General features: G+C 36.1%; 1 protein-coding gene and 1 non-coding gene across 2 annotated transcripts; one reads left to right on the top strand and one right to left on the bottom strand.

The window, feature by feature from the left end:
• The first annotated feature begins 73,208 nt into the window (after positions 1–73,208).
• LOC119624980 (small nucleolar RNA U13) lies at positions 73,209–73,312 on the top strand. Its single transcript, XR_005241139.2, has one exon. It is a non-coding gene; the product is annotated as a small nucleolar RNA U13 (small nucleolar RNA).
• Positions 73,313–144,802: 71,490 nt separating this feature from the next.
• SLC26A7 (solute carrier family 26 member 7) lies at positions 144,803–288,038 on the bottom strand. The gene is made up of 19 exons (XM_008001056.3): positions 287,877–288,038; positions 287,456–287,761; positions 249,208–249,318; positions 242,730–242,902; positions 220,038–220,202; positions 203,668–203,820; positions 199,905–199,987; positions 197,605–197,752; positions 195,856–195,969; positions 187,165–187,242; positions 186,056–186,151; positions 179,320–179,426; positions 178,241–178,307; positions 175,044–175,181; positions 172,222–172,270; positions 153,244–153,344; positions 149,134–149,188; positions 148,946–149,049; positions 144,803–147,864 (listed from the first exon to the last, which is right to left on the bottom strand). Exons 2-19 carry the CDS (start codon positions 287,646–287,648, stop codon positions 147,829–147,831), a joined length of 1,971 nt encoding a protein of 656 aa, XP_007999247.1. The 5' UTR covers positions 287,649–287,761; positions 287,877–288,038; the 3' UTR covers positions 144,803–147,828.
• Positions 288,039–288,358: the final 320 nt, after the last annotated feature.

Raw genomic sequence — 288,358 nt, 5'->3', positions numbered from 1 at the left:
GAAGTTTGAAAAATAGAATCTGCCTTTGGATCTTTTTAGCAAGCGTATTTTGCACCCATTTTGGAAATAAAATATTGTGTACAGAAATTGTGATTCTCCTATATGGGAAAAATCAGTATTTAATTCTCAGTCTGTTTGTTTTCAGGTCCATGTTCTACGCGCTATGCAAATTTCAAAGCTACATTTCTGGGACCCTTGGCAGGGTGCTCAGGCCAAGCGAGGATATTGGGTAGAGTCACAAATTACCCTATGTACTTCCTTTACATTTGCTTTCACCAGGACTTTTATTCAGGTTAAGTCGGTTCAAGGTGAGTATCAAGGGAAACACTGAAGAGTAAAAAAAGTAACAAGAGAGTATGGTGGGAGTTGTGTACCAAAAGGTAACAAAGACTGCTCCACCCAATTGCCTTTGTGGGGTGATGATGCATCTGTTTTGTGTGTATATGCGGGTTGTACTTTTTTCCTACACTATGTGTTGAAGAGGAGGGACTGGGCTGGCCATTGAGGGAGTGACCCAATTGGCATATGCTGTGTGCATGACCATTCAGCAGGAGAGGGAATAGCCAGTGATGGATCACCCTGACAACACAGCCAGAGGGCTTCCAGGGTCTTCACAGGCTGGTGGCACCATGCAAAATGCACTGTAATCTAACACCTGCAACATCCGTGCAGCCTCAAAAAACTGATTTTGACTATAGCTTGAGGAGGACTATCTTCTGAGACAGATTCACATTAAATACATTCATAAGCCTAATGAAGATAATTTGAAGGCCAATTAATTCTCTTCAGTTCTCTTCAAGGGTTGACAATATTTACTCTACTCCATATGATCTGTCTCAACTCACCTCCTGCTATCCGCCTCATGCACTTTGCTTGGGCTACCCTGACCCCACACTCTTCCTCAAACACACCAAACATGCTCACTCTATCCAGGGTACTTTTCCTCATTTATCCTTACATCTTGCTCCCTCAGCTCTTTTTGGACTTCTCAGTGAAGCTTTATTCACATCCCTGTTTAAAATGCAACATCAGAGGAGTCACATCAGCAAGATGACTGAATCTGAGGTCCCAGGCTTCACTTTCTCCCACAGATATTTCAGTTAGCAATTATCCTCAGATGAAAAGAACTTTGTGAAAACTCAAAAACTTAGGACTAAGACTGAGTGTAAACCATAGAACTAAATAAAATTATATCATAAGATAAGAGGAATGATTTCACTTTGACTACATCATCATTTCCCTCCTTTAAGACAACACAACACATACGGAAGATCCCCTGAATCAACAGTTTCCATAGTGAGTAAAGAGCTCTAGAGGTAGTCATCCAGCTTCTCAGTATTCAGGGACACTTGTCAGGGAGCTCATCTCCATCTCACCTCAAAGGGAACACTGGGTATAACAACAGGACTAGATCACCTGGGATCAGATAGAAACACAAAAAGGAGGCTAAAGGATCTTGATGATAGCCCTTTGTTTCCACCGGTGATGCCATCCCAGCCAACAGCAGAACTCACCCCCAAAGCCAAGCTGGTTGCTCCCAGAAGTATAGCAGGACGTTCAACCTGGCTAGAGCCCTAGGCAGCCAGCCTCCACACCTAGTCTCAGAGCCTACAGCAGATTCCTACCCAGGCAAAAAGACACAGTCACAACACATTTCTGTAGAGCATAGGGGCTAGTGCCTGGCCTGAGAGTCCAATCAGCAGCCTGGCCCAGACTCAGAGCCCACCCCAAAGCTCCACCCAAGCTAGGAGACACCCTCTATAGTGCCTTTCTGTAGAGCACAGGAGTGAGTCCTGCCTAGACCAAGCAGTAGCTTGGCCCAGTTCCAAAGCCTATTCCAAGGCCCCACCCAGCAAGGGAGAGTCCTGTTACATGCATTTCTGCAGAGCTTAAGGGCTAGACCTGCCCAACCTCTGAGTTCAAACAGTGGCCCGACCCAGACTCAGAGCCCATTTCAAAGCCCCACTCAGGCAAGGAAGAAAGCTTCAAATATGCATTGCTACAGAGCATAGCCTTTGGACCCATGTTTTGAGCAGTGACTCTGCCTAGCCTCAGAGTGCTTAACTTCTGCAAGCACAGCCTGCAGCCTTACCCAACTGAAAAACACAAATAGCAGTAATGCTCAGCCAGGGAATATACCCTGTGACCCCAAAGATTGATACCACAGAAATACAAATGATCATAAAAGATCACTGTGAATAACTATACATCAACAAACTGGATAATCCAGAAGAAGTGGAAAACTTTTTAGAAAGAATCTATGAAGACTAAATTATAAAGAAATAGAAAATTTAAATAGTCCAACAATGAGTAGGGAGATTGAATATGTAATAAAAAGTCTTTCATCAAAGAAAAGCCTAGGACTTAATAGCTTAACTGAATAATTCTACCAAATATTTCAGAACTAGTATCAATCCTTCTCAAATTATTTCAAAACATAAAAGAGGAAAGAATACTTCCAAACTCATAACATGAGGCCACATTCCCTGATATCAAAGCCAGACAGGGACATGAATAGAAAAGAAAATTACATGCCAATATCCCTGATGAATTACAGTTGCAAAAATACTCAACAAAAATATTAGCAAATTTAATTCAATCTTACATTAAAAGGATCATTCACCATGATCAAGCAGTATTTATACTGGGGAAGCAAGGATAGTTCAGCATATACAAATCAGTAACTGTGATACATCACATTAAGCGAATGAAGGACAAAAATGATATGATTATCTCATTTAGATACAGAAAAACCATTTGAAAAAATTAAATATTTTTCATAATAAACTCTTAACAAATTACATACAGAAGGAATGTACCTCAACTCATTTAAAGCTATATATGACAGCCCATAACTAACATTATACTTAACATTGATGACAAGGATGTCCACTCTTGCCACTTCTATTCAACACAGTACTGGAAGTCCTTGCCAGAACAATCAGGCAAGAGAAAGAAATAAAATACATCCAAATAGAAAAGAAAGAAGTGAAATTGTCTCTGTTTTCTGATGACATGATTTTACATGTAGATAATCCTAAAAATTCCACCATAAAACTGCTAGAACTAATAAATGAATACAGTAAGTTTGCAGGATAAAAACTAACAGACAAGAATTAGTAGTATTTTTATACACTAACAACAAACTATTTGAAACCGAAATCAAGAAAACAATTCCACTTACAATAGCTACCGAAAAAATACTTAGAATAAGCTTAACAAATGAGGTTGTATTAATTTTTTCTCATGCTGCCTGGGTAATTTATGAAGAAGAAAGGTTTACCTGAGACTGAGACTGGGTAATTTATGAAGAAGAACGGTTTAATTGACTCACAGTTCTGCAGGCTGTACAGGGAGCACAGTTGGGGAGGCCTCAAGAAACTTAGAATCATGGTAGAAGGCAAAGGCGAAGCAAAGCAAGTCTTCACATGACCAGAGCCAGGGGAAAAAGAGAGATAGGGGAGGTGCTACACACTTTTAAACAAACAGCACTGGGAGATGGTGCTAAACCACTAGAAACTACCCCCATGATCCAATCACCTCCCACCAGGCCCCTCCTCTAATTCTAGGGATTACAACTTGACATGAGATTTGGGTGGGACACAAAACCAAACCACATCAGAGGTGAAAGACTGGTCCACTAAAACCTCTAAAACATTGATGAAAGAAATGAAAGACACAAGAAATGGAAAGATATTCCATGTTTATGAGTTGGAATAATTAACATTGTTAAAATGTCCATACTACCCAAGGCAATCTACAGTTTCAATGCAATCCCTATAAAAGTTCAATGTCATTTTTCTCAGAAGTAGAAAAAAAGAATCTCAAATTTCAGATGGAATCTCTCTCTCTCTCTCTCTCTCTCTCACACACACACACACACACACACACACACACACACACACACACACCTGAATAGACAAGCCAATTTTGAACAAAAAAATACGAAGATGAAGGCATCACTCTACCTGATTTCAAACTATATTACAAAGCTATAATAATTTAACCAGCATAATATGGGCATGCACATAGACACATTGAATAATAGAACAGAATAGAGAGTCCAGAAATGAACCAATACATTTACAATCAACTGATTTTTGGCAAAAGTGCCAAGAACACAAGATGAAAAAAGGAAAGTCTCTTCAATAAAAGGTGCTGGGAAAATTGGATATAGACCGGTAGAAGAATGAAATTAGACCCTTATCTTACACAACATACAAAAATTAACTCAAAATTGATTAAAAACGTAAGTGTTAGACCTGAAACTGTAAAACTACTAGAAAAAATCATAGAGAAAATGTTACATGACACAGGTCTGGACAATGATTTTTTTGGAATTTGACCCCAAAAGCTCAGTCAACAATGAGAAAAAATAAACAAATGTGAAATAATAAACAATAATATGAAAAAACAAACAAAAGCAAAAAAGCTTCTGCACAGCAAAGGAAAAAATTAGTAAAGAGACAATCTAGGAATGGTAGAAAATATTTGCAAGCCATATATCTGATGAATGATTAATGTCCAAAATATATAAGGTACTTAAACAATTCAATAACAAGAAAACAAATAACCCAATTAAAATTTGGGCAAAGAACCTGAATAGATATTTCTCAGAAAGAAGGCATACAAATGGCCAACAGATAGATGAAAAAATCTCACCATCACTAATAATTAGTGAAATGCAAATTATAACCACAATGAGCTATCTATCACCTTACACTTGTCAGAGTGGCTGTTATCAAAATGACAAAAGATAACAAAAGTTGGTAAGGACATGGAGACAAGTGAATTCTTTATTTCTTAAAAAAAAGGGATACATGTGCAGAACATGCAGGTTTGTTAGATAGGTATACGTGTGTCATGGTGGTTTGCTGCACCTATTGACCCATCTTCTAACTTCCCTCCTCTCACCCCCCATCCCCTAACAAGCCTCGGTGTGTGTTATTCCCCTCTCTGTGTCCATGTGTTCTCATTGTTCAACTCCCATTTATAAGTGAGAATGTGCAGTATTTGGTTTTTTGTTCCTGTGTTAGTGTGCTGAGGATGATGGCTTCCAGCTTCATCCATGTGCCTGCAAAGGACATGATCTTAATCCTTTTTAATGGCTGCACAGTATTCCATGGTGTATGTGTACCACATTTTCTTTATCCAGTATATCATTGATAGGTATTTGGGTTGGTTCCACATCTTTGCTATTGTAAATAGTGCTGCAGTAAACACACTTGGGCATGTGTCTTTATAGTAGAATGATTTATGTTCCTTTGGGTATATCCCCAGTAATGGGATTGCTGGGTCATATGGTATTTCTGGTTCTAGATCCTTGAGGAATCACCATACTGTCTTCGACAATGGTCGAAATAATTTACATTCCTGCCAACAGTGTAAAAGCAATTCTAATTATCTACGGCCTCACCAGCATCTATTATTTCCTGACTTTTTAATAATCACCATTCTGATTGGTTTGAGATGGTATCTCATTATGGTATTGATTTGCATTGCTCTGATGATCAGTGTTGCTGAGCTTTTTTTAAATGTTTCTTGGCCACATAAATGTCTTCTTTTGAGCAGTGTCTATTCATATCATTTGTCCACTTTTTGATGGGTTTTTTCTTGTAAATTTAATTTCCTTGTAAATTCTGGATATTAGACTGTTGTCAGGTGGGTATATTAAACATTTTTCTCCCATTCTGTAGGCTGCCTGTTCACTCTGATGATAGTTTCTTTTGCTGTGCAGAAGCTCTTTAGTTTACTTAGATCCCATCAAGACAACGGAATTCTTGGGTACTGTTGGTGGAATGTAAATTAGTACAACCATTTATGGAAAACTGTATAGAGGTACCTCTGAAAACTAAGGATTTGAAATCTGTATGTTGAAGAGATATCTGCATTCTCAATAATCAATATGGAATAAGCCTGTGTCTATCAACAGATGCATGGTTTAAAAAAATATGGTATGCATACACAATAAAATATTATTCCACTTTAAAAAAGAGGGAGGAAATGTTGTCATTTGTGACAACATAGATAAACCTGGAGGACATTACACTAAGTGAAATAAGCCAGGCACAGGAGGACAAATACCACACAATCTCACTTGTATGTGAAATGCAGAACAATTGAAAACAAAAATAGAGAGTAGAATGGTGGTTACCAGAGGCCAGGGGTTAGGGTTGGGGAGATGGGGTCAAAGGGGACAAAGTTTCAGTCAGATAAGATGAATGAGGTTTTTCAGATCTGTTGCACAGCATGGTGACTATAGTTCATAAAAATGTATTGTATGTTTAAAAATTGCTAAGAGAGTAAATTTCAAATGTTCTCACCACAAAAAAAGTATGTGAGGTGATGAATATATATGAATCAGTTTGATTTATTCATTCCACATTTATATTCATATATCGTAACATCACTCTGTACCTCGTAAATATATACAATTTGTCTATTTATAATAAAATAAAAATTACATAGATCAAATTAAATAAAATTCAATGTCTCCCTACCCTGACCCCATTACCTCTTACCTTTTCTGCTTTATATTTTTTTCTATAGCCCTTATCATCATATGATGTAACTCTATATTTTACTTACGTTGTCAACTTTCTTATTTATTAGAATGCAAATTCTGCTTATTTATTAGAAGGTAAATTCCTTGATGGCAGAGGCTTTTGTCTGTGTAACTCATTGCTATATCTTCAGAATATAGAACACCACTGGACATAAGGTAGTAATTGACTTAAATATCTTTTAAAATGTGGTTATTTAGTTAACTATTTTACACAGAGAAATATAAGTATGTAAACATAAATATGATAACTTGTGTTACATGAAACTTTACATGATAAATATTACACTATGTATATCCCGACCACTGTATATATTCAGAGTAGACAGTGAAGCTTGGTAAGACTATTAAAAACTAAAACTTTCTTGGGGTGTATGCAACCACACTAAGAAAATAGTTTAGTCACACATGTAGTAGTGACTAAATCTCAAACTATAATCTTGAATATGTTCCTCAAAAACGTAACTTTATTTAATTGTCCTTAATTTCTAGCTTGAGTCTCATTATGCCTGGTAGCAGAATCCATTTCTGACAATTCAGAGTAAATATACTCAGTTGAAGGTAGACTCAGAATGATCCAGAATTATTCTTTTTCTTTTTTCTTTTGCTTATTTCTTTTTTTATTATTATTATACTTTAAGTTCTAGGGTACATGTGCACAATGTGCAGGTTTGTTACATATGTATACATGTGCCATGTGGGTGTGCTGCGCCCATTTCTAAACCTTTTTTTGCTTATTTCTAAACCTAAGGAAGTTGACTTATCTGGTCCTCAGTCATCATTTTCTACATTGCTGGCATCTGCTGAAATGGCCCCATTCCCACTTGTTCCCTTTGAATGGCTACTGGCAGCATTCCCTGACTTCCTTTCATCTTATATCCAGGACCTTGTCATCATTCTTTCCATTACATTTGTGCCTCTCTGGAGGAGGGCTGGTAGGTACACAGGAAAATTTTTGCATGCTCTCCACGTCACTCTGAAGCACAGGAAACTTCAGAGGAGGATGCTGGTGGGAAGGGGATGTCTTTGAACTGCTTTCCCTAGATAAGCTACACTGCCATTTCTTTTTGACTACTACTACCTCATTTAATATGGGGAATATCATCACCAAATATCATCACCTTCCAGAGCCACAGATGGAAAATGGGTATGTGTTGACTTTCTCTGAGGGCCCAAACCTACATGGTCATTAGTGGTAGAGATCCCAGTTGTCCACCAAAATATCATGGTTTTCTTGCCATAGTTTGGAATTATTGGTGGGATGAGGCTATATAACCGAGGACTGAGTTTCCAAGTCCCCTTTTACGTCTAGTTGAGGGTATGTGACTAATTCTTGCCAATTGAATATTAATAGAAATGATGTATCTCATTTCTATGCCAGGATTTATAAGAAGCAGATAAGAATTTTTCAATTTCTGTTTTCCCTTTTAGCTACTGGATTCCAAGGCTCTAGAGAACTGAAGAGTCCCAGAATGGAAGGAGCCTGAGAACCTGAGTCACCACATAGAAAAAAGCTGTCCACCAATCAGACCCACTTCCTTGGATTATTGCATAAGAAATAAAATATATTGTATTGTGTCTCCAAATTTGGTTGTTACAGCAAGGATTACCTTAAAAAATAGTGTTCTGTGGCCCTCCCATACTGGGCCTGGGAATGGAGAGCAAACACTTTCCTAATATACACACTGGTGTATTGCTTCTTCTCTCATATACTCCAACCTTAGCCCATGGATTCTTCATCTAGTCTAAGTGTATTTTTAAAAAATACTCAGGTGATATTTATTCTTCTATGGGTATTGTTTAGCACAGGGCCACCTCTGTTCTCTGAGGAAATCAAAGACTTTGTCTAGTGTTTCAAACGTATGCTTTGAAATTTAAAATTGAGTATTGCCTAGAAAATTTTTATTTGCATTCTCATTGCCATAATCCTTCTGAGGCAACTGGATTCTTCAAGTTGAATGGAAGTTAGGGAGGATATCTTGTAGTTATGGTAGTTTGAGTAGAGGTGGAGATAAACCTCAATGGAGATCATATCTTCTTATCTCCTCTAATAGAGCATCAGGAGGGACTTGCAATGGAACTATACTAAAAGTCTAAGAATCAATATTTACTTTTCTTGAGACAGTGCTTAGATGAGCTTTGCTGGTATCTGCCTTGGTGACCTTCCTTTGTCCTTTTTTGTTTGATCTGCACTTCTGACTAATACATGATTTCTTTAGATTTATTCATCATTGCAATCAAATTATCTTCAATGTTGATGATTGGAATTTATTTGAATTTTCAAGGTGACTGTTTTTATCTGTGTTCTCACCAACTGTACATTTATTTGATAAAGTATATATCCAAGGATAATCAAATGTCCCCTAATTCTATGATTTTGGGAGCAGAAACTGTCTACCCACTCCCCATGTCTTCAACACTGGCTTTTTTGGGAGGTATGCCTTTCTTTTGTGATTTGGCAACCAACCCACAGTTTCCAGGAGCCGAACTAAATCTATATCCCTAATCCAAATACTAGGCAAAATCTCTGGAGTTATAGAAGGTCATCCATGATAATTGTAGACATATATGGAAAGATTACCTTTTATACATTTTTAGCAAGCAAAGGAAAAGGCTCTGATGATGGATACAGGGAGTTGAAATAATATGCAGAGATGCGGAGAACGCTGGCTGTGGCATCTTGCAGGGCTAGGCTAATACAAATGTGACTACTATCACTCAGTACAAGGATTCAGCTGAGATAGCAAACATTCAGTTTAAATAATAATAGTCACTTAATTTTTTAGTTTAAATTGTAAAATTTTTTATAACCAGGAGTCCCTGTACTTCCAGATTATTCTTTATAAGGAAATGAGTACTGTTAAATATTTATTAGGGAGTACTGAGCATCATATTTGATTGTTCTGCTTGTTATGTCAACTAAAGTCTTCCCTTTAATTTTAGAAATAGGAAATTAATTTAATATCAGTTCTAGGGATTATTCAAACATCTGCATGTTTAACAGGAACTTAAACATCGTTGACCTTATGAGAGTGGGATATATGTTTTTCTTCTGGAAGTGGAAGGGATTGCTCCATGCACTCTCTCTGCACGTCTCAGATAATGAAACTGAGACCCACAAAGGTAAAACACTTGCCTAAGGTTATTCTTTTACTACAGAATGAGAAACAACCACAGAAAAATGCGTATTATGAGAAAAAGAATCACTGACAATAATAGGGAATGTGTTTGTAATATAATCAAGATTGACCATATATATTCATGTATTTATACACACATTTATACACACACACATATACCCAAAGAATAGAGTGTGCTCTTGCTCTCTCTCTCTTCCCCCACACCCATTTTTGAATATTTGCTTAATTAGGCAAAAACATGGAATGTCAATGTATTAAAATGCATGAAACAGCCTACTACTTTTCTATATTTTTAGAATAGTATTTGTTATGGAAACATGTTCAGAGGCCTTGACAGTGGAACCACCTAACAAAATTGAAAATAAGTAAATAAATGAGACACCCAAATATGCATGCTGAAGCAGTCTGAATGTTCACTTAAAACTCTGATATAACAATGAACTAAATTATGGCAATCATTGTTATTTTGCTAAGGACTTTGATGTTCATTGAATTCTTATAACAACCTAATGACTAATATAAGGATTATCATTTTAAAGAGGCAGAAACTGAGACTCAGTTTAATGAAACTTTTTACATAACTATTAAATAGTAGACCAAAATTTGAACACAATTTTGTCTCATTCCAAACCCTCTCCCCTAGTATAACATGTTACTTTCTTCACCACCCAAAGAAAAGGAAGTTCAGCTTTTTTCAAACTCACTTCCTTTTTTGTTTCAGATTCACGTTTTACTATAACAACTTTACTGATGTACTTGTCCAGATGTTTGTTAGGTCCCTTGTACTCATGTTCTCTAGTGCACATCAAAGGCATACGAACAAATAGGCGATCGGTTGCCCTACTGACTAGAAAGTTAGCATCCAGACGAAGGGAATTTTCCATTAAAAAAACTTACAAAATTCAATAGTCCATGAAGACAAATTCTTCCTCAATCATCTCCTTACTGATCTCCAAAGAGCCATTGAGTAAGAAGGGGTGATCATCAGTAAAACATAGCAGTAACTTAAAGATGAAAATTATATTTTGAAACATAAATCATCAATGATGTTATTGCACCTACCATTTCTTTCTCTTTCTTTCTTTGAGTATGACACACACAACTACGTGGATGGCATTAGAATCTAGGGTAGAGGTCACAAGGTGAAACCTGGCTGAGCAGAACAAGTGTTTCCCACCCTTGCTCGCTTTCACACAGCCTCCTAAGGAATCTTCTCAGCAATGCCCGTAAGTCCAATCAGCATCTTAAAGAAGGTTAGTGGACATGAAGAAGAACTGAAAAAATCGCCTTTCTTTCAGGCACTTAGCACTTTTTTGTAGAGTACAGGCTAGGTGTTATTCTTTGTGCCAAGTCAGGGAAGAATCAGTCAAGGCTGCTGCACTCAAGGAGCCTACAGTCTAACAGTCTGTTACGCTCTTTTTCTTATCGACATTCCCGTGGTTGAGGTTGGACTAGCACTTCATCAGCATTATGAACTAAGTTAGCTAATTGTATGAAATATATGGCAGCATGGCAATTCCAACTAAGGCACTGAAGACTCATGAACTCATGAGAAATAAATTCCAGCCCATTGACATATTAAGAATCACACAGTGGTAGCCAATAGCACATTTCACTACAAACCTTAAGCTGCCTTCTAGATGCTGGTGTACACTGGGGGATAGAGTTCAAAGGATAGATATTTATCTTTATCACACATTTGTACAAAGACTACTCCAGACAGGTAAACATTTCCAAGTTTAATTTGGTTCCATCACTGACCATCGGCTTTAATTATGCCTCTAGACCATTTGCATGGCGTTTGTTATGCAAGTACCCTCATTAGAAAATAGGATATTGCTTTAAGAACTCATCCAGTTTTCTTCTCTGCCCATAGCCTATAGCTTTTGACTTCAGCCTGCACACTCTTTTCTCCACCCAAATGTCATAACCACCTCCCCCTAATCCATGAAATCAAATCTCTGAGTGCATGAATGTCAAAACAATGTGTTAATGTGGAATCCAGCCACCCAAGTTTGCTCTAAGCACAGCTCTTGCGAAATCCAATCCATTTTATCACTCTGTCTTTGCGCTGGATTTAGCAGCTTCATAATTCCACACCTCTGTCAATGAGACCCTCATTATGCAGGCTTCTAAACATTTTACTTGGGGAAAGAATAAACAACATATTTAGTACTAATGAGGTGAGATATTGCTTTTACATTTGCATAACTGTTTAATGATTGTGATATCTTCAGCACTTTGGACTCAGGAAGCTTGCTTTGATTGATGCAGTTTTTCAATGAGAAGCTCTTGCTGACAACCAGCTACTTGCAGAGTGCAGTTTGTCCCATAATCTGGATGTGGGGCTTCACAACTATTGCAAAATAGAGCTCCATCTTCCATTCATCATGGATGCTCTACAGGTTGCAATGTTATTCATGTTGTTTACATTTGAGCATAAACATTTAAAATGGAGTGTTTATCAACCAGATAAATTTAATCATATTTTTTTCTTGTATTTTTCTCCCCCTCCCCTCTGCAGTACAATGACTGTAAAACACCAACAATTTTAAATATTTTCTCTTGCCCTAATTTATCCCAATTCTTCCCGCCTGCATGAGTCTTTCAAAGATCATTTACTTAAACAAACAGTATTTGGTATCATCCTGTAAAATAGAGTTATATATTCCAGACTAAGCATAACTGATAGCAGCAACTTTTGATCTCTAAATGGAAAGAATTTGGGATCAATAGAAGAACTGCAAAACTAATCTCAGGATATGCCAAATGCAAAGGCGACATGAAAAGAATAGAGCCTTGTGGCCAAGAAGAGCTAGATTTGAATCCCAGCTGGGCTACTTAGTAACTCAGTGAACTTGGGCTACTTACTTAATTTGACACTTAAGTTCTTTACCCATAAATGGGTATTTAAAAATATCAACCTCATTTGTTCTAAGGACTGACGAGATAATGCACGTAAAAATGCTATTGTATGGGGTCTGATGCATATTAGGCAACTCCATACACCTTTGTTCTAGTCACTATTATTAAAACACTCACAGTAAGGCGAGTACATAGATGACTGATAACCCTATATGGAAAAACAGAAGCAGTGATACAGCTGAGCGTTCACAAGAATACTAGAGAAGAGCAGCTTTTCTCCCTGTGTTTAATCCCTAAACTTTGAGAGCCATGGCTACTCTCAATTCACATCCAAACCTTTAACACACGTAAGGGACCTTAAAGAGTTTCCAAATTACTCCCCTGCCAGTGGAGAAAGGACCCATTCAGTTATGTGAGACAGTCCTCAAGCAAAAAACAGTCAGTGCCTTGCAACATGATGAAGTTTTAAACCCTAAGTCTCTATGAAAGCCATGCTAGCCTACCAGAGATCACATCCAAAGGAAGACATGAGAGAGGTCTCAAATCAGGCTGGGAGTCTCTAGGGAGATATGCAGGGTAGCCTAGCAGACTCTTCCTTCAACAGGTACTTTTTCTACCTCTACTCAGAATACCAGGTATAGAGTCTGTAGACCTGGATATAAATTCGGATTCTATCACTCACCAATCTACAAAAGAGAACTCTGTCCTTTTTACTTCAAGCAGTTATTGTAAGAATCACACAGGATAATGTAATAAAGAGTGCTTAGTAAATTTTAAAACAATTTACATATACTTGTTACTCTCCAGCTGAGATGGACAAAGTAAGACACTATTTAATTAGATATTCAATTTATATTTACTTTTTATTTTTCTTAACTAGTAAATGTGGGTCTTAAGAGTAGTAAATTTATTTTTCCTTTATAAACACCTGGGGTAAAATGTCAACATTAGCATTATTAGATAATCTCAGGGCAGAAGACAGAGCCTTGAGAGCAGACCATGCTTAAATACCTGCAGATCACTTTAGTTACTTTTATCCAGAACATATCTGTGGTCCATGAAATGATAAAATAGAGTTAACTATTATTATTATAGAGTAGGCTAAAAAATTACTGACAAAATGTGGGTTTTACAATGAATGAGCAGAGTTTCTGAAATATTTTAAATTCTACATAGATTTAAATCTTTTAAATTCCACATTCTACATGGATGAGATTTAATGAGTTTCACCTCAGTAGGACATCAGAGTCCTTCCCTCAGGGGAAGAAAAAAAGTATGGTCCATTAGTACCTAATAGGAAATAACATACATTTAAATTTATTGCCTAGACTCATTTTACTTCTATTTGTATAAGGTACATATTTTGCTAGATAATATTATAAAATCAAATATGGTAGCACAGAACTACAACATGCTTATTTTTTTTTTACTTACCCTATATCATATCTTTCCTTCAAATTTATCTATGTGAATACATAAATCACAGTAAAGTGTCATGAAACATAATTCGATTTGATTTTAAAATCTACACTGGAAATCATTATTCTGGAGCACAATAAAAATTTCTTCCAAAAAATTTCTTGAATTGAGAAATTCAATAAATACAGTTTAGGTTCTTTCTCTGGTTGAATTGCTTCTACATTTCAGGCACTGTGCTGGGGCATGGAGTATTGACATGAATCAAACATGGTGCTGCCTTTGCACACAGCTTGGCCTGCAAAGCCTGTGGCCTGGCTAGCACTGTCATAACCCTGGCATGTGGTATGAAGAGAAAGCAGCAAGTGTGAGCATAAAGATTTGAGAATAAGTGGGAAAGTTGATGAAAAAAAAAAAATTGGAACTGAGCGAGAAGAAAGAGAGGCTCTAGGCCTCCCAAAACTATCATTGAGAAAGAATTTCAGATGTCACTTACTCTTCATAAATAACTGTTTATAGGTGAGCTTTAAAATTTTATAGCTCCAACAAAATGCCAGGTTTAATGTTTCATATTACAGAATACACTGCGAATTGCTGCATTAAAATAAGGATTGGCTAGAGACTTCAAGCTGTAAAAGTCTGTTTTCATGTCTTTATTATGTTTTGGTGTATAGTGATCATACTGCAGTGAAAATAGGGTAAAACAAAGCTTTTAATAAATGGAGAATTAAATAAAAATTTGGTGCTCAGAACTATAATTTCAAATCATTAGTTGGGTATTTGAGCTTGGACACTATGGAGAATTATTTTCATTTACGCTTGGTTAAATGCATGCAATGTTGCTGCAATTTGTTGTATCACTGAGATGGCTGGCATCCTATGAGCTAGAAATATGGGTTGAAGTACCACTTAACTTAAATGTTAAATCTTTTCCAAATCAGTGGCAATGAGTTGCCAATTCTTATTTTAAAAAAGGGTATGAATTAGTTAAAAAAGATTACTCATGATTCATCTGAATGTTATTGTGTTAAAAACACAACTTGGAAATTTACTTATTTTATGGATTTCACTGTCCCCTACAATATTAATAAACAGGAGAGACAAAATCTGGGTTTATTTAATAAAGCATTATGTGCATATCTACAAAAGCATGGCAAAGATATGGAAATCCACTTTTCTGAGACCTAATTCCTTTCAACCCCTCTAGCTTTCACGCATTGTCCTTTTACAAGCCATCTTCTGTCTCTGCCTGAGGCAGGGTCATAGGAGTTGGTGACACTCTCATGGCAAGAACAGCACCACCGCTGTTAAGCAGAACATTTTTTATCTCATATATGAATGTTTAAAAATGTGACTACTTATTGGTCTAGTGCTTCTTGTTTCTCTAACCTGCTTTCCATTTCTTTTGATGCCTACAGTCATCCAGCCTTTATCCTTTTTGGCAACAGGGTTTACTAGGGCTCCCTTAAACATACCCAAATTTGGACCTAAGTGCAAGATTTCAAGTTTCCATTCATCCCACTTTCTCTGTGATTTGAAAATACCTGGGCAGTTACACCAAAACGTCTGTTACATTTTGCTTTTTGCAAAAAAATAACTAAATGGTGAAAGGCTCATACAGAAAATACAGGCTCCCACAGAAGTTAATGCAGTCTCTTTTCTATAGATGAATTAACTGCCTACCATAAATGGTAAGGAAAGTAACAGATTTTATGACAGCAGCAATCTTTTAGATATACTAAATGCACTATGCATGCATTTCAACAAGTTAATATGATGTATTAGAAAGAACAGTACACATTTTGCCTCAATTAAAAAAAAAATCAGTTTGTCGAGGAACACACAACTCATCACAAGTAAACCATAAGAAAAGGAAAAAAGAGAGGAAAGAAACAGAGAGAAAAAAAAAAATTTGTCCTAACTACGTTTGACAGGAGTACCAGAATGTGAATACCAGAGAAATTCCATCTTCTCCCATCTTCTCACAACTTCCCGAGGCAGGTGTCAGTACTATTTACATGTGTCTTCTGTTTTTTAATCAGAGAAGTAAATATTTACAGTGGATGTTTATTTTCTGCAGACTTTGGGGGCTTAAGAAAAGTGTCTACACAGAAAATGTTTCTAAAAGCTGAATGTAGATTTGTGTTTGGTTTGTATTTTATTAATATATATCAGTAGACTTGACTCTAGCTTGAATTTTAAGGCTTTACATTGAGCTTAGTAGGTAATAATTATTCATCATTCTATGCAGTTTTCATGATCATGATGGTCTTTCTGGCTAGGTAAGTTTATGCTGTTTTGTTATTTACACTGACCTGGTCCATCTCCTGCATGTGGTATTCTAACCATCTCTTGGTATATGAGGGTGGGGTGGGAGGTGGGTTGCTAACCATGGGTTTGCAGTCATAATTGACTGGTATTAGAATGGAGGAATCCTACTGTAGACAACATGAGTTGCTAAGATTCAGTCATAGGTAAAAGCTACTGGGAAGTGTCAACACCAGAACCTCAACATCACCAAGTCCAAATGCTAGCACACACAGGGGTAGAAGTAGAAAATTCAGTTTTTTGTCACTGAACCAGCAGTTTATATTGGGAGAAGTGGGACTCATAAGTAAAACGGGAATAAATAAGAAAGTTCCCAAGGCAATGGACTCTAACAGGGATACAGGTAGAGGTAAAAGGTGAGTGTGCCAGGGAGGCTAAAATTGTTAAAACAAAGTAAACACATCTTTGGGCATATACTGATATTCCTGACATTTCCTAGCAGTGTAAATTGTAGCTATTATTTCTCCCAAACCACTAAGTTGTTTTTTTAATCCATCACCAATACACTTAGAAAACAGAACTATAAGAATTCTTGAACTTCTCTAGCTTAGTTTAGAGTAGTATGAAACAAGCAGCAAAAAATAAATGATGAATTTGAAGAACACCTACGAAAATTCAATTCCCTGATGCACATTAGATTTACCTAGACAGGTGGGGGTTATTATTGTTGTCGTTGTTGGTTGGTTGGTTTTTGTTTGGTTTTTAAATATTCCAATCCCTGGGCTCCACTCAAACCAATTTAGAATATCTGGAGGTTAGTCTCAAACACTAACGTGTGTTTCAAAGCTTTCTAGGTGGTTTAAATCCACAGGCAAATTTAAGAACCACTGGTTGAATTCTACCAGTCTGGAAGTCAAGTTCAGCATTTTAGGAAAAATTGAGACAAGTCATTAACTAAATTTTTAAGTATGAAATATTATGAAATAGAGATGAGATAGTTAAGTTACTAGTCCTTGAAAATTTCATTATATTGATTAATTCATTCAATAAACATTTACTGAATGCTAACTCATACCAAGTGTAGTACCAAGGATATGAACAAAAAGCAAAATCTCAAGCAACTTAACATCTTTTGTCTTTAAAGGAAACCCCAAACACACAACTCCTTTCTACCTAGGGACCATGAAAAGGGACTAGGGATAGCCCAAGGCCATTTAGGAATTTCTCTGGACCTCTTCACTTGTTTGTATCCGGTCTTTCATGGATGTTCTCTACTTGACCTGATATCCTCCTCCCTGCAACCCTGATTCAATCTCTGGCCGTTTGAGTCTGCTATTTACATGTGACTGTCTCATCATTTTACTCTTAGATTTCCCTTATACCTTTGGTCTTTATGGTGCTCCCTGACTTTCTATTCCAGGCTTCCTTGAATAGGTTTTTGTTTTTTAAGAATTATTCTTTTGGTAATTCTAGTTTACTAGTTAAAAAAAAAAAAAAAAAAAGAATTCCATTCATATCCATTTACTCTTATACTTCGGGAAATAAATTTTGATGTATCTGAGCAACAAATCCATTTTCTACAAGTTATTCATGCAGGAGATCAGTTAGGTAAATCATAACTAATAGCTTAGAAAACTCAGGCTCATAAAAAGTGGGTCTCCAATTGGGTTGTATGTCTGAATCAACTGGTGGTAGCAGATGCAGGAGAGAGGGGTTTGAAAATAGGATTCTTTGGTACCATTTAGAGTAACTGAATTAGAAACTCAGGGTTGGGGGGATGCATGGAAGGTGAACAACCATTTTTTTAAAAGCTTGCCGGGTAAGTTTCATGCAGGATGAGGGTTTAAAAGCACAGTCATAAAAGAACATATGAAGGTGGAAAGAAACCCCATCTTCAGTAACTTTTAAAATTCACTGGAAACCTTAACATGGTCTACACTTTCTTCTCTTCAGTGCCTACAGGAAGCTCATAAAATTAATTCCATTGTGCTTAATAGAGAAGAGAAGGAAAAAGAAACTCAACCAAAGGACACTGATTTTTCAAAGCGGCCACAGCTTGGATTAATGCCTCACAGTTTCCTTTTGCCATGTATTTTGCCCACAGGCTTTTAAAATTTAATGACATGTTTTGATTGAATTATTTCGAAGATAGTTTATTCTTGAAAACTATAACCATAGCTGTTCCATCAAAAATTGTTATTCTTCACAAACTTACATGGCTTTTGGAAAGAAAAAAGAAAACAAGGTAGTATCAAAAACAGATCAAGCAGCAATCAATCAATCAGCACTTTTAGTCTGAAAAGAAAAATAAGTGTCATCAACCTCTAAAGATTAACAGGTACCCTTTAATTTATTTTGAAAACCTGGTGACTAGTTTTATAACTCTATCACATCTCCCTAAAAGTATCTGTATTCTTCGTGGACACAGTATGGGGTTTCTCAATCTTTCTAACATTCTCTTTAATTACACAGCAGGCCATTGTGTACTTCACATTCATCCACAGGCTCCCCAACTAGTAGTGCCATTGTGCTGAACACAGCATGAGGCCTCTCCATTTCTGAAAAATAGCTTTCTCATAGAAATTTCATCTGTAGACTAATGGTTTCACTTCAGATTTTCTTCCTCATGTGGAAATACCACACTTTTACTCTCAGACTTTTTCTTCTTCCCTTTACCTAAGCCACAGTCCTTTCTTCTGCAGAGAAATACATGGATAAAACAACAAACAAACCCTGCACTATTGGAGTAGTGTCCCTTAAGTAGGAAAGCCCTTAAGGTATGTTCATCTTTTATGTGTTGGAAATTCCACATCATTTTTTTCTATTTTGACATGAAAATTTCATATTTTATTCCTTTAAAATCTTTTTAATTAAAAAATAGGACGTCTATAGTTTTTCTAATTGATAAGTGGCTTTATATTTAGACTTACTTGGAATCAAATCTAAGTCAATATTTTTATCCTGAAATTATAGAAAGGGAATAATTTTATAAAAGCAATTAACAGGCTGGCTTGACTACAAGGTAGAATCCCATTTTCAAATTTTTATTCAAAGCACTAATGCACATAGCCTTAATTTCTTAGCAGAAAGGTATTACCATATCAGAATAATCTACACCAATTATTTTGTCTATATTTTTCATCCTTTTTTTTTCTTCAGTAATCATCAACTCTCTCAAGGCACTGTGCTACAGTTGCTTATAAACAATATAAACATGAGTAAGACATTGTTTCCAGCCACAAAATAATCTGAAATTTAAATGGTATGAAAGAGATGGAAAACTGAATAAAATAATGACATCAGAATGTGATGAATATCACGAGAGACATGCAAAGTGCTATGCAGGTTCTGAGAACCAGTAAAGTCATTTCACCAGAGTAGATAGACACAGGAAGTCTCTATATTTATTTATTTAAGATCATCAGCTCTACCATCCTTCATGACTATAGTGAACAAAATTCCTTCAAGATGCATGAGTACTCAGGTACAATCCAGGTTTGTTTTCTAAGGCAAGGAAATTACCTTTCCTCCACAGAAGAATTGGGTGCAAAAATCATACCTGCCTGTATTTGTCTTCTCAGGTGCCTGAGGGTAGGACCTGAGTGACTCTAGATAACCTCCTCCTTCTGGTCCAGATGCACTGCCTTTTGATAGTAACACACTTGTCAGCCCACTTAGCATACTGCCAGTTATCCCCACAGATTGAGGAGGGATAGGCAAAATTATTATCAAAACTGAATCTTAGCTTTGTTAAAGAGTTGGTAAATTTATCTTCAGAACTTCACACTATTATTTTGGGATTTTTCCACTCTTATTTAGCACACTCATATCTACCAACTTGCCTCAGAAATCCTGGGGCATATCCTATTGAAATATACTTTTAGAGCCTTCAAATTCACATAAAGATGTGAATTATTGATATTACATAAATGTATGCTATTAGTAACAAAGGGAAATTACTAATGGTAATAAGAGAAACTCATTATCTTTGTATATATTTTATAGTTTGCAATACCCTTTTGCTATTATTTTCTAATTTGCTCCTTGCAATAGCTTTGTAAAGTAGTTATGAAGGTGTTATGATCTATATTTTATTGATGGTGAAATAAGGGTAGAAGATTATGTCACTTATCAGAGTGACATGAGCAAGTGTCATTGCTAGTATTAAAACAGTATGTTTTCTGACTCTAAATTCACTGATAAACACATAAGTAATGGTGAAATTTTAGGTGCCCATTCTGTTCTAAGAAAGCTATTTGGAAACTTTTACAGTTCTTGAAATACATAAAGACAGTTATTTATTTTACCTTCATATTTAACCAGCACTGGTTATATAACCAGAGACATACAGCCTTTCTGATAATGTTCACTTTGTACTTTAAGTTTGTTGTTTGTCATTCAGAGAGCATTAAACCAGGAGAAGAAAAATAAAAAAAACACCCCACAGGAAATCAACATTTAAAATTCAAGACTGGAGCATGATTTGGACAAATTAAGGATGCCAAGTGGTATCTGCTGATACCGCAGCTGTCACTCAATAGCTTTCTCAGGATTCTCCTCCAGCAACAAAAAAACAAAGTGTCTAAGCTTAGCCAAAGTAGGACCAATGATGATATGGAGTGACAGAGCTTTCATTGCACAAGAGACAGTTTAGTTAGTTCTTTCATTGGACTCCTATAAGACGCATATGGAGCATTCAGTCTATGAATGAAGCATGTGTGATCTTCAGGGAGAGCTGGCCAAAGCGTTAAAGTGCATGGATTTTAGATAAGTCAGTGTGAACATGTGGTGCCGTGTGAATAAAATGTGATAGTGCCTATCAGAATGAGCCTACATCATATTCTTACTTGACACATTAAGCAAAGCTTTCAGTTCTGGGCCTACTGATGATAGGATTGTGTTCACAATTGTTTTATGATAGCTTGTTCTGGAATTTTATAACCAAAGATCCCATGAGGAAAGACTTAAAGGAAGCACCATACACTTATTAGTGTACTCTGCACCTCCAGGGTTGAAGACTCATTTGTTCTCACCTTCAAGGTAAAAAAAATCTCAGTTTGTGAAATCCCCCTGCTAATATTATACTTTCCATAGAGAACATTTCCTTTCTATTGTCCAATCAAAAGCACTGGAGCTAAGAAATACGGCAATACCACTTTCTTCAATTAAAATTTCTTTTCACATGAAATAAAGAGGTGATTGTGTGTATGTGTATGTATGCTACAATACATTTGTTCATACATACTGAGCTAGACAAATGTGGGTAGTACCTATGTTTTTGTTTATTTCTTGATTTGTATCTTATTCTAAACCTCCAATTTACACCAATATAATTCTTTAGGGTATTATTCATGGATGATTTTAAAGTCAGGGTTCCTAAAATCAGATTCCCCAGAAATCAGAACCTGCAACAAAGTCTTAAGTGGTTGTGCTTTCTTGGAAAATGTGATCCAAGAAACATAAAGGAGAGAGATGGTGGGGTGGGGGCTGAAGCAAGAAAGAAGAGAAAATCAATAGAAAGATACCTTCTTGAGTTGGCTGTTGCTATGGTGCAACTGCTTGGTAAATCCCATAAGACATTTTGAAGAACCATGTGAAGCATATTTCAGGATTTTATAGGGTAGGAAGGAAGCATCTATCCATGAGAGCTTTTGTGTCTCATCTATCAAAGGTCTGTTCATTGGAGTGCTTCTAAGCCGTATTTTGGTGAGCATTCAGAAGGTTGCCCTACTTCAGCAGTCATGTCTGAAGAGGCCTTCATGGAGGGCATGAGGCAAAGCGTTGTCAGAATATACCTGAACGAAACTGGCTGAAGCCAAAGCAGAACCAGTTGCTCCTCTGGCTCTATAAGAATCTGTGGTGGCACATAAAAGGTATGTGAAATGTGGGGGCTTCATGTTTTATAAATAAGTTAGGTTTCAAATGTTCATTTGTGTGTCTGTTACATGAGTGTTTTATTCCTCACATGAACTATCTAAATGTCTATAGCCTACATAGAAGAATTCTCAGGGTAATCCACAGAGGCCCTTTTAACTCATGTAGATAAAATATTTATTACAATGAAAAGTGGCATTGGAAAATACAATTATACCTCTATAGTACATTAAGTTGAAGATGCTATGTGGAATCTAGTAATTCCTGGGAAACAGCTATCAACAGTCTCATCCAGACCAGGCTGTGCTCTCGAATCACTCTTGCTAGAGCATTAGTGACTGATATCAAATCAGTATGACTGGTGGAGGAAGAAGAAAAAACTTTAGAGTGAAGGCTGAGAGGATTGCAAAAGATGAAAGTTTTCAAAATAGCTTTTAACAGTCTGCATCACAGCATCTTTTCTTCTCACGTTATTTTATCACACATATTGCTTTTATATTGTTTCCACTCTGACTACAGTCTTTATGTTTGGTTCTGTGAGTCATATTCAAAATAGCATGGCTTAAGATTTTTGTATAAGAACATTGTGAATTCACAGTGAGTCCTTTATTTTTTTATTCATTAATTTTTAAATCATTACTTGAATGAGAAGAGAAAAATGGTGGACGGTGCCTTGTTATTCTATATTTTTATTGTATTTGTAAATCAGATTGTTTAAAATGTTGAACACGGAGTACATCCATTTTTATTATGGCCATATTTTACTTTTTAATTCTATATATCTTTTGTTTTCATTTGTAAAGAAAATCTGGTTCACTACTTTTAAGTTCCTCTCTAAAAATACTTTAAGAAGAGATGATTTTCTTAAGCACAGTTATTCCAAGAGGAAAACAATTTCTTTGAAATTTTGACTTTACATTTCACCATTAGATTATGAAAAGTTATAAGAGTTATATCAGCGAAAACGATAGAGTAAGACTATCTAGGGACCGGGTGCAGTGGCTCACACCTGTAATCCCAGCACTTTGGGAGGCCGAGGCGGGTGGATCACGAGGTCAGGAGATCGAGACCATCCTAACACGGTGAAACCCCGTCTCTACTAAAAATACAAAAAAATTAGCCAGGCATGGTGGCAGGTGCCTGTGGTCCCAGCTACTCGGGAGGCTGAGGCAGGAGAATGGCGTGAATCCGGGAGGCGGAGCTTGCAGTGAGCCGAGATCACCTCATAGCACTTCAGCCTGGGCAACAGAGGGAGACTCCGTCTCAAAAAAAAAAAAAAAAAAAAGGATATCTATAAGTCCATCTCTTCATAAAAACAATGAAACCCTGGCAAAAAATAAAAATAAAAAAAAATGCCAGCAACAACTTTTTTAGAACTAAGAAAACTAAATAAAAACCTTCAACAACCAGGATGAAAGTATCTCAGGCAAAGTCAGCTGAGTCTTAGTTAGAATAGCAAGATTTGTGGCATTGTAGCTTACCATGGTCCCATCCCCCACTCTCCAGCTCAGTGGTGGCCTTGAGAAAAACAGCCTGCATTTGTGGTACAGGTACTGGTACAAGAGGGAACAGAATGGATCTCATTTATAAAGAATTGTGATTGTTTGACCTGTCTTGTGGCTGTATGGAGGAACAGCTTAAAGGAATTTCCTTTATCTCACCTAATTCATTTTCCAAAAAAAAAAGTTTATGGGCAGATGTATTAGTTACTGTGGTTTTTAGTTATAGATCATGTTGGAACAAAGAATAGACTAACTGAAACTTGAAAGGAAAGTTTGGGAAATTAGATATGTTGGAAAATAAAGATTTGAAACACTCTGACATATTCCTGGGAGTCTATAAGTCCATGTGCGTGCCAGGGTTGTATGCATGCTCGAAAGAAAAGAAAAGAAAAGAAGAAAAGAAAAGAAAAGAAACCCTAAGCTCTCATCTCTGGCTGTCCCCTAAGCTCTCTGCATGTAGGAAGTGAAGTCTAAGGCAGAACTGTCAACTACCTAGCTGAATGTGGAAGGTGTGTCACCATACACACACACATACACTCCATCTGCAAAGACTGGAGAATATGAAAAATGTTTTTTCCAGATGTTTAAGGTAATCTCTGTTCAACTACTAGCTAACCACTAAACTAACAAATAGAGATTTCAGTCACCCCTCACAGCAAATAATAGAGAACTCACCAAGTTATTTCAGAAAATTCAGTAAATAAACATTCAATAACAACTACAACAAGCAACAAAAACAAACCCAAAAGGGTCAGAAATCTGTTTTCCAAAGCTGCCCCTAATAATATTCAAAATGTCCAGTTTTCAAAAAAAATGAAATATGAGGCATGCAAAGAAATTAAAAAGTATGGCTCATATACAGAAAAAGACAGGGCAGGAGGAAACTGCTACACGCAAAAAAAGAAACAAAGAAACTGTCTCTGAAGGAGCCCACACACTGGACTTACTAGATAATGACTCTGAATCACATGTTTTAAATATGTTCAAGGAACTAAAGAAAATCATGCCAAAATAACTAAAGGAACCACAAGAAAAATGTATCTTTTAAAAAAGATAGTCAATAAATAGAAATTATAAAAAGGAATCATTAAAATTCTGGAGTTGAAAATCACGATAACCAAAATTGAAAATTTACTAGAGAGACTCTACAGCAAATTCGAGCAGAAAGAAGCATCAGTGGACAATAACTTGAGTCAATTGAGATTATTCAATCTGAGAAACAGAAAAATAATTTAAAACATTAAAAGAAACTACAAGACCTTATGTGATATTATCAAGTGTGTTAACATATGCATAATGGGATTCCTAGAAGGAGAGGAAAGATAGAAAGGGACGGAAAAATATTTGAAAAAATAATGGTCAAAAAGTTCCTGAATTTGGGAAAAAAAGCAATAATTTATACATTCATTGACCTTAATAAACTAAATCTAAACCAAGATACATTATAATCAAATTGTAGAAAAAAATGGACAAAGACAGTATTTTGAAAGTAGTAAGAGAAAAGCAACTTATCACTTAAAAGATATATTCTATATGATGATAGCTGATTTCTCATCAGAAACCATGGAGGTCAGAAAGCAGCAAAATGATGCACTCAAAATGCTGAAAGGAAAAAAAATCAATAGAAAATTCCATATCTGACAAAACTATCCTTCAAAAATAAAGGAGAAATTAAGCCCTTCCCAGATAAGCAAACACTGTGTTGTTAGTTGTAACCAACTCTTTCCTGCAAGAAATGGTAAATGGAGCTCTTCAGATGAAATGAAAGTATACTACATGATAACTCAAATCCATATGAAAAAAAGAACACTAGTAAAAGTAACTATATAGGTAAATACGAAATTCAGTATTAATTTATTTTTTGCTTATAATTTTAAAAAAGTCTCATTTAAAATAAAACTTTATAAAACAATAATTATAAAGCTAAGTTGATGAGCACAGAATGAATAGAGGCATGATTTGTGAAAAGTATAAAGGGGAGGGATGGAAGTATATGGGAGCAAAAATTTTATATATTATTAAAACTTAGTTGGCATTCATTCAAACTAGAATGTTATAAATTAAGATGTTAAGTATCCTCTCCAGGGCAATTATTAAGAAAATAACTGAAAAATACACAGCAAAAGAAGAACAAGAGAATTAAAATTGTACAGTAAAAAAGATCGACTTAACACAAAAGAAGGCAGTAATGGATGAATTGTAGGACACAAAAGATAAGACATATGGAAAAGAATAGCAAAATGGCAAAAGCAAGTGATTCTTTATAATTCATTAAATATAAATAGATTAAACTGTCCAAATTAGAGGCAGAGATGGGCAGAATAGATATTAAAAATATGATCCAACTATGTGATGTCTACAAGAAACCCACTGTAGATTCAAGGACACACATAGGTTGAAAGTAAAAGGTTGGGAAAAGATATTTTATGCAAATAGTCAAGAGAACCAGATAGCAAAACTAATATCAGAAAAAAAGATATCTTAAGACAATTATTATTATGAGACACCAAGAAAGTTTTATTTGATGACAAAAGGGTCAATCCACCAAGATAAAGCAATTACAAATGTATATGACCTAAAAGTCAAGGCCCAAAATACATGAAGCAAATACTAATAGAGAGACTACTAAAGGAAGAAAAGAAGATTCAACAATAACTGTCAGAGATTTCAGTACCTCATTTTCAAAAACAGACAACTAGAAAGAATATCAGAAATATTGTACTTGAATAATACTATAAACCAACTAGACTTAGCAAATATATATAGCACACTCCACCTCAAGAGAGCAAAATAGACTTCCTTCTCAAGTTCACATGGAACATTTTCTAAGACAGACCATCTGTTTTACTACAAACAAGGCTCAATTTATTTAAAAGATTAAAATTATACAAAATATGTTCTGTGACAACAATGGAATGAAATTAGAAATCAATAACAAAGGGAAATTTGGAAAGTTTCCAACTATGTGGGAATTAAACAATACATTTCTAAATAAAAGTAGGTCAAGGAAATCATAAGAAAAATTAGAAAATACTTTGAAGTGAATGAAAACAAAAATTAAAAAAATATCAAAATTACGGGACATCAAAAAAATAGTCCTTCTAATAAATTTTATAGTTACAGAAAGATGTCAAATTAATACCCTAATCTAAATATCTTTTTTAAAAAGTAGGAAAAGAGCAAACGAAACCCAAAACAAGAAGAGGAAAATGTAATTGTCCCTCAGGATACACAAGGGATTCATTTCAGGACTTCTGCATATACAAAAATCTGCGCATACTCAAGTTTGGCAGTTGGCCCTGTGTAACCCACATATGCAAAAAGTTAGCCCTTGGAAGTGTGTTTTTAATCCTATAAATGATGTACTTTCAATCTATGTTGGTTGAGAAAAATCCACGTATAAGTGGGCCTACCCAGTTCAAACCAATGGTTTTCAAGATTCAACTGTAGAAATGATTAGTGAAAAGATAAACAAAATAGATAATAGAAAAACAATGGAGAACATTAAGGAAACCAAAAGTATGTTCTTCAAAAAGACCAACAAACTTTTGGGCAGACTGGCAAAAAAAGAAAAAAAAGAGAGAGAGAGAGAGAGAAGAATTGAATTACTAAAATCAAGACTAAAGTGGTGACATTACCACACATCTTACTGATATAAAAACGTTTCTAATACTATGGATAATGGTATGTTAACAATTATATAACCTCAGTGAAATGCACAAATTCCTAGAAATGCACCGTGTACCAAAACTGACTAATGAAGAAACAGAAAATATCAATAGACCTATAACAGGTAAGCAGATTAAATTGGTAAGAAAGAAACCTTTCAACAAAATCCTGAGAATCAGTCTCATTAGTGAATTCTATGAAACAAACAAAGAAGGATGAACACAAATCCTTCTCAAACTCTTTCAAAAGATGGAGGAGGGAATACCCCTAACTTATTCTATAAAGATTAGTATTACACTGGTTATAAAGCCAGACCAAAACCGAACCAAAGCAAAAGCAGGAAAGAAAAAATATCACAAAAAAGGTAAGAGGAGAAAGAAGGCAAAAAGAGAGAGGGAGAGAAAGAGGAGAAGAAGGAGAAAGGAGGAAGATGAGGAGAAAAACGGAGAAGAAAACTCTAGACCAATATTCTTTATGAATACAGATGCAAATACCCTCAACAAAATAGTAGCAAACTGAATCCAGCAGCATATTAAAATATACACTATATGTGGAATTTATCTCATGAATGAAGTGTGGTTCAACATATGAAAATCAACCAATGCAATAAATAATATTAATAAAGGTATTTATTATTAATAAATAATAAACTATATTAACAAATAAAGGCATTTATTATTAATAAAAATTATATTCATAAATAAAGGTAAATAAGATCTGATCATCTCAATAGATGCAGAAAATGCATTTGGAAAAAATCCAACATTCTCTCATGATAAGAAGCCCTCAGCAAACTAGGAATAGAAGGATATTTTCTCAACCTGTTAAGGGTCCCTATGAAAAACCCAACATTAATAATACACTTAACTAGTGAAAGACTAAAACTCTTACCTCCCTAAGATCAAGAAAATGTCTGCTCTTGCCACTTCCTTTCAACATCATACTGAAAATTCTAGCCAAAGCAATTAGGCAGAAGAAATAAATAAAATGCATTTGGACTGGGAATAAAGAAGAAAATGATACTCACAGATAACATGAACTTATGTATAGAAAACCCCAAAGAATTCACAAAAAAAGCATTAGAGTTAATACATGAGTTCAGCAAATTTGCAGAATACAACATCAAAATACAAAAATCAGTTGTATTTCCATTCACTTGCAATGAACAATCTAAAAAAATGAAGTTAAGAATTCCATTTACAATAGCATCTCAAAGAATAAAATACCTAGGAATAAACTTAACAAAAGAGGTAAAAGACTTGTACACTGAAAACTACAAAACATTGTTAAAGAAATTGAAGATGACACAAATAAGTGTAAAGACATCCTATGTTTGTATACTGGAATACTTAATATTAGGATATTAATACCCTCCAAAGCATTCTACAGATTTAATGTGATTCCTATCAAAATTCCAGGTTCTTTGTTGCTTTAAGAAATGGACACCCTATTCTAAAACTTGTTTGGAATGCAAGAAACCCCATGTAACCAAAACAAACTGGAAAGAGAAAAAGCAGGACTCGCTCTGAAATTTCAAAACTTAGTACAAAGCTATAGTAATCAAAACAATGTGATACTGGCAAAAGTATAGATCAGTGGAATAGGATTCAGTGTCTAGAGATAAACCCATACATGTATCTATGGTAAATTGACTTGACAAGATTTCCAAGACCATTCAATGAGGAAAAGGATAGACTCTTCAACAAATGGTGCTGTGACAACAACAAACCTACATTCAAAAGAATAAATTTGGATCCCTCCTTCATACAATGTACAAAAATTAATTTAATATGGATCAGAGACCTACACTTAAGAGCTTACACTAGAAAACTCTTAGAAGAAAACATAGTATATGTATTTTTGAGGTTGTATTAAGTAATGGTTTCATAAACATGATTGCAAATAAGAAACCAAAAATAGACAAACTTGAATTTCATCAAAATTAAACACTTTTGTGCATCAAAGGTCATTATTTAGAAAGGGAAAATATGGCTGCTTTGTCTATGGTGTAGCCATTCTTTTACTTTCTTTAAGTACTTTCTTTACTTTCTTTAAGATTTCTTTACTTTCTTAATAAACTTGCTTTCACTTTGTTGTATGAATTCACCTCAGATTCTTTCTTGTGTGAGAGCCAAGAACACTCTCTTCCTGGCTGGACTGAGACCGCTTTCTGGTAACATCTTTCTGCTGAACCACCAAGGGACTATACTAACATATTTCTGGTGACCACAGAAGGGACAATACTGAGGAAAACCCCAACCCAAAGCCTAATTTTGGGTATGTTGTGGGGTCCAGTAACATCCTTCTGGCATACCACTGAAGAGATGATGCTAAAGAGACCCCCAATCCAAAGGAAAATTATCTGACTGTGCTGACTGGGTAAGTGGGGTGCATATACCTGGGTAAAGGATAGGATTGGGTTACAGGCCCAACTTAGAGGAGTTAGATTCTCTCCTAACACAGAGTGGGTTAAAGGCCCCCTGAGACCCAATTTAGGAAGGTTACAGTTCTTCCTAAGATTTAGGGTGTTAGAGGTCCCTGTCAGTAAAGTCCCTCTTGGCTAAGAATGGATTTGGCACTGTGAGATGTTAACTGCTATTCTCTTTGGATTAATTTGTCTTGCACTCTTTGCTGATGGATATGGATGACAGAATTAGGCATGTAGAGGACCATGGGACATGAGGAACTTTTTCCTCCCCAAAAGGGAACACTTAAGAGCTAATAAGACTGCTAGAAAAGATCCCTTTCCAACTGGCAAGCAACCACCTGAACTGGTGATTCAGTGTCACTGTGGTGGGCGGGTCTTTCTCTGACCTCCCTGAGGCTCCTTGCCTTCTCCACCCTGCCACAGGCAATACTTTTCTCCCTTTCTTTTTTCTACCTTTTCTGTTATTCAAGGTGAGCATCTTGCCCATAAACCACAAGGTGAAATTCCAGGTCAGAGATTGGATTAATGATGAGGAGGCCCAACTTGGGGCAAGTTTGAGCCTTGCCAATTTGATATTGTGTGCTAAGCAGAGTGGCTAATGTCTAGGTTTTGTCACACATGTTTTGCTCTGGCCTGAATAGAAAAGGATAATTTTCCTTTGTATTGTGGCTTGGTCCCCAGGGCTGTAGTGCAGCCAGCTGGGTGACTAGGGCTGCTCAGGGAAAGGGAAGCCAGAAGTCTGGCATGCCCACAAAAGGCTAAGAATTTCTTACCAGTCAGACTTCTGGCCCCTCTCGCTCTCTCCCTTTTCATGCAAACTGGTTGAATAAATGGCAAAAATCACTGTTTATCCCCTCTATAAAGTTTTTATTAACTGGAAAAAGGGTTTGTGAAGCTAATCTTAAATTGTAGTGAATCTGTTGTGTTTTGTGTCTTTCTGTAATGTTCCCTTATAAAGAGGGGTATTCTCAGGATTGAACATGGACCTAGGACCCCATAAGCCCACTGTTCAGGATGGCCCAGCAAACTGGTCATTCACGTCCTTGGGAGCTTGACCTTGTATCCACATGGCAGTACTTTCTCTTGGCCTCTGCCATCACAATGGTGACCCACATTCAGAGTTCAATTCCTGACTTAGGGAATAAGTCCTTTGTCATCTGTCTTTCTGTGTACTTACATGTTGTGTGTGTAACATAAAAGTGCTCTAACTAATTGGGTTAAACTATAAGAGCTTAAATCCAGTATTTGTCAGAAAAGTAAAAAGTGTAATGCCTTTTAGTTCATGTGACTTTAGTAAACTCTGGGAAATAAAAATAGTTTTGAAAATTATTGGTAAAATAAAAATAGCTTCAAAAATATAAACATTTCATCTAAATTATGCAGGTCAGCTATTAGGTTTGCTTAATCCTTTAAGGTCATAAACTGCTTCTTTGGCTTTTAAAAATTGTTAGCATTAGATTCTAGATAAGGCCTGGGGACATGTGGAATTAGCCATGCCCCCTAGCTATGCGAAGAAGGTTATAAAGAAAAGAGATTTTATATAAGAAAGGATCCTGTATGGTAAATTCTTGTCCTAAAGTAAAACAACTGGTTGTTTAAAAAGAGGGATATTTAGGACAAGTCAGAAAGTCCAAGTGTGTCATAGATGGTCTGTGTAAGTCAGTAAATAATTCATGAAAGGGAATTTATGCAGGAAATGTTACACAATGTAAAAGTTAATAGGCCTCCTAAATGTTTCATAAAATGCCACTATAAATTAACTGTACAACTTGCCTTGCTTTACAGGTAGATAAGGCCTATGATACCTGGAGTTAGATATAACCCCTAGCTACACTGGAAAGAATCAGACTTCATTGGAACTTCTGTCTGGGTCCTAGGAGCCACACCTAGTACATAATTAAAATCTGTTACCAAGGTTTTAACCAAAAGTAAAAGTCACTTAGAGTTAACAGTGTAACATATAATTGAGACTACTGAAGAAATCATTTCACATGCAAGGTATATAAAAACAGTGAAATGTGTTTTTGGTGAAAGATTATAAGAAGGCATGAAAATGGGTTTTTGTTTTTGTTTTTTTAATTTTGGTGGGGTTTTTTTGCCTAGATCAAAAGGTTAAAGGATTGTTTTAAGTTCGAAAAAAGCTGAAGGTTTAAGCAAGTTATGGAAGGCTTGTGAAAAATTAATTGTAAAAGAAATTCTGTCTGTGAACATGTTGACTAAAGTAAAAGGGGCATTATTCAGTTTTCCGTAAATTTGAACACTGGAATAAAAACATTGGAATGAAATCTCTTTAACAAAAACTGTAAAGGGCTTTAAAAGGTTTCTCCAGAATTTGGAAACTATTTGTGAGTCTTAACTTGTGGCAATATAGTTATTTGCATAAGTGCAATTAGAATCTGTTTTCTGGCCAATATGGCAGCTCATGCCTGTAATCCCAGCAGTTTGGCAGGCCAAGGCAGGTGGATCAGCAGGTCAGCAGTTTGAGACCAGGCCAACCAACAGGATGAAACCCCATCTCTACTAAATATACAAAAATTAGCTGGGTGTGGTGGTGCATGCCTGTAATCCCAGCTACTCAGGAGGCTGAGGCAGGAGAATTGCTTGAACCTGGGTGGCGGAGGTTGCAGTGAGCTGAGATCATGCCACTGCACTCCAGCTTGGGTGACAGAGTGAGACTCTGTTCCTCCCACTGAAAAAAAAAAAAAGAATCTGTTTTTTTTTGCAACAGGACATAATTGGAGAAACTGGTTATTTTACCAGGGCTATGACTAGAATGATGTGCTTTCCTCTAAGGAATCAAATTTGACTTACAAAGTCAATAAAAGCCCTTTGGGAAAACTGGCCTCATACCTTGTGTACACGGTCCTTGTACAGGGTTCTTGATCTGTGGTAAATAGAGAATGTCACATTCTGACAGGCACAGCAGCCCCAAGCTATCTTGGGATATCAAGATGAGAGGAATTTAAGCAACTCATAGATATTTGAGGGTACAAACTGATGTCTCGGCTTTGCTTTTATAAAAAAAGCCTTATCTGAGATTCCTTCTATGGAACAGAGTTCCATCAAAGCCAATTTTAAAAGAGCTTATGTGAAAAATAATGATTCTTACTGTACTTTATATAAATAATTAGGCCAATTATAATAAAGCAAATTGGTCCTACTATGACTTGTTTTTAGTAAAAATGGGAAACTGGAGAGAGAAAAATTATGTTTCAAGAACTATGGTACACTTGTTATTAGATGCTAGTATCATCAACTATTTTTAAGTTTTTCTCTGCATTTAGGCTAACCTTTTTCATTCCCATGAACCAACAACTGATCTCTTACTGCTGCTCAGAAGAAACAAGAGGAATGGGTAATGTAAAAATTGGGATCAATATTCTAATTCTGGGCACATGTTGGAATCAACTAGCAACCCCAAGTTGGCTTGGTTCCAGCAGTTACCCAGTTCATGGAAAGCCTTCTTACTTAGTTTACTTGGGATAATTTTACTTATTTTGCTTTACTCTTGTGGAATATATTGCTGTCGTACTTTGTGTAGGAATGCAGAATAAGCTTACTAAATGTTTTCTTAAATTGAACACTTATTAATCTTCCAGGTGTCACCTTTTGTGGAACTTGGAGTTATGAATGGCTCTCAGTGTACTGAAGTACTGATGTTTTCTGACTGAGCTCCTCTCTCCCCTAAATACAAGAAATCCTAATAGTTAGGCAGGAATATCATCTCACCCAACATGAAGAAGTTACAGAAGATGAATCTTCATCCCTCTATAACCCATAAGGTTAAGGATTCCTTACAAAATGGGGGTGGGGGGGTGGGCAATGTCAGAAGCATCTGAACCAGAGCAGCTCCACCTTGAATGGAGGCTGGGTAAAATAAGGCTGAGACCTACTCAGCTGCATTCCCAGATGGTTAGGCATTTTAAGTCACAGGAAGAAAGAGAAGGTAGGCACAAAATAAAGGTCATAAAGACCTTGCTGATAATACAGGTTGCAGTACAGAAGCCAGCTAAACATACCAAAACTAAGGTGGTGATGAGAGTAACCTCTGGTCATCCTCACTACTACACTTCCACTAGTGCCATGACAGTTTACAAATGCCATGACAATGTCAGGAAGTTACCCTATGTGGGCTAAAAAGGGGAGACATAAATAATCCACCCCTTATTTAGCATATAATCAAGAAATAATCACAAAAAGGGACAGCCAGCAGCCCTTCGGGTTGCTCTGTCTATGGAGTAGGCATTCTTTTATTCCTTTACTTTCTTAATAAACTTGTATTCACTTTACTGCAAAAAAAAAAAAAAAAGTAATAATGCAGCCGCCAAAATGGGAAAAACATTTGCAAGTCATATATCTCAAATTATCCAACTGATAATTTGTTTATCAGTCATGTATCTGATAAAAACATTTCTATAATAAAACAAATAAAATAATAAAATTCTTTTCAATTTTACAACACCAGTTCAGAAAATATAACTCTAATAACAAGAGCAGCAAAAAAGAATACATTTCAAAATGGACAAGAGTTGAATAGCCATTTCTTCAAAGAAGCTACACAAATGGACAGTAAGCACATGAAAAGATGCTCAATGGATCTGGCAAGATGGTCATATAGGAAAAGCTCTAGTCTGCAGCTCTGAACGAGATCAACACAGAAGGTAGGTGATTTCTGCATTTCCAACTGAAGTAACCTGTTCATCTCATTGGGACTGGTTAGAGAGTGGGTGCTGCCCATGGAAGGCAAGCAGAAGCAGGGAGGTGTTTTGCCTTACCTGGGAAGTGCAAAGGGCTGGAGACCTCCCTCCCCTAGCCAAGGGAAGCTATGAGGAACTGTGCTATCTGACCCAGATATTATGCTTTTCCCATGGTTTTTGCACCTGGGACAGAGCACCTGGGAACAAGGGTGGCAGTGGGCACAATTTCAATAGACTTAAATGTCCCAGCCTGCCAGCTCTGAAGACAGCAGCAGATCTCCCAGCACAGTGCTCAAGCTCTGTTAAGGGACAGACTGCTTAGCAAGGACAAGCTCTGCTAAGAAGACACCTCCCAGCATGGGTCAACAGACACCTCATACAGGAGAGCTCTGGCAGGCATCAGGTGGGTGCCCCTCTGGGACAAAGCTTCCAGAGGAAAGAGCAGAAAGGAATCTTTGCTATTCTACAGCCTCCACTAGTGACACCTAGGCAAACAGGGTCTGGAGTTGACCTCTAGCAAACTCCAGCAGACCTGCAGAAGAGAGGCCCGACTGTTCGAAGGAAAACCAGCAAACAGAAAGCAATAACACCAACATGAACAAAAAGGATGCCCACACAAAAGCCCCAACCAAAGGTCATCAGCATTAAAGATCAAAGGTAGACAAATCCACGAAGATGAGGAAAAATTAGCATGAAAATGCTGAAAATTCTAAAAACCAGAATGCCTCTCCTCCTCCAAGTGATCGCCACTCCTCTCCAGCAAGGGCAAAAAACTGGATGGAGAATGACTTTGATGAATTGACAGAAGTGGGCTTCAGCAGGTGGGTAATAACAAACTCCTCTCAGCTAAAGGAGCATGTTGTAACCCAATGCAAGGAAGCTAAAAACCTTGATAAAAGGTTACAGGACCTGCTTACTAGAATAACCAGTTTAGAGAAGAACAAAAATGACCTGATGGATTTGAAAAACAAAGCAAGAGAACTTCATGAAGTATACAGAAGTATCAATAGCAGAATTGATCAAGTGGAAGAAAGGATATCAGAGATACATGTCAACTTAATAAAATAAAGTGTGACGACAAGATTAGAAAAAAAAAGAATGAAAAGGAACAAACAAAGCTTCCAAGAAATATGGGACTATGTGAAAAGACCAAACCTAAGATTGACTGGTATACCTGAAAGTGACAGCGAGAACAGAAGCAAGTTGGAAAACACACTTCAACGTATTATCCAGGAGAACTTCCCCAACCTAGCAAGATAGGCCAACAATCAAACTCAGAAAATACAGAGACCACCACTTAGATACTCCACGAGAAGAGCAACCCAAAGACACATAATCGTTAGATTCTCCAAGGTTGAAATGAAGGAAAAAATGTTAAGGGCAGCTAGAGAGAAAGGTCAAGTCACCTACAAAGGAAAGCTCATCAGACTAACAGTGGATCTCTCTGCAGAAACTCTACAGGCCAGAAGAGTGTTGGGGCCAATATTCAACATTCTTAAAGAAAATAATTTTCAACCCAGAACTTCATATCCAGCCAAAGTTGGCTTCATAAGTGAAAGAGAAATAAAATCCTTTCCAGACAAGCAAATGCTGAGGGATTTTGGCACCACCAGGCTGTCTTACAAGAACTCCAGAAGATGCACTAATTATGGAAAAGAAAAACTGGTACCAGCCACTGCAAAACCATATCAAAATATCAAGACCAACTACACTATGAAGAAACTACATTAACTAATGTGCAACACAGCCACCTAGCATCATGATGACAGGATCAAATTCACATATAACAATATAAATGTAAATAGGGTAAATGTCCCAATTAAAAGATAAAGACGGGCAAACTGGACAGTCAAGACCCATTGGTGTGCTGTATTCAGGAGACCCATCTCATGTACAAAGACACACATAGGCTCAAAATAAAGGGATGGAGGAATATTTACCAAGCAAATGGACAGCAAAGAAAAGCAGGAGTTGCAATCCTTAGTCTCTGATAAAACAGCCTTTAAATCAACAAGATCAAAAAAGACAAAGAAAGACATTACATAATGGAAAAGGGGCAATGCAGCAAAAGAGCTAACTATCCTAAATATATATGCACCCAATACAGGAGCACCTAGATTCATAAAGCAAGTTCTTAGAGACTTACAAAGAGACTCAGATTCCCACATTATAATAATAGTGGGAGACTTTAACACCCCACTGTCAATATTAGAAAAATCAACAAGACAGAAAATTAACAAGGATATTCAGGACTTGAATTCAGCTCTAGAACAAGAGGACCTAATACGCATGTACAGAACTCCCTACCCAAAATCAACAGAATATACATTCTTTTCAGCACCACATAGCACTTATTCTAAAATAGACCACATAATTGGAAGTAAAACACTCCTCAGCAAATGCAAAATAATGATAATCATAACAAACAGTCTCTCAGACCACAGTTCAATCAAATTAGAACTCAGGATTAAGAAACTCACTCAAAACCACACACCTACATGGAAATTGAACAACCTGCTCTGGAAAGACTACTGGGTAAATACGAAATTAAGGCAGAAATAAATAAGTTATTTGAAACCAATAAGAACAAAGAGGCAACATACCAGAATCTCTGAAACACAGCTAAAGCAGTGTTTAGAGGGAAATGTATGGTACTAAATGCCCACTTCATAAAGTGGGAAAGATCTAAAATATACACCTTAACATCACAATTAAAAGAACTAGAAAAGCAAGAGCAAACACAATCAAAAGCTAGCAGAAGACAGGAAATAACTAAGGTCAGAGCAAACTAAAGGAGGTAGACACACAAAATAAAACCCTTCAAAAAATCAGTGAATCCAACAGCTGGTTTTCTGAAAAGAGTAACAAAATACGTAGACTGCTAGCCAGACTAACAAAAAAGAAATGACAGAAGAATCAAATGGACACAATAAAAAATAATAAAGGGGATATCACCACTGATCCCACAGAAATACAAACTACCATCAGATAATACTATAAATACCTCTAAGCAAATAAACTAGAACGTCTAGAAGAAATGAATAAATTCCTGGACACATACACCCTCCCAAGACTAAACCAGGAAGAAGTCAAATCCCTGAACAGACCAATAACAAGTTCTGAAATTGAGGCAGTAATTAATAGCCTACCAAACAAACAAAACAAAAGCCCAGGACCAGATGGATTCACAGCCGAATTCTACGAGAGGTACAAAGAGGAGCTGGTACCATTCCTTCTGAAACTAATCCAAACAATAGAAAAAGAGGGACTCCTCCCTAACTCATTGTATGAGGTCAGCATCATCCTGGTACCAAAACCTAGCAGAGACACAACAACAACAAAAAAATTCAGGCCAATATCCCTTATGAACATTGGTGCAAAAATCCTCAATAAAATACTGGCAAACCGAATCCAGCAGCACATCAAAAAGGTTATACACCATGATCAAGTAGGCTTCATCCCTGGTATGCAAGGCTGGGTCAACATACAAAAATTAATAAAGGTAATCTATCACATAAACAGAACCAATAAAAAAGATTATCTCAATAGATGCAGAAAAGGCCTTTGATAAAATTCAACACTCCTTCATGCTAAAAACACTCAAAAACTAGGTATTGATGGAATATATCTCAAAATAATAAGAGCTATTTATGACAGACTCATAGCTAATATCATACCGAATGGGCAAAAGCTGGAAAACCAGCACAAGACAAGGATGCCCTCTCTCACCACTCCTATTCAACATAGTATTGGAAGTTCTAGCCAGGGAAATCATGCAAGAGAATAAAATAAAGGGTTTTCAAATAGGAACAGAGGAAGTCAAATTGTCCCTGTTTGCAACTGACATGATTGTATATTTAGAAAACCCCACCGTCTCAGCCCAAAAATTCCTTAAGCTGTTAAGCAACTTCAACAAAGTCTCAGGATACAAAATCAATGTGCAAAAATCACAAGCATTCTTATACACCAATAATAGACCAACAGAGAGCCAAATCATGAGTAAACTCCTATTCACAATTGCTACAAAGAGAATAAAATATCTAGGAATACAACTTACAAGGGAAGTGAAGGACCTCTTCAAGGAGAACTACAAACCTCTGCTCAAGGAAATAAGAGAGGACACATACAAATGGAAAAACATTCCATGCTCATGGATAGGAAGAATCAATATCATGAAAATGGCCATACTGCCCAAAGTAATTTATAGATTCAATGCTATTCCCTTCAAGCTACCACTGAGTTTCTTCACAGAATTAGAAAAAAATACTTTAAATTTCATATGGAACCAAAAAAAGAGCCCATATAGCCAAGACAATCTTTTTTTTTTTTTTAATTTATTTATTATTATTAAACTTCAAGTTGTAGGGTACATGTGCACAACGTGCAGGTTTGCTACATATGTATACTTGTGCCATGTTGGTGTGCTGCACCCATCAACTCGTCATTTACATCAGGTATAACTCCCAATGCAATCCCTCCCCCCTCCCCACTCCCCATGATAGGCCCCGGTGTGTGATGTTCCCCTTCCCGAGTCCAAGTGATTTCATTGTTCAGTTCCCACCTACGAGTGAGAACATGCGGTGTTTGGTTTTCTGTTCTTGTGATAGTTTGCTAAGAATGATGGTTTCCAGCTGCATCCATGTCCCTACAAAGGACACAAACTCATCCTTTTTTATGGCTGCATAGTATTCCATGGTGTATATGTGCCACATTTTCTTAATCCAATCTGTCACTGATGGACATTTGGGTTGATTCCAAGTCTTTGCTATTGTGAATAGTGCTGCAATAAACATACGTGTGCATGTGTCCTTATAGCAGCATGATTTATAATCCTTTGGGTATATACCCAGTAATGGGATGGCTGGGTCATACTGTTTTCCATAATGGTTGAACTAGTTTACAATCCCACCAACAGTGTAAAAGTGTTCCTATTTCTCCACATCCTCTCCAGCACCTGTTGTTTCCTGACTTTTTAATGATCGCCATTCTAACTGGTGTGAGATGGTATCTCATTGTGGTTTTGATTTGCATTTCTCTGATGGCCAGTGATGATGAGCATTTTTTCATGTGTCTGTTGGCTGTATGAATGTCTTCTTTTGAGAAATGTCTGTTCATATCCTTTGCCCACTTTTGGATGGGGTTGTTTTTTTCTTGTAAATTTGTTTGAGTTCTTTGTAGGTTCTGGATATTAGCCCTTTGTCAGATGAGTAGATTGCAAAAATTTTCTCCCATTCTGTAGGTTGCCTGCTCACTCTGATGGTAGTTTCTTTTGTTGTGCAGAAGCTCTTTAGTTTGATGAGATCCCATTTGTCAATTTTGGCTTTTGCTGCCATTGCTTTTGGTGTTTTAGACATGAAGTCTTTGCCCATGCCTATGTCCTGAATGGTACTACCTAGGTTTTCCTCTAGGATTTTTATGGTATTAGGTCTAACATTTAAGTCTCTAATCCATCTTGAATTAATTTTCGTATAAGGAGTAAGGAAAGGATCCAGTTTCAGCTTTCTACTTATGGCTAGCCAGTTTTCCCAGCACCATTTATTAAATAGGGAATCCTTTCCCCATTTCTTGTTTCTCTCAGGTTTGTCAAAGATCAGATGGCTGTAGATGTGTGGTATTATTTCTGAGGACTCTGTTCTGTTCCATTGGTCTATATCTCTGTTTTGGTACCAGTACCATGCTGTTTTGGTTACTGTAGCCTTGTAGTATAGTTTGAAGTCAGGTAGCGTGATGCCTCCAGCTTTGTTCTTTTGACTTAGGATTGTCTTGGAGATGCGGGCTCTTTTTTGGTTCCATATGAACTTTAAAGCAGTTTTTTCCAATTCTGTGAAGAAGCTCATTGGTAGCTTGATGGGGATGGCATTGAATCTATAAATTACCTTGGGCAGTATGGCCATTTTCACGATATTGATTCTTCCTATCCATGAGCATGGTATGTTCTTCCATTTGTTTGTGTCCTCTTTGATTTCACTGAGCAGTGGTTTGTAGTTCTCCTTGAAGAGGTCCTTTACATCCCTTGTAAGTTGGATTCCTAGGTATTTTATTCTCTTTGAAGCAATTGTGAATGGAAGTTCATTCCTGATTGGGCTCTCTGTTTGACTGTCACTGGTGTATAAGAATGCTTGTGATTTTTGCACATTAATTTTGTATCCTGAGACTTTACTGAAGTTGCTGATCAGCTTAAGGAGATTTTGGGCTGAGACAATGGGGTTTTCTAAATATACAATCATGTCGTCTGCAAACAGGGACAATTTGACTTCTTCTTTTCCTAACTGAATCCCCTTGATTTCTTTCTCTTGCCTGATTGCCCTAGCCAGAACTTCCAACACTATGTTGAATAGGAGTGGTGAGAGAGGGCATCCCTGTCTTGTGCCAGTTTTCAAAGGGAATTTTTCCAGTTTTTGCCCATTCAGTATGATATTGGTTATGGGTTTGTCATAAATAGCTCTTACTATTTTGAGGTACGTTCCATCAATACCGAATTTATTGAGCGTTTTTAGCATGAAGGGCTGTTGAATTTTGTCAAAAGCCTTTTCTGCATCTATTGAGATAATGATGTGGTTCTTGTCTTTGGTTCTGTTTATATGCTGGATTATGTTTATTGATTTGCGAATGTTGAACCAGCCTTGCATCCCAGGGATGAAGCCCACTTGATCATGGTGGATAAGCTTTTTGATGTGCTGCTGAATCCGGTTTGCCAGTATTTTATTGAGGATTTTTGCATCGATGTTCATCAGGGATATTGGTCTAAAATTCTCTTTTTTTGTTGTGTCTCTGCCAGGCTTTGGTATCAGGATGATGTTGGCCTCATAAAATGAGTTAGGGAGGATTCCCTCTTTTTCTATTGATTGGAATAGTTTCAGAAGGAATGGTACCAGCTCCTCCTTGTACCTCTGGTAGAATTCAGCTGTGAATCCATCTGGTCCTGGACTTTTTTTGGTTGGTAGGCTATTAATTATTGCCTCAATTTCAGAGCCTACTATTGGTCTATTCAGGGATTCAACTTCTTCCTGGTTTAGTCTTGGAAGAGTGTAAGTGTCCAGGAAATTATCCATTTCTTCTAGATTTTCCAGTTTATTTGCGTAGAGGTGTTTATAGTATTCTCTGATGGTAGTTTGTATTTCTGTGGGGTCAGTGGTGATATCCCCTTTATCATTTTTTATTGCGTCGATTTGATTCTTCTCTCTTTTCTTCTTTATTAGTCTTGCTAGTGGTCTGTCAATTTTGTTGATCTTTTCAAAAAACCAACTCCTGGATTCATTGATTTTTTGGAGGGTTTTTTGTGTCTCTATCTCCTTCAGCAAAGCTGAAGGCATCATACTACCTGATTTCAAACTATAGTACAAGGCTACAGTAACCAAAACAGCATGGTACTGGTACCAAAACAGATATATAGACCAATGGAACAGAACAAAAGCCTCAGAAATAACACCACACATCTACAACCATCTGATCTTTGACAAGCCTGACAAAAACAAGCAATGGTGAAAGGATTCCCTATTTAATAAATTGTGCTGGTAAAACTGGCTAGCCATATGCAGAAAACTGAAACTGGACACCATCCTTACACCTTGTATAAAAATTAACTCAAGATAGATTAAATACTTAAATGTAAAACCTAAAATTATTAAAAAAACCCTAGGAGAAAACCTAGGCAATACCATTCAAGACATAGGCATGGGCAAAGACTTCATGACTAAAACACCAAAAGCAATGTCAACAAAAGCCAAAATTGACAAAACGGATCTAATTAAACTAAAGTTTCTGCATAGCAAAATAAACTATCATCAGAGTGAACAGGCAACCTACAGAATGGGAGAAAATTTTTGCAGTCTATCTATCTGACAAAAGTCTAATATCCAGAATCTACAAGGAACTTAAACAAAGTTACAAGATAAAACCAAACAACCCCATCAAAATGTGGGTGAATGATATGAACAGACACTTCTCAAAAGAAGACATTTATGTGGCCAACAAGAATATGAAAAAAAGCTCATCATCTCTGGTCAGTAGAGAAACGCAAGTCAAAACTACAATGAGATACCATCTCATGTCAATTAGAATTGCGATCATTAAAAAGTCAGGAAATGGCCAGGAGTGGTGGCTCATGCCCAGCAATTTGGGAGGCTGAGGCGGGTGGATCACGAGGTCAGGAGATCGAGACCATCCTGCCTTACACTGTGAAACCCTGTCTCTACTAAAAATACAAAAAATTAGCCTGGCATGGTGGCAGGTGCCTGTAGTCCCAGCTACTTGGGAGGCTGAGGCAGCAGAATGGTGCAAACCCAGGAGGTGGAGCTTTCAGTGAACCGAGATGGCACCACTGCACTCCAGCCTGGGTGACAGAGCAAGACTCATCTCAAAAAAAAAAAAAAAAAAAAAAAAAATGTCAGGAAACAACAGATGCTGGAGAGGATGTGGAGAAATAGGAACACTTTTACACTGTTGGTGGGAGTGCATATTAGTTGAACCATTGTGGAAGACAGTATGGTTATTCCTCAAGGATCTAGAACCAGAAATACTATTGGACCCAGCAATCCCATTACTGGGGATACACCCAAAGGATTATAAATCATTCTACCATAAAGGCGCATGCACACGTATGTTTATTGCAGCACTATTTACAATAGCAAAGACTTGGAAGCAACCCAGATGCCTATCAAAGATAGACTGGATAAAGAAAATGTGGCACATATCACCATGAAATACTACACAGCCATAAAAAGAATGAGTTAATGTCTTTTTCAGGGACACAGATGAAGCTGGAAACCATCATTCTCAGCAAACTAACACAGGAAAAGAAAACTAAACACCACATGTTCTCACTCATAAGTGGGAGTTGAACAATGAGAACACGTGGACACAGTGAGGGGAACATCACACACTGTGGTCCATTGGGTTTTGGGAGCAAGAGGAGGGAGAGCATTAGGACAAATACCTAATGCATGTGGGGCTAAAAACCTAGATGATGGCTTGATGGGTGCAGCAAACCACCATGGCACATGTATACCTATGTAACCTGCATATTCTACACATGTATCCCAGAACTTAAATTATAATAATAAAAAAGATGCTAAACAACACTAGTCAAGAACATTAGTCAGCAAAATCGAAATTATAAACACAATGGGATACCACTTCTTACTCACTAGGACGGCTATAACTTTTTTAAAATCAGAAAATAACAGGTGTTGACATGGATGTGAAGAAACTGGAAGCCTCGTACATTGTTGGTAGGAATATAATGTTGAAGCCACCATAGAAAAACATTTAGTAGTTACTTAAAAGTTAAACATTGAGTTACTATGCAATTTTACTTCTAGGTATATATCAAGGAGAAATAAAAGGTATGGCCATATAAAATCGTGTAGATGAATGGTCTTATCACAATTATTCATAATAGACAATTATGCTAAGTGAAAGAAGCCAGTCATAGAGTGAAAAAGTCACAAATTACATGATACCTTTTATATAAAATGCCATAATACTCAATTCATTGAGACAAATAGTAGCTTGTTGACAGGGCCTTGAAAGAAAGGAGACTGGGGTATAACTGCTCACTGAATATGAGGTGTCTTCTGGGGTGATGAAAATATTCTGAAATTAGATAGTGGTGTTGATTGCACAACATTGCAAATATACAAAAAAAATCACTGAATTGTACATTTCAAATGATTAAAATGGTAAATTTATATGAATTTTTTCTCAACAAAAATTTAAATTAATAAACTATCTCAAATAGTTACAAGTTCTTATTTTTCAGAATTAAAACATATTAAATTAAATAATGAATGTATACAAATTTCTATAAGTAAAACAAATAATATAAATATAATTCTTCCCGATTTTACAACACCTAGGATATTTTACTCATTAAAAGTAAAGAAATAGATTGGAAGGTTGTATGAAAATCCCTCTGAGGGTTTGTTGTTTAGTACGAGAACTAGGCTATTTCTTTGAATTGAACAAATGTAAACATTTTTATCTCAAATCATTGGATTCTCAGGAACAATGGACTTTAACTATAGCTTCCAGTTATATTCATTTACATTCAAATTTGTGGCTAAAATCAAAACTCTTTCAAGTAATTTAAATAGAAATACAAATTTATGTCTATATCTCTAGCACTGGAGGTAGAGCTCCTCGTGTAATTAAATCCTTCATCATTTGGAGCCATTCTAAGAGTGCACTAATTGTACTCACATTAGAAACTTTCAGGCAATAAATCATGAGCTAGGACTCTTCCTTTGTTATAATTACAACTCTGCTTCAAATATGCTTTCTCTCTGGGCACACTAATACCTTCGGCTGTTACAGTACACCAAACTCCTTCCAAACTAAATCATAATGGAATGCATGGTACATCCTTCAAGATGTATTTGTTTTAAGGTGTTTAGGAGAGGCTGGATGAAAAAAAAAAAACCATTAAACCCATTAGAACCGGTAGTGCCTAACACTAACCATTGGTTCATTCATTCATTCACCTGACAAACATTTATTTTGTGATTGCTCATGTTTTAGCTAGCCGTTGCTCTTGACAAAGAATTAATGGTTAACATTTCCTGCTTTTAAGGAGACCACAGTATTTGGGGGGACAGAGAAGATTAGAATTAGTAATAATTTAATGTAGCAAGTACACTTACAGATATATGCCAGAGTGAGAACACAGGAGACACATACTGCATAACCTGGATGATCGGGGAAAGGCTTCCTAGAGGAGTAAAGGCTGTTTCTATAGGTAACACAGGCAACTGGAGGACAAAGAAAAGTGAAAGTAATTCTAGACACAGGATACAGAATTTAAAAACACACACAGGCAAGAAATAACACAGAGATCAGGTAAACTGAGAGATGTTTCACATAGAAAGGCCAGATGAAGAAAGGACTTGTCTGCCATACTAAAGGGTTTGGATCTTACTATGTTGATAAAGGAAAGCTACTAAAGATTTTTAAGGCGCAGCAAAGTACAGACTGATTTGTACTTTACACAGTACACTTTTGAAGGGATATGGAATTTCAGGAGATATACTAAAAAAATAGTGGTTTGCATTCTTTTTGATCTCATTGCAAACATCATAAAGACCACAATGCATCGTAAAGACTACAGCGTACCACCATTTGGCAAAGCCATCAATTACTCTGCAATAAATCGCGAATATAGATATGGCCAGAGGACAAAGCAGGAAAGAGTTGAGACAAATCTTGGATAAAGCATAAAAGCATAGACTCTTCTTTTTTTCTCTCTCTCTGAAAACTTTCATCTCACAAATTGAAACAGTGTCTTATTGTCCTGAACAAAATCCCTCCTTTCTCAGAGGAAAACACCATGAAAATTAATGTCCACTAACATCAATGTTTGTTTGAAGTAAAGAGTCTATTATAACTCCATTAGAACAGAATTGCTTGTGGCATCAAATTACTGTGGGAAACCAGTTCATGCTCCGCCTTCCCATACACACATTGCTAAGACCCCGTAGAGAATCCATTAGTGGGACCCAGAGTCACACTAGCCTATAATTTTTCTTTGCCTTAGGAAAACAGTAGCCTGTAATTTTTCTTTGCCTGAGGTTTTAAAAGGGCTGTCCCTGGCTGAGTCTCATGTATGCTGTTGTAGCCCCAAATCCAACTCATATACCAGTTACCGTCTGTATACTTTCTGAAGAAAAGAAGACTCAATGGAAACAGCCCTTCTTGTTTTGTAGTTTGTCTGTGAGCAAAGACATTCTTTTTATCTGTGCTCTCTTTCTTGATTTTTCATCATAAGTTTGGTTTTAAGCTTATAAAGAATCTCAATTACAGTTGTCCCTCAGTATCCATAGACTCTCCAAGTATACCAAAATCCACAGATATCAAATCTCTGAGCTAAAGTGGCATAGTCTTTGCATATAATCGACACACATCTTTCAGCATACTTAAATCAACTCTAAATTACTTATAATAACTAATACAATGTAAATGCTATGTAAATAGTTATGCTGTATTGTTTAGGGAATAATGTCAAGAAAAAAAGTTGCACATGTTCAGTACAGATGCAGTTTGTCTAAATATTTTTATCTGAGGTTGACTGAATCTACAGATGTGGCAACCAAAGATACGGAGAGCTGACAGCACTTGGGTTTAGTTTAATATTAGATACTTTCTGTCATCAAAACTTTTCATGTTATTTTGTAAGCTTTATACCAATGATATAGAAATTTAACTACAGTGTGTTAAAACAGGTTCTATGTCATTATAGAAAGCCATACTTAAATGATCATGTTATAATGTTCAAATACATTATGTTGAAGTATGTAAGTTTGATGTTACCTTAAAAGACAGCATTTATCTATTGTATTTATGAACACAAAAGGTTAAAATGATGACTAGAGTAGGTCAAACATGGATTATGTTTACTCAAATACACAATAATTACTTGATTGTTATTAGCGGAAAAAATAGATACACATCATAGACAAGGAGAGTCTATAAAGGCACACTTTTAATTCAATAACACTTACTTGCCTAAAATCTAATTTCAAGTTCATGAGTAGAATGTCTGAATGCCATGTTCAAGTTCATGAGCGGTGTAACTGAAATCTCCTCTGGGTTAATTTTTGAAGCACGTTGGACTAATGATAAAGCAGCAATGTCTTCCCAAGTGGAATTTTTGACATATTTTTTGGATACTTTAATTTTCCACAGTGTTCCTTTTTTTCTTCTCTAATGACTCACATTCTTTGAGAGGACAGGAGTTTGTTATAAAAAAAGGAGGAAGTATCACAAAATACACTGTTTTGTGTATAGAAGTAGTACTTGTTATGTAAATCAGATTTCACCTCCTGGGACCTTTAAACGTTGGATGACGACCTCTTTTGACCAACTGGTGTTGCCATCCAGGAGGGAAGTCCTGATATATAGTAAGAGGCTCTCATGAAGAATCAGCAAAGAACAGAGGCAATGAATAGCGGCTGTATCTGATTTACCATCTGCCAATGAATAGTTAATAATTGGCGGCATTTGGCATAGCTCATCATGCCATTCTTCTTGAACTACACCTTTCTCTTTACCCTAACTCTAGGTTCTCATCCTTTGCTCACTTATTCTCAGCATTCTTTCCTATCTCCATCTCAGATTTCCAACCTGTAAACAACAGGACATCTTAGAACTTGGTTATGGGATCATTTCTTTTCCCTATATACCAACAAAATCTTCCCATGGTTTTAAATATCATCTTTATGCTAATAACTTTCAGGTTCAAAATCCACTCTTACTTCTCCTTGAAATTTTACTCATACCCACTGTTTACTCATACCCAATTCTGTTTTTGACACCAATTCTTAAATGCCTAAAAGACATCTCAAAATTAACTTTGAACAACAAAACTCTTGATTCTTCTCCCCTTATTCCTGTTTTTCCCTTATTTGCACTGTATCAATAGATAGAATTCCACTCTTCCAACAGTTTAGGCCAAAAGTCTTTAAGTCTTCCTTGTTACCTCCCCGTCTTTCACACCCCGGATTTGATCTATTAACAAATCACATTGGTTTTTACTCAAAATACTTTGAGAATCTAACAATTTTTCACCAATATCAGCCCCTAGTCCAAGCGAAAATCGGTTTTTGCCTGGATATTGAAGTTATCTGCAATTATCCTTCTTGCTTACCTTACTACTGTCTATTTCCCACAACAACGCTCAGATTATTACTTTTCAGCTCAACATTTCCCAGATCATTCCATCTTACTCAGAATAAATTCCAAATTATTATTGCTTACAGCTGCCTACATGTTCTGGCCCCTTTTCCTTTCTCTGTACCTATCTCTTACCACCCGACTATACCATGCCCTAGAGCACTGCTGTGTTGTTTTCTTGCTATTTTTTGAATGTGCCAGGTACTCTTTTACTCCAGAGACTTTGGAATTGCTGTATCTTCTACCTGGAGAATTATCTATAACTAAATCTATGTATCTATGCATCTGTAGGATAGATAAATATCACTGCATCTCTGCATCGCTTCATTCAAGTTTATGTTCAAATACAACCTTAAAAGAGAGACCTTCCTTAACTACTCTAACTAAATAGCTCACCCCATCCATTCTCTGTCCGTATCTCTTTACTTTGATTATTTAACCTATTAGTACTTCAGAGCACTAACATGACAGAGTCTTTTTTGTTTATTGTCTCTCTCCAGCCACCATCATGTATTCCCCTTGGTAACAGAGACTTGTATTCTCTGAGAATCTTCAATGACTGGGGCATGAAATACTAGGTCCTTTAACAACATTTAAGAATCAATGAATTTGTTATACTTCAAACTAGGGAATCTGTTCTACTGGCTTCATGTTAAAAAGTAATTTTAAAAGTTTGTCTGTTTTGAAGAAAAAAGCACCAGCTTTCCAAGCTGTCTTTCAATTTCTCAGAAACCTGCTTAAAATATAAATGGTTATATAAGCTTAAAAACAAGCCTGCTACTTTGGCAAAGAGACAACCATGGAATCTCCTGCCATTCATTTGTTGGTGCTGAATTTCATTTCTTCAAACTATTAACTGCTTTGCTGGTAAAATTATTCTCAAAGAATGCCTCTCAGAAAATGTTTACTTCTCTGGTCTATGAATATAGTCATATATACATATTACTACTTGACTTTGAATAATATTATAATAACTCTTAAATCTTCATTAACTAGGCAGATTATTTAGTAGCACTATTTCAGCTTCAGACTTCTATATATGAAATAAGTATCTTGCTCCTGTGATTTTTAAAAATATCTTATTTGTGTGAGCATTAAGACTTAAAACAGACATTGATTCTCACCCAATGTTATGGTTCTTGAATTAAAAGTTTCAACACCCACTTGTGCACTTCACTTTAAGGCAAATTGTATCACTTATTACAAGTGAATAAGGTGAATACATAGACATGTCCTTGTGGAAAATGCATTCTGTGAAATCCCATTTTGACTTGCAAGAATTTCCCCAATCCATCCAGAAAGTGAAAGGGATAAAAGTATGTGAAGAATCCTATATTATTACACACATGGAAAAAAAGATTCCATAACACATTTGGGATTTTCTGGTATGGAAATTCATGGAAACTCTCCTAGAAGTCTCCTTCCCCTGGATATTCTTTGTTTGTTACAGATACTCCTCTCACTTGTTGATGACACCTTCCTGGCATTCATCCCCTTGATAAAATTTTATTCTCTCTTCTTTGTGGGAAAAAGCAAACTTTAACTTCCTTTTCAGGATTCAAATATTATATTACTGTTTGTCAAGTATCCATATTTAGCACCAATTATTCCCCAGGTATGTTTTAATCAAACACAGTATATCTGCTTAGTGTTATCCATCACAAGAAGAATAATACACGTGGAGTTTTCACCCATATATATATTTCAGAATCAAACTTAATTCATATTTGGCAAATAGTGAGTGGTATATGATCCAGAATTTTTTACAGTACCTACTTCTGACAGTAGAGGAACTAAGAAAATCTTCATATAGAATATTTCCAAATAACAATATCCTTTAGACATTTTTATTTAGATACCCTTTTCTGGAATCATTTCTTTGGCATGCCACAGATTTATGTACAATGTACAAACATTAAAACAATATACTTCAATTTCTGCCTTCCTGCCCTTTGTGCTATTCTTGTCAATAATTTTACTTCTATATACATGCAGCCAACAAATATATGAAAAAAAGCTCATCATCATTAATCATTAGAGAAATGTAAATCAAAACCACAATGAAATATAATCTAATCCCAGTCAGAATGGCTATTATTAAAAAGTAAAGAAAACAACAGATGCTGGCAAGGTTGCAATGAAAAGGGAAGACTTATGCACTGCTGGTGGGAATTCATATTTGTTCAGCTGCTGTGAAGGACAGAGTGGAAATTTCTCAAAGAACTTAAAACAGAACAACCATTTGACTCTGCAATCCCACTATTGGGTATACACCCAAAGGAAAACAAATTATTTCATCAAAAAGGCGCATGCACTTGTATGTTCACCGTAGCACTATTCATAATAGCAAAGACATGGAATCAACCTCAATGCCCATTGATGGAGGGCTGGATAAAGAAAATGTAGTACACATACACCATGGAATACTACACAGCCATTAAAAATGAAATTATGTCTTTTGCAGCAACATGGATGCAGCTGGGGGCCATTATCCTAAGTGAAGTAACAGGAATAGAAAACCAAATACTGCCTGTTCTCACTTATACATGGGAGCTAAACACTGAATACACATGGACAAAAGATGGGAACAATAAACACTGGAGACTGCTTGAAAGGGGGTATAGGTTGGAAGGTTACCTATGAGGTATCATGCTCATTACCTGGGTGACGGGATCATTGTACACCAACCCTCAGTGACATGCAATTTATCCCATGTAAGAAACCTGCACATGTATCCCTGGAACCTAAAATAAAAGAAGAAGAAGAAAGCATATAATCTCTTTAAAACCTAGATTACTTAATTCCACTGAAAAATAAATAGTAATTTTACTTCCACATATTATATACCCCATTATACACTGTTACTATTTTTTCTTTAATCAAATATAGTTTAATACAATTTTAATGAGAAATAAGTTTTTATATTTATTCACATATTTACTATTTAAGAAACTCTTCTTTCCCTTGTGCAAATATCTCTATCCAACATCCTTTTCCTTAAGCCTGAAGAACTTTCTCGAACATATCTTTTAGTGCAAGTCCCCAGTGACAAATTCTCTCAGCTTTTGTTATTCTACAAAGGTCTCATTTAACTTTCATTTTTGAAAGACACTTTTGGTAGATATAGATTCTAGATTAACTTTTTTCTCAACTCTCTAAGAATATCATCCCATCGCCTTTTGGTTTGCATTACATATGATGAGGTGTCAATTAAATTTGTTACCTTGTATGTAATATATCATTTTCCTCTGAAGACTCTCTCTTCATTACTGGGTTTTAGTAGTTAGACTATGATACATCTAGATGTGGTTTCATTTATTCATATTCAGTTTAGGTTTCACTAAGCTTTTTGAATGTGTAGATGTATATATATCACCAAATTTAAGAAATTTTCAAACTTATTCATTCAAAATTATGTTATGCCCTACCTTCCTCACCATCAAGGACTTCAATTACACATGTGCTAGAGAGCTTATTAATGTCCAACATGTCACTGAATCTCTGTTCATTTTTTAAATCACTTTTCTTTTAGGTTCTAGTACTCTGATTCATTGTCACTAAACATTTTCTTCTATGGTATCTATCACGCACTTAAAACTCATTTAGTGACTTTATTGCTTCAGATATTCTATTTTTCATCTCAAGAAGTTCCATTTGCTTCTTTTATAAATAGGTTTTATTTTTTTCTTCTAATTATGTTCATATTTTCTTCTAAATTATTAAACATATTTATACAAATTTGAATTCCTTTTCTTTTTGTTCTATCAGTATGTAACAGCTCAGAAACTATCGTCCATGGAACTTTTTTGGTACAATCCACGAGTTAAGAATGGTTTGCATATTGTGAAGTATTGTTAAATACAATCACACACAAATACACAGCAAAACAAAACAGAGAAAAACATACAATAAAGACCATAGGCAGCCTTCAAAGCCTAAAATATTCACACTATGGCCTCTTATATAACAAAATATTGTTTGGCCCTTAATTTATGCCATTTCTGAGTTCAATTCTGCTGACTGATGTATCTACTGACTATGAGTTTATTGCCCTACGTTTTTTTTTTCTTTTTGAGACAGAGCCTCACTCTGTTGCCCAGGTGGAGTACAGTGTGGCACAAGCTTGGCTCACTGCAACCTCCACCTCCCGGGTTCAAGCGATTGTCCTGCCTCAGCCTCCTGAGTAGCTGGAACTACAGGTGCATGCTACCATGCCTGGCTAATTTTTGTATTTTTAGTAGAGACAGAGTTTCACCGTGTTAGCCAGGATGGTCTTGATCTCCTGACCTTGTGATCTGCCCGCCTCAGTCTCTCAAAGTGCTGGGATTGCAGGCGTGAGCCACCGCGCCCGCCCTGCCCTACTTCTTTACATGTAATTTTTGACTGGATGATGAGAATTGTAATATGGCATTGTTGGTTGTGTAAATTTTGTCTTCTATAAAAGAATGTTTTATTCTAGAAGACGGTTTTTTAAATGATCATTCTGAGGATTGCTTTTCATCCTGCTAGGGCAGGTTTACAGTAACTTTTATTCTAGATTTAGTTTCGTTCTACTCCTAAGGTGTGGCTTTCTGAGGTCTCTCCTGTATGTCCCAGTTACTCAAGGAGGTCTATTTCAGATCATCAAATTGTGAATGTCTCCCAAACCACTGAAATATCCAATCATTTTTAAATTTACACTCTACATAATTCTTCTTTACTAGTTGTTTTTTGCCCAACCTCATTGACACCAGTGTAGAATTCAACCAAAGATTTTGCCCAACATATGCATACCAATTTTGTATGTAGCTCATTGTTGATATAGCTCTTATTCACCCATACTCTACAATAATAAACCACTCTCTTATCAATCTGAATAATGCATTTTCTTGAAAAACAACTATGTTGGTCAGACACGGCATATATCAGTCATTCATTTCTTTTGATGATTCATATTCCACTGTATGGCTATGCCGCATTTTATTTACCTATTCATCATTTGAAGGACACTTGGACTGTTTCCACTTCTCTGTTCCATAAATAATGTTAATATAAACATTCTTATATAAGTTTTGTGTGGACAGATGTTTTTCTCTTGGGCATATATGAAAGAGTGGCATTGCTGGGTCCTATAACTACTTTAGAAATTACCACACTGTTTTCCACAGCAGTGACACCATTTTACATTCCAACGAGCAGTGTATGAAAGTACTGACTTCTCCACAACTTTGACAACACTTATTATTGCTCTTTTTTTAATCATAGCTATCCTAGTAGATGTGAAATTACAACTCATTGTGATTTTGACTTGTATTTTCCTGATGTTTAACGATGAACATCTTTTTATGTACTTACTGGTTATTCATGTATCCTTGGAGAACTATCTATTCAGATACTTTGCCTATTTGTTAAATGGGTTATTTATAATTTTATTATTGAATTTTATTAGTTCTTTATATAGTTGATCCCTGAAGAACAGAGGTTGTGGTGCTGACTTCCTGCAAAGTCAAAAATTCTCATATAGCTTTTAACTCTTCAAAAACTTAACTACTAATAGCCTATTATTGACTGGAAGCCTTATTGACTACATAAACAGTTAACGCACATTTTGTATGTTATATGTATTATATATTGTATATATACAGCTTAATATAAAGTAAACTAGAGAAACAAAAATATTTAAAAATAAGAAAAAGAAAATATATTTACTATTCATTAGGTGAAAATGGATTATCATAAAAGTCTTCATCCTTGTCATCTTCACATTGAGTAGGCTGAGGAGGGGGAAAAGGATGGATTGGTCTGGCTGTCTCAGGAGTGGCAGAGGTGAAAGAAACGGAGGGGAAAGAAGCGGAGGCAGAAGAGACAGGCACATTCAGTGTAACATTTATTGAAAAAATTCACACATAAGTAGACCCGCACAGTTTAAATCTGTGTTATTCAAGGATCAACTGTATATTCTAGATACAAGTCCCTTTTCAGATATAAGATTTGTAAAAATTTTTCTCCCATACCGTGGATTATCTTTTCACTTTCTTCATGATGTCTTTTGAAGCACAGAAGGTTTTAACTATGATGATGTCCAACTTATCTATTTATTTTTTGTCACTTTAGTGTCATATCTAAAAAAACATTACCTAATTACAGGTTATAAAAATTTATACCTGGTTTTATCTAAGAAGTATATAGTTTTAGCTTTCAGTTAAAATAAATACATGTAGATATTTAATCCGTTTTGCATTGACTTTGTATATAGCATGAGGTAGAGGTATAATTTCCTTCTTTAGCATGTGACTATCCAGTTGTCCCAACACCATTTGTTACAAAAAAAGAAATTCCCCACTGGAATTGTCTTGGCATTCTAATATTACTATTTTTCCTTTGGACTTAAAGAAATAATTTCAGGGACCCTCTCTGTCTCCAGACAACACTTACAGAATGGCTATAGAGAATGGATATACATACATATTTGTATTTGATATAGAATGCTCTCAGAAGCCATTTAAAAAACAAGCTTCCAATGTGCCTAAATCTTCATCCTCCTGAGAGAAACAGGTTATGTAGATAGAATAGCATGACCGTAATTGAGCAAAATATGCTTTCTGTCCTAGTGAATGACCTGTGATTTCTCTAAAACATTTAAGCATGTCTTCATCACCTATTGCCCACCTATAGACCAGGATAATACAATATGACTCTGTAGGATCTAAATATTGTTTTATATTTGGAGTTTTTACTTACCTAAATACAGATAAACTGAAAGATACATTATGAAATTCTCAAAGTTATGAGTTTAGGTTCTTAGGATACATAAGACCTCTGGATTTAAAGTTTGGTCTCAAAACTTGCTGTGTGGCCTCAGCATAATTTCCAAAACTTTCTAAGCCTCTGATTCCTCTTTCATAAAATAAAGACAATAATATTATTTCATTATGAATATTAATAATGTTAAAAACTCTCTAAGTCTCTGCTTCCTCATTCATAAAATAAATACATTATTTTATTATAAATAATATCAATATTCATAATAAAACCTTATATTATCAATGTAAGGTATAAAGCAGAGAATATATAAAGCACTTGGCACAGATTTGGGCATATACTAAGAATGCAATACATATCAGCTGTAATTAATCAACAAACATTCTTTGATTATATATGCTAAGCACTGTGTTAAATACTGGAAATAATAAGAATCAGTTCTTGACTCTAAAGCAAGGATTAACATATGCCATCTTCAGCAGCTTCCTATACGTTTGCTTAAAGACTCCCTTTTAGGGTATATTTTTATGCTTAGATTTATCCTCTTTGATCTTCAGATAGTCCAATGGCTTGTTTTTTTACCTACCCTCCCAAACTACCACTTTCAAGATATAACACAAAGTGATCAAGTATCATTTACATTTTGATATGAACTTATTTATACCAAAGTATATGTTGAGGTTCATTCAGTCATTCATTTCTCCATTTATTCATGAATCCAGTAATCAGACTTTATTGAGCACTTACTAGTCCTAGACACTAAGCAAGCTGGGAATATAAATAAGATCATTTCCAAACTGTGAAAAAGAATATAGGTTAATTCATGAACGTGAACTATAAGAATATAAAACAATTTTATAATTAATAATAATTACAAACAAATACCATAAATGTCCAAAGAAAGATAAGGGAAAATTTGTTTGAATGTATCAAATCAGCCCTGGATTACGATCTTTAAGAATTAAAAAAAATCAGTAAGAACCAGTGAAGAATTTCTAACTGGAGGAAACTGCAATCATAGAGTAGGATTTCTACTAGATGAGGAGAAAGAAAAGGTATTTCTCCCTGCTCCAGAAAAATATTATATCCTAAGAATAGCATTAAGGAAAATCACTGGTATTACATTTAAGATATCTCAGGACTGCTCTTAAATGCCTGTCTTTCCCTTCCCTTCTCTATTCTCTTCCTTTTACCTAATGCTTGCTTGCTCTCAAGTCTACTTTAAAGCATTGAGATAACAGGATTTAAGATCCTCTTCTTTTTTTTCTTAATGTTGTATCTTCACTTTAACACAACTGGTGAAATTGGATTTATTGACATGATAAAGATGACCATGAAGTCATTATTTTAGACACATAATGCACAGTTTTAGGATCAGTTTCTGCTGTCTAGAAAGTGTTCTAGTACCTACTACACATAGCCTATGAGAAACATGAAATTGTTCAAGGAATTTGCAGGCCTAGTGAAAGGAACCATACGAGGAGACCAAAAGTAATCTCAGGATTAGATATGTCTTCAAGGTAGGGTAAGATTCAAAGTCCTGACAACCTGAATATTTGACCAATCACACAAACTAGGTCCTGAACAGATGGGTACAAAGGAAAAGTCTAAGAAAATGTCATATATTTATCACTACTATTAATACATTGTATTGCAAGTTTATATATGGAATACTTGGCCATTAGAAAGTATGCTGGACTTTATATGATATACAAGGACATATTTTTTCCAAACAAGAAAAAATGTACCTTGTCCAGGACAATTTCTTCTTCCCCTTGGTTTTCTGTTTTTATTAATAAAGCCCACTATGCCTCATCAGATATATTAAATATAAAATACTCCAAATATAAAAATAAAATCAAGGAGTTAAGAATACCAAAATTCCATTTCATATGGAGACAAAGACTTCTTGTTCTTAGCACATAAAGATGCAACCCCAGAACCAAGGTCCTAGGTCTCCTTAGCCATGACCCAGTCAGCACATTGCTTCAAGGAATGAATAAGCTTGAGCTCCTTCTAAGGTTTAGATTTGCATCCAACACTCAGTACAAAGTGGCAGACACAGTGTTTGTGTTATAGAATCCTAACCACTGACGAGGCTCTGGGATTCAATGAAAGTCTATGATATTATGCACTGCCTATATTCTTGAATTGTCAAGGATGATGGTAATATAATAGTGAGGATAAATAAATGCTAAAACAGAAAAAAGTATAGCCACTTATGTATCCATTCATGAAATGCAAGCCATCCATTAAATACAAGTCACTGGAGAACTAGAAAACTGAAAGGGAAACTTTGAGATTTTACATGAGCTATGTATAAATAAAAATAATTGAAACAAGTAATTGAATTGCTATATGTCTATTTACTATTGAATGATATAGATATTAAATACAGCAAATTTTCCTTTTATACATGTTACTTGATTAAAGAGTTCATCTGTGTCTGTGTACAGTTATCATAGTTTGTGTCTCATTTAAAAAGTAAGTTGCTTCTTGGCTGGGCGCAGTGGCTCATGCCTGTAATCCCAGCACACTGGGAGGCCAAGGAGGGTGTATCACCTGAGGTCAGGAGTTCGAGACCAGCCTGGCCAACATGGCAAGACCCTGTCTCTACTAAGAATACAAAAATTAGCGAGGCATGGTAGCAGGAGCCTGTAATCCCAGATACTCGGGGGGCTGAGGCAGGAGAATCACTTGAACACGGCAGGTGGAGGTTACAGTGAGTAGAAATTGTGCGACTGCACTCCAGCCTGGGCAACAGAGTAAGACTCTTTCTCAAAAAAAAAAAGAAAAGAAAAGAAAGAAAGAAAAGAAAAAAGAAAAAAAGAAAGTAAGTTGCTTCTAATATTTTTAATTTTAAAAAGTACCTCTCATGTTAAAATGTAACTATAAAGTATTTGAATAATTATAATTCACAGTTGAGACTGTATGCCAACCTTGAACTATTTTGCTTAATGGATTATGTGATTATGTGATTACTGCCTGACATGTCATGTCTCTGAATCATTATAAACATTTGAAAACAAATACTTCACGTCATATAGAAGCCTACGAATTAGTTTCTGTTGATCACCCATAGGTTAATGATCACTTCAAGCCTATTAATAGGATTCCTACAACTTCACCAGATAACCTGCAATTTTATGCATTTTTTTAATAATAAGCACATGTGTTTATTATATCGTCCTTAGCAAGGCTTTTATATCAGTTTTTCATTCTTTTAAGTTGAGTTATGCCAAGTTGCTTCCTGAAACCAGAACTGATTCTACTTTGTCCAACAAGAATAAAAAAATCTCAGAATATAAATAGTTTAAAGATACTTTTTTTCCTACTGTAAATGGCACACAGATGGTGCTTAACTGTTCTCTGAATCAATTCCAAAAATGTGCAACATCCTCAATAGGGAGAACTAAAGATGGCTAAGGTTCTATGAAAATCTTTAGAACTTGTAAAGGCTTTTCTAGATTTTAGATTGAAATTTTATTACCTACAAAGTTGTTTGGAGGAAAAAACATTTTCCTAGAACATGATTTTCAATGACATTTAACAATGTCTAATAAAATATTTTAGTTTACTTTGTACATTATTTCATAGATACGAAGACTTTAAAAACCCAAATACTTCCAAATTCAACCCCACCCTCTGGCTAGCTTGTATGTTCACAGATGGAGCTTTTAACAATTTTATTTGGATTTCACTCTTCCTTGAAAGATTTATCATTCTGTTTCCAGAATTCTATGTATCTACATGTTTTATTCTCTTGCATTTAATTATTCTCTTCTCTTTCATTTTCCTTCTCATATTTCACACCTTGTCTTTCTTCTTATCCTCATAAAATAGGAAGGTGATCAAAATGAGGTAGAAGCAAGTAAATGAATGGGAGAATAAAAGAAAGAAAAAGGAGCAAGAGCAGGATCTGTAAATCACATGATTCCCACAGAAGGCCTGGCACCCACCTAATGACTCTCACACACAAGTCCATGTCCGCATCCAAAACATGACCTAGGTGATATGCCAGTATTTTCCATCTTGAAGTCAAGGATGACTTAGAAAAACATTCCTGGAAATTTGGGGACCTCAAGGAGCCATAGAAATACATGTCATTCAAATAGAGTAATATTTTGTTAGAGAGTGTCCCAATTGTCAAATGAATATAGAAATTCTGAATTTCCAGAATCAAATTAGGGGTCTATGCTTCCAACATGCAAAAGTTTATGAAGGTTCTAGGCAAAAGGCCAGCATAATTGAGGGTTCATACTACTCAAATCAGCTTTCAAAACTTTCTGAAAATGTGTTTATATACTGAGTATGTTTCTCTTCAATATTACTATGTATCAGTCACTCTACAGGGTTCTATCCTACAAAGATGTGACAAATGGTCCAATACCAAGAAATCATTGGCTAACAGAGTCACAAAGAGCCTCTCTTGTCTTCCCCTAGAAGTTTTACAGCTTTTCTTGTGTTTAGGTCTACGGTTCATAATGTTAATTTTTTTAATTGTCAAAGTTTATTTTTTATGTAGATATCAAATTACACCAACACTGTTTGTTGAATAGACTATTCTTTTCCCATTGATTTTATTAAGTTAATTTGAAGGTAATTAACATATGTGAGTCTATTTCTGTAGTCTATTCTGTTCCATTGATCTATATAATTGTTCTTATGCCAATACCACATTGTCTTTACTAACGTAGATTTGTGCTAAGCTAACTGCTAACTCACTGATAGGCAGTGTAAGTGCTCAGATATTTTATCTCTTTTTCTATATTGTATAGGCTATTCTAAATTATTGATGCTTTCATACAAATTTAAGAATAAACTTGTCAATTCCCCAAAGTAGTCCTGATTGGAATTTGAATAAAATTGCATTATATCTATAGACCAATTTGGGAAGTAATATTTTAACAATTTTGAGTCAATCAATAAATACATTATATAGTTCCATTACTTTAGATATTCTTTAATTTCAGAAATGTTTTATAATTTTCAAAGCGCATGTCTTGCATATATTTCATTGAAGTGATGAGAGAAATTTCATATTTTTTGATGCTGTTGGATAGGGTATTTTTTTTTAATTTCCATTTTAAATATTTATCACTAGTATATAAATAAAGCAATTGAGTATTAAAATATTAACTTTAAATTTTATGGCCTTTGTAACTTACTACTTTTTAGTGTTAGGTTTTTATAAATTTACATTTGGGATTTTTTTATATTAACAATCATATCATCAGTGAGTGAAGAGCTCACAGTATTTCTTTACAATCAGTATGCATTCTCTTGACTTACTGCAGTGACTATGACCTCTAACAATGTTGGCTAGATATGGTCAGATAGGTTTTTACTATTAAGTAGAAGTACAATACCAACTGTAGGTTTAAATATTTTTTGCCTATTTATTCTATCTATTATTGAGAGAAGAGTGTTGAAAATCCAAACTATAATTGTGAATTTGTCTGTTTGTCCTTGCAGTTCTACTATTTTTCTGCTTTATGTATTTTGAAGTACATTATTAGGTGATTCAAATTTTACCTTTAGGATTGTTAGGACTGTTATGTTTTCCCGATTAATGGATCTTTTTCACCATGCAATTTCTTTCTTTATCTCTGTTAATACCCGTTTTTCTTTAGACTGGTGTTTCATGGTATATATTTTCCATCCTTTTACTTTTGACATATTTCATTATTTTAAAATAATTTTCTTATAAATAGTAAATATTTGAGCTCGTTTTTTTAATCCAATTTGGCCATTTCTACATGTAAATTTCAGTATTTAGATCATTTATATCAAATACACTTTTTGATAGGGTTAGGCTTAAATCTATAATATGGTTGGGATTAAATCTTGCCATTTCTTATCTAGTATTCCATCTGTTCTTCGTTTCATTCTTCCTCTTTTTCTGCCATATTTTGAGTTGAGCACTTTAATAATTTCATTTTATCTCCACTATGGGCTTATTAGCCATATATCTTTGTTTTATTTTTTTAAATTGTTGCTCTGCATTTTACAATATGCATTGTTAACTTATCACAGCTTACCTTCACACAATAGTATACCACTTTTTGCACAACACAGGACCCTTACAACAGTATACTTCTATTTCTTCCTTCCTATCATTTGTACTACTGTCATATATTTTGCTTTTACACTGGTTATTAACCCCACAATATTTTACTATTCTTTTTGTTATAAAGTATCATTTATCTTTTAAAAAGGTCAAAAGTAAGGGAAAAAATCTCTTCTATATTTGTCTACATTTTTACCATTTCTGGGACATATCCATTCCATAGACATAGATTTCCAACTGACCTCATATTATTTCTGTCCTTTATAAGACTTATTTTAAATAAAATATCTTGTGGTGCAGGTAAGCTAGTGATAAATTCTCTAATTGTGTTTTTAATGTGAAAAATTACATATTTTTTATTTTTAAAAGGGACTTCATTGGGTATAGAATTATTGGTTGACAAGTTGTTTTGTTTTGTTTCTTTGCCCAGCTGACATGTCACTTCATTGTTTTTCTCTTTTGTTTTCTCTTACTAGCTTTCTGACGAAAAATCTACTGCCATTAACTTTGTTCTTCTCTATATGTTTCTTTTTTCTTTGGGTATTTTCAAGATTTTTTCTTTATTTTTGTTTCTAAGCAGTTTGATTATGATGTACCTAGGTATATTTAGCCTGCTAGGGGTTCTTTGAGATTTTTGGAACTGTTGTTTGTTGACTTCAGTAAATTTTGGTGAATTCTTGGCCTGTAACTCTACACGAATTGTTGGGTTCTCACTATTCCCTGTTCTCATTCTGGGATGCCAAGTCTAGGTATTTTGTAGAGTTTGATAGTGTCCCACATTTCTGGATGTTTAATTCTGTTTTCTTCTCTTTTTTCCTATTTGCATTTCGAGTTGAATTATTTCAAATGACTTATCTTCAAGTTCATTGATTTTTTCCTCCTCTTTGTCTAGTTTGCAGATAAGTGCAAAGGAATTATTCGTTTCTGTTAAGCATTTTCAATTTTTTTTATACTTCCCAGTCTTCTACTGAAATTCTCCTGTTAATATTTTGTCTACATTTTTGCTAGATTTTAAAAATATTAATCATAGTTATTTCAAAGACTGCCGAAATTTTTCAACATCTGGGATATCTCTATTTCTATTTCTACTGACTATTTTGTTTTCTTGCCAATGGGTCTTTTTTTTGTCTGACACACACACACACATACATACACACACACACACCAGGAAAAAACAAAAACAGGAATGAAAGTAGATACAAATAAACATCAAACATTGTGTGTGAAGAAACAGTAGAGACTGAGGTAACTATTATTTGTACCCAGAAATTGATATATCTCTTCTTCTCTAAGACTGTTAGTGTTGGTAGTTGAGTCAGTCTCACCAGTAATTGAAATGGATGAGAGTTTTGTAGTTGCTATATTTACCTCAGTGCACTACCAACTCCAAATTTCTCCAATGATGGACCACAGCTTCCTCCTTGTGCTTAGTGTGACATGTGGAGTACTGAAGGTTTCATTTTGTGATTTGGTGTTCCTGCTCCATTTTCTGCTTTTCTCAAGCCCTACTCATGACATATAGTCTCTTTCTGAACTCCTGCCTCTTCCCAAGTGAAGGATTGCTAATGCTTGCTACTCTCTTCTGATATTTCTAGTATGTACATTGGCTATTTCTTATTGCATGTAGTAGAATACTTGAATGATAAATATACAACAAAAGTGGGTTTTACAGCCACTGAATAATATGATTAGCTACCGGAATTTGAAATATATGCTCAATATATAAAATATATCATTAAAACCAGAGCTAGCATAAACTAGAGACAAAGTCTAAACTAAGATTCTTTTTTTTAATGCCTGATAGACATTTACTTCTTTAGAGTTAATATGCTCTATGTCCAGAAATTACGTTATTAAAGATTATGATTTATTAAATTTACCAACAGGCACTTGCATGATAAAATCAATTCGGGTACTAGATTATTAAATCTAAGTCTAGAAAAAAACCCAGAATTTCATATTTGCTTCACATTGGAGGCTGAAATAACCTATCTTGGGCATTCTCTGTGAAGGAGAATATAATCCCCTGAGGTTTACATAAATTCCTTGATTATAGATAGTGGCACAAGAAAAATTCAAGCCGGATTACTGCCAAATAGAAAGAAAATTAAGGATGGGTTTTTTTTTTTTTTTTTTTTTTTTTTTTTTTTTTTTTTTTTTTTGACCCAAATGACTCTAATTTGCTTTTAGACATTTGGTGTTTTAACAAACAAAATGTCCACTAATTCAGGCCATCTGGGAAGTGCTTCTGTGCTTGGGACATAAAGTCAAGGATTTTTTTGCCCTGCTATCTTTAACTGGACTATTTGTAATAATGAGGTTCAGATATTCAACATTAGATGAGATAGTCCCAACAAATGACTTACTGAATATTTTGATAAAGGATCTTCCACATGCTTCTTACTGATACATGTTAGTTGACATTAAATCCCATCTCCTTCCTTCTTTCTTTCATTATTTTTCCTCATTTTCTTATTTATTCCTCATGGTAATTTCTCCCAAGCCACAGTTTCTACAGTACTACAAAGGAGAGCATTATTTTTAACTTCAGTAACTCAAATGCTACTTTCATTATATTTATCTTTTAAAACTACCACTTATATACCAAAATATATTTTTAAATTAAATTTAAATAATTTTTGATTTAGCCTTACCCTAAGCAATTATATATTCATCAAATTAGTGGTTCTCAAACTTTAGTACACATTAGAATCACCTGGAGGGATTGCTGGGCTTCAGCTGCAAAGTTTCTGATTCAGTGTATCTGCAGTGGTGCTTGATGATTTGCATTTCTAAGCTCCCAGGTGATACTGTTACTGTTTGGGAACCACAATGTAAAAACTACACACTATTTTTGGTTTTCTTGTGCTTATTACACAAACACACACACACCCCACTCATTTTGTAGTATACTAATGTATATTCAATATATAACTATTAAAAGTGAAAGTTTGCTCTGTGAACTACCAAAAAATACTCTCACCTATTGCACTTTTTTTTGAAGGAATTTTCTAGCAGATCTCACTCTATTCTCCTGATAAATCATTCTCTATTTAGTTATTTCTACTTCTTCCCTACTTTTTTCCTTTGATTATAAAGCTCCGAATGCCTGTAACGTTATGTATTAGTTTGTTTTCACACTGCTATAAAGAACTGCCAGAGGCTGGGTAATTTATAAAGGAAAGGGGTACAATTGACTCACAGTTCCACATAGCTAGGGAGGCCTCAAGAAACTTACAATCATGGCGGAAAGGGAAGCAGGTACGTATTAACATTGCAGCAGGCGAAGAGAAGTGCAAGCAGGGGGAAGGCCAGACGCTTATAAAACCATCAGATCTCGTGAGAACTCACTATCATGAGAACAGTAAGGGGAAAACTGCCTTCACGATCCCATCATTTTCCACCAGGTCTCTCCTTCAACACCTGGGGATTATAATTCAAGATGAGATTTAGATGGTGACTACCAAGGCTAACCATATCATTTTATCTGCACGCAGATAAAATGTCTCTTGTCATACTCATACATACAGCATTAATATATAGGTGTTTGGGGTTGCTCATTAGTTGTTTCATAAATATACAGGGGTCTGGAGTTGCCCATTAGTTGGGAAAAAAAAAAGGTTTGTCTCAAGAAACCTAGAGAAAAGCTTACAAGTACCCAATAAGGAAGACCAGAGTTCATCATGCTATTTTGCACAGCCCTTCTTTCTCCACCTCTGCCTCCAAATCTAGCTGAATTACATCATGATTTTGAATCTTAAGACCATGGTCTCTTCAACACATTACTTGGAAAGCACTATTTAAGTAATGGATTTAGAGAACAGCATTTAAGGCTGGTTGTTTATTAATATATGTTGACAGTGAGAACTATAAGTGCAGATTAGACAAATATGACGACAGCGGATTACTATCATTCTTCTTTTCATTATTGTCTAATAAACGTTATTACTAATACTGTTCCAACACTTCAATAAAGACAAGGTCTGCAAAATCAGAAAGGAGATGGAAATTCAAGATATTTTCTAGAACCATGTCTAAAATAAAGGCACTCAGTATTATATTTTCACAGACAATCTGGAAATGCACACCCTGCTTACTTTCACCCTTAGGATTTCCCTCACGTTGCCCTTCTCATCTGGAATGTCTTCCTTTCTCACCTCTATCAATTCAAACTTGACCTTTGCTTTCAGGCTCAGCTGGAACACCACCTCTTCAACACAGCCTTCATCAATCTTTTTTTCCTTGGTACCCCAAAGCAATTATAGAATGTATTTTAGCACTTATATTCTATTGTATATTTTCAACATTGTTTAATAAATATTACATTTTCCTCAACCAAAGCAGGGTGTCCCTCACAGCCCCTATAACTGTGCTAAGTATATGCTAAGTGATTCGTCTTTGTGTTTAAATATTCTAGTGACGCCTAAAGAAATATTTAATTATACTGTTTTCCCTATTATTTAACTATATTTCTTATTTTACTCATAAATAAAAATAGTCTGAGCCAAAATTCTACTATTAATTCATTCTATTATCATAGATACGTTTTATATGTGTATATTTTACTTATTGTCTTAATTTTTATTTAATTCACTATGGCCAGCATAGCATAATTTTATAGAAAATTTGTATTGTAAGTCAGTCTTTAATATGAAGTCAATTTTTAGATTAGTTACCTAAATGAGTAAATAGGCTCTTAATAATTCTGACTCCTCCTAAAATCAAGAAAAATATCCCAAATTTTATATCCATAAGAAATTATAAAACATCATATAATTATACTGCTTTAGAAAAAAATACATAACATCAGGAAAAATACAGTTGTAGCTATAAAACATTATATAACTGGTTTATTTGCATTTTTCTTTTGTCAACACATCATTTTGGCATCATGTAGACAATGTTAATGTCTATACAGAGCCAAAATATTTACCATAACAGCCAACTGACATGCGGGGAAAAAAATCAACGTATTTCTTTTTGTACACTTGATGCTAAACAACTGATTCAATTTATGTTTTAACATAGAAACAACCACATTAATCAATATTTTGAAAAATGTTTATATTCTAGTCCCTCAAATTTAGCCTAACAAAAGATGGGGAGGAAGATGACATATACTTTGTCTCCGCCAAAAGGCACCTTGCCTCTTCACAGAAGCTACAGAGGACTCTCTGGCATATGGAGACAGTTTTTACCACTGTCAGGTCCAGTGGTAGTCTGTTGAGGAGAAGCAGGAAATGCTTTATCGACCACAAAAAGGAATTGTCTCAAGAAGCTTCTACCTTTATAAATAAAATCTCAACTGAAAACTGTTGTGATACTGAGAGCATGGTAAATTGATTCAGAGAAGGAGACAGAAAACTTTTTTTTATCAGAAAAGGACACCATCAAGTATTTTTCATTTATTTAAAGTTACAGAAATAATATAAAACTAAGCAATCATACATTACATTCTGCTATATTCTAGTAATACCATAAGTGTTTTCCTTGCATTTGATAATTCTGATTCAAACCATTTCCACTGAGGTGTAAAAACATTAAGGCATAGGCTGGGCACAGTGGCTCACACCCGTAATCCGAGCACTTTGGGAGGTCAAGGTGGGTGGATCACAAGGTCAGTAGATAGAGACCATCCTGGCCAACATGATGAAACCCCATCTCTACTAAAAATACAAAAATTAGCTGGATGTGGTGGCGCGTGCCTGTAATCCCAGCTACTCGGGAGGCTGAGGCAGGAGAATCACTTGAACCAGGGAGTCAGAGGTTGCTGTGTGCTGAGAGCGTGCCACTGAACTCCAGCTTGGCAACAGAGTGAGACTCTGTCTTAACATAAAATAAAAAAAAATAAAAAATAAAAATAAATAAAATAAAATAAAATTTAAAAATTAAGATATAAACTCTAAAACCTATTTTCCAGAAAAGTAAAACAAGTATCTGATGCTAAAGGAAAATAAATTCTGAAGTCAGAAGACTTGAATTCAAGTCTCTGCTTCCTCATTAACCAGTTCTCCTTCATCATTAACTAGTTAGGTCACCTTGGGCTAGATGCTTTAATTGCCTAAGCCTCAATTCTCCTGTCTATAAAATGGTATTAGTAATACCAATTTTACCCTTCTATGATGAGGTTAAATGAAAGAAATATTTTTGTAAGCCATAGAAAGTAAAAACTAAACAAGAAATTGGCAGCCCAGATCACTGATTTATTTGTTGTTATTCATATCCTCAAAGATTAAATGAATCACAGGGCTGCCATGTGCTTTCACAGATTCGGTGTAGCTACAACTCAATCACTGTCCCCTAAAGTGTTAGAATATCACCTTTTTGCAAACGTTTAGTGTCATGCTGGACAAAGCATCTGCATGATTAAGTATGTATTTTCTTTTGAATGTTACTGATGTGTAGGCAGAATCTAAGTACATGTATTTGCATTTGGTCAAGTAAAAGAAAGGTTTAAAAATGCACAAGGAATAAAGGGTGCTAAGCAAAGATGGCAGTCACATTAATAACTAAACAACCAAACCTACTCCAGTGTAATTCAGCAAGTAATGGTGGACAAGACTGTCAAATTTATAGAACCTTAAATGCTGAAAGGAAGCTTAGAAATGAAATCCTTCACCTCCCATCTCGTGAGAGAATCCCTCCTGCAATTTCTATGATCAGCCAGATCATTTTCATTACATCCCTATATTCAAGCATTTTCTTTTCCACTCTTTGTGTTGGCCGGCCTAACAGTCATTCCTTAAACAGCATGACAAGTTTTTCTATGTTCCTTCCGATTTTTTTCTTGGAGGAGATATCAAAGAATCTTTTGGGGAAGGAAGAAAGGAATGGATAGTATGAAATAAACCTCTTCTGCCTGCTATTCAGATTAATTTTCTCATATTTTCAAAAGTTATCTCAATCTAAGGTAGATGTACACAATCCCAAATCAAATAAATTTATGCTTGTGAACATATGTGTATCTTCATAATAATTTTTAATCAAATAGAAATTTTTAGTTGATATTGTGATAGTTTTACTATATTCGGTATTTTCAAACTGGGATTCTGATAGGTATTCGTAAGTACAGTTGGATTTGTTTTATACATAAAATTAACACATATATAATGTATTAACATATGTTCAGAAATTAATTTATAAAAATAAGTATTTCCAATTTTAAGTTATTATTATTCTTTATATGCTCTAACATCACTGTTCTTCCTCTTGTCCTATTGCCTTTTACTCAAGTGTAATCAAGGCCTTCACTGGAAAGACAAAACTGTAAATGTTTCTATCTACAGGAGGGAAATTGAACACATTTGCTTTGTCAGGAACTGGATAAAGAACAAGAAAAGCTGAACAAAGGAAAACTGTTTTAATGCATATGCTTCAGGCCTCAGAAGACTTTGAAATAAAGTAGCACTTCCTTTTTACTTTTTTTTGTTATAAATGTACTTTTGTACAGACACTCTTTCATGAGGTTTCTTTCTCCCGGTACCTCTGGGAATCCTGATACCATTTGTTACATGCTCTCAAATTATATTTTGGAACTCACCGGTCACTTGGAATACCCCAATCTAATGCTGGACCATGCCCCCCAGTTCTGAGTTGAGTTTCATTTCATGTACATCTCAGGGTGGCGGTGCTTCTCCCCTATAGAAGCTTTACTGCAAGTGTAATGGTAAGCTCATCCCTCAATTCTCTAAAGCACAACTGCGCTATGTAATGCTTAATAAGACGTCACTAAAAGAAACCAGGGACGGGAACTATATCACACAGAAAACTTGAAATTGGTTGTGGCTGCGTTTAGAATACACAGTCCCAAGCCACATGTCAGTCATCTCCTGACACCTTTTCCCGTTTAGATCTTGACCTGCCTCACTGTGGTGAAAATCAACCTTCCTGCCATTCCTTGTCTCCTCTATTTTATAAAGTCCAGCTTACCTTCTGGCAAAGAGGCAAGGAGAGCTTCCTAAGTACAGTATACATCTTCTTCTGCAGTCTAGACACCAACTCCCTGAGGTGAGAAAGAAAAGAAACGGCTTTTCCTTCCTCCTGACTCCCCCAGGAGTCCCCAATCTCTTGATTGATTTCCAATCAAGTTTCTGCCCTTGATTGACCTCTCCCCAGCTTGCTTCACGGGGATCATGCACTCTTCTTAGGGAGAACTCCACCCCCTACTCACAGGCATTGGTCTCACCCTAGGCTCCTTTCAGGACAATCCCAAAATACAGAATCACCTGTGTTTTTTTCCTAGTGTAGCATGTTAAGCATTGGAAAGCTTCAATGTTGTCAAGGAACCAAGACAGGCAACAAAGCTTCATTTCTGTTTTCAGAATTTTATGAGTACATGCTTGCATAGAAAAACTCACAGACAGACATTCCCTAAGAACAAATGAAGAAACAATAATGCTAACAAAGGCAATCTTAATCAAAACAAAATGACCGAGGACAACATTTATTATCTCTATCTCAAGTGTCCGCACGTGGACTGCTTTCTGGAGATTTCTGCTTTCTCAAGAAGAAAATGTAGGTGCTTTTCTATAAGTATGAATAAAAGCCCACAAACGCAGACATTCCCAGAGTATAGTGGGGGATCACCACAAAGAGAAGAAGAGAAAATTCCACCCTGGAAAGCAGAAATGAAGTTCCAGTAAATTTTTAAATGGCAGATTCTCCAGTTTTAACAGCAACACAGCAAATATAATTTAATAATTACTTTATCTGCTATATTAATGTCAAACATCAATAGAATACTTTGTTTCCATTATTCTTTTTTATTACTACTACCACTACTATTAGAAATACTTGGGATACTGGTATCTATAGTATACTACTATCTCTGAACATGAATTTTTAATTATAATTTAGTAAAAATTTATCTTATTAGAATATTTTTACAGTAGTATGAATGTGTTTCTATGTAAATATGTTATATTACGTTTACCCTAGGTTCATAAAAATGCAAGACAGTTGAATATTTATCACTTGTTCATAATTTTACTAATTTCTTAAAATCATTTTTAAATTTAAAACTTTAAAAATACTGGATTTTTATTATAACAAGTTTACAAGTAGTCATCATCTCTATTTTACAATAATGTTCTAGGCTGGGCGCAGTGGCTCACGCCTGTAATCTCAGCACTTTGGGAGGCCGAGGTGAGCGAATCAACTTGAGGTCAGGAGTTCAAGACCAGCCTGGCCAACATGGTGAAACCCCATCTCTACTAAAAATACAAGAAATTAGCTGTGGTGTTGCATGTCAGTAATCCCAGCTACTCGGGAGGCTGAGGCAGGAGAATCCCTTGAACCTAGGAGGCAGAGTTTGCAGTGAGCTGAGATAATGCCACTGCACTCCAGCCTGGGTGACAGAGTAAGATTCTGTCTCAAAAACAAATAAATAAAATAAAATAAAATAATGTTCTATATCCACATTTTAAAGTATAAGCATTATTTTCAAAATATTTTGTCCTTTGAGGTAGGCAGAATTCTAAAATAACTCACAGTGAGTAAAACCCTTGTATAATAACCTCCTTTAAATATGGGCAGAACCTAGAACTTGCTTCTAAGTTCCATATTCTAAAAATATGGAAACGGTATTAGAATAGTCACTACTTTGATTAGCTTACATTTTATGACGAGAATACAATGGCTTTTCAGGTGTAATTAAGGTCCATAATCAGTTTTCTGTAAGTTAATTAAAAACGAGATGTTTATTGGGTGAGCCTAACCTAAACCAGCTCACCTAGTAAAAATCCCATTGAAATGAGGGTCCAGAGGTAAGGAATTCTCTTTCCCACTGGCTTTGAAGAAGTAAGCTACCACAGATTCTACTGCTCTGAGAAAATTAATACTGCCAGTGTGAGTTTGGAAGAGGTCACTGAGCCTCAGATGAGAAACTAGCTGCAGCTGATACCTTGATCGTAGCTTTGTGAGATCCTGAGCAAAGGACCAAGTTATAGCAGCCATTCTCAGACTCCTGACCTACAGAAACTGTGAAATAATTAATGTGTGTTGCTTACGCCACTATGATTGTAGTAATTCTTCATGCAGCAATTTTAAAAATTACTACATCATTCATCAACAAATATTTATTGAGCACCTACTATGTGTCAGTAGCTGTTCTAGTATTTGGGATACAACATTGAAGAGAACAGGGAAAGTCTCTGCCTTCAGGGAGTTTCTATTACGCATCGAGGAAGAAGATCAATGCTATTGTCAATTTAAAACAATCACTTTTTTCTTTTCTCTGAGTGATGTCAGTTATGTGGATGTTTCCCATTTCATTAGGTTAACACTAGCTGCTACAGAAGATGAATACCCAAATATTGGTGACTTAATAATAAAAGCATATTTTTTTCTTTACACAATTCAGTGAGAATGTTTGGCACATAACACTCCACATGATGACTCAGGGTGTAGCGCTGCCAGCACCTAAAGGTTCCATGACTTTTGCTTCTAACTGAGGGAAAGGAAAAGCAAAAATAGAGAAAGGCACATCTGCTTCTTAATCATCTTGGCTTGGGAGTGGAACACCTCTACTCATATTCCATTTACAGGAGCTAATCTCATGGTGGGAATTGTAGTGACTGAGCAGCAGCATCTTAGCAGATACTCTGCTTTATGAAAGGTGAGTGGGGGTGTAGATATGTATTAGACATCCACCATTGTCTGCTGCAATCCTGAATAGCTGGACATTTGCCTCAGGTAGACAAGACCATATTATAGTCTTTGAATCAGTGAATGAATATATTTATGTACATGTTTACATATTGGGGGGATATATTATGTCAAGTGAACCTGTAGAGACTATAGTGAACATCAATTGTTTTGGTTAGTGCAATAGCCCTTCCTACTTCTGGTAACGCACTGTTTTCACTTTGGTTATAGCCACAAAACGCACTGCCTACCACCAACTGGAAAACACATTGACCAGGCCTAGTCATTCAGAGTGGACTGGACCATTCTTCCAACAGCAACAATAGTCTCATGAACCAATCAGAGTCAATTAGGGTTCTCCATGGGATTTAACACCTTGAAGGATGTAAACATAGGGCTGCCAGCAGTCATAATGCCTTTCATAAGAACAAGAAGGCCTCATTCGTTAGAAAGTAAGCCTCAGAGACCACAGAAAAGACCTAGCTCAATGTTACCTTATTTTCTCATCTTTATCTATCACACATTGCCCTGGCCCGATGTTACCTTATTTTATTTTTCATCTTCATCTATCACACATCATTCTTACTTATAATCTCCCCTGTCAGATTCCTAAAGAATGGGTGACAGCAAGAAGAGAAACAAGCTAATTAACAATGAGGAAACTGTGTGAACAATGGAGCAAGCATGTGACAGAAGACATTGGCATGGTTGGGGGACAGAAAGGACCAAGGCTTGAGGGAAGACACAATTGCTCAAAAAAATGTAGTCAAATTAGGAAATGTCTTTAAAGCTGGACATTAAGATTTTTGGCAAAAGTAGTAATGTGAACTCCTAAAACAAATAAGAATCATAAAACTTTTGAGTTAAAATGTCACATAGAGATCATTTTATCACCCAAATGCCCATCAATCAATGAGTGCATAAAGAAACTGTGGGATATATGTAGCTATATAGCTATAGTATGTGTGTGTGCATATATATACATATACACATGTATACGTGTATATACACATATGTGTATGTGTATATACACATGTATATGCGTATGTGTATATACATATGTATATATATACACACGTATATATGTATATATACACACGTATATATGCATATATATACATGTATGTATATATAACATATATATAATTAAATATATATAATGAAATACTACTCAGTCATAAAAAGGAATGAATTAATAGCATTCACGGCAACCTGGATGGGATAGAGACCATTATTCTAAGTGAAGTAACTCAGGAATGGAAAACCAAACATCATATGTTCTCACTCATAAGTGGGAGCTAAGCTAAGAGGATGTAAAGGTATCATAATGATACAATGAACTTTGGAGACTTGCAGCGGGGACATGGTGGGAAGGGGGTGAGGGATAAAAGACCACAAATCAGGTTCATTGTATACTGCTTGGGTTATGGGTGCACCAAAATGTTACAAATCACCACTAAAGAACCTACTCATGTAACCAAATACCACCTGTTCCCCCAAAACCTACGGAAATAAAAAATTTTAAAAAATGAAATTAAAAAAAATCACTTTATCAAACACCTTTATTCTCTGGAAAATTAATTCCAAGTTCAGAGGTCAACATTGGGTAGCTGGATGGTAAACTGGCACCCTTGTGGGAAGATGAAAAAGCAAAAAATGGAGTAGTGATCTTTTTTCTAGTTCATAAGCTTGTGGATGGGTTGTCACGCACATGTATGAGTTGTGCCTTCCTCAAACCTTGTTACAATGTCGGCACATTACCTATCTGACGTGGGAAAAAAAAAAAAAAGTAATAGTTCAGGTGATGTAAGAGTGGGCTTGGAAAGCAGCCCTGAAGAAAACGACATGGCTATGAAAAGCATTCCATATGGAGTACTGACGTGAGGGAAAGCCACATGCACTGAGATTTCAGGTGAGGAAATGGAGGGAGGTGATACCACTAACTAAAACAGAGACTTGAGTGAGGGTGCCAGTTCTAGGGAAATATCATACATTCTATTTTAGATGTATACATTTAGAGTATTTTGAGTTTCTGAATATAGCATATCACACAGGATAACTTTCATATTGTATATCACCCAGGAGAACAAGTTATAGAGGATATATTCTGGGCTAAGAATTATAATAAGTGATTTACAGATGTCATCAAATTTAATCCTCACAACAGCCCTTGGAGGGCTTAACAGGCTGGTTTGGAGCTTTGCCTTAAGACCCACAACTACCAAGGGCCAGGTCCAGGAGTAAAGCCAAGATTTAGGTAACTACCAAGCTCATTCTCTCAGCAATGATGTCTCCCATCATTCTGCCTTCCTGAAGATATTTTGGTGGCGTAACAAACATCATTCAACGGGTAACTTCATATGAGGCCTAAAGAAAGCAGAAGAGTCAAATACTTCCAAAGTAGGGGTAGACATATGAATTTTTAAATCACTCCTACAGAAGTGATCATGGATGGTTTGAAAAAGACACTGAAAACATGTGTATATACACATGGTCCTGAGCACCCATATCCATAATTAGATTCTACTAATTATGGAAAAAATTATGGAAAAAAGGGCCTAATCAGGCAGAACAAGGAAACCCAGAAATATAGGATTTAGACATAGTAGGTTTTAAAATATACTGTATCTTAGAAACACAAATTTAAAGAAAATGGATTTGATGACTCAGGTCAAATACAACAGAAAGATCAAGCAAGAATGGTGAAAAAAATAATTTGGTCACTACGATGCCATGGTGGCTACGGAGGAGGCAGTTCTACTAGTAACATGGAGCCAGTTTGTGATGGCTAAATAGAAAGAGAGATGGAAACAAGGACACTGGGTCTAACTCTGCATTTCACATGGATTTTTTCTACCTACTTCTATATCATCTAATAACTATATACATGTGTATATACACATCTATATCATCTAATAACTGCATACAATATGTATGTCTACATTTGACACTCTCATCAAAATATTCTCTTCATTTCGTGTTTGATTCCTTGTGAGGTTCCCCTTGCTATTCTCAGGTCATGTTAGTCCACAGGAATCTACATGCTCTAAAAAGGCCAGACATTGCTGTCTATGTTCTAAATCACAGTTACTTAGGCAGAAATCCATTACCAGGGAAAACAGTGGGGAAAAGCTGTGTAGCGATAAAGGAAAGAGGACACAGTCAACAGAGCTTTTTAAAGGAATTCCTTCCTTTCCTCACTGTTACCTGTCTGGCCACAAATCACTCACAGTCAGACCGAACTGAGCTTACATGAGCTGGCTTTCTGGCAGAGTCCAGATTTGTGCCCCTTCTCAAAGGGGGAATAACTGGGCCTGCTGCAGAAGCAGCTCTCCTTTCGAATTTCAACATGGAATTTTTATGCAGTTGTGCTCACTCCTCTTTGGTGTTATAAAACAGTCAAACAAGATGAATATGGCTGGTAATTTATACTAGGAACTTGCATTGAATTATACTTGGATGACTTATTAAACGAAGGATATTATCAATATTACATCTGTCATAAATGAAAAACTCCACGTTTGAATGGATCTGATCCATTCATTGTTTTATGGGCACATTGGCCTCCAGAGAGAGTCACAAATCCAAATGATGTCCCTGAGTGATGGATTTTATGTTCTCTTCCTCAGGCATTGCTAAAAGATGTGTGAAGTCCTTATGTAAAGTGAGGGTTCCCCTTTAGCCAAGCATCAAAAGAGATTTTCATAGAAAAGTTTCATGAGACCACCTGGAAATATTCTATCCAGCCGCAATGAGTATGAAAGGCAAGGTGGTAAATGGCAGCTAGATAAATGTGACTTCATATAAACAGAAGTACATGAAGCCTCTTTTTTCCTTACAAGTCCCTATAAAATAGTTTGCGAAAAGAGCCTGGATTTGGAAGTCTAGGCTTCCTCCACTCAGTGAATATTGGTTAACTCATCCATTGCACTTTGAAACAAAGCCCAGGAAATTAAAAACTGCAACAGTTTCCTCATTTCCTTAGCCAAATTCCCTATTATACATTATATTTCTCTTTGATTTGTCATGCTTAATCTCTCTTTGGTGAACTATAATATCTTCCATACAAAACACAATCCACAATGTTCAAACTCAAGTCTAAAATAAAAAATGGATGACTAACATTATTCTAAGGGCTCTACACATCCTCTTTTATTTAATCCAGAGGACCTCTATGAAGTAGGTTATACTATTATACTAATTTTTAGATAAGAAGTTGAGTAGCAGAAAAAGATTTTTAAACTACCTAATGTAAATGCTTCAGAACTCTAGAACCCTCACTCTTAAATATTAAATGTAATTCATCATAAAAGCACTCATACAAGAACATTTCCCAGAGTGTATGTACATTATGCTACCAATTGAAATGACTCATCAGGTGCCCAGTGCAACCCATGGAAAGGGGATCTCACCAAGGCACGTTTTTTCGTGAAATTTTACAAGGGAGTAAGGAGGAGTAACTAAAATTTCAGAGAAAATAAACATCACCTTACAAAGGAATGGAGAGGCATATGACATATCACATTTTAACAGCAAGTTTCAATGCTAGAAGCTCATAAAGAATATGCTCAAATTTTGGAGAGGAAGTAAATTTTAACCTAGAATTATATGCCCAGCCAGACCATTAATCAGCAGACAGCAGGATTAAAAGCATTTACAAACAGGGCACAGGGGCTCATGCCTGTAATCCTAGCACTTTGGGAGGCCGAGGCAGATCACCTGAGGCCAGGAGTTTAAGACCAGCCTGGCCAACATGGCAAAACCCTGTCTCTACTAAAACTATAAAAAAAAAAAAAAAAAATTAGCTGGGTGTGGTGGTACAAGCCTGTAATTCCAGCTACTTGGGAGGCTGAGGCAGGATAATTGCTTGAACCCAGGAGCCAGAGGTAGCAGTGAGCCAAGATAGTGCCACCGCACTCCAGCCTGAGTGACAGAGTGAGACACTCTCTCTGTCACACACACACACACACACACACGAAAAGCATTTACAGACAAGCACTGTCTCTGAAATCTTACCGATGTATTCTTTCTTAGGAAGCTACTTGAGGGTGCACTGTAACAACGTTTTGTTGTTAATGATTAAACCCAGAGAGAGGAAGGCACAGGATTGAGGAAATACTAACTGCAATAACTGAGAGCATCAACAGGGCATTCTTGGATGATATTGCAGGGATGTCCTTCCCACAGGCCTCGGGAACACTCAGTCAGGACTTGGAGCAAGGACAACAAAGAGCTTCAAGAGGAAGTTCAGTAAGGAGAACAGTAACTCATGGGAATATTTTTAAACGATGGCATATTTGTAAAGAAACAAAAGCAAAAGGAGATATTTTAAGCCAATGGCTTGGAGAACAGAAAAGAAGGGGTGTTTCAGAAAAAGGAATTAATGATTTCACGATGAGTGCACTGGGGAAGGAATCAAAAAGTAAGTTTGAAACAGGTGTAATTGCCAGATAAGAGACATTCATGTTCATTTCTTAGACAACGAGGTTATAAACTTACTCTGATTTTCTGACTAGGCCACCTTCAAAGTATCTTTCTTGTAATCACCTTTTTTTCTGGCTGCGAAGGGGCCTCCTTGTGGGTACTGCAGGGAGGAGAAAGAAGGATGCTGGAAAGACCTCCTTGCTGCACCCATCTCCACCTTTGGGAGGTCACCTCCGGCCCCATCAGCCAGAGGAGATAGAGTCTAGACTCCTAAACACAAGCAGCCAAACTGGCCCAGATATAGAGAAACTCTTTCTGGAAGTTTCTAAGTCTATGTTGTGTATTTTTGGAGGGACTTGGTGAGAGAGAGGAATGGGGAGAGACAGCTTTAACAAAGGAACCAACGTTAAAACTTAAGAGTAGGAGTTAGGCCAAGTGAGAAGTCGGGAAAAATTTTCAGGCTGAGGGAACAGGTTGGCAAGAAATGAGGAGACCATATCACATTCCAGAAACTGATAAAAAGTTCTGTGTGATTAGATTGTGAAAGATCTCAATTCATGTGTGAAAAACACACCGAAAAGGAGAAGAGCAATTCAGAAAACCTTTGCTGGAGGAACGGACGTTCCAAACCTGAAGTATTCATTCCATGTGAAATAGTTCTGAATCCGTGCTCAAATATTTAGATGTTCCAATATAAAACAAAATAAGAAAACAGAACGAAAACACATGAACAGAGAAACAAGTATGTATGTAGAAATCCACAAAGCAAGAAAAACGGTGGAAAGCAAATGTGATCACACTGAGGAAGGATAATTTCCATCGTGTTCAAACATGATAAAAATTAGCTATAGATTTGGAAGACAGAAATCACATTTAGGGCTTTTATAAATTACTTTCTTATTATAAAAGTCATGACGGTTGTATATTCATATTTGAAACCAATCATGGTAGAACTGGTGACTCACAGGGTACCCAGGGCTGTGGCTTCAGGTGATATTCAGTGGAGAGAGTGTATACTGGGGTCATGTCAGTAAATGGATGGCCCCTTCACAATCACAGTTCATAAAACAATGGCTGATACATAGAGACCCAAAGTGAGGTTCACTATACTAGGGCAGATAATTTGAGTTACAGTCAAAATAATAAAATTTTAAAAATCATTCAAAGAAAATCATAACTGCCTTCTGAAATTTGAAGAATGAGAGCCAGGAAACAAAATATGGATTAATTTGGGACATTCTCCAATCTTCACCAGTATTGCATCAAATGAACTGTGTTTCTTAGTTGAGTGGTGTGTGAGCATGTAAGTTTTTCACATGGAAGTTGCACTGTTGGTAATATTTTTCTTATTAATCATGTTCCTTATATTTTGGCTGCCTTTGTACTCTGCTACTATTCTATAATCATGAGATGTGAGATTAAACTTATCAGAGAAGTGCGTCAGCCACCACTGCTGACAAGGTAGGCTCAAACACTTTACAGGAGGTCCTATAGCCTCCAGAAGGAAATACAATGGACTTCAATTAATATCAAAGTCACAGTCATAGAGAGTGCAGCTTTTAGTAAGAATAAGAGAGAGAGACCTAGAGAGAAGAAGGCCAGGAGGAGGCAGTTTAGAGTTTAAGTAGCAATGGAAGCTTTTGAGAAGCACCTACGGGGAATGGATTTTACGGTGCTGGAGGTTTTGGGACAAACATTAGTTTGAAAAATAAAACTTGCATGCAATCTCAGCATTTATTCCCCGAAAATGTAAGTACTTGATAATTTTGTGACGTGAGGCCTCAGGCATTTTTCTTTCCCTTAGGAACATAATTAACAATTGTTATCACTGAAATAAAAATGACTAATAAATACTTTTACGGTACTCACGAGATAACTATATACAAAGGCTCTAGGATAGAGTGTCTCCCTTTGAAATAATGACAGAATGAAAAATAAAGCAGACTAAACAGCAGTCATATCTTAAAAAGAATAAAGAGAAGACACACAAACACCAGTTCTACTACTTTTTTCTTTTTTCAAATATATGATAAATTACTCCTACAAAATTAAAGAGGTACAGATTAGCAAAACAGTACATAGGGTTTCTAAAACACAAATGTGAATCATACAATAATTAGCTTTATAATGTGATTTTTCATTTAAAGCATACCATAAATATATTTATTTTATTAACTAACCTTACACAAAATAATTTTTAACAATAGCATACTACTCCGTTCTATATACATCCCATAAATAATATTATCAATATCTAGAGTTGAAAATTTGGCTTCCTCTTACTTCCTGCTCCTCTTTATTTATTCTTTAAAGACCTCTGGTATTTTCTGTCAGTTTCTGAAACTACTAAAGATTTAAAGGAGAACTCTAATCTGTGTATATCAACTATGCCAAACTTTAAAATAAAAATTGTCCTCTCTGGCTGGGTGCCTGTAATCCCAGTACTTTGGGAGGCCGAGGCAGGTGGATCACGAGGTCAGCAGTTCCAGACCAGCCTGACCAATGTGGTAAAACTCCGTCTCTACTAAAAATACAAAAATTAGCTGGATGTGGTGACGTGTGCCTGTGGTCCCGGCTACTTTAGAGGCTGAGGCAAGAGAATCACTCGAACCCGGGAGGCGGAGGTTGCAGTGAGCTGAGATCACACCACTGTACTCCAGCCTAGGGGACAGAGCGAGACTCTATCTCAAAAACAACAACAATAACAAGTCCTCTCCTTAACTAAAGATTAAAACACTTTTTACTTTCTGAAGAGAAAAAATTGTCATTTCTTTCTACTAAAATGCTAATCAATCTATGCAATTATCTAGTAGAGATGCAAGTTCAGTGAGATGACCAATAATTCTATTTTATAAAACAGTCTATTTTATATGAAGATCTATTAGACATCTACAAAGGACAAGAAGCCTCAACATACTGTTCTTTGCTCACAATTTGTTTCTCTAATGAAACATTCAGATTTATGTTATTGAAATAAATAGATTACTTAGGGTAGAGAACATAAAGTCATGTGTTTCCAAACTCAATCCGAGATGGAAGGTTTAAGCATAAGAATTTATTAGAAAAACCTCTAAAAAGAATGATATCCTCACTTTTGCTTGAATAAAACATTATTTTGAAATAAATATCTTAGATGTACAAACGTATATGTATGTGCCTTATAATCTATAAAATGTTCTTCACTGGGTGGTTTATTCTAATGTCAAGTGAACTGTCATGAGTAAAACTACTAACTCAATGAGCAACTAGGACTTCTTGAACATGAGCTGCAGACCCTCACTTTCACCGTGAGCCTACTGCACTTATAGCCTATGAATACATCTGCCATTGCCCTGAGAGTATATTACACTTCCTTGTTTGTCTTTCTTCCTCATTAGACCGGAAGCTCCGTGAGGACTGGTACCTTATCTTTCATGTGTTCACATCTTCCCTCCCTATCAAAACAATGGAATTATAGCAAACCTTACCAAGTTTTTGCTGGATGAATTAATCTATGTCATCTTTTCACATCAGGTCACCAAACTGCATTTTTATTGAGTTAACAGAAGTCTTCAAACATGTCTGGTAGAAAGAATATGGGCTTCTGAAAAATGAAAAGTTATTCTAAATGTTCTATTTTGTGTTTTATTATACCATCCCGTTTATTTTCTCTCAAGGATTTATGGCTAAGGTAGTCTAGACAGTGCTGTGGAATGAATATTTGTGCCCCTCCAAACTTTATATGTTGAAGCCTGATTCCTAATATGATGGTGTTTGGAGGTGGAGCCTTTGAGAAAACTTGAAGCTGGAGCCTCTGAATAGGATCTCTCCCTCTCTGTCTGCTCCCTGCCATACACTGAAGACATGGCCACCTACAAACCAAAAGACGGCTCTCACCAGATGTCAAATCTGCCAGCATCCTGATCTTGGGCTTCCCAGCCTCCAGAACTGTGAGAAATACATTTCTGTTGTTTAAGTCACCCAGTCTGTGGGACCTTGTATACAGCCTGAACAGATTAAGACAGGAAAATAGAACATGACATGAGAATGAAAGTGGTTTGAGGAAAACTAGCCCTCATACTTATTCTATGCAAAATCAAATTGATCCTTCCATATCTGATCTAGTTATTGAAATGGAGGGGGAACTGTAAATTCCTCTAAATCCATTCTCTGGTGTTTTTGGGACTTAATCTTCTATACTTGGGTCAATAAAGTTGTGAAGCTTCAATGATTTTAGGAATAAAGAAGCAAGTAATAAGGTAGTTGTGAGGCTTTGTAGACTATAATTGAAACCCTTACTTTTTAATAGGAAAATTACTTTTACCCACATTTTTCTTTGGAGCTAAACAGACCATTGAACTGTACATGGATCCTGCTCTTTAAAGTATGTATCATCAGCCAACAGACACATGAAAAAATGCTCATCATCACTGGCCATCAGAGAAATGCAAATCAAAACCACAATGAGATACCATCTCACACCAGTTAGAATGGCGATCATTAAAAAGTCAGGAAACAACAGGTGCTGGAGAGGATGTGGAGAAATAGGAACACTTTTACACTGTTGGTGGGATTGTAAACTAGTTCAACCATTATGGAAAACAGTATGGCGATTCCTCAAGGATCTAGAACTAGATGTACCATATGACCCAGCCATCCCATTACTGGGTATATACCCAAAGGATTATAAATTACGCTGCTATAAGGACACATGCACACGTATGTTTATTGCAGCACTATTCACAATAGCAAAGACTTGGAATCAACCCAAATGTCCATCAGTGACAGATTGGATTAAGAAAATGTGGCACATATACACCATGGAATACTATGCAGCCATAAAAAAGGATGAGTTTGTGTCCTTTGTAGGGACATGGATGCAGCTGGAAACCATCATTCTTAGCAAACTATCACAAGAACAGAAAACCAAACACCGCATGTTCTCACTCGTAGGTGGGAACTGAACAATGAGATCACTTGGACTCGGGAAGGGGAACATCACACACCGGGGCCTATCATGGGGAGGGGGGAGGGGGGAGGGATTGCATTGGGAGTTATACCTGATGTAAATGACGAGTTGATGGGTGCAGCACACCAACATGGCACAAGTATACATATGTAGCAAACCTGCACGTTGTGCACATGTACCCTACAACTTGAAGTTTAATAATAATAAATAAATTAAAAAAATAATAATAATAAAGTATGTATCAATACTGTACACATCAGGCTCTTTGCTAAGATGGCTACACTGCACCAGTATCTAAATTGACATGCAGGGTTGGGTTGTATATTTGAATGTCTCTTTGTAGATAGTATGTTATACTGGTTAACTCACTCATACAAAAGGACATTATTTACTTTATTTCTATTTCTTTAAAATATCTTAGATACAATTTGATGGCAAACTATTTCCACTGAAAGGGAAATAGTGACATCTTGTGGAATCATCTAATTTTATCCTAAATTCTAGTCATTAACATTTTTATTCCTCAAAATAAGTGAAATACATATTCTCTCCTTAGAGAACAAATGAACTTTTGTAAAACTAGCATATGTCATATATATCACAATGTTATTTTATGGTACTAATACTAATAATTTATTCCCTTTTTAGACTAATAAGTGACAGATGAGAAATTACCTCATGAGTACGATGTACAATATTCGGGTGATGATTACACTAAAAGCCCAGATTTCACACTATGCAATATATCCATGTACCAAAACTGCATTTTTATCCCCTACACCTATAAAAAAATTTTAATTGAGATTTTTCAGTGAATGTCCAGAGCAATAAATCTAGAAAAAAGCAAAACAAAATAAAGCAAAAACTGATAACAGGATTTCAGTCTTTTTACCATTCTAGCCATTTAAAAAATGTAACCTGAATGTAGCAAGCCATATGTTACATACAGAAGTAAACACAGATATGTTTATACATACATGTATATAAACCTGTGGGGTCAGACAACATGGAGGAAAGTACAACTTCATTTTATAATGTTCAAGACTTGCCCCAGATCCTCATGAATTTCAAATTTTCAAATACCTGTACAGCATATTTTTTAAAATTAAATTGTACATAAATATGAACAGTGAGTCACAAAGTGGCCATAAATTACAATCCTGAATGGTGGTCTGGCCTGGAGCCTGCACAGCAGCTAGTGTTAATGTTCTAGGACTACTAATTGTACTACCTATCCGGGAATGTGGATCATTTGAAACTATTGTGAACTGCAAATGCTAAGTCAAATAAAGCCAAGGGTCTCTCCTAGATTACATGGAAGGCAGTCTTGAGAGGCAGTTCTGATCTTAGTTTCGGATTCTCACAGATCTGAGCTAGAATCCTGGTTTCACCAGTCAGGTAAAACAGGACAAATGACTTAGTTTCATCGCAGGGACAGAAATGAAATAGAGTTGTTGTATTAATTGAAAAACATAGGTAAAGCATTTTAGCAGAGTGACTAAAAAGTAGCACTTATTTGTTTTAGATATGGTTGTGTTACTTCCTCCCTGTGTCACATATTGTAAACTTTATTGCTGTGTCACAGTTTCTTAGAAGGCATTGTTTTACATTAGTGAGAAAGGTCAGAACCACACAGCATTTGAGAGCTTGTGGTCTAGAGTCAGTTCAAAATGTGGTTCAAATCCTGACTCAGTCACTTACTAACTGTTTGATCTTGGGCAAGTGATTCAATCTCTCTGTAAGTCAGTTTCATCATTCATAAAATGGGGCCAAAATTTTTTCTTACCTCATGTATTTTATTATGAGGATTAAATGTATTAATGCATGTAAAGCCCTTAGAGCACTGTCTGGCACAAAGCAAAATGATATAAATGTCAGCTCTTAGTATTGTGTTATTTATAATAAAATAACATAAAAACAAATAGCACTTTTCATCCAAATACTCTTAAGGGGTGTAGGTGGGAGAGTTTATCTAAGTTTGACTCCTAAATTATTAATAACTTAGAACAGATTATCAGAGCATTTGCTTATTCCATGGCCCCTGATCAGTTTGTCTTGCTTATCCATTTATGAATACATATACTCAACTGGAATATGTAATTCATTTTTTCTCCTTATATAGATATGATCACAGCTTGAGTTTAAATTATGTTCACTGCTGGGATTCAAACATGGTTGGGTATTTCTAGCAGACTGGAAGAACAGTCCCAGCTTGAGCTTATTTGTGTAAGGGATTGAAAAGTTTCTTAGGAAATAACCCATCCTAAGAGAAGAAGAAAATTTCACAGACAAATTTGCCCAATAACAAAGCCTGAGTTCTCAAAAGAGGCGGGTAGGTCTCTGCCACTTGAGTTTGCTCCTAGTTCAACTCTTATAGACTTATATGACTTATATGAATCCTGAGAAGGAGGCTGCATGATCAGTCATATTTTAAAACTATCGTAAGATAATGGGGTTCAAAGAAATCTTTATTTTAGAACTAATATGATGATATATAACAAAAAGCAAGAATAAACAATAAGGAACAACAGGCTTGTCACAAACATCAAGATTCTCATGCGAACCCTTACCATCAGGATAGTAACAAGTGACAGAATGGCTTTAAAGGCAAGAGAGGCCCAAGCATGTGATCTTCCTGAAGGAGGGAAGAGATGAGATACATAAATGGAAGATAAAAGTAGTAATGAAGAGGACTTAATCTTGAGTAAATGTGAGACAGTCTAGAAATAATAGATAAAGCTTTGAGAAAGACTGGAGATCTGTAACAGAGAAATGGAGTTAGAGCCAGAGAAATGAAATTTATGTTTGTATTTTCCAAACTCACCAAAAAGAGAATACTAAATACATTTTGAAAGAAGTAGAATAAAACAGAAAAAAAGGAAAAGGAGGAAGAAAAGAGACAGGTCATCTCATACCTGAATGTGTGGGTAGAAAATTATGTGAGGTTTTTACAGAATGGGAGAAATCTTTGCAATCTATCCACCCGACTAAGGGCTAATATCCAGAATCTACAAAGAACTTAAACAAATGTACAAGAAAAAAAACCAACCCCATCAAAAAGTGAGCAAAGGATATGAACAGATACTTCTCCATAGAAGACATTTATGCAGACAATAGACATATGAAAAAATGCTCATCATCACTGGCCATTAAAGATGTGGAAATCAAAATCACAATGAGATACCATCTCACGCCAGTTAGAATGAAGATCATTTTAAAAATCAGGAAACAACAGATACTGGAGAGGATGTGGAGAAATAGGAATCCTTTTACGCTGTAGGTGGGACTGTAAATTAGTTCAACCATTGTGGAAGACAGTGTGGCGATTCCTAAGGATCTAGAACTAGAAATACCGTTTGACCCAGCCATCCCATTACTAAGTATATACCCAAAGGATTATCAATCATTCTGCTATAAAGACACATGCACTGTTCTCGCTTGGAGGTGGGAATTGAACAATGAGATCACTTGGACACAGGAAGGGGAGCATCATACGTTGGGGCCTATTGTGGAGAGGGGAGAAGGGGGAGGGATAGCATTAGGAGATATACCTAATGTAAATGATGAGTTAATGGGTACAGCACACAACATGGCACATGTATACATATGTAACAAACCTACATGTTGTGCACATGTACCTGAGAATTTAAAGTATAATTTTAAAAAAGACACATGCACATGTATGTTTATTGCAGCACTATTCACAATAGCAAAGACTTCGAACTAACCCAAATATCCATCAATAACAGACTGGATAAAGAAAATGTGGCATATATATACCATGGAATACTATGCAGCCATAAAACGGATGAGTTCGTGTCCTTTGCAGGGACATGGATGAAGCTGGAAACCATCATTCTCAGCAAACTATCACAAGAACAGAAAACCAAACACCACATGTTCTCACTTACAAGTGGGAGTTGAACAATGAGAACACGTGGACATAGGGAGGGGAACATCACACACTGGGACCTGTTGGGGGTTGGGGGCCCACAGGAGGGATAACATTGGAAGAATGACAGGCTGATGGGTACAGCAAACTACCATGGCACGTGTACATCTATGTAGCAAAACTGCACATTCTGCACATGTACCCCAGAACTTAAAGTATAATTAAAAAAAGAAAATGAAAATTATATGAGGTTTTGTGATTAAAGGAACATGTTACAGGAAATCTGAAAGCCCTTCTTACATTTCCAACAAACTCTGTCAATGATCAATTCTGTATTGTTGGTTAAGTCACTTAAAATTTCTCAGACTCAGTTTTCTTACTCATTCATCACTCAAGCATTCATTCAACCAGATTTATTGAACTGTTATTATTCACCAAGTTCTGTGCTAGCCCTAGAAATGCATATGAATATTTCCTCTATTTAAGGCACTTACAGTGTAGTGGGGAACACATGAATATGAAGCAACTAAATAAGACGTAGAGAAGGCACTGAGGGAAGTTTTTGTGTAGGATGATATGCTTGGGTTAAGTTTTTGAAGGACGAGTAGGAGTTGTTTTGACAAAAAAAGGAAAAGAGCTCTCTAGGTGTGAGCAGCATGTGGAAACACAAGGAGGCATGAAATACCATCACACTTTTGGGAAACTGCCAGAAATTCTGTACAGCTGAATCCAAGGGTGTGTTGGGGTAATGCCGTGAGTTTGGAACGAAAGTAGTAAATGGAAGCTAAGTCAAAAAAGGCCTTGAGTATTAAGCCCATCTACAAAATGAGGAAGTTGTACTACATGGACTTCTGTTCTGACTTCCATGGAACATTTTCTCTCATGGACACAAAGCCCTTTATCCTACAACATATGGAACCACTGACACTCAAGATTGGATAAAATTAGCTCCTAATTCCAATGTGACACAGGAATCTTGTCAGCATACCAAGTGATCATTTGTTCTCTGCTCGAACACCTCCAGTGGTTGAGAATTCATCATCTCTTGAGATAGTGCAGATAGCACATTTTGCCTTTTAGACAGTAATTACTGGAACTTAAAGTCAAACATGGAAGATTGAACAATTCATTTATCTCCTCTCTTTATTTCCAAAATCCAAGTAAAATGACTAAGAAATTGCTAAATATCTACCAAGAATGTCAGTAAAACTTTGGAAGCTGATTTGGAGGAATAAAGAAACTTGAAACTTAAGCCTGCCAGGGGAAAGACTAACCATGGAAAAGCTCAGGTACATCTGTAATGTCAGTCTAAATATGGGAGAATTTATTAAAGGATATGTAAGAAGAGTCTGACACACAGATTCCCTCCCTCACCCTACAAAGCCAGGAAGCTGTTCTTCCCATTCAGGCAGAGCGCATTGGTTTACTTTCTAAAGATATTAAATTGTGAAGATTGTGGACACTCAGATACAAGGCACAGTGGATGGTGGAGGTGAAGCATCTTTGGAAAACAAGAGGACTAAGACAAGGTCTGTACAGTGAATACTGAGCTCCCCGAATGGTCTTCTAGTACACTGGCCGCTATCCATCGCCTTCCCCAATTTCATCTGTGGAAATTTACCAGCCCAAGAGAAATACCTTTGATACTGACATTTGAGGCTGTCTCAAGGTATTCCCTCTTCTGAAATGATAACTTTGTGGTGAGGTCTACCATTTGCCTAACCTCATCTACATGATAGCATTTTAGTGCCTTTCTATAGAAGGTGCTGTAGTGTATCACTCTGAGTCCTCTTCAGGACTCAGGTGGTATTGTCAACTGTGTGAGTGTTGGTGGCTTATGGAGTATAGCTGATTCCCTCTTAGGGAATTGCTTGCAGGTCAAGAGAGATGACTCTCATAAGATCACACTCCTGGAAATAGCCCTTATAGGTATGGGATAAATAAGTCTAGCCCACTTGCTTAAATTAATTTTTACATCTGTGAGGAGACATCCAAACTCCAGAGCTTTCCACGTGATTGTCTGTGAACTGATTGCAACCATATTCCCATTCAATTTCTCAACATTTTCCCCCTTAGGTGTTGATTTCAAGGGAATTCCCAGTAAACTTGCTACAGAGACTCTATTTCCCAGAAAGCCAAATTTAATACACTCACCCAAGAATATGAAAGGATATTCCAGCATTTTTTGTAAGAAACTCTCTAACATTAAAGACAGTCCAAATCAATATATGGAGAAAAAAAGGAACTTGAAAGAGACACATAATGTAGAGAATATTAACATTAATTGTTTAAAGAGGTAAAAATTCTGTAATCATAAAATAAAGAGCAGAATGTTACAAGAACAAAACTTGCAGAAAACAAAAAGGAGTCCCTTGGAATTCAAACTACAGTAATGAAAATGAAAACTCTGATAGACTGATTAAAAGACACATTTGTGGCACTCTCCAAAACACAGAACAAAATACAAAGAAGGAGAATATGAAAGACAATATGAGAAAATTAGAAGATTCAGAAGGTACAACATTTGACTAATAGGAATTCTAGAAAGAGAACAACAACAACAACAACAACAACAACAAAAAAAAACAAAGGGGAAATTTGCTTTCAAAAAAACTAATAAAGAAGACGAAAGAAGGGGCCGGGTGTGGTGGCTCACACCTATAATTCCAGCACTTCGGGAGGCTGAGGTGGGTGGATCACAAGGTTAGGGGTTCGAGACCACCCTGGTCGAAATAGTGAAACCGTGTCTACTAAAAATTAGCCAGGTGTGGTGGTGTGCACCTGTAATGCCAGCTACTCAGGAGGCAGAGGCAGGAGAATCACGTGAACCTGGGAGGCAGAGGTTACAGTGAGCCGAGATCGCACCATTGCACTCCAGCCCAGGTGACAGTGTGAGACTCCATCAAAAAAAAAAAAAAAAAGAAGAAGAAGAAGAAGATGAAAGACTTTCTAAGAACTGAAAATCAAGAGTTTCCCAAGTGCCCTGTAAAATGAATGAAAAAGTTCTACACCAACAGAAATCATTAAGAAATTTCAGACTAACAAGAGAAAAAGAGAAGTTACTAAAATCTTCCCAGAAGTGGGGCAAAAAAAAGGAGCATGAATGTAAGGGCTTAGGCTTCTTAACAAAGATCCTGAAAGTTGGAAAACAATAGCATAAATCAATGTCTTCAAAATTTAGAAGTAATGTAATTTCAAATCTAGAATTCTAAGCCCAGGAATATTCTCAATCAAACTTAAAAAAGAATAGATGCTCATTTCAAAAATTTTACTTCTCATACATTTATTCTGAAGAAACTACTGCAGAAAAATGTTCCACCAAATAGGGAAATAAAACAAGAAAGAGGATACTGTAAGAGTGAAAAAAGAAGTAAAGGGAATCACACAAACCACAGCTACATCAAGATGGAAGCCACTGAGCTGAGGACTTCAGAGAGAATTTTGATAGGAAAAAATAGTGCTAAGAGATGGACCCGTGCATTTTATTGTATTGATTTAAGTTATGCAGCTGTCCTAGAGAGTTTGGGGATGAAATAACACAAATTACCTAAGGGAAAAAACAAAAAAAAAAACAGTTATTAATTCTAAGGAAGACAAATCATTCCATAAGAAAATATAGTCAGCCAGGCGTGGTGGCTCACGCCTTTAATCCAGCACTTTGGGAGGCCGAGGAGGGCCGATCACAAGGTCAGGAGATCGAGACCATCCTGGCTAACATGGTGAAACTCCGTCTCTACTAAAACTATAAAAAACACTAGCCAGGCCTGGTGGCAGGTGCCTGTAGTCCCAGCTACTAGGGAGGCTGAGGCAGGAGAATGGCATGAACCTGGGAGGTGGAGCTTGCAGTGAGCTGAGATTGTGCCACTGCAGTCCAGCCAGGGCAACAGAGGGAGACTCCACCGTCTAACAAAAAAAAAAAAAAAAGAAAGAAAGAAAGAAAGAAAGAAAGAAAGAAAGAAAGAAAGAAAGAAAATATATTCATAATACTTTATATGTCTCAATCATAAACTATTTATATAAAGTACATCCTGGATATTGATTTAAGCAGAAACAGTTATTTTAACTAAATTGACAGAATGGAGAAGGAGAAGGGAGAATAATAGAGAACCAAACTCTCATTTTCTATAGAAATCATTAGATTTAATTTTTTAAAGTAGAGTATGCACGACATTTGGAAAATAGAGGGAGTACCAGGAAATTAAGTAAAATAATTCCCTAGAGGTTGCCTCCAGGGAGCAAGCATTAGGGTGGAGAGGGAGAAGATAACTGTAGATTTTAATTACATGTTTGGCAGCATTTTTTGCCTCTGTAACCAATGTATCATTTTGATAAACATTTTTTAAAAGAAAGAATTTCTTTCTCATGCTGACCTAAAATTTGCCTCCCTAAGTTCTGGTCCTAATTATATTTTCCAGGGCTCTACATACAAAAATAAATAGAAGTTTCTCTTCACCATGACTATAGTTTTAAGTAATTTAAATCAGACCTCTAATTGTCCCTTTAGTTTTCATGTATAAGGGCTAAAATCTTTCTGTTCATTCAACCATGCTTCATGTGAAATCCTTCCCTTCCCCCACCTGGTTGCTTTTCTCTATACTCAAAAGAGTGTTGTCCAGAAATAAGGATGATGCTCAGGATATAATCTGGCTAATTTACAGTAAACTATCACTTCTATCATTCTGTATAATTCATTAAAGGCAACAAAAAATCACATTGACTTTCTTAGAAGCTAAATCTCATAAATGCTTAATATTAAAAGCAAGTCTTTTCCATGTATACAATGTTTAAGTCACCTATCCTATTGGTAGGACTTGCTTTCTGGGTCATTTTTTGTCCTGGTGGAGGACCTTACATTTTTCTCTGTTAAAATATGTCTTATTATAGTCACTTTATTACCAAGTTGAAAAGAAAATATATTTCACTGTTAATTTATTCACAGAAGATATTAGCTGTCTCCTCCAAATTTGTGTCACTCATAAATTTGATAACTGTGCTTTCAATTTGTTATTGAATAAAAATAGCGAACACCACCAATCCTAGCAAGGCCGAGCCCTTCAGCCACCAGAACACACGTTTCACGTTAACAACCATCTGTTAGCCAGCTTTACGTTGCAAGTTGTTCAACCGTTATAAGTTCATCAAATCTGGCCCTGAGCCAGATACACCAAACAGATGACAGTCCTCTATTTTAACCATTTTTTAACCTAGTCATTCAGAAGATAAAATAATATCATTAAATCCATTACTTCCTTTACTGATACGCATTATTATAAAACAAGTAGTTATCAGCCTTCCTACTTCACTAGATATTCAAAGGGATGTCATTTGGCTTGTCTTATAGTGACAGATCTGGAATGCAAATGTGGATTTTGGCTCCTGACTTCTAGCCCTATTCTTCATTCTTCAGAAGTAGGTCAGCATCTTGAGATTTATCATCATCATCATCATCATCATCATCATCTTAATGTGAGGCTGTAAACTAACCATTTTTAGCCTCTTTTCCTTTTTTTTTTTTTTTTTTTTTTTTTTTTGAGACGGAGTCACTCTTGTCGCCCAGGCTGAAGTCCAATGGCGCAATCTCTGCTCACTGCAACCTCCACCTTCTGGGTTCAGGTGATTCTCCTGCCTCAGCCTCCTAAGTAGCTGAGATTACAGGCGTCTGCCACCATGCCCAGCTAATTTTTGTATTTTTAATAGAGACGAGGTTTCAACATGTTGGCCAGGCTGGTCTAGACCTCCTGAACTCTGGTGATCTGCCTGCCTTGGCCTCCCAAAGTGCTGGGATTATAGGCGTGAGCCACAGCACCCAGCCTTTAGCCTTATTTTCATACCCTGGAGATGTGAGAGCTCAGTCCTGGAGGTCATGCCATGGATTTTTAAATTGCAGTGGGCAAACCCTGCCCTCCTCAGGCCCAGCCATTCCCATTGCTTTCTGATAACTGACTGAGGTACAGCTTTAAGCCTTCTGATATTCCTAGGCAAAGAGTCTGTGCTTTGACATTTGCATTTATCTCATTATGTTTGATTGGCATATTGAGATCCATAAGCTTGTGGTTAATATATTGCCACAGATTCTTAATTAAGCTGGTTGTGCAAAAAACGCCTTAGAGTCTCCAGAGAAATGTATCATCTTTGCCAGTCGTTCGCTTTGAATTTGCCTTGCTGCCCCAGTGGCATAGCAGTGGTGCTACAGGGAGGGTTGGGGTCTTGACTTAACAGTCATAGGCTTCTAAAACCTGGTGCTGCTATTTGAGTTAGGAGTAGGGAGATGATTACCATAGAAAGGGGAGACAAGCAGAATATCTAAGTTCATATGCCCCATGGGCAAATGAAACCAAAGAACAAAATATATGACAGGCAAAGTTGCCCATTGTCATACTCCAAGGAATTACTAAACATTAATATGCTTACTTTCTACTTATCTTTTTCTATTAGTATTTTAATGAAATTGATACTTTAGGAAGCTGAGACAGAAAGATCTTTACTGAATCAAAGTCATTTATAAACACTCTCCAGGTCCCTGTGTGCTAGAAGCAGTGGTTTTCAGTTTCGCTGCCCAAACTGGCACCATCAGCACCACCTTTGAACCTCATAGAAATGCAAATTTTCAAGTCTTACCCCAGTAATATGTAATCAGAAACTTTAAATACAGAGCCCTGGAAATTCGTGCTTTACTAAGCCTTCCAGGTGATTGTCATAGACAGATAAGTTTGACAAACACTGCTGTAAAGAAATTACTCAGCTTTTCGAAGGTGGGAACCTTTCAAAAATGATTGAGTTTCAAAACAAACAACTCATTAACACTGGTGAGCATATTTACTTGCTCACTTTTCCCCATTCTGCCTGCTTGTCTGTCATTGTGTTAGCATCCCCTGCACGAACAATGCCACAAGGACTCCAGTGTCCATCAGATGTCCTCAGGAGTTCCCTTTAGGAATCAGCATTCTTACAGAAGCATGATGCATTCCCCCTCATGCATGATTCTTATCTGCCCAGGAACACCTACCTTTGCCTTCAGTCTTCTTCTCTCTATCCCATGGCCATGAGCCTTAGGAGGAAATGAATTTTATTAACTCCAGACACTGTGCATTCATCTCTTTCCCACCTTTCTTCCCCACCCTATTCAGAATTCCTTCAGGCATCCCTTTATGTTCTGACTTCAGCAGGAAGCTGCTGTTTAAATGTGGGTCATGCAATGAGTAGTGTGCCGCTGAGAGCTATGCTACTGTGCTTACTTTGTACCCTGTTGATTTCAAATGATCCCACTCTCAATTTTGTTCCAAACCTCTAGGTGATGCTTCCCTGGCACACAGTGGCCAAGACAGCTCAACTCTGCTGTGCCTTCTGAGAATCTGTTAAATACAGAGAATGGGTATCGGGCTTTAGTCCAAGAAGGATTTAGGGACATTTTCCTTATTTGTCCTATACACAAAGTATCCCTATGGCATGCACCGCTGCACAGTAATTTCTTTAGTAGGTATTTGGGTACATGCTGTAACAAATGTATTTAAATCTTTTCAATCTGTGGATTCCTAGGTTGTTTTCCTTTTGTTATTCACTCAGTGTGCCTAACCTTTGCCAAACAACTGCAGAGCTATGTCCTGGCCACAGGTTTTATTTGCTGCCTTTAGTCATTTTCAATTTCTTAGTAGAAGAAAATATGAGGGTAAAAGTCAATGGAAAGCAGGTTTAGGTAAGCTCCATTTGGTCTATACATATTGCCAAGAATCCAACCATGTACTTGAAGCAAGAAAGGGGTTTCTGTTCTGATTTGGAACACTATAAATCAAATAACTAAGGTTCAGTCACTCCCAAGACTGCAGACATGGTTCCCTCCCAATATTTATTGCTAAATGTAAGAACTTACAAATGCCAACTTGGGTATGCTGCCTGCACCTGGATAATTATTTCTGGTTTGTCAGAAAATCCAGGGGCTGCTTTTGTTTGATGTTAGTGCTGTTCAGTTCTTCTTTCTGGGCTGTTTGCATGACACTTTTCTCATAGCGTATCCCGTCAGAAAGGGTGAGAGTTACCTGGAGAAGCTGTAGACCTCATGTTGCATGACGCTTGTCTCTATAAATGCCAACTGACAAGCATCTCTTCAGAGGTGCCAACATTTAAATATTTCAAAGATAGAGGTAGTGAGTGAGGAGATGTTTTCACAGCTATCTGGTATTGTTACTTGAGTTGTTACTTTCTGTGAGTGAGAAAATGATGCATCTAATGGCTACTTAGTGAACACCCCCTATGCAACAGACAATCTGATGGGCACAGCAGACACCAACCCTGCCCTCAACAAGTTTATATCTTTTAGTACCCTTTGGGAATAATAAAGGCAGACTCCTTTTTTAGTCACTTTGATTCTACCCTCTCTTTCTAGGCATCAAAGCAGCTTACACCGTGCTTGTTGACAAACACACTTAAGTACTCAGAGGTGACGGAGCTTTTCTAAGCAGCTCTATTTTGCACTGAGCTCTGTGGGAACGAGTTACATTGTCACAGCAGCACAGCTATTGGCAAGGCACCTAGAACTCTTAATTGATCATGACGAATACAATCACTAAAGGTAACTAGGATATACTTTTCAGTAGACTAAGACTTTTCTAAAAATTTTATAACAATAGATCATCAATTTAGATTAGAGCAATATAAACATAATGCAGAACCACACATAATCTCTTTCCCCAGAAAAGCATGATACTTTTGTGTAGTTGTATAAATATAACTATTTACAAACATGAAATATGAACTATTATAAGTATATGCTTTTCAATCTAGTTTCTTTTTTTCTGAGAAAAAATAAACTAGATTCAAAATCATTGTCTCAGAAAAAAGAAACTAGATTCAAAACCATTTTATATGATTGTATGATACAACATTATTTGGACATGCCATCTCTTTTTAAACCATTCTCCTAGATTAGGACATTTAATCTGTTCCTAATTCCCCTCCCCTCCTCTCCTCTCTCCTCCCTTTTCTTTTCTTTTCTTTCTTTCCGGAGTCTTGCTCTGTCACCCAGGCTGGAGTGCAGTGGCACGATTTCAGCTCACTGCAACCTCCACCTCCCAGATTCAGGCGATTCTCCCGCCTCAGTCTATTCAGCAGCTGGGACTACAGGCACATGCCACCATGCCTTGCTAATTTTTGTATTTTTAGTACAGACCGGGTTTCCACGTTGTCCAGGCTGGTCTCAAACTCCCGACCTCAGGTGATCCACCCACCTCAGCCTCCCAAAGTGCTGAGATTACAGGCATGAGCCACTGCACCTGGCCTCTAATTTTCATTAGTTTGAATATCCCTATAATTTACATTCTTCTACGTGATCTTTATCTTTGTTCCTTATTATTTCTTTAGAATAATTACCTTGAAGCAGTTAAATACTTAGGTCAAATCTCAAGAAGACTTTTAAGTCTTTTGGTTACACAATGGAAAAATATTTTCTAGAAATGTTATGTCAATTTATATTTCCATCAAAAATGTTTAAGAACACCTATGGAGACCAAGTTTTTTTATATTTAAATGAAACCTAAAACATCTTGTAAGTCAAAGAATATATAGGTTTTCTAAGCATGCGTCATTCCATATGACATTTTTAACATTATTCTTTGTGCATATGTAGAATATACGATATATGAGCTGCACTACAGTAAGACACATGTTTCCAGAATGGTAATTTTGACCTTATAAATGGACTATGAAAGCTATGATTTTAGTCATAGCAATATGTTCCTTGGTTCCCCTTCTTTGCTTTTAAAGCACCCTGTTTTTCCTTTGGAGAATAAGGTCTCTGATTCCTTACAATCCCAACAGGCTTTCATTCAAACTACCATACCTTCCTTTACACACAAGAAAAAGAGAATATTACCCAAAGCTGGCCATTTCCCATATGGTCACATGATTCTGCTAAAGCCAATTAGAGTATTTTCTAAAGCTTTTCACTGGAGCTAACAGGGACTCCAAAAAAATATGTGTCTGGGCTGAGGGAAGCCATCTTGACTGGCACATGGTGAGCGTTCACCTGCAGAATGAGGTCAAATAGGGACAAGTAGAACAGTGAGCGAGTACCCTAATAATAATGTCTGGTTTCCAGGATGAGCTACACCTGAAGTTGGCTTCCTTCCTGGAGTTCTAAGTTTCATGAGACAAAAATATTTGGATCAAATTGGCTGTGATTTTTTTTTTTTTATGCTCTTAAGTAAAAGAACCCATTTGAATAGGCAGCTATAAACTGTCCCATAGAGATAATGGAAATATAAAATCTTAAGCCAAGTCAGAACTACATTGAGTAAAATGTGGTTCAGGGGGTTGGTGAAAGAACATGTAGTATCATTTTGAATAAAACTACTTATCTAAAGAATGGAACCAATTCTCAGGTTGAAGAAAATGAAAGACCTTGTAGAAATGTACTCATTAGGTCTTACACACTACATCCATGCTTCTCTATAGATATGAAGTAAGGAAATGCCTGTAAAAAACCATATCATGTTAGTTACTAAAAAGGGAAGGATCAAATTAGTAGAAAGCAGCCCTCACTTCACTAAGTTAGCCTAGTTAGATGAAATTAATACATGCATGTTTCTTGTTGCTTGACTACAATCCTCAAAAGTGATTAAAGTAGCCTTCTTCTCTGTAGCATGTTAAAATGGGCCTCTTTAGGACATAAAGTATACATGGGACTCTATAAGGTCAACATGTTTACCCCATTTAGATTCCATTTGATGTTGTGATGCATTCTTCGAAGGTATGCAATAGGTAAAACATCACAGGGTAATGGAAATAGCACTGAACTGAAAGTCAGAAAACCTTGTATAAGTCCAGCTTTTAGTCACAGGTAGTCATGTAACCTTGAACTAATAATTTACCTCTCTGAGTTCCATTTTATTTATGATACAACAAGAAATTTAAACTTAGGCTGTAGCACTAACAGTCAAAAATTCATATGTTCAAAATATAACATCTCAGAATAAGGAATTAGTGTTTTCTCTGGTGTATTAGTCCATTCTCATGCTGCTATAAAGAACTGCCCAAGACTGGAAAATTTAAAAAGAAAAGAGGTTTAATTCACTCACAGTTCCGCAGGGCAAAGGAGGCCTCAGGAAACTTACATTCATGGTGGAAGGGAAAGCAAATACATCCTTCTTCACAAGGCAGCAGGAGAGAGAAGAATGGATGCTGAGCAAAGCAAGAAGCCCCTTATGAAACCATCAGATCTTGTGAGAACTCACTCACTATCATGAGAATAGCATGGGAGAAATAGCCCTCATGATTTAATTATCCCCCACGGGGTCCTTTCCACCTCACGTGGGGATTATGGAAACTACAATTCAGATGAAATTTGGGTGGGGACACAGCCAAACCACCATATCATGTGAAACCTATTCATTCTTCAATCACCACTTTGGTAAATCCCCTGAGCTCTCTAGACAGCGGTATGATACATCTAACTACTCAAGATGGTTGAAAATAAAAACTAGAAAAAATATTCCAGACAAACACAGGAAACTGGTGTATCTATATTAATATCATTATTAAACATATAAATATAATTTAACACATTGTGATAAAGTACACATATTATACCCACTATAAAGATCAAGAAAGAGAATTTCAGGTGGCACAATCAGGCCCCACCTGAAACACACCAAGTGTCTTTAACTGCTCACAATGTTTTTCCTCCCTCTCTGGAATATGACAATTACTTTATGACAATTATGTTCTTACTATACTTTATAAATTCACTGACATTTTTTTCAACTCGGTATAAAACAGAGTCATAGTATAATCATTCTTCTGTGATTTTCTCCTTTAAGTTAACATTATATTTGAAAGATATTACTGGCACCCACAATTTGTATACTGTATTTTCATATAATATTTCATGTGCGCCAGTTATTGATCTCTCATCCTTCATCACCCTACCTCTATAGTACTGGAGTTAGACCTTGTACATATTTCTCCTTTGTCAGCTAGCACAGTGTTAAACTAGGTCAGTAGAGAGCACTACAAGAAAGCTGTAAGAAGGGGCTTTCCTTTCTGGTTCCAATGAGTTTTCTTCTCGCTCCTGTGGTTCACAGCAGCCAGCAGCATCAGAAACTCCCAGCGATACACGCTTCCGTGATTTCAGCAGCACCTCAGTGGATGATTTTCCAGTGTGTTTCAATGCACCCAGCAGGCAGCTTCCTAGTAAGTTTTGCTGGCACCCTCAGAAAATGATTTCCTGTTCTCCAGGTCTGGCCTGTGGCATTTAGCAAATTCTTTTCAGAGGCAGTGGGCCACAGCCACACTTTCTCCATGAGATGTGAAGCTCATCCTTGCCAGGGTCCCTCTTTCAAGGTTCTACCTTCCTTGGGTACTTTCTCTCAGCTCAAAGCTGCCCCTATGTCCTCTATTTCCAGGTTGGTTAGAGTCTTCTTTACCTCCCTTGGTAGACTATTCCCTGCTACTAGCTAATAATCTCTTAAAATTAGCAATATAGTTTCTGTACCCTGATGGAATACTGACTTATAACTACCTTAGAATGGCCAGATATTCATAATTTGTGTAAGTTTTTTCAAAGAATCAACTCTTGGTTTTATTAATCTTTACTACTATACATTTCTATATCACTAATCTCTGGTGATATAAATATGAATACTGCATCATTTCCTCTACTTTGCTTGGATTTCTTTTGTTATCCTTTTCTAACTGCTGAGATGGATGTTTATTTTGTTATTTTTAACCTTTCTTATTTTATAATATAGGTATTTAAATCTATAAACTGCTCTGTAAGTACAACTGTAGTTCCATCATGCATTTTCTATATGTAATATTTTGCTATCATTCAATCAAAAGTGCTACTTTCATTTTCATTTCTTTTTAACTCACAACAATTAATGTCCAAATACTTAACAATTTTCTAGTTCTGCTTTTTATATTGACTTTTAGCTTTTATTTGCCTTTTATCAGATAATAGTCCCTGTATGATGGCAATTCTTTAAAATTTTTGAGCTTTTATGGTTCAGTGAATGGGCAATTTTTGTTTTATATATTTGAAGCAATATTAAGTGCAATTTCAGATATAAATTGGTATATTTTCCTTATTCATATGAAGTAATCTTTTTTACCTCCCTTAATGTTTCTGCCTAAAATCTACTTTGTCTATTGTCATACCTACAAAATATTTCAGTTGGTTAATAATTTCCTAGTATTTATTTCCTATTTCCACTTTTTCAACTTTTCCATATCCTTAGGTTTTAGATGTTTCTCTTTTAAATAATGTGATTGGAATTTTAGAAATTCATTCAGAAAACCTTTATATTTTAATTTAACCTTTATGTTATTATTATTTGTATAAATACTGTTATATTCAGGTTTAAATCTATTATCTATGTGTACTGCTCGACCAATATTGTTTCTCTTCTTTATTGCTTACTTTTGTATTGCTTGATATTTTTAGCATTTTCCTCTGTTCTATCTGGCTCTGTTCTTTTAGTGGTTATCCTAGCAATTACAATATTCATATAAAACTAAATTAATCAAAACATTTACTGTCCTCTCAGATAACACAAGGGCCTGAGAATATTTAATGCTATCCTTCTTGACTGATATTTTTGATATTTTTTCAGATATTTTGATTCAATAATTTTGATTCTATTAGATATTATTATAATTACCTTATATAATCAATGTTTCTTTATAGTTGCTCACATTATTACCCATTTTCCCCCTTAATTCCCTTTTTCATTTCACGACTTCCATCTGGGATCACTGTCATCCTTCTTAAGCACCTTTAAAATATCCTTCAGTGAGAGACTTCTATTAATAATTTTTTCAGATTCATTGCTTTGAAAATATCTTTATTTTACTCTTACCTTTGAAAAATATTTTAGATGGGTGTGAAATTCTAGGTAGACAATTTCTCCCTGGAAAATTAAAAATACTCTACTTACAGAAACTTTCACTTTTACAGTTGAGTAAAACTTACAGTTTTCAGTACTTCAAGCAGAATTTGGGTTTGGTCTCTTCAAGTTTTTAAAGGTATTTCCTCTCTTTGGTTTGTCATAATTTTGTTATTTTATGACTAGGTATGGATTTTTAAATTTTATTATAGTTGGAATTTATTCTGGGTAACTCGATTCTGTAAATTGAAGCATTTCTCGCTTCTGGAAGTTTTTTGGCTATTATGTTTTTGAATATTACCTCTGCTCCTCCTACTGGGACTCTAATCAAGTATTGCTAAAGTCCTATAGTGTCCTCTCACCTTTCTCACTCAGTTTTCCATCTACTTGTCTCTCCAGGTGTTGTTTAAATTATGGCCAATTTACCAGTTTATTCATTTTCATTTTCTTCATCCTTTCTGCTGAAAAACAGTTCCATCAAGTTTTCTTTAACTATTTACACACAAGCAGATACAGTAATTGAATAAACTCAAAACTCACACAGCTTAAATAATTATCTAATCCTAGCCAATCTTGCCTCATTTATATCTCATCTAACTTCTCCCATACCCATAAAAGTAGAAGCAATTCCTATTGTGTATCATTTTATCTATAAATATTTTAATGTAATTTTCTGAAAGAATTTATTCAAAAATAATTACAATAATATTATCACAAATTAAATTATTAAAATATTTACTATCACCAACTATTCAGAGCTAGATTTCCAATTGTCTTGTAGGTATCATTGGCTTTGGTACCTTCTTATTACTTTCCTTCAAATACTGGAGCACACTGAGCATATTTATAAGAGCTCTTTTAAAATCATTGTCTGCTAATTTCATCATTTTTGTCATTTCAGGGTCTGTTTCTATTAACTGCTTTTTCTCCTAGTTAGTAGGAGTTATTATTTTCTGCTTCTTTGCATGTTTAGTAACTTTCATTACATTCTAAACAGCATAAATTTTCCATCATTGAGAACTGGATTTTACTGTATTACTTTAGAGTTGTAAGCTATTCTGGCAGGCAATTAGAGCACTTGTGAATCAGCTTGATCTTTCATAGGGCTTGTTTTAGGATTTTGTAGGGCCTGAGTAGAGTGGGCTTTTACTCTAACCTAAGTTTAGTCCTGCTACTAACATGTGACCCTTTCACAGTCTTCACTTAATATACTCAACATGGTCTCTTCCATCTAGTGGAAATGCAAATGATTTTCAGACTTCGTGAACTCTTAATATTGGTCAATTTACTCTTCCCTAGCAATTGTTCTTTTTACGATCATTGTTATTTATGCAGTCTTTGGATTTTACCCTATGCTTGTACAGATGGATATTAAGACAAAGCTTCAAGGAAATCATTATGTAGATTTCCACGGCTCTTTCTTGCATAGCTCTTTCTTCCATGCAGAAGTTCTCTTGCAGAATTTGCCTGAAAATTATTTGACTCTTCATGTTGGTAAAATTTCTGAGCTCTGTTTGGGCTTCCAAACTCTGCACCAATTCAAAAACTGCCACAAGACATACAGCTGTTGTGATCGCATGGCTTACTATCTTTGTTTCCCTTCCCTCAGAGCACATCAGCTTGCACTGACGTTTTTTCAACATCTAAGAAAAGTTATTTTGTACTTTTTTCTAGTTTTCTAGTTATTTACAAGGGTAGGGGAAGTCCTGTAGAGGTTAACTTTTCATAATCAGAAGCAGACATCTTCTTTTCTTTTAACATAGAAATCACAGATGTTTTATAATATTCAAATAATTCTAATGTGTGAAATCTGTTTCTGCTGCTATTACCTCTTCTGCTTCTCACTCATAATGCCTTGTTTATGCCTTTTTACATTTGGCAGAATAGTAGGCATTGTATTTTTTTGTTGTTGTTGAACAGAAACTTCCTAAAGTCCAGGATAAATATGCCCTATACAGAGGCATCTGATGGTACCACCAGCTGGGAAACATCTCAAACCTGGGGACAAAACTAAAGAGGAATATTTGTCTCCTGTCACACTTTTTTAGATATTTTCTCTTTTTTCTTTCTATTTTCCTACTTCACTGCCCCACTAAGGTATATTTTTCATGTTGGGGGAGATATACAATGATAGCTTTAGTTATAGGTTACCCTAATCTCAGAGTGAGACTTTTTAGGTCCTACTTGAATGTGAGAGGAAGTCTTTAAACTATAGACAATTTCCTCTTTTTTTTTGATGTAATCTTGCTCCGTTGCCAGGCTGGAGTGCAGTGGCACGATCGTGGCTCACTGCAGCCTCCACCTCCTGGATTCAAGCAATTCTCCTGCCTCAGCCTTCTGAGTAGCTGGGACTACAGTTGCATGCTGCCACGCCCTGCTAATTTGCTTTTATTTTTAGTAGAGACGGGGTGTCACCATGTTGGCCAGGATGGTCTTGATCTCCTGATCTTGTGATCCGCCCGCCTTGGCCTCCCAAAGTGCTGGGATTACAGGCATGAGCCGCTGCGCCCAGCCAAGATAATCTTTTATAAAACACAAAATCTTGGTTTTTAACTTCTGTTTTTCTTGCCCCAAGAGGTCCAAGAGTGTGTCACTTTTACCCTCAGCATGAAATTAACAAAGAAACAATTTTAGTGCTCTGATAGTCTGTTTATTCTGCTTATTTCTTTAGGTTTTAACTTTTCCAAAATATTTAATATTTGTTATGGCAGTATCCCAAATATATGTGCGCATTCCACTATATCTTACCATTTTTAGCAAGAGGCAGTAAGCCAAATAATCTAATACACCATTCCTACAAAAACTCTTTCAAACTAATTTTCTAAAAAGCTGAAATCATAAGAGGATGAGAGTATTGTTTTCTTTCTTCTTGGCTTTGATCCAATGTGAAGAGGTATTCTCGGTGTGACTGCTTTGAAGACCAAACCCTCCCCTTCATGTAGGCTGTACTAAAGTCTAGGTTTAGAGACACAGAAAGCATTATCAGGTTTATTTGACTGCAGATCTAGAACCACGTTCTTCAATCACATTTTTCTATAATAAAGCTTACACTTGACCTCCAGCTCTCTATTTCCTATGTCTTGTTTCTCAACTGCTTCCCAAACTTGGAAACATATAGTGATTTATCTACCAAACCCTACTCCCAAAAAGAAAATCACAACTATATATATGTAAAAAAAAATTCCATTTAATTTCCAACTAATTTTATATGAGAAAATATGAAGAGATAGGAAAGAAACAAACACAAACAAATCCTGCCTCCTAGCTGTGATAACTTAGGTGGAACAGAGGACTAGTTACATCCTTTTACTCCTCTTGTGTCCGGAAAAAAACTTGATGATCCCAACTACAAAGTCATATGGTGCACCAAAAATGACTTGCTGCAGTTTGTGGCTTTACAGTTTGTATGTCCTCAAGGTAAGTAAAAAATGTCTCAAAACAACTAAGGTCATTACACACAGCAGTATCTCCTTTTAGCACTTTTATTCAGTGATTGCTCTAAACCTCACAAGTACACATTTGAGAGGCCATTGCATCCTTTTTTTTTTTTTTTTTTTTTTTTTTACCTTTTTTGGGCAGAAGATAAGAAAAAACACTTTAAAAACAACCAAAAGCATCTCAAGAAGGTAAGGTGATAATTAAGTAAAATTATTAATCTTAAAATACATCTAAAATTATTCACCACAAAATTTCTGCTCTCTGTGCACCCTTCAAATCATTCTGGTTTTTGACGCCTGGGACAGACTGAAACCAGTCTGCATGATAACTCAATTACCAATTCACTCTACCAGTTATGCTCTACATGACAACATAATATTGGATAACTGAAGAGTCTATGTTGGAGTTTAAAAATGTTTAAAAGTCAAAAAAGTAAACAGAATGAGGGCCATTGATAGCTCTACAGGTCATTAAAAGGATTTTTAAAAGTGCTATGCTGTTCAAGAGGCAGTCAACATAAAGACTGTAAGATAGGAGAAATATGATCTATAGACCATGTCTTAGTAACAATGCTGGCAGCAGCCACATTCAAAACCATCTGCAGCCAGTTTAGCAAACAATCTGGAATGCCACCAGGAACAAATTAAAATAGGCAATGATAGAAGAAATGAAAGCCTAGTATGGGTGAATGAAATGTTGCTTGCTGTAGAATGCGAAGACCGTAATCTTACAATATTCTAGAAGTCAGAAAAAGAATTTTTCAACATGAACGTTATATGGAGATTGAAAGTCAAATTGAGGGCCATAAAGAGAAACATGCATGCCAAAACCACCATGCCAAGGCAAGGAACTGGAATCCCAATCCCAGTGGCTTTGCTGACATAAAGTGCAACTCAACCAGGAAGAGAATGTGTTTAACGCTGCTATGATCTGTAAGGGATGCTGCTCACCTAGTCAGTCCTGGAAGCACAATAATGTCAAGGACAATCATCTGTTTGAAGCCAGCAACTGAAATAATGCCGCTTGATAATACCTGAAGTGGACTTTGGTATCAGATCTTTACAAAGACAGCATGATTTGCATTTGTTAAGAATGAACTTATCATTTATGTTGTTTCTTAAATAGTAATTAAAATTAGATGCAAACAAATATAATCTGCTGAATATTCTGATTTGATCATTACACAATGTATATATTTATTGAAATATTACACTATATCCATAAATATATACAATTATGTGTTAATTAGAAATAAAACTTAAAAAACAGGAAAGGGTACATATCATCACTAACATTTAGTAAATGCTTACTTTGTGTCAATATGGTTCTATGTGCTTTATATAAAGTCCAAGGTAATTCTGACACCATGAAGTGTTATTATTGTCTTGTTTTATTTCAACTAACTGCCAGGATATCCTGTATATTCTTTTCCTAACCCCTCAATGATGCTGCTCCGAGAGAAAATACTATATGCCCTGTCCTTTGCAATAGTTGGAGCAAGCAATTTTTAAGGATGATTATAAGAATTCTAGCATTACAGGGATATGTGTAAAAACTGATGGAATCAAATACCCTGATGACATAACTTTTCTGATGAAGTAATGTCATCATCTCCATTTTACACAAAATGTAAAGAATGCTAGGGCACCATGAAATTTAGTAGCTTATACTTTGCCATGATAGTAGAGACATAATGTGAACTCCACTGCTTTAAAATCATATACAAATCTAACAGAGTGGTTCTGGATTTAGTGCCAGAATCCTAGTCCCATCTCACTCTGGCAGTGATGAAACTCTCCAGTAGGAGAGGCCGATAGAATTCATCTATCCTGAGCTTGCCTTGGTCTCCTCCTGAATTCATCATATTCTGTACTAGTCACAGAATAACTCTTGAGTCAACTCTATTCCAAGCCCTCCTCCCTCTTTTGCCACCCCCCATTATTTGCTGTATCTGGATAAATTCAGAAACTAGGGATGTATTTCAGTATATACCTGAAACTGTTCACAATTTTTAAATTTTAAGGATAGAGTCTTCTGTGGAAGAATTTAACATCTCCCACTGATTTCTGCAATACCAGAACCCCCATGCTCATTCTCAGAAGTTGCGTCCTCCAATGGCTTGCACAGTACAGCCTTTTTCTTTCATGGCAATGCCATTGGGAAATTAATAAAAGTTACAGGATAAATGTGGCCAAAATAACTTTCTGTTTGAGCTCAGCTTCTCCAAGCCATAGTTCATGGCATTGACTTTTTAGAGTTCTACCAGTACTTTCTGTGTTATATTCATAAAGTTTATCTCCCTATCCTGTAGGAGTTACAGTTGTTGACCGGTGGTCCCATCCTGCTATTTGATATTTCTTTTGCACTGTTTGTTGGCTTTACTTGTAAGCCCCAAAAGAATGTCAACTGTAAATCATGGTATATTTGGAAGTTACTTAAACCTATTCAGAAAGAACACCCATCCGAGCATGGAAGGGGAGAGACACATTAACTACAAAATAGTGGTATTTGATTAAACTGTACAGGAACCACTGGAAAGGTTAGATGAATATTTAAAGGTTTTTGTTTGTTTTATCATGATTCTCTGAAGAGGAACAGTAACAGGAATAACTCACTGCAAGGAAGAGAGGTTTTTAATGTGAATTTTGAGAATGATTCAAAAGTCAGATAGGATTTAGATATTTTTAAGAAGGATGGGTGCTTTTTAGCTTTGCTCTAAAATACATTTTAAAAGATTGTTTCAATTTCGAAGAGTACTATTAGAGCTGCATTTTGAGGGGTGGTCTAATTTACGCATACAGAAGGACATTCTGATATTCTCAAAATTTAAGGAATCAAATCAAATTTATATAGAGAGATGTTATTAGTGATAATGATAGCAATTTATCTTTGGAATAAAGTTTACAACAGACGTAAAGTTATTTTTTGTCTTTATTGCCTCTTTACACATCAGGCATAATATGAATTAGAATTAAGTGCTTTAAAAGCTAATTCAACAGAATGCCTTTGATGATTATTCCATTTAAACTGAATACCAACTGCTGGTTTTCCAATTTATACAAAATTTCATAGCAAAGGAAGAAACTCAGGAATTAGGCTGAAATACACTGATGAATAAGGGTATATGTCATGTATTCAAAGCTTAATATTTCCTAGGCACATCCTGGATTCTTTATATTCAGTATTTATTTAATTGACCCTATCCTATTATTCTTTAGAGATGAGGACTTTAACTATCATAGTCACTAGGCTCATGAAGTTACCATTATAAAGCATAAAGGTAGGTTAAATCCATAAATGTTCAAGTTAGTGTTTCAGGATCCAAGATTCTAGCATATTCCATAGATGACATTGTTGCGGGTACATGGGATGTCTAAATATTTATCTCAGTAATTTAAGTATTCACTTTCATAAAAATGTGAAATCGTATATATAAATACACACTCATAGATTATATATCTATACATATGTAAGTGTAAAGGTACACTTATACACTCTGAAAATAACTGACATGTATATTAATCATACACAGAGTTGCACAAATTTGAAGAAATAAAAAAATCTTCCCATAACCCAATAATTTCACTTCTAGCTATGTACCTAAAAGAAATAAAAACGTATGTCCACACAAAACTTGCATACACATGTTCATAGCAGCATTGTGCTAAATAGTCCAAAAGCGGAAATAATCCAACTGTATATCAACAGGAAAGAATAAATGAAATATAGTATGCTCATACAATAGAATATCACCTGGCAATAAAACATAAGGAAGTCTTAATACATGCCACAATATAAACGAACAATAAAAATTTTCAGATAAGTGAAGAAGCTAGTTTGAAAAGACACACCATATGTTTCTATCTATATAAAATGTCTAGAATAGGCAAATCCACACTGACAGAAAGTAGGACAGTGACTCTAGGCACTAGGGAATACAGAGTGATTGCTAGTGGGTATTGGGGGTGATAAAAACTACCTAAAACTAAATAGAGATGATGACTGCATAACTATGAATATATCAAAGACCTCTGTATTGTATATTTTAAAAGGCAATTTTATGACATATGAATTATGTCTCAAGAAAGCTATTATTAAAATATATAATGATCACATGTAGACTAATATTATAAATTGGTGAATTCATGAGAACAAAGTACATCATCAAGAGAAAGCCATTGGCTAGAGACATATGACAAATAAGATTAGGGCAACAAGAGCAAAACTATGTCTCAAAAATAAATAAATAAATAAATACAATTGTGATGCATATCCAGTCTAAAGGTTATTAACTATTAAGGATAGGTACCTGCTTGTCAAAAGAGAAAATAGCACGTGACCAAATAAGCTGTCACAGGCAAATGATTGCAAATCTGGCTGAAATTTGATGCTCATTCTAGCAAGCAATTTAAAAATATTATTATTATATTTATTAAACATGACCAGCCTTTCACAGTAAATGAAGATAAATTCACTCCATCCAAAAACTCCATTAGCTTTTTTCCTATAGGCAGGTGTATTTCAAACAGGCACACATAAAATTTTGTGTGACTCTTGAGAAAGTCATGACGCACAAGAAGGGAATTGATATTTAGGTGGTGTCACTGGTATGACCATACTAGTTTTTAAAATAATAAAATTGTCTGTAACTACCTGGTAAATAGCCTTTGCCTCTAGCCTCTTAGTGCCTTCTCATCTTGTGGACCTAGACCTTACCTTGAGACCCCAACCCTAGACCTCTGTATAAAGCAACTATAGGGTTCAAAACATGGTGTCCACATAATGTCAATTGTAAGTATTCTAAATATAGCCCCTGATAGATGGAACCTGAAGACATTATGCTAAGTGAAATAAGCCAGTCACAAAAAGATAAATCTTGTATAATTCCACTTGTATCAGCTATCTACAGTACTCAAATTCATAGAGACAGAACATAGAAGCATGATGCATTAGTCCATTCTTCTATTACTATAAAGAACTACCTGAAACTGAGTAATTTATGAAGAAAAGAGATGTAATTGACTCACAATTCTTTTTTTTTTTTTTTAATTATACTTTAAGTTCTAGGGTACATGTACATAGCGTGCAGGTTTGTTACATATGTATACTTGTGCCATGTTGGTGTGCTGCACCCATCAACTCGTCAGCACCCATCAATTCGTCATTTACATCAGGTATAACTCCCAATGCAATCCCTCCCCCCTCCTCCCTCCCCATGATAGGCCCCTGTGTGTGATGTTCCCCTTCCTGAGTCCAAGTGATCTCATTGTTCAGTTCCCACCTATGAGTGAGAACATGCGGTGCTTGGTTTTCTGTTCTTGTGATAGTTTGCTAAGAATGATGGTTTCCAGCTGCATCTCACACCAGTTAGAATGGCGATCATTAAAAAGACTCACAATTCTTTAGGCTCTACAGGATGCATGGCTAGAGAGGCCTCAGGAAACTTATAATCATGGCAGAAGGCATAAGGGAGGCAGGCACATCTTCACATGGCCAGTAAGAGAGACAGGAGGCAAAGAGAGAGGTGCTACATACTTTCAAACAAAAGATCTCCTGAAAACTACCACAAGAACAGCAAGGGGGAAGTCTGCCCCCATGATCCAATCATCTCCCACCAGTCCCCTCTCTAATACTGGAGATTACAATTTGACATGAGATTTGGATGGAGGCACAGAGCCAGACCATATCAGGTGGTCACCAGTGTTTGAGTAAACAGAGAATGAGGAGTTACTTAAAGGGTATAGAGTTTACTTAAGGAAAATGAAAACATTCTGGAGATGCATGGTGGTGATAGTTGCACAATATTGTGAATGTATTTAATACCATAGAATTGTACACTTAAAAATGGTTAAAATTGTACATTTTATGTTATGTATATTTTATTACAATAAAACAGATTTTAGGCCGGGCGTGGTGGCTCACGCCTGTAATCCCAGCACTTTGGGAGGCTGAGGTGGGTGGATCATGAGGTCAGGAGATCAAGACCATCCTGGCTAACACGGTGAAACCTATCTCTACTAAAAATACAAAAAAATTAGCCGGGCATGGTGGCGGGTGCCTGTGGTCCCAGCTACTTAGGAGGCTGAGGCAGGAGAATGGCGTGAACCTGAGACGCAGAGCTTACAGTGAGCTGAGATCGCGCCACTGCACTCCAGACTGGGCAACAGAGCGAGACTCCATCTCCAAAACAACAACAAAAAAACTCCACACATTTTAAAGTGGGTAACAAGCATAGAACTTGCTAACTAGAGACAGCACTGAAAATATTTAAACTATCCATTTTAAACATTCCAAAACCCTAAGTTCAAGAAGCATCTTGATAAACAAGCTTGTGATAGGTCCCCAACTAGTCACTTAGGGAAACTAAGAAGAGTTAAAGCTATAGGTAATACTCGGAAAGTTGATATCCTACAAGATCCTGTATTCGTCTGTTAAGGCCACCGTAACAGAATACCACATCCTGGGAGGCTTCCACAACAGAAATTTATTTTCTCACAGTTCTGGAGGCTGGAAGTCCATGATCAAGATGTTGGGAGATTTGGTTTCTGGTGAGGACTTTCTTCTGGCTTTCTGAGGGCTGCCTCTGTGTTGTTTGTTCACATGACCTGTCCTCTATACATGCACACTCCTGGTATTGCTCCTCTTCTTATAGAGATGTCTGTCCTATTGAATAGGATCCCTGCCCTATGTCCTCACTTAACCTTACCTCCTTAAAGCCCCTGTCTCCAAATACATTGAGAGTTAGGGCTTCAGCACATGAATTTGGGCAGAAAAATACAACTCAGTCTATAACAGATCCCTATGTACTTTTACATACCACTCCACAGCACTATCATCAAAGGCAAAATGCTGACCAAATTCTAACAATTCTTTTACAGTCAATCTTATGACATTCTTATTTGATAATAAAGCAATAATGACTGTGTTGCGAACTGAATGGGAATTTTAAAGATAGTAAATTACTTGAAAATGTAGTATACAGTTGTCCTCTGGCGGAAAAGTGTAAGCTCAATTATTAAATAAGGAAGTACAGAGCACTACACCTTTGCCTAGTATCACATCCATCAGACCAGATAACTGCATCTTCATCCATCATTTGATATAATAGAAATGAAATTGTTATAATAGAACATCAATGTAGAGTGCTTTGAAACTAAATTTCAATAAATGTCTTGACTGCTCCTATGATTCCAACTTACAATGCAATAACATTATGTGTGATCCACATTCTATCCCTCTCACATTCTCTCTTAATTAAAGTTTAAGAAGATTTGATTAGACAGACAAAACAAAAGCTTCTTCAAACCCGTAGACTACATACTTCAAGGATATTTTGAGTCTTTGCTAGTATTAAATTGTCCAACTTTCAAAAAGTGGTAGGTTGCTAGCTTCCTGGTCATATTGTGCCTCATCTGAACCACCTAGATCTGAGATTAATAGAAACTGACTTGCTCTTGTCACTTTAGATCTGTCCAGTTTTTTCAGTCCATTTTATATTATTTTACTTTTTATTTATTTATTTTTTGAGACAGAGTCTCACTTTGTTACCCAGGCTGGAGTGTAATGGCACGATCTCAGTTCACTGCAACCTTCACCTCCTAGGTTCAGGTGATTGGCCTCAGTCTCCTGAGACTACAGCTGTGTGCCACCACACCTGGCTAATTTTTGTATTTTTAGTAGAGACAGGGTTTCACCATGTTGGCCAGGTTGGTCTTCAACTCCTGAACTCAGGTGATCCATCCACCCTCAGCCTCCCAAAGTACTGGGATTACAGGTGTGAGTCACCACACCTGGCTCAGTTCATTTTAAATATTTTAAAACTCTAAACTCGTATATACCTTATCCACCATTATAATATCCTAAAAATCAGGATTTTGCCAGTCGAGGTTAATAATTTATATTAAGAAAGCAAAAATTTCTGAATTTATTTATACGAAGAAACACAATATAGAAAATGCTACATTGTCTAATTGTCTTCTCACTACTGCAGCAAACAAAATATTTCTGTCTAAATGGTGAAGATTTTAGTGAAAACTTTAGAATCTTTTCGTGTGTTTATCTTATTTTATATACGTATATTTTATAAAGATAAATACTACCAAAAGTAGAACATCATTCTTTTATCAAATATTAGAGTATCGATAATGGATGTCTGCTGATCAAATAGCTGATTTATTTGGTTTCTAAGAAATTAATTGAGCCGTCTGGAAAGTTCTCTTACCTCAGAGAACTACCTAGTAATATATGTACATTTCAATGGCAGGCAAATTGAAGGTGCTCAATAGATAATAATAATCATAAAATAAGAATTATTATATTGTTATATCATTTATTATTTTGTGATTAATATTCAAGTAAAAATGATTTATTCATACAAAATTGATGTAATTCCTGTCCTGAATCAAAAATAATTTAACCCATAATTATTGAATGCCTACAATGTGCAAATCTCAGTAAGCACCTGTGAGGAAAAGTTAGTGCATCAAACAATAGCTTTAGAAGGATTAATACCAAAATAAGACTTCTTTTTTTGTTTACAGACTCTTTGGAACTTTATTTTTCTCTCATAAAACTTAAACCCAATTTGTGTAACTTGCAAGCATAATATTTTGAGAGGGATTGTTCCCTCCAGTCCCCCATAACCAGCAACAAAACCAAATTACTACTGCTATCTCTTTCTTTCTTATTTGGTTCTATCACTGCTGAAAAATATTAAAGACGAAAAGAACTCTGTTACAAGTTTCTCCAGGAATGTTCTTAAATTTGTCTCACTATTCCTCATCTACCCCTTCTGAGCCTACTGAAAGTGAAAAATAGAAGTGGTTGGCCAAAGGCAAGAATATCAAGTTAGGAAGAAGTTGTGCTCAGTTAACTCTTTCTAGCTTATTAGCATTTTACATATATCAGAAGAGGGTGGAGGAAGAGGGAAAGGCAGTAAGAGAGAAAGAAAAAGGCTACGTCTTCCGAGCTGTGGTGTCTAGTTTTAGAGTCAGCTCTGTTATAGTTCTTCTTTGAGAAACTGCAGTTGGAGACAAGGAAAATCAAAACATCTCCATTCAACATTACGTTTTGTAAAGGATTTCCCCCAAAGATTTTCAGCTTTCATGTACGAAAGAATCAGAGTTCACTGACTCAGATAAACATCTTTGCCTATAGGATTAAAATCAGATGGACTTAGCCCTTTCTCCTGGTTGAAAACCTCAAAAGATTAGAGAAGCGATATGGTGGTGGTTGACTAGTGATGAGATCAAGTCCTGTTTGAGTCCGAGTTTTCCTGCAGTCAATGAAGAAAATCTTCTATTATAATTCCATCAAATTTAGCACTGTATTGTATTATTATGTCAAAAATATCTTCAGATGTGCTAAAAATACAAGAATATTGTTATTGGAATTAAAATGCACCATTTACAATTATTTGATCCCAATCTAGTTGGCTAGACTTATACACATATATTTATCATTTTCAAGTATGGTAAAATAGTGTTAAATCACTAAAATTATTTCTTTGGGTCAATTACAGTGAACAGTACAATAGAATCTGAAAATGAAATACAGTGAGTGTATACGCTGGGCGTGGGGGCTCACGCCTATAATCATAGCACTTCAGGAAGCCAAGGCTGCCAGATTGCTTGAGCCCAGGAGTTTGAGCTCAGCCTGGGCAATATAGGAAGATGCTGTTTTAAAAAAAGAAAAGAAAAAATTACCATGGTTATCTCATACAATTTTGTATAGACTAAATTAAAATTTTGTTTTGAATAGTAACAAACTAATCTAAATTGGAAAGCTACAGAGCTTTCCTTGAACAATTACACATAATAAATTTATCATTGTTAATTTTTTTTAAAAAAAGAACACGAAACTTAACTCTTAGATAATTACACATACCAACTTTAAAACTGACAACCACTAAAATATTTACCCTGCAAACATTGCCTCAAGACTGGACTCCCCGCCACTGGATGGAGTTCATGTTAATATTGATCTTGCATCACAGTGTCCACTAATCCAAGTCCTAAAGGAGATCTCCTTTTGGTTTTATCCCCATATCTTGTGTTGACTTGTATTTTTGACAAATACTATAAACCAACTCACTTATACCTTCTATAAAATAGAAGTAATAACATTTGTTCCTTTCTTTGTTCACATAGGGTATAAATTAAGTGACATCAAGAAAGAAAGTGATATCAAGAAAGTTCTATCAAGTACTACCAAAATGTAAGACAGGACTTCTTTCTGAGAATAAAAATAATCTCCCTCCAAAATATTAAGCATAAATTGTGAGATCAAATTCACAGTTTACAAATATGAATTAATCATTTCTCTGTGTCAGATATTATCAATGACATACACACAATGAATAAGGCAAGGTTCCTTTTCTCAAAAACTTCCCAAATAATAAGGGAAATAGATAAGTAAATACAAAGTGGTAAATTTGGGTGTTATGGTGAGGCCCAAAGAGTGTAATATCAGCTTAACCTGAAAGTATCGAGAAAGAACTTGGTAAGAAGTGGTATTTAAATAGTGTCTTGAAAGGTGATTCTCCAGCTCATTCACAAAAATATGAGGAGGAATGTGTGTGAAAAATGTGTATGACTAAGCAATGAACGTACAGTGGGGAATGTATGTGTCAGTACTCCTTTGATTGCAAGCAATGGAAATATAGCTCAAACCAACTCACACATAGAAAGAAAATCTGTTGATTCAAATAACCAAACTACAAAAAGGCAGAGGTAGCCTTTCAGACAATGCAATCCAAGGATAAAGCTTCATTAGCACTCTGCTGCTCCATCTTCTCCCTGTCTCTAATCTCTCTTTTGTTTTGCATTTTACCGCTCTGAATCACTGAAGAAAGATTTTTTTTTTCTACAGGGTCATTTTTCACAGGGGAGAGACCACAACCACTGAGGATTAGAGATTCACATCCTAATAGTTCACCAACAGAGAGGAAGAATATTTTTCTTGCAGTCCCAGAATGAAAATATCCAGGGAAGGACCAAGAATAAAATAGGCCCAGTTTGAGTCTTGTAAAAAAGAAGGTTAAATACAATAGCTATAATAAGATAATAGATGCCATAGTTATGAAAGTGGGCAAGGGATCATTGGGAACCTTATCATTGAGATCATTGAGAATCTTATATGCTACATAAGGAAGTTTGGATTTCACCAGGTAGGTTAAAGGGGACTAACAAAGGGTTTTATGATTATATTTCCATGCTTAGCACACAGAAGATGATGGGATAAAGGGAGAGAGGGCAGGGTGACACTTAGGAAGTCGTTGCAATGACCTCTGCTTCAGATGATAATGGCTTGAACTAGAACAATAGCAATGATAACGTAAAAGAAATAGAATAAGTAGGAATTAATATTCGCCATTCACCGTTTCATAGGTGTTTGAGAGGGAATATCATATAGAATGACTACAAGATTTCTGGTTTCGTTTCTAGGTAAATAATGGTAGCAGTAACCAGAATGAGAACTATACAAAGAGGAGAGAGATTAGTTCATTTTTGGACAAGTTGAGGGTCACATGAACTGTAAAGGCGATGTCCAGTGGGCAGTGGATATCTAAATCCATGGCTCCACAGAGATGTCAGCTCAGCTGAGTGCATGGAATTGGGGAACACCCTCTGAGAGATGATAGATGAAGTCATGGAGATGTGTAAGGTGGCCGAAAGAATATGTAAGATAAAAAAGAAGAGAACAAAATATAGAGCTCTGTAGACTTAATGGGTATGATGACTTTGCAATGCGTCCACTTGGCTAGGCTGAACTATATTTCCCAAAATCCCCTTTACTTTTATCTTTCCAGTTGGGTTGGAGCTGAGGAGTTTCTTGGTAGAGTTGGAGGGGAGAAGGGAAGTGAGAGCTATTTTGAAACACACACATTGTTGCAGATCTCTGGATTACCTCAGTGCAGGAAGCAGCAGCTGGGCCTACAGTGGCTCTCCTTACCCCCTAGATTTGCTTTCAATTTCCCTGACTTTTGGACCAGGTATGGAAATTTTGCTCCATAATGAAGGACTTCAGCTTCTGCATAATACTTTCATCATCAAGGTCAAAGGAAACAAGAATGGACATGGGTTGCAGTTTATCCCACTGGGGTTCCAGCCCATGCTCATGGAGTTGGAGCCTTCTGTGATCCCTTTCTCACAGCCTGCCTGTGGCTATTGGGCTTCAGCATTAGACGCAAAGGCTATTTAGTATATACGTATGCTTGCATAAACCGAAGTCTCCACTATCAGTTTACATATTGATTACTATATATTACTATATGTGTGTGTATTGAATTATATATGTATGTACATATATACACATAAATATATATTTGAAATATATGCAATATATACACATGTATAAATAGCATACAAACCTCCTGCTGGATCTGTGATTGAATCTGCTACAGTGGGCAAAAGAAGAGAAGACCCAAAGGAGATCTTAAAAAAATGATATCAGTGATGGAGGAGGAACATAGGGTTAAAATGATGGCAGGAGACCTTTCCAAAGGAGAAAGGTAACACATGAAATGCTGCAGAAAATCCACTAAGTATGGTCTGTAGACTAGCCATCAGGTTTAGCAATTAAAATAATAGTTAACATTTGTTGCGGTAATGTCAGAGAGGAATAAGAGGAATAACAGGGAAAGAATCCTGGTGGAAATGGCCCAAATAGAAAATGAGAAAAAGAAAAATAAATATATACTAATCTTCCAAATAGCTCAATTTTGAAGAAAAGCTGGATTAAGAAGTAGTTTCAGGATAATGCTAGGGTTATTTTATGTTGTGTTAAAAATAACAATATTTATCTTCTTAATCATTAAGAGTACAGCACAATAGTGTTAACTATACGCATATTATGTAACATCTCTATATTTTCATGTTGCAAAACTGGGTCTCTATATCCATTGAGCCACTACTCCCTTTTTGCCCCTCCTCCTAACCCCTGGAAACCACTATTCTATTCTGTTTCTAAGTGTTTGACTACTTTAGATCCCTCATATAAGTGGAATTATGTAGTATTTGTCTTTTTGTTGCTGGCTTATTGCACTTAGCATAATGTCTTCAAGGTTTATCCATGTTGTAGCATATAAAGGATTTCCTTCTCTTTTAAGGCTGAATAGTATTACATGGGGGTGTGTGTGTATATTTATATTTGTGATATATATGTGAGATATATATGTGATATATTTAACACGATTAAAAAAAAAACATTTTTATCCTTCACCTGTTGATGAACATTTAGGTTGCTACCACCTAGGTTGCTTCTTGGCTACTGTGAATAATGCTGCCATGAACATGGGTGTGCAAGTATCTGTATGAGATCCTGTTTTTGATTCTTTTGGATATATTCTCAAAAGTGGAATTCTGGGTCATACAGTAATTATGTTTTTAATTTTTCAGGAATCACCACACTGTTTTCCACAGCAACTTCACCATTTTATTACACATTTCCACCAATAGTACACATGGATTCAATTTTCTCTACATCTTCACTAACACTTATTATTTTCCATTTTTAGGTTTTTTTAAAAATAGCATCTATCATAACAGCTATTAGTTGATATCTTATTGTGGATACCATATGCATTTCCCTAATGATTAGATATGCTGGTCATATTTTCATATGCTTTTTGGTAATGTATACATCTTCTTTTAAGATATGTCTATTCAAGTCCATTTGTCATTTGTCCAGTTTTCATTTTTTTTTCTTTTTTTCTTTTTTTTTTTTTTGAGACGAAGTCTCGCTGTTGCCCCCAGGCTGGAGTGCAATGGCACGATCTTGGCTCACTGCAACCTCCACCTCCCAGGTTCAAGTGATTCTCCTGCCTCAGTCTCCCGAGTAACTGGGATTACAAGTGTGTATCACCATACCCAGCTAATTTTTTGTATTTTAAGTAGAGATGGGGTTTCACCATGTTGGCCAGACTGATCTAGAACTCCTGAACTCAGGTGATCTGAGACTTACCTCAGACTCTCAAAGTGCTGGGATTATAGGTATGAGACACCACGTCCAGCCATTTGTCTATTTTTGAATCAGATTGTCTGTTTATTGTTGAGTTGTGGGAGTTCTTTATATGTTCTGGTTGTTAACCCCTTATCAGATACATGGTTTGCAAATATTTTCTCTCATTTCATAGGTTGCCATTTCACTGTGTTGATTATTTCCTTTGCTGTGCAGAAGTTTTAAAATTTGATATAGTTCAGTTTATCTATTTTTTACTTTATTCTCTATGCTTTTGATGTCATCTCTAAGAAATTATTGCCTACAGCAATGTCATAAAAAGTATTTCCTTTATATATTTTTCTAGGAGTTGTATAGTTTCAAGTCCTACACTTAGGTATTTAATTGATTTTCAGTTAATCTTTGTATATGGGGTAGATAGGGATTTGAATCCATTCTTTTGCATGTGAATATCTAATTTGCCCAATACCATTTATGGATGAGATCATTTTTTCCCCATTGTGTAGCCTTACAATCTTCTTTGAACAATCATCTGACCATATATATAAGGATTTATTTCTGGACTATTTATTTTATTTCATTGGTCTATATGTCTGATTTTGTGCCAGTACCACACTGTTTTGACTGTTGTATCATTGTAGTACAATAACATAACCCAGAGAAATGATAGTGACAGAACAAGAACTTTGTAGTCTCCTAACATTGTCTAGGAGAATGAGACCTGATTCTATGAGACTAAAGATTATAGGTCTCTGTATAGAATTTTATAATGTAAGACAAAAAGGTCAAAACAGTCCTCAAAAATATCGGCTTCCACTTTTTCAGATTCTTCGCTCCCCATGCACCATTCTGAATATAATTTGACATTACATATGGGTTATGCTATTATAAAAGAGAATGCACTAACCAAAAGGTGAAACTCCTAATTTCTGTTTGTTAGCTTTCTCATTATAAGTTAACTAATACAGTATGTTAGCATTTTTTTCTTTTTTTGAGACAGAGTCTCACTCTGACGCCCAGGCTGGAGTGCAGTGGCACGATCTCAGTTCACTGCAACCTCCACCTCCCAGGTTCAAGCAATTCTCCTGCCTCAGCCTCCCAAATAGCTGGGATTATAGGGGCCTGCCATCATGCCTGGCTAATTTTATAATTTTAGTAGACACAGAGTTTAATCATGTTGGCCAGCCTAGACTCAAACTCCCTACTTCAGGTGATTAGCCCCCTCGGTCTCCCAAACTACTGCGATTACAGGCATGAGCCACTGTGCCTGACCTATATTAGCATTCTGGTTAACGTATTTATCTCATGAGTTTGTCTTCCTGCATCACTTTATCTTGGGATACACTGACAAATGGAACTCCTAGGTTTACAAACCCCAAATCCTGACAATAGTCTCCCTATCAATTTACTGCTTTGGGAAACTCTCTCTTTGCAATGACCAGTGAGCTCCTTGAGAGTGTCTGACTTTCCTTTAGCTTAGTTACTTTTCAGTCACTGTTTATTAAATGAATGAATGAGTGAATGAGTGGTCAGTCATCACCTTTAAATGATCATCCTATAGTCCAACTAGACAACATTAATTATATTTGGAAGATTTGGAACTTCTTTGAAGAAGGAATTATTTGAACCAAGAGTATAATGAAATGAGGTATAAATAATATTAATCTTTTTATTGTCTTGAAACATTTTCCTCACAACTTGCTTACTTTATGAAGACAATTCTCACAATAATTTAGGCTTTGATATTGGTATGACTTGGCTGTGTCCCCACCCAATCTCATCTTGAATTGTGGTTTCCCCCATGCTGTTTTTGTGACAGTGAGTAAGCTCTCATGAGATCTGATGGTTTTATAAAGGTCTTGCCCCTTAGCTTGATTTTCATTCTTTGTCCTGCCACCCTGTAAAGAGGTGTCTTCCACCATAATTGTTAGTTTCCTGAGACCTCTCTTGCTGTGCACTACTGTGTCAATGAAACCTCTTTCCTTTATATATTACCCGGTCTCGGGTATTTCTTCATAGCAGCATGAGAATAGACTAATACAGATACTGTTGCCTTGCTACATTGCTCTGAGAGGGCTGGCACTGAAGCAGAAGATGGTTTTGGCTATTATTGTAGGCTATGTAACACCCTCTTCAAGTGCTATCAACTCTAATCCCCCATAGGTTGTTGGAGAGAGTCATGGGAATTGATGGGTTAGGCATATGGGGAAAAGATGTTTACCTAAGCTTGGATATTGTGGGGGTTGATTGATTTCCAGACAATAAAATAGCTCACTCTTACCACTTTCATCCATCACAAATAACATTGATCACTAATTGTTTGTTCAAAATGTGTCGTCCCAAATACTACCTTGAATTTTCAATACATTTCAGAGTAACATCAAGCTACATTTTTGAGTAGCTAAAATAATAACCCACTTATTGAGTGAGCTTCCTTAGGTATCATGACCACAGGCAAGAGAAATTTTAATTTAACTTTTAAAAGTAACAATAGAAAAGAGTGGCTTTATGGTGATAAAATCTATTTAATATACTCCATTTTTACATTTTTAATACAAAACTAGTATTAACTAGGATTATGAATGCATTTTCAACTCTTTAGAAAAAATTTCAAATGCACACATTTTAGAAACCTTGGTCAACTTGGATTGAATGAAGTATATAGATTAGACTATCTAAATTTCTCTGGTTTAGTTAGTGTATGCAAACTAAGTTGGTGCAGCTGAATTAATCACAAGTTCAAGCTAATTCTTTTTGCAACCTTATTAAACAGGCTAGAGTTTCTGTTTTATGAATGTAAACAGAGAAAGGTCAACAATTTCGCTAGGGGCATGTTCCAGGGCATGGGAATTAAGTGAAAAGTCATCCTTCATTCCCTTGCTGAACTAAAAACAGCCTCAATCCTCAATTCTTAGTTTTGGATAATGTAGAATGTGCTGTATTCACAGAGCATGTTTCTGAGCAGCAATGAAGGTCATTTATTACAGCATTGTCAGTCAACTCTGCAATGATTCTTTGATTAGTGAAAAGTACTTTTGCATGTTATGCCTTAGGATGTTTCTTTACCGGTTGTTTTTGTTTTGGGTTTTTTTGTTTGCTTGTTTGTTTCCTCCAAAAGTATTTTGTGGATTGTACTGATTCTCTCCATGAGAATTTTTGGCAAGAGATTTGCTACATCATGTGCCAAAGGTGGTCCACAATAAAGCATAAAGCTTAAATTAATATACAATGTTTGTGTCTTTCTCTAGGGAATAACTGTTACATACCTTTACCAGCCTTCATAAAAGACAGCAAAGTAAGTTGTATAGAGCTCTTATTCACTCTTAACATTTAAGAATGTAACCATTTTGGAAAAAAGTTGCAAGACAGTGGGTGTGTTTGTTATATTTTAAACTTAAACCACTTCAAGCCCAATATAGGACCCATCCTTCTCTCTTACATACATCAAAACACCAGTTATTTCTTTTTTCTTGCAAGGAACACAGGGCTTCACAGATCAGACAAAAAGATTTCAAGTGAAGGTACTCCTCAGCTCCAAATCTGTGCAATAGCTTTAGACGATGTGTTTCATTGGATCAAATAATTAAGTGTGGCAACTAAGAAATACTGTCTGCCTCTTGAACTAGGATGTGATTGATATCCTTCTAATTTCTAAAATCTGGTGTTTTTACTCAATTTTCTGCTATTCCAGTTATGTAGCAGATCCCAGGATGGAGAAACAATACCTAAGGTCTCCCAGGGCACGTGAAGACCAGGGTTCTTACTTGTTCATTAATTTATTTGTTCAACCATTGAACCAAAATTTATTGCCCCTTCTTCAAGCTAATCACTGTGCTAGATATTCGAGGTAGGGCTATGGATACAGAAAACAAGCCAGAAATTGTTCCTATCCTCTTGAAGCTTATAAATTAACAGGTTTACAATGAGAAGACATAGGCACAGGGAGGGGAACAACACACACTGGGGCCTGTTGGGGGGTGGGGGAAGGTAGAGCATCAGGATAGATAGCTAATGCATATGGGAGTTAATACCTAGGTGATGGGTTGATAGGTGCAGCAAATCACTATGGTACATGTTTACCTATGTAACAAACCTGCACGTTGTGCACATGTATACCAGAACTTAAAATAAAATAAAATAATTAATTAACAGGTTAATGTGGCAAAAACCACAATTACTTTTACACCAACCTAGTAACATATTCTTTCCCAAAGGCTTTGAGGATGCTTTTCTCTGGGAGTTCCCAGCTCCCTCTAACCTCAACGGTTTCCTCAATTTTGCCAGAAGCATGCTTCCCTGGCATTTCTAACACCAGTAAACACAACCCAATAAGGATGATTGCTACTGTCCCATGGAAACGGGCTGTCTTATTGCTTTATATATTGCTTATCCAATTGCTCTTCCAGATCCCAGAATAGTTTCTACAATGGAAACAAAGACTTTCCTTCTTCTCTAAATAAATCTTGTGGAGCCCTGAGTATTAACTATCCCCAACTATTACATGAAGCCAATAATCCAAAAGAAGTTAGGTCCTGCTCTTTCCTCAGCTTCTTAAAGATTCTTGCTAACCTTCCAGCTTATAGCAACAGCAGCAGCAAACAGCTATTGTCACTTGTGATGGAATTGTCACTGTTGGGATATAGAAACAGAAACCATCACTTCTCTCCTGGAGCGGCTTATAGCTGAGCTGTCCCTGCGGTATCACCTACCATTGCTCTTGCTTTATGCCCTCTCACATACTGAGATCTAGAGCTTATGAATGTTCTAGCTGTTACTCCCACTAGGGTTTTATAGTTCAACTGATTACTGGAATTTAGACTCTTTATCCCTAGTTTCTACTTTAGGGAATATCTGAACTCAGAAATTTTAGCAGTCAGATTGGCAATAGAGAATAGGTGAACTCATGTGCAACTGGCTGAGGGTGATCCCTGCAGGTCTCACATTAAGACACTAGGGTTACTGACTCACTTGTCAGAGGTTTTAGGAGTGGCACACTAGGCTGAGGGTAGGTCATCTCTATCACCCTTCTACCAAAAGCAAGTCTAAAGTACTTACTTATTCAGTGTCTACCAGGAGCCAGGCTCAGTGCTAAGAATTCAACATTAGTACTAATTTCCATAAACAAATTTCTCTACAGGACAGGTATAGAAAAGCTTTTGTTGCCCAAGGAAATGAATCTAAGATTCCAACCTGCTTCAGCTTTCTCACTGTGGCTCTAATTCCCTGATGGGCCAGATCTGCTACCCTGAAACCAACTCATTTGGCTGGGACTTGTCTAATCTGCCTGGTTCTTGTCTAATCTGCCTGGTTCTTGGGGAACTGAATACTGTTCCCCAATATTCCAAGACATTCTCAAAGACCCTACTTTTAGTAGGGACAGACTCTATGAGCCCTGTTGCTATAGTTTACCTGGCTGAAAATATCACCACTTGGAAACCACTGCTGACTCCACCCAACAGTTCTAACTCCTTGAAGGATGATGATGTGAATGATATTGATGAGATCCATCAGTTTTGAACTCCTGTTACATATCAGACTACATACTCAGATATTTAAATTCAGCAGGTAATTTATTCTTTACAGAAATTATATGATATGAGCATTGTCAACTCTAGCTTACAAATGAGGAAAATGAGATTCAGAAAGGTTAAGCCATTTGCTCATGGTCTATGAATAGAAACTCAGTTTTGCTTACCCAAAGTCTATATTCTCACCTGTAGGAAATATTGTGATATAGGTCTCCATTTAGGGAATTGGCCTCTCTGATTTAGGGTAAACTATCAATCCAGTTCTCCTGGGTCTCTGACAGTTTTTAACTTAGACATGCATCCTGGGAAACCTCTTATTCTCACAAAAACCAGGACTATTGGCCACTCTTTTCCATGTCAGAAGCTTTATCTCTGGCCCCTTCTCTCTTTGTGGTACAACATGGCCAGAAATGGAGCAGGCCCAGTGTAGCAATGACCCTCCCTGGTATAACCTAGGAAAGATTAGAGGCTTCTAGACCTCTAATCTCAAGAGTTATACAATTTTGAGACTGTTTTCAGAAATGAACTTTAGGCTGCCTCAGTAAGAAAATAGAAAAGTATTGGGAAGCAATGTCCATTTACTTCCTCTTTTATTTATCTGCACTGTTGATTTGTTTCTTCAGTAATGAACAGAAAAGAATGCAATATTCAGAGGAGCCCTAGTTGTCACTCTTGTCAGCCTTCACATCTGAACCAGTCCTTGATGAAATGGCCCACCTTACCTTTCCTAGCTCCTTGTTTTGAACCCTGCAAGGAAAGGTTTCTGGAATGCTTTGCCATGGATGCCATCTACAACTTCAGAGCTCGCCTGCTCCTAGTGGTGCTCAGGGATCAGTGTGTCACCGGTTGGCAGCAGAGCTTTTTCCAGAAAACAATGGAAGCTTAAGCCTCAGAGTCCCTCACCTACCTGAGTCTTTTCAAAGTCCCAGAGAAAGATTTCAACAATGTGTTCATATGACAGAACATTTATTTTTTTAAGATTTATAAAAGTAAGACATTTTAACCTCAGTCAATTAAGACTGGTGTCTCTTTCTAGACCTACTACTCTTCCATCATGCTTCATCATCAGCACTTGGCTTTAGCAAAGGTCTGGCTATCTTTTGGGATCTGGTGAAGGAGGCTAAGTTGAAAATGTGCCATATTATATAAAATTTGGAAGGGTGTTTTGGAAAGTTTCAATAAAACAAATAGAAATTATAGAGAGCTTATTTGGCTTTATATTTCATCTCTTTCAAGATTTACATATTAATCAAATTTTTAAAACACATAAAGGTTAATGGAGTCAAAAATATAGGAAAGGAAATCAAGAAGTTATTCTGCAATGAGAAATAAATTGTAGCAAAACAAAAACTTACATACTATCAAAAGCAGAAATTCCTTACACAAAAAGATGATTTTGAAATGGAAATCATGAGTAGGTATTTGGTTTGTTTGAGAATCCCATTAATGAAAAAGAGCAAGTCACATTAAAATACTGGAAAAAAAGATCTAAATTACCTATTAATTTGAAGAACATGAATAGAGACAATGATGATAAAATACTCAAATACTACACCAAAGACATTGACCAACTGGTTAATGCCATTTGTCAGTTCAAAGGCCTTTGAAGAGCAGTCATTGCACAAGAAAACTTGAAATACCTCGAAATAGCCAGGCTAACACATGGAAGAAATGGATTTTCACAATTTTGACAAGCATCTTAAGTGTTCACATGATATTAAAAATGCCAAATTAGGAATCTAAAAGATTTTCAAAATTACCAATAAAAAATACAAATTTATGCAGCCATGCTAAAGGAAATAGTTATTTTTTTATTTTCTCTTAAAAAAAATGTTACATAATTGTTATATGAAGAAGTGAACAAAGAGTATGCAGGGAAAAAAATCATGTTTCTAAAAATAGTATGGAAGTGAATCCAGAAGTTAATTAAAAATAATTATTTTTCTGAATTTGGAGGCATTTGTGATATTTGTCAGCTTTTTGAAATATAATTTGTTTAACTTTTTTCTTCATTCTAAATATTTATTTTCCTACATAATTTCACAATCTCTTTCTGACTTAAAGAGGGTATTCTCAATAGTCTAAACTCCAGATCTCGTAGAGCCTAGACCTGCTTTTCCCTTTCTCAAATAAGGGAAAGTACTCACTTACTAAGCTCAGTAAATTCAATCAACCAGGCTGGCCCGGGGTACCATTGTGTGCACAGTCAGAATTTATCTTAGATCATTAAAACTGCTACTTCCTATTTTAGACAGTAACTTGTAATTGAAATGCTCAGAACTTTCCTGTTTTCAGCAGAAAAATTAGAGATTCTCCAAAGCCAATCTGAAAGTATCCTTATTGGTTCACAGGAATCCACCACTGCTTTTTCCCACAGTATATTTTAGTATCTGGTTTTTTTTCCTGTAAATTTGTAGCCTAAATATAACAGAGCACCAATAGATGTTCAATCACATATTAATCATTTGCATATATTTAGAAGATTTGATGGTAAGTAAAGTTTCACAAATTTAATCAGACTGATTTTGTAGAACCACCTGGTTTTGCTTTATTTATTGTAGTGATTTTATTGTTGTCGAGCCAGCCAGCAGCATTAGAACTCAAAAACCCTAAACATAACGTATCAAATAGGCTCAACAGACTACTGCATTTCATCCATCTTAGACCATCTGGTTCTTCACTTATCTTAAATTCTACTTATTTATGTATAGTGCCAAGGATTGTGGCAAACTAGATTCTATTGTATAAAAAAGTGAAGCAAATCAAAGACACCATGAATCAGTTTATTTGAAATAACTTCAACCTTTTCTGGAGATACCTGGTTATTCACTGGTAGGAACAATCAAGCTTACTTGAAACATCTTATTTATTAGATACAGCACAAGTCTCACAACATTCAAGAAATGCTCAAGTTATGACTTAAAATCCTGATTTTTATCCCAAATGTATGACTGACGACTTCAGAAAGATAATGTGGTGGAATGAAAAGGGTAGAGGAGGAGTCATGCCACAGGATAGAAGACTATACTTCCAAGCATAAATGTTTTAGTACACAAAACTTCTATCAGGAAATGAAGTCAATCACAAAATATTTAAAGCAGTCATTGGTCTTAAGGCGGCTGAATTTAGACATCGAAAGCACTGGACGGGGAATCAGACAGACCTCGGTTCAAAAGCCATCTGACATGGGCAGATTATTGAACCAGCTCAGTGTAACTTTCTTCATGTTAAAAATGGCGTAATAATACTGACGCCATAAGGTTATTGAGACAATAAATGAAAAAAGTGTACTTAATACTTGCCAGTAACTGGAAGATATTTTTAACTTGCTCAAATAAGATTTAGGCAATGATTTTTTACAAATAAAGGTAATGTCTAGGCAGTGTTTATCTATGTAAAATACCTTCTATTGTGTATTATATTTTGTCAATATACAGTTTTAAATAATTAGGATGAAAGTTAACCTTTTGGAGGATCTTTCCAAACATATTTGTCAGAGAACAACTTCAACCTCAGAGGAAGAGAAGAAATAAGTTACAACCGTTCCATAAACGCCCAAAGTAGACAAGACAGTTTATTACTCACAGTGAGAGGTGACGGCGTGCTAGCAGCCCTCGCTTTCCGCACCACCTCAGCCTCCGCGTCCACTCTGGCGGTACTTGAGGAGACCTTCAACCCGCCACGGCACTGTGGGAGCCCGTCTCTGGGCTGCCCAAGGCCGGAGCCACCTCCCTCTGCTTGCGTGGAGGTGTGGAAGGAGAGGCGCGAGCGAGAACCGGGGCTGCGCGCGGCGCTCCCAGGCCAGCGTGACTTCCGGCTGGCAAGGGCGCAGGCTCTGCGGGTCCCGCACACACAGCGGCCGGCTGGCGCCCCCGGCCAGGGCAGTAAGGGGCTTGGCACCTGGGCCAGCAGCTGCGGAGGTTGCGCCGGGTCCCCCAGCACTGCCCGCCCGCATGCACCAAGCTTGAGTTTTCACCGGGCCTTAAGTGCCTCCGCACGGGACAGTGCTCGGGACCTGCAACCTGCCATGTCTGAGCTCCCCCTGCGGTGGGCTCCCGGGCAGCTCGAGCCTCCCCGACGAGCGCCACACCCTGCTCCCTGGCCCTAGGTCCCCTTAACCGGCCCCCTAGGCTGAGGAGTGTGGGTGCACCCTGCGGGACTGGGGGCCCTGGTGCAAGATCCACTAGGGGAAGCCACCTGGGCTTCTGAGTCTAGTGGGGACTTTTATGTCTAGCTAAGGGATTGTAAATACACCAATCAGCACCCTGTGTCTAGCTAAAGGATTGTAAATACACCAATCAGTGCTCTGTGTCTAGCTAAGCTAGTGGGGACTTGGAGAACTTTTATGTCTAGCTGGGAGATTGTAAATGCACCAATCAGCACTCTGTGTTTAGCTCAGGGATTGTAAACGCACCAATCAGCACCCTGTCAAAATGGTCCAATCAGCTCTCTGTAAAATGGACCAATCAGCAGGATGTGGGTGGGGCCAGATAAGGGAATAAAAGCAGGCTGCCCCAGCTAGCCCATGCAACCCTTGGGGTCCCCTTCCATGCTGGTGGAAGGTTTGTTCTTTTGTTCTTTGCAATAAATCTTGCTGCTGCTCACTCTTTGGGTCCATGCTGCCTTTAAGAGGTGTAATACTCACTGTGAAGGTCTGCAGCTTCACTCCTGTCAGCGAGACCACAAATCCACCGGGAAGAATGAACAACTCTGGACACAACATTTTTAAGAACTGTTATACTCACTGCGAGGGTCCGCAGCTTCCTTCTTGAAGTCAGCAAGACCAAGAACCCACCAATTCCAGACACAATAGCACAGCCAACAGCAGGGACATCAGCACAGTGGTCCAGATTCTTGTCTCCAAACCCCATGGGCCCAGATGGGTGCCACACATACAGTGGGTTGTACTGCAGCTGAGGAACCCGGAGCCAGGGGTCCAGTAGTTACTGAATTAAGAGCAAGCAAATCAGTCCTCCTTCACTAGGCAGTGAGCAGTTACATTGCAGTGATGCTGTGGTAACCCTGCTGCTTAGGGGTCCTTGTGACTATGAAGATTGGGCACTATCAGGAGATGAATACAGCTTGCAGTTTACACACATGGCAAGAACATGCAGAGATGCTCAGGGTCCATGTTCAACTACTTCCCCCAACAAAGTTAATGTCAATAAAGAAAAAAATCTTCCTTTGAAGTTAAACGGTAACTGAAGATGCTGTTATTCACATATTCTGATTCTCATTCAATGACATGAATTCTCTCCAAAATCTACAACATTCCACTTTACAAACTGAAGTTTCCAAAATGGTGAAGAAACTACTTCTTCCCTTCCCACCTATCGAGCACTATCTAGCTAATAAGCTTTTACAATTTAGTATAATATTTCAAACTGGAATAAAATTACGTGATACAAACCAAGCATTTCATTTAGGGTGTCATGTTTAGCACCTACGTATATTTTTTCCAGATATTCCCGCCTCCATCTTCTACTCAGCCACAGGAGGACATACTAAGAGATAACACAAAAATACAAAAATCTAGTAACAACCTACAAAGTATTTGCAGTTCTAAAATGAATAGTTTGATTTTAGGTTCTCCCATCGCCCAGGACTTAGTAAGTTGTTGACAACCGGAAAATATAGTTTGTTTGTTTGTTTCTGCAAAGGTGCAAGACAGCATCATTTTAAACTTCTACAGAGCAAAAAATTTAAAAAAAGTTTGTAGGATTATGCTAAATACCATTTAACACCATAGATTTTCAAAAGATCAACTGCCTGATACGATGTTAAATATACTTGAATGTGGTCCCACATCTCTGTGCCACTTTGCCAAGTTTCCGTCGGATGTGATTTGCAACAAGCAACATATTAAACCCCCATAAATAGTCATTATAATGTAAACACTGAACACTCCTTATTGTAGCAGTGAAAGCAGCCTCTTCAAAATATATAAAACAGAAAACAAATCCTTGAATTCCATCTCAGGGCAGAAGGTGGATTTGAATTTGAAGAGATGCCAAATGGTAATTTCGGGCACAAATATTTCAGACAAAGCTGATCTATTATGAGTAATAACAGCATATGTTAGCTTCTAAGTCAGTTTGCATATGTCACAGGAAGCACACCCAATTAGCATGTGAGGCCATTTGCACTTCAGCAAAGTTATTAACAGTAAATCATAACAAAGTAGGTATGTTAGAATTATACATACTATTTGAAATATATATGAAAACCTCACACAAAAACAGTAAAAGAGAGAAAAAGAGAATCTTGAATGAATTAAATCAGCAAATTAGCTTTATTTCTATTCGTTCCTGATCTTATTATTACTATTTCTGTTTTCTTTTCACATAGGCAGTTGCTATGGCTTTTGACAGTTTCCTTTTAGCTAGCTAAGCCTGGGAGGATTAAAGAAGACATTTGGCCTTTATGGTTTTCTGTGTCTGAATGTGTATGTCCCGAGGAGAAAAGGAACTGTGCAAGAAGCTATTAAGCACCAGTGAGCGAGCACGGATTTGGAATGTCTGAGTTATGTTCACTGAAACAGATGTTGTGTCCCAGAATTCCCTGAGCTGCCTCAGGCTTTTGCTGGTGTCAACCCTGTGGTAAATGGGTTTTCATAATGAATTTACTGTTAATTCTCTCACACACACAAACCATTAGAATCACATTAAAGAGCTGACTAAATGCCACCAAGGCTCAAAGCATGACTGTCTTTTGTCCACTTCTGAAGAAGCTCTGAAGAGTCCAGAATCTCAAATCAATCATTCATGATCATTTGGGGGAAGTAACACCTCCCAGTGACTGGAGAGGGGCAGACACATTTGTGGGGGTGGTTCCCAGACCCCACTGACTCGGGCGAGACTCCGATGCTTTTCCAGATAATCACAGTAAAAATTATTGCTCTTGATACCGAATGTGGAATATTTTAGTGAACTGACCCGATTTTTAACTTATTTTGTTTAGACATTTCTCTTTTAAAAAATGTTTTAGTAAATAAAAGGATCAAAAAGCTTTGAAGTAAATGAAGTAAATATATTCAAGATACAAGTATTCCAGATGAACCACTAATCATGGGTGGAATGCCTAGAGAATACAACTGCTGAATATTTGTAAGGATAAAAGTAAGGTAAAAGCAACAGGGAGAGTCATGGAGACTGTGACAGAAACAAAGATGGAACAGAGCGCTAACAGGAGGCACCTGAAGTGTGATCTGCTTTTCAGAAAATAGCAGTGCCACTAGTACTGCTCAAATAACAACAAAAATAATGGGAGATACTATTGGTTGGCATCTACTATGTTTCAAGTACTATATTAAATATTTTTTACATATTACCTCATCTCCTCCTCATGTAAATGACAAGAATAAAAGCCGCTGCCTTTTGTAAATGTTTCCTCTGTACCAAATGCTGTTCTCACCCTTCTGTCCACCTGTAGTACTCACTGTCCCCAAGCCATGCTGTGGTCCTTTCAGCATCTGAACACCTGAATTCTTTCCTGCTTCTGAAATTTTGTGCATGAAATTTCCTCTCTTGGAGTCTTCTCATGCCTGCTTCCTCTACCCCAACCTGGCTTTTTTGTTTGGATGTCTTCCTCTTATCCATAGTGTCTCACTTTTAAACTTCCTGCTCCAAGAAGTCTTCCTGAGCAGCTTACCCAGAGTAAGTTCCCAACCGTCTCACCCAATCCCTTGTCTACCCTCCTATTGGCTATGTTATTCTCTACCATGGTGGTACCTTGCTTATTTCTTCAGGGCACTTTCTCAATTTGTAAGCATTTATTTGCATGTCTATTTACCTTGTTTTGTCTCTCCATCTCTATATTAAAACATCAAATGTCAGTTTCCAGTTCCTTTTCATTCAGTTATCTATACTAAGCACTTAGAAAAGTAGTAGGTACTCAATAAATATTTATTAAACAAAAGAATGTGCTAAGTGCCTTGCATCAATTCTCTCATTTAGCAAATAATCTTCCTATGAGTTTTTTGAGGTCAATGATCTCTTAACCATATAGATAGGAAATGCCTAAGGTAAGATCCAAAACCATTTCAGTAGGACTTCAGAGCTGTGATTATAACCATTATACTCCCATTTTACAGATCCGATAATTATTTAGTTAGTTAGTTAGTTGGTTAGTTAGTTAGTTAGTTGAGACAGAGTCTCACTCTGTTGCCCAGGCTGGAGTGCAATGGCTTAATACCGGCTCACTGCAATCTCTGCCTCCTGGGTTAAAATGATTCTCCTGCCTAAGCCTCCTGAGTAGCTGGGACTACAGGCCTGTGCCACCACTCCCGGCTAATTTTTGTATTTTCACTAGAGATGAGGTTTCACCATGTTGGCCAGGCTGGTCTTGAACTCCTGACTTCAAGTGATCTGCCAGCCTCACCCTCCCAAAGTGCTGGAATTACAGGCATGAGCCACCGTGCCCAGCCCTTGATAGATTCTTAATATCAGTTTGATATAGACTTCTTGGGACTATTTTTTTAGGAACCCATCACCATCTTGGCCAATGCACATCCTTTTGTGCAGCTTCAGTACTACTTTTCTCAAGCATCTATCAGCCACCTTCAGTTTAGCAGCTCTGCAATTTACAGCCAAGTAGATTAAGAAAAGGCAAACACCCTCCCCTTAGATACAGAGCTCTCATTGTACACAAGCTTAGGGAATAAAAATCTCACCCTGTTCTAATTTCTTTGTTCTGGAAAAAGTGCAAAGAAGAGATTCTTAAACACATTCTTGTCCCCTCTGATGATCCAAGATTTTTCTCTCTATATTTGCCATTATGCTTTGAAAACCAATTATTTCTAGCCCTACAAATCACGACTTTTAGTAACTGGCCTCAGATATAAACCAGTTATATGAATGGGAAAAAGCACACTCTATTTTGCTTTAGTAAAATTGTTTATACATTCAACAATTTTGCCCATAGAATAGGTAGGTATATATAGAGACACATATAGAAAAGAAAATGTGGATTTTCCTGAAATATTAAAAAAAGTGTGCCTAGATGCTTGGACATCTTAAGCAATGTTTAAGACAAACTAAGAGTTATACTTTCTACCTATTTAGTGGCTCTAAGCATCAAATTATACAACTTGTAAAGCACTTAAAATCATACTGACACACAGTAAATAACCAAGAATGATAATTTATTATATTTTACTTTTAAATATTTTATGTATTTTGCGATAAAATGTATAAATCACATTACCCAATAACCTAGAAATATGTTCATTTTGTTATATTTTCAATTACTTATTACTTTCCATATTTATTTTGCCTTCTCTTAGAGTTGGTTAAGGTGAAGGAGAGAATTGTCTCTGGTCAAATTAAATTGCTAATTTAACAATGCCTCGAATAAGCTGTTTCCCTTTTTAAAACTGTTTTTCCTTAACATATCTTTTAATTTGTTATCATGAAAAGAAGTGGGATGCGGTGTAGATACCCTGGACAAATAATTTTGCTAAGAAATTTGTGAGATAGGGCAGAGATAACTAATTGTTTAGGTCATAGATTGGGAAGTGGGAGTTATCAGGTAGGGAAAGAAGGCAGAAGAAGACACTTCTGGGCAGTAAGTAAGCTCCTTCACTTAAACTTTCCTCCCCTCCAGTTTTGTGTCAGCACCTGCTTCTCCCAACTCTGAATTGAAGTCAGGGGCTGCAAATGGCTGAAATAAGAAGTTGATGTTTGGGTTGCTGAGATATAGCTGTATATCAGGACTTTATCTATATTTATAGCTTTCATCCATTCGACAGGCATGAAGGACGAACTACTATGTTCCAGGAACTGCTATTTTAGGAACTGACAATAAAGCACTGCACATAGCAGATCTACCTTCATAGAACTTGTGTTTTGATAGGAAAGATAAATGATAAAGATACAAAGGGGATAGATAGATAATGAAGGGAGAGGTAGGTAGATAGATTAGATAGAGACATATAGAATGATTATGTCATTAATAATATCACATTGAATAACCATTATGAAAACATCAGGAAAATAGACAAGAGAGCCTGGATATGATTCTGGATATAAGGTTGTCTGTTAAGTGTTCTCCAGCAGGGTAACAGAAGAAATCTAACTGAAGTTGGGGAGCAAGCCATGTGACTTTCTCAGGGAAGAGCTGCTGCTCTGGATCAGATACTTTCATGAAGGGCAAAAAAAGACCCATCTTGTTTAAGTCATTTTTTTCTGGGGCAGTAGAGAGAGGGACTTTTACTTAGAGCTAAACCTGCTCCTAACTGAAAGAATGTTTCCTTCTAACCTTGGGTATGTAGTAGGTTAATAGCCACAAACTCCTCCCATTCTAATAAGCATGTTCCTTTAACTGCAACTTTGCAATTCTTCCCATCCAGAGAAGTCCATCCCTATGTCCCCTTAAGTAACTGGGCTGGTGTGTAACTTGGTTTGATCAATAGAATGTGGCAGAAATGACATTCATGAGTGCCAGAGAGTGGGCCTCAAAATGCTTTCCAGCTTCTCCATTTCTTTCTTATGGTGAAAAACCTAAGATAAAAAGGTCACATGGAGAGAAAGTTCCAGCAATCTTCACCATCACAGCTGAGCCCATCTCTAGCCAATCCTTCAGCTACATGTAGCTACAAGAGTGTGCACGAGTGAGATTACAGAAGATCAAGTCAGCCAAACAACAGAATTCTGAAAGATAATTCATTGCCAATTTTAAAGCTACTAAATTTTGGGGTGGTTTATTACATAGCCGTAGATAAGTGATACAGAAACCGGTACTGGTGTCGGGAGCTGACATAAAAACTAGAAACAATGCGGCATTAGTTTTGCTATTGGGAAATAGGCAGAGGCTGGAAGAGCAGTGAAGAAGTGCTATTGGAGACAACTAGAAAAGCAACTCAGTTATAGCCTGGTGTGGTGGCTCAGGCCTGTAATCCCAGTACTTTGGGAGGCTGAGGCAGGAGGATCACCAGGTCAGGAGATCGAGACCATCCTGGCTAACACGATGAAACCCCGTCTCTACTAAAAAAATACAAAAAATTAGCTGGGCGTGGTGGTGGACGCCTGTAGTCCCAGCCACTCGGGAGGCTGAGGCAGGAGAAGGGCGTGAACCTGTAGGGGCGGAGCTTGCAGTGAGCCGAAATCGCACCACTCCAGCCTGAGAGACAGAACGAGACTCCATCTCAAGAAAAAAATAAAATAAAAAGAGAAAAGAAAAGAAAAGAAAAGCAACTCAGTTATATAGTGGCAGAACAACAGAGAAAATATAGCCTGCGGCAATTTGAAATACAGAAAATGAATGCGTGGATCCCTAAGGAGAGTGCCAGGCAGTGCTGAAAGTGCTTTTTAAGCTGCATCTGATGAGTTGAGAGGAGAGAGATGAGCTGAAGAGAGAACTGTTCAGTTTGAAAGCGGAATTTAGAAGAAATATAGAAGAGCTAGAAATTGCTGTGCTGAAAGGTAAAATTCATTCACATGTCCATCCTGTAGAATATTCCCAATGTAAGAAATGATCTTAGGAAAGATCATTTATCATAAGTACCTATTTAACTATGTTGTTATAAAACCCTTTAAAATCTGAGAAAGACTTAAAAGTGGTGTCTGACTAGTAGGCTTTTGATCTCACCACTCTTAGAGTCAAAAAAAACTTCTAAGAATCAAAAGTGTGTTGGCAAACAGCAGTTTTTTATGCCCAAGGTAGACACAGAACAGTCCTGAAAAGAATTATGGATGCCACTTTGGGGCATGGCATCAACTTCAGTAAACTTTGCAACAATTTTCAGAGAATGGTTCTGACAGGCACTGCTTCTTTGGGTCGAAGAAAGAGAAATGGGGACAAAAAAAAAAAAAGGCCTCTGAGTCTGAACTATCTATGAAAAAGAAGCAGGCTGAGATGCAGTTGCAAAGACCAGCTATTTCTGATGAAAGAGTGAAGAGGTCTTTAGAGAACAGAACCAAAAGGCCAGACAGTGTAGCCGGATCCAAGATCTGTTATTTGTTACAAGATCCAGTAACAATGAATTCAAGAATCACTCCCAGGTTGTAGAACTAACCTTTAACCAAATAACTTCTCTTGCCCACAGAAAAGGGGAAACGGGTGACATGTGCCCTACTGTTTTTCAGAATTGCTACAAAATTGAGACTGCTTCTCTTTTTACTCTTCTTTTGAAAAATTTATTATTATTTTAGGGTAGTTTTATATTTACAGAAAAGCTGCAAACATAATACAGAGAGTCCCTGTATGTATACTCTTCATCTAGTTTCTCTATTAACATTTTACATAATCATGAAGCGTTTGTCACAGCTAAGGAACTAACATTGATACCTTACAATAAACCAAACTCTACAGTTTATTTCAATTTCACTACATTTTCTCTAATTTTTTTTTTTTTCTGTTTCAGGATACCCTGTAGAATACCACAATACCTTTAGTCATCATGTCTCTTAGCCTCCTCCAGTCTGTGACAATATTTTAGTCTTTTTTTTTTTTTTTTTTTTTTTGCATTAGATAACCTTGATGGTTTTGAGGTGTATCTGCCAGGCATTTGGGACACATTAAAAGTATTCGTCTCTCAACCTGGGTTTTCTTGATTTTTTTCTTTTTTTTTTTTTTATGGTTAGACTACTCCAGCCCTAGAATCATCTTTTTCTCCAAGGAGTCCTGCTTCCTTCTCTTGGGTAATAGTGTTAGAAGCCAAAATCCGGGAGCTGGGTGTGCTCATTGCTCCATTCTTAATATTTTAAAGGGAGTGTCTACTGTGGTGATTCTGTCCTTGTCTCACCAATGTATGTTGAAGGTAGTTCAACAGGTAGTTCAGGTGGTTCTTTACAACAGTGGGAGAATTAACTAACACATATTTGTAGTTCACATATCTCATCATCAAGAGAAGCTACATCTGAGGAGACTCATCCATACCCAACCAGATGTTGATCATTAGGTCCTAGACTTAAAGCCTGGTGCTGTAACCGGGGTGAAACTTGGCAGTTCCTGGATGGGATAAGCATACTTTACACATCGAAGGAATGTTAATAATTTGTGTAACCAAAGGTAGAGAACTCTAGAAGGTTGTTTATTGGAAGCTTACATCTGTGCCTTTGCCAAGTGGCTTTGCTGCTTCTCCCACACAGAGGTGGAATCTACTTCTCTACCCCCTTGAAACTGGGCTAGCCTGTGGTGGAAGGAATGTGGTGAAAGTGACATTCTTAAGTTTTTGAGCTTAGGCCTCAAGAGGCCTTGCAACTTCACCTTCATTCTGTCACAGTTCTGTGGCTTCCAGGCTTTTGAAGAAGGCCCCCCAAAAAAGACCACATAGACAAAGGGAACTCAATCATCTCTGCTTTCCCAGATGAGCCCAGATCCCAGGTAACTCAGCAGCTGAGTGCAGCAACCTGAGTGAGCCCAGGAAGACCAGCAGAATCCAGTAAGCCTCAAAATCATGATAAATGATGAATAAGTTTTAGAGTAGTTTGTTAAGAAGAAATGGATAATTAACACAGCATATTAATTGACTGTAATAAAGGTCAATGTTCTATTAATCCAAGTCCACTTTTCCGTAAGTCCCATTTTACCCAAGTCTGGGTTCTTGATAAGCAATAACGTATGGCAAATTGTGATGATGAATTAATAGCTTTATTTTCCTTTATCATATTATAGTATCCTTACTGATGACATATTGAATTAATGCTTTAACTATGAAAGAGAGTTTTATCAGTAGAAATTTTGAGAGCTGTCACAAATTGACAACAGATTTGGAGAATCGAAGCTTCTCATTACCCTTCAGATGGCTTCTTAGAAATGCTTACTTTATCTGAAAGTAGAGATTAGTTCTCTAGGAGTCAAGTTAGGTAACTGCAGTGTAATTGTGATTTAAAACTGGCAGGTTTAAAGTGATCAAGAGGGGCAGCAGCTTTTTCATGAGTGAAGTTCTATTTACCTCTTCAGATTTGCCTCAAACCTTTTACTGTTCCCTGATGTTCCAAACACGCTCACCTTCTGGGTCTCTTGGAAATGCTAACCTCTTTTCTTTAGTTGATTTGTAGGTTTCTAATATCATTAAATATTTTTTATTTTTATTGATTGATCATTTCATTCATCCCTTCAACAAATACTTAATAAACATAACATTTAAATGGCCAGGAACACACCTATGATTACTAGATTGCCAGTACGTTTAGAAGTATGTAAGTGAATAATTATGATAAAATATGGTGAGTATATAACATTAGAAGAAAGAATGACGTTTTAGCAAAACATAGGTGTGCATCTAACATTAACTGAATCAGTTTTAATAAAAAATGACTCCATTTTTTGAAGTTTGACTACTCCTGACAACCTTTAAGCTTCACACCTCTGTCTTTCCTTTCTGCCCCACATTGGAGCAAGCTGATAAGAAAGCTGGGGTGCTTTCTCCTTTGCTGCAGGAAAGTTCAAAACACTTCAGGAACTTTCCTTCAAGCTTCATCCCTTAACCACCACAAGAAGTTTAAGTCAGTCTCTTTTCCTTGTTTTTCAGCTGAAGTAGACTTCCCTGCTCTTATCAGAAGAACAAATTATGTAAGTTAATGAACCTTTCCATATTCTCTTCGTACCTTTGTGGCATCATCAGTCTCAAACCAAGCTTTGGGTGGAGGTACCTGTCTCATCTTTAAAAAGTGACCACAAAATAGGTGATCATAGACAGTAGCTTGAATGGCATCTTAAACTATGAGCACATATATAATATGTGGGATTATAGTTCTTCTTTTTGTTCCTGTTTTGCCCACAAGTATCTAAAATCCTTAAGGGCAAATAATTATTGATTCTTGTGCCTGTATCAATCAGCATGGTGCCTGGCTCATAAGAGATGTTCAATTTTTTTTGATACATAAGTGATTTATAGAAGCCAAAGGAGTAAGATTTTATGAAAAAGAGTGGTCAAGAGTATAAAAGCAAACAAAATCAGTAAGAAGAGGACTGAAAAGAGGAGCCACTGACTTTGGAAATTTGAAGTGAATGGCTATCTGCGCAGGACCCTTTAGAAGTGTGATAGAGGCAAAGTTTTCTGCAGAAGCCAGAGATGAGCAAGTAGAGACAGCAAATGTCTACTCTTTCAGCACATTGGAATTGAAATTATTCAGGAGCACTGAAGAAAATCAGAGATAAAGGGCAGAAAAGGAAGCATGGCCAAATGAAGATTTTTGTTTTAAGAGAGAGGATAAATAACTTATTCTTTTAATATACTATAGTTACATCCAGTTTAGTAAAAGAGATTGAAGACACTTGGAAAAGGACAATTTACTGACACAGCTGTGCCTGGGAAAACGCAGTGGAAGTTTTTGTTTTTTTTTTTTTTAAAGTGAAACTAAATTAACAAACAAGGTTAAGAGAAACTCAGAGTAGCAGATTTCACCTTGGTTAGAAAAAAAGAACAGTTACATCAATGTTTTAAAAAATGCAAGTACATATGGATTTGGATGTATATATCTTTAGGTGACCAGGCAATGAATAGAAAGTTGAGGAAGAAAATGCATAATGGTTTCCTCAAGATAGAGGCAAGGTTCTCTGTGGAAGGCCCTTAGGAACAGGATTTAGAAGGGAGATTAAAGATGTAGTTGCAGCTTGGAATACTGGAAAGTGGAAATGGTAGAATTACTAAGCACAAAGAAGTGACAGCGCTAAAGGTTCACTCTAGGATAGAGAGAAGGAATTTTCAGGAACACCAAACTGCAGAAATGGGATCACCTTCCAACCACCTCATCTGGACACCAAACAATTGAGTCTGTATATACCACATGAGTTGGAATCCTGAGTCTAAAGAACAGAAATATCAAATTCTCCCCCATTTTTACTCAGACTGCAAGTAATTTTTCTAACAATTGTTGTGTCCTATTTTCCTTTATTCTCTCTCTTTCCCTCACATTGCTGGTGACCTGGGCAAGTGTGGTATGAGATACACAGTGAAGCGTCCCACACAGCTCCTCTGTAACTCGGGCTACAGAACATTGTTACCTAACATGCACTTTAGATCAATTTCTGATTTCTGTTTTGAATTGTGAGATGGAGTCCAAATATATATTTTATTAATTTTTGGATATACTGAGTATTTAATGCAACTAAATCTGTTATCCATGGAATGAGAATGACTTTAAAAGTGAATAAGAAATAAACTACAGTAAGCATATTCCAGAAAATGAAACTTGAAGACATACATTCACACATCTGGCAGTGATTCATAATTGAATATCATTTTCTCTCTAGTTATGATTGTTTACATCAGCCTCAATCTCCAAACTGAAAGTAGCTGAGTAATATTGCTGGCACCGTCTCTTTACTCCAGCTCCATATGTGCAGAATAAAAGGTTTAACTATAATTCACTCTGGTAGCATTACACAGGGAATTTCAATGAAGGTGTTGAAAGAAAATAATTACCCATATAGCCTTAGGCTGGAAGGGAAATATCTCCTTTTCTTTTACGATGTATTTCTAGTGGATGTGTATGAGAGGCAACTTGGAGGATGGGATCATTTTCTTATATGACTACATCAATATGTGTTGGAAAAGTATAAATTTGTGAAACAAAGAGAAGACTTAAATTTTCCATGATAAGGGATATTACATCCAAACTTGCACTCTTAGGAAAACTATTGTAAGTCACCCAAGAATATATGTATAGGGATAATATGTTTTAAATACTTTCTGCCCCTGACATGCTCATATTGAGCAAAGGCTTTGGTTAATTTGACATCGTCCTTTGCAATGTGACATAACTATGTACCCAGTTTTTGTTACCTAAGCATAACACTATAGGGATACCATACAGCCACAATACATTACAACAGATGCACAAACTGAAACAGACGAAGTGATGAAAACGTAAGTACCTAAGAATTATCGTACAGGGCTTCTTTTAAATACCAGACTAAAGAAAGTCTTTGTGACTGTGATCCTAAACTTTAGGGTCTAAAACGAAAGGGATTGTCATTTTAAGATACATATTCCCAAGTCCACCCCAAATAAATCCTGATTCACTAGGTCTTGTGTAGGCCATTGGAATCTGTTTGCATTTAGCAAGCAAACACTCAATTCTGGTGTAGACATTATAAGGTTCGCATTTCAAACAAGATTCAGAAGGACTCTAGCAACATCATTTGATTGATTTTAATTGATTACACCTCTACTTTCTTAAGCTAGACCCTTCCTACTTCAATGTTTTCATTGGCTAGGTGAAGAGGGACAATTGGAAAAACAAAAGTTTTCCATGAGACAGAAATTAGATGTCAATCCCATTTGGGGCAATCACACTGTTATTCTCAAATTTTAATTCCAGAGCCAAAGCAAAAGGCATAGATCCAAGCCCCAGAAAGAGTTGTAATGTGGGAAGAATTGTGTTTGGCTTTATGAAACCCAGTTCTGCCATGTCTGTGTCACCGGGGGTTAGGGGCACGGGAAGAACTGGTCATCCAAAAATGCCTGAGGCCTGTTACTCAGCCTGCCTCCCCTCCCCCACCCATTCTCCATCACCACCCATCTTGCCTCCCAACATCATGCTACCACCCCAAGCCCTGTCCTCTGTAGCCCCCAAAATATTCCTAGCTATCCTTCTTTATCAAAATTTATTGTATGCTTTGTTCTTTCAGGTCTTTGGGGACAATGTCTTATAAGCTCTTTAAGTGAACTAGTTCTTCATAAGACTAACACAATGTGTTACAATGGCTTTCATGTGTTTTCCTTTCATATACTATTTACTCCAGCCCAAGTGAATGACTGATGATGAGAACTTCAAGCCTCTTGGAACACTGTGAAGCAGATATTTGGACTTCGGGGACATTTAGATACTCCTGAAATCATACCACCACAGGATCAATCATGCCTACCAACTTTCTCCTGAAATACCTTTTGTAAACCTAGCTTTATCTTCAGTCTTTATTTTTCCCCACAAAATCTGTTCAGTGTACAGAAATTGCGTTCACTTCTCTCCCTTTCCTGCTCTCGCTCAGGCTTTGTTAGCATAAATAAAGGCACCCTTATTTAAACAATAGGTCCCTAACTACAAATTTAAGAAAATAGGGAGCATGGAAGCTTGAGAAGCCTGTAAGATATAAATCAAGGTGTAAGAAGTATAGAAAGAGAGGCATTAAATAGGAAAGTTGATCTGGAAGACACATGCCAGTCCAAAAGATGTTCTGTGTTTCCTCACTTTTCTAGCCTTATGAGTCCATAAATTGCTTCAAAACCAAGAAGATTTTAAAAAGCAGCTCTAACAGTAAAGGAAATAAAGATAGATTTCTAGTTTTATTTTTATTTATTTCATTATCAAAGTATTTTATTTTTTAATGTAACAACTGTTCTTGTAATTTATGGATACTTATAGGACTTATTAATGAGCCAATTTCTAAATGACTCTTTAAAACAAGAGGCTCCAAATTAAAAAAAAATACTGAAAAACTTCCTACACTTACTATAGGTAATAGTCTTTATTATATAGAAGAGAAAGGAGATAAGTCTGATCAAAATGAATTTCCAGCCAGGTGCAGTAGTTCACGTCTGTAATCCCAGGACTCTGAAAGGTCAAGGCGGGCTTATCACCTGAAGTCAGGAGTTCAAGACCAGCCTGGCCAACAAGGGGAAACCTCATCTCTACTAAAAAATACAAAAATTATCCAAATGTGGGGGCGCACGCCTGTAGTCCCAGCTACACAGGAGGCTGAGGTGGGAGAATTGCTTGAACTCAGAAGGCGGAGGTTGTAGTGAGCTGAGATCACACCACTGTATGCACTCTACCTTGGGTGACAGAGAGAAACCCCGTCAAAAAATAAAATAAAATAAAATAAAAAATCCCGTTGCTGAATCAGTTACAAAAAAAGTAAGGATTTTTGAAGAGTAAGTACTTTAAATGAAATTGTTTCGGAGAACTCAATCAATTTGGAGTAACTGAGCATTCTTCTTTAAAAAAAAAAAAAAAGTAAAACAAAACAAAAGAAAGCAAAAACTGAAGTGGAAAGTTATCAATAAGACTGTGTTCTGTGCCTATCTCTGAGACAAGTGGTGAAATTAAGCAAGTCTATGCTGTTATTTTTGTTAAAACAGTATAACTTAGAGAAAACTAGCCTAGCTAGTTCAATTCTATCTTCTTTAACAAGATAGCTAATCATTAGGAACCATCACCAGAACACCATATGCTGCAGTTTCTGAATCCCCACTGGCATGTTGCAAACCCATTCCTGAACACATCACTCTGTTTCATGGCCACAGTCTCATCTGAGTAGCCAGATATGGCTAGTTATGTCTATGTAACCTACTGTCTCTAGCGGCAGAATGTTTTAACCAGACCATGATCAATGATTATGTTTTTAATACAAAAGCATGACATACAGGAAATGAAAATACAATTCTAGTAAGGCTGGTTTTCAGTTTGAAAAAAAAAGAGAAAATTGTTAAAAGTCTAGGAAATGCATAACTCCTTGCTATTGACTGAATTGTGTCCCTGCACAACTCATATATTGAAGCCCTAATCTCCAATGTGACTATATTTGAGATAGGATTTATAAGGAGGTAATTAAAGGTAAATGAGGTCATAAGTGTCAGGCTCCGATCTCATAGAATTAGCGTTCATATAAGAAGAGACAGCAGAGAGCTTGCTCTTTCTTTGTCTCTCCTCCCTGAGAACACAGAGAGTAGGCATCCTTCTACTAGCCAGGAAGAAAGCCCTCATTAGAAACCAAATTGGCCAGCACCTTGGTCTTGGACTTGTAGTCTCTGAAACTGAGAGAAGTACACTCCTGTTGTTTAAGCCTCCAGTTTATGGTATTTTATTGTAACAGCCCAAATGGACTAATACAGATTTTGGTACTGAGAAGTGAGGTACTACTGCAACAAATAACTAAAAATGTGGAAGAAGCATTTTAGGTGCATGCCAGAAAAAGCCTGGATTGTTGTGAAAGGACTGTCATGAACTTAAAGGCGATTGTGGTGAGGGCTCAAAGAGAAAAGGAAAGAGAAAGTCTCCATTTTCTTGGAGAATAAATAAGTAATCCTAAATGGAGTGTTAGTAGAAATATGGTCATAACAAGCCATTCTGCTGAGGTCTCAGATAGAAATGAGGAACATGTTATTGGAAACCAGAGGAAAGGCGACCCTTGTTGTAAAGTGGTCAAGAACTTGGCTGAACTATGTTCTACTGTTTTTTCGGACAGTAGAAACACAAGTGATAAAACTGGATGTTTAGCTGAGGATATTATTTCTAGGCAAAGTGTTGAAGGAGTGGCTTGGTTGTTCCTGACTGCTTTTAGTAAAGTACGAGGGGAAAGGGGAATTGAACAAGGAGTTGTTAAGAAGAAAGTAACAAGAACTTGAAGATTTGGTAAACTATCAGTCTGTTCATGTTGCATAAAATGAGAAATCTTGTTCTGAAGAGAGCACAAAGGGTGTGGCGAAACAACCACTTGATAAGTAGATGAATATGGTTATGAACCATGAATCTGATTAGCCACCTCAGCAGGAGCCAGAAATAGAGATAAAATTGTGTCAGCAAACCACTGCCAGTTTGAACTGAAGGAGACAGAGATGGGACAAAATGAAGGAGAGCGATCAGATTTTTTAGGTTCTACAGCACAACACCATAGAGCTAATCAGCTGTAACGTGATATTCTTCAAGAAAAGAAAGAATGACACCACAAGCAACCCAGAGATCATCCATGCTGCCTCCTTGGTTTCAAAGGGTGGGGACATTGCCTTAATTTTAATGGGGCAGACAGCCTCAAATTGAAGTTCTAGGGGTGGGAAGACCCTGCAAAGCAATTGGGTGGAACCACCCTGTGGAACTCTGGAGGCAGGACTGCTACCCCAGAGGGTCAAAGAGGTGGGGGATCAAAGCAAAAGGGATTATTTTTGTGTCTGGATCTGATGGAATTGTCCTTGGTAGGTTTTGGACTTGCTTGGGACATGTCACTACTTCCTTCTTTCTTATTTCTCCTGTTTGGAATGGGGATATCATTTCTATGACAATGCCACCATTGTATTTTGGAAGTATATAGCTTGTCTGGCTTCATAGGTTCACAATTGGAGAGGAATTTTGCATAAGAGTTTATCTTGTTTCTGTTCTCATCTATGTATGATTTAGATGATATTTTATGAAACTTTGAACTTCAGACTTGAGGGTGGATACTGGAATGAGTCAGGACCTTTGGGGCTCTTAGGATGTAATGAAAGTATTTTGCATATGATAAGGACACGAATTTGGTGAAGGCTAGAATGTTGTGGACTGAACTGTGTTTCCCCAAACTTCATACGTTTAATCCCTCATCCTCAAAGTGACTGCATTTGAACACAGGACCTATAAGAAAGTAATTAAGGTTAAACAACATTATGAGGATAGGCCCTGATCCAGTAAGATGAGTGTCCTTAGAAGAAGAGTGCTCTCTCTCACTCTCTCTCCCCCACATGAGGACATAGCTTGAAGGTGGCCATCTACAACCCAAGAAGAGAGCCCCCACCAGAAACCAAATTGACTAGCACCTTCAACTTGGACTCCTCAGACTCCAGAACTAAGAAGTAACTTTTGATTGTATAAGCTCTCTAGTCTGGTAATATGTTATAGCAGCCAGAACTAAGACACTACCATTAATCACCTTACTGCCACCCTATGTAGGAAGGCAACCCTTTATCCTCCACCATACTTCCTATCATCTTTCCTTAATGTATTTTCATTTTGGCACATATCATCATCTCACTTGCAATAAATGCATTTTAAATGTATTCTATTTTGCCTTCCCTTGATACAACAAAGTTTGTGAGGGCGTTTATTCTTTTTCTGTTTTATTATCTGCCATATCTCTAACACCTAGAAGACTTCCTTTGCTTCTTGTCTTTGGAAAAGTAGCCTTTAATAGACTGAAGAATATTGAATTCAGCCTAGGAAGTCAGGAAAGACAAACAACAGTATATAATGAAGAGCCAAATAAAATTAAAAAATAAAATGTATATATTAATTAAAATTGGAATGCAAAGGATGTAAACCTGGTGAAAGAGTATGTCTAAATGTAGTTTTAAGGCACAAAGTATTCTTATCAGCAGTCCATAAATTAAGGCACAGTATCTTACAGTCCTAGGTTGAAATTTTGTAAGAACAAATTACCAAGAATAATGGATACTTCCAAGAATATTCAACACATAATACTCTGTGGTCATTCCAAGAAACAGTATGTGTTATTTGCTTTACAGGAGAGTAAATAATATGAAATAATAGACACAAATCCATTTAAGCATAATAGTTATCATATTTTGATTTATTTCCATGTAAATTGGTTGTTACATGCTGAGTTACTACAAAGAATTATAAAAAAGATAATTAAATGCATTGAAAAATATAAAAAATAACTGCAGCATATTAGACTACATGATTTTTAACTAAAAATCTTTGGATTGTGAAAGTACCATTTAACTCCCTATTTGAAAGCTGGCCACAAACTCATTGCCAAATAGCATATTCTATATTGAATTAGATTATCATCCCACAGAATTCAGAATGTGCATTTCTAAGGCATAATGTATGTTCAACAATATACTAATATATTTTGGCAACCACTAAATGTCAAGCATTACCCATACAGGGTATTAACACATTAATGTTTTCATTAAAAAAGAAAGATCTCTTTCTTCATTACATTACACATTTATAGAATAGAGATCTGTCAAATAAATTACTGTAAAGTAGTTCAAGCTAAATCTTATAACACTTGAATCATATAATCGGGGGCAAATAACCTTTAAAATGAAAGACAAATGGTGAAATTTATGGGCATTTAATTTGCATAAATGTAATGTTAACAGTCTTTCCCTGGCTATATATTTTATGCTTAATTTATATATGTCAGTCTATTAGGTCCTTAACACTCTTATAGGTCAGTTTTAATTTTTTCCAATTTTATTTTACCATAATAAGTGTTATCAAGTAGTTTGTCATATATAAAAATAAGGTAATCTCATAAAAATAATTCAGTGTGACTATAGAAACAATCTAGCTTCAAGACCGCTATACAGTTTTTGTGTTGTCAATACCTGCTTCGAAATAAACATTTGCGTTTTAGAATGTTGTGTGTCTAAACTCATGTTTACCTCTTAAGCTCTCAGAACTCAATACCAGAGACTTCCTCCAGGTTAACAGTCATTGTAGCTTTGGTGTGTGGAAGTCTTAAAACAAAGGTCTTCATAAGGTACGTGGTTTGGTCTTCCTTTACATTGAATACAACATTAGCATTTGACACCCAAGTTATTGGACTTAAAGTTTTATCCACTAAACTTCTACTATAAACACTGAAGTGCATTAAAATATAACTGCTCCGACAATACTGTGTCCATTTTGTCAACAAACTATAAAAACCATCCATCAATTAACTATGATTTTAATGTCAGACCTGATCTATAATCTCTAATAAATTAGAAAGTGCCTGCATTATATAAGTTCAATTATAGGAGCTGCATAGCAAAATATCAATTTATACACAGCAAAATATATTTTCTTTTTTGACTTTCCTTGACTCATGCTTACCTGCCAGTGACCAATGAATTAGAGATGTTGAATATTACCATCCACCGATGGAATAATTTAATTGGACAAAGCAGAATAAAATTATTTTCTCTTAAGGAAACTCTACCTCCAATTATTACTTCTGCTTTTCCTTGGAAGAGTGTTTAATGGCAATGTGAGTTGGCCTCACTCATTGAAATTGAGGCTACCATAGGGAGAAACACTATTCTTTGTAGTTCACTTCAATCAAAATTGAAATGGCTGGATATAAGAATTTGAAACCTTTCTTAATTCTCTTTCATTTTATTACATTGCCCTACCTACAATTTAATGTTAAAATTAAGGGTCATATGAATGTTTACCACACATTTGCTAGAGACTATTATAATCCATCACTTGGTGGGCACTAGAATTTACTTTTATAGATGACAGAGACAGAGCCTAAATGGCTGGTATTTTAATTTTATTTTCAACCTGTTTCTCAAACTCACTTTAATGTACCTAGCTTTTTCTTACTCTGGTAAATTTTAGAGCGGTTAAAATGCCGTTAAAAGCTTAAGCATAATTATGTGTCTATGCCTATCTTTGAAGGTGATAATTTTTCCCAGGTAAATCAACTTGCTAAATTAAAATGTGAAATTCTACATACTTGTACATGATTGAAAATATATGTACAAGCATGAAAACAATAACATACAGTTCAGCCTAGCCTATGGCGTTTGTCAATTATCCTGTTGGTTTGATGGGTTTGCAGATAATCACATCAAGCTTTCCTCTAACAAAAGAAAAAAAAAAATCTATGAAAGTCTACCTACCTATACATCCATATGCATATAGATAAACATATTATATTGATTATCTCTGAAATAGGAAAGTTAAAAATTATTACAGTTCATCTTATACTGGAATAGCACAAAGCTATTCTGCTAGTGGTATTTTCTCATCTAAAAATTATAAAATGTGTAATTTCATATTATCTTTCTCTAACAAAACCTCAGTGGAAAACAGAGCCTCTTATTGGGTAGAAATGCTAAAATTAGAGGTACTGGGTCTGAAGATCCTAAGCATTTCCAATATTCAGAGCAAAACAGACCAACGTCAAGAACTTGGTTTTACTGGGATACCCGTTTTTTTCGATTATGAAAACATTCCGGAATACTTCAGGAATGGATGTATGGAAAGATATGGAAATGAATTATTTCCAGTTTTTCATTTGTTTTGTTTGGTTTACTTTTTGTGAATTTCACATCTTACTGTGTAAAGTAATATTTAGCCTTATTGATATTTCAGAGGCCTATACAGAGAGAAGTTGTGTGAAAATGGCACATTTGCTAAGTTGTTTTTATGTATTAGTTACAGATTATCTTAAAATTTTACAAATGGCTTGTAAATGCTCAAAATTGCCTATGACAAAAGTATTTCTCAATTTTAAACTTCAACTTACAGCACAATAGAAATAAAACAGCATAAAATATTATAGTAAAATAAAATAAAACCATGTTTACCCTTTAGTACACTAAAACTAAACACATACTGATTTTTATATAAAATAACTAAGTGAATCTTCTTACTAACAAAAATGAGAAAAAAAGTTGGCAGTTCTTTCCAACTGCTATGCAGTTACCAAGTTACATCATACTTGTTGTAGCAGAGGTCATCTGTAGGCTCTAAACAACAAAAAAGTTGTGCAAAATCCCAGCATATGGCCTCTTCAGGCAGTTGGTAAAGACAAGAGCTGTACTGAGACAAAAGGGTCTCAGACTTCACTGTGGTCACTGAGTTTGCTCAAATTCTGAAATGGGAGAGGAAGAAATAAGTATGTGCTACTTACTCAACTCTTAAATTGGTACCAAAGTAAAAGAACAGTAGTAACTGAAGCAAGCTGTCCAGCTAAGCCAAAAACAAAAACAAAAACAAAAACAAGAACAAAAAAAACAAATGACCCTTTTATGAGACATCAGCGTAGAGCAGTTCAAAGCTCCAGGTCCAACGTCAAACTGCTGACTCTGTAACCAACTCTACCACTTATAGATTGTGTAATTTCCCTGGTCAGTTTCCTTGTTTCTAAAAATGGATTAAATTATCGTATCTACCTCATAAGGTCATGGCAAATTCAGTTAAACAACATAGTAAAGCTTTTAGAATATTCCTGTAATATAGTGAGAGCACTCAATATATGTTAGATATAATAATAGTGTTATTATTATTTTGTAAATACATACTGTTCTGATTGTATACAATAGAGATGACTCTGTGAGGCACCAAATGTTATTCTAGGGATGAGGAAAGGCAAAACAATTCAAAACTCAAAGAAAAATTGCACGAAATCAAAGCTCTAAGAACAATTGTAAAACTAAACCATAAGCCCAGCATTTGTAAGATACCTTTGACACTTCAGATCATGTGAGCACTAGACTCTGCAAATAATATCTCCAAAGATGTCAACGTAAGCTTAGAGGCAAGATATCAGAGCAGAAAAAACTTTTAAGGCCATATTTAGAGTTTTTATTTTTGAGAAAGGTGGATTCAAATCCCCAGGACAGTAGATCCTGGAAGAAGCATGTGTTGTACGAGTAAGCAGTTTGCAATTGATAAGCAACCACCTAATCCTGAGAGCAGTGACATTGTTGGAAAATCCAAGTTACCAAACAACAGTTTATCACTGGCCTAAAAAAAGAATGGAAACATTCTTTTACTTGGAATAAAAAATCTGAGGGTCTGAAGTGGGCTGGGGCGGGGGCGTGTGGGGGGGGGGGCGCTGTTAATAGATTTTAGATGCCAATGGAGTAATAAGCTGATACAAAAGATGCAAAGCTTCGATTCTATATCCTGAATATTCTTATAACTCCTTCAGGCCAACTTAATCAACTCACCTTATTTGAATGGATATGACTTATTGCAGCAGATACTGATTCAAAAAAAATTGGTTTCTCTGAGTCTAGGTTTCCATAATACGTCATTCCTTTTATCAAGGAAGCTACAAGAAAGCACAAGTGATATAAGAATACATGTGGAAGTGCAGAAGAATCACATTCAACGTTAGTCAGGGACATGTTCTTACCTGTACAATGGGCTAACAATACATCCACACTCCTGCCTTTACAGTCCATGTAAACCTGGAAGAATTAAAATAGGATACCCACAGTCAATTCAGAATAGCCAGCAGGAGGAAATAAGATGGGCTTCAGAAGAAATCAAACTTTCTTTAAAGCGAATGTTTATGAAGTCAAACCACCAGAGGGAGGCATTGTTACACAGTCAGGCATAATCTGGCAAGCATCTGAAAAACTAAGATTAATACAGCAGGGCATCTACCTTTATTGCAACTAAATTTGACTGCTTACCTTTTCCACATCATTTAATAAAAGTAAAAACAGTTACTTTCCTGCCCTGTAAGAATCATATAAAATTGTTCTCAACCTCTTTTAATAGAAAACAAGGACCCATTTGTGAAAATGAAGAAAGCTGCTGACCTACTGCTTGCTTTAATATTTTACAATAATTTGGACATATTCACGTGCTCTACAAACCCTGTGCATGAATGGTAAATTGAGAACCTCACTATAATCCAAGCCAAGTTTGATTACTCAACTTCCATTTTAAAAGGATTGCAAGATGAGAGATCCTGACTCATTTGTTTGGCATCTTTTAATTCCTAGAAAATCTCAAGCAGAAACAACTTATTAAAGGCTCTGATCTTAAATTCACCCAAATCAAAGTCAGTCCATGAACTTCTGTAAAAGTAAATTTAGGTGTTTTAGTTACCAGCGGATGGATTTCATTATACAATAGTGATGTATCTTACACATAAAATATAGAAAGGTTCATTTACAATATATTCTAATAGTGTGCATTGTACATTCAAAATTTCATTCATATTCTTCCAGTAGTAAGAAGTTCTTTCTATGTGAGAATTGTGAAATAATAGAAGATATTACTGAGTGTAAATGAGAAAAGAGCAAAAAACATGGACTGCATCTTTGCCATTGAATAAATGGCTCCCATTTTTATAAGTTAAAATATTTAATTCAAGGTGACCTCCCAGTGTTTGACTTTTTCTTAAGCTCAGTGAAACATAAACACATTGCTATGGGCGGTTTGTAGGTGCTGATAAATATAATCTCCAGTTCACTGACCTCCTCAAAGTCCCAAGTAAAAGAATAAAGAGAAGTCACCCCACTTCCTTCAACCTACAACTCCCAAGAGAATGTTTCTTATGCTAAAGCAACTAAGAAAACAATGCAAGGAGTGTTATTAGAAAGCATGAAGCCATGAAGGGCTGAAGAGTTGCTGTGGCTCTTCACTCTGAACCTTCTTCCAAGGTGGCTGGAACTAAGAAATAATATTAGTTGCAATGATATTAACTACACTTGAAGAAATGACATTTTTAAAATGAGAAAAAATAATAGAAACTAGCATTATTGAGTTCTTCCTAACTGCTAGACACTTTCTTAGGTGCTTTATATGCAATACATCATTTTTAAGCCTCACAACAACTTGCTGAAGTGGGTATTTCTACTTCCAGTTTACAGAAAAGCAAGTAAACACTTAAGTCCAGATCACAGAACTAGTATATGGATGATATTTGGAACCAGGCTTAGTCTATCTTTAAAGTCTATATTCTTAACATAGATCATGCTGTTACTGTAACCATAATGAAATAAAGAAAATAGGAATAACAAGGAAATTTAAAAGGGCAAACTGATACAAAACTGCTGGTTTTGTATATATAGATAGAACCCACCTGGCTAAGGGAATGTCATTTTATGCCAATCTAAAAATAAATTGCATCAGTTGATTGATCCTGTCATTCCAGTGTACAGATCTTTAAAACCACTAAGATGAATGAAGAAAAATAAGTCTTTTTGCAACATGCCCAGTGCCAAGATTGTTTGAATTTCTCTGAATTGTCAGCCGTGGATCCTAAACTCAGTGAGAGTAGGTAATCATTTCTCCTGCTTTCTTCATTAACCCTAAGTCCTGTTTGTAATATCTAGAGAAGGAAGCTAATAATTTCAGAAACCAATTTAAAATGCAATTGAACAAACACACACACGCACACACACATACTGGCCTTTCCCAGTTAAAAAAAAAAAAAATCCTAGTCTAGTGTTTCTCAAAATAGGATCCTCGAGCCTCCTGCATCAGAATCACCTATGGGTGTTTAAAATGAAGCTCCTAGATCAGAATCAGAACCCAGAAGACTGCATTTTCAATGAGCACCCCAGAAGAGCCTTAAACACACAACTTTAAGAGACTCTTGTAGACTTTAGGAACACAGAGTAAATAAAAATGCCGAATACAAGAGGCCCTCCTGTGAAAAGGGACCATGTGTTTACAATTTAGTTTCAGCTAGAAGAAAACATGCAGTATTCAGGTTGAATCCTAAGTCCAACTGTGCAAAGGTTTTATAGTGAACCACAAGAAAATGAAAACATATTATGTGGGGAGAAAGGGCGACTTGCTAAAAATAGCCACTAGGTTTCAGGCCTCTGATACTTAAACTTCAATTGTTTTAAACAATTTGTTTATTTTCGAAATATCTGCCAATTCTGAAACAAAATCGCCGCCTCATTTTTACAAAATGAATAAACTGAGATCCAGACAAGTGAGATGATTTCCCCCACACCTCAGCTAGTGTGATACAGCTGGGACTATGCTGTGACTTCCACATACTAAGCAATTCCCCTCCACACACTCCCACCCATATCTTCGTAGGAAAGCAATACTAATGTTGACCTTTGTACTATCATGAGTTTGAAAGGCTGGACATTTCAAAGTAAATTTAAGATATAAATGAATAGAGACACAAGGTATACTACACCACACAAAAACAATACAAGTCCACAACATAAGACATTTTCAAGGATCTGAAAAGGTCTTTAAAAGTCAATGTCTGGTTTCCGCTTTCTGACCATGATATGTAACTAATACAAGACTATCCCCTCCTCCACAAAGAAGTACACAACTGGACAAAAATATACAACAACCATGTTTAGACAATCGGCACCAGGCAGGGCAGCACAGGGCAGCTGAGGTTCCTGAGAAAGGGGGAAAAAATGGGGTGAGCCCTCTGATCATGGTAGCTTTCTGCTGCAAAGCAGTTTCTGGGCCCTGGCATGATGAGGGGGACCCAATAAAAATGTGGCAGCTTCCCTGAGCTGCACAGACAGAACCAGAGTTCAGGGAGAGATCAATGGGTGACGAAAGAGCTCCAGAAATTTTCATAAGGTTTAAATTAAGTATTTGGCTCAATGTCAAGCCACACAGGGAGGCTCTAGGTGGTCTGAGTAAGAAAACCTCTGGGAATTAAACACCTGAAGATGAGATGAGCCAATTCACAGGCTCAGAAGCTGGCAGAGGACTGAAGAAACTGAGGAACAGATGCTGCCCCACACTCAAGACGTCCCACCACCACCAATTCAGGGTATTAAGGGAAAGAACAAAAAGAAATAAGAAAGAAGGTGAATTCCCTGTTGACTTAGTATTTACTAAAAAAAGAAGGAGGCAAAAAAAAAAAACCTTAGAAGTGTCTGAGTTTTCTGTGAATTGACAAAATTAGGTGTTCTTCTAGCTGTGGAAATGGGGTTGGAAGCTATGTCAGTTTTAAATCCATAAGTGGAGTTTTATTTTTTGCATACCTGGATCAGGAGATCACATGGAGATCATAGGGTAGAGAAAGAGGCACTATTGCCTGAGAGAACAGAGAAAAGCCGTTGCATTGGGCACTGCTTGTGAGACCAGGAATGGTATTAGGCCAAACTGTATCCAACCGTAATGTGAGAGAAAACCTCCTGCCATCATCAAGGCACTTGCCTATGCAGCCTGTGCTCTGGAATGGGCTTTTCTCCTTTCTAGAATCCTTGTAAATTGACTGCCTAGGAGATCCTATGCCCACTGTATCTCAAATCTATGTACTGTTCTCTCTGACTACCCCATGCAAATATTCTTAGCCCTGACCCTCACACATACATACAACTAGAAGCTGAATAGGATCTCCTGAAAACAAATCTACAGTGATGGGAGGCATGAAGTTCTACGTCCTTTGCAAATAATGGGGTGGGATGTGTATTGCAACAAGCAGGCCCAAGACTACAGAGAGAAGGTGGTGAAAACCCCTGTTATTGAACAAAAGGGAAGAAACAGTTCTAAACACAAGCTCCATAAATACCTCAACAAGCATGGAGACTCCAGAATAGTCAAAAAAGGTAAATCCACTGCAATCCAGGATTAAAGAACACTTCTCATTAGGGCAGGACTGTGAAACTTCTTCTGTAGGAGAAACAGAGACTTGAGTTAGGGAGAATTTTAAGAGATTTCTGCTGCTGGCTTTGTTGACTGGCGGAAGGGTAACAGGGGCCTCACATTTAACAACACTAATTCTAAACACTTTTAATTTTTACATTTTTCAGTAAATTATTAATGATTTCTGAACTTTCTGATTTTGTATTACTGGAATGCAATTTCAGGTGATTATGACATGACTCAAAGAAGACGACAAAATAGGTTAATTACCGGTATGATTTCATATATGGACGAACTGAGGTTCAGTTTAAAAGTTTAAATGCTTTTTAAAGGATATCTGGCAAGTTAGCGCTAAACACAGACAGAAGCAAAGTCTCTAGACATTCTGAATAGTACCTTTCCCACAATATCACAATGTTTCCTTAATAGGAATGCCCAGAGTAGAGCTCTGTTCTGTGGTGCCTGAAGTGTATACAATTTTGGAATCACACTTTAAAAAAAAAAAAAAAAAAAAAAAAAACTCCATTGCTAGGGCTTGTCCCACAGCCTTGGAAGGGATCTGTATGACGGGCCCTGAAAATTAAGCTTCATTCAGTTCATAGTAAATCGGCCTCTGAATTTACCTGAGGAAAACGATAAGATTTTACTTAGGAGTTCATGACCTCTTTTTGATAGACATTCTTAGGGCCACGATTTCCTTACATGATATGACCTATTTCTTCACAGTGACAGGCCACATTTGGGGTCCCTCTGAGGGGTGATGTGGCTCTCAGAGCAGATCACACATGCTGATTCCCCCACCACTGTAGGCAAAGTCTATCACTTAAATTCAAATTCATTAATTATTATGAAATTCTCTGAAAAAATTAATTCTTAATTTCAATAGCATTGCCATTTAAAATGTTCAAGGTTTTTCTGTATAGTGACTATATAAAAGTGGGACTGTGGTTGTTTCTCAATTTGGGAGAAAATGTGAGGGAAATAGTGCAATTAAAAAAAATCCTGCTTACAGATTTAAAAAAGCAGTAAAACAGAAAATAAAAAATGACACTGAAAATTTACATATGACAGTAACTGTCAGGAAAAGGAGAAATGCTACAAAGTAATTTCTATGTATTTGAAAAGTGATAGGTGTAAGACTTGGTTTTCAATTTCATCTTTAGATCTATATTTATTAATCAAATAATATGCTATTAATTGAATAATAACTATGTTGTGTGTGTACTATGTTCAAGGAGGAGAAGATAATAACACTAAATAATCAGTATTTCTAAGGAGTAATTTTTTTAAGGAGTGAGTGATAACAAACATGAGTGAGGTCTTATTCCTTTCTTTAGGAGTTTATAATACTTTTGAGTGTCAAAGATAGCATTGGTATATAAATGACATGATTAAAATGATAAAATGAATAAAAATGTGAATTTACAAAACAGAGTCATCTCTTTGGAGTAATCAGGGAAGGATTCATGCAAAAAGCAGCCTTGCAGGATATATCAGATTCCAAAAAGGAGAAATAATGTAGATGTGTAAGCATTCTAACCATGTGGACAGCCTTAACCCAACACTAATGACAGCTTAAATCTAAAACTCCTTCTGCTCCCATTCAACCATTTAATGAGGACCAACTATATGCCAGGCACTCCATTAGTGCCTTCTGTTCTGCTGTTTCTCCCAGGGCAAGGGGGGCTAAGTGGTTAGTGAGCATTCAGGCTATGTTTCCATAGGCCTAAAATGGTAAACTAGAACCTCAGGCAAAATTGAAAATAGCTACAACATAGCTCATCTATTGACCACTCAGCTGTAATCATTATCATTCATTATTTGCCTGATTAAACACAAGATTTACCTCTACTAATGCAGAGGCTTTTATTTATATTTTCAGGTATAATACGCCCTGGCTTATTATTAGAGATAGGAAAGTATTAAGATTGCAGGAAAAAGAAAAATACTCTAAGCAGAGAATACTTGTTCTAGTCAACAGTGGAATATCGACTGGTCATAAATATATTTTTGGAAATGTTCTATTAAATTTTCACAGTATAAAAATCTTTAACAATTAAATATTAGGTAAACTTTATGAGAAAACCTTAAAAAATTATATAATATACATAGGTAAAATACATATAATGAAGTTAGATGTTTTCTTACAAAATAAGATTTAAAAATTAGTAAGACTAATCATGTTTACAATGTATATTGGAGCTTAATATGTGAAGATTTCTTATGTTGACTTTTTCAAACTTTTTTTTAGAAAATAAAATTTATACGGTTTCTTTAAAGTAAGTAATGAGTTGGGCCAGATGATGCCAGTTCGTGAAAGTCAATCGTGTATATGTCTTCCATGCTTAATGACAGCATGTTGGTAGCTTAAAATCAGTGATAGTAGAAATATTTACACCATGGAAATTGGCAAATGCTACATATCAGAACTTCTCCACCATCTGACCTTATATCCCCACTCCAAGAATCATTTGCTATTCACCAGCATATCACTGCTTAAAGGTGGGTATTCTTATTAAATATAAAGAAAATCATCAGTAAGTTTTAAAAATCCAATGGCTTTGATTAAATGAAAGACTTAAACCACTGACATATTTGACAATACATCTTAAAATAACAATGACACAAATTGATATCAAATTTTGTCCTTTTTTAATCCACTTATACAGTCTTGTTCTTACCAAATGATACCTGTTTTATAAAATAGTACATATTTCAGAATAATCTGCAATCTAAAGTTATTTGTTCAAAAATTTCCATAGAAAAATTAGCATTCATATTTAATTTAAATATTAAGAATTAATAGATTAAGAATTTTTCTAAGATATTTAAGCGTTATTATCTATTTACTACCAAACATAATACTAATGTCTATAAGACAGGCTTGCAGCTGGGCGCAGTGGCTCACGTCTGTAATTCCAGCACTTTGGGAGGCCGAGGCAGGTGGATCACAAAGTCAGGAGATCAAGACCATCCTGACTAACATGGTGAAACCCCGTCTCTACTGAAAATACAAAAAATTAGCCGGGTGTGGTGGTGTGTGCCTGCAGTCCCAGTTACTCTGGAGGCTGAGGCAGGAGCATGGCGTGAACCCGGGGGGCGGAGCTTGCAGTGAGCCGAGATAGCGCCACTGCACTCCAGCCTGGGTGACAGAGTGAGACTCTGTCCACCTCCCCCGCCGCCCCGCAAAAAAAGACAGGCTTGCTAGAAAGAAACTGTAATCTGAAAGAATATTAGTAGTTATTATCTATAACTGTCTGACATGAATTCAATCCTCCCTATCCACAGCCACGGCAAACATAGCTAATGAATTTGGTATTTTTTTTCCACTGAGGTCAAACAAGACCTTACAATTTCAATCAATTCAGTGCTTCAGGAAGCCACTACTAGCTGATCAAAAACTTATTTGTCATTCTGAACTTAAAACATATTACAGTGAAAAACAATCTGTATATATGTTACTTAGAGAGATTGATAATTGCATTTAATTGATGAGAAAATCGTGATAAAATGGTATTGAAAATTCTTAAACAAGTTTTTTTTTTCCTTTTCTATCCTACCATATTTCACTTCTAAATTGTATTTGAAATTTTCTTTGTTTTCTTGTAATTATCTCATAATGTACATGATGATAGATTATTAACTCTGAAAGTGTTTAGGGCTTTATCAATAGTGATTTAAAAATGTCCCTTCCATTGTCTGAGAGTGTGTTCATACCATTGTTTGCTTCACCTTTTTTTTTTAATCCAACCTCCTTCTGTGCTATTCCTTTAATTGAAATATGTTTATATTTTCAGGCCATCCAAAAATAAAAATAAAGTAAAGCAAAACAACAGGCTCATGCCTTGTAGTTGTGGATAATAATTTAAGTAAGCTATTTTAAGAGACGCAATTCATGATTTTCTTCTAAATGAAAAAACAGTCTTAATGGTAAAGTTACCAATTCACTCAAATGAAAATTTAAATACAATGGACATTTCTAACATTTTTCCAAAAGTAAGTGAAGTTTTCTTTTACACAGTATCCTTTCAGTTCTGCCATTGCACTAATTGTATGGCTATAACCTTGTGTTCTAAACTTCTAAGTAAATCAACCAGAGCAATAAAAATCACATAATCCTGGAAAAGAGTAAAGTGAATGCACAGCTAATATCCTGCCTTAAGCAAAATGAGGTAAGCTTGGAGCATGTGCAAAGGAGACAACTAATCTATTCCCATGTGGAATGGGGTAAATGATGGGCTTTATCTACAAAAAAACAACATTTCAGAAAGAAATTAACCATCAGGTGTGGGTGGGCAATTAACTCCAGACTGTGGAAGTCAGCTCTCTCCTGTGGAATATTCATTAACTTCTTTAATTAAAAAATACTCATAGTTGCATAATTTAAGAGTACTTTTTATATACTTCAAAAGATTCTTGACAGTCCATGAGTAACTCATAATTTTTTAAAAGAAAGTACTTTCTGTTGATATCAATTAACTATTGAGAAGCAGATTTACATCTCAAATTTCTCAAGAAAATAAGAAGTTAAGAAATATTTAAGACAAACCACAACATTCCCTTTGGAAAACATGTGCACATATTATTGAACATTTCTTTCCTTCCTTCCTTTCTCCCAGCAGTCAGCTAATATAGATGTATTGAGTGCCTACTCTAAGCACTGTCCTAGAAAATGCAAGTACAATGACAAACAAGGAAGACAGTGATCACTGCCCTCAACAGACTCACAATCAGGTTGGGAAACTAGTCAGTTGAACTAGTAATTTAAAGTGTGAAGAGGGCTAGAGATGTGCAGAAAATGCTATGGAGGTGAAGGAGACCTTGTGTGGTGGACAGAATAATGCCTCTTAAAGATGCACACATTTGACTCTCCAGAAACTGCGAATATGTTGCCTTACATGGCAAAAGGGACTTTGTAGATTTGATTAATTTAAAGATGTTGAGATGGGCAGGTTATCCTAGATTTCTCAGGTAGGCCCAGTGTCATACAAGGAGACAGGAGGTTCGAAGTCAGGGAAGATGTGGTGACAGAAGAGACCACATCTCTTCTGATATTTGAAGATGAGAGAGGAGAGATTTGATGATGTCACACTGGCGGCTTGCAAATGGAGGACAGGGCCATGACCCAAGGAATACAGATGGCCTCTGAAAGTTGGAAAGGGCAAGGAAATGAATTCTCCTCTAGACCCTCTAGGAATGCAGCCCTGCCCAAACTTGATTTTATCTCCAGACTCATTTCAGTGACTTCTGTCATCTAGAACTGTAAAATAAGAAATTTGTGCTATTTTAAGCCACTGCATTCATGGCAATTTATTACAGCAGCAATAGGAAACTAATATACCTGCACTGCTTATTTGGGAAATGAGTAATAAGGGTGGGAACTTGTGTAGATTTCAAGGTCTATGATGGCAGAGTTCATGTCTACTTTCTTCATCCTTGAATATCCAGCACTCATTGTTGTGCCCAGGATTTATTAGATGTTCAATACATACAATACAGATTAACTGAGTGAACAAGAACATGAATTAATGCAGGAATGAATGGAAGAATGTGATCTGTGAGCTGAGACTTGATAATGATTGGAAGTTAAGTAGATGACTAGGCGGTGGAGCTAGACCCAGCAAGTCATAATGCTAAGAAAGACCTCAACAGAGTGCATCTTGGTATTGACATAAACTGACTGAAGTGTTTGGAGACTCAAACTGCTAAAAGTGGTAATGGAAGATTTCTCTGTAAATTGAGAAATTTTTATTTTTACTAAGAGAAATAGCATGATTTCCATTTCATACTTGATGTAACCCTGCTTCATATATTTTGATTATTCTATCATGTGCTCAACTACAAATCTTTTCCTTCTGAAACGATTTTTAGCGGGAAGGGCTATTTTTAATTCTCTTCCTTCTTGCCCATTCCCTTACTCAGTTTACATCTTTTCTTCCTTTAATCACTTCTAGATCTATTCTGTAGTCCCCAAAACCCACTTGATGTCTCCTGGATGACTTCACTTAGCTTAAGTTTACCATTGTCCCACTTAAACTCACTTTTCCTTTTAGCTGTTCTCCTGGCTTCACTATTATTCCCAGTTTGAGAGTTACAAAGTTTAAGAATCATCATTTGTGTCATTTTCTCCCTTACTTCAACTCCCAAACAGTTCCAGCTGCTGTTCATTACACTGCTGAAATCCCTTTTGAGTCCTTCATCTCCATTTTCACAACCTGGTGACCAAAGAAGAGGAAGATAGAAACTTCACTCCTCTTCTCTAGATTATTATTGCCCTATCATTCTTGCTTCCCTCCATGCAGGCTGCATTTAGACCAATCTTCTTAAATCTCAATTTTAAGTACCCTTTAATGTATATAGCCTACTTTCAACGGGGACTTAAGTCCTGCCTCTACCCCTAACTAGCTGCATGATCCAAAGCAAGTTACATCTCTCCTATGGGCCTCAACGTCATCAGTAAAATGAAGAGTGTTCTGGTAATTATTTTAATTATTTTAAAATGAAGAGTAGAGCATTTGCCTATTACCTATTTTAGTTATTGAGAATAATGTCCTGTGAATTGCTATATAAATATTTTGTTCATTGGACAATGAAGGATAATACAATGGAAATTAAAAATGCATTATTTACCTTAAAATCTAGTTAGGAGGAAAATGACTCTATAACCATATAGGTAATATGTGATGGATTAAAGCACGTGGTAATTTCTGTGTTTCACTATTACTATTGAATTCCACTTTATAGGTGAAGATACTGAATTCCAGTCTGCACTTGACTGAGTATTCTTCTATATGGATCTAGTTGACTTTTTTCTCCCTAACAAGATTGAAAGGAAGTGTGTCCCTTCAATATATTTTACTTCCCTATTAAACCTCAGGAAAAGTATAACATTTGGATTGGAAGAAAAGGGAGATGGTTCTAGTTATGAGAATCCAAATAAAGGCTTAGACCCAGAGATGATTAAGTTAGATGTTGGAGCCATAAATGGATTTGTCTGGCTGGGATGGAGAACTTGTACAACGTGTGGTGAGAAGGAAAGCAATTTGTAAGGATAAGGAAGCTTTCAGGTGCTACACTAGGGAGTAGGTACTTGATCCTCAGAAGGAAACCATCATAATTTATCAAGAACAGGAGAGATTTTTTAAAGTAGAGGTGATTTAACATTAATCTGTCATTACATCACAGAATGAAATAAAGCTGGAATGGCAATTAGATCTCAGCTGCATGTCAACTCCATTTGTAATAGCTTCTTACAACAACACGTTGAGAGGGTTCTGAGGCTACTTTGGCTCATAGGAAAAAAATGCCCTGATCTATTATTCTGTCTGGTATGCGCATACATACTGGGTATTTTCTATCTATAGAATACAACAAAGGCTATCTTATAGCAGAAGATAAAAACAATATGAAAATAATACGAATTCATTTCGAACATAATTAAGGACAGAATCAGAGTCACAGAAGTGAAAATGAAAGATAATGAAACCAAGTTATAGGTTTTAGGGATTAAATTAAGATGTGAAATAAAAAATAAGCACAGTACACATAACCTCAGCATTTAAAGCATAGGGGAGTAGAGCAGGGCACTAATTGAACAAGAGAGAGAGATAAGAGGACCGACGAAACTTTGTAGGGGAGAGAAGGAGGATGTCAGAAGAAGCGTTCTGATCAACTATGTCTGACAAATATCAAAGGGCTACTGGGTACCAAAGAGTTTCACGAGGACCCAGAAAAGGTGATCATGCCCATCAGCTACTGTTCTGTGCAAAGTGGGCCTGGTCAGGATGCAGAAGTAAGAAACTTCCCTAAAAATTTTTCAGTTCAGAGAGTAAGGCACTCAAGTTAAATAAGTATTATTCTAGTATTACATAAGTGTTCTCTGAGAGCACAAGGCAGGTAAAAGTAAATTTGCCACAATAAACTAGAAAAGACCAGAAAAGCTGACATCTGAGATGCATACATGTTAATGTGGGTCCATGCAGTTCATTCATATATTTATATTCTATTTTATTATGTTGTATATTGATTTACAACATATCATATGCTGTAATTCAATTGATATTTTAATATGTATTTTATCTTCTTACAAAAACATTCTATATATTGATTGTCCATTGTACTGCTAATGGATGTTTTGCTTATTTCCAGTTTTGGGGGATTAATAAACAATTTTATGAAAAATCTTGTATACTCTTCCAGATACAAATATTAAGATATTCTTTTCTAAATTGTGTTTAGAAGTGCAAAAACTAATATAATTCAGCTTTTTATTCATCTAAGTTTATATGAATGAAATTAGAACCTTACAATATGTTTTCATTTGTCTTGCTTTTTTCCCCAACATTGTTTATAAGATGTATATAATTTTCATTATTATGTGAATATAACATATAACAAATATATTAAGTAAAAACTCAATTGTATAAATATGTCACAATTTATATGAACCTGCTGCTTTAGTTGGACACCTGAGTTATTTCCATGTTTGGATAGTTACAAACAATATTGTCGTGAATATTCTTGTTTGTATACTTTGCTGCACATAAATTATCATTTCTTCAGGGTGTACAACTAAGAGAAGAATTGCTGATCACAGGATATGTGTATCTTCAACTTTATAAGACATTGCCAAACCATTTTCCAAGGTGGATGCGCAGATGGTAATCTGAAAATGCAAAATCCGAAATGCTCCAAAATCCAAACTTTCTCAATGTCAACATGACATCATAAGTTACCTTGAACACATCATTTTACTATCTTAATGGCATGTCATAATTGTTACTGTTCAGTACTTACATGTGGATAAATGTAAGAAAATGATTGCTTATTGGTAGCATATAAATTCAGTCAGGAGTGATGGTAATGCCAAACAACTGGAGATGGATTGTCCACATCATTTGCTTTCTGATGGTTAAATGCACACAAACTTTGTTTTATGCACAAAATTATTTAAAATATTGTATAAAATTACCTTCAGACTATGTGTATAGGGTGTACATAAAACATAAATTAATTTTGTGTTTGGAGTTGGGTCCATTCCCAAGATACCTTATAATGCATAAGTAAGTATTCCAAAATCCAAAGAAATTCAAAACCTAAACACTTCTGGTCATAAACATTTCAGATGAGTGATACTCAAATTGTAAGAGTTTATACTACCACCAACATTGTAGGAGACTTCTTGTTGCCCTGTATCCTCACCAATCCTTTGTATTGTCAGATTTTTCTATTTTGACCAATATCATACATATAGTGTTATTTAATTTGCATTTCCCCAATAATAGCTGTGAATAATAATGGTGAAGTCAAGCATATTCTCATATGTATGTATTTTGGTAACTTAAAAAAAGTCCCTTTTTGTGAAATGCCTGTTCATGTCTTTTGCTCATTTTTCTATTGAGTTGTCTGCCTTTTTTTACTCATCGATTTGTAGTAGAAAGCAGTCCTTTCTGCATTTTATAAGTTACATCTATCTTCTTCCACTCTGACTTATTTTTTCATGTTTTATATAGTGCCTTCTGGTAAACAAAAGTTCTTAAAAATAATATAGTGAAGTTTAATAATCATTTTCTTTATGCTTAATGCTTTATATTTCTTGCTTAAAGATAATTTACATATGTGTGGTATGGTGTGGATTAGGGGCCTAATTTCATTCATATAGATACATAATTGTCTCTGCATTATTTATCAATAAGACCGTCCTTTCCTATTGCTCTATAGTGCCATTTTTGTCATAAATAAAACAGCAATACATGTGAGGACTTTTCCCCCTCTGAGCTCTCTACTCTGTCATATTGACCTATTTATTTCTGATCCAATACTACACTGCAATGATTATTAGAGCTTTATAATACATCTCAATGCTAAGAGGACATACCCTTCATTTGTTCATATTCTTCAAGTGTCTTAACTATTCTTGACCATTTGCATTTTTATTTAAAAATGTAAATAAGCTTGTAAAAAGCCATTAAAATATTCTATTGAAACTTTACTTGCTATTAAATCTAAATTTATAAATCAGTTTTAGAAATTATGCTTTTTGATATCAAGTATTCTAATCAATGGGCATTGTGTTTCCCTCCATTTATTTATGAATATTTACTTGCTACAGGTATTTTTAATGCCTCATAATAAAGTTATACACCTTCATCCTGTGTGGGTCTACATATTTTTATTTAAATTCATTTCTAAGATTTGGTGGTTTTTTTTTTTTGAGACTGAGCCTCGCTGTGTCACCCAGGCTGGAGTGCAGTGGCGTGATCTTGGCTCACTGCAAGCTCCGCCTCCCAAGTTCACGCCATTCTCCTTCCTCAGCCTATTTATATATACTTTATATTACATATTATATATTATTTATATAAATATATAATTATACATTATAATATAATTATATATTTCATTTCTTTCTTGTTTCTTTTTCTCTCTTACCAAGGAGTGATGCTAATTTTATATACCATATGACCCTATATAATCCTAATAAGTATTTAGGTAATGATTTGGACTTCAGTGATTCTGCCTTCATTTTTCCTGCTCTCCCTCCCTTATTTGCTCTCTTTTTTCCATTTATTCATTAATTGACCATCTATTAAGTTTTTGTGCCTAGTGATAAAGCCATAATAGAAACAAATACCAAATTCTTTGGGAAATAATGTTAAATGAAAGAGACAGTCAATGGGAAAAGATAAAAATAGTTAAGACTTGAGAAATAAGGTAGTAACCATGCCATTCTTGGTTTCTAAAAATATTCATAATTCATTTTTTTCAAGATGGCTGACTAGGGACATGAGATACCAGTTCTCTTCAAAAACTAGGTCAAAGTTGTTGGTGAATGGGCGTGTTCTGAATGGAATATTAAGGGAAGGGAGCCAGGACCTGTCAGAAATCCCAATAGAAGAAGCAGGGTTGCATACAATAAAAGCAGCAAAATCCGAGAGATTGGCAGCCAAGGAACTCAGAGTTCCACAGAAAATATAGGTGGGGGTGCTTCTCTGTTCCCCTTACTGCTGTGACAATCTGCAGACTACCAAACTCTTAGGGAGTCCTTCTGCTCTTGTGACTGTAATGCTGTTGGTGGCAACTTGAGAACTTCTCAGGGTCAAAGAACCAGGTAACCAGCTCACACATGTGTGCCCTCACTCTCCTCAGATCTAAGCTAAGATGGCACCATACTAATTGTGCACCCATGGTAGACTTCTGCCCTGCCAGAAGATTCTGTGTCATTGAGTCGCTGCACCAGAAGATTGCCCACAAACATCTTCTACAACCCACTCTGATTTTGGCAGGTGCAGAAGACCAGTGAGTCCCAGGGGAGCTTTCAGACCCCTGGAGATCTAACCTTCAGCCACTTCTATGGGTGGGCTCACCATAGCCCCCCTTGGGACAAAGGAAGCGTGGATGTGGTACCAATCACTGAAGGGGAGCAGCACCAGCAGCCAGGAACAGACATGGAGAGGTGATCATCTCCCACTCCCCTCATCCACTATTGCAGACCCAGAAGAGGTTCTCCCTGCTGGGGGCTCGTATGTGTGAAGGAAAGCACTTGGAGAAAGTGCTTCTCATGGCAGTTCCACCACCATTGAAAGTGAATCCACCCTGCTTGGGATTGCACAATGAGCAGGGACCAACTTCTCCTTCCTATACAGAACAGCAGCAGCCCTGCAATGGAGGACATAACCTACAGAGTTGTCTGCTCTGGACTGGGGAAGGTGGCTCTGCCCTGAGTTGGTTTTAGTGGGAGTGGACAGAGGGCTTTATCCACAGTCTGCAGCCACTTTGCAGCCATGAGCCAAAGGACAAAGTCTATATAAACTGAAGGTCATGAGCCCTGAGGCAGGGGTGCGATAGGGAGGTAAATTACATTCCTGCCAGCTCAGCATTAGAATCTGGTGCTCGCCCCACTGCCCCTTCCCTGGAGACCTACTCATAGCCCAACATTATCTCCCCTTGCCATCCTCCCATGAGAATGAGTGCTTCCACTCCTCAGCCTCCTGGAGAGTGAGCCAGCTCTGAACTGCCCCACAAAATAAAAACCTGCTGCCAGAAGGACATAGTGCCAGTGCAGGAGAAAAGCTACCTGAGACCTCTGTACCCTCAGCCCTGCAGAAGATACTGTTTTGGCTCTTACATTCAGTATACCACTACAACAGGCAGCATCTGAGAAAGCCAGTGCACAGAAGCTGTCCACAAACAAGGAACTCATGCAGAACCTTGCCCTGAAAGCACCCAGAAATGAAGACAAAGCATTGTAAAAAACATACACTGCAGTATACCCTCAAGGGAAAAAAGAATGAAAAATGTAAAAGTCCCATCCAAACTATATAAAACTCAAAAATAAGCAACAGTTCCTTCAGATGAGAAGGAATCAGTGAAAGAACTACTGCAGTACAAAAAGACAGAGTGTCTTGAAACCTCCAAAGGATCAAACTAGATTTCTAGCAATTGGAAAAGTCCAAAATGACAGATGATGAATTCAAAATGTGGATTCAAAAGAAACTCAGTGAGATCCAGAAGAAAGTTGAAAACCCGCACAAAGAAACTGGAAAACAATTTAGGATTTGAAAGATAGCTATATTTTATAAAAGCCAAATAGAGCACCTAAATTAAACAACTCACTAAAGGAATTTCAAAACACATTTGAAAGCTTTAATAATATACTAGAAAAAATAATTTTAGGCCTTGAAGACTAGTCTTTCAAATTAACCCTGACAGAAAAATAAAGAAAAAGGTACTTTAAAAATCAAACGAAGTCTTTAAGAAATTTGAAATTATGTAATACAACTAAACCTGTAACTTATAGGCATTCCTGAGAGAGAAGGAAAAGTAAGCAATTTGAAAAACATATTTTAGCAAATAATTCAGAGAAATGTCTTTTATCTTGCAGGTGAGCTAATTATCCAGATACAAGAAATTCAGAAAACACATGTGAGATACTGTAGAAGACATCACTGAAGCAGAATCATCAGACTGCCCAAGGCCAACATGAAGAAAAAAAACAAAAACAAAAAACAAACAAAAAAACCTTAAAGACAGCTAGAAAAAAGGGCTAAATTACCTATAAAGGAAATCCCATTACACTAACAGTAGATGTCTCAGCAGAAATATTACAAGTCAGAAGAGGTTGGAGGTCTATTTTTAACCTTCTTGAAGTAAAAAAAAAAGGCCAACCAAGAATTTTATATTCTATCAAACTAAGCTTCATAAAAGAAGGAGAAATAGTCTTTCTCAGACAAGGAAATGCTAAAGACAACCAGACCAGCCCTACAAGAAATCTTCGAAAGAGTTCTAAACATGAAAATGAAAGGACAATACTTGCTACCATGAAAGCCTATTTTGTACAAAGTTCACAAATTTTATAAAGCAATTACACATTTGAGACTACAAAGCAACTAGGTAACAACATTATGACAGGAACAAAACCTCACATATCAATATTAACCTTGAATATAAAAGGCATACATGCTCCACTTAAAAGATATGGCTTGGCAAAATGGATTTTTTTTTAAAGACCCAACCATCTGCTTCCTCCATAGACTCATTTTATGTGTAATGACATTCACAGGCTCAAAGTAAGGGGAGGGGAGAAAGATCTACCTCACAACTGGAAAACATAAAAGAACAGGAGTTTCTGTTCTTGTATCAAATAAAACAGACTTTAAACCAACAATGGCAAAAAAAAGAAAGAAAGACAAAGAAGGGCCTTATATAATGATTAAAGGTTTCAATTCAACAAGAAGATTTAACTATCTCTAAATATATATGCATCAAACACTGAAGCACGCAGATTTATAAAATGAATACTATTAAACCTAAGAAAAGGGACAGTGGCCAAATTATAATAGTGGGGGACTTCAATACCCCACTGGCAGCACTCGAAAGATCACTGAGGCAGAAAACTAACAAAAGAACTCTGGATTTAAATTGGATTCTTGAATGGATAGACCTAATAGACAACTACAGAACATTTCACATAATAAGCACAGAATATACATTTTTCTCATCTGCAAATGGAACATTCTGTAAAATTGACCAAATGCTTGATCATAAAGCAAATCTAAATACATTCCAAAAAAAATTCAAATCATATGAAGCATCTTTTTGGAATACAGTGGGATAAAAGTATAAATCAACACTAAGAGGAATTCTCAAAATCACACAAGTACATGGAAACTAAGCAACTTGCTCCTGAATGGCTTTTGAATAAACAATGAAATTGAGGTAGAAATAAAAAGTATTTTTGAAACAAATCAGTATAGAGATACAACATACCAAAACCTCAAAAATATAGCAAAAACAAAAACAAAAACAAAAAAAACAGTGTTAAGAGGATAGTTTATAGCATTAAGTGTCTACATCAGGAAAATAGGAAGATCTCAAATTAACAACCTAATATCATATCCAAAGGAACTATACAAATAAGAACAAATCAAACCCTAAGCTAGCAGATGAAAAGAAATAACAAAAATGAGAGTAAAACTAAATGAAATTGAGACAAAAAAATACCAAGGAGAAATGAAACAATGGTTCTTTGAAAGGCTAAACAAAATTGATAGACTATTAGCTAGATAAACAAACAGAAAAAAAGAGAGAAGATTCAAATAAGCACAATGAAAAATGGTAAAGGTGACATCACAACTGACAGCACAGAAATCCAAAAGATCCTCAGAGACTACTGTGACCATCTCTATGCACACAAACTAGAAAACAAAGAGGAAATGGATAAATTCCTGGAAACGTACAACCTTCCAAGATTGAACCAGGAAGACACTGAAATCCTAATCAGACCAATAAATAATTATGAGATTTATTCAGTAATAAAAAAAATCTACCAACCAAAAAGAAGTCCAGAACCAGATGGATTCACAGGCGAATTCTACCAGATATACAATGAAGAACTGGTGCCAAGCTCATTGAAACTATTCCAAAAAAATGAGGAAGAGAGAGTCCTCTCTAACTCATTCTTTGAAACCAGTGTCATCCTGATGCCAAAATCTGGTAAGAACACCTTAAAAAAGTAGTACTAAAGGCCAATATCCTTGATGAACAAAGACACAAAAATTTTCAACAAAATAGTGGCAAAGTGAATGCAGCAACACATCAGAAACAAAAATTCATTGTGATCAAGTGGGTTTTATTCCAGGGACATAAGGATGGTTCAACATTTGTAAATCAATAAACGTGGTTCACCACGTAAACAGAATTAAAAACAAAAACAATATGATTATCTTAATAAATTCAGAAAAAAGTATTCAATAAAATCCAACATCCCCTCATGACACAAACCCTCAACAAATTACATATCAAAGGAAAATACGTCAAAATAATAAAAGCAGTCTATGTCTATTGAATGGGCAAAGACTGATAGTATTTCCCTTTAGATGGAATAAGACAAGGATGCCCACTCTCACCATGCCTATTCAACAAAGTACTGGAAGTGCTAGCCAGAGAAATCAGGCATGAGAAAGAAATAAAAAATATCCAAATAGGAAAAGAAGAAGTCAAACTATCTGTCTTTACAAATGATACAATTCTATACCTGGAAAACTCTAAATTAGACTCCACCAAAAGATTTCTGGAACTAATGAATGATTCAGTAAAGTTTCAGGATAAAAATTAATGCACAAAAGCTGTTGCATTTATGTACACCAACAAAGCTGAAAGACCAAATCAAGAACTCAATCCCATTTACAACTTCCACACACACACACACACACAAAAAAATACCTAGGAATACATTTAAACTAGGACATGAAAGGCCTCTACAAGTAGAACTATGAAACACTGATGAAAGAAATTGCAGATGGCACAAACAAATGGAGAAATGTCCCATGGTCATGGAAATGAAGAATCTATGTCATTAAAATTACTACCACTTGAAACAATCTACAGATCCAAAACAATTCCTAACACATTATATCATTTTTCACAGAAATAGAAAAAATAATTCAAAACTTCATATGAAACCAAAATGGAGCTAAAATAGGCAAAGCAATCCTAAAGGAAAAAGAACAAAGCTGGAAGCTTCACATTATCCAACTTCAAACTATACTACAAGGTATAGTAACCAAAGAAGCATGGTACTGGTACAAAAATAGATACATAGATCAATGGAACAGAATAGAGAATCCAGAAATAAATCCACACACCTATAACCTATTGGTCTTCAACAATATCAACAAATATTAAAGATGAAGAAAGGACTCCTCATTCAAAAATGGTTCTGGGAAAACTGGCTAGCCACATGCAGGCAAATGAAACTGGACCCCTACTTCCACCATATATAAAAATTAACTCAAGATAGATTAACGACTTAAATATAAGACCTGAAACTATAAAAATTCTAGAAGAAAACCTGGGAAAAACTCTTCTGGACATTGGTATAAGCAAAAGATTTATGACTATGATCTCAAAGCAAATGCAATAAAAACAAAAGTAGACAAATGGGGCTTAGTTAAACTAGAGGCCTTCTGCACAGCAAAAGAAACAACCAACAGATTAAACATACAACCTAGAGAATGGGAAAAGATATAGGCAAACTATGCATCCAACAAAGGACTAATATTTAGAATCTATAAGGAATTCGAACTCCAGTGAGAAAGAGAAAATAACCCCATTAAAAACTGAGCAAAGGACATAAACAGATGCTTCTCAAAAGAAGACATACATGCGACCACCAAACATGAAAAAATGCTCAACATCATTAATCATCAGAGAAATACAAATCAAAATCAAATGAGATACCATCTCACACCAGTCAGAAAGGCTACTATTAGAAAGTCAAACACTAACAGATGTTGGTAAGTATATGGAGAAAAGGAAATGCTTACACACTGTGGGTGGGAATGTAAATTAGTTCAAACCCTGCCCTCCGCCACGGAAAACAGTATGGAGATTTCTCAAAGAACTAAAAAGAGAACTACCATTCAACCTAGCAATCCCACTACTGGGTATCTACCCAAAGGAAAAGAAACTATTTTATCAAAAAATAAAAATAAAAACTCCTGCAGTCTTATGTTTATCACAGTACTACTCACAATAGAAAAGTCATAGAATCAACCTAAGTGGACTGGATAAAGAAAATGTACTATATATACACCATGGAATATCACACGGCCATAGGAAAGAATGAAATTATGTCTTTTGCAACAACACGGATGGAGTAGGAGGTCATTATTTTCAGTGAATTAATTCAGAAATAGAAAACCAAATACCACATGTTCTCACTTATAAGTGGAAGTTAAGCAATAAGTACACATGGACATATAAATGGAAATAATAGACACTGGGAACTCCAAAAGTAGGGAGGATAGAAGATGGGGAGAAAGTTGAAAAACTACCTACTGGGTACTATTTTCACTATTTGGGTGATAGATTCACTAGAAGCCATACCCCAGTATTAATCAATATACCAATGTAATAAAAACCTGCACATGTCTCCCCTGAATCTACAATAAAATAAAAATTATGTAAAGTAAATTTAAAAAATAGATTCATAATTGAATTCCCCTTATTAAGAAAAACAGAAGTTAAAAAATCCAGTTTTCACCCTGAATTTTCAGCATCGACGTATTTCTTCAAACTTGTGATCTAATAACAGAAAAATGTTTAATGCTATTTCATTCTTTTAAAACTCATGTTATTTCTTTAGCTCCATGCTAAAAAGAATATAGTTATTTTGAAGCATATGTTTAAGGTAATAGATGTCATTCCATTAGTAACACTTTTTAAAAATCCAACACATTTGTAACTAAAATTATTTCCAAAAATTCAAAATAAAAAGTAATACAAGTAGATATTTGTCAAAGACTTCCAATAAAAATCACTTTATTTCCACCTACTTAGAAGAAATTGGCTAAGCAAATATTGCATGATACAAAAAAATAAGAGATTTTTGTAAAACCTTTTATATTAAATAAAAGTCACAATTATGAATAACTATACTGAGGCTTTAATCTTAGTAAATATCAAATTAAAAGATAAATATACAAATTTGTTTCAACTCTTTTGTTACCATTTAGTTATAATATCACAACACTTCTCATCCATATTTTCTTGTATATCTTTTAATTTTCTCTATACTGAGACAACAGTCACATCAATTCATCAGTTTGCAAAGAAAGATAATTAAACTTCTAGAGACTATTGACTTGGTAATTTAACAAGCATCCACCATCAAAATATTTGTTCTTGTCACCTGATTTTGCAGGTAAATCTGAGCATGTAATAGCTTTAAATTGCTGGTTTGTTTTGGGTGGAGATCCAAAATGTATTCAAATATATATTTCATGATAAATCCTCATCCATATTAGAACTACACTAATGCCATGAATATCAATTTGTGGGTCAAACATTTAAGTAAATGAAAAGAAGAAGGAGAGGAAAGAGGAGAGAAAAGGAAAAGAGGTGGGAGAGGAGGAAGAAGAAGGAGAGGGAAAAGGAGAGAGGAGGGAAGAAGAAAGAAAAGAGGAGGAGATTGAAGAGAGAATAGGGAAGAGGAAGAAGTAAAGAGAAAAAGGAAGAAAAGAATGAAGAGAGAAAGAGGAGATGGAGAAAATAGAAAAAAATGAGGAAAGAAGAAGACAGAGGAGGAAGAGAAAGAAGAGTAGAAGTGAAGGGGAGAGGGAGAAGACAGGAGAGGAGGAGGGAGAAAGAAAGAGTAGAGAAGGGAGAAGGAGCCAAATGGCTAAATCTGTTTTCTGCAAATAAAAGTATTAGTGCTTATTTGGTAACATAAGCTTAAGCTAAAGCCAGTAGAAGGGAGGAGGAGAGTAGAGGGAAGAGGAAAATTAGGAAAAAAGAGGAAGAAGAACAGAGGAAGGAGGCAGATGAGGAGAAGGGGAAGATTTTATTCTCTGGTCTATATTCAAGTCAAACACTTAGATTTTCTTTTTCCTTAAAGCTAACTCACCATTGCAGTTGCCATTGGATAGGGAATTGAGCAACGTGTTTTGTTCACACTAAAATAAAAACAAACATTAAGAAGAAAAATGTTATAAAATTTTACTTCTGTCTGAAAAAAATCACATCATTCTTTTATTTAGAAAGAATAACAAAAAAACTAGTCTCCAAAATTATTTTTCACTAGCATTCTTTTCAGAATAATGTATAAAACAAACTTTGAAATAATAAAATGATAATTAATTCTAAGTATATAGAAATTCAGTAAATAATTTATGTTATCAGTAAGACTGTCTTCTTCAGAATATTTCCTGCAAGATTAAGTTTGTTTTGATTTTGGATTAGAAATTAAACATTTGCACATTTTTAAAGTAGCATATTCAATCAGAAATCATCTTTATTAACATTGCATTTTAAGAGGGAGAACCACTGATCATACATATTACCACTACATGAAAATGCTGGATTAAAAAACAAACAAAAAACCAGCTCTGTATCCTACAGTTAATCTTGTCTGACAATAATTGATGCCTCTAATGAGATCATGTGCTATCTACTTCACAAATAATGTACTATTGCTATTTTTGTTAATCATGATGATAGAAGTTGATATTTCTTCAGTCCTCACTGTATGCCAAGGACTTCACACTAATTATTTAATCCTCAGAAAAATTGTATGAAGTGACAAATTTTATTTTTTATATGAGAGTCAAAGATTAAAAAGGTTAAATAACTTCACCAAAGTCAGAAAGCTAGTAAGAGCATGGGTTAGAACCAAAGTTCATGCCCTTCCAATTCCAAGCCTCTTGTTCCCAACCACTACATTACACTGCTTCTCTCACAAGATGAGTTTTTATCTTAAAGGCCTACTAGAGGACCTCTGTTTTCTCTTCTTTATAGCCACAGTTTATGTATTTTAAGCCTGACTCACAGTTATCAGCTATACAATTTCCATCAGGTTATTTTCTCTCTCTCGATTTCTACTTCCCTTTTTATGTAACATTCAGGTAATGCCACTTACATCTCAGGGCTGGTGATGATTAAGTTAGCCTGACTAAAGGGACTGGCCCCTGAGAGATATTCAGTGAACTTGAGTTTCCTTTCCCTCGTCTTAAAAATACCTCATCTGAAATCTCCCGTGGAAAAGAACTTCAAAATAATTTATGTAGATATTCAACCCTTAAGGTGGTGGATCATAACTCCATGCTTCTTAAGTGTGGGCTGCACACAGTGACTTTCTTCCGGAGAGCACAGAATAAAGAGAAGGGAGTCACTTTACAGTGGAGAAACCTGGCAAACACTCCCTTATCCAGGTGATCAAGGTAGAATAAACATGTTGATAAATCATGTTGATTGTAGGTACCCTTGATACAGTGTGATGAGAAGGGCACTTTACCTCTATAGTTTTCCTCCCAAAAGGGGCCCACGCTTAGAAAGGTCTCCAATCTGGTTTAATGATATTCTGTCACCATCCTGAAATTCTTAATAACTGTTGAACAGGGGACCTCACATTTTCATTTTGCACTGGGCCCCTGTAAATGACGTATCCGATCCTGTATATAAGGCTTCTATAGTACAAATTAGGGTAAGGCCCAAAGGCAGAAGTGTGAAGCTGTAAGGGACAAGAATGTGGTTCAGGACAGCTCCTAAGACATCAGAAATGGGAGGGTCAAGATCTTCTATGTACCTAAATCACTGGGAATAAGTAGCTCAAGGACACAAGAAAAAGAAGCAATCCTTGTGCTCTAGAGGAGTCAAAGAAAGTTTCACGGAGACAGTAGTCAACCAAACTAATAATGCTAACTAAGATGTTACAGTGTTGAGTAGGCCAAGCACTATTCTAAATGCTTTGCCTTCATTGACTCATTTAATCATCTCAATTACATGTGAGAAAACTGAAGAACAAAGATTCAACAACTCAAAGTTCCACAGGTAGTAAGTGGCATACCCAGGCAGCTTGGCCTCAAAGTCCACACTCCTAACATTACAGAGGGCTTAAGGATTCAAATGATAATAGATAGCTTATTTATATTAAATCATATTGATGCAGATTTGATTCAGTATCTCTGTTAATTGACAGTATAAACGGAGATAAAGAATTCTGGAATTTTATAATAATATTATTAAAATGATTGCAACAGTTTATGCGTCTCTGAAGTCATTTATCATATTCCATCAGGTTTAGAGTTAGTTCTAATGCCTTTTTTTGGTTTTAAAAAAAGATCCTTTCGGCCAGGTGCGGTGGCTCACACCTGTAATCCCAGCACTTGGTAGGCCGAGGCGGGCGGATCATGAAGTCAGGAGATTGAGACCATCCTGGCTAACACCATGAAACCCCGTCTGTACTAAAAATACAAAAAAACTAGCCGGGCTGCTGGTGGGTGCCTGTAGTCCCAGCTACTCAGGAGGCTGAGGCAGGAGAATGGCGTGAACCCAGGAGGCGGAGCTTGCAGTGAGCCGAGATGGCGCCACTGAACTCAGCCTGGGCGACAGAGCAAGACTCCGTCTCAAAAAAAAAAAAAAAAAAAAAATTCCTTTGGAGGTTGGTTAAGAGATCCATTAAATTAGATTATTTGTCTTATTTCTTCTTTTCAGTGCTATAGTACCTGCCACACATGTCCATTAAATATATGCTGAATGAATGAATGAATGAATGAACAAGAGAGGGATTACCTAAAAATCAACTAAAAGAATCAAATAATCGTAGGTTTTGCTGAAGGGAGAGGTCTCGAAATACTTGTGTGATGTATTATTACTTACTTGATATATGTTTTATCGTCATGATATAAGGTTACATGTAGTATGACATTCTAATCAAACCACTGATCCTACCTTGCTGATATCATCGAGTGGCTGATTACAGGCATTTTCCTTTTGGATTATGTTCATTAAATCAGTATAAAATTTTTTTGCATTCAGGAAAACAAGTGGGTTGTTTATTGAGATAATTTTCACCTGCTGCAGGGTTTCCTTTTAGAGGAGAAAAAGAAACAGATTTAGAACTCTGAATTAAATAATGGAGAATTATAGCCAACAAAATATCAAGTCTAAATGTCACTCAGTTTTATGAGCAATCTCTCAATTAACATTTTGATTACTAAAATGTATTTAGAGGCCTTAATGTACTATCACACTTCCTTAGGGGAAATACATATTTCCTATTTATTAAGAAACATTAATAATGGCAAGATAAGTTGGCAGCTTTTCAGAAAGTGGCCCTTATTCCTCCTAGCTGGTTTTTCGGTAGGCAGTAGCCTAGACTATCCAAAGAGTTCCAGGAAGTCCTATCCTTTCAAAAGTATTTCTTTTATTCAATCTATCAATTAAAAATTAATTTACTTAACCATCAGTATTTTTTTTTTTTACTGAAAATGTGTCCTAAAGGGTCAACCATCATTCATTCATCTCATAATGGCATAGCTTTCCTTCAGCTGAAATATTTTACAAGTGATTAATAGTTGTAATTTGAAGACAGAGACCTACAGGTAGTAGTAGGAATATAACTTCACTTTGGGCAGGCCTAGGAACTGGATTGCCAGGATGTGGTGAGCGATGCAGAAAGGAAGAAGGAAAAGTTTTGACACAAAAGGTGTCTGCTTTGCCCATTTTCCCATCACTTGGTGATGTGCAACTAAAACAGTATTCTCTCTGACCTTTGGGGCAAGTGTCTGATCTAGAAATGGAGAGGAGGGTAAATTCTACAAAATGACAACTCTTTATCAACTAAGTAAGCAATACTCTTTCAGGCTTTACTTCCATAGAAGGGGAGATGCAAAGAATAGACAGAGGAGAGAAGTATGAAAGAAATAAAATATTAAGTATGTTAATTTGGACAATTCATTTAACTTCTCTCAGTTCCCTCATTTCCAAAAATGAGACAAATGTTTAAACTAGAAAATTTCAAAAAGTTCCTATAGTTACAAAACTGATTGAACTTTGCAAAGTGAGGAGATTTGCAACAAATAACTCAAGAAAATAAACAGACCTTAAGTTGTCAAACTAATGTTTGGACAAGAGTAAACCTCTTAGAAACAAAAAATAAAAATTAACTCTTAGGCCTGTCATATTAGTCATCCCAAAGCACCAAAGCTTAGCCTGACCCTCTAATCACACTACATCAAACTTGTCCAAGCCATGGCCCGTGAGCCACATGCCACCTAGGATGGCTTTGAATGCAGCCCAACACAAATTCATAAACTTTCTTAAAACATTATAAGACCTTTTTTTTGCAATTTTTGTTTAGCTCATCAACTGTTATTAGTGTTAATGTATTTTATGTGTGGCCCAAGACAATTCTTCTTCTAGTGTGGCCCAGGGAAGCCAAAAGATTGGACAACCCTGAACTATGTGATTGTGCCAGTGTGTTGTTTTAAGTTAATATGAAAAAAATGTATTTGTTAAAGAATAGAGATTCAAATTGTTCTAGAAAAGAAATTACCAGTGGGGTTAAATTCACTGAGTGGGAAGAGATCTCTCAAATCACAAAGGGTCATTTCACATGAAGAAGAGGTGGAAGAGTGCATAAATGGAAAAGATAAATGACAGATTATTTTAATTTAGCTGAAAATTCCACCTGAGAACTTACATTCAACTCTTGTTTTATCTTAGTTTTGTCCCTCTTATTTTTTATAAAAAATATTGAGAAATTAGAGAGATGTAATATTATAATAAAATTAAAATCTCCATGTGGAACAGTTATTATTCAGGTCAGTGACTAGACCGAAACCAATCAAGACTTAAAGATGTAGAGAAATTTCTAGCATTTTCATCTTCCTGCAAATCCCCTCATTCACTTCTCTACATGTTTAGCCCAAGAAGAAGTTAAGGATTAGACAGAATTTATTAAACAGTGATTTTTAAGCCGAAAATAGTCAAATCCAAAGCCAAATTCAGTCTCAAAGCTAAGGAGGTCAGGGCTAATACATGTGTACTTGTGGTGTGGATACACAGGGGACTTCAGGGGCCCAAAAGTCAGTCTGGGGCTTTGCACAAGCACTAAATTCCCATGGAAAAATTAAGGAAAGAAACGAAAGGCAAAGTTGGTGGAAAACTTGAGCCTAGAACACCCTGGAAGGCCCTGAACCCAAATAGCTCTCTGTGAAACAAATCTTTCCATAGTATTAAAAACATAAGCCATTCCCTTGGGTGCTGCAGAGGGTTCCTGATGCTACTTCCTACTTCCAGTCTATTTGGAAATACCCTGACACTGGTCCTTCTGGTGGGAGGCCAGTTTACTCTATCCTTAGGGGAATTATGAGATACTGAAATAAGTGTATGTGAAAAATAAAGGGAAAAAGGTTAGTCAAACATTTACAAAGCAGGTTCAAAATGAGGGCAATTTTTTTTAATTGGCAAAATATTTCAAGTCAACATTTTCCCCCTCACTTTAAGCTGTTATAGTCCTCCTTTAGAACAACAAACTAGAATTCAGACATAATCAATTGGCTTTCCTAAGCATGAGCAGAGCAAGACTGTTTATACAAGTTGTGTCCTTAAAAAGGTTCCCACTGTGTGAGAAACCAATTCTATTGGCATTCTGTAGCCATTGGACTGAATTACCCTCTGCTAACAAACAGTTGACTGAGTTAAAAAAAAAAAAAAAAAAAAGCAATACCATGAACCAAATTTGCTTCATTCCCTTTCCTATTTCCTATCTTTCTCCATGACTTAATTCAGAGTAGACTATCAGTTTAGTCTGATTACTTTATGCAACTCAGTAATGGAAAAGAGGTGTCCAAATGCCTGAATTAATCTTGGCCATGATTCTACAGTGAACTGTAGTTCTAGGAACCATGCTACGCTTTTATCTGAATGCTGAATCCAAAGAGATTTTCTTTTGTTCTATTGATTTGTTGCATGTCTTTTGCCACATATATTGTGATCACATATGTACCATTGGAAGTTTATACTAATTAAAAACAATTATATTTTTAACTATCATAATTTATCTAATTTTTGTGATATCTTAAAATTATCTCACCCACAAAATGATTAACAATTGCAGAAAGGAAAAGTAAAACTAAACTTACACTGTCCATGTCTGTCTTCACTTTAAATTCCATTTCTTTCATGTTTTTTATACTTAGAGTCATTGCTCTAAAATTAAAGCAGATAGAAAACAAAACAAGTCATTTCCTAATCATTATATAAACAATGAAGAAACCAAAAGTAGTCATTTAATAACTAGAATGTGTCTGAAATGATTTACATTCTATAACCCATTTGTTCATAAGAGGACATTGGTAAATCTATATATCTCTAAGATATTTGGGGATAGAGGTTAACAACGGAGGCATATAAATAGAGTCCCATCTCTCCAAGCTACTAGATGTGGATTAGTAAAGAAGAATTATAAAAGAGAAAAGGCAAGAGAGTATGCAGCATTGATAAAATACTGTTTTAATGAAAAGCAAGAAAAGAAAGAATCAATGGCAAGATAGGACTGGATAACACTGAATTTGAATATATAAATTCTATAAAGAAAGACTCTATAGAGATAAAATAACATTTTTTAGAATACATTATTTCACAAATAGCTTTAAGGGAAAAATGGATGTGAAGTAAACAGAAACATTATTCCCAGATGAATACTTTGTAAAGCAGAAAAAGAATTGGTCAGACTAGGGAAATGATTTATAAATTTTCAGTAAAATGACAAAAAGAGAGTGTGTTTCTCAATAAATTATCTAGAAAATAGATTAATCTGACTTCTGAAAAATAAAATGTTCTGAAGTTATTTAATTTTCCAAATAATTATATTGTGAAATGATTTGTGATCATTAGCTACTAACTCTCTTCACTTAATTTAAAGAAATCTCTCTATAATGAAGTATAAGGCTAAGGGGTTTATTTATTTTAAAAGAGTTTATATATTCTATTTTATAATGTTGATAAGCTATTTATCTTCATTAAGATCAACATTGTTAAATATCATATGCAGGTAAAACATTTACTTATCTGTTTGTCCCTAGTTCTCTGACAACAAGAAAAACATGAGATTGTAGTACTCTGTGTTACACAGAAATAAAAGTAGCAAGTACCATATGGCAAGTAACCATGTATTTTGCTGCTGTGTCAGAATAAACAGAGCATTTAGATAGGGTCCTACCTTGGGAAGCGTCCTATCACTATAGCTATGGTACAAACAACACCAAACAGCAGTCCCACATTGGCAGCAAAGCATATTGTAAATACATACGTACTGACCCATATGCCCTGAAAGAGAAACAAGAAACAGAAGTTGTGAATCCTTTGGAATTCACTTCTTTCTCATGATTGCTAAGTTCCTCACAATCGAATTCTTAACACTCTTGTGACCAGATCTCTCAGCAAAAAGATACTATTTAACAAGTGGTAAAAAGAAGTTCAAAAATACAGAAACAAATCCTGCTCCATCAGACTCTCAGCAGCAAAGGTGGGGAAAAGTTTCTTCTTTTATTTCCAGACACTGCCAATCCTTAGTTCAATCCCCAACAAACACTATTTTTAAGATCTGTAAATAGTTGGTTGATGTGTATGGTTCAAAAGCATGCCATGATTTCCCACTGCTTTCTCATTTAATGTAATATTATTACAAGCAATTGTGTACAGATTTTTGGTCATTCCCAACAATATTTTGTCTTCTAGGATTGCCATAAAAGTAACTAATGTCATTTATTAATACATAAGGCTCAGGAAGCCTAATTTTAAAATGACTGAGTCAAACAATGCTGCCAATGCCACTTTTAGATCAATCACTATGGAGATCATTATAATTTTATTTGTAAGGGGCCATTCAGTATGAAAGCTAAAATATCAGGGCCAACTTGGTTTTTGGGAACATTTCAAAAGATTACATGAAACTCTAATTCTCTTTTAGTTGGAATACCAAAGTTATTGCTGTTTTGCTCACCACTTAAAATTATAATTTGCAACAAGATATTGTATTATTGTTGGAATTTCTAAGCTTAGTGCTGAAAAAATATATTTAAAAGAAAATAATTTGTGAAATACAGGTTATATTTTCTTAACACTAAATCCTGCATTTATCAAACAGTAAACAAACAATGTTTTTAACCTCTATCTTTTCCTCCCAAAACTTGCGGCACTTTGCCTCTGACTGAAATTCTAAATTTGTTTATTTCTGTCCCAATAGCTATATTATCACTTTAAAACATCTTTGAAAACATATTTTAATTCCATACACAAATGAGGAAGTTAGAAGCGTTTCTGTGTTCTAAAAATAGCAGAATCTTGGGGAGGGAAGGAGTGTAAATGTTTTTCAGACAAGTCTGAAATAAATATTTCTAAAGGGCTCTTTTTTGTTGCTGTTTTTGAAATGCTTCTCCTTTGTATGGATTATTTATCTACACTAAGTTTGAGTGATTCTTAACAGGTTTTTTTGAAAAGCAGAGCCCTTGGAAGCAAATGGAGGGAATTTTATCCATAAAATTCCTTTTGATGTAGGACAAACAAACATTCTGGAGTAAAAGAGAAAATACAATTTAAATGAATGTCATGTTAAGATCCATCATCTACAAATGTAACGCTAGGTTATTACTTATTATGAGATCATTCCTAGCTGAGATGTTTTTTCTTTATTCAGGTGAACACACAGCCATTTGAGTCTTCTGTTTATATATAGTGTGTTTTTTTCTTCCTGGTGTATTATGCTATACTTAATCATATACAAAACAAGGCTGCAAGTTTTTGACCATTATTTTAGCTTCCCACGATGACTCTGAGTTTCACTCATTCTCAAATGCTAACTAAATCTGCCCAAGTGTGGCAGAATAATACCTCACCAAAAGCTTTATAAGTCTAATTCCTCTGGGCCATCCTCCACGATTCAATATGGCATAGGGAACTAAGGTTCCTGGTCCCTGCCCTTAAAAACATAGAGCCTGAAGGCCAGAATTCATCAGAGCAACCAGAAATTTTGGTACCATCTGGTTCTATTTTTAAAGCATATTTACTCTCCCACAACATCATCTATTATAAGTTGGGCTTTCCAAATGCTTACTTATTTCCTGGGGCTACCTTTATAGCTTTGAAATAATATCAAATGGAAATTAATAACATAGGCCAATAAATAGTTCCATTAGTTAGAATAAATCCCAATAGCATTCAGTAATAATTCCTGTTAAAGACCCAAATGCTAGTTGTCACAGTTATCAAGAATTAGCTGACTCTTCGGCCCCTATTTTTTATTTTTTGTTATGTGTTCCTACTTGCTCCCTTCCCTATTTGGCACTCACAGTCCCCGAACACAAACTAACCCCAGTGTTGACCTTCAGTAGGGGACACAATCCTTTGTCTTTGTAGAAAATACATCGGCATAAAGCACAGTTTAACAGCTACTAAATTACCTCACTTCCCCCTAGCCTAACTATTGTACTACTATCTGTTTTTGTGGCAGATCCCTATTATTAAATTTTTACAGATCTGAATTCTGTATCCAATGTTCAGCTATTCAAACTCAGTTCTGAGCCAATGAGTCTCCATTTGGACACCTATTTTCTCATTACTTCAAAGAGGGTTTTGACCAACAACTCAAAAGAGCATCAATATTAAACTATTAGGCCTATTGTGGGGAGGAGGGAGGGGGGAGCGATAGCATTAGGAGATATACTTAATGTAAATGACGAGTTAATGGGTGCAGCACACCAACATGGCACATGTATACATATGTAACAAACCTGCACATTGTGCACATGTACCCTAGAACTTAAAGCATAATAAAAAATGTAAAGAGGTGAAAGTTTCTAATTTTCCATGTGATGACTATGTACATGATATTTTAAACTTTAAACCTTCAAATTAGTTTACACACACACACACACACACCCATATCTTGGATAATTTTACTTCCATGATATTCTAGGCATAGTCCATCTATTTAATAATCTAGACATTATATATATTGGGTATATAGCCTATATCCACAAAAGTCTGTGCAATATTCATACTTTGAATGCTGTGCCTAATAGTCCAATAATCCTTTGAATGTTGTGCCCAATAACCCAATAATCCATGGCTTTTCACTGTTGAATCCCTTGGCAACTAAGAGATACCTATTCACTCCAACCACAGAAGGCTATTTTCAAGCTAAACCCAATGTCCCACTGAATCATCATGCACCTGCTATATCCACGTCACCTTTCTCACACCGTATCTTTGCCCGCACCCTATTGCCTACTTAGTATTTAACTATCACATCTAAGTAGGAGACTACAAATTCTAAGCTCTTAAACAATTTTTAGCTATCAAACACCTTCAAACTTAACATGTCCAAATGCGAACTCATTAACTTCACCCCAGAATCTGTCCTTCCTCCAATGTTCTCCTTCAGTTATAACACTAATATCCTTCAACACACTCTAATCAGAAGGTATGGAATCATATTTTACTTTTCCTCCTCTTTAATCTACCTGTCCAATCATTTCACAAGTTCTATAAATTGTTAAGAAAAAATATCTCAAGTCATATCCTTTTCTCAAATTATTAATGATACCTTAGTTCACACTGTTCCTTTCCTCAACTCTTTTGACAGTGTCCTACTTAACTCTCTGCTTTTGTTATCCGCATGCAAACCACCTGCCATACTGCTGCTAGAATTAATGTTCTAAGTATAGATTTGGATATCAGATTTAGAGAGTATATTAAAGGCATTTTAACTCAACCCTCCTCTATTAAAATCCACCCAAAACAATATAAAATGTGAATACAGAAGGGAAAAAATCAGCATCAATGAAGCCAGAACATGGTCAAAACTTCTAACTATAAAATACGATATAGACTTGCCAAATACTGTGAAATTTGGGTGATAATCAAGGAGGACACTAGAAGCCAACAAACTTATCCTCAGAGCTCAATCAAGTATAGATGTTTGCTTAAATGCCAGAATCCTGAAAATTCTGTACAATAATCTGGTAAGAGCTTTTAGGGGCAACAGCTTCTAAGTTCTAAGGTTAAAGATGGGTTACCAGAGAAAAATGAAATGTACTCATAGAGATTTATTTGATACCAGAGGACTGCAGAGTGAAAGGCCATTTGTATCACTTACAATCTGACTTCCTAAGTAAAGGTGACTGCAGGAAGTAAAACAAGATGAAGAATGGAGAGATGACAACAGCGTGAGATCACCAGCGAACCTGTGATTTCTGAGGCTTTGCTTCAATGATCTAAATCAGAACTGCAGTCTGCTCTACCTCATTTCCAACCTCCTGCTCTCCCTATGTTGTTTTCCAGCAAATAGGTCCCCTAAAAAATGCATTACAATTCTAAATAAATCATCAAGGGCCCTATTCATGGAAATGAGGAAAATAAAGAAAGAAAATAATGAATAAGAGGCAATAGATAGATTCGGATATGTAATAGGCAATATAATCTCAGGAAGAAAACCTTAAATATAAAAATTCAAAGAAGGAATGATCAATGAAAAACAGAAAAACAGAAGGAGATAAAAAGCAGGCAGGCTAGAATAATACAGGAAAGAAAATGAATGAAAATAAAAGCCATGTTTAAAATTAAGAAGTAAGATAATCACAACTAGAAATACATAATCAGAGATATGTGACTAGTCCAAAGAAATCACTTACACAGAAAAACAAAATAATCCTGGGAAAATATTTAGATATGAAGGAAAACAAAGTAAAAACAAATAGAAAATTCACTAAAAAGACAGCAGAATACACGGATTTGAAAAAATATTCAAAGATAAATTAGAAGAAAAATTTTGTAAATAATTCCTGATTATGAGATCAAAAGATTATGTCATGCTCAGAAATTTGAAACTGAGTGCTCAACCACAGTAATATTCTGATAATAGTACCAAAGTTCATGAGTAAGAAGAAAGAACTTCATTGGGCATCCATGTAGAAAAACAAGCTTACTTATAATAACAACAAAAAAAATTTGAGGGATAAAATCTACTTTATCCCTCAATGCCTAAAGATAATGTTAAGATTAAAAAGACCTGAGAGAAAGCATTTTACACTCAGTCCAAAACTTCTTTCTAGTATGAAAACAAGCAGATATTGTCACAATGAAATATCTCAAGGAATATAAAACACATGTGTTCGTGGAAAACTACTTGGTGACGTACAGAAAACAAAGAGATGAAATAAATAACTCGGGTAGGAGAATCTTTTTTTTTTTTTTTTTTTTAAAAGACTAGAGGTAACCACTAAATGCATCTAAACAATAGAATTTTCTATATCCTATAACTCAGTGAATGATATCATCTTCCTCCACTGGTGTTCCTAAATAGAAACTCAGAAGTCTTTCCAACTGATCCACATTATATAATGAACTGGTGGTGAGGACTAACAAATACAATCTCTTTGATATTTTTCATCTGATTTTTTCTTGTACTTCATGGTCTCAGCCTTGGCTAGGCCTTCCTCATTTATATGCCTGAAGGTCTAAAGCAGTGCTCCAATTTCTGTATACTTCGCCAGTTTGATCCGTCTTCCTTAAACTACTCAAGTGACCTTTCTAATACATACATTTTATTCTTATTTCACCTTTCAGTGATGTCTCACTGCCTTCATAATGAAATCAAATCATATTTGGAAGACATGAGTTGCCTTTCCCAATCCAACCCATTCTTAACTTTTCCAGCATCATCTGTCACTACTTCCATCCTCACATTATATGTTCTACCCATGCCAAATACCATAGGGTAATCAAGTAGCTTGTTGAGTAAGTTTGCATCTTCTCATTTCTTTGTTTCTATGAGCCACCTAACATATATCACCTTTAAAAGGTCATGGTTAATTTTGGACTCTTATTCTGCCTACAAAATACTGTTCCTTCAAGTCTCAGTTCATATTTCAGCTCTTCTGTGACAGTCTTTCATGTTAATCAGTCCAAATTAAATGTTCCTGCCTCTATTTTCCCCAAAACTAAGCTCCTACTTTTCCCTCCAGGTCATGTTGTATCCTGTCTTGCATAATAAGTTAGTGTTTCTGTGTCTACTTCCTCCACAAATAACAGTCTGGAGAGACTGGACAGTTCTTTTTTCATCTGCACATTCCTCATGGTGCCCAGCATTGTACTTTGGTAGGAGCTCAGTAATACTGAGCCCTAGGAGGAACATTATGAAAGTAGGCACCAGCATAAATAATATCCCAAAATTTATCAGAGAAAATGATCTGAAGAAGAGAAAATGTGTATTTCATATTAATAATTATATTTCAATATGGTGACTGTCATAGTAAAGCTAAACAGAGGGTACTTATGAAGTACGTCTCCCATATTGGAGAGGGAGAGTATTCTGGATTGCTCTTGCATAGATAGGTTTCTCTAGAATCAGTGGGCTATTTATGTTAGTAGAAATCATACTTTATCATGGTTCAGTATATTTTAATCTGTTTCAAGCATGGTCCTCTTAATGTAACCCATTTAAAAGGCAATTCATGACACCTTTTGTATTTAGAATGAAAGTGGTCACCATTAAGAGGTTCACCCTATATGCACGCAGCATGCATTCTTAGTGATTAATGATAGTTTTTCATACAGGTTATAAATTGTCACATTTCTATTAGTGTCTATTTCCCTGGTAAGTCTTACTTCCGAAATTAATTCATATTGTAAATTAGGCATCCCAAATTCACTGAAATTATTAACATTTCTTTAAAAGTTCTCAAACTACACATTCATCAAAATTTGACCAAACTCTATTTCTGTTTCATATATATTTCAATGCTTTTATTAAGATTTTTGGGGAAAAAATGGTAGTTTGTAAAGTGTACAAGTCTCAAATGGCTAAATCTATCTACTGCAAATAAAATTATTAGTGTGTATTTGGTAACATAAGTTTAAGCAGAAGAGGGATAGTTTTAGGTCAAATTTCTACTTACCCAATCGATTTTATCCACATTCCAATATTTTTTTAAATCTCGGAACTGTATTAGCATTCCCTTCAGTCCCACAACAATAATGCTTGCAAGGACACACTAGAAATAAAATGTAAGTTGAAGATGAAGCAACATAAAAATTGTAACGTAAATTTAGAAGGGCCAAGGTATTTTATTGTTTTGTTTTTAAAGTACTTAATAGAGAAAAGCAATCACCAATTAGAAGACAAAAGCAATGCTTGTTTTGTTTAAAACTAACCTATTATTGTACTTTAAGAAAATAATATATATTCTAGAAATTCATAAGGTAATATTTGTATAATTCTAAACAATAAGAACAAAAAGAAAATAAGTAAATTGTAAGGGTGAATGTCATGAAGCTCAATGCCCTCTTAACTATACATATTCATGGTCATTTGTTTGAAATGTATTTGTTGCATGAAATTAAATATGCACATCATATATTTTCTTATAATTGCCTTCAATGTCAATTATCTGACTTCACCTGAAGATATTTATAACTCTCTTGAAAAGCAAACTTGATTATTGGAAGATCCTCCCATGGAAATGGTTTATTCTCACTACACACGTGGAAAATTAGAATAACAGAGGATGGAGACTGGCTCTCATAAGCCCAGTGTTTTGCATTCCTTTGGTGCCTCAGCCTTATGAAGAAGAAGGTGAAGCACTGGCACTAATGTTCTGAGTCACTTTGTATAACAGACATATCAACAGCAGGAAGCTGTATTTTGTTTCCTATTTCCTTGCCCTAGCACATATGTTTTTCTAAGAGTCAAAGTTTTAGTAAAATTTATACTTCTTATAACCGACTATGCCTAATTTCACCCTCCAGATGAGCACAGAATGAATCTATTTCCACAATGCCATTCTTATGTGAGAGCCAAAAACTTAAAAAAAAACAGCCACAGTACCCCCTGCCATGCCTGCCTCAAATGTGGTAGCTTTCCATACCTCCCTCATTCAGACTTTACTTCTGTAACATGGTTTCTAGATTTATGATTGTTGAGGTTATACTTCCAAGAAATTTTATATATAATGATTCTCATGAAAAGTTAAATTAAAAAGTAGATAGTGAAAAAGCACTACCGTACCATGGGCAGCCAGTAAAGCAAAGGTCCTATTGCATAGATGACTATAAGGACGAAAATGCAAGATATTAGACAAGCCACCTGTAAAATACAAGACAGACAAAAAGGAAAAAGAAAACCTTGAACTTTTTTATTATGTCAAAGTTATGAGGTGGGGGGATAATTCTTAGTTTATCTTGATTAGAAGAAACAAAATGTTGGCACATAACTGTTAAATTGCTTAGACTGTCATTATCTATATTTTGCAGCTGAGGGAAGTTAAATGTGACAGCTGACAAACTGGTGCAATCAAATTAAGTCAGTGATGAGAGAAAAGCAATTTCACACAAAGAAATAGGACACCATCAACTTTTATCACACATCACAGCGATGGCTTTTTTGTTTAATAGTGAAAGTGACATTTCAATTAAAAGTTCTTTAGCCTGTTGGTGTTTAGCCTGACTCCCCTCCTTATTTTGTAGGAGGTTGTTTGGGTAATAACTGAATATGTGGCTTAGGGTACTTCTGTGCTGATAATTTCCACTGAAGCATTTACCCTCTTATTTGGAGTTCTTTGTTAGTAAAGGCTCCAGTTGTGAAGTAGTTATATGGGATATGGGAGTGATCTCTGGCAGTGAACAGGCTTCATTTTACTAAGCCTGAAAGGCCATTAGTATCATGTTCTAACCAGCCAGCCTGCTGACAAAAGGCAATTCAATTCACCTGACTTCTACAGCCATATTCCACTTGATGAAGAACTTGATTTCACAGAAGCAAATGTTCAGGACTTAATAAAACATTTGGCCAAACTGCCTTCCTAACAAGAGAAAAGAAGGCTTTCACAGGGCCACAAAGATGCCTAGAACATCATTATGGAGATATCAAAGGAAATCTGGACCTAGTAGAATTGCTTTAATTAAAAATAAATATATAAACAAACAATATCAAAGGCTGGCAAAAACTCAGAGCAACTGGAATTCTCAGGCATTGCTGGTGGGAAGGCAATATGGTACAGCTACTCTGAAACAGTTTGGCAGTGTCTTATAAACTTACACATACACTTACCTTATGACTCAGGACTGGCTAAGAGAAATGAAACATGTCCATGTGAAACCTAAATATGTATTTATAGAACTTTTATTCATAAACACCAAAATCATAAATAACTAAAATATCAACCAATTGGTGAATAAATTGCAGTACATCTATACAATACAACTCAGCAATTAAAAAAATATGGATGAAATTCAAAATCATTGAGCTAAGAACCTAAACATAAAGACTACATACTATAAGATTTCATATATATGACACCCTAAAAAAAGATAAATTATAGGATGCTAGAGGCTGAAGGTAAAGGCAAAGAATTAACTACAAAGGAGTATGAGAAAACTTTTTATGGTGATAGAAATATTCTATATCTTGATTTTACTTGTTATACAGCAATTTTTTTTCAAAAAAGTGAACCATATACCTTAAAAGGATAAATTTTACTATATCTAAATTATACCTCCATAAACCTTATTTTTAGTAATAATAATTAAAAAAAAAAGAAACCTGGGAAGAGATCTCTAACAATTGCTTACATGCATATGTCCACACCCAGGGTCAGTCCAGCACCAGCACTTGTCCTAACCTGGTACTCTTAAAAGGTGTATATATGGGAAGAGGGAGAGTGGAGTGGCAGTAGCTGTAATTATTCTGCTAAGCAAGCAGTCGTTCAGGGCCTTTCCCTGTTGGGAGAGGCTGAGGGAGTCTGTTCTCCCTTCTATAGTTTGTGTAACTCATCACAAACACTCTTCAGCATACAAAGGGGAAAAACAATTCTTACCTGGGAATTAAATCAGTAGGGGAACTAATGATTGCCCATAAAAGAAGTTATAGTACACCAAATTGTCACTAAACTGATCATTTAGGAGTAATTGGTGATTTTACGTAAGAATTTTTAAACAATAAAATATGATGCCTGTCATTCTACTAGACTGCAAACAGGTAGGTGTCAGAGTGCAGCTCACAGGATCCAGTCAGAGAGCTCAGTCAGTGATCCAGTAAATCCATGTTTACATGAAAAGAAAAAAATACTAACAGCTAAGGTTTATTGTAAGACAAAAGACAATGGCATGTACCCTTTTTGTGGGACTCTTCACTCATATCTTTACAATGTACCTGACAGCAAAGCCCTAAATCTTAGGAGATGGAATGAACTTTGGACAGTTGCAGTTGCAACTACTTGGAAGGATCTGAGACACAGAAAGGCAAGGTCATTATGCCAAGGTCATAGAGCTAGGGAGTTCGAAAGCATGAAGGTAATATGAAATATGTACTGAATTGGGATCCAAGAACACCAAATATATTTTAAGGTTCCCAAATTTATTATAATACTCTAAAGCTGTTATAGAAATTACAACCTAATCAAATAATTCTATTTTAAAACAGTAAATCACAACTACATTTGGGCTTTTCTCTAATAATATTTATCTTTTATTTACATGGTGCTTTGTATGTTCATCAACAACAATTAAACTACAATTTCAGTCTTGTAATCAAAATAAGTCAAGAGTTAAATGGATCTTATTTGGCAAAGAGTGACAAACTATGGGTGAAAAAGACTTTGTTTACCTTTAATGGTAAGTCATGTAATGAAATAGACCATAAGCAAATGGATTATGTTAGCTCCCTTAATGCACTTGCCTTATCATTGTTGATGCCCTTGGTCAAAAGATAAGTTCATCTAATCAGACAAGAAACTCTTACCAGCTCTGCGCAGCGTATATACTCTCCAGTCATGGAAATTAATAATATTATAGTGTCTGCCCTCAAAGCTCTCAAAATACTGGTGTTCATTCTCTTCATAAAGAAGAAGCCAGGACACTGATATTTGGATTTGTAAAAATATCTTTGAGATTATGCAATGAAAGCCATCATTCCAAAATTGGCCAACTCAGTAAATTCAAAAAGAGCTCAAATTAAGATCAGATATTTGTAGTGTATAAAATAGAATTCTCTAACTTCAGGATTCCATAATAACCCACTTAAGCTATATTTCAAGTATCATCTACTTTCTTCGTATATTTTACTTGGCATATGAGGTAATATTTTCTTGCATTGCTCTGACCTACCTTGAGAAAAATTTGAAAAACAAGTTAAAACCAGAACAAAAGAGATGAGCTTGTTCCTTTTTTAATTGCAGAAAACAAAACAAAACTAGCTCCTTCTTAGTAAGTTTCAGGTTGGCTTCTACTGCAATTAGTAAAGCGTTCACACAATTACCCACTGGGCAAACACTGGCTAGGATTTTACTCTTTAACTCTTTCTTTCCATGTCATACCAACTAAATGTCCAAATATATTTTTGCTTAAAAATCATAACTACTGATATTTAAGAGTTAATTCTGCATAAAAGATAATGAAATAATCTATATTTTATTCTTATTACGTTCTCAAACAATTATTTTATATGCTGTATGTTAGTTACAAAGATGACCGCACATGCATTTTTATTAGCCATACCTATATATTTGGTTGGGAGTGGAGGGAGATACCAGTCATTTACTTCCTAAGTAGTTGTCAAAGAATGCGTAAGTAGTTCTTGAACTCGCTTCATGCGTAGTCTTGTGGAAAGTAGTGGAATGGCAAAAGAAATGGGAAAGGGCAGAAAGAAAAAACCAGAGAGATGACATTGGATAACTAACGCTAGATTAAGAAGGTTTTAAAGGAGATGAAAGCAATTAGCCAAATTTTGAAAGAATAAAGGAATACAGTTTGGTGAATTAGAATGCGGAGACAATCTCAGTGTTGCAGAAAAACATGCCAGCTGTTGTTTTCAGTCGTGGCTGAGCTGCCTGTGCAGCAGACGCAGTCTCTCATCCCTCCTGGTTATGCCTCCCAAGCTCCCTGCAGAGCACCAGCGGATCTCCTCTGTTGGAAGTGAAGAGAAGCATGCAGGGAAGAAAGCCAGGGGACACTGAGCTGCCTCCCATACTTAACCGTTCTTTACAGGGAAGGAGAAAAGGAAGAAGTGTAACATTTTTTTGTGCTATTTGTCTAATCTGTGCAACAAATTTCTTATTCTCTTAAAGGCCTTTCTTAGATATGCATGCTTTGGGTGTCACATCTAAAAGGGGTTACTGTAAAAAGGATCTCTTCATAAAGGAAGATAGAATTGTGTGTAATAACCAGGGCACTTGGTATCAAATGATCAGTAACTCTTGTTCCAATTCAAACATTTCATTTCATTTTCTAAAGCACTGAAAGCCTTTACCATCAGCTCACTTCTAGATAAAATTGTCCTAAATTCACTGTCAAAACAGCCACATATGGCTCTTGAGGACTTGAAATGTGGCTAGTTCATATTAAGGTATACTGAAATCTAAAATACCAGATTTTGAAGCCTTGAACCAAGAAGAAAGTGATGTTAAAATATCATTAATAACTTTTAAATTATTAACTTTGAAATATTAATATTAAAATGATAATATTTTGACTCCTCTAGGTAAATTAAAATATAAAATAAAAATTATCAATTTCTTGTACTTCAAAAAGGTGGCTACTAGAAAATTTAAATTATCTGTGTAGCTCATATTATGTTTCTGTTCAATAATGCTTCTCTAAAGTGTATGATCCTAAGCCTGGTTTTAAATGGGATTTTCTGTAAATGTGCAATATTAAGCAGTAATTAAAAAAAAAAAAACCTGTCCAGCCTGACCAGTCTCTTCTAATGTCAGCAAAACTGGTAGTTTTCTCTTACAGTTATTGGAAGCTCTCATTTCTCATTCATTCTTTTCTGTAGTAGTTATCTAACACCTACCACATGCCAGGTCCTGGGCTAGCCACTGAGGATACACTGAACCAAACCAGACAAGGTTTTGTGTTCTCCAGTAGCTTTAAGTCAAGGATAGACGGGTGACATCAATCATATAATCACACTAATGAACATTTAACGTCAAATAGCACTAAGGACGTTGACAAAGAGGAACACGACAGACCCAGAAGTGGCAGTGAGATACGAAGGATGGGAGGAATTCACATAAAGAGGAAGGGAAAGGCAGCCTCAAAGACAAAGGGAACAGACACTGGAACCCACAAGGGCTGGAGAAGGACTAGGTCTGAGAATGAGGTGGAGAACAGGCCAAGAGGAGGCTGTGCCAGGAGGCACTCAGTGCCTGGTAGACAGCAGAATGATCTGAATTCTAAGAGCCATGCAAAGCCTTTTAAGGGCTTTAAGCAAAAATAACATGCCCACATTTGCATTTTGTAAAGATAACTTTGCACAGAAATACCATTTCTACAGAAATACCAGAAATGTTTCTGAGTAAAAGTCAGTTGGTAAATTCATTAACAAGTGTAAGATGATTATCACTGATCCTTTGATTGGTTGTCATTAGCCTAAAAATTGAAGATTGTTTGTCATCTACGTCAATTTACGGGATATAAATCTAGTCCCTAAGAGAGTTAGAGCCATTTAAGGGGTTCTTCTGTGAAGTCATGTTACATAGAAAATTGCTTTCACAAATAGCCTATTTAGAACAAAACTTTTAAGGCTTGGCTTGCATAGTGCTTTCTCGGAACCATGTCAGTTATCAGTTTTACCCACATAAACTTAACACTTGCAATGTTAAAGGTCTGAAATGACTACCATGGGAAAGCATCTTCAATTTGAGTATGCACATTAAATCAGATTCTTTCCCTGTGCAATTTAATGGGAGCTGTAGAAAAGATTAGTGACCATCTCAACAAGCAGAGGAGCATGAAAATATTCTGCCACTGAGCTTTGTTTTCCTAGACTAGTGTTTTGTCAGATATCTTTCATTTCTTTTGAAGTCTGATGAATAGAATACCAAGCAGAAAAATAAATTCCTATTAAATAAAAAGTCCTTAGAAACATTCTGTTGTACTAGTCATTCAAACGTGTGGCCTCCAGAACAGAGAAGAGAAGGGGCGCTGCTTTACCCGTATTAAACATATTAAACAAACATAGGTACACCCAACTCAAGTAAAAAAAAAAAATCCCAAATTTAAAATAAGTATAAAGCTTTCTCAAATTATTCTCTTTCAGACACACAATATTAAAGATTACAAAGATGAATCATATAGATTGATTATTACTAAAATAGTAATTAGAAAAGCAGGGAAATGCCTAAGGAAATCCCAGTTATGGAACACATTCAAAGTGGAAACACTTTGAAGATTCTATTTCAACCTTCTCTGCCCACGTGATAAATGAATATGTTAACTTGCTCAAGATCCTGCTGCACAGTCAAGGGGCAACTTGGACTAGAAAACCGTCTCACTGAGTCTCGACCATACCAGGATGTTTTAATATCAAATGTTAAGAAAAGGTTCTAAACATATTTAACTATTTTTTAAATAATACTAACAATAAAATCAATGATCATTGTTAACATTTTAAGGACATTTAGTGCTCAAGCATTGTGTAAAATAAGCATTATTTACTTCTTTAGTTGTTGCAGTAATTCTACTTTAACAACCAAGTCTACTTATGCCAGAGAGGTCAAGTTACTTGTGCAAAGTCACTTCACTAGTGGTGGGGCCAAGGTACAAGCCCAGGCTCTGGAGCCCAACACCGAACCACTCACTGTGTTTATTGGGCCTGACTATGAAGAGAGAAACATAATACATTCACTCTGGTAAGAAACCAGGAAGAAATTACTATAGAATCCAGCTGGCACAATAACTCACACCGGTAATCCCAACACTGGGAGTCTGAAGTTGGAGGATTTCTCAAAGCCAGGAGTTCAAAATAAGCCTAGTCAACAAAGCAAGACCCTTATCTGTACTAAAAATTGAAAAAAAAAAAAAAAAAAAAAAAAAAAAAAAGGCAGGTGTGGTGGTGCATGCCTGTTATTCCAGCTACTTTGGATACTGAGGTGAAAGGATCACTTCAGCACACGAGTTTGAGGCTACAGTGAGCAGTAGTGGTGCCACTGCACTCCAGCCTGGGCAACAGAACAAGACTCTGCCAAAATAAAAAAAACTGCTATAGGAACCTAGGATTTTACAGATAGAAGAGTCATCAGAGTAGGGAATAATATTTAAGTTCACTGCATATTAAACCTTCAAATTTAGATCACAAAGATTTGAGAGTATAGTTTGCAAAAACGTTTACGCCACTACAAAAGATGATCCTACACTTGAAAATCCTCGCGGTGTAAAAATCCATCAGATTACTTGTGCCATATAAACCGAGGTTGAATGAGGATTTTACTTCTTAGCTGATGAGTTGTGGCAATTATTTGTCAAATTCCAATACATTCAGAATTGGTTACTGCTTCCTTTCCTGTACTCTATGATACACTGATATGAGTTTTATTAGTTGGTTTTATGCTATATTTTAATTTAAATCTTTAAATTAAAAGATTTAATGTAATCCCAGTGTTGGGATTACCAGTGTGAGTTATTGTGCCTGCTGGATTCTATAGTTATTTCTTCCTGGTTTCTTACCAGAGTGAATGTACTATGTTTCTCTCTTCAGAGGCAGGCTCAATAAACACAGTGAGTGGTTCGGCGCTGGGCTCCAGAACCTAGGCTTGTACCCTGGCCCCACCACTAGTGAAGTGACTTTGCACAAGATTTAAAGATATTTTAATATCTGTTGATCACTTGCCCACAAAGTCAAAAACCACATACTTTTCAAAATTAATTATTCTACAACCTAAAAAAGTATTTAATGTGGAAGACTCCCAATGAATGTTTGAAATGGCACAAATAATGTTTTAAAGGTTCTCATTTGATTCCTATCTTAAACATAAATTGTTTTAATAATGGTTAGCTGTTAATGGTAATTTTTTACACTAAGATACTATGATTTTTCTTAAGGACACAAGTTTTGGAGTAAATCTATCTGGGTTCCAATCTCAGCTCTGTCATTTACTACCTCTATGACCTGGGTAAGTTACTTTAACCTTCTTTTCCTCAACATTCTCATGTAGAAACTGAGGATAATAATTACACCTCCTTCTTAAGGTTGCCTAAATCATTAAAGGTTTAATTTTTCATAGGATTAAACAAGTTCATTTATAACAAAAGTATAACAGCCAATGCCTGGCTCACAACTCAATATCTTTTCCACCACCGCCACCATCATCATCAATAACATCATCTTCATCACTAGGATTGTCGTCATCATCATCATCATCATCATCATCATCATCTTACCAGTACCCAGCAGAATGCCTGGTATATCACAGGCTCTCAATACATGTCAAATTGATTTGAGTTCCTAAAAAATATAATAATTGTTTAACCTAAAATATGTGCTGATATCTTATTATACATTTAAATACCTGTACAACTCTATAGACAGAAATTTCAGTGTCAATGACTGATTTCTTTTTCATATAATATATTTTATTTATTTAAAGGAAGTTAAAAATGGGAAAACGTCATGTTGACCATTTAGATTAGAAAGAAAGAAACAGAGAGGCACCACTAGAGGGAGCTTTGGCCTCAAAGGTTGCTAACCACAAAGCTGCAATCTGTACAGAATTTTTTAGTTTGCTTGTTGAATCCTTAGCTTTCGGAAGTGTCATTTATAGGAAAGAGATGAGAGAGAGAAGGACTTTCTTAAAACAATTTAGAAAAAAATTAAATTATTGAAAATAGTTTCGGGCTTTAAAGAGAAGCTAGCTCTTCCCACTCTCCTAGAATGGGAGTAAAGGCCTAGCAGAACTTTGTACCTGCGGAACAATTCAGTTACCTGTGTCTTTGCTCCTGTGCTATACAGGCCAGCAGTCCTTCCCATGGCAGCAGCACTTGGTATGCAGAAGAAAAATGAAGAAGCTATATTGCTGAGGCCATGGGCCAAAAATTCCTGCAAGATTCATAATGAGAGAATATATAATATCTTAATCATAATCGACTTTTAGAGACTGCAGGTACAATTTGTCACATAATGAGGCTTGTTTGTATTCAGATTTTGTTCTCTCCACCAGTTGGGATTTAACAATTACAATACAAATAGCTAACATTTATTGGGTGCTTACAATGAGCAAGAAATTGTTCTCAAGCACTTTACTCTTTTAATCCTCATAACAACCTTATAGGGAAATACTATTTTTTGTAATGCTCTCTGTCATCAATTTCTCCTCCATCTTTAAGTCACCACAGTCAGGTTTTTCTTCTCATCATTTCACAAATGACCTTCACAATGCTAAACCAATTATTCATTCTTGGCTTCCCTTGCCTAAAAGAGGCATTTGGCTGAGCATGGCAGCTCATGCCTATGATCCCAGTACTTTGGGAGGCTGAGGCAGGATGATCTCTTGAAGTTGGAAGTTTGAGACCAGCCTGAGCAACATAGCAAGGCCCTATGTTTTAAAAATGAAAAAAAAAGTTGCCAGGCATGGTGGTGCATGCCTGAAGTCTCAACTACTGGGGAGGCTAAGGTGGGAGAATGGCTTGAGCCCAGGAGGTTGAGGTCGCAGTGAGCCATGATCATGCCACTCACTCCAGCCTAGTCAACAGAGTGAGCCTTATCTCTAGAAAAGAAAAATTGAAAATAAATAAATAAATGGAGGAGCTAAGCAGATATTGGAGAGAACAGAATTCCCAAAAAACGGAAGAGCAAGTGTAAATATCCATAGCCAGAAGCATGACTAGTGGGTTCAAGGAGAAGCAAGGTGGTGTTGCTAGCACAGAGTATAAAAGGGTATGAGACCAAAGAAGAAAAGAGTATTCGCAGGTTATATAGAGCCTTGTAAACCATGAGAGAGGCTCTTACTCTGAGTGTGACTGGAAGCCACTGGAAGATTTCGAGTAAAAGAAAGACATGGTCTGCGTTCCTCACCATTGTATCCTTTGTACCTAGACCAGTGCCTACTATATATTAGGTTCAACATATATCTGTGGAATGAATAAATCTACTTTTGTAAAGATGAGAAAATTGGCGCACAGAGAAGATTAAGGTCACATAGTGTGAAAATGAGATTTGCACACAGGTAGTTCGATATTCATAAACTACCACACTGCAACTTCTCTGTAGACCAGCACAGCTCTGTAGAACCACCATGACAGGTCTTGAAACAGGACATGGGCAAACGTATTTTCAGAAATATGATCAGTGTAATCTACATCCCTTGGTATTCTAAGAATAGACCCTCACATTCTTAAGGTTTTTTTACTAAAAGTAATACTAGTGTTATTTGTACTTAGAAATCCATAATTATTAAACATTAGCATGCAATAATAAATCTGTTTGGATTCTCTCCTAAAAACAAATCAAAAAGAACATCATGATGCCTTTTATTTTAACAAAAATGAAAGGTATTATGAATCATCAATGCCAGGTTTTTAGTTTCCTATGAATGATTTCTTTTGTTTTGTTCAACCCACTCTTGCTATACAGTTAGGAAAGTTTTATTTTTCATAAGTTCAACATTTTTAGGATCTGGGAGTGCACAGTGCAGTGATACAACTGGAGTGGAGAGGGGCTGGGGGCACACTCCACCTGGTTGTCATCAATTGAATATTTGAATTTTTTGGCAGATCCTTGAGCAAGGGCCAGTGAGGCCACATAGCCTACAAGTGCCACTCCAAAAGCTTCAGTGATTACAGCAGAGAGGATGTTCATCGGGGGAGCTCTAGGTGAAGGAATTCTGTGGAAAGAAGGACCATATTGAAGTCATCAAACCTCATGTAATTTCTGTAACAACTTGCAATGAATTTAACTGTGGTAATGACTCTGAAGTTTACATAGACTAAGTGAAATACCCATGAGAAAACCAAGCAGCCTTGCCCTTAGAAGCCCTTTGTTTTCAACATTATTTAGCAGAAAAGCAAAATTACAAGGAACACCACAGGGACAGCTCCATGCATTTAACTGGCATTTACGCCCAGGGAATTCAGATTACACCACAGAAATTCTGACTCTACAGAAATTTCCTGTATCAGAACAAAAGCAAATCTGGAGCATTCTTTCATTTGAACCTTTCCAAAATTTATTTGGCTGGTGTTGAAGACTGTATTTCCTCCCTTGAATACTACAGTGCTGTATGCAAACACTGGTTTACTGTGAGCTACAATTCTTGAGTTAATCCCTAAATTTGCCATTGAGTTAATTATCTTAACTATGTTTTTAACTCAATCCTTTCACAGTACACTTAACTATACCTCACATCCATTAAGAAAAATATGTATAAAAGCTCCATCTAACTAACCCTCTGTTTCAAAATATAGGAGCATAGTTGTTTTTCCATTTCAAGAACTGTTTAAAATATTTTTCTCAAATAATACCCAGCCCTTGTCTAATTGTTTTTTGAAAACCACTTGAGCCAAATTATCATTATTTATTTATCCCTGATGATTCCTTGGGAGACTTACCAAATAAATAAATAAATAAATAAATCTCTTAGGCAATAGTGGAGGAAAACTGGAAGAGAATTCATGTTGATTTTTAATACCCGGTATGTAAGTAGAATGCTTGGCCCTTTCATAATACCTATTTTACTTAATTCTCCCAACAACCTCCAAACCAAGCATCATTATACCCACTGTATGGAGGAGAAAACATTTTGAGAAAGGTTAGGTAATAGTTATCTAACATCACAAGGTGAATGGCAGAGCTGGAATGCAATCTCAGCTCCACTTCTGTTCAAAGACATGTTCTTGTTATAATTCCTTTAGCAGAAGGGTCTGGAAAGGTCACTCAAAATAAAGGAGAATTAGAGATGATGGAGGAGAGGCAAGACTTTTTTTTATTTTAACCCACTGACTTAAGTTTACCATTAAGACAAATTGATTTGTATCATTACAGGTTTTTATGCTATACAAAATCATTTCAAAGTAAAATAACTTAGTTTCACGAACACTGAGTGAGCCTAATTATTAATAACAACAAATTGGCATAAAAGGAATAACAAACTGACTTTCAAAGATAGAAAAGCAGGAATCTTCGAGAAAATTCAATTTGATTCATATAATCAACATTAGCCTATGTCTATATGTGATAGAAACAGGATTTTTAACATTCCCTTTTTAATTCCTGAGAATTTTTCTACTGTTTCTCCATTTTCGTGTAATTAGAAACCAAAATTTGGGATTGGAAGATAAAAATTTATAGGATTCAACAATTGTAACTTTGCCCCAAATTCATAATTATCAGTGTACATGTAATGCAGCCCATTCAAAGGGAGTAACCCATAAGATACTGTCCTCCTTCCCTCATATATTTTCATTTTCTTTCAGCCCATACGTGGTACAACCTTTTGCTCATTTAGGGTGAACATCTCTTTTGTTAAACTCCTTCTTAGTGGCGAGAGGAAGGCTAAGGCCAGCTAAGGAACTACTCCTTCTTTTCCACTTCCACTCTTTTTCACGATTATATACTACCCAGGCCTAGGGTTTGCTATTTCAGATGATGCTTGTCTACTTTTACTATGATTTAACTGAAATGAAAATAGTCATAGAATATGTGTGGAGGGGAAGAGATAGGGCTGACTAAATCCCAGATCATAACTAATTTGCAAAGTCAATGCCCTCTATTTTGTTAATAATATATTTGCAAATATTCCCCACACCTTTTACCTGAAGTAATGCTGTATAAAGAAATTATCAACATCCTTAGTAATAGGTGAAGTCTAGGAAGTTACTCTTTCTCGACACATGAAGTATGTATTTCTATCATTTTGTAATAGAAATTAATTAGAATTAGGAAATGAAATATTCATACCCACCCATTCCCTGTCCCTTTCTCCATCAAAAATAAACAAACAAACAAATAATATTTTTTTTAAAAAAAGACTACATTACCCTTGTGGAATATGACCAACTACTTCTAATCCGTATGTGTTTTCCATATTGGTGCAATAACAAGCAAATGATGCAGCAATAATCTGTGTGGTTCCATTTGCAAAAAGAAAAAATATACATTAATGACCTCTCAAACACCTTCAAACAATTTTTAAAAGTAAACATTGTTATCATGTCACATAAACATCAAGAATAATCTAGCAGTTGCACAGACTTTTAAAAATAAACAAAATATTAAAAGTCAAGAAGTCACTCAGTTTTGAGAGCACTGACAGTCTCAAAATTAGATGACATCCCAATCATATGGCTTTTCTAATATCTTACCCTTGTCAACCCAATTATGTCCAATTTTGAAGGGGAAAAACTACAGGATACAGGAATGTGTGTGTGTGCATGAAGACAGCACAATCCAACCTAAATACTTGCCTCCCATGATATGAAGGGATGCTTCGTAAGACAGCACGTTTTCTCTCCATGACAGCAGCCTTTCAAGAGTTTGAGATATTGCATCAACATTCCTAATCCATGTTAGTAATCAATGATGATTTACAGTCTCCTTGAATATTTTTAAATTTTTAGCTTTTACGATTTCTTACAGTGAAACATGCTGCTTCACAGCCTGCTGGGCTCAATGCTTTTAAAATGACCCCTATGGAGTTTCAGATACCCTATCCTTCTGTTACTGACATATGCTAAGCAAGGTTACATGTTCCCTGCCTATACCCATAACCATCTTTAATATGCATATCAAAGCCCAGTTCACCAGCCACTGCATTCTGCTGTTTTCCATCGATTTTCATTTTTCTGATAATTTTAATAGATATTAAAAATTTCACATGATTATGGTATCAGTTTGGAGTAATTCATCTTGTAAAAGAGATAATAATTCACTTAAAGTACAAATTTACAGTATATATGGCCAGAAAAAAGTATAACAAATTCACACTAGCAAAATAAGGAATATCTAATAATCAATGCCCAATAATATAATTTTGTAGGTTTTTCCCCTATTCCTGTTGTTCTGTTCTCTGTGATGATATTTAGCTGAATTTGCAGAGGTTTTTAAAACATAAAATAGGCTTAAAAAGCAAAACATCTTGAAGACTTAAAGAAAAAGATAAAAAGCAACAAAACCATAAAGGTGATATTGTTAAACTTTATAAATATTGTGAATAGTAAATAGCATTTTCTAAAGAAGCTAGTAGTAGCTAAAGATTCAGGCTATTAGTTTAGAATCAGACATATTAACATATTTAAAAATTCCTATGCCAATTAATAAATTATAATTGCTCATAATCATCATGAAACATCTATTCTAGGTCAGAAAATAATGAGAGTTGTAAAGAAAATATGCCATAGCTACCAGATACTGGATTCTTATTGAAAATTGAAGTATACAGGGTGTTTGATACACAATTAATATTAAAATTAAGTGCTCTAACTCACTGAATTAGCCTTTCAGACAGTGTTTTATTCCTCGCTGTATTTCTTTACCAAAATTAAACTATCCTTATCAGTTGAGTGATTGGTCCTTCTTCAATATTAATTCAATATGCGTGTATAAGGCCAGTACTGCCCTTAGACCTGGGCAAGAGGGGATTGCACCCCAGGTGTGACTAGTGCTTTAGAGCAGCAGTCCCCATCCTTTTTGTGCAAGACAATTTCTTCATGAACAGGGTTGGGAGAGGAGGTGGGAGATGGTTTGGGGATGATGAAGCTGTTCCCACCTCAGATTATCAGGCACTAGGTTCTCATAAGGAGCACGCAGCCTAGATCTCTCGCATGCACAGTTCACAACAGGGTTTGTGTTGCTCTGAGAATCTAATGCTGCCACTGATCTGACAGGAGGTGGAGCTCAGGCAGTCATGTTCTTCTGCTGTGTGGCCAGGTTCCAAACAGTCCATGAACTGGTACCAGTCCATGGCCCAGAAGTTGGGGACCCCTGCTTCCGAGGGTTCTAATCTGACTTCTTCCAACTGTAGACTTCCCCACAAGAAGAGAGCTCTGTGGGAGTAGGGAGTTTGTGCCCAACTCAAACCTGTACCCTTCTTTCTGAACCACAATTTGGATACTCAAGAATCTATCATTCCCTGCCCAAATGGCCTTCTGCCTGCTTGCAGGGCACCTTCTGGAAGTCCATCCTCCCAGGGTGGCTCAAGAAAGTTGGCAAAGAGACAGTTGTAGTGGTGATGGAGTGGCGATGTGTTTGGAGCCTGGACGTGAGGACAGAGGTGTCCACACATATACATATGAATCCCCTGGCAGGTGGGATAGAGCTGGAAAGTGAAGAGAGGGAGCAGACCAAGAGGCTGCATCTCCCCACTCTGCCCCATACTGGCAGAACATAAATGATTAGGAAAATTCTCTGTTCTAACCCGGCTTTCAAAGTCATCCCTAAGGGATATTTGTCAACACAAGAAAACAGAATCTGTTATATTTAACATTTTGATCTATAACTTACAAGTATTGGGGCTTGCATTGGTACTTTTGCCTTGGGTCTTGGAAATGTTAGGGATAACACGTATATAAGGAATACCTTTAATCTTATTGTAAGAGTAATTGTAACTGGTTTTGCAGAGAATAAGCAAATGTTTTACTACCAGCTTAACAGCCTTCCTCCCTAAGGTTATTTTCAATTTTTGGTTTTATGAAACTTATGCAATATAGCTTCCCAAGATATAATAAGCATTTCTTAATATCTACAGGACTTCGAGATAAGATGGTATGTTTCACAGTTGTTGCTGTGAAAACTAATAATCATAGTACTCTGTATTTTTATGACTTATTTGAAATACACACACATATATATTATATAAATCACACATGTTATATAGATCTCAACAAATTATCAAGAGTACAGGATAATGCATGGCCTAGTTATGGAGAGAAGCCTTTTGTATTAGTTGTATAGAAATAAGTCATAGCCTTCAGAGTTAATTTCCAATGTGCTAGCCTTATAATTGTACATAAACTTACATAATTTCAACAATTAGAAGGAATATTTTAATAGATGAAGTTATTTAGACAACATTTATCATATACATGTATAACTCAAAGATCATTAAAATACTAAAGCCAACTGATAGTAAATTAGTAGACTGTGGTTATATGTTAAGATTTTATTTTCAACTTAATGCTTTGTATAGTTAAGAGTTCCCATTAGAGGTTCTTGAAATTTCAGAATATATTTTCTAATGCCACAAGCCTTAGGAGCAAAATGTAATGTATTGCTTTTCCAGATACAACAAAAAAAATTTTAGAGAACCAGCTGTGGCCAATGAAAATCATGAGCATCCTTTCAATGAAGCAAAATTAGGTAAGTAACAAAAACCTTTCAATCATTAATGAACATTTATCAATTGATAATATTTCTACACATATTTCATAGGTGCCATATAAATAGGAAAGATACTATATTTTATTAATTTACAGAAGAACATGCCAGAGATATTTTGAGTCTCACCCTTATAAGTACCTCCTTATTTAAGATTTTAAGCTATATGTTCTCTTATTTATATAAAAAATTATAAGCATACGAGAAATGTTGTATAAATTTAAAACATGTGTGCCTTCTTTTTTAAATTATTGACTCAAAATGTTTCCTGTTCTTACATTACTGTATAGCCACGCAAATTAGCCCTGCTTTAATGAGAGACAGGAGTAGCTGAGGGTTACTGTAGACAATATAGTAAGCATCTGCAGATCTCCCCAAGAACTGGCAAGCTTTGTGTGGCAAAAAACTAAATGTTCATTTTATACTTACCAAAACTAAGTCGACAGGAAGAACAACTTTAATTTTCCTTTTAAACTGTTCATTCAGCTCTTTAACAAGAACAAGGACCACGATGCTCAGCAAGGATAAAAGCAATGCTTCCAGTCGCACAGACTTGATGTTTTCGAAAACATATGCATAAATCTACAGTAATGAGAAAAAATACGAACAAAATTCAGGGTCACCTATAATATACTAACATGAAAATATGACCCCCAATATACTCAATGATGTTTTATAAAACTATCTTAATGGCTAGGGAGAGGAAAGGTATAGGTAGGAGGGTAGTCAGTGCTAATGCTATATATTTATTTGCATCTACAAAATTTCTGTACCCTTGATTCTTTCATCAAACTCAGGGTTTGCACCTTCCTACATAAGAACACTGCTAAAGAGAATGACTCTTCTGGTTTCATCCCTGACACTTCGAGGGGCAGAGATGTTTAACTCATTATTTATATGCAGATTCATCATTAACAGCAGTCAGGGAACCATGGGTTCCCCAACTTTGGGGCCCTCCTCAAACCCCAGAAGCAAATAAGCACACATATAGATCACACATAAAAGAATTAAGAGCTGGCATTTAACTGACATCAGATATTTGGCTTCATGTAAAATATTAACATGTTCTCAGTCATTCAGCATTAACTTACTTGTTTATTGTCACTTACTTTATACCAAGCACCATGCCCACTGCGAGGTCTACATAGTAAAAAATTTAGACATTGCTTCAGTATTCACAGAGCTCATGGTCTAGTGTAGGAATTGCTAAGTAAAACAACAAATTAATGCATACAGTGCTATGGACATGGAAAGGGCACCTGAAATATATGACTTAGGGTTTTGAGTGGTAGTGGGGTGGGGGGTGCTTCTCAAAGAAGATAAATGGGAATTGGCCAGGTTATAGATGATAGAGGGAGTAAGAGGAAGAAACCTGACAGAAAATATTCTGCCTAAAGGGCATATTTGTGTAGAATGTGAGGGGAGGGGTGCATGACTTCCTGAAAAGTATGGTCAAGAAATCAATACAACTGTTTATCTTTAAAAGTGTGTAGCCCTGCTTGAAGTTATACCTACATCAAAGAATTTGCCTGAAACTAGGAAGAAAGTATAATACATTAACATCAAATATACAATCTTGGTAATTTGGGATGATCTGATGTGGCAAAAAAGGTAGGATCAATGTAGGAGTAAAATCAACCAAAAGAACAATATTAAAGCTCTTTTTAAAATCAAAGGCTATGTTTCAATTAAGTGCCAATAACTCTTTGTTCAACAACTTAGAATGTTATTGATAGTTATGTAAGTATTTAATCTACTAGCACGAAAAAGGGTGAGATTTTAAAGAACCCTAAATTAGGTGCTGAATAATAATAACCAGCCAAATACAATCTATCCTCTACATGAATGTTTGATATAAGGAAACTCAACTGGAATTTTGTTGCCTGGAAATTTAACATAGTGGTTCTCAAATTCATACAGAATATTAAATGCACAGAATATATTAGAAAATGTTGCAAGAAAATATTTATGGGTTTATACTAACAAACATAAAAGTATATTTATAATAAGTCAAAACATGATACTAATAACAAAATATATAAGAAAAAGCTGGGTGTGGTAGCTCACTACCCAGCACTGTGGGAAGCTGAGACAGGAGGATCGCTTGAAGCCAGGAGTTTGAAACCAGCCTGGGCAATATAGCAAGACTCTTTCCCTACGAAAAATTTTAAAAAATTAGCTGGGTGTGGTGGCATGCACCTGTAGCCCGAGCTACCCAAGAGCCTGCTGGGGGTTGGGGGATCCCTTGAGCCCAGGAATTCTAGGTTACAGTGAGCTATGATTGCACCACTACATTCCAGCCTGGGCAACAGAAGGAGATCCCGTCTCTAGCTTAAATGTGTGTGTGTGTGTGTGTGTGTGTGTGTGTGTGTGTATTAAATATGTATAAATACATATTAATTAAATATATATTAAATACATATTAAATATATAATTAAATAAATATATATAGAGAGATAGGGTCTCTAACTTAAAAACATATAACATATATATGTGTGTATATATATATGAAAAATTTTAAAACAATAAAAACCCAGAAACACATAACAGTTGCATTATTCAATATTAAAGATTATCCAATATATCATGTTTGAACAAAAACTAAGCAGAATAAAATAAATTCTAGATTAAAAGAGGTTAAATATAAAACCTGAAGTCATAGAAAATAAAGATTTTAAAATTAGCAGAGGACATAAACAGATAACAAAAGAAATACAAATGGTCAATAAACATATGAACAAAGAGCTCGATCACACTAGTAATCAAAGAACTGTAAATTCAAACAATAAGAAAGCATTTTTTCTTTTGTCAAATTATTAATGATGCTTAAATAATAATAATTTAAATGTGTAATCTGGGGGAAGAAATGGGAACTCTTTTACATGCCCTTGTGAGTATAAATTGTTGCAATCCTTTGGTGATCTGATATGTATAGAAAGCCTTTGAAGGCAACACACATGTTAATTAGCTTGAGTGTGGAAATCATTTCACAGTGTATACATATATCAAGACATCACATTATACATTTTGAACATATACAATTTTTATCTGTCAATTATATCTCAATAAAGCTGAAAAAATAAAACAAACACTTTTGAACTGCTCTATTGTTTGCCTTAGCAATTCTACTTCAAAACATTAAGCTATGAACATAATTAAGCTCATGTGAAAAGACCTTGTTACAAAGATATTCACTGAAACATTGTTTAAAACAGCATTGAAAATGGAAACCATTTAAAGAGTAAAACAAAAGAGAACTGGTTGAATTCTCTAGGTTACATGTATACATATAATAGTCTACATCCATTAAATTCATTATTTTAGACAAAATGTATATTTATTGACATGGAAAGACCTTCCTGTTATAATGCTAAGTGGGAAAAGAAAAGTTTCAAATAAATGTGCATGGTCTGACATTGTTATGGGTTCAGTTGTGTGGCCCCCTCCGAGTTCACATGTTGAAGTCCGAACCCCCAGTGCCTCAGAATGTGACTATACTGCAAAGTGGTGCAGTAAGGTAAAATGGTGATTAAGGTAAAATGAGGTCATATGGGTGGAACCTAATCCAAAATGACTGGTATCCTTATGAGAAGAGGTTAGAACACAGACATGCACCTTGTACAGAAGAAATACCATGTCAGGACACAAGGAGAAGGCCACCATCTACAAGCCAAGGGGAGAGGCCTTAAGAAGAGACCAAAACTACCATCACCTTGATCTAGACTTCTTGATCACAGTCTCCAGGACTGTAAGAAATAAAGTTCTGTTGTTTAAACCACCCAGTCTGTGATATTTGTTTTGAAAGCCCTAGAAAGCTAATATAGATATTACTTTTGATGAAATAAAATTTCATGTTTCTAAATATGTATGAATGTATCTGGAATGTTAACAGCTCTGCATAAGAGCTTATTTGTATCTTCCATGTTTTCTCTTATGAAAACATATCACTTCGATAACTTTGGGGTTTTAAATTGTCCTTATATGCTTATTTTCAAAATGTCTCTTAACTTCTCCTTCTCTTGAACATGCTAAATCTGGTTTTTATAACTTCCTTTCTATTTGTCCACAGTGAATTAGTCAAGTCTAGTTTCAGGTGATAAAGATTAGTTTTATTCTGGCACACAGGTTATTCTTATAGTAGCCTAATTTTTTGTGTTCTTTGTCCTTTCTATTTAGCATATTAAATATAATTTGACCGCAACTCAAAATATTGAGTCAAAACATAATATAGATAATGGGCCAAAAGAATTTATATGGACCATATTCGTTAGAATATCATAAAATTCTGCTTAGTAGGTTTCCTCCTCAAAAAACTCAGCCCATCTGGCCCAAGGATCAAAAGCACCTGGTATAAAGGTGGTGCATCAGGTTGAGCCTGAATTCTGCATATTGAATTTTATCATTAACATGTTAACTCTTTTGAGCAAAGAAAATGTACTCAATTAAGTGGAGCCTCACTGGCTGAAAAGATTAGGATAATAGAATTAGGATAAAGAAAATGTACTCAATTAAGTGGAGCCTCACTGGGTGAAAAGAATTAGGATGATGCAGGCTATCCAGACCCCCTTTTATCCATACAGTTAAAAGGACAATAACAAAAAACCACTAGTTATGTAATCAGATACATTAATAAACACATTAGGGGTCAGGAAGCTTTACTTATTATCTTTTTCACATAATTCTATTTTATTCCATGCTACTTGAAAAGAAAAGTAGGTACTACAATATCATCATTATCTTAGATGCAGATGACATTTTTCCTCTCTGTCTCTATATTGTGGATGATAACTATTCACAGGATTTCTACAGAGGGAGCAGAGTTCATTTCTTAAAGTTGCCCACTACTCAATCAATCCCAGGATAAAAATCCGAAATGAGAAATATTCTACAGGGAATGGGGATAGAGACAATATCAAAAAACAAATTGTCCAAATGCTTTCTGATGATTTTTCATGATTTGAGGATAAAATCGAGAATATTATTTAGACGATTTGTCAAGAAGAAGACAAACATCCAAGTATTTTAAAGCATTTAGAGAATATCTTTTCTGCTGTTTTATAGGGTATTAAAAGTATGCCATGACACTGTCTGTATAAGAAAGAGTAGAAATATGCAAAACTTCCAAGCCATACCAAATTTGCTGTAGTGTGCATTTTGAAAACATGTGTTTGCAGTAATAAAAATGACCACCCCAGAATGAATGGAATGAGAACCCCCCCCCCCAGGGTTTTTATTGTCTGTCTGGATTAAACTACAGCTCATCAAGCAAAGCACATCTCACAAGATGCTCCAGAAGAACACGGGGGTGGATAGCTCATTACAACCAGCATGAAGAACACAATAGGAAAGGAGACTGGTGAGGAGTGTCATTCTAATGACTGTCATGTGGACCCACAGAGAGAATCACAAGCTAAAACAGGCTCATGATAGATGGGTGGCATATGGAAAAAGAAATAGGAATGGGGCTAAGGACAGACATGCACACACGCACACACACCTATTTACATATGCTCATTTAATAGAGTTCCAGGCATCCTAAGCACACATTAAATTTCTAATTTCTGGTATAAATCCAGTCATCTGAATACACTATCATGCACTAAGCTCCAGTAGATAAAAATTCCTATTGAGGATCAGCATTTTCTCCCCAGATCTCAGAGAAGCAAAGATAATATTTATATCTGTATGGATAAATAAGTAAGCTATCTAACCAGAACTGCCCAGTCAGTTTAATAAAACTATAATATTAGTTCATTACATATTGAGAGTTCAGCTCATTTTGAGACTAATATTGGTTGTTTAAATTTACCATTTAATATAATGATATAAAATGAAAAAATATCAATATGCATAAACAATCCATCTTGAGATAAATCACCTACCCACAACACATGTATTGCTTCTCATTATTTTCTTTAGAGGTGAGGCTTTTTTCTAAAGTACTTCATAGACATTTACACACACACATACACACACATAAAAATATATTTATATAATGTGTTTTATCTAATTTGCCTGTATAAGCTTTTTTTTTCACTGATGAATTCTCAACTTCTAGAATGGTGTAACGGAAAAAAGTGGATACTCAATAAATATTGTTGAATGAATGAATACTTGGGTCTAGCATAGTAATAGTAACCATAAGTCTGTAAATAGGCATAGATTTTACCTTGAATAAGTAGAATAACAAGAAGAGAAAGGATCCAGACTCTTCTCACTACCAATACTTGGGTTACATCATATTAGGGGGATTTGCAGTTATCAAGTATTCATTTATTCAGCTTGTTTATTGAGGTTCTATTATGTGCAAGACATTGAGCCAAATATTCAAGCTACCATTGCAGTAATTTTAAGTAATCCATCTTTGATATAGTCAAATTTTAATTTTATAAAAATGAAGCAACATCAAGGCTGAAAAAGTTTATACTCAGTATTTAGTTAAGAAAAGATAAATAAAGGTCTCCCTGGAGCCACAGACATTGAATTCTCATTGCACGACTGTCATAAATTTCTAAACAAGGCACTGTAAAGAAATACCTATACAGTAAAAAAAAATACAAAGTTTATCCACTCTGTTAAATTTCGTAATACAAATAGAAAGATCTTATATGTTTAGAAAATATTAACAAGTATTAAAAATTAAATAAACTTTCTGCTCAATACTTTATTAATCAGAAAATTCTATTAATCAAAACATTATTTTCCTCGGCATTCTGGTTGGTCTAGGTTTTGCTGTAATAAAATGTACATGAGAAAAAAGGATTTAAATATTTTTAGAGCATAATGATATTAGTGATAATAATTCTTCACTAGTAATGATGAATACATTTTTGAATTTCCATAAAGGGACCAAAAAGATTATTTGAATAAATATTTCTATGCGAAAAACAACACATAACCCTTTAGTAGCATTGTTTATCATTCCTGCACTATCTTGGCACTAAAGATCTGTGATAAATAAGTTTCTGTTTGACTAGAGAAACAACAGAGCATTAGCAAAATTAGCATACTGTAGTAAATCTATCAGCACACTATTTTAATAGTAGATATAAACTACTAATCTGCAATCTACAATTCTTAATTCCCAATATATGACTTCGAGTCAGTCATCAACCACAAAACCAGAACTATCTCCAGAAACAATGGTAACATCCATATATGCCAGCTAACACACGTGCAAACTTTGGTTTGAAAGTGCATTTGGCATGATCAGTATATAGATAGGTGTCTAAAAATATGAACTGTTTTCTATGTCTCAAAAGGAGTGTGTATTAAAATAAGACAACAGTAGCACCACTGAATAAACTATTTTACTCATTGTATCTACTGTAAAGTCCTATGTTGAGTAACATTTATTAATAATCTATCCATTTAATGAGTTTGTGTCCTTTGTAGGGACATGGATGCAGCTGGAAACCATCATTCTTAGCAAACTATCACAAGAACAGAAAACCAAACACCGCATCTTCTCACTCATAGGTGGGAACTGAACAATGAGATCACTTGGACTTGGGAAGGGGAACATCACACACCGGGGCCTATCATGGGGAGGGGGGAGGGGGGAGGGATTGCACTGGGAGTTATACCTGATGTAAATGACGAGTTGATGGGTGCTGACGAGTTGATGGGTGCAGCACACCAACATGGCACAAGTATGCATATGTAACAAACCTGCACGTTATGCACATGTACCCTAGAACTTAAAGCATCATAAAAAATAAAAAATAAAAAAATAATCTATCCATTTAGATGGTACTTCTATCAGAAGCCTCATCTCACAACACAGAGCACTGAGTGCTAGTCACGGCCCTGAAATAGCTTTGAAATGTGGCGTTAATTTTATTTACTGATTGCATCACACGGATAACGTCAGTCTCATTCTAATTTTAAAACAAACAAACAAAAAACAAGCAAAAACATAAACCCTCCTCACCATACACGGTTGGGTTACTGTAGTGAGTGAATTGTAGCCCCCCACACCCCGCCAAAAAAAAAAAAAGTCTACATTCTAAACTCCAGTGCCTGTGACTGTGACTTTATTTGGAAAAATAAGGTCTTTGCAGATGTAATTAAGTAGAGGATCAATCGCAAGATGAGAGCACCTACAATTACCTGGGTTGGCCCTAAATCCCATGATCAGTATCTTTGTAAGAGACAGGAGAGAAGAACAAACAGCAGGGAAGGCCATGTGAAGACAGAGGCAGAAGTTGGCATAATGCAGCCACAAGCCAAGAAATGCCAGGAGCCAGCAGAAGCTGAAAAGGCAAGGATGGATTCTCCCCTAGAATCTCCAGAGGGAGCATGGACCAGATGAGACCTTGATTTTGAACTGTCTTCCAGAAATGTGGGAATAAATTTGTTTTGTTAAACCACCAGATTTGTGATAACAAGTTACAGTAGCCATAAGACGCCAGCACCAAATCTAATGCTGCTCACTTCTGAGACAACTCAAAGAGAGTATTATGGGCTGACTTGTGTTCCCTCAATATTCATATGTTCAAATCCTAACCCCCAGTACTTCAGAATGTGACTCTATTTGGAGACAGGGTCTCTAAAGAAGTAATTAAGTTAAAAGGAAGCCATTAGGGTGGGCCCTAATCCAATATGATTTGCGTCCTCCTAAGAATCAGGACACACAGACACAGGGGCTGTGCATGCCCAGGGATTCCACCATGTGAGGAAGCAGCAAGAGGGAGGCCATTTGCAAGCCAAGCGGGGAGGCCTCAAAAGAAACCAGTCCTGCCAGCACATGGATTGTGAATCTCCAGCCTCCAGAACTGGGAGAAATTAAATTTACGTTAAGTGACCTCGTCTGTGACAGTTTATTATGGCAGCCCTAGCAAACTAATACAGAGGGCAGACGGGATTCCAAGCTTTTGTTCTTAGAATCACAGACCCTAGCAAATTCCCCTCATTTCATGTTAGCTGAGGTAGAAGTATTCTAAAACACAAAAAGAAACAAAACAGAAAGTTTTCAATAATAATTACCAAGTGATCAGTACTGTTAAGAGAGACAGCCAACTGAACAAGCATCTACCAAAGGACAATTAGGCATAGTTAATATTTGTGGTGAGGATTAAAACTAAAGTGCCTAACAAAGGAAATGTTCAGAAGACACTTGTCAGCACCAGAAAAAAACCTTAAAAATCAACCAGTTCCACACATATATTCTGCAGAAATAGAAACCAAGGCTCCAAAGACTAGTGTCCTGACCCAGCTGACTTGGCTTGTGCGTGACAAAATCAGGATTTTGACACAGGTCCCCTCAACCCTAGACAAACACGTGCATGTTTTACGAATGCCTCTGTCATGATTTTTTCTGTCCAGCGAAGAATTTTTCCAAATCTCCCTGCTGGTTCCTTTTCCCTTGGGTTATGGAGGGAAGATGCTATCTCTTTGAAGAGGAGACTATTGTGGAGCATGAAGTCTTAGATTTGGGGTTTTAGTGGTGTTATTCAATGGCACCTGACTGCTTCTCAGGCATACGAGCTCTTCTCACCCTCCAGCCTTGTGCCTTCAACATCAGCAGCAGAGTCACGTTAGTACAAGGGAAGCAATAAGCCTTCCAAGTTGATTCTGAAAGCTGTTAGTACACAGACCATGGCCTTTCTTAACATAAACGTATTTGGTGAAAGCCTACCTGTATCTATACAGTGCCCTCACCCTCTGTTCCTGAAGGGAGAGGAATTTTCACATTTTTCCCTATCACAGGCAGATGGAGGGTGGTGCAGGGGGAACTCAGGAAGAAGGAATGGGGAAACTGTTTAAACTTAGTCACTTCCTAGAAGAGTAGGGGAATTAACACTTTCAGGCTCTATGCTGGCCATCTTATACACAGTGATTCATTTAATTTCTTAATTAATGCAAGGTGAGTATTATTATTTCCATTTAATGCATGAGGAAAATAAGACTTGGAGAGGTTAGCTAAATTGCTTAAGGCCACACAGAAATTGAACAATGGAGCTGGCATGTAGTTCTTGGTCTTGTCTCACTATTAAACCTATATTCTGCCAGCTACACATATAAAACAAGAGTAGTGTCGGGTCTTTTAGCCAAACCTCAGGAGTTAATGAAATAGAATCACAAAATTTCTGAAATTCCACCGGAAAGAAACTTAGAAGCAAACACATTCTGTCTTTCCAACATGCCAAGTTTGTATCTACCTTAGGGAATTAGCATTTGCTGCTCTTTCTTCGTAGAATACTCTTAAATCATTCTATGGCTGGGTCTCTCTCATCCTTCTAGCCTCCACTCAGAAGCCATGTCCCCAGAAAAGCTTTCCCAGGCCATCTTATCTAAGCAGACCCAATCCTGTCACTTGACCACATTGCCCACCTTCAGTCACACTGCCTTGTTTTCTTCATTAACACTATCTGAGATTACCTTATTTGCCAATTTGTTTGTCTCCTCTCTCCATACTTTGCATCCTTCCTCAGTGTTTCAATAAAATTCCATGGGAACAAAAATATTATTGTCAACTGTATCCTCAATGCCTGCGAGGTGATCAATTTGTTGAGTAAATCTGTTCTAGCGGTTCTTTAATCAAGGATGCATGTTGATCTCTTCCTACTCATGTGTAGCTTGTAAAGTCCCTCCAGATTATTCTGATTATTCTGTTGGACAATTAAGGCAGCTTTCACATCCTTGGAACCTTTAAACATGAGTCATGATTGCCCAGGCATGCCCTCTCCCCACCCCAACTTGCTTTCAAGCTCATTACATTTGAATCCTACGTCCAAGCAGATCTAAATTCCTGCTCAGGGGCACCTAAAACCAGCTCTGATCCTTTAAAACTTGATGTTTGCACAAGTCCTCCTTGTTCATAAGAATGTGATGTCTCTTATCAACTTTGCCTATATCATTACATATCATTAAACATTTTAGAATAGGTATTGATAAGATCAAGCCCCTCAAATCCTACCTCCCTTTAAAGTAGTGAACATAAATAGAAAAACAAGAAAAATATAGGCTGGGTACAGTGGCTCATGCCTGTAATCCCAGCATTTTGGGAGGCCAAGGTGGGCAGATCACATGATGCCAGGAGTTCAAGACAAGCCTGGCCTACAAGGCAAAACCCCATCTCTACTAAAAATACAAAAATTACCCAGGCATGGTTGTGCACATCTGCAATCCTAGCTACTCTGGAGGCTGAGGCACGAGAATTGCTTGAACCCTTGAAACCGGGAGGTGGAGGATGCAGGGAGCCGAGATGGCACCACTGCACTCCAGCCTCAGTGGCAAAAAAAAAAAAAAAAAGAGAGAAAAGAAAAAGATTAAATTGGATATTAACCACAGGCTGTATTTTTATCAGTACAAAAAACAAACAAACAAACAAACAAAAGACAGAAGAAAAACCAACATTCTGGTAGTTTTTTACATGATTATACCCTAATTTCTCATCAATAACTATATGATACACTGGGAATAAATCCATTTGCTATTATTTCAAGGGATACAATAAGTCTCAGAACAAATGTGGTCTAAGGGAAGTGTGGTATATTAAATAGCCAAAGACATCATGAATATACAACACTCACTTGGACCAAACATACAACCAGGCATTCCAAGGTCCAGGTGGCATCCAGTCATCTCTTGTTTGGTAAATAAGTTTAATTTGAATTACATGAGCACTGGATTTTGTGGTGATGCATTTTTCAGTGAATTGTGAGAGACAGAGCTTAGCCTAAGATGGTGGAGTTGCAAAAATATTTGCTTTCTGATTTAGAATCCTAAAGTAACCTTGGCTACAAATTTCCATATACTTGTTTCGTATCCAAATTAAACCTGCCACATCTTCTATCCCCTGCATCACTGATTGAATCAAGTTACAGATGAACATTCTTTTTCTCTCCGCTTTAATTTATTCTGTCCATTTTTCAGGGCATACTGAACATTCCTGCAATTCACAATAGAGATGTCACAATATCTGCAGAGAAACTGTGAGCTTTCACAAGCCATCAAAGCGTGTTCTTGATTCAGAAATCCTACAGGGCCTAAGTCTACAAAGTAGAGTTGTTCTCCACCTATAAACCCCATTTATACATATTTAATTGTGACCTCATTCTCTATAAAAGAAAAGGTTTCATTGGCTCTGACTTCCTTCTGACATTTCTATCCCATTTTATTAATGTTCTTGGTTCCTCCTTTGCAGTCTTTGCAGTACAAACTAGAAAAGTACTTTGCTTGTACTTCAGGGATTGGAGTGGGAATTAAACTGTTTTCCAGTTCTGAAACTACCCATTTATAAGGAAGGAAATAAAAACTTCCAAGAAGGATGGCTGAATATATTGCCAAGCTTGTCTTTTGCTCTTGGGTTTAGTGTACATAACCGTACATAATTATTTAGAGCAGTGCTCATATAAAGCCATGCCAATGAAAGTATCCTTGCCAAATTTATCATAGGCTGCTGCAGGCTGAGATACTGGCGCCATCTCAAAGAAACCCACATGTGCTAATACAAACTAGGAATTTTTGTAATTTTTATTGTGCCTTTTGGAGGAAAACATCCTTTCTGATAAAAAGATACTTCTTCATTCCTCAATTAAAAATTTTTTTTATAAATAAGAATTAAACTTTTTCTTCTTATCTGTGCAAGGAACCAACTTATTGCTCAAATATCTGAATTTAAAGGAAGCCAAGAATAGAACAATTTAACTTCTGAGCCAGGATCCCAAGACAGAAGTGACCCTTATAACATTATTGCTTCTGCTTTTTTTAAAAGATATTGCAACACTGTTTATAATTTATTAAATGGGTTTATAACTGCTGAGGGAGATTTGAGCTGAACTGTTGAAAACATTTATAAATAAAAATAAACTAAAAAACATAGCTTTTCTTTAATTGTAATGATCAACCCCCACTAACAGAAGATATATTTGTTTCTAAAGGTTTTATAAATGTTCAAGCCATTCTTAAGTCATTAAAATACATATAAGTTCGTTTTGTTATTTAGCCTTTTTTAAAAATCTGATTAAGGGTCCCCTATAGAGGAAAAGCATTAGTATCTATTACTTAAGTGGCACTTAAAAAAATCCGTAATTTGTTACATTGAACTATTAACTACTAGTGAGAAAGATAATGACTTCCATTTAATGAACACCTATGTTCAATGCTTTTCATTTTGGAAATGAATTCCAAGAAGTATAATTATCATCAGTGTACAAAACAGATAAGACAACTGAAAATCAAAGATACTGGGTCATTAGCTCAAGTTATGGCTAGAGCTGTGGTCTGAAGACTGGTTTCTATGATTCTAAAGCTCTTTCCCCCATTGCCTCTTTCTAAGGAAAAAAAAAAAATCAGTGTCTACCTGATTGTATGAGCCCTAATAAACTAACAAGAGCTAAAATTTACCTCAGAGAAAAAAAAATTTTTTTCCCAATGTATACGTGAAAAAGAACGCATTGATGTAATCTTTAAAGTTTACTAAGAACCAGCCATAATACTAAAAGAAAGATAGCTTAATCAGAAGTATACAAACCTAGAGATAAAACTTTAAGAACAAATTTAAAAAGTAAAGAGTTACCTGTGAAGGAATTTAGGAAGGCTAAATAAAAGGGTAAGTTAGGCCTAATTATATATCCACTCTTCTTAGCGATATAGTAGGGTCATGACAGTTATTCTGGAGGCTCCCTTTGAATATGCGGACCCTAGAAATTCTCAAAGGGCATTCAGAGTTCTGGGGCAAAGCCTTAGTAATGTTTAACACTCTGGAAGAACTCCTCGCCTGAGGAAACTCTTTAACAACTTTCAGCTAGAAGAGAAAGAGCGGCCCAACCACCTGAGCTTTCCTGGAGTCGGGGTGTGTGTTCCTCATGCCAGATGTAGAAAAGGGGAAGGCATTATGGCATGTTTATCCCTCAAGCCTATGAGAAGTCTGTTATCTATCATCTAAGGGGGCAGAACTGAGCACAAATCCCTACCGGTATCTGATTCAAATTGCTCCCTAAAAATATTTCATTGTGGCAAGAACACCTGCCACCCCAGAGCAACCAAAGAGATGGAAATACTAGCTGTTCATACTCATCCAACTCAACTAGGGAATGAGATTCTCTGAATAGTGCAGAATCAGACATCCCCTGGGAGGAAGACACTGTAGAAACCACATAGTGGCAGAATAAAGAGACCCCAATCTGCAGACCTCAACCTAAGAATAATCAATGGACATTTTGATTGGCTAAAACTGGATTCTTTTGACAAAAATGAGTAGCCCACCTGAGACTATTAGGAATCATGACTGGCTCATTGTGCAAGAGTCTTAAATATTCTAGATATCCAATTTATGTTCCAAGAATATCAGTAACATATGCTTTATCTCTCATCAGCCTGAATTGCTTTCTAAAAGGATATAACAATTGTGAAAACTCAGAGGCAGGATGCATGTCAAAGAGTGAAAAGTCACGCAAATTGTCAACTCATTTTGCTGTAGGTTCTTTGACATGCTAGCCAAGGCCTATATGATATTCTCTGCTCTACATCCTTGCTGAGTTCAGCTCTGCTTCTTTGTGTAGCACTTAAATGATCCAGGGGCAAGTGTAGCCATCATCAGATTCTCTTAGCCTACGTACACCAAAGTGTACTTCTCAATATCACAGTGCAACCTGTGCATGATATAAGATTTATTTCTTAATCTAACACTCAGATCACCAGAATTTTTGGCGTTGTAATATCAACATCCATTTGAAACCTTGGCAAAGAACCAAAGCACCATTCCCACCTAACAGCCTCACAGTACAGGACTCTGTGATATTGAAAAGCAAGAGCAACTTTTTTTTTTTTTTCATTTTCCATCAACACAAAGCATAGCAATTTCTATCAACTGAGTAACGTGAATTTAAAGCCAGCAGTCTAAAAATATGCCCAAATCTGATTCCGTCTCAACATAAAGTTTTGAAGAAAGACCTCCACCTGGCCAACATGGTGAAACCCTGTCTCTACTGAAAATACAAAAATTAGCTGGGTGTGGTGGCACACACCAGTAGTCCCAGCTACTCAGGAGGCTGAGGCAGGAGAATTGCTTGGGCTCCCAGGGTTCTCAGGAGGTGGAGGTTGCAGTGAGCCAAGATCGTGCCACTGCACTCCAGCCTGGTGACAAGCGAGACTCCGTCTCAAGAAAAAAAAAGAAACACCTCCAAAAAGTCCCACAGTGTTGACCTACAAGACTAGGCTAAAGTAGCTTGCAGTTTACCTCATAAAAAACCAAAATGAAAAACAAAATCACACACAACACCCTTTAACTGAAGGGTTTAATAGAAGTTTATACACAATGCCACCAGAGAAACAAGCTGAAAGACTAATGTCATTCTCACAGGAGGCTACCCTGCTTCTTGAACACAACTAGAAAAAAAAAAGATGATCATTTGTGTATGCAGATATGATTCAAGAGGCCAAGTGGTAATGGACAGTCATTTCTTTAAGCTGCACATGTGCGGACAAGCAGGCCATTTCCAGGTGAAAGGTCAAGACAGAAACTATCACTGCTTTGGTTCTGTCGTGTAGACCTGCTGTCACTGAAAGTCTTAAACTTTCAACCAGTCACCTGACAGCTTACAGCTACTTTGGTCTGTTTTTGTTTGAGTTGGAGCTTAGAATTATGTTGCTTCCAGACCCAGTTCCAGTGTTCTTGTTTTAGTGTTAATCATTCTTACAATGAATGAATCATTGAGCAGGATATTATCTAAGAAATAGAAATTCAGAACCAGCTTCCAGTTCCGTGTTGCCAATTGCTTTTTATTGACTACTTTACCAACTAATCAGAGAAACACACTTAGACAAGTGATACCATTTTTTTCACATATCAAATGGTCATTTAAAAAATAGCCATAACCAGAGTTGACAATGATAAGGTCAGAGTAAAATATTAATGGATACAACTTTTCATATTGAAATTTATACCCCTTTGATCTAATAATTCTATTATAGGAATTTATCCTACTGAAACAATCAATGCTGCAGAGATTAATATGCAAATAAAGAGGATCCTCGTGGGGCCATGTATAATACAGAAATGCCAGAAACAACCTCAGTAACACATAGATAAATTACTATACTCCATTCATTGAGCTCCTTCCAGCCATTAATATTTAAGAAAATTAAGAATGACAATACTCTCATTATGAAACAAAAAATTAATGTTATTTAGTATACAGCAATGCATAAAGTTAAACAAAACAAAGTTTGGTTGTCATCAAATTCATTAACAACACTCTTTAAAAAATAAACCTCTAATAGGATATGAGTTCTTGAGCGATTACAGATCTTAGATCCACTTCAAAAACAAACCCAAGAACAAAGGAGTGTTGTTAGAAAAATGTGTTGCAAATGGCCAGGTGCTGCTCTCTTTCTCAGGTTCAGGTGGTTTTTAATAACTGATTGTCTGCTACTGAGGCTCTAGACACCAATTTCGACCAGGCCTCTGATTTAATCCATACCAGGGTTTGCAATACTGAAAGAATGTGGGGGAGTGTACTATTGTTAAACTGGACCATAATTCCAGTGGATGACTTCCATTAGAAGTTGGCAACAATACCTGGCTCACAAAAAACTCTATTTTTTTTCTACTTATGCCCCCAAATTAGCTCATATTCAAGTGTTCATTACAAGGAATAATTTCCAAGATTAGTAGAAATTACTCACTAAATTAGTTTCACATCTTAAGTCACACTCAAAATATCCTATAAGATTTTATTTAAACCCAAGTTGCTTTAATACAGAAAAATCTCAGTATTGTAATTAACCAAATTCTACTTGTGAAACTTGCACATTCAAAAGATATGCATGAAAATATATGAAAAACTCACATAAAAGAATCCAAGTGGTCCGGATATATACGGCATTTTCATTCCCAAGAGATATTTGACTTGTGAAGTCACCACATGGGTGGCAGCCCCAGTTGTCATTGCGCTGATCACAGGCTCCGTGACCACGAATGTGGCACTGCCCAGTTGCAGCACAAACATGGCCACCTAAGAGGAGAAGGGAGGAGTGAGATGAACTTTCAGATGAGACTCCCCAAAGTTCCCAGAGGGGTTAATGTCTGACACATTTTCATTTTCATTTGATAGAATCATAGGGAACTGACGTGTAACAAGTTTCTTACATCGTATATATACAATATCTTGAGTTTCCCTGAGCACATTGTTAGGTCCCAAGAGGTTTCAAAGGTTTCAAATGTTATTAGGTACAATGCCAGTATCTCAATTAAAATTAACACAATATTTTTTCTAAATTTAGACTTTTCTCTTTTCCTAATCCTGTGTTTCAAAAAAAGGAAATATACTCAAATCAGTTTCATATATGGGTCTATGTGGAAGAGAAATCAAATTTGCATTACTGTATCTGTAATTTAAAAATTTAAAAAGGAAAAGACATGATTCACTACTTTATACCCAGTAGGCATAAAACCTCAAAAGCATTGAAGAGAGAAAGCCATTCCTCAAGATTCTTCTGGGTTCTGAGAAATGGGAACATATTCTTTGACCAGATACTTGGTCAAGTAGTAACCCATTTATGCCAGAGGCAGCAAATTTATTTTGTGAAAAATCAGACCTTGGTGATGACCTTGAGCAGTAGGATATAAATAATTCCCACAAGCTTACATTCCAATAGTGGAACACTAGGCATAATTATTAAGGGCCAATATTTAATAAGAAAACATTAGGACTCATTTGTATATGTGGCACTGCAAAAGACAGATAGGGTAAAGATACATGTCTTAAGAAGCCCAGAAATCAGTATAAAAATCATTGTCCTTCAATATTTCCTTACTCTTCATAGCATCATCCTCCATCTCAAAACCATTTCATGACCAGGCAGAATCATCACCTCTATGTAGAAGCTGTGCATTGAACTCCGCTGGGCAAAAGTTGACAGGAATGACAGGAAGCAGCAAAACTCTTCGTTCTCTTTTTTCTTTCTTTTTTTTTTTTTTTAGATAAGGTCTCACTCTGTCACCCAGGCTGGAGTACAGTGCCATGACCATGTCTCACTGCAACCTCCACCCCCCAGGCTCAAGTGATCCTCCTATTTTAGCCTCCTGAATAGCTGCGACTACAGACAAATGCCTGGCTCTTTTTATATTCACTATTTATTTATTTATTTATTTATTTATTATGTATTTATTTATTTATTTTGTAGAGACAGGATCTCACTGTGCTACCTAAGCTGGTTTCAAAATCTTGGGCTCAAACAGTCCTCCTGCCCTGGCCTCCCAAAGTACTGGAATTACAGGTGTGAGCCACTACACCTGGCCTCTTCTAACTCCTGATACTTCAATAATGAGTGTTCTTCCTTTGCCAGAGAGATTTCAGAAGATGACCCACACTTTGGCTTAATGCAACTGTGTAAACTCTGTCATAGAAACTGCAAAAAGTAAAATTTACCATTTGAAAGTAATGCTAAATTACATTCACAAGTATAAGCACTAGAAAATGGAAACAAAAGAGGTCATGCTGATATAACCTCTTAATGTGTTAATTACAATATTTAGGCCAGGTCTTAAAATTCTTGTTGGCAAGCCCAGTGCAGTAGCTCACGCCTGTAATCCCAGCACTTTGGGAGGTTGAGGCAGGAGGCTTATGTGAGCCAAGAAGTTTAAGACAAGCCTGGGCAACGTGTGAAACAATGTCTCCTAAAAAAAAAAACAAAAACAAAAAAAACAAAAAAAAAAAACAAAATTAGTGTTGAGTGTGGCAGCGAGTTCCTGTAGTACCAGTTACTTAGGAGGCTGAGGTGAAAGGATGATTTGAGCCCAGGAGGTAGAGGTTGCAGTAAGCTGTGGTCACACTACTGCATGCCAACCTGGGTGACAGAGTGAGACCCTGTCTCAAAATATACATATATATATATTGTTGGCAAGTGAGATTAACTCTTAAAGAAATCAGAGGGAAGGATAACAATGAGATCTCCTTTTATCAAGAGGTCACAGTGATGAAAATGAGAAATATAAAGTGATATCTGGCACCACTAGAGCATAAATTGCAAAATATACTATTTCTTTATTTTGGTCATAATACAATAACCCCTTGGCCAAAAGCAATAATGCTCTGAACCTGAATTACAGTGGATTTTCCCAGGCTCAAATCTGAAAATTTGAACCTGTGTTCTCATCCAAGTTCTACCACATCCTAGGTTTATGATCACAGAAAACCTACTGAAATTCTCCAAGCCTCATTATCATCTATAAATTATTAGAGTTAATTTTGCCTTATTTTGTAGAGTTGTGTAAGGTGAATGTCAAATAATATATGCAAGGGCTTCGAAACCTATAAAATGCTTAACCTATGATGTAGGAAGAACAACAGGGGATGTCATACATATTTACCTAGTATGGAAAACCAGTCACCAGTTTCGAAAACGTAGAAAGGGCCACACTACATTTTCTAACTCTGTAAAACTTAAAAGAGTCTAATGCAGAAGGAAATGTATTTAAATTGTTTACAGTTTAGCAGCCACCTTTTACTCAATACATAATAACGAAAAGAATATGGGGTGCCAATGTGGATTTCAGGCAATCTGCTACTGCCAACTCAGGATGCCAAAGCAGCAGCTTCTGCTACGAACAATTTTTAGTGACTGTATTTGTCAAAGAGAGATGTTCTGAGGGAAATACCCAAGCAATCAATTGTGTTGGCACAAGTGGAACATGGTGAATTTTTTTTTGTTTTTTTTTGTTGTTGTTGTTGTTTTGCAACTTTTGATCTGTGGTCAGTTGGTTTTCATCCTGAAAACACAATCAGCTATGAAACACATTGAACCAATTATTCCCAATTTCTCTACTAATAAGTTAGTTCCAACTTATGACATTGACTCTTACAAGCCACGAGGATGAAATTAACATATTACTGAGGTATGATGAAAACCAGAGTTGAATTTTCATTTAGGCCAAATGTAGAATACAAGTCTGTGAAGTGGCGAAACCAGTGTGCGTACATGGAATTTATGCATACTTGGAATGCTGGAAAATTTGCATCAGTATGACAAGTAATCTTGAGGACTTGTATAGACCATCATCATTTTACCTTCTGTTTTCCACTCGTTTCCTAAACTCCAGTGCCTCCTGAGAGGGTTAAATGATTTGCCCTGCCTGGGAAACAAAGGTTACCTAACCTTAAGTGGTCACCTACCATACCGCGTCAAGCTAAACTACCATCTTCTAGTAGCAGCTTCTTTGTCATTTCCACAATTTAAAAGTTACAAACAAAAGAGTCCAGAAGAAGTTCAAGATATAAAAAGAGTTCAACCATTTCAAGTATTAAAAAACATGGGAACCTACTTGCAATGCAAATGAGAAAAGATGAATTATGCTCTTTTAAAATATCTAAAGACTCAAAATATATAGAATGTATATTGTAACATTCTACTTGTATACATCATTATACTTTAAAAAAAAAAAATCCTCCTACCAAAAGATAAATCTTTAACATGGAGAGTTCTTGACTCTGAAAGGTCAAGTTCCTTAAAGACCCCATTTCTGATACAAACCACTGGGCATATGAAGGATGATTAAAAACATATGAGGTTTAACTGAGAAGAAATTTCTCTCTTCTGAATGACAAACTTCTTCATTACCCAAGACAATGGCAGACGTGTTAAGAGGGAAGAGGAAGAAGAGAAGTAGTAAAGGAAGGGGAACTAGCGGAGAATGGGGAGGAGAGATTTAAGAACTCCCTCTTTTCCCACCACTCAAATTTTAGTAGCTTATTCACACTGACATTAGGAATCTGGCATACAGAGGCTGGTGTACACAGCTCAAAGGTCACAAGTACACAAGCAACACAAGCTTTGCAAGAGGGGCGCATAGATTGAACCATGTTTATCTTCAAACTGAAGTATGTGAAATGGAGCTTTCCTAGAATCCTGTGCTTGGAGACCCAGTATTTAAATTTGATATCAATTTAAAAATCAAGGATTTTTAAAGCTAATTACTTAATAAACAGCCACATCATCTCCTTTTACCAGTAATACGGATGATAATATTTCTAATCTAGCAAGCCAACTCCCAAAAACCTGGCCATGCAATATTTCATGAGGAAATTAATTTCATACAGTATAGTTCAGCTATTTGTAGTAATGCTGTTGTTGCGGGCTAATGCTGAAATCCTCTGACATACATTATCAAGATTCACTAGCATGATACTATTTGGTAATGCTTCTGTAAACACCATGTGTTCCACATTAATTGAATGTATCTCAGATTTCAGGCCAATTTTTTTTTGCAAGTAGCCTTCGAATATTTTAAAATAACAAAGAGTACGTAGGAAACAATTATATTAGCCAAGTGAATAGAATATAGAATGCATTTTAGGTTATGTTGGTTTGTCTGGTATCTGGCTTTTACATTATACCAAATCACTTATTGGTCCATTCAATTAATATTTATCAAATACCTACTAAGAGTTAGGCATAGCACTGTTGTAGAATACACAGCTTCTCACGATACAGTTCACATCCTAAAAGATTGTATAAAGAGATGTGAAATGATGACGTTGGTAAAGGGGACTGTTAACTAGGATCATGAAGAATGATATAGGTGACTGGATGGTAAAATCTGAAAAGTTGTTTGGGTGGGGCCTGAAATGTTAAAGAGCCCTGTGTTGTATGCTGAGTAATATATTCAGGTTTGGGGGAAAGAGTTAAATTGCTGATGACATTAAGAAAACAGTTCAGTCCTATTCGGAGATATGGGAGAAAAAACCTCTATGTGACCAGAGGTCTTGAGAAGAACAAAGCTGAAGTATTCATACTTTCTGATTTCAAAACGTATTTAAAAAGCTATAGTAATCAAAGCAGTGTGGTACTTGCAAAAAAGATATATAGACCAATAAAATAAAATAGCCCAGAAATAACCCCATGCATACATGGTCACATGATTTTTGACAAGCGTACAAGACCATTCAATGAAGGAAAGGACAGTCTTTTCAACAAATGGTGCAGGGAAAATTGTATATGCATATGCAAATGAATGAAGTTGGACCCTTACTTAACACCATATACAAAAATTAATCAAAATGGTTCAAAGATCAAAATATGAGACCCGAAATTATAAAATTCTTAGAAGAAAACATGGAGCAAAAGCATCACAACATCGGATTAGGCAGTGCTATTTTTAATATGACATGAAAAGCATGGGCACCAAAAAAAACTAAACAAATTGGGCTTCATGAAAACTTTAAAAATCTGTGCTTCTAAAGACACTATCAACAGAATAAAAAGGAAACCCACAAAATGGGAGAAAATATTTGCAAATCATATATCTGATAAGTGTTAATATCCAGAATAGATAGACAACTCCCAAAACTCAACAAAAACAAATATCTGATTCAAAAACGGGCAAAGGATGTGTATAGACATCTCTCCAAAGAAGGTATACAAATTTCTAATAAGTACATGAAAAGATGTTCAACATCACTTATCATTAAGAAAATGCAAATCAAAACTACAATGAGAGAGCACCTCACATCCATTAGGATGACTACTATCACTCACACACACACACACACACACACACATACATACACACATACACACACAGAAAATAAGTTTTGGCAAGTGTATGTAGGAATTGCAACACCTGTGTTCTGTTGCTGGGAATGTAAAATGGTATAGCCAATACAAAAAGCAGTATGATGGTTCCTCAAAATATTAAAAATAGAATTACCGTATGGTCCAACAATTCCATTTGGGGGTATACATGCAAAAGAAACGTTGAAAGCAAGATCTCAAAGACATATGTTTACACTGATATTTATAGCAGCATTATTCAGAGTAGCTACAGTGGATACCCAAGTATCCATCAATGGATGAATGGATAAATAAAATGTAGTATATAAAAACAATAAAATATTATTCAACCTTATAAAGGAAGGAAATTCCAAAAATGTAACAACATGGATGAACCTTGAGGACATTATGCTAAATGAAATAAGCCAGTCTCAAAATGGCAAATACTGTATGATTCCACTTACATGAAATACTTAGAGTCATCAAAATCACAGAGAAATAAAATAGAATGGTGGTTTCCAAGGGCCAGAGGAAGTGAGGAACGGGAGTTATTATCTAATGAGTATAGAGTTTCAGTTTTACAAGATGAAAAAACTTATGGAGACATACGTGTAAAAGAAAAATAAAAACCTGGGACCTCAAATCTATAAGCCAAAAGGAAAAGAAATAAGCTGAAAGCTGAGTCATGCAAGAAATGCCTTTCCTTTTGTTACTAAGCAGATAGCTACAGATAAAGGTTAAATATCTCCACAGGTAGCCACTCTATGTTTACCTTATCTTATGTAAGGTGCTGATATACTGAGGGCAAGAGGAATACATAGTTAATAATTCCCCTACCTGCTCCTATTCCCTTGCTACATTTGGATTACCACATCCTCCCTCTTCCTCCTCCAGCCTGCTTTTCCCCTTTAAATATTGAAGCCCATAGAATCCTTTGGAGAAAAGCACAGACCACAGACCATTTTTTTGTGACGCCATGTTCGTTTCCGCTGGGCATGTCCTTAACCTTGGCAAAATAAACTTCTAAATTCATTGAGAACTGTCTCAGATACTACTTGGTTTACAAGTGGTGGAGGTGGTTGGTGGTTACATAACCTTGTAAATGTATTTAATACGGCTGAATTATATACTTAAAAATGGCTAAGATGGTAAATTGTGTGCTTGTGTATTTTTCAACATTTATATATATGTATGTGTGTGTATGTATATATGTAATCATTTAGGAGGTCAGGAGTTTTCAGAATGGAATGTAGAATATGATAAAGAATCTAATTGACAATGATTATGCTTTTTACTGTCTCCATAGGCTTTATAAGTTCTGCCTTTTACAGAAGGTTATTTAAATGGAATCATATAATATGTGGTCTTTTCAGACTGGCTAAATGGATGCAACGACCTCAATGAAATGGGTTGCAAAAGAATGTGCTAACATAAATAATTTTGAAAATGACTAGAGTCTGGAAGACTAAAGGCAAAAAGAAACACTAGACTCTAACTGCTGAAGTTGTTTCCCATGGGGATAGGGGTTAATAATTCTGAAACCACTGTTGCAGCGAATCCATATGGGTATAGCTCTGCAGCAACCTCAACTCTTGCTTCCTCGGAAGAAAGAATTCAACTGAGGGGCATAAGGCAGAAGGAGAGACTGAGACAATTTTACAGCAGGAGTGAAAGTTTATTAGAAAGCTTTAGAGTAGGAATGAAAAAAAAAAAGTAAAGTACACTTAGAAGGGGGCCAAGCAGGCAACTTGAGAGACCAAGTGCACTGTTTGACCTTTTGACTTGGGGTTTTATATGCTGGCATGCTTCTGGGGTCTTGTGTTCCCTTTCCTGTGATTCTTTCCTTGGGGTAGGCTGTCTGCATGCATGCTGGCCTGCTAGCACTTGGGAGAGGAGCATGCGAAGTATGTTTACTGGAGTCATATGCATGCTCACTTGAGGTGTTCTTCCCTTCCCAGTTGAATTTCCCTGGAAGGTCATATATGAGTTAAACTCTGCCATTTTGCCTCTTAATACACATTCTTTTTTTTTTTTTCTTTTTTTTTATACTTTAAGTTCTAGGGTACAAGTGCACAACATGCAGGTTTGTTACGTATGTACACATGTGCCATGTTGGTGTGCTGCACCCATTAACTTGTCATTTCCATTAGGTATATCTCCCAATGTTATCCCCCCCCTTCCTCCAACTCCACAACAGGCCTCAGTGTGTGATGTTCCCCTTCCTGTGTCCAAGTGTTCTCATTGTTCAATTCCCACCTATGAGTGAGAACATGCGGTGTTTGGTTTTTTGTCCTTGTGATAGTTTGCTGAGAATGATGGTTTTCAGCTTCATCCATGTCCCTACAAAGGACCTGAACTCATCCTTTTTATGGCTGCATAGTGTTCCATGGTGTATATGTGCCACATTTTCTTAATCCAGTCTATCATTGGTGGACATTTGGGTTGGTTCCAAGTCTTTGCTATTGTGAATAGTGCCACAATAAACGTATGTGTGCATGTGTCTTTATAGCAGCAGGATTTATAATCCTTTGGGTATATACCCAGTAATACACATTCTTGAGCCCACTCGCTTAACTCTTGAGATCTTATTGGGAAGCAGTCCTCACCCCCTTATTTCGTTTTAACATTCTTCTAAATCTAATAACTCGATTTGTCTCCTCTTGCTTTCAGGCCATCAAGCTCCAGATCCTCAGTGAGGGATGCCATCCTGCCAAATCACCCTTCTACAGGGGACCCATAAACTGCCCATCAATGGGACACAACAGAGGAAAAGTCCTGTCCCTGTGCCCCTTGGACTTGGCAGGATACCACTTTCAACAACCAATAGAGTCAACCCTGCCTTGACAGCTAACAAAAGGCCAAGATCCATAGAACCACCGGATTTTTCTCCGTTTTCTCCAAAAAAATTGGGGTCTTGGACCCTTATGGGGGGAAATGTTATAGTAGGTAGCTAGTCAGACATGAGCAGGGCAGTAGAGGGCCCCCCTCCGCCCCAACCTGGAATGTCAGGTGACCATCAAGTGGTAGTCAGGCAGTTGTTAAACTGTTTCTCTAAAATAATAATTGGTCCCAGCCAGCACCAGGGAAAGGAAGTCTCCCAATAGATAGAAGCACCTGACACTGGTTATCAGCAGCTTCTCACTAAGATCTTAAGAGTTGGGTAAGTGGGCCTAACCATGCATATTAAGAGGCAAATGGCAGAGTTTAACTGGCTTATGACTTCCTAGGGACATTTGCATGGCAAGGGAAAAACACCTCGAGTGAGACTGCATATGACTCCAGTAAACACACTGCACATGCTCCCCTCCCAACCAAGTGCTAGCAGGCCACCATACATGCAGACAGCCCACCTCAAGGGAAAAATCAGGGGATAGGGAACGCAAGACCCCGGAAACATGCCAACATATAAAACCCTAAGTCAAAAGATCAAATAGTGCACTTGGTCTCTCAAGTGGCCCGCTTGACCCTCTCCCATGTGTACTTGATTTTCTTTTTGTTCATGCTCTAAAACTTGGCTTGGTCTCTCCTTCTGCCTTATGCACCTCAGTTGAATTATTTCTTCTGAGAAGGCAAGAATTGAAGTTGCTGCAGAACTGTACCCACACAGATCCACCACCGGCAAATATACTGGAATTGCAATATATATTATATTGCAATATATTATTATATATTTTATATAATGGAATTGCTAACTTAAGCAAATGGATGGTGAGTGGTGGGAGCCAGGTTCTCACTGCTGGAGGGGGAGGTTTCAGACAAACAAGGCCATAAAGCTAGAATGATCATTGTGGTAATGCATTAGGGTTGGAGACCTAAGTATATACTCATGTTTAACTTAATATAGGCATAGATGGATACATAAACACATATAGATATGATTACATACATATAAATTATACATAATATAATTAATATACACAACATATATTTTATTATGATCTCAAGAGTTGGGCGAGTGAGTTTAAGCATGTGTATTAAGAGGCAAAATTACTGGAATTCTGCACAGATTTGCCTTATAAGATTTGCTGTATAATTAAACATAATTATATTATGTTTAATGTACATAAAAATATTTCTTGCTCTGTCAGATAAAAAGCTTAGATGCAACAACACCCCGGTAGCAATGAACATACCTACCATCTATATCTTAAAGTCTAACAACTTTCTCTAATAAAACAAACAGAGATCCTTAGAGAAATGGCTGATTCTAAGACTGAGCAGGGCATATGTAATACGAACCTGGATTATCTTATAGTACCAGAAAGGAAGTGTTAAACAAGTAAATAAACAAATAAGGGTGTCAAGGCCAGACACAGAGCCAACTGAAAGAGTTCCCAATGTCCAAAGCCAGGACAATTTGAAGAGCAAAATAAATAAAGTAGTATTGGATTATAACCAAAGAACAGAACAAATATCCTAGAGTCCATACTAATATAAATGATTGACTAAATAAATAAATAGGGGAGAATAGGCAAATCTATTCAGAATTCCAGTAATTTATGCAGACACTACCCACTCATTAACTCCCCACTTGACATAACCTCCACTCCTTAAGTGTGGGCTATTCATAATGACTTATTTCCACAGAATACAGTATGGAAAGGGAGAAAATAGAGTAACTGACAAGCACTACCTCAGCCAGGTGATCAAGTTAACATCAACAATGATAAGTGTTGTTATAGTTTATGATGTGGTGAGACTGTCACTTGTTTAATGAGAGTAGAGTTTCAGTTTTACAAGATGAAAAGAGTTGTACAGATGGATGATGGTGATGGCTGCTCAGCATTATGAATGTATTCAATGCTACTGAACTAAACACTTAAAAATTGTTAAGATGGTAAACTTGTGTATTTTATCACAATTATATGTAGACACACACACACATACACACACACACACCTCTTCCTCCTAAAAATATATAAGGCCAATCTAATCATGGTAAAAAACATCAAACATATCCCGATTGAGGGGCATTCTGTAGACCACCTGACCAGTACTCCTCAAAAGTGTCAAGATTATTAAAAATTTAAAAAGTCTCAGCAATGTTCAGTAATGAGGAAACTGAAGAAAGACAGGACAATTAAATGTAATGTGGTATCTTGGATGGGATCCTGGAACACACAATAAAAGGACATTAGGTAATAATTAACAGCCAGGCATGGTGGCTCACGCTTATAATCCCAGTGCTTTGGAAGGCCAAGATGAAAGGATGGCTTGAGGCCAGGAGTTTGAGACCAGCCTAGGCAACATAGTGAGACCCCATTTCTACAAAAAAAATTTAAAAATTGGCCTAACATTTAAAAAATTGGCATGGCAGGTGCCTATAGTCTTAGCCAGTCATGAGGCTGAGGTGAGAGGGTAACTTGAGCCCTGGAGTTCCAGGTTACTGTGAGTTATGATTGCATCACTGTACTCCAGCCTGAGCAACAGAGTGAGACTCTGTCTCAAAAAAATAAATAAATAAATAAATAAATAAATAAATAAATAAATAAGGAAATCTGAATACAACATATAGACTTTAGTTAATAACAAAATATCAATCTGGTTCATTAATTGTGACATACCATCCTAATGTAAGATGTTAGTAACAGGGGAAACTCTGTGGGTTATATGTAAATTCTGGGTACTATTTTTGTGCTTTGCTGCAAATCTAAAATCATCCTAAGTGAAAGTTACTAAAAATTAAAAAAAGAAAAGAAAACCCCCTCCACCTGTTCCACAGAATCTTCAGGTAAGTCTAAATTTCTCACCAAAGTGTGTGCTATTCACAAAGAGTTCCTGAATCCTGTCTACATCAACACAGGGAAAAAGAAAGACTAGGAAGAGCACCAAACAGCCGGGTTTTAGAGGTATGGCATGTGTGCAAATAGCCACACCAAGACAAAGACATAAACCACACATATAAAAGAGAGAAATAGAAAATGTGCCACTGGATTTCAGAGGGAGAAGGGAATATTGCTGGATAGGATTTAAATTGTGAGCTTGACACTTAAGGAGGAAAACCATTAGAAAGCATTCAAAAAAGAGGGAAGAGTGTGAGGATGGAACAGGGCAGCATGGGATATGTTCAGAGCAAGTTTAGAAGGAACGAAACTAGCCAAAAGTGAGTAACAGAAAATAAAGCAAGACATTTTGAAGTCAGAATATAGTCCACTGTAAAAGTAGTGAAAAGGGAGTTTTGCAGGAGTGAATGACACCACTTTTCCATACATTCATTAAACACCTGATCTTGCCAAGAACTATGCTGCACACTGACTCAAACATCAGATCTGCACTTTGGTAGGAATGATCTCATGTTAGAATGGCCATTAAAGTGTTAGTATAACAGGAATAGTAAAGGAAAAAGGAAAAAGTCACCTAAACTAGACAGAGCAGGAATGGAGAGTAGAGAGATGAGCCAAGTACACATTACTCCACAAACTGATCATATGTTCAGGAAATGTCTGTCTGAATTTTGTGGAATTCATCAGAAATTCACTGGACTTTAGAATCATCTTTATTGGGAATTACATGGTTGAAGGGGCACCATCATCTTTTCAGTTCTCAGACACTTCAAGAAAAAACTAGCCTCTGATGCTAGATATTATGAAAGTCAGAACTGCTAGGAATGGAAAATTTGACTCCTCCTTCATATTTGTCTAAGAAATATGAGCTAAAGAAAACAATAGTCGTAAAGTGGGATGATAGGAAGCATGATATTATTAAAAGACACAGAGGTGTAAGGAGTTGTAGAGTTGTTGTGTTTTTGTTTCTCATCAGGTGTGAGAATATTCATAAGAAAAGGTGGGAGATTTTATTGACTAGGTCTCCACACTTGAGCTAGATGGATCCAACAAAATAACCATAAGCAAATTAGAGAAGTATACGTTTATTACTATTTGTTTATCAAGAACTGTTTTACAATTTAAACAGATACAGACACATTCCCTATCTTCTGGTAAAGGATGAAAAAAACCTCAATTTAATTTTCGTTATTTAACATAGTGATGCCACTAACATTTAACTGACCTTTTTCCTCTTCAATTTAATCAACTCACATTTATTAAGTACCAGCTGTTGGAATTATAGAGACAAATAGTCTCTGTTCTATAGAGACTCACAGTCTAGAAAAGGAGGCAAATGTGTAAAAAGTATTTCCTGGTAAATTGAGAAGCCCTATGAGGTAGGACATGAGCAATGTCTTACAGGAACACTAAGAGGAATCACATATAAGCATGTCAAGAGATCCAGGGAAGGCTTCTCTGAGATGATTATATTTGAGCTGAACCTTGAAAGACACAGGCGTCATACAAGTGGCATGAGAATGGGGCCTGGCATGCCTAGAGAATGACAGGCACATAGCTGTGGAGCCAAGAACATTGTCCTGCCACATGGCACATGCCTGGTACCCAGGCTGCCACTATTATTAATGAGGTAAAATATGGGAAAGACCTAGAACAATGCCTGTCCCTAGAAGTAGATGGATTAAGTTTCCTTGCTTCCTTTGTCAACACTAGTTTAGAAATCTGCATAGCAGCAGTTAAGAAAGTGTATATTGGAGTCTGACTCCTACTGTGCTAATTCCTAATTACAAGATACTAAATAAGTCACTCTATTAGTCTGTTCTCACATTGCTGTAAAGAACTACCTGAGACTGGGTAATTTATAAAGAAAAGAGGTTTAGTTGACTCACAGTTCCACAGGCTGTATAGGTAGTATGGCTGAGGAGGTCTCAGGAAACTGACAATGATGGCAAAAGGGCAAAGGGGAAGCAAGTATGTCTTCATATGGTGGCAGGAGAGAGAGAGAACGAAGGAGTAAGTGCCACATACTTTTGAACAACCAAATCTCATGGGAACTCACTATCACAGGAACAGCAAGGGAGTAATCCGCCCCCATGATCCAATTCCTTCCCACCAGGTTCCTCTCTTAACATTGGGGATTATAATCCAACATGAGTTGTGGGTGACAACACAGAGCCAAACAATATCAGTTAGTTTACCTTCAGTATCTCTATCTGTATAATAGGGAATTATTCCTAAATAATTTTTCCTAAAATGTTAATGAGGATTGAATATATGAATACATGTAGTAAGCTTAGAACAGAGCTTGTCAAATACTAGGCTAATAAATATAATTATTTTTGTACATGAGGAAAGTTTTTTTATAATTTTAAGAATGTCATAATTCTAACTTGATTAAGTTTATTACTTCTTAGCTTTGCCAGATACAAACACAGGTGGAAAGATTTAGATTAAACAGAGTAATGACTTTCTGCTGTAATGGCTGTAAAACAGTGAAACATCATCAAAAGAGATTTCAGATTGTCCTCCTCCTGCATTACAAAAAAATGAAATTGATGATGTTTCTGAGAAGAGTAAGTATGATGTGTTGAATAGGCAGAATAAACTAGTTTTAAATCCTGCATCCCTTCTATACTCCTGATCCTCTTATTTGAAACATGCAAGAAAATGCAACACCAAAAGTAATTGAAGAATCTCCTATTTAGTTTACAGTTGTCTTTTTATCATCCTTGAAGGAGTAAGACCATGTGTCTCCAGAATGCACTAGTATCATAATACAAGGCTTTGTCACTAAACGTCACACCTTGTGTCACCCCACACTTTTACAATTGTTGAATATATGTTTATGACACAAACATATATAACTGACTTAAAGATAACCAAACCACTACAATATCATTATTCTAGTGAAGGCAGCCTACAGTAATGAACACACCTTTCTCAGTGCAAGAAAAATCAAAAAGACAAACTAGATTTCCCCATGGCAGAAATCTTGTCCTATGGCTCCTTCAGAAAAGTAGAGCTTGAGACAATTTCCAGAGGTGAATGGTCAAGGGACAATCCCAGACCCCTCTCAGCTCCTGGAAAAACAAATATGCAAATTGCTCATCACAGGGAATAATAAAAGCTGCAGGGAAAGGGGAACAATAGTTTTTAAAGTGCATTGGCTTTTATTATGTGTTTGTGTCCCCCGTAGAAATGCTTATCGATACTGGCACTTTAAAAGGTTCCACCTTGTCCTGAAATTAACATTTCATTATTGTGAGTGTGCAAGCAATTCCTTTCTTAGCTGCTACTGTTTTTACTGCTTTTAGCTAGAAAAATTTTCTTTTCTATGTGTAAAGTAGTACTAATGTACAAAACTGCATCAGTTCCACTAAAAGACTTTCTTATGAGACAATGTGCCTTAGAAATAGATGGTAGAACTGGAAACAATAAGATTATCACACCAGTCAATTCAGTCACTGCATTATCAACTGTCAGAAATTGCATGAGTTCTAATCACAAGAGTTGCTACTGTTACAAAACCATGGCAATAAATCTACAATATAAACAGCAATTGAAGTTTTGCTGAGTGAAAGAAACCAGACCAAAAAAAAAAAAAAGGGGGGGGGAAGGGAGAGTAAATGCATTTTTGTAAAATTCTAGAAAATGCAAACTAACTCATAGTGACAAAAAGTAGATCAGTGGTTGCTGTTAGGTGAAGAGGGGAGCTAATGGAATGGGACTACAAAGGTCAAGAAAAAAATTGTGAAATTACAGATATTTTTATTGTCTTGATGATAGGTTCATGAATATATACATATGTCAAAACATCAAATTGAACATTCTAAATATGTAGAATTTATTGCATGGCAATTGCACCTCAATAACGCTGTTTTTAAAAGGTCCACACTCTAATGTACAACACAGAAACTATCACATTACATTATTGTTGTATAAGTGCATTTTGTTTATATTAGCAATATAAATCAAATGGTAACAGAGAAGAGACAGAAAGTATTTATTTTGTCTGAAGACCAATGAGTAAGAGACATTGGGTGGTCTTATGTTTATGACGCAAACATTTATAGCTCACCTAAAAGATAATTAAACCACTACAATACCATTATTCTAGTTAAGGCAGCCTACAGTAATGAACACACCTTTCTCAGTTAGTACAAGAAAGATCAAAAAGAAAAAAGTGAATAATCATAATCAACAAAGAAGAACCTAATAGCTATATACTGATCTTTACACTCTGATAATCAGGGCTATATCTTTTTTCTCAAGTGCTCATGAAACACTCACAAAAAAAAAAAAAAAAAAAAATCGTACATTAGGTTACAAGGAAAACATTAGTAAATTAGGTAACATAAACTATTATAAACAGTACTCCCTGACTGCAATGAAATAACACTAGAAATTATTGACAAAATTGAAAAGCAAAAAGCCTCACCCACCTAAAATTAAAATCTCTTCTCCTAATTTTTGGGTAAAGGAGGAAATACAAACTGAAATCACAGAATTTTTATTCCTAAAAAATATTGAAGCAAAACACAACATATATGAAAATCAACAGAATACATTTCAAACAATTAGCATAGAGAAATTCAGAGCACTAAATGTTTATATCAATAAAAATGAAAAAAATAAAACAAATAAATTGAATTCCTAGATGGAAAAAGTAGAAAAAGAGCAACAACCAAACAATAAAATAATGGTAAATGGAAGGAAATCATAAAGATAAAAGCAGAGATAGAAATGGGAAAAAAGTAGACCTACTATTTCGAAATCCTGGTTTTCTTAAAAAAGTAACAAAATAGAAAAACCACTAGCTACCTGGATCAAGAACAAAGGAAAAAGCACAAATATAAAAATAGAAAATATCAAAGGGTAAAACATTGAAACAATTTTTTTAAATTACAACAGATGAAAGACCTACATGTAAATAAATTTGAAAAGTTAGAAAAAAATACAATTTTCCAATAAAATAAAGATTTCCAATTCTGGTTTAGAACTAGGCTGCTTAAACTGATCAATTTTTGTAGGAAAAACTGGAGAAGATCATCAAGAAATTATCTTACAAAACAGCACCAGGCAACAGATTATTTTACAGAGGAATTCTACAAAACCTCCAGTACTAGATATTCCAAAAGTACTATACATGCTTAAAAGCTTTGAGAAAGGACATTAAGAAAAAGTAAAACATTGAGACTTAGACTTGATAAAGAAAGAAAGAAAAGAAAACTACAAGAAAGAAAACTACAGACCAGTACCACTAAAGAAAAATGATGCAAAATACTAAAGAAGAAAATTAATAAAAGGAATCCAACACCACATTCAGAATAAATTAGACCGTGACCAACTGGAATTTATTCTTGCAATTTAAAGTTGTTTCAATATTAGGGAGTCCATTAATATAATAAATAACAGTTTAGAGAGAATAAAAGTAAGATTATGTCTATAGATGCTGAAAAAGCTTCAGCAATATTCAACATTTTTTCTAGTTTCTATTAAAAGCACAAAAATAGAACACAATTTATAATTTCTTAACATGACGAAACATATAAACTTTATTCATGAGGACTGCATTATAATTTGTGGAGATGTTAACGGCATTGTAAGTAAACTCATGAAAGGGCAAGAATGCCCACTACTTTCACGATTATCGAACATTATAATAGAGGTTGCAAAACCCAAAACAATTGGATTAGAGAAATCACCAGCCATATGATTTTGTAAAGAAGTAAAAATACCTCTTAAAAAATTCTAGCAAATTAATGAAAAATAAAACTAATTCAAATGCTGAAAGAATTCAGTAAGATATGAGGATACAAATTTAACATACAAAAATCAATAGCTTTCAAAGACAGGAACAATAGCCAGCTGGAGGACATAATGGTAAAGAAAACTCCACTTACAATAGCAACAAAGAAGATTAAATACGTGGGAATAAATTTGACAAAAATGTGCAAAACCTGTAGGAGGAAAATTTTAAAACATTCTGAAAAACACAAAATTAGATTTGAACAAAATGAAAAGCATCCTCTGTTCTAGGACAGGACAAATCAACATCATAAAGATGTCAGTTTAAGACAATCCCAATAAAAGTATCAGCAAGTTTCTTTTTATACAGCTATGCAAGTTTGTGCTAAAATTCATAAGGAAAACAAACATGCAAGAATAGCCAAGAAGACACACAAAAATTAAAAATACAAAGGTTGACTAGTCCTACCCTACATTAAACCATTCTATAAAGTCTCTGCAAAACAGGATGCTACTTTCACAAGAATAGATTTAAAGACAGTAGAATAGCAAAGAAAGTCCCAAAATTGATATAAGTACATATGGAAATGACAATGGTGGCATCTTAAGTGATGGAGGTAAAGATGGACTTTTTAATAAACGTTGCTGGCACAACTAGACAGCAACTTAGAAAAAAATAAAATTATATCCGTATCACACACCATTCACAAGCATAAACTCTACAATGATCGGGAATCTATATATACAAAGAATAAAAGAACTTAAATCATGGAAGTCTAGAAAAAAAATATGGATGATTTTCTCCATAAACTCAGTGTTGAAAGAGCTAACACTGACTCAAAATAATGGGCAATAAAAGAAACGACTGATAAATTTGACTACATAATTTTTTTAATTTGCATAGTAAAATAAAGTCAAAGTACAACTGCCAAATTAGAAGGAAATACTTGCAACATCTGTCACAGAAAAAGGGCTAATGTGAGACAGATATAAATAGACAATTCACAAAATTAGCACAAAATGATGTTAAACATACGAAAAGATGTTGAACCTCACTCATAATTAAAGAAATTCAAACTACTTTGAATACTATTTTCACCTGCTTGACTAAATTTGAAAAGGCTGAGAACACATTCTGTTGGTAAGTCTGAGGCACTCTCATACACTGCTGTGGAAATGTAAACTGACACAACCCCTTTGGCAGGGATTTTAACAATGTCTAACAAAACTGTATTTGCTTTTGTTTTGAATTTACCTTTTGACCCAGTAATCTCATTCTAGGAATTCACCTTGAAGAGATGTTCCTAACAAAATGAAAATCCAGATATATACCTACATAACAATAATAGGGAAGGGAAGTGACAGTTCTGAGTGTGCCTTTTTTTTTACAGTCCCATCTTGCTACAATAATAATTGAAATTAACAAATGTCAGACTCAGTTTATATTTTAAAATCATTAAATTATTACCTAGCATTATGTTTGCTATTTCTTGGTTTTCAGATTCCTGAATAGATCATTCATTTTTTTAAAATTATTATTATTATACTTTAAGTTCTAGGGTACATGTGCATAACATGCAGGTTTGTTACATATGTATACTTGTGCCATGTTGGTGTGCTGCACCCATCAACTCGTCAGCACCCATCAACTCGTCATTTACATCAGGTATAACTCCCAATGCAATCCCTCCCCCCTCCCCCCTCCCCGTGATAGGCCCCGGTGTGTGATGTTCCCCTTCCCGAGTCCAAGTGATCTCATTGTTCAGTTCCTACCTATGAGTGAGAATATGCGGTGTTTGGTTTTCTGTTCTTGTGATAGTTTGCTGAGAATGATGGTTTCCAGCTGCATCCATGTCCCTACAAAGGACACAAACTCATGCTTTTTTATGGCTGCATAGTATTCCATGTTGTATATATGCTACATTTTCTTAATCCAGTCTGTCACTGATGGACATTTGGGTTGATTCCAAGTCTTTGCTATTGTGAATAGTGCTGCACTAAACATACGTGTGCATGTGTCTTTATAGCAGCATGATTTATAATCCTTTGGGTATATAGCCAGTAATGGGATGGCTGAGTCATATGGTACTTCTAGTTCTAGATCCTTGAGGAATTGCCATATTGTTTTCCATAATAGTTGAACTAGTTTACAATCCCACCAACAGTGTAAAAGTGTTCCTATTTCTCCACATCCTCTCCAGCACCTGTTGTTTCCTGACTTTTTAATGATCGCCATTCTAACTGGTGTGAATGGGAGAAAATTTTTGCAATCTACTCATCTGACAAAGGGCTATTATCCAGAACCTACAAAGAACTCAAACAAATTTACAAGAAAAAAACAACCCCATCAAAAAGTGGGCAAAGGATATGAACAGATATTTCTCAATAAAAGACATTCATACAGCCAACAGACACATGAAAAAATGCTCATCATCACTGGCCATCAGAGAAATGCAAATCAAAACCACAATCAGATACCAGATCATTCGTTTTTTCATTCAACAAGTTTTCCGAGAATCTACTATGTAGAGTTCTATGCTAGGTATAATGATGACTTTAAAATGCATTAAGATAGTATTAATACCCTCAAGAACTTTGTTCTTTAAATAATGTCTTACATAGAAAACAAACTAAAATATTATAGACTTACAAAACATTAGAGGAAAAGCAAAAAAAAAGGCAAAGAGCAAACTAAAATCAAAAATTTTATATAATGAAGACAGTTTGCTATAAGTATACATTTTAGTTTCACTCCAATTCCTTTATTGTTCTATGCTATTCTTTCTTCTAAAAATGCATAAATTAAAATTAAAGAGATAGATATACTAGAATCATCAAAATAATATTAAAGAATATAAGTCAAGTAAAGAAGTAGAGAAAGGGTTTTGTGTGGGGAAAATTAGACAAATACAAGCTACACTTTATGGGGAGAAACTTACTTGTCAGTTACAAGAAGAGAAAGAAAAAAAAAAAAAACACACACCCAATAAGTCACAGAGCCCTTATTATGTAATAACAGAAAGCAGATTAGTTCATCAATTGAATGTGTTGCCAGACACCAAAGCCCGTCCAGAACTTAATTCTATAACTTCCTGTAATACAAGAAGCAATAAATATCTTTATGGTATAAGCCTCCAGTAGCAGGGTTCTCTGTTCCTTGCAGCTGAGAGCATTTCTAACTGTGAATCAGATCAGACATGATTGTTTCAGACACTGTAACAATATAATCTTATTAACCTAAATAATTCTGTCAGCTGGATCTTCAGAGGGAAAAAAATCAACCTGAAACCAAATAATATGCAAGCAAAATCAAAACAATACACAAATAAATAAAACAAGGCAAACACACACTTCATATGTTTGTAGAAACTGGATACTTTGATTCAGTGGGTTTCAAATCTGATGTAATAAAAGGAAAAATGACTGATCAGCTAAATCCCAAAGATGCAGAACTCTTGAAGTTTCTAGTTGACAATGGAAAGATGAGTTTGGAGGTCAAATAAAGTCCAGCCATCTGCTTAAAATTTGGCTAAAACTTAAGTCACATATCCAAGATCAGAGCTAAAGAGGAAGAAAAGCAGATGTTTGATGAAGTTATAAGAGAAAATATGCAACTCTCTGAATCTGATTTTACATGTAATAAAAGGCCATGAAAACAATATTATTTTTATTATCTTTAATAATATTCTACTTTGCTCTTACAATTCTAGGGAGTTTCCTTTGGGGAAATGAGACATATACTTTTTATGTTAGAATCCTGGCTTTGACTTTTAGATGTTATCATTTTAAGTCATAATCCAAATATACTAGATAATAACAGAATACCTGATGTATGTTTCAAACTTTCAGAAGATGGTTAAAATGAGACTAAGTAGAAGGTTGCTGGGTCTTACTGCTAATTATGTATACTCTTAGATTTTTACTATACTAACATATACCTAAAACTAGTACTACACTATTAAATAACCTAAAACTACTTGTTTCATGCTTTGTAGAGTAAGAGAATATACAACTCTAGTAAAAACCATAAATTCAAAGAGAAATATGAGTGAAAAAATAGAGGGACAGAAAAGAGACACAATATTATCTTTGCAATGTTAATACAAAGATTTTTTTATTTTAAATGAATAGAAATTAAGGAAAACATATGCCAAATCCAAGGCAATGTATCCATGTTTGATCTACCAGTTCACAGGGCTGATTATTTCTAAGATGGAGATAGATGACAGATCTTAGAGAACCTCATACAGGCCAGGCAAGGAGGAAAAACCACTAAGCCTACCTGTGCAAGCCTCAGAATAGGTTGACATCATCCATGGTTGGAAAAATAAACCAAAAGTTACAGGGTACCCAAGCAACTAGTTTTTATTTTATGATAGCTCAGATACAAGCCATAGAAAATACTGATTGGTCTACCAGTCTGGTCAGTCTCCTAGGCAAATGAGCTGCCATTCAAATGGTTGGTCTGTTTCTCTCAAGCACTATGAAGACATGAGTTCTTATCCTTATTTCATTTTACATCCTTAATTCCTTTGGCCTTTTCATATAGCTAGAAGGCAATGTAACTCTAAGAATTTTAATGCTTCCTTTCCTCTAGGTCACATGTTTTCTCTTACCATCTAATTCTAGCCAATCATCAACTGTTTTTCTCCCTTCTGGGTATTTACAAGATCTTTGACCTTGTAAATAATGTTACAGTGCAAAATAGAGTCTCCCAACCCAAAACACAGCCACCCAAGAAGTTTATGCATGTGTAATTCAGTTGACCATGAGAAAGTAAGCGAAAATGGCTATCAAACAGGCAATTCCATATCTAATATTCAGTGCCTGTCTACATTTATTTTATAGTCACCTCTGGGCTTTCTAATTTTGACAACTGATTAGAAACATCAAATTACATATTCTGATATTTTGAAGAAATAGACTGTAGCAATCTTGGTAGCAACATGATGCTGGTGGTACAGATCTGAGTCCAGTGACCTCAGATCAGCAAACATATGACATAAACCAAGTACCATTTGTTACTGTGTAGGCAACAACATCATAAAATCTGAAAACTGGAAAGGACACTAGAGATCTGGTGACATCTCCTTCCCATTGCAGGAATTTTTCCTATAACCTTCCCTTATAGTGATGACCTAGTCACTATGTGGACACAGGGATTGCCTCATTTCCTTACAAGGAAGCTCATTTCATTTTCTAAAACATTTTTTAGAAAGTTCATTTTTAAAAGACCAAAAACTGTTCCTGTGTAACTTCAATTTATTGATTCTAGTTCATTCATTCAACCAGCATTTACACAGTAATGACTCTAAACAGCATTTCCATCATGATAAAACACATCAGGCCTTTATCCATCTGGAAAGACAAATTCATGAACAAGAATAAAAATAAAACACCAATTGCCTTCCCTTTGCCACTGTGTCCCTTTCTTTGTGCTCAAGTGTCAGTATCACTTACCTGAATCACACCTCCCAAGAAGGAAACTGCTACAGCAACGTGGATCCTTTGCATTTCAAAGTCGGATAAGCCCAGCACGCTTGTGTTACTCTGTGTGGTGAGATTCTGGATGTTCTGAGGGACAATCCGTTCCACGGCATTGGCTGATATCAAAGATGTCAAGGCAAAGGTGCCTGAAACCAAGTGGTGTGGGGAATCTTCTGTTAGTAATTCGGTTAAAAGACTCAATAAAAATTGCGGGATTCTGTCATTAAAGTTGAAGCTACATTGTGAAACCAAACAAATCTGTTAGAAACACTTTCCTCTCCTCTGTGCCCTTGCTTCTCCACTCTTCACCTCTCTCCATGGATGAAACAGAAACTTACCTCCACATATGCTTATTCATTCAACCTACAGCCACTCATCTGTTTGCTATTCTCACCTGGCTCAGACATTTTCCCACCTCTCTGCAGACTGGCATAAAGAATGTCCTGGGACAGGAAATAAGATGACGGCCTGGATTTAAATTCAACTCTCAATTTACAAATAATGTAACCGAAAGCACATTACACTGGATATAAATGGTCTCATCCATAAAGTGGGAGTACTAATACCTACATTTCAGGGTCTAAGGGGAGTATAAATGAGATGATAGGTATGAAAACCTCAGTAAATTCAGCCTTTTCCCTGAAATGTTTGTTTCTTCATTCTACCTGTGCAAATCCTACTTGTTTTTCAAGGTCTGGCTCAAATCCCATATATAATAAGGATTCATCCCAGATCTTTTCAACTAGGCTTAATCTTTTCACCCTCTGTGGTCTCAAATTTTTATTATCGTATAACAACATATTGTGGCCCATAAAATAATTAAACACACCATTTCTGTCTACTGTTTTTAGATTAGGCTTAGTGGTATTCCCCAAGAATTGCCATGGCCTTGCACATGTATGGGATGATTTTCAGTGTGTTCCCCTGTTCCTGCCAAGAGTTCTGAAGCCTTCATCTTGGCACAGTATGCCTGAGAATGCAGCCTTGTGAACATGGAAATGCTGATTCTCTCAAAGAGGGGTTGGCGAATTTGGGTTATAGAAATAAACTGCAGCATTGTGCAAACATTTACTCTCATTACTTCAAGGTCTTACTTTGCTTCAGGTCATAAGTGAGACTTCGTGAAAAGGGACTGTTCAACATGTAGACATCCCAACACAAACCATGCACAAAGCAGCATAAGGCAAGAGAGATATGAGTCAAACAGAAACAGGTCTCATTGGAAATTCAACACAGCCAATCCTTGGTTTTACTAGATAAGAGAGGCGGTACCTGCTATGGATTCAGAAAAACACGATGATTGTGGCCTCCAAAAAACTTGGCCTAAAATCCCAGAACTGTCACCTCAATCTTTTTGTCTATTAACAGCATTTCTCACCCAATGGGATTGTTATGAGGCTTAAATAATGTAATATAGCACATATCATAGAAGATGACATGTAGTTAACCCCTGATAAATGGTAGCTATTCATATAATTATTAATAAGACTAAAGTCAGCATGCTCTGTTATGGTCTATATTGTATGCTTTTCTCTGTTCCATAGAGTTGGTGGTACATAAATACAGACAACAGATTGAATAACATTCTCTTAATGAGATAAGTCATTCTCAATAAATCATCAATAAATCATGACCACTGTCCTTATCATAGAGTACTAAATTAAGAGTACATCAAGAAACTAATGTAATACACCTGATTTTTAGAAATAAGATTCTAGCACCCAGGATGGGAAACACCAAGTAGAGAACATTCACCATAGAATCTGGTCTTGATAGGACATATTTTTGAGGGTATGTTACAACATGATGCTCCAGAGATCAAATCAGATACTTCTGAGAGTAAAGGAGTTTGTCTTTTGGTGTTTAAATCTCCTAGAGCACAGAGCAAAATGTTTTGTACAAAAGCCACTGAACAAATGACTACAGAATTTTTTAAAAACATATAGACGAGTTAATTTTTTATTTTAGACCTGTTTTTCCTGGGATTTGGAGGAAGATGGGAGGGAATCAAATGGTAAAAGAGAAAGCCACCTAAAAGGCTTTGTTAGGCGAACAAAAGGAAGTTTCATCTGTGTGTGAGTCAATTTCAAAAACATCTCCAGACAGAGGACTTGCCAGCAACGGGTACAGCAATGGCGAGGACATGTCCACACCAGTATGGACATGGGAGTACTGGCTCTTCAGCAAGGATAATGCTTTGCTGTTTCTGAGGTAGTGAAGGACAATCAAGGGAAGTGGGACTGCCAGTGAATATGTGTGGCTGTTGTGGATGACATTCTATATTATCTATTTACAGGTCTCCCCTTTGTCTTTGTCTCCTCCCTACTAATTCTCTATTCTTGCCTCATTTGCTCAACTTTTTACCCTGATTAGGCTTTCAGCCTATTAGTGGTACCCTTATATACCACTACTTCTACCTGATAGCTCAATAGTACTGTGGGTCACAGGGTCTCACAGGAAGTGACTATGATCCCTAGAGTTAAACAGACCCAAGTTCGAATCCCAGTTCTACTTAATATGAACCTGTGATCCTGGTCAAGTTACCCAACCTCTCTCAGCTTCCTTATTTGTAAAATGATGATAAAATAGCTAGTTACAAAATTTTGGTAGAGAATAAATGAGATTTCATATTTTAAAAAACACTACCCCAAGTCCTATCATATTGTAATCCATCAGTAAATAACTGTTTTTTTTTCTTCTGAAAAGTACCTTATACAGTCTTCACAATAGCCTCTCTAAATTGTTAAACTTTGCTCTTTAAATAAATTTCCCTAATTTAGAGAAAGTTTAAGATTATCCTACCAATTGTCACATATTGGTTCTGTACAGTAATGCTGTTTCCATTGGATTAATATCCAGGTTTTGTACTCTTGTGTATTTATTCCAATATATGTTCTTTGCAAGGCACAAAAAGTAATCAATGGATTTATTCCTTTTTTAAAAAAAAAACTATTTTACATTAAAATAAGAAAGTTCACATTGTTGAGCAAAACAGCATGTTTCACATCTTTATACTCTGATTTTATGAATAGTTTACTTTTAAAGATGTCTTTAACATAATTTATTATTGTATTTAGTAAGTCAGCATTGCATTCCAGCCACCTAAATTAAAGGCAAAATCCCAAATAAAGCGATTCTTCTTCAAGAAAGTGACATCAATATCTTAATAATACTGTGGAAGTGGGATGCATATGCATCAAAATTAAATTATTTAAAAGAGAAGTATGTTCTGTATATTAATTTGCAGGAACTTACTGGTGACACTCAGCCCATATGTCCAATATGTCCAAGATTAAAGGAACGTCAAAAATAGTCTATTTTCCCTGATGTATATATGTTGCAAAATAAGGGAAAATTATCATTTATTTTTTAGTGACCCAAAGAATCCAAAAAACTGGGATAAAAAACAAACAAGAAGGTCTAACTGGCTGTCTTTGGTGAAGTACAAATGCGGAAATAAAATGTCTTTAGCATTATTGTGTCGTAGCCCATTCGACTTAACAGAAGGGAAATCAGAATTAGTCTCTGGCTTTAATGTTGAATGACTACAGTTAAGGCTGTAAATTTTGTAGATTTTGAAATGCATATTATTTATCAAGTAGACTATAAGATTCTGATAGCTGTTCATAATTTGTTAAATACAGACTCTTATGTAAATGGTAATTTCAAAATAATGCATGAAATATCTGTAAAATGTTTACACTGATTTCTTAGGACATAGAACATTTTGTGTAAGTGTGTATTTAAGTATGTTCAAATTGTGTATTTTTGTTTTCTTAAAGCAATTACATTGTATTGGACAAACTTGTTTTGCCTTTTTCTTTTATCTTGGGTTTCACAGAGAAAATGTTTTCAGAGGTCAGTATTAAAACAATCTTTTTTATTGCTAAGAATATATATATTTAAATGTTTTCAAAAATGAAAACAAATCGTTAGGAAATTAGGGAACAAGATAATTGAAAAAATAGGCTTTAATAATTTATAATTAATTATTATGCTTTTCTATTTTTTGCAGAGAAGAAAAGCTTATTCTTGAACAGTGGGTTGTAAAGTTAAAAGCTTGTGCTTTAGATTTGGTCACACCTGGGTTTTAATCCATGCACCTGTGACTTTTAATCTGTGATCTCACAGAAACTTTCTGAATTTTAGTGTTTTCTTTTCATCTGCAATGTAAAGGTAATAATCTCTATTTAAAAGGCTTCTGCTAGAACAAAACAAAATAACATATGTAAAGCTCTTAATAAAGCACCTAATAAATAGAACATCCATGGTTCTCAAACTTAAATATATCTACATACACGAATATGCATAAACATATAAATACATATATATACTATAATATGTTACCTACAGATTACATGCATAAATAAAACAGAGACCTTATGAAAATGCTGACTCTGATTCAGTAGGCCTGGCACAGAAATAAAGGCTTTGCACTTTTAACAAGCTCCCACATAACGCTGAACCTACTGGTTCATGAGCCACACTTTAGGCAGCAATGTTGTAAGTGATTGATAAATGTTGGTCCTTCCCTCATAACAAAATTAATTGATCTAAAAAGCCAAATCTACATAAATAAAATGTTATGTTAACAGAAAATATATGTATCAATGTGGTAGGCAGAATTATGACCTCTCAAATATGTTCACATCTTAATCCCCAGAACCTCTGAATGTGTTATGCCATATGGTAAGAGAGAATTAACATTGCAGATAAAATTAAAGTTGCTAAGCAGCTAATCTTAATATAAGAAGAGCATCCTGGATTATGCAGGTGTGCCTAATGTAATCACAAGGGTCCTTTAAACGTGGAAAATGGAGGCAAAAGATCAGAGTCAAAGAGAATTTGAAGATGCAATACTGCTGGCTTTGAAGATGGTTGAACGGTCCATGAGCCAAAGCATGCAGGGAGCCTCTAGAAACTAGAAAAGTCAAGAAAATGGATTGCCCTTGAGCCCCCAAGAAAGAAACGCAGCTCTGCTGACCCCTTAGTTGTTTTTTTTGTTTGTTTGTTTGTTTGTTTGTTTTTGAGGCGGAGTCTCGCTCTGTCGCCCAGGCTGGAGTGCAGTGGCCGGATCTCAGCTCACTGCAAGCTCCGCCTCCCGGGTTCACGCCATTCTCCTGCCTCAAGACTCCCAAGTAGCTGGGACTACAGGCGCCCGCCACCTCGCCCGGCTAGATTTTTTTGTATTTTTTAGTAGAGACGGGGTTTCTTCACCGGGTTAGCCAGGATGGTCTTGATCTCCTGACCTCGTGATCCACCCGTCTCGGCCTCCCAAAGTGCTGGGATTACAGGCTTGAGCCACCGCGCCCGGCCGACCCCTTAGTTTTAACCCTGTGAATATCATTTCAGTCTTCAGAGCTCCAAACTGTAGAATAATACCTGTATTTTGTTTTAAAGACCAAACTTACAGTAATTTGTTACAGCAGCAACAGGAAACTGATACAATCAATAATGCAAATTGACCATTGAAGAAATGGTCACAAAATGTTAACTCAGAGGCTGAGATCACATAATCCCCAAATAAATAGAAATGTCTCTATAGATATTTCTAGTTAAAATTATTTTATGATTTCCTAAATAGTTAAGACTAAGATACCATTTTGTAATAGTAATAGCTAACTTTATTAAATCTTATTATGTAGCAAGTACTAAATTAGACACTGTATATCAATTATCTAGTTCTTACTATAATCATTAGAATTTGGAAGGTAATTTTACTATCAAGAAAGCTGCAATGGAGCTTAAATTTTTGCCTAAGACCATGTAAATAGCAAACAACAAATAAGGCATGTACCCAGGTTTATCTAATACCAAATCACCATTCATATTTTATTTGGTAATATAGAGGTAGGTAAGGTAAGAGTTACACCAAGTAAACAGCATTGCATAAACTAGCCTGGAATAAACCTAAAATATCATCATTTAGTCCACATATCAAATACATGTAAAATATTTTTCACTGTTTTTTGAGTAGCTAAATTTTTCTCTCATTTCATTGTAAATTCATAACATTTCTCTTCTTATTTTTATTTTTATTTATTTATTTTTTTGAGACAGAGTCTTACTCTGTCACTCAGGCTGGAGGGCAGTGGTGCTATCTTGGTTCACTGCGACCTCTGCCTCCTAAGTTCAAGCAGTTCTCCTGCCTCAGCCTCCCGAGTAGCTGGGACTACAGGCGCATACTACCATGCCTCATTTCCCTTCTTTTGTGGAATCTTTGCAACTCAAAAATGCAAAGAATCCTTAGCAATAACTTTGGCTATACAGTAATATAGCAATAAACCACAGGGTATATTGACTATCTGATGCATGGAGAGTAAATATCTTACTCTAATATTTGCTGAGGTTTTCAGCAGTGATGGTAACACTACTAAGGAGATATAATCAGTAATAATCACTAAGTCTCTTTTGCGAGTAATATTAGAAGCATAAACATAGGAATTATTACCTGTGGCAACATGACGTCCCATTCCAAATATGGCATAAATTATGGCAGGAAACAGAGACCCATATAAACCAAACACTGGGTGCACAGATGAGAGAACAGCAAAGGCCAATCCTGTGAAGAAGACTAGGGTAATTAGAACCAGCTTATAACCCCAAGACACAGTCTGTTACACAATAGAATAGGTGTTAGTTTACTTATAGACAAAATGAATCATACTTTATTCTACTTGCTCAACAAGAGACTAGCATTATTGCCCTAAATAAAAGAAAATTCCCTCCTTAATTCATTTTTGTAATTCCAAAAACCATTATTTTTGGACGAATGCTTTTTCCTTTGATTGCAGAGATGTCTACAAAGAAAAAACAAAACAAAACAAAAAACAAAAACAAAAACAAAAAAACAGTGGTTCAGAGTGTCTTCCTGTTAAATGGTAGGTTTGACAGTAACATTGTAAAATATCTCCAGGCACATTAAAATTTTAGAAGCATTTCACATATATAATTTTATTTGCACAATAGCATCTGTAAGATAGGCGAGACTAGAAGCTTTACTCCTGACAGATGAGAAGCCTGAAATGGAATGGGAACTAGGGCTGGAAAAAATGAATGCATACTCAACATTGGCTGGTTGGCCAGATGCACAACCAGTCTGGGACTGTGTGTCACAGAGGTAGGGCCGATGTATAAACTCATGTGCTTCCCAACTAACTGGACCTTGGCTTATATTTCAGGTACAGTATCTGAGTGGAAAAAGAAATAAACTTTTCTTATTCAAGGAGTAAGAAATAATTCACAACTGTTCATCTTTATTCCTTGTAGATACTATTGCCTACAGAGTTGTTATGGAACATGCACAAAGAAAATGTTCTTAGACATGTCTTAATGACCACTGATGGTTTAAATGTGACCAAAATATCTATGAATTCATAAAATTATCTGGATTGTGGCTGGTCCTTGGAACGACAAATTCATTCAAATGTTTCAGTTAAATTGGGCATAAAGGACTTTACATATTACAAAGGCACTTGAGAATGGAGGAGGCATTAGATTCTGGAGTCTCTGAATATGAGGCCAGGTAATTATTCACACCATAAAGCCTGGCTGATTCTAATATCAATAATTTTTACTGTTGAACTTTTATCATTTTTAAATTAAATGAAATCCCCTTCTTAATAAGCTCCGTAGTTATCTTTCAGATATTTTTCAAGCAGTAGAAGCCATTTTTGCTGCATTTAAAATATATGAAAAGTCAACTAATGACCACTCCTTTCTTCTTTTTAAAAACCATCTGGGTTGCTTGTTTGCTGGTAATATATTCCTATAGGCTGGTGAAAATATGATAAAGTGATTATAGAAGAGTCAGTGGCAGAGGCTGTTCTAGAATTTCATAAAGGCACAGTGAGAAGTAGAAAGGATGGTGTTAAGGGGCAGGTCTTGAAGATATGTTAGCATTGGCAGGCTAAATATTCCCCATCTCTACCAAGAAGCACCTTTTGGCATTTTTAGTGCAAGCAACTTTGTAAAATATACTATTTACATCAGCCATATGAAAAGCTAGAAAACAACTTTTTCTCATCCATTTTTCAGAATAAGTTACCTGATAAAAAGTTATCTATTAAGAGACATAAATGCAGAGTGTTCCTGAGTAACAAAAAAAATGTAGCCCACATTTTACAAGATCACACAGATCGACTAAATCAGTGGTGGGGAAGAAAGGCATATTGAGCAAAAGCTCCTGGATTAATCATATGGTCACTACATTCTGATAACTGTGGTCAACACTGACAGGATCAAAATTGTTCAGAGGTAGAGCCATTTGGCTGCTCTGCTTGCAACAGGTAAATGTAACAGAAAGCTGGAAGTGGCTGGATCCTCTTATCTTACTCTGTGAATAGCGTGAATAGCTACCTCCTGTTTATCTGCCTGCCTTATTACAATAACACTCATCTCTCTCCGTGTTTACCCCAAATAAAATCCATAACAAACTTAGTTTAAAAACTGGATTTTCCCAGATCTCACATTTCTGTCAAATTAAAATGGGAATAATCATGTAAAATATATTTAATTTTTCAACGATCCCTAGACTTGTAAATTAAATACAAAATATTATGTCAGGAGATTCTACTAGAACGACATTCAAGACCAGAAATCATGTAGACATTTCTTTTATCTCGTATTACACAGATATTGAGCTTTTACTTTAAACAACAATATCATTCACCCGGAATGTAAATCCTCTTCTCTGTTAATGTGTCAATGAACAATGGTCAAAACACAGGAGGAATGAACTAATTCAGATATACAGTACTGTAAAACATCAAGTATCCTTTCCACAAATAAGAACCTCAAGGCCCAAGAACATCCCCCACAGAAGTACCTCAAAAAAAGGAGAGACAGCTGGATAAAGTTTCCTTTTTCTGATTCATTTATTATGCTGGTTCATGATATAAACTGGATACATAGTCTCTCTCATACATACACATGTGCACACACATACACACACACTCACACAAGCTAAAATATGTTAAGTCCCCCCAAAATAGTGAATATCTTAATAAGTCGGTAACAAATTAGCAGAATTATCTCTACTTTCTCTGTAATGAAACATGGCATTCAATTCAAATAAGAGCAAAAATACAACTCTCTAATGCTATTATTTTGGGGAAAAAATACTGCAAATGCTGACAGATACTTTCGTAACATAATCTAATTTAGATAAGAGCAAAAGCAACAAAAACAAAAGTATCAAGGAATAGACACAGTGTTAGGCTAAATTGTCACAAAAGAGGATGGCTGAGGGGATGGATGAAATCTTTAGATGGGTGATTATTTTTAGAGGGACAATTATTTAATGGTAATGTAAGGCTGATACAGTCACAAAAGGATGGTCATGAGAAGACTTTGACAATCAAGGCATGTGAATGCCATGTGAAGATGAAGGCACGTGAACGCCACGTGAAGATGAAGGCAAGTGAATGCCACGTGATGATGAAGGCATGTGAATGCCACATGACGATTAAGGCGTGTGAAGGCCACATGATGATGAAGGCAAGTGAATGCCACATGAAGATGAAGGCATGTGAAGGCCACGTGAAGATGAAGGCATGTGAAGGCCACATGATTATGAAGGCAAGTGAATGCCACGTGACAATGAAGGTATGTGACTGCCACATGACGATGAAGGCATGTGAATGCCATGTGAAGATGAAGGCAAGTGAATGCCGTGTGAAGATGAAGGCGTGTGAATGTCACGTGATGACAAAGGCGTGTGAATACCAGGTGACGATGAAGTCGTGTGAATGCCACATGAAAATGAAGGCATGTGAACATCATATGAAGATTGAGGTGCTGTTTCCAGATGCAAAAGAATATGAAAGCTTGCCAGCAAACCACCAGAAGCTAGAGAAGATGCATGGAACAGATTTTCCCCTCATGGCCTTTGGAAGAAACCAAACCTGTCAACTCCTTAATTTTGGGCTTCTAGCCTCAAGAATAAGTTCCTGTGGTGGAAGACACCCTGTTTGTGGTACTTTATTATGATCACCCTACACACCCTACACAACTAATTTAGGTGACAATTTTTAGAGGGAGACAGAAAGAAAGAGGTCATTTGATGCTGGAGAGTTCAACCTTACTTTCTGCACAGGATCAAATCACTTGTTCTTAATAAATATTAAATATTATTGCAACTTTTGTACTTCTAATTCATAATCCCTGAATCTCTATAATATCATTTAAATTTTGTATTAGGAATCATCAAAAGTAGCACCTAAGAAATTTAGTTTCTAAAGAAGGCTATGAGGTTATGTTGCTAAAGGTAAAGATAGTCTTTTAAGGAACTGCTTGCTTAATAATCAGATGTAAGAGTTAACGTTTCATCCAATCTTTGCTATACATGGTACCACCATTAGAAATTGTGTTCACAGGATTCTCAAGGCAATGTTCTCAGGACTCAGTATCTATAACTTTAAGGAGATGGAGTCTGTTCACTCTCTAAAAACAAATATGAGTAAAGGCAGGCCAATCATATTTGGAACTGTGGTTAGTCTTTTAAAGCTTTGTAGAATTAAGTTTCCACAAAAAGAAACACACTTTAATTGTTTCATTAGTCTCTCCTATTTCTGGTACACAAGAAAGAAAATATTTGCAAAATAACAAGATGATTGACTAGGCTGACTAGCTTATGTAAAACCCTAAAGGCTCCTGCCCTCTACTCGCAGTCTGCTTCTAACCAGAGTTGCTGTTTGGGTGTTCACTGCATTTTTGGGGAATAAGAAAACAGTGCCTCTTCCCAGGTGATCTAATTCACCTTGTTTGTGACCAATGACTGAGAAACCACCACTCAGAAAAACAATGGTAAATTTCCCCTATCTTCTACAAAAATGGAAAACTAAGTATCTTCTACAAAAATGGAAAACTTTTAGTTTGGCTAGTTTCTATCTATATGTATCTATCTATATACATATATACATATATTTCTCAAAATCATGTTAAAAGACTGTATTCATTTTTTTAAGTTTTCAAACCAAAACCAAGCAATGCTTTTTAGTTCATTCTAAATGTTGGACTCACGGATGGATTACTGCATTTGGCAATGGTAGAAAAGGACCTCTAGGATTTGAGAAATTTATTTTAAAAGCAAAGCCAAAATTCTTGTCCTAATAAGTCTTACCACTTGATAATTCATAGTATTATCCAAATAACACCACCTCAGTAAAGATATTTCATATGAATAAAAGCCAGTCAGTGACAAAAGCTTAAGTATTTCTTATAAATACCTGAGAGTTGGGAGTGGAGATGGCAGAGTGATGTCTTGAATATTGAGCTTCAGAGGTATTTTTGCTTGCATTTAAAAACTTAAGCCTAGAATGGCTAAGGAGAAAAGCACTTTAAAGTTCTCATTCCAAAGAATAAAGGCTAAGTACAAATAATTTCCATAAAAGAAAGATTAAGAGTTACGAATTTGGAGAAAATACCAATAAGAAGACCCAAAGAAAAGAAATGAAAGATTAAATCCTGTGCTACATTCATTGATCACGAAGTTAAGGTCCTGATGAGTAGCCTTTTCAATGAAAATGAAAGGGCGTCTTTTATGAACAAGAGAAATGGAAAAGAAGGTGAACCTGAGGCACTTTTCTAGGTAACAACTAGAAAATAGGAATAGCTGCCTCAGGAAATGTGAAGACATCGTATGAGTTATGTTCTTCCTCTCCCTCTCTCCCCCTATCCCTCTCTCCCTTCCCCATCATTCGCTTTCTCCCTCTCTCCCTTCCTGGACTTCTCCCCTTCTCTTTCTGTATTTTTAAATTTATCTCATATATTCTCTGGCTCTGAAAAAGGTGGTAGAAATATCTTAAATCCCTTAACACTAGGAGAGTGGATAGATAAAAATCTTGAGTCAGATACCCTTCTTCTAAAATTTGAGTTTTGCTTACACAAAAGTTCTAGAATGTTTTTAACTCACATTTATGGTTTCATGGAAGCATGAATGATTTTTAAAATTTTTTTTGCTACTAAAAATAACTAAACAATAAAGGGGGAATGAATGACTGGATCCCAAGTAGTCTTACAAAAAGGAGTAATGCTTACGCTGAGGGCTGAATGAGGAGTAACAGATGAACAAAAAAGCATGAGGAGTAGATGCCTGAGAAGGAGATAAATTTAGGTAGAAGAAATGTGTTCAAAGGCACAGTATTCTGAAAATGTTTGTTTAGCTCACCTGGGATGTAAAGCCATTTGGTATGCTCAGCAAAAGGGACGCACGTGACAAAGTGCCAGGAGATGAAATTAGATGGTAAAGAGTCTTCAGTATTAAGTGGTAAGAACTTACCTGAGATTCAGGGTGATAGGAGCTGGAACATACAAGACCCTCTGTTTCCTCCAACTTCCTCTGTGTTGTAACACAACAATCAGGTTAGAATTGGCAAGGCCAGGAAGGAGCATCTGAAGTCAAAGTTGATGCCACAGTCACAGAGCTTAGCTGCATTCTCTTTGGTGCCAGAGGAAATCCAACACACCTAATGACAGAGGAAAGAGCCTGTGCCTCCTCAAGAGCTGAGTAAAATCTAGAATTTTGCCACTGATTGGGGAGAAAGGAGGAGGATTTTAGCCAGCAAAAGCATAGAAGTTTCCTAAGAGAACTGCTGTCTCATCAGCCTGCTGTGGCCTGGGAGGGGCCATTCCATTCTGTGGCTCTAGAGAAGAACTGCAGCAGCACATAGAACTTCCATAGTCAGAGAAGCCTTGTACTCAATCCTAGAAATATCTTCTCAAACCTCAGCTGATTGGCCTTTGCCCACAAAGACAGAATCTGCATTCCCTTGAACAGCTTCTTATTCATTCCTGCTTGAGAGAGCCTAATGGCCAGGTTGATGTAGGTGCTGAGAGAACACATACCCTGATTAGAACCAACTTAAGCGGTTGGTTCTATTTTGGTTCTCAAAATAACCAAAGGTAGGAGACCAAATTGAATCTAAGAGTGACTACACATGAATGAAAAATGATGGCCTCAGATAGCTGAGAAGTTGAAAAAAGTAATCATGTGCAAATTTTACCTCAATAAGTGTGACTAAAAAAATAAGAACTCCCAAAGAGATATCAGCTAGCAAATACCAGCAAAATATGTACAACTTTCCAATATAAAACATCAATAAACAGCTGAAAAGGTATGCTTAATATTCTGAAAAGCAAAATACTATTATCATTGTGGCTGGAGAGATGCAGTCTCTGATTAGGCCAGAGTCACTTCCTATCCCTCATGGCAGATAATGTTGGCTTATAGGAACCAATGGCCCGAGAGTGGGAGGGGGATGATTCTCCAAGGTACCAGAAGAAGAAAGAACAGATGTGGGTAAGAAACACCTCCACATACATATATACCTTGATCCAGTGGCTTGGGAAACTGTCTCATATCCTGTAAGAATGCATACCTAATATTGTGAATTTAACATAGTTTTTGTACTGGTTGAACATGAAAATACAGGCAGCCTTTTGTATTTGCCGGCAATTGGTTCCAGGACACCCCGGGACACCAAAATCTGCAGATTTTCAAGTCACTTATAGAAAATGGCATATTATAGCCAGCCCTCCATATTCTGGGGTTTTGATGCTTATGGATATGGAGGGCTGACTGTAATCTCAATGCCTGTATCAATATAAAGATCATTAGACACACTTCTGCACAAATGTACTATGGAATATTATACAGCTCTTTAAAAGGCTAAGAACTACACCCATTAACTGGGAGACATGTCCATTATACGTGGTTGCACATGAAAAAAAAAGTCTCAGACTTATGTTTTGTATGATATTCTTATGTAAAAATCTAAAAAGAGGGCTACTGGTGTTTTTTTATATATCTTTGAATCTTTATCACTTTGTAAAATGAGTTCATAAAACCTATGCAATTTAAACATTTTTGGTTAAGACTTTTTAAAGCAATCTGAATATTATCCTGAATTTTAAGGAAGCTATTAGGGAATTTTTTTCTAATGGGAGAAATTGTGATGAGGTTTACTTTTAGGTGATCACTACAGAAGTTATATGGAAGAAATACAAGATTGACAGAAAGAGCAGTTAGGAAACTACCACAGATATTCAGGTTGTGGCAGGGAAGAAAGGGACAGCATTTCCCAAGTAAATATAGCTCATCATATATAAATAGGTGTTACACACACATATTTTAAAAATTAATCAGTTTCACTGCCTGAGGCTTGAGCACAGAACACTTTCTTTCTGGAATACGCCACAGGGCCAAAGGTGACTGACTGGATCCAAAGTACTGAATTAGGTCATGTGAAGAGACAGATGAAAAGAAGGAAAAATAAACTAATGGGAATTGCCAGATGCAGAGAAAAAAAGTAGGGGAAAAGAGCATAAAGGAAGCCATGGCCAAGAATCTGTGGTAATTCCACTGAAATGGCACTCCTGGCAAATAACAGAAATATCCTTTGAATTTGACAAGAGAGAGACTAATGGTGGCCTTGGAAAGAGTGCTTCCTGGGGAACAGAGGATGTGGGGAACAAGGAGGAGCAAATGGATCTTGCTGGAAGGAGAAGAGGCAGAAAATATGAATTCATCTTTGAAAAGTACCATTTGGAAGAGGAGAGAAAGGCTTTGTGCTAAACAGGGACATGAGATCAAGAAAAGTTGAGTTTGTTTTCTCACAAGTTTTGAGATAGGAGAAACTTGAGCCAAGGGGCAGATCCAGGTTTTGTGAGTCCTAAATCTTACATATGTTGGGAGGCTTCCCACAGGAAAGATAAAATTGCACATAGAATTAGTTACCTTCCACATAAAATGTGAAACTATAAAACAACTAGAAGAAAATATTGTGGAAAACCTCCATGACATTGGTCTGGGCACTGATTTATTTTTTATATGATGCCAAAAGCCCAGGCAACAAAAGAAAAAATAGATTAATGGGATTACATCAAACTAAAAAGCTTCTGCACAGCAAAGGAAAAGAGTGAAGAGACAACCTACAGAATAGGATAAAATACTTGCCAACCATACATCCAATGAGAGGTTAATATCCAAAATATGTAAGGAACTCAAACAACTCAAGAGCAAGAAAATAAGTAACCTGATTTTTTAAATGGGCAAAAGACCTGAATAGAAGTGTCTCAGAAGAAGACATACAAAGGGCCAATAGGTATACTAAAATAAAAAATAACAACGCTAATCATTAGGGAAATACAAATTAAAATCACAATGTGATATAACCTCACCTCAGTTAGAATGGCTATTACCAAAAAGACAAAAGGTAAGTGTTGATGAGGACATGAATAAAAGGAAAGCCATGTATACTGTTGGTGGTAATGTAAATTAGTATAGTCATTATGGAAAACAGTATGGAGGTTCCTCAAAAAATTAAAAATAGAACTTCCATATGATTCAGCAATTCCACTACTGGGTGTATATCCAAAGAAAAGGAAATCAGTATATCAAAAAGATACCTGCATTCCCACATTCATTGCAGCACTATTCGCAATAGCCAAGATAGGGAATCAACCTAAGTGTCCATCAAAGGATAACTGGATTTTTTTAAAAAGTGGTATATATATATACACACACTATGAAATACTGTTAAGCCTTAAAATAAGGGGATCCTATCATTTGTGACATTGTAGATGAATTTGAAGTACATATTAAATGAAATAAGCCAAGCAGAGAAGGACAATTACCACCTAATCTCACTTATACAGGTAATCTAAAGAAGCTTAACTAATAGAAAGAGTGAAATGATAGTTACCAGAAGCTGACGGGCATCGGAGTTTGGAGGAGAACTGAAGATATGTTGGACAAAAAGCAAAAAATTTCAGTTAGGAGAAATAAGTTCAAAAGACCTATGTACACCACGGTGACTATAGTTAATAACAATATATTGCATACTTGAAAATTGCTAAGAGAATAGATTTTAAGTGTTCTCACAACAAAAAAGTGTGAGATAATGTATGTGTTAATTAGCTTGATTTAGTCATTTCATAATGCATACATATATCAAAACATCATGTTGTACTTCATAAGCATATATAATTTTTGTCAATTAAAAAATAATAAAATTCATTAAAAAGGCAAATATTTATTTAGAATGAGAAATCACACCAAATTATAAGTTATAAAAGCTGACAAATTCCATGATCCAGAAAAAAATAACATCTTTATATTAATTTCATGATATACTTCTATAATACTTTTACTCTATGATACCTCTGTATACATATATAGTATATACTTCTATATATTATGATTTTAGGCTGTATAGTCTTTGAACACTTCTACATATAATAATGATTTGTGTAATATTTTCTATAGAGAGAATAACAAGATAATTTTGGCTTTCCTCTTGTATGTCAGACATCTGTTATGCATCAGTTCAAATGTTCTTGGCCTCACCTGTCTCTTGTAGCTCTGCAAGAGCTCTGTCTGACTTCCTGTGATGCAATCTGACGGGTCCTTTTTTTTCTAAAGCCCTGGGGCTTCCCTGTTGACACCTGCTCTGGGATTCTGTTAATGCCCAGACTCATACATGCCAACTCAGAGGAGCACCCAAGGAACAAAACTTTGAGCAACAAGAGAGTGAGCTGGAGAATAAATGTTTCCACTTCCCCTCTCCTCCTGCCACTGAAAGATGGTCTAAAAGTGACATTGATAGCTTCGTGGGGGGCATGGTTCCAATGATATAGCAGTCAGCCACTCTTGGAGGTAGTCAGCTCTGTAACAAGCATCCTCTCATCTCTCCCTCCTGGTCCCTAGCTCCTGCCCCTTGGTTTATACTCCCTAACGATATGTGGTAGCAGCACATAAACCCTAACTCAGTCACTAATTTGGGGGAGAATAAGCCTAAGATAGCACTGTTTATTTAAGTTTGTTTTTTAACACTGATACATTAAAATATTTTATTTTAGTTTTGTACCAAGTTGATAATATCATGTGAAGTTTAAACTATAAAATTGAAAAAGCCTCCATTAAAATTCTTGATAGCTGTAAAGTTTTAGGGAATTTTAAGTTTTCTTGTACAGAAACATAAATATTTGAATTGCAGACATTAACAAGTTTATTGACAATGTTCTTGTTATAGGACCATATTATGAGTTCTATTTTATGTCTACCAATGTCAGTATTTTATGGCAACTTTTTCTTAGCCAGATCGTAAACATATTGCAGCCACTTTGATGCCACCGGACATAAGATGTGTGACCCAAATGAGGCTGAGTTGGTAAAAGACATTGTTCTCAATTTATGTTAAAATATCTTACTTCCAAAATTTTACAAAAATACATGAGCATGAAAAAATATTGACTTTGAAAGGAGCATATGCAAACTGGGATGCAGTATTGAACAGGGCAGATAATTAGCATGCAAATAGCAGTTTTATACGTGAATTACCAAAGGCAGTGGGAGAATGATTAGCCTCCACTTGAGAGAGATATTCAAGAGATAATGCCTTTGTATCAGAGAGTCAGGTTTTAAGAAAGACAAACAGGTAGAGAGAATATTTTGTGAACATTTTGAAAGTGTGCAGTTTATTCCCAAAGAAAGAGGGGTTCCTGAGGGTGCATTGGTAAAGGCTGGAAATGAAGAAATCACTGGAAGTCCAAACCAGGGAGAAGGACACACATCACAGTATTAGAAGGAAAGCAAGGGAAAAGAGGGTTCATTGAGAAAGGACTTGTTTCCATGTCAAGAATTCTAAGGATGACAGGAACCAGAGGCATGCATGTGTGTTGAAATGCAAATATACATGAAATATACAATTTATTTGTTCCTTCTTACTATTTTTACTTCAGACTCTGAGACCCCTAGGTTAGGAAGAGAAAGTGACAGCAACAGTGGTTTCTGGTTTTCTGGGTCTCAATGTTAAATGGAAGAAAACGAAAAGTTTGTGGGATATGGAAGGAACCAGATGATAAGATGAAGTGCATTTTAAAAGATCAGCAATTTATGGCTTTGTCTCAGATTGTTGGCCAAGGAATTATTTCTGCTTCAGCAAATTTTAACCCAAATAGAAAGAAAGACAGTCAAGTGTGAATCCTAATGAGAGTCCCAACATAGCTTCTAACCCCCATAGAGCGCAATTACTAGAGGAAGGAAAGGAGAATGATCAGTTCAAGTTCAGTTCAGCACAGAAGGAAGAAATGACCTTGGCTACAAGGGGGCCTGATTTGGAGAAGAATTTTGATGAACACCGTCTCTAACTCCTAGTATCTGCTAGAATTTTCACTGTAGTTATATTTAATGGAATCCAGGATTTATAAACAAAAATGGGGCTCATAGCACCACATAAAATCAATGACTTCTTTGAAAAGTAAAAAAAGTCAAATGAATGCAAGATAATAGTAACAATAAAATAATATACAAATGCAATTTAGTAGTGAATTTGTTTTCTTAAACTAGAGTTTGAAATGATATGAATTATTTTTTCAAGATCACTAATATAAAATGGCAAGTCTTTTTGTGATTTCTATCTTTTGATATTTTAGTAAAAGAGATGTTATTTAGCTATATTTAAAATTTGAGGGGGGGAAAAAAAGAAGCAATCCCTTGGCCATAAAGTGACAGAATTATGTAAGTAAATATCAGACCATGCATGTGGGATGATATCACTTTTCAGATTATGATTGTTTAATTAATTCAAAAATTGATTATATACAGCCATCATGCTCCAAAAGGGTTAATTTACTACTTAAAGATAACCCAGTTATTTTCGGAGAAGATTAGTTAGCTCACCGGCTTCAAAACGATAACTGTGCAATAGCAAACATTAAGGCCCACATGAAAATGAGGAAATACCAAGCAAGGGAAAAGGCACACAACGCTAATCTCTGACTGTAAGCAAGACTGAGAGGCGATTGTCTGGTCAGACCAGTGCATACAGTTATGGTCCAGGACAGCACTCCCTTCTCACACAATTTATCCTTAGAGGAGGAAGTGGCTTGGACACCCGACATCATACCAAAGCAGTAATGATGTTTCTCTTTGCACAGTGCCATTCCCCAGCAATTCCCCCAAAGTTTAGGCATAATAAGCTAAAAGAGAATGATCATGGATCCACATGTATCATGTAAGCATACAAAATATTCATTTAAATATTCTTTTAGGCCAGGTATGGTGGCTCACAACCATAGTCCCAGCTCTTGAGACCAAGGAGGGTGGATCACTTGAGCCCAGGGTTTCAAGACCAGCCTGAGCAATACAATGAGACCCTGTCTCTACAAAAAATTTTAAAGAAAAAAATCAGTGAAAGATGCATGCCTGTAGTCCCAGCTACTCAGCAGACCGAAGTGGCAGGATCATTTGAGACTGGGAGGTCAAAGCTGCAGCAAACTGTGAACATGCCTCTGCACTCCAACCTGGGCAACAAAGCAAGAAACTATCTCAAACAAAATAATAATAATCTTCTACTCAGTTATCGTGTAAGTGCTGGCTACATGCCCAGAGACCCAAAATTCTATATTCTATGTTGCTATATATTACAATTATATATTGTATATATATTCAATATATAGAGAGTGAGTCTAAAATGCTAATTAAGCTATATGGCATAGCTTCCTATGCTGTTTTGGATTTGTTTTCTTTTTGTGTTTCTATTTTTTAACTAGATAGACGAGAGTTAGGGAGATAAGAGAAGTGGAAGAGAGACAGAATATGTGCGCGTTTATGCATAGAGTACCAGCAGATGTTAAATGGTATCTATCCAGTAACTGATCTCAGTGATATTTAGAAGTAAGTTTCAAAGTACCCATCCTTGGCAATTTTGAGATAAGAAAGTGCCCTTAAAAAGATGTCTAGAATTTGTCTGACCTAATTGTTTTCAAAAGATTTATTGCAAAGCTAATGTTCCCCACCTCCTTATCTTCTTACCTTCAGGTAGCAGAGCTAAAATCTAGAAGTGTAGAAATTCTAGAAATGTCTTGAATTAAGCACCTTGTATGCATAATTCACCTATCTATGTGCCAGGCACTGAAGATACATCGATTAACAACTCTACTATGGTTTGAATGTTTGCTTCTTCCAAATTCATGTTGAAATTTAGTTATCAGTATAAGAGTATTAAGAAGTGAGACTTTTAAGAATTAAGTTATCAGGGCTCCACTCTTGTGAATGGACTAATGCCATTATTGAGGGAGTGAGGTCACCCTCTCTTGCACACACTCTTGCATTCACTAGTGCTATCTGTCTTTCTTCCTCCTTCTCTTTCTCATTCTCTTGCTCTCTGTTTCTCTCTCTCCCTCCTTGTCTGTCTACCATTATGTTATAAGACAGAAAGAAGGCCCTTGCCAGATGACAGCTGTTCAGCCTTGGACTTCCCAGCCTCCAGAACTATGAGCCAATAAATTTCTGTCCATTATAATTTATCCAGTCTCAGCATTTTATTATAGCAGCACAAAATTGACTAAGACAAATCCAAATAAAGATCGTTGTCTTTGTGGAGTTGATGTTTATAAATGTCATATCCTAGTTTATGTTCTAGTGGGGAATAGATGATAATAATAAGGTCACAATAATAGCATTTATTGAATATTTCCTTTGTACTAGATTCTGCCCTGAGCACCTTATATTCTCTCATTTGTTTTTCAAAGCAACTCTGTGTACTAGGTATTATTGTCCCTATTTTACATATTGGAATACTAAATCTTAGAGCAGCTGAAGAACTTGTTCGAGTGATACATCCAAAGTTCAAAACTGAGGTCTTTCTGACAGTTGTTCTTAATTATTTATAAAGCTCGTATGGTGTCTCCAAATCCATATTAAATTCCATGAGAGATCTAAAAGGACATAAGATATGAGTTACAAGGTCCTCAACTAACACAAAGTCTCATCTGACATTCAACAATTATATGTTCAATTTATAGGATAATTAATTTAACCAAAATTCAGAGAAAGTAGAAAATTATGAGAAACATAATAAAAAAAAGTGTTATTGGAAGATAAGACTCGAAGTGGGAGTTGATAGATGAACAAACTTTCACAAATGAATGGCCTTTCCAAGTTGCCTACCTTCCTGAAAAGTCATGAAGTTATTTGGTTATAGCTGATTTTGTCACTAAGCATACTTTCCAGTGTTATATTCTTCTTAAATTTTACTCTTTGGGTTTCTAATCATTTATTTTTTCTGTCCTGAGAACTGTATGTCTCATATATACATTTTAAGTTTGCTACATTTGGCCATGTCAACTATACCTTTGTTTAAACTGTTTCAGCACTTGGCTCCCAGAGCACCCTGATATTCATAGACCATATCTTCTCCCCTGCCTCTTCTAGCTCTTACCACTCTTAAATGTCAGTGTTTTCAAGGTTGCTTCCATCCTAATTTCTCTTTCTATTCTACAAACTATCCATTAATTATCTGATCCAATCCCATACCATGACCACAATATACACATCTTTATGATATCCTTCCTAAGGTCTAGACCCAAATGGATAACAAGAGGTTGTATAGGCACTTACGTAACAAATACAAAATGGAAATTGTTTATTTCGGTCCCTCTCACCACCAACCCCTCCATAGCAACAAAACAACTTGCATTAAAAATGAAACAAAAACAACACTGGTTGTTTTATTTATTTATGCTCTGTCTCAGAAAATGGCATCACCACCCATCCAGTCACCCAATTAAGAAACCTGGAAGTCATCAAAATAGTCTCTTTTTTTCACCCTTATATTACATAAAAGGGTGTAATATAAAGGGTGTGATCTAAACTTATCTATTCCATTTAATATGGATGGAATTTGTCCCTCTTTTCTATTCCTACTGCCACTATTTCTGCCTTTGTCTGGTCAGATAGCAATGCTTTATTTTCCAGAGATAATTTCTCCTAACTAGTCTCCCCTAACTAGCCTCTTGCCTCTTCCAAGCATGTAATGTAAGCTGCTGCCAGAGAAATTATTATAAAACACATGCCCCTCCATAGCCCTTCTTAAGATCCACCAATGGCTCTCCATCGCCTTCTAAAATCAACTCAAATTCTTTTTTTTCTGTATTATACAAGCCTTTTATGACCTAGACTATATTAAATTCTCCACTTTCAATTCACACCAAATTATATTACTAGAAAGTATTTAAACAAACTTTCATTCTTCTTGTCATTGCATATGTTTTTCCTCTGTCTATAGTGCCCTTCATCAGTGATATCTAGTACACTTTTATGTAGCCTTCAAGATCAGTTAAAAACATAATTTTCTCTTGAAACTTTTGCTGACTACCGACTTCATCCCCATTCCAGGAAGAGTTGATCATGCTTTTAAGGATGTTAGTTCATGCTATATATTCTTCATTTGCAGTACCTACCACAATGATTTTAATTGGTTGCTTTTGTGTCCAGGGGTCCATTTAGATTACAAACATCTATTATTAAGGACTATTATACTAAGAATTACTGCCATTTATCAGTAAACTATTGTATATCAAGCAAAGTACCATGGTCTCTTCCATGAAGCCCAGGTGAACACAGAAAGGATTCTGAAAATTATATATTTACCTAGAGTAACAGATAATATGAGGAGAGAGGCAAAGGATCAAAGACAAAAGGAAGGTCCTGACTATAAGGTAGATGAAAGGGTAAGCAAGGCCAAGCAGTTATCATCAAGAAGACTGTGAACGAGACATAGAATGAAACTGAGAAGTTCATTATAGAGGCCAGGAACAACCTAACAGTGTTAAAGGCTAGTTTTTTAGGAGGTACTAAGCATAAAATCTTCTTGTAGATCCTGACACTCTTTCCGCATGAACACCCATAACTAGGTAAAGGTAGACAGGAATTATCCCCTGGCATGTTTCAGTGTTTTTGTGAAGGTCTAACTTTCTATAAGATTTCTCTAGACCACCTCCTAGCCTGGAAGCAGCAGAGGACAAGAATTTTCCTCCCCATATACTTTGGTTCTTTATCTCTAACTTTGCATTCAGATGAAGAAAGTATATAAGAAAATGGTGGTCTCCAAGTTGTCTGAGCTTAGTAAGAAGCAGCTAAAATAATATTTATCCATTTAACAAGCATTAGTAGAATTATCTACTATTTCCAGCAGTATTCTAGCCACTTAGGATAAATCTTTTTTAAAAATAGGCTACAATCCCTGCTTTCATAGTGTATGCAAGAGAATATGCAGCATACAACAATAAACAATTGACACAAAATATAAAAATTATTTAGTGCTATAAAAAAGAAAAATCAGAGCAGAATAAAAGACATGAGGAAAGTTTGGAGAGCATGGAAGGGAGGAAATGTGAAATGGAATGGTTGGGGTAGGCTCCAGTGAGAAAATAATATTTGGGCATTATCTTAAAGATGAGAAGTAGACATGCAACAATAGGAAAAGCTAGTAGTACACAGCAAGATAAATTATAATACCTTAGTTACAGCGGACTGGGAAAACAGTCATTATGACTACAGCAGAGTTGAGTGGTTCATATCTTGACAGAGAAGAGCCATATCAGATTTTCTTCTTGATGGTACTTGCAGACAGTGGTGCTGGTTAGCAGAAACCTTACCAAGATCCTTGGTACTTTAGAAACCTCTTGGATAACCAGTAATACAGTCCTATTTTAACCAACTACCAAGTTAAGATGATGCTGGCAAATTCAGGGGGATCTTAAGGGTAAAGGTCCTAAAAACTAGGGAAAAGAACAATTTATTTGACCAAGGAAAAGAACTCAATTCATAGAAATTTGAATTTCTCACAATGTTCGTAGTAATTTCCTCTGTAAGAAATATCCCTTAGAGAGACTCCTGAATCACTCAGTTTACCTATTTCGCATGCTCAATGGCTACCAGAGATTGGTGGGTGGCAAGAGTATTTGTTCATTGAGAGCTTTAAAAAATAACCACCTGAGGCCTGAAACCCTGGCTGGATTTCTCACAAATCCCTAGTGCTCAAGTGGAGCTGTCCCCTTTACTGGGAACAACTAAAACATTGGCAATTAAGTGCTGGTGCTCCTTTAAGTCTTTCCCAGGCCTGGAAAGCACTGCAGTTCTGTGTTTTGGTTATAGTGCAGTGTTTAAGTTCCAGTGATCGTAGTAAACTTTCCCTAGGCCAGGAAACAATGGCAAGGCAGTGATTTAGTTTGGGTGCAGCATTTAAGTTCTGGTGCTCACTACAGGTTCTCCCCAGAATGGAAAGGAATAGCAGGCCTGCGATTAAGTTCCAATATTAAGTAGTAAAGCCCTAGTACCACCAAAGAGTACTTCCAAAAGCTGAAAGAAGTGGTTATCTTCTCAAATGCACAGGAATCAATGTAAAGATACAAGGATTGTGAAAACTCATGGAAATATGAGACCACAAAAGAAGCCAACAGAGCTCTAATAATGGACCAAGAAGAATTGACGATCCATGAAATGGCTGACAAAGAACTCAGAATAATACTTTTTTAAAAATTTAGAAAATCACAAAAAAATAAAAAATTAAATTTAGAAAACAATCCAGGAAGAAAATGAGAAATTTGACAAATAAATATAAACAATTAAAAAAAGAGAAATCCTTGAAATAAAAAATACAATAACTAACCTGAAAATCTCAATACAAAGCTTCAACAGTAGATTTGATGAAACAGAGGAAAGAATAAGCGAGCTCAAACTCAGAACATATGAAATTATCCAATCAAAAGGGAAAAAGAAAAATGGGACACCATCAAGTGAACTAATCTCTACTTACTAGGAACAGTTAAAAAAGAGAGAAAAAGGACTGGAAGGCATATTTAAGAAATTAATGGCTGAAAATTTCTCAAATCAGGAGAAAGATGGCCACATCCAGGAACAGGAACCTTGGAAGTAACCAATAAAATTCAACACAAAGAGAAAATTCCCAAGGCAAATTATGGTCAAATTAGCAAACACCAAAGACAAATAAAGAACACTCAAAGCAGCAAAAGAAATGTATCACATGGAACAGAGTTTCAATATGGCTTTCAAAAGATGTATTAGCAGAAACCCCACAAGGCAGGAGACAGTAGAATGGTATATTCAAAGTGCTAAAAGAAAACAAACAAAAAAAAACTGTTATCCAAGAATACTATATCCAAGAATACCATACCACTATATATACTAAGCGAAGTTAACCTTCAAATGTGAAGGAGAGATCAAGACTACCACACAAACAAGATCTGAGGAAATTCATCAGTACAAAACCTGCCTTACACAAAATGCTAAGGAAAGTTCTTTAAGCTAAAAGAAAAGTATGCTGACATGTAACAAAAAAGCATCAAAAAGTATAAAACTCTCTGGTAAAAGTGAGAGTACAAAAAATTTTAGAATACTCTTATACTGTAATTGTGGTGTATAAGCCACTTATATCTTTAGTATGAAAACTAAAAAACAAAACTATTAAAGACAATAATGACTACAACAATGGGTTAAGAAATGGGCAACATAAAATATGTAAACTGAAACATCAAAAAGTCAAAATGAGAGGAGTTGGTATGAAAGTACAAAGCTTGTTTTTGTTCATTTTTTTTGTTTGGTGATCAAGATTAAGTTGGTATCAGTTTAAAATAGCCTGTTATAACTATAAAAATATTTTGTAAGCCTCATAATAACCACAAAGAAAAAATCTGTAACAGATACACTAAAAATAAATAGCACAGAAGCAGAAATATTACTAGAGAAAGTCACTTAATCACAAATAAAGACAGTGACAGAGGAAAAAGGGCAAAAAGAAACTACAAAACAACCAGAAACAAGAAACAAAATGATAGTAGTAAATTCTGACCTGTCAATAATAACATTAAATGCAAATAGATTAAATTATCAAATGAAGAAACATACAGTGTGTCACGGTCAGTGACACTTTGAATATGGCTGAATGAATTAAAATAAAATAAGGTTCAACCATATCCTGCCTACAAAAAACTCACTTCATCTCTAAAGGCACACATAGACTGAAAGTGAAGAGATAGAAAAAGATATTCTGTGCAAATGGAAACCAAAACCAAACAGGAGTAGCTGTACTTATTTAAAATAAAATAGGCATTAGGTCAAGAATGGTTTCAAAAAGACAAATAAGGACATTATACAATGATAAACAGGTTAATATGCCAAGAGGAAATAACCACTTCAAATATACATACACCCAATACTGCAGCACCCAAATATATAAATCAAATATTAATAGATCTAAAGGGAGAGATCAGTTGCAATGCAGTAATAGTAGGGGACTTTGACACCTCACTTTCAGCAATGGACAGATCTTCTCAACAGAAAATGGAACATTCTCCAGGAAAAATCATATATTAGGTCAGAAAACAAGTCTTCACAAATTTTTGAAAATGAAATCATATCAAGTATCTTTTCTGACCTAAATGAAATAAAAATAGAAGTCAGTGTCAGAAGGAATATTGGAAACTATAGAAATACATGGAAATTAAATAACATTCTCCTGAATAATAATGCATCAATGAAGAAATTTAGAAGGCAATTTAAAATTCCTTGACACAAATGAAAATGGAAGCACAACATACCAAAACCTATAGGATACAGTAAAAGCAGTTCTAAGAGAGACGTTTGTAGCAATAAATCTCTACATCCAAGAAGTAAAAAGATCTCTAGTAAACAACCTAATGTTATACCTCAACAAACTAGAAAAACAGCTAACCCACAAATTAGTAAAAGGAAATAACAAATATCAGAACAGAAATATTTTTAAAAAATAGATTTTTTAAAATATGAAAGATCAAGAACACAAAGTGTTGGGTTTTTTAAAAATAGACAAAATTAACAAACCTTTAGCTAGACTAACCAAGCAAAAAAGAGAAATAACTCAAATAAATAAAATCAGATATTAAAAAGGAGATATTACAATTGATACCACAGAAATACAAAAGGTCATAAAAGACTATTGTGAACAACTATTAACCAATGAATTGGGAAATCTAGAAGAAATGGATAAATGTTCAAACACATAAAACCTACCAAGACTGAATCATGAAGAAATAGAAAACCTGAACAAACCAATAATTAGTAAGGAATTAAAGCAATAATAAAGACTCTTCTCATCAAAGCAAAGCCACGAATCTGATGATTTAACTGCTGAATTCTACCAAACATTTAAGGAAAAACTAATGTCAATTCTTCTCAAAGTCTTCCAAAACAATTGAAGAGGAGAGAATACTTCCAAACTCATTCTATGAGGTTAGCAGTACCCTGATACCAAAATAAGACAAGAACACAACAACAACAACAACAAAAAGAGGTGGGGGGAAAGCCAATATGCTTAATGGAGTTAAATACAAAAAATCCTTAACAAAATATTAGCAAACTGAATTCAGCAACACAATAAAAAAACAATAATTCGCCATGATCAATTAGGATTCATCCCAGGGATGCAAGGAAGGTTGAGGATACACAAACCAGTAAACATATTATCTCACATTAAAAAATCAAGAAAAATATCCATATGATCATTTCAATAGATACAGAAAAAGTATTTAATAAAATTCAACATCACTTCATGATAAAAACTCTCAAAAATTTAGGTATGGAAGAAATACACCTCAACACAATAAAGACTACATATCACAGGCCCATAGCTAACATCATAGTGAACGGACAAAAGTTGAAAACTTTTCCTCAAAAATCTGGAACAAGACAAGGATGCCATCTTCACTTTTATTCAACACAGTACTGATAGTCCTACCTAGAGCAATTAGGCAAGAGAAAGAAATAAAGGGCATCGAAATTGGAAAGGAGGAAGTCAAAGTTCCCCTATTTGCACACGACATGATCATATATCTAGAAAGTCCTAAAGTCTCCACCAAAAAATTGTTAGAACTAATAAATGAATTCAGTGAAGTTTTAGGATACAAAATCAATATACATCAATAAAAATAAGCAAAAGCATTTTGTATGCTACAAATGAATTATACAAAAAAGAATTCAAGAAGGCAATCTCATTTACAATAGCTACAAAAATAAAATAAAATACCTAGGAATAAATATAACCAAGGATGTGAAAGATCTCTACAATAAAAACTATAAAACATAGATTAAATAAATTGAAGAAGACACAAATAAAGGCACCCCATGTTCGTAAATTGGAATAACTAATATCATTAAAATGTCCATACTATCCAAAGATATCTACAGATTAAATGCAATCCCTATCAAAATATCAATGACATTCTTCACATAAACAGAAAAAAAGCCTAAAATGTGTATGGAATCATAAAAGACCTTGAATAGCCGAAGCAATCTTGAGCAAAAAGAACAAAGCTGGAGTCATCACACTACCTAACTTCAAAATATACTACAGAGCCATACTAACCAAAACAACATGATATACAAAAATCAACTCAAAATGAATTAACCACTTAAATGTAACAGCCAAAACTATGTATCCACTAAAAAAATTATAAATAAAATGCTTCAGGACATTGGTCTGAGTAAAGATTTTTTGGATAGGATCTCAAAAGCACAGGCAACAAAAGCAAAAATAGATTAATGGGATTATATCAAATGAAAGAGCTTCTACATAGCAAAGGAAACAACCAACAGAGTGAAGAGACAACCTACAGAATGGGAGAATTTGCAAACTATGCATCTAACTAGCAGTTAATATTCAGAATATAAAAGGAACTCAAACAACTCAATAGCAAAACCCAAAAAAACTGGAAAAGCACGCGCGTGCACACACACACACACACACACACACAGAAAATCCAAATAATCCAATCAAGAAATAGGCCAAAAAAAAAAAAAAAAAAAAAAAAACACACTAAATAAACATTTTTTCAAAGACATACAAATGGCCAGCAGGTATATGACAAAATGCTCAACATCAATGATATTCAAGGAAATGCAAATCAAAACCACAATGATGCACCTCACCCGAATTAGAATGGCTATGATCAAAAAGACAAAAAATAAATCAATAACAAATGCTAGTGGGGATGCAGAAAGAGGGGAATTCTTATATACTGTTGGAGGGAATGTAAATCAGCATAGCCATTATGGAAAATTGTTTGGAGCTTCCTCAGAAAATTAAAAATAGAACTACCATATGACCCACCAATTCCACTACTGGGTATATATCCAAAGGAATTGAAAGCAGTACGTTGAAGAGAGATCTGCATTCCCATGTTTATTGTAGTACCATCCACAATAGCCAAGAGATGAAATCAACCTAAGTATTTATCAACAGACAAATGAATAAAGAAACTGCAGTATAAACCATGGAGAATTATTCAGCTATAAAAATAGAATAAAATTCTGTCATTTGTACAAACACGGATGAACCTGGAGGACATTACATTAAGTAAAATAAGCTAGACACAGAAAGACAAATACCACATAATCTCACTTGCATGTGGAATCTGAAAAGGTTTATCTCATAGAAGTAGAGAGTAAAATAGTGGCTACCAGAGGCCATGGAGGGGATGGGGGAGAGGGAGTGGGGAGAAATTAGTCAATGGGCACAAAGTTACAGTTAGATAGGAGAATAAATTTTGATGTTCAATTACATAGTAGCACGCAGCTAATAAAATGTATTGTATATTTCAAGATAGCTAGAAAAGAAGATTCTGAAATTTATTACCACAAAGAAATGATAAAGATCTGAAGTGATAGATGTGATAACTACCTTGATTTGATCATTATACAATGTTTATATATATTAAAACATCACACTGTACTGCATAAACATGTACAATTATGTGTCAATTATAAACAAAAAAAAATTTGGAAAGTAACCTCCTGAACAGATATACAGTACTTAATGAGGTTTGGGAAACCATGAAAGCAAATACTCTTAAAGAAGCAATTTGGAAGTGTCTGAATCCAATAGTGGGCTAGTGTGGGAGAATAAGTAGCCTATAATAGAGAGATATCAACAATAGAAACAACATCATGGGGAGCACTGGAGAGAGATTGGAGGCAAATCTAGTGTGGTGATCTTCCAGGAGGCTCAGATATAAGGAGTGGGTTGAGCAGCATTTTGATTTTCCAGGTTTATTCTTTTTCCCTAACTTCTATTCTGCAGGTTCCCATGAAGTTCCTATTTTGTTTGGAAGTGTCAGGCTGGTAGGGCCATTGTCTATCCAGGGATACATCTGTGCTGACACCATAGCCTCCCTCCTTGTATGTGACATTTAGAAGTGCTTCAGTTAAATGATTGTGATTTTTCTCCTGGTGCTTCTGGGGGACAATGTTAGAATTAGTTTGCTTGAGCTTGTTGGAGACATGTGTTTCAATTCCAGGGAAAGCTGTAGATGCATGAGTCTCAGCAGGCAGGAACTTTTCCTGTGATAAGTGGATTCCCATGTGTTATGTTACTTGGTTTTGCAGCACAAAGCCCAATGTATCTGGCACTAACTAGCTGTCCTCTGGACCAGCCCTAGGGGTAGTAACATTTAGGAAAGCAGAGCAACATGGATTTGGATCTCAATTTCATCTCTTTTTGGCTGAGACCTTATACAAGTTATTTAACTTCTCTGAACTTCAGTTTTCTACTGTTAAAAGAAAAGGAGAGATAATCCCTATCAATATGATTTTTTTATTCAACTAATATTTACTGAACAACTCCTTTGTGCTAATCACTTAACTTGTCACAAGAAATTAAGTGATAAATGAAGTAGACATGATACTATCCCTGCACCTACAGATCTCAGAGTTTAACAGGAAATACCCAGAGTAAATAAATATTTACATGTGAAGTTTTTAGAAAGAAAGAAGTATTGGAAGTTACAGGATCACATAAGAGACTTAACCCATTTCAGAAGGATTAGAGTAGTGTTGTTTAAGTCTTGGAGGAGGAACCCTGCAAAGGTGATAGGAAGAAAAGAAGGGAACTAAGAGAATATTCCAGGCAAAGCCCAGAAGAAAGGGAGCTTATGGCCCAACACAGGGCAGGCACAAAGAAAGAGTTAAATAAATGTCAGCATTTGTATAGGTTTGTATATAATTATCATCCTCTTAAGATGGCATCTTCAAGATTTAAATGCCATAGTAAAGGGAGAAATTTGCACTTCCAGTTGCTTTCAGTCAAGAAGGATTCTCTTTTAAAATAAGAGATAAACTGAAATCCCCTATTCAGTTTGTTTAATTAAATGATACAATATTGCAAGTGCTTGTATCTATGATTAATATAAAGAACCAAGGCTATAAAGTCAAGGCAGCATGGTCATAAACAGTCAAAGCAGCAAAAATGATGAGTACAAAAAAGAAACCATTATAACAGATTTCCAATATCTGCCTTCCAATATCATCCATATCTGCCTGATGGTTGTCCCTTTATAGTTCAGTTTTTACTTCAGAGACTTGCAGAACTGAAATAACTTTTAGCTGAGAAGCATATATTATGACTCTAATTGGGACCAGAGAATTACTTTTCAGAGCCAATTTCCTTTCCGTAAAATTGTAGTCCTAAAATTACTATTGATTACTGTGTTGCAATTGAAAAAACTTAACATAGAATCGGTTTGAATACAGATAATGTTTGTAAGTTAAAGAGATTCACAGTGCACAAGGTAAGATTTATGCATAGTGGCACATGGTTACATTATTAACAATTATTCAGAATTATCCTAAATAACGGTTTACTTATTAAATGTTAAAATATTGGTTTTATATTAATAATTGTTTAAATATTTATATTAAGCACTTTATTCAATAACCTTCAAGATTTATGAGTGCATTATCAAAGTATCAAACATTTTATAGTTCATAAAATTTTAATAATGAGGTAATTCTTAAAGTCAATATCAATAAAACTCCCTCTTCAAAACTAAAGAGCATAAAGAGCTGAGATTGTGCTAATCACTTGACCCTCCATATTCTGGAGACAAAAGAGTCAAATAACTCCTATTCTTGTGGGTCTACAATAGTCCACAAGAGGCCAAGAGGCCAACCTGATATTCTAATGCGAGGACAGGGGAAACCAACACATGACCTTCCATGACAGCTGCTGGCTGATGCCTTCTTCCCTTACTTCTCTTGTCAGCCAGGTACATCTTCTCACTGTCTTCCATGGGCTCAGGTTTACCCACCAAAATCTGGAGACTGCTCAGACACTGGGTAGAAAATTAGAAAACACAGATCTATCATTGCTGTTGGCTTCCTAGACTGTAATTCAGACTCCTTTCTATCCAGAACTTTGACCCTGGGTTCTAATCCTAGTTTCTTCATTTTGCCTAAGCATCAGATACTTGATTCCCCAATTTTACTTTTTGTGTCAACCAGTCCTACTGGTTGACATTCAAGTGCTAAACTTTACACTCACCAGGCTGAGTTTATATGTCTTAGCTAACTTCCCCAAACGCAACCTAAATCCTACCTTTGGCAATGTCTTGATTCTATCCAGCTATCTCCAGACACAGTACCACAACCTCAGCTCAAGCTGTAGAGCAGAAATTCTCAGATCTCTTGTGTCTACTACCTCCTCCAAGAGGAATGCTGCTAAGTGGAGGGGTCAAAGTTGAACACTCTGAAGAGGATACATTTCCTGGTAGGAGGAGTTCATGTCAATGGTATGTTTTACTCTCTTCTGCTATTTCCTAATCCATGCTACTGGCATAACAAAAGGACCAGGGCCTGCCTCAAGGTAAGCTCTAAGTTTCTCTTTCTTTTCCCCACAAGTGCATCCAAACCTTAGCTTTAAAAGAAAGAAAGAAACTCCTCCTGGATATCAGGTCAAAACTGCTTTGTTCCACTCCAGCTTTGCTAGAGCTATGCTTTGCACACTAACTCAGCTGATTAAGTGGGACAATGGTTGCCCTTCCCTAGATGTTACCTCTGTGTACAGTTCCCTTGAGATCCTTTCTAGGGAAGGAGTGATTAGCAGAACCCGATTTCTTAAAATTCCACATCATATAATATATATCCGTAGCGAATCAAACCTTGATAGCTTTTTAAGACTGCCAGTTTGTTGATCCAAGTTTTACCACCAAATAGTCATTTCATGTTATGTTACGTAGATGAGATTGTACTAGTCTTCATGTTCCTAAATAAAAACACAGAATTCTTTGGCGACTTTCTGGGTTATACAATCTATTCAAGGCAAAAAGTGGCTGAAACCAATACTCTACAAACTTTCATTAAGAAAATGTTCCCACCCTTAAATACCCACACCAGAATGGTATCTTCAAGGTTAAAATAACAAGATCATATTCTCATATACTTTTGTATGCATTTCTGAAGACGGAAAAAATAATAAGCCCCTTGTGGGCTGGATTGTTGTCTTATACTCCTCTATTGCTTTCCAAGAACATAGCAAAAGGCTGTATTCTTTCAAATATTTTTTGAATAGAAATGAATAAAGAATCCTAGCAAGATGGATTAGTATTCTTAAAAACAAAATAATTAGGTGGTGGTAAGTACTTCCAAGAATTACACATAAAAAATCCAACCCAAATCGTGTGGGCAATGATGAAAGTTATTTCTCTGTGGTAACTGGTTTGTGGCGGTCTTCAAATAGTTATTAGCAAACCACAGTATAACCAGCTGTCTAGTTTACAATATCAGCGGGATTAGGGTTAAATGTTATTACAAGTGAGTCTCCCGGGGTAAATTTACATATATTCAACAACCATAATTATGTGAAAACAAATTTCTGTAAACACACATTATTTTGGTCCACAAACAACCATTATTACTCCAAGGTCAGTATTTCTAATCATTAGAGAGGTTGAGGCCAATCACATCATACTTTCCTCCTGTGACTTGCTACACAGGTGAGGTCTCACAAGCGTGAACATAAAGAATCACTATGATCAAGAAACCCCAAGTCCAACAGACCTAAGAGCTTAAGTAACAGAAACATAAAGAGACAAAGTTCCCATGAAGAGAGGAGCCACCAGAAGGAGCATGGGCATAGGAAAACCCCATCCATCTATCTCAATTATGATTGTTCACTGTCAACAAATATTTTAGTACTTACTCTGTGCCAAATACTGGGGACAGGAGCTGAAAATATTTCCTGGAACTCAGGACTTTCAGTGCTAAAGCCAAGGTGATTGGTCTTCCTAGACTGTAAATAATCTCTGCCCTCAAGGAGCATATGGCTTAGGCAATTGATATGGTTTGGCTCTGTGTCCCTACCTAAATCTCATCTCTAATTGTAATCTCCATAATCCCCATGTGTCAAGGGAGGGATATGGTGGGAGGAGATTGGATCACAGTGGTGGTTTGTCCCACGTGGTTTTATAAATAGCAGTTTCCCCTGCTCTCTTCTCTCTCCTGCTGCCTTGTGGAGAAGGTGCTTGTTTTTCCTTCTGCCATGACTATAAGTTTCCTAAGGCCTCCCTAGCCATATGAAACTGTGAGTCAATTAAACCTCTTTCCTTTATAAATTACCTAGTTTTGGGTATTTCTTTACAGCAGTGTCAAAATGGACTAATACAGTGCTAAATCAAATATGAATCAAAAACAAATGCTATAAAGTTAGTTAAGGATATAAATACCATGGAAAAACAAAATAGAGGTATCAACAGTGCTTTCTGAAAGCCTGTAGTTCTCACCCCTGGCTGCTCATTTTTATTTTATTTTTTCATTTGTTGAGTAAGCTGAGGCACAGAACATAAAATTATTAGCCCTAAATTATCCAGAGATTCTGATTTAATTAATCTAGGGTGGAGATTGGACATGAGTATTTTTGTTCAGTGCCACAAGAGAGTCTAATATGCAGCCATGATTGAGAATTACTGAACTAAACCCATTCCTGAAATATGGTAGGTTATAATCAGGTGAAAGGGACAAGGCAGGGGAATATTATTCATTTTAGAGGAAACAGCATGTGCAAATGTCCTGAGGCAGAGAAGCATGATCCTTCAGAATACTAAGTGCAGTCCAATATAGATAGAACATATGATGCTGAAGGGAACTTAAACAAGGTGTGACTGGAAAGGTGAGATGCAGAAATTGAAAGGCCTTGAAAAGCATTTTCAGAAGTCTAATCCTTCTCAAGTTGTGCTTGAGCTGAGTTTGAGAATGTCTGTTCTAGAGCTGAGCAGAATAAAACAGCAGGTGTTAAGCAGTGCTGATGTACAAAAGAATGGGAGTGTGGAAGGGTATGGCAAATTAGAAAGTCCATGTCCATATAAAGGGTACAGGCAAAAGTCAACTTCAGCCTATTGTTGCCATTTGGGAATATGGAACCTGTGTGGTTAGATGACTATATTTAAATGAAGGGAGGGAAAGCCTTCAATTTTAAAATTAAGTCTTCTGGTGTTTGAACATTGATTCCCAGTACTATAGAAGCTAATCAATGCACGCCTGTGGTTTCAGTCCCAAGGTAGTATTTGGAGTTTCAGGAAGGAGCTAGAAATAGAAAGGGATGAGAATAAAGACAGTAAGGAAACAGAGACCAAGGAGATCATGTGAAGCAAGGGAACAACACAGAGTGAAAGAGCAGGTAAAAAGGTATTTGCAGTGTTGCTGAAGGAATTTTAAAAACAAGGTTTCCACTATCTAACTCAAAATTTAGTTTTGTTCCAGTTCAAGATAGATAGCAGAGGGACAAAACTGTATGTGAGAGACATCCTACCTAGCAGGGTAAATTTTGGTGGCTCTTAAGGTACAGGTGGCTCTTAAGGCACAGGCTTAGGAGTCAGAAAGACCTGCATTTAAACACTCCTTCTGCCTTATGCTAACTGGATTACCTTAGCAAATTAATCTACTTTTCTTCATCTGTTATTTAACAGATAACAGTATCAAACTCTTAGGGTCATTATGAACATTAATTGATATAATAGACAATGAATCCTTAGCAAAGTTTATGGCACACTTTAAACATTTAGCAATTGTTGGTTACATCTACTATTATCAGGGAAGCGGCCATGAGGACAATGGGCATCAGGTATATTAGACAGTCATTAAGAGGGAAGAATTTACAGAACTTGGTTAATTTAATATAGTTGTTGAGGGTACAGGGGAAGAAGGATCACTCCCAGGTTTCTGGCATGAACAACTGGGTAGATGGGGAGTGATTTGCATTATAATAAAGAATGGAGGATAAGGACTACTTTTGGTAGGAAAAATTATGTGTTCAGTTATAAAATTTGTCCCTGGGAGACACTGAGATTGTGCCCAATAGGCATCTGGCTATTTATATCTAGAGCTAGGAAGGAAGAGTTAAGATGGAAATATATTCCTACAATTAATCAGTAGAACAGTGGCAGTAAAGCCATGAAAATGGATTAGCTTAATACCTGGGTGATATGGCTTGGCTCTGTGACCCCCCAAAATCTCACCTTAATTGTAATCCCCATAATCCACATGTGGAGTGGGGACCAGGTGGAGGTAACTGAATCATGGGGGCAGTTTCCCCCACGCTGTTCTCATGATAATGAGTGAGTCTCATGAGATCTTATGGTTTTATAAGTGTCTGGCATTTCCCACACTTGCACTCATTCTGTCTCCTGCCACCCTGTGAAAAGGTGCCTTCTGCTATGACTGTAAGTTTCCTGAGGCCTCCCAGCCATGTGGAACTGTTCAATCAAACCTCTTCTTTAAATAAATTACCCACTCTCAGTTATTTCAGCGTGAGAATGGACTAATACACTGGGTGATATAATAATGTGTACAACAAACCCCCATGACACGTGTTTATCTATGGAGCAAACCTTCACACGTACCTCCAAACCTAAAATAAAAAACAAATGGATTAGCTCATGGAAAACAAACTGTATAGAAGGAAAAGGCAGTTAAGCACAAAGAATGAAGGGGAAAAATGTGGGTTTTTAAAAATTTTTTTATTTAGAGAAATGGTGTTAAATGAGAAGAAACTATGCTGTCTGCTGTCTGAGGCTCCTGGCTATGAATAGGAGTCAAGTCTTGCCTGTGTGCAGGTATCTCCAATGTTAAAGTGGTTAGGAGAGCCCAAAGCAGGCCTTCCTCTTGGACTCAGAAAGGGAGAGGTTAAATGTCCGCAATAGTGCTCTGAACAGGGGGTAGTAAGCATTAGAGATGCCATCTGTTCTGATAGAGGAAACAGCTGAGACAAGAGGGATCAAACCAAGCGGACGGCAGTAAGCCTGGTTATTTTCCCTTTTCATTGCTCTCTAGCCTTTAGTAAAGTTTTATTCAAACATTTCATCCGTGTGTCACCTCTGCTACATGGTAAAATCTATTATTCATGGATGCTTAGGCCAGTATTAAAGCATGTCTCCCCTCCCTCTTTCCTCCTAAGCTACTCTGTGGAGTAGAGGGCCGTGAGAGAACCTCAGGTGAAAGAGCAATAGCTCATTGTATTGCTTCTCACCAGCAAAGCTCTCTTCTGGTGGGAAATCCAGGATTTTATTTTATCAAGGCAGGTGACATGTCATCATGGGAAGGGGCAGCCTGAGGAGTAGATGTGAAGGGAGGCTCAGAGTCAGCCCCTGTCCCACCCAGGCTATGTCTGTCTTGCTAGAAGCAAGCTGGGGAACAGATACCAGTGAAGAATGAGGAATGGAGCAGTGCAGTTTTAGGTTTTAATCCATCTTAGCAGTCCTAGAAGTGGGCCAATTCACCTAATGCTCAGAGCTCATATTTTCATGAGAGGCTCTTCAGTAGAATAATACCTATCTTTCTGGGTTTCATAATATTAGAAATAAAGTATATATCACATTCACACTATAATAGCACTCAAATGTGTCATTAAGGTGACTAGAAGAAACCCAACTTAAATCTACATAAGCAAAGGAAAAAAGTGCACATGGAAATGAAGAGTCAGGGCTGTAGTAGTTGTCATCAGGACTCGGTTTCTCTCTGCTATGCATTTTGCTGGATTGGCTTCATTTTCAGGCTTTGGAGGTCCTGGGAAACTGTAGAGGCACATTATCTCTACGGTCATCAGTTTCAGCGCAAAGGAAGTTTTGGCCGCCTAAAAGGTCTCATACATGTACTAGGACCCAGACTGACCACTCAGGTCATTTAGATTGCCATTACCATTTTAATAATAAATAGTTGACCCCTTGTATAGTAAACTCATATCCTTATGCCTAGAAGTCAGACCTTATTCTTGAATCAGTCACTGGCCAGGTGTATGGAACTATGCTAATCATCACATCTTGGCCCACAAACCTTCACCTGGTCCAGTAACTATGGCTAGATCCTGCTCTCACCTATTTCACATTAGAAACCGCAACATTTTTAAAGAAGAACAGAAGAAAGACAATGCCTCAATGCCTGAGCACAATTTCCAGAAAATCTGGTTTCATTGCTAAAGATGGAACCCTTGTATTAGCATTCTTTTAATCCCCAAGGTGGTTCTAATAGGCCTCCAGTTTGAGAATCCTGGTGTAGAGGCATTCAGTCCCCTGATCAGCCTGGACACCATCCACTGTGCCAGGAATAGAACCTCACCTAAATCACTTGTACTAAATATGGAAGAGGGGTTGTTCGCCCAAACTAATCTGATATACAGTTACTGAAAAGAGCAGGGATGGTTCATAGTAGATAAAAACAGAAGATACACCACATATCTCATCCTGACACTCACTGCCAATGTATTTTGTTGCAAATCTTGCCATGTTTTCAACATTCTAAAATTAAAGGTCATGGTTCTTCCATATGGGCAGCTCTAAATGTTATAGGGAGCATTATGCTAAGTACATAAATAAATACAGGGTCCTTTAACATCTAAACCATCTTGTTTTTCATTAAAGAAAAATAAAAAGGGAGTCAAAAGTACCAAATGAAGCTTGGAGCTATAGTGAGGGATTGGGTCATGGGATGAGGGGAAATGGAGAAGGAAAAGACAGAAATGTGTCACAACTCTTCTGTATTTTCATGGGGTAAGGAAAATATACTTCAGACTCATTTAGGAATATTTGGATGCCATTGCTCCTGGAGAAAAGTTACTAGCAGGAAGATACAGTGATTAAGGGAGCTAAGTTAGAGATGCGTGGCTAATGCTAGGATTCTGTATCCCCAAAGCTGAGACCATGCAGGGAAACATTCCTAGACAAGCCTTTAATCTGTGCAATGCAGTATGCCTCAGGAATTTCCACTTATTGTTCTGCATGTCACTAAGCTGCCCTCAGGAGTGCAATGAAGCTCAGCTTCCACACACAAGGTTTGGTGCCAGCAATGCCACACATTCTGCATAATTATAAGGAACATCCATCTTTGTCTGCAGCCCAAAACCTTGTGGTTTGAACACCAGGCAACCCTATGGCAGCTTAAAAGTTACATGGTTTGGGAAGAAAAAGTCTAGGTGATCCCTTGGAATGCAAGGCCAACATTCTCATATTCCACCCCAGTGGATTAGGTTCTTATATGGCAAGTCATGCATTTCAGGTCTCCACCCTGTCTCAATGCTTGAGTTTTCATGTTGGAAACAGAGAAACTCTTTCCCCTAAGTGGTCATTCAGGCTATAATGTGAACTAAATGCTTTAGAAACCAGAGTCTTATACTGCTTAGCTTGCCACCCATGTTGGTGACATGTTTTAAGTCAATGACATTCTCTACGAATGTTTGCTTATCTACAAAATATATTTGACAGTGAAGGTCTTCAAGATATCAGTTAAAGAACATAATGGCAGATACTAAATATAAAGGCACTTACCTGATGTTACTAATGAGAACTGCCAAATGTTAAAAATACTTTTAAAAATACAAGTGGTTTTTAGGAAATATTTGAACTTAGTAAAAGAAGGACCTGAAGTTTCTTTTATCTTTCTTTCTTTGAAATTAATACATCTACATGTTATTTTATACATCTCTATATTATATCTATTTACTCTGGAGAGGGGTAACCACCCCTTTGGCAGTCTAGTAAAGGTGCTGGACTCCTTCCCAGAACGCATTGTAAAAATTGTAACAGACAATGCATATGATTATAAAGAAATGAAGTATATTGAAATATATGAGTCCAGGTTCACAGACCTGAAGGTTCTGTGGTTCTAGGTGAAGAAGCTAAAATTATATCATCTCCCTATAAAGGTTTTATTCAAGGGCAAATTAGAGGCATTTCAACAAAATATGTTAGAAAGTGTCTTGGCAGGGGAAACAAATTTAGCCATTCATAGAGCTAGATAGGTAATGGGCATACCAGCAGGAAGGGTGGCAGTGAACATATGAGTAGTGGGGGCTGTGGCAAAAGTGAGTAGCCTCTCTTAAGGGCCTGCAGATTTTGCCGCATGGGGATGTGGGCCCTGTATGGCCATGTCTCCCCAGATTTTTCAAGAGAAGCTGGGCATCTGGACTTTTATATAAACTATTCATATTTGTTACTGTTGGCTGAAGAAAAAATTAACATTGTTTGGCACAAAGAAAACATATCTTTTACCAGATTTGTCAGGAGGCCTGCAAATTTGTAACTTCAAGAAAGTAAGAGAAGTTGGAAAAAATCAATTACTTGTATTTTAAAGTATTTTTTTTACTATCAGTATCTTTATTACATTTATTTGTATAATAAAACATAAGAATTAGTTTAAATTCAGTTTCCTCTCTAGAGTGATAGCATGCTACAATGGAACAATTGGTGGCTTCTAGAATGTTTTAATTCTTCCAAAAAACATTTATGTGCCAAGCAATACACAAGCTGGTAAGAATATATAGATTAAGAAATTGTCTTGTTTCCAGAGCTTACAGACTAGTGTGGAAAGAGTTGTCGCAAGATATTATAATACAATATGTTAATGCCTATCAAAGAGATATGTAAATGACTCAAATTTACATATCTCATATGTAAATTTACATATCTCATATGTAAATCTCATATGTAAATTTACATATCTTTACATGACTCATAAAACAAAATCTCTCAAAATCTATACCCAAATAAAAGCCATATAATTACTGAAACTTCTACATAAATAATATCGCTAATGATATACCATAGATAACTATCTTATCCTCAAATTGTCTTATTAACTTGATATTTTCCAAAGGTAAAAAACTGAAATTATTATTAAAAACATAATTCTCTTTCATTTTACATTAAATTAAAGCAAAACAAAGGGGGTAGGAGGGAAGAAAACGTCTTCCTAGGAGATTGGGAGGGATTCTTAGAGGAGAGATCTCTTTGAATAGAGCTTTGTATCAAGAGGCCCAGATTATTAATGATCTAATAGGACATGCTGAAGAATTGGACTTTTACTCTAAAGAAAATAGAGGTTCATTAAACAATTCTGAACAGGATCGATGCATTCAGATTTTTGTGATTATTCTGGCTGCAGTATGGAATATGGCCTACAGGCGGAGACAGAGTAAGGAATGAAGACCCACAAGATGATGATGGTTTCAATAGTTCAGACAGAGAATTACAGTGGCTGCAGGGCCCATGAAACAAGACTACTTGGTTAAAATGATAGGGGATAGAAACAAAAGAAGCTGGCAGCTGATCGTATGCTAGCGGGCAGGGTGGCAAAAGAGAGGAAAGAGTTGAGAATGATGCGCAGGACTGTCTAAGAGAAGAAGTTTAGTATAAAGATGAGGGCATAGTCTCAGGAGCCAGATTACTTGAGTTCAAATCCTACCTCTTCCATTCATTTGCTGTGTGACTTCAGGCAAGTTGTTTGTCCTCTCCCAGCTTCAGTTTTGTATATATGTCAAGGGTTCTTACAATATTGCTTGCATCTGTGCCTAAAAACTACTGTTGTTATTATTATCGTTCTGCTTCAAATGGAGGTTTCATTCAGTTTGTTTTAGAAGACACTGCATTTGAAGTACATTTAGAACATTCTAGGTTAGGCATACTTAAATATGTGGATCTCCAAGGCCACTCAGGAACCAAGGCTGATAGAGTCAATGCTACCTCCAATACATAGCTTTCAAATTTGCCTTGGGCACTAACACCTACAAGCATATAGGGGACATGAGGATCATACATGACTTTTATGGGCTAGGACTGGAAGAAGTATACTTCTGCTTATTTTCCCTTGGCCAAAATATAATCACAGGGCAACACCTAACCTCAAAGAAAGCTGGAAAAGGTAGTCTCGCAGTGTGTACATCACATTTTACTGATAATCTGGCTGGTTTTAAAAATTAATAAATAAATATGTAGATCTCAAGTTGAGAAGAAAGTTTCATTAATAGGTGATTAGCATCTTTTATGCTTTTAGAGAAGGCCAGGGTTTGAATCTCCAGGACACCAATGTTTGGTGGGAGGCAGAACATCTGCAGAGAATCATAAGAAGAGAAGGACAGACAGGTAGCAGGAGAAAAACAAGAGTGCTGTCTAAAAACCAAGAGAATAAAGGATTTCAGAAAGACTGTAGTCAACACAGAAAATGCTACTGATAATAGAAAAGCATCTATATTTAACAATTAGGAAATCTTTAATAAAGTAAAGATTTACTTTATTAAAATAAATTTAAAACAGCTTCTTGGTATTTGACATATAGAAAACACTCAAATGAATTTCCATTATCCTTCTTAATTTAAGTGCACTCTTGAGAAAGAAGAACTAAAAACAACTACTAGATTGAAACATAAACCTTCCATCTTTGTAGGTCAAAAGAAACATTAAATTGGACAATTTTATATCATTCAACTATGCTGAGTAACTGAAAAGCTGCTTCAAAAATCGGTAAAGCTAAAAAAAAAAAGGTGCTTGATCCTATTGTTTGTGTTATGATGCAAGAACAAAAATTATCCCTCTTTCTTCTAATTTTCCTTAGAAAATTGACTGATAATAACTGCCAATATTGTATTCAGACAAACAAGAGGAAATGATATCTAAATGCCTTCCTTACTCTGTATCCCACTCTAGTTATTTTTCCTGTCACTTTGCCTTTGAATCTAAAAACTGCAGGGATGAAACCTTAATGCCAAAGTGATTTGAAGGGAAGGATAGTCACACCTTTCTAAAGAAATGTCTTCTATTACTAATAACATTGGTGTTATGAAAAGTCTGGTTATTTTGGCAGTGTAGAGTATAAAGTGAAAATGTTAAGGGTGTTGGCTTTGGAATCAAGTCCTGACTCCACTACTTATCAGGTATGAGGTCCAGGGAAAATTTCTAACTCTTCTAAGCCTCCATTTTCTCCTGTGGAAGACGGAGAGGAGCCTGCTGTGTCTTGGGATTCTGTTAGGATGGAGGGAGATAATGTATGTAAGGGTTTAGGGCATTGCCTCTTACAACAAATGGTAGCTAATGGCATTTCACTTTTTAACTCTCTATACATAGTACATGGTCATGAAAAAGTTTGAGAAAATTGTTTTTAAAAGAATAGACATTTTAAAAATAATTAGTCTTAAATTTCACAAACGAAAACGTTTAAGTTTTTGTAGTGTAGTCTTATCCATTCACTGGTAGCCTTCCAAGAGAACCAGCAGCCAGATTCATAACTTCCCAAGACACTAGGGCTGGGTACGTGCTGTGCTTCTTATCAGTCTTGGGGCTGGCCAATGTGTCCCTACATAACCAGTCAAATACATGACTCATAAAACAAAATCTCTCAAAATCTATACCCAAATAAAAGCCATATAATTACTGAAACTTCTACATAAATAATATCGCTAATGATATATCATAGATAACTTTATCTTATCCTCAAATTGTCTTACTAACTTGATATTTTCCAAAGGTAAAAAACTGAAATTATTATTAAAAACATAATTCTCTTTCATTTTACATTAAATTAAAGCAAAATAAATTTAAAACATGCTGAAACTATCTGGTTAAAAAAAAAATCATCACGTAAGTTTTCAAAGTACATTGGTAGTGTTTAATTTTGAATTTAAAACTGAATAAAAGCAAGTCCAAAAATGCCCAAACTTGTTATTTACTTTGCATTTTTCTGAAAGATTACTATGCATTGCTATTGGCGAAATAGTCTTTAAAAATATAAGACTATTCAGTAAAATGGAATCCCATAAAGTATGACAGTATTATGGATCCTAAAGTCACTAGTGCAGATGTTCCTAATCATACTAAAAAAACAAATACATAAACCAGTTTGTTCCAGCTACAGAATAATTTAATTAAAAGAGTGCTTATAATTTAACAATATAAATAATAGTTAAAGCCAAGGAGGTAGTGAAACTGCAAGGAAATATATACCTGCAGTGTCTATGCCAAGGAAACTGCTCTAAATTCTCAAGATTCAGAAATTAGTTCCTTTCCTTGCTACAGGTAGAAAATTATTTGAATTAGCCAAGAACTGCAATGGATATATCTTTAAGGCAAACAAATACACACACATGCACACTAGGTCAGTAGCTTTCACCAATAGCAACACCTATCTAAATCCAGAATATCATTTAGTCTGCTTTGGGGAAAGTTAAAATCAGACTTCTCACCAGTTTAAATTTCTTACTGAGAAATAGATGTAGTAGGTAATGTGATACAGAAGTAAATCAGCATACACAGTAAAACATAAGCTCTAAGGACACACAGGATTCTCTTTGCAAATACCAATCTTGGCAGAGAGCCTCCTTTATGTACAGAAAGCTTTGTTCCTTGTTTATAGCAACTCTCAAGGCTACAACAGGTAATTGTGTGCTGCTAATTAGGTTCCAAAACGATTGTGTTCAAGCCAGGAGAATTTTATAGCTTGATTCAGTGAAAGTAGGAAACTATATCAACAAGATCATGTTATAAAAACTGATTCTCCCATAATTACGAATCTTTCACTCTAAAACAGTATGAATTTTAACAGTGAAAAAATGTAATGTCATTCAAGTTTATTCAATGCTTAATAGCTATCAAAATACAGAGGAAAAAAGACAATTAGGAAAACTCTTCTCCAAAGATATCCAATATGCTTATTTCCCCACAGCTAATATCCATTTCTTTAGCTAAATTGTTTTTTCTAGGTCATACTATTATTCCAAGAAAGCAAAGTGACATCTACTCTGCATAATACAGGAAATTCAAATGCAATACATTACCTTGGGTCACCTGTTGAACTGCCAACATTATCCCAGACACAGTGTCTGGAAGCAAGTTTTCTTTCAGATTGTAATGTGGTGCCCAATCCAAAATGGGCAGTCGCCTTCTACACCACTGTATAATGTCTTCACACTGGGGGGTATGCATCTTGCCCCAAAGCATGCTTTTCTTTTTCTTCTTTGCTCCTGTCATTTTTCAGATTTCTTCTTGTAGAAGTAAACTTCTCTAAACAAGAAAAAAAATCATTGCAGAACACCTCCTTTCAATGCCAAGCTCCAATTCGTCTGTGGTTTACAATGTCAAAGCTGCCCAGAAAATAAATAAATAAAAGAGAGAGATTAACAGAAGCACTTCAATATATGCAGCTGTCTTTTTATGATACAGCTAATTATTCTGGATTTTAAAACTATAGATTAAAACCTTGAATTCTTATCTGAAGAAGTAGTTCCTGTACACGTAATACTTTTTTCTTGTCTTGGAAAAGTAATGGGTTCGGTGTTAAGTTGGTCTACAGCTCTCTCGCCAGTAATTCCCCTTATATTCACTGTAGTCTTATGTTTTTGGCTGCAATCCCAATGGTTAATGAGGTACTTCTGGGCGTGTGTTGGAAGTGGGCTGGGCTATGCTAATGAAACCAGGAAACATCCAGCTAGTCCAGTCTCTCCCTACAAGCTGTGCAAAATCATAAAACTGCCAGAGGGATCTGTTGTGCAAAACATATTCGGAGAATCCAGCCCTATTTCTTTGAGAGCTATATATTTTCAAAATTATCAGATGACTGCCAGTTCTACAAAATTCAGAAACATAACACGGCATTGCTAAAGGTCTTTGCCATTTTTATTCCCTGGCAGATGAGTTTTCATTCATACAGAAACATTCAGATAGCTACTGCCCAGTCTGGG

The sequence above is a fragment of the Chlorocebus sabaeus genome, chromosome 8, assembly GCF_047675955.1.
Source record: "Chlorocebus sabaeus isolate Y175 chromosome 8, mChlSab1.0.hap1, whole genome shotgun sequence".
Taxonomy (NCBI): domain Eukaryota; kingdom Metazoa; phylum Chordata; class Mammalia; order Primates; family Cercopithecidae; genus Chlorocebus; species Chlorocebus sabaeus.
This window is presented reverse-complemented; position numbering and strand designations above follow the sequence as displayed.

What these genes read in the sequence shown, in the direction of transcription:
- SLC26A7 (XM_008001056.3), bottom strand. Translation starts at nt 287,648, where the DNA reads ATGACAGGAGCAAAGAAGAAAAAGAAAAGCATGCTTTGGGGCAAGATG. An exon ending in GACCACTTGGATTCTTTTAT is followed by an intron (nt 203,821 to 220,037) that starts GTGAGTTTTTCA and finishes TCATTACTGTAG; the next exon opens with ATTTATGCATATGTTTTCGA. An exon ending in ATTGTTAGCCCATTGTACAG is followed by an intron (nt 149,050 to 149,133) that starts GTAAGAACATGT and finishes GCTTTCTTGTAG; the next exon opens with CTTCCTTGATAAAAGGAATG.